Here is a 275,469-nt window from a genome sequence, read left to right on the forward strand (position 1 = left end):
GTTGAGTGTAACAGTCAAATTAGGACAAATATCTCGGGCAGCTTCCTTGGAGGAGTCTGGGGCTGCTACCTGGGATCTCAGGCCTCCACAAAAGAGGTGAAAATACTCTGGGATGTGCCTGGGAGATGTCTCGGGTGAATCCCAGAATACAGTGTGGCCATGAAATTAGGAAAAACATTTGAGGCAGCTTCCTTGGAGGAGTCTGGGGCTGCTACCTGGGATCTCAGGCCTCTAAAGGAGAGGGGAAAAGCTTCTGGGATGTGCCTGGAGAAGTCTCGGGTGAATCCCAGAATTTAGTGCAGCCATGAAATGAAGAAAAACCTCTCAGGCAGCTTCCTTGGAGGAGTCTGGGTCTGCTACCTGGGATCTGATGTCTCTACAGAAGAGGCCAAAAGACACTGGGATGTGCCTGGGAGGAGTCTTGGGTAAATCCCAGAGTCGAGATTTTCTTCCAAAGCAGGAAAATTATCTCCGGTAGCTTCCTTGGAGGAGTCTGGGGCTGCTACCTGGAATCTGATGTCTCTACAAAAGAGATGATAAGACCCTGAGAGGTTCCCAGGATGAATCTCTGGTGAATCCCACAATAGAGTGTAGTTGTCAAAGGCGGAAAATCATCTCCGGTAGATTCCTTAAGGAGTCTGGGTCTGCTACCTGGGATCTCAGGTACGTAATGTAGAGGTGAAAACACTCTGGGAGGTTCCTGGGAGAAGTCTCGGGTGAATCCCAGAGTAGAGTCTATCCGTCAAATTACGAAAAATATCTCAGGCAGCTTCCTTGGAGGAGTCTGAGGCTGCTACCTGGGATCTGATTTCTCCACAGAAGAGGTGAAAATACTCTGGGATGTGCCTGGGAGGAGTCTTGGGTGAATCCCAGAGTAGAGTGTAACAGTCAAATTAGGACAAATATCTCGGGCAGCTTCCTTGGAGGAGTCTGGGGCTGCTACCTGGGATCTCATTTCTCCACAGAAGAGGTGAAAATAACTCTGGGATGTGCCTGGGAGGAGTCTTGGGTGAATCCCAGAGTAGAGTGTATCGGTCACATTAGGAAAATTATCTCGGGTAGCTTCCTTGGAGTAGTCTGGGGCTGCTACCTGGGATCTCAGGCCTCCACAAAAGAGGTGAAAATACTCTGGGATGTGCCTGGGAGATGTCTCGGGTGAATCCCAGAATATAGTGTACGCATGAAATTAGGAAAAACATCTCAGGCAGCTTCCTTGGAGGAGTCTGGGGCTGCTACCTGGGATCTCAGGCCTCTAAAGGAGAGGGGAAAAGCTTCTGGGATGTGCCTGGAGAAGTCTCGGGTGAATCCCAGAATTTAGTGCAGCCATGAAATGAAGAAAAACCTCTCAGGCAGCTTCCTTGGAGGAGTCTGGGTCTGCTACCTGGGATCTGTTGTCTCTACAGAAGAGGCCAAAAGACACTGGGATGTGCCTGGGAGGAGTCTTGGGTGAATCCCAGAGTAGAGATTTTCTTCCAAATCAGGAAAATTTTCTCCGGTAGCTTCCTTAGAGGAGTCTGGGGCTGCTACCTGGGATATGATGTGTCTACAGAAGAGGCAAAAAGACACTGGGATGTGCCTGGGAGGAATCTCGGGTGAATCCCAGAGTAGAGATTTTCCTTCAAAGCAGGAAAAACATCTGAGGCAGCTTCCTTGGAGGAGTCTGGGGCTGCTACCTGGGATCTGATTTCTCCACAGAAGAGGTGAAAACACTCTGGGATGTGCCTGGGAGGAATCTCTGGTGAATCCCAGAGTAGAGTGTATCGGCCAAATTAGGAAAAACATCTCGGGCAGCTTCCTTGGAGGAGTCTGGGGCTGCTACCTGGGATCCGATTTCTCCACAGAAGAGGTGAAAATACTCGGGGATGTGCCTGGGAGGAGTCTTGGGTGAATCCCAGAGTAGAGTGTATCGGTCAAATTAGGAAAAACATCTCGGGCAGCTTCCTTGGAGGAGTCTGGGGCTGCTACCTGGGATCCCAGGACTCTAAAGGAGAGGGGAAAAGATTCTGGGGTGTGCCTGGGAGGAGTCTTGGTTGAATCCGAGAATACAGTGTGGCCATGAAATTAGGAAAAACATCTGAGGCAGCTTCCTTGGAGTAGCCTGGGGCTGCTACCTGGGATTTCAGGCCTCCACAAAAGAGGTGAAAATACTCTGGGAGGTGCCTGGGAGATGTCTCGGGTGAATCCCAGAGCAGAGTGTATCGGTCACATTAGGAAAATTATCTCGGGTGGTTTCCTTGGAGGAGTCTGGGGCTGCTACCTGGGATCTCAGGCATCTAAAGGAGAGGGGAAAAGATTCTGGGATGCGCCTCGAGAAGTCTCGGGTGAATCCTAGAATTTAGTGCAGCCATGAAATGAAGAAAAACATCTCAGGTAGCTTCCTTGGAGGAGTCTGGGTCTGCTACCTGGGATCTGATGTCTCTACAGAAGAGGCCAAAAGACACTGGGATGTGCCTGGGAGGAGTCTTGGGTGAATCCCAGAGTCGAGATTTTCTTCCAAAGCAGGAAAATTATCTCCGGTAGCTTCTTTGGAGGAGTCTGGGTCTGCTACCTGGGATCTGAGGTCTCTACAGAAGAGGCCAAAAGACACTGGGATGTGCCTGGGAGGAGTCTTGGGTGAATCCCAGAGTCGAGATTTTCTTCCAAAGCAGGAAAATTATCTCCGGTAGCTTCCTTGGAGGAGTCTGGGGCTGCTACCTGTGATCTGATGTCTCTACAGAAGAGGCCAAAAGACACTGGGATGTGCCTGGGAGGAGTCTTGGGTGAATCCCAGACTGGAGTGCCGTCAGAAAGGAGGAAAAACATCTGAGGCAGCTTCCTTGGAGGAATCTGGGGCTCCTACCTTGGATCTGAAGTCTCTACAAAAGAGATGATAATAGCCTGAGAGGTTCCCAGGATGAATCTCTGGTGAATCCCACAATAGAGTGTAGTTGTCAAAGGCGGAAAATCATCTCCGGTAGATTCCTTAAGGAGTCTGGGTCTGCTACCTGGGATCTCAGGTACGTAATGTAGAGGTGAAAACACTCTGGGAGGTTCCTGGGAGAAGTCTCGGGTGAATCCCAGAGTAGAGTCTATCCGTCAAATTACGAAAAATATCTCAGGCAGCTTCCTTGGAGGAGTCTGAGGCTGCTACCTGGGGTCTGAGGTGTCTACAGAAGAGGTCAGAATATTCTGGGAGGTGCCTGTGAGGAGTCTCGGGTGAATCCCAGAGTAGAGATTTTCCTTCAAAGCAGGAAAAACATCTCGAGCAGCTTCCCTGGAGGAGTCTGGGGCTGCTACCTGGGATCTGATTTCTCCACAGAAGAGGTGAAAATACTCTGGGATGTGCCTGGGAGGAGTCTTGGGTGAATCCCAGAGTAGAGTGTATCGGTCACATTAGGAAAATTATCTCGGGTGGTTTCCTTGGAGTAGTCTGGGGCTGCTACCTGGGATCTCAGGCCTCCACAAAAGAGGTGAAAATACTCTGGGATGTGCCTGGGAGATGTCTTGGGTGAATCCCAGAATACAGTGCGGCCATGAAATTAGGAAAAACATCTGAGGCAGCTTCCTTGGAGGAGTCTGGGGCTGCTACCTGGGATCTCAGGGCTCTAAAGGAGAGGGGAAAAGCTTCTGGGATGTGCCTGGAGAAGTCTCGGGTGAATCCCAGAATTTAGTGCAGCCATGAAATGAAGAAAAACCTCTCAGGCAGCTTCCTTGGAGGAGTCTGGGTCTGCTACCTGGGATCTGATGTCTCTACAGAAGAGGCCAAAAGACACTGGGATGTGCCTGGGAGGAGTCTTGGGTGAATCCCAGACTGGAGTGCCGTCTGAAAGGAGGAAAAACATCTGAGGCAGCTTCCTTGGAGGAATCTGGGGCTCCTACCTTGGACCTGAAGTCTCTACAAAAGAGATGATAAGACCCTGAGAGGTTCCCAGGATGAATCTCTGGTGAATCCCACAATAGAGTGTAGTTGTCAAAGGCGGAAAATCATCTCCGGTAGATTCCTTAAGGAGTCTGGGTCTGCTACCTGGGATCTCAGGTACGTAATGTAGAGGTGAAAACACTCTGGGAGGTTGCTGGGAGAAGTCTCGGGTGAATCCCAGAGTAGAGTCTATGCGTCAAATTACGAAAAATATCTCAGGCAGCTTCCTTCGAGGAGTCTGAGGCTGCTACCTGGGGTCTGAGGTGTCTACAGAAGAGGTCAGAATATTCTGGGAGGTGCCTGTGAGGAGTCTCGGGTGAATCCCAGAGTAGAGATTTTCCTTCAAAGCAGGAAAAACATCTCGAGCAGCTTCCTTGGAGGAGTCTGGGGCTGCTACCTGGGATCTGATTTCTCCAGAGAAGAGGTGAAAATACTCGGGGATGTGCCTGGGAGGAGTCTTGGGTGAATCCCAGAGTAGAGTGTATCGGTCACATTAGGAAAATTATCTCGGGTGGTTTCCTTGGAGTAGTCTGGGTCTGCTACCTGGGATCTGATGTCTCTACAGAAGAGGCCAAAAGACACTGGGATGTGCCTGGGAGGAGTCTTGGGTGAATCCCAGAGTCGAGATTTTCTTCCAAAGCAGGAAAATTATCTCCGGTAGCTTCCTTGGAGGAGTCTGGGGCTGCTACCTGGAATCTGATGTCTCTACAGAAGAGGCCAAAAGACACTGGGATGTGCCTGGGAGGAGTCTTGGGTGAATCCCAGACTGGAGTGCCGTCAGAAAGGAGGAAAAACATCTGAGGCAGCTTCCTTGGAGGAATCTGGGGCTCCTACCTTGGATCTGAAGTCTCTACAAAAGAGATGATAATAGCCTGAGAGGTTCCCAGGATGAATCTCTGGTGAATCCCACAATAGAGTGTAGTTGTCAAAGGCGGAAAATCATCTCCGGTAGATTCCTTAAGGAGTCTGGGTCTGCTACCTGGGATCTCAGGTACGTAATGTAGAGGTGAAAACACTCTGGGAGGTTCCTGGGAGAAGTCTCGGGTGAATCCCAGAGTAGAGTGTATCGGTCACATTAGGAAAATTATCTCGGGTGGTTTCCTTGGAGTAGTCTGGGGCTGCTACCTGGGATCTCAGGCCTCCACAAAAGAGGTGAAAATACTCTGGGATGTGCCTGGGAGATGTCTCGGGTGAATCCCAGAATACAGTGCGGCCATGAAATTAGGAAAAACATCTGAGGCAGCTTCCTTGGAGGAGTCTGGGGCTGCTACCTGGGATCTCAGGGCTCTAAAGGAGAGGGGAAAAGCTTCTGGGATGTGCCTGGAGAAGTCTCGGGTGAATCCCAGAATTTAGTGCAGCCATGAAATGAAGAAAAACCTCTCAGGCAGCTTCCTTGGAGGAGTCTGGGTCTGCTACCTGGGATCTGATGTCTCTACAGAAGAGGCCAAAAGACACTGGGATGTGCCTGGGAGGAGTCTTGGGTGAATCCCAGACTGGAGTGCCGTCTGAAAGGAGGAAAAACATCTGAGGCAGCTTCCTTGGAGGAATCTGGGGCTCCTACCTTGGACCTGAATTCTCTACAAAAGAGATGATAAGACCCTGAGAGGTTCCCAGGATGAATCTCTGGTGAATCCCACAATAGAGTGTAGTTGTCAAAGGTGGAAAATCATCTCCGGTAGATTCCTTAAGGAGTCTGGGTCTGCTACCTGGGATCTCAGGTACGTAATGTAGAGGTGAAAGCACTCTGGGAGGTTCCTGGGAGAAGTCTCGGGTGAATCCCAGAGTAGAGTCTATCCGTCAAATTACGAAAAATGTATCAGGTAGCTTCCTTCGAGGAGTCTGAGGCTGCTACCTGGGGTCTGAGGTGTCTACAGAAGAGGTCAGAATATTCTGGGAGGTGCCTGTGAGGAGTCTCGGGTGAATCCCAGAGTAGAGATTTTCCTTCAAAGCAGGAAAAACATCTCGAGCAGCTTCCTTGGAGGAGTCTGGGGCTGCTACCTGGGATCTGATTTCTCCAGAGAAGAGGTGAAAATACTCGGGGATGTGCCTGGGAGGAGTCTTGGGTGAATCCCAGAGTAGAGATTTTCTTCCAAATCAGGAAAATTCTCTCCGGTAGCTTCCTTGGAGTAGTCTGGGGCTGCTACCTGGGATATGATGTGTCTACAGAAGAGGCAAAAAGACACAGGGATGTGCCTGGGAGGAATCTCGGGTGAATCCCAGAGTAGAGATTTTCCTTCAAAGCAGGAAAAACATCTGAGGCAGCTTCCTTGGAGGAGTCTGGGGCTGCTACCTGGGATCTGATTTCTCCACAGAAGAGGTGAAAACACTCTGGGATGTGCCTGGGAGGAATCTCTGGTGAATCCCAGAGTAGAGTGTATCGGCCAAATTAGGAAAAACATCTCGGGCAGCTTCCTTGGAGGAGTCTGGGGCTGCTACCTGGGATCCGATTTCTCCACAGAAGAGGTGAAAATACTCGGGGATGTGCCTGGGAGGAGTCTTGGGTGAATCCCAGAGTAGAGTGTATCGGTCAAATTAGGAAAAACATCTCGGGCAGCTTCCTTGGAGGAGTCTGGGGCTGCTACCTGGGATCCCAGGACTCTAAAGGAGAGGGGAAAAGATTCTGGGGTGTGCCTGGGAGGAGTCTTGGTTGAATCCGAGAATACAGTGTGGCCATGAAATTAGGAAAAACATCTGAGGCAGCTTCCTTGGAGTAGCCTGGGGCTGCTACCTGGGATCTGATTTCTCTACAGAAGAGGTGAAAATACTCGGGGATGTGCCTGGGAGATGTCTCGGGTGAATCCCAGAGTAGAGTGTATCGGTCACATTAGGAAAATTATCTCGGGTGGTTTCCTTGGAGGAGTCTGGGGCTGCTACCTGGGATCTGATGTCTCTACAGAAGAGGCCAAAAGACACTGGGATGTGCCTGGGAGGAGTCTTGGGTGAATCCCAGAGTAGAGATTTTCCTTCAAAGCAGGAAAAACATCTCGAGCAGCTTCCTTGGAGGAGTCTGGGGCTGCTACCTGGGATCTGATTTCTCCACAGAAGAGGTGAAAACACTCTGGGATGTTCCTGGTAGGAGTCTCTGGTGAATCCCAGAGTAGAGTGTAACAGTCAAATTAGGACAAATATCTCGGGCAGCTTCCTTGGAGGAGTCTGGGGCTGCTACCTGGGATCTGATTTCTCCACAGAAGAGGTGAAAATACTCGGGGATGAGCCTGGGAGGAGTCTTGGGTGAATCCCAGAGTAGAGTGTATCGGTCACATTAGGAAAATTATCTCGGGTGGTTTCCTTGGAGGAGTCTGGGGCTGCTACCTGGGATCTCAGGCCTCTAAAGGAGAGGGGAAACTATTCTGGGATGTGCCTGGAGAAGTCTCGGGTGAATCCCAGAATTTAGTGCAGCCATGAAATGAAGAAAAACATCTCAGGTAGCTTCCTTGGAGGAGTCTGGGTCTGCTACCTGGGATCTGATGTCTCTACAGAAGAGGCCAAAAGACACTGGGATGTGCCTGGGAGGAGTCTTGGGTGAATCCCAGACTGGAGTGCCGTCAGAAAGGAGGAAAAACATCTGAGGCAGCTTCCTTGGAGGAATCTGGGGCTCCTACCTTGGATCTGAAGTCTCTACAAAAGAGATGATAAGACCCTGAGAGGTTCCCAGGATGAATCTCTGGTGAATCCCACAATAGAGTGTAGTTGGCAAAGCGGAAAATCATCTCCGGGAGATTCCTTAAGGAGTCTGGGTCTGCTACCTGGGATCTCAGGTACGTAATGTAGAGGTGAAAACACTCTGGGAGGTTCCTGGGAGAAGTCTCGGGTGAATCCCAGAGTAGAGTCTATCCGTCAAATTACGAAAAATATCTCAGGCAGCTTCCTTGGAGGAGTCTGAGGCTGCTACCTGGGATCTGATTTCTCCACAGAAGAGGTGAAAATACTCTGGGATGTGCCTGGGAGGAGTCTTGGGTGAATCCCAGAGTAGAGTGTATCGGTCAAATTAGGAAAAACATCTCGGGCAGCTTCCTTGGAGGAGTCTGGGGCTGCTACCTGGGATGTCCGGCCTCTACAGAAGAGGTGAAAATACTCGGGGATGTGCCTGGGAGGAGTCTTGGGTGAATCACAGAGTAGAGATTTTCCTTCAAATTAGGAAAATTATCTCGGGTGGTTTCCTTGGAGGAGTCTGGGTCTCCTACCTGGGATCTGAGGTCTCTACAGAAGAGGCCAAAAGACACTGGGATGTGCCTGGGAGGAGTCTTGGGTGAATCCCAGAGTAGAGTGTATCGGTGAAATTAGGAATATCACCTCAGGCAGCTTCCTTGGAGGAGTCTGGGGCTGCTACCTGGGATCTCAGGCCTCTAAAGGAGAGGGGAAAAGCTTCTGGGATGTGCCTGGAGAAGTCTCGGGTGAATCCCAGAATTTAGTGCAGCCATGAAATGAAGAAAAACCTCTCAGGCAGCTTCCTTGGAGGAGTCTGGGGCTGCTACCTGGGATCTGATGTCTCTACAGAAGAGGCCAAAAGACACTGGGATGTGCCTGGGAGGAGTCTTGGGTGAATCCCAGACTGGAGTGCCGTCAGAAAGGAGGAAAAACATCTGAGGCAGCTTCCTTGGAGGAATCTGGGGCTCCTACCTTGGATCTGAGGTCTCTACAGAAGAGGCCAAAAGACACTGGGATGTGCCTGGGAGGAGTCTTGGGTGAATCCCAGAGTCGAGATTTTCTTCCAAAGCAGGAAAAGTTTCTCCCGTAGCTTCCTTGGAGGAGTCTGGGGCTGCTACCTGGGATCTGAGGTCTCTACAGAAGAGGCCAAAAGACACTGGGATGTGCCTGGGAGGAGTCTTGGGTGAATCCCAGAGTCGAGATTTTCTTCCAAAGCAGGAAAATTGTCTCCCGTAGCTTCCTTGGAGGAGTCTGGGGCTGCTACCTGGGATCTGAGGTCTCTACAGAAGAGGCAAAAAGACACTGGGATGTGCCTGGGAGGAGTCTTGGGTGAATCCCAGAGTCGAGATTTTCTTCCAAAGCAGGAAAATTATCTCCGGTAGTTTCTTTGGAGGAGTCTGGGGCTGCTACCTGGAATCTGATGTCTCTACAAAAGAGATGATAAGACCCTGAGAGGTTCCCAGGATGAATCTCTGGTGAATCCCACAATAGAGTGTAGTTGGCAAAGGCGGAAAATCATCTCCGGTAGATTCCTTAAGGAGTCTGGGTCTGCTACCTGGGATCTCAGGTACGTAATGTAGAGGTGAAAACACTCTGGGAGGTTCCTGGGAGAAGTCTCGGGTGAATCCCAGAGTAGAGTCTATCCGTGAAATTACGAAAAATATATCAGGTAGCTTCCTTGGAGGAGTCTGAGGCTGCTACCTGGGGTCTGAAGTGTCTACAGAAGAGGTCAGAATATTCTGGGAGGTGCCTGTGAGGAGTCTCGGGTGAATCCCAGAGTAGAGATTTTCCTCTAAAGCAGGAAAAACATCTTGAGCAGCTTCCTTGGAGGAGTCTGGGGCTGCTACCTGGGATCTCAGGACTCTAAAGGAGAGGGGAAAAGATTCTGGGGTCTGCCTGGGAGATGTCTCGTGTGAATCCCAGAATACAGTGCGGCCATGAAATTAGGAAAAACATCTGAGGCAGCTTACTTGGAGGAGTTTGGGGCTGCTACCTGGGATCTGATTTCTCCACAGAAGAGGTGAAAATACTCTGGGATGTGCCGGGGATATGTCTTGGGTGACTCCCAGAGTAAAGTTTATCGTTTAAATTAGGAAATCATCTGAGGCAGCTTCCTTGGAGGAGTCTGGGGCTGCTACCTGGGATCTGATGTCTCTACAGAAGAGGCAAAAATACTCTGGGATGTGCCTGGGAGGAGTCTCGGGTGAATCCCAGAGTCGAAATTTTCCTTCAAAGCAGGAAAAGCGTCTCGGGTGTTTCCCTTGGAGGAGTCTGGGGCTGCTACCTGGGATCTCAGGCCTCTAAAGGAGAGGGGAAAAATACTCTGGGATGTTGCTGGAGAAGTCTCAGGTGAATCCCAGAATTTAGTGCAGCCATGAAATGAAGAAAAACCTCTGAGGCAGCTTCCTTGGAGGAGTCTGGGTCTGCTACCTGGGATCAGATGTCTCTACAGAAGAGGCCAAAAGACACTGGGATGTGCCTGGGAGGAGTCTTGGGTGAATCCCAGAGTCGAGATTTTCTTCCAAAGCAGGAAAATTGTCTCCGGTAGCTTCCTTGGAGGAGTCTGGGGCTGCTACCTGGGATCTCAGGCCTCCACAAAAGAGGTGAAAATACTCTGGGATGTGCCTGGGAGATGTCTCAGGTGAATCCCAGAATATAGTGTACGCATGAAATTAGGAAAAACATCTGAGGCAGCTTCCTTGGAGGAGTCTGGGGCTGCTACCTGGGATCTCAGGTCCCTGAATCAAAGAGTGAAACTCCACGAGTTGCCTGGCAGGAGTTTTCGGTAGATGCCAAAAGAGAGAGATTCCACAAAAAGAGAAGATACTTAGTGGTAACTTCCCAATAGGAGTGTCGGGCTGCTAGCCAGGATTTGCTGTCACTTATGGAAGTACTCCAGGAGCTGCCTTGAAGGCATCTGAGGTAGATCCCAGAATACAGAATTTCCTCCACAAGAGAAAAAAAAATAATCTCCTACCCTGGCCAAACATCACCACGGTGCCCTTTGATCTCCTCTGAGGATGCTCCTTGATGTGGGTGGGTATTGCCCTGGGGTGTTCTGTCTCCAGTCATCCCATCCCAGGTACTGCCAGAGTTGCAAAGGGCCATGGTGGCTGAATGGGATGATGGTCGCTCTGCCTGAAACTGCCTGAGTCCCCCTCAGATCTGAGTGACCTTCTGCCCCCATGAGGAATCACTCCCATCGACTGGTGGGATGGATGTGTCCACTGACACCTGCCACCACTGCCAGCCCCAGGCCTGTCAATAGATCCCAGTGCTCAGCATCTCTCCATGAGGCTGCTCACTGCAGGGAAAATGGCGGGGGGACATGGGGGCCACATCTGCTGGCTCTGTCCCCATTTGTGAGCCCTGCAGTGCCATGCTGGGGATGTGCACTTCCCCTGGCTGTGCTGGGGAGCTGGAGGGACCTGCGGCTGCTTGTTCTGCTGCAAGGATGTGGGAACAGGTCAGGCTCGCCTCAGGCCCCTAAGGGTACCATTCCTGCCCACAAGCTGCCTGCAGAACCTGACACAGGCAGGAGCCTGCTGCCTGCTGGGTTAGGCCAGGGCATGCTGCTGGGCTGCCCTGCCTTGATTTGGGTGGCATTGTCCCCCGCAAAAGAGCATTGCTATTGCAAGAGGACACCACCCCTGACTGCATCTTGGCATCGTCCCAACAGCAGAGCCAAGCCCAGGGAAGCACAGAGGGTGTCTGGGTGCAGCCCTGAGGCCTCTTTCCCCGAGGAGGGCAGGCGCTGGAGGCAGAGCCAGGCCCGGAAGCGCCGGCTGCAGCCAGACACAGGCTGGAGGGCAGGGAGCTGCTGTCGCGGCAGGGACCAGCACTGCCCCTCCGGTGCTGGCAGCTGCAGCATCCTGTCCTCAGCAGGCAGGGATCAGACAGGGACAGGTCCTTTGTCCTTCCACAGCTCTACACCCCCTGCAACTGCAGGCATCCCTCATGGGTGGGAGCTGTGGGGAACAGCCCCTGCTTCCCTCCTCCCCAAAACCTACAGCTGCCTCTACAATCGTGGTGGTTTAACCTTGGCTCTATCATTTCCCTCCTCAGCAGAACAGGGAGTGGAGAAAAATAAGATGGAAAAAACCAACCCCCAACTCGTGGGTCAAGATGAAGGCAGTTTAATAAAGAAAAAGCAAAAGGTGGTGTGCAGAAGCAAAGGAAAACAAAGGATTTCCTCTCCACTTCCCATCAGCAGGCGATGTCCAGCCCCTTCCTGGGAAGTAGGGCTTCAGTACACATAGAGGTCACTCTGGAAGACAAACATCATAAGTGATGAATGCCCCCCCCTTCCTCCTCCTTTCTCTCAGCTTCTTATTGCCGAGCAGACGCCATACGGTATGGAATACCCCTTTGGCCAGTGTGGACCAGCTGTCCTGGCTGTGTCCCCTCCCAAGATCTTGCCCACCCCCAGGCTGCTGGTGAGGGGGATGCTGGAGAGACAGCCTGGATGTGTGCCGGCGCTGCTCAGCAGTAGCCCAACACCGGTGTGTTACCAACACCTTGCTGCTAGCGACACACAGCACAGCACCATGGGGGCTGCTATGGGGAAAATTAACTCCATCGCAGACAGACCCAGTACAACAATCCATTTATTTATAGAAATTCAACATTAAAACCACAGCCAGGGGCCAGCACAGACTTATGGAGCACAGCTCCAGCCCCTGGTGTCCCCAGAGCCCCCCCTCCCACCAGTCCAGTCCCTGGCACGTCTCCTGCCTTCCCTCCCTTGCTGCAGGAGAGGTGCGCAGCTTCTCTGGGGTCCGGCACATGGCCGAGGGGGTCCACGACCGCTCTGCCGTGGACATGAGAGCACGGCCCTGGCACCCCAGCCGACACGGTGCAGGCAGGAGCAGCCCACCACATCACTGCCGGAGCTGGGGGTTGGTGCGCAGCAGCCACTCAATGGTTTCCAGCAGGTAGGCCATGCCGTAGTGCCGGGCGATGTTCTGGAAGACGTTGATGTGCTGCATGAAGGTCTGGGGAGAAGGGAGCAGGGAGGGAAGGAGGCTGCCCAGCACCCCCGGGCAGCAGGGAGCTCCAGGGGGATGGCCAGGCAGGGCTGGTGGGGCAGAGGACAGCAGAGCAGGTCCCGGGGACAAGCAGTAAGAGAAGAGGCAGGAGGGTGCAGGCGTACCTGGGAGGAGATGGTGAGGGAGAAGTCTCCAGCACAGCTGCAGTACACAGGCATGTGCGTGTCCTTCACGCCATGACACTTCTTGCACGCCTGGAGGCAAAGGAATTTTAGGCGGGCCAGGGGATGCAGCCAAGCCCCTCTGCCAGGGGCAGAGTGAATATGCCAGGGGGGTGGGCAGAGAGGGGACCCCCACACTCACCAGGTCCTGCAACACGAAGGCCATCAGCTTCTTCTGCAGGGCTTCCACCAGTGCTGTTTCAATCGCATCGGAGTCGTACCGCGCCTGGCAGTTGGAGCAGACCCAACTGGGCAGCACCGACCCGTCCTAGGGGCAAAGAGGAGGGAGGTGAACACCAAGAGTCCCAAGCACTGGGATGGTGTAACTGGTTTCTGGAGAGAAGAGCATCAGCCAAAGCCAAGGGATGCTCAGACCTGTCATGAGCAGCTAGAAAAGCAGGTGAACAGAGAATGGCCTTTAGGTGAGGTTGATCACTGGCAGCAAGCAGAGCTGCAGAGCAAAGGGGTTGAGAGAGAAGATGGGCCATGTGATTGACCATGGCAATGCTGGGGCCTCTGGGGTCCCTGGGAACGAGGCTGCACCTGGGAGAGGGCAGGGTCCTTGCACAGGTCCAGGTCCCTGCAGAAGTTGCAGTTCCTGCAGATGACTTCGGGGAGCACGTAGGAGCGGCAAGGGTCCCGAAACTGGGCTTCTTCTGAGAACTCGCCCACCTCAATGAGGCGCAGCAGGTCCCGGCACAGTTTGTTCACCTGGTTGGTTATGTTGGGATCTAAGGAGAGGACCTACAAGAATAAGAGCCAGGTGAGCCTACCAGCAGAGAAAAAGAGTGTCCTCACTGGGACAGCTCATATCCTTGTGGCCTCATATGGATGCAGGGCAAGACAAACTGGACGTAGATCACTCCTGGAGGAAAGCTGTGGCATATCCGAACCATGGACAAGGACCAGAATTCAAGCCCTGACTGCAAACCTTCAGAAAAGGGGCCTGGCCCACCCCACTGACCTTGCAAACGTATTTGATGAACTCCAGAGCTGGGTTGTTGAGCGGCAAGTAGGAGCCAGGCAGCACCGGGAACATGTCTGAAGGCTCAGTGGCATTACGAGAACCAGCCATCTTCTTCTGGATCTTTTGGGTGATGGTGAAGAAGCTCTGGGTGAGCTCATTGGCCACGTAATCCTGTGAGAAGGTGATCATGCCTAAAGAGACAGAGCAGAGAGCACGTGAGCCATGCGGTGGCATATGGGGACAGCAAGGTGGGTGGCTCTCCCCCTGCACCAGGGCCGTCCTGTGGCTCAGCACTCACCGGGAAGGGCCCCCATCTCCCCCAGCGCCTCCTGGGACACCTGGCTGGTGCTCCTCCTCTTGACGGGGGTGCTCCCGGGGGCGTTGCGCCGCAGCTCCTCCTTCATGCTGTGGTACACGGCCACAATGTAGGCTGGGGAGACACAGGCAAGGCTCCAGCTCCAGCCTGCGCCAGCAGCTGCCCCACTGCAGCCTCTCCCTGGCACCGGGGAGGCACAGCCAACCTTGTCCCCTCCCTGGGACAGCTCACCCGACACGATCATCAGGAAGTAGCTCTGGCAGGAGGCGGCCTGGGGCAGGAACTGCACGATGTTCCAGCTGTTCTCCAGCAGCTCCTCCACGTTCGGCTCCCCTTCCTCCTCCTCTTCTTCCCCTGCTGCCGCCTCCTCCTCCTCCTCTTCCTCGCTGTCCTCCTCCTCCTCCAACACTTGTCTCTTGCTGGTGTCCTTCTGGAGGAGACAGCGATACTGCAGCGGTTCCTTGTGCCCAGCCAACACCTCCCTGCTCAACTCAACCCCCAGCACCCTGCTCCTGGGGAATTGAGCACTTCTAGTCTTACCTCCTCGTAGTGGATGCGAGAATCCACTTTTCCCTTGATACCTCCATAATTTGCTGGATCCATCCAGAGCAGGAATTCCCAGCAGCGGGAGAAGGAGATGGTCAGAGAGTGGAAGATCTCCTTGGAGTGGATGCTGGAGGGAAGAGACTGCAGTCACCCACAGCGTCAGCATTGTCCCTAGTTCAGAGCCTTCTCTGTGGGACACTGCGGGGATGAGGTGGTGCTGGCAAGGAGAGAGGGTTTTCCATCTCCCATCTAACTACTGGTGGGGACCCCAGGGAAAGCCGTGCCTGAGGAGTCTTGGCTCCCTATGCTTGTGTTGAGGTGCCTGTGCAATGGCTGGGATGTCACAGCCAGCCAGGGATGAGGTGCTGGGCACCCCAAGTTCTGAAGGTCTCTTCTGGATTGAATCCTATGAGTATTCTTGGAATATTACCTATAGAGGACAGCTAAGGGACTGATCCCTACTCCAGGCATGACAGCAAGAGAACTGGGCAGCCCTGCACCTTCAGTAGCTTTGCAAAAAAAAAAAAAAAAGAAAAAAAAAAAGGAAGAAATTCCATGCTGAGGCCTGTGAAGGCAAAAAAATCAGCATCTGCTTTCCTGGGTCCCTCACCTGGGAGCCTTGTCTCCAGGCCCAGCTTGGCAAGCGCACCCCACCTGTTAATGATGTACTCCATGTAGCTGATGGCGTCCTCAATGCGCCGCTTCTTGGTGCACAGAATGATCCGGTTGAAGTTGGCGTAAACCACCGAGGAGCCCAGACGCTTGAACTCAGCCACCAGCCTGCGGGCAGAGTACAGGAGGGGGGTCAGCGGGCAGAAAGGCAAAGCTGAGAAACAGACGCAACCCATGGAGAACATGCTGATCCAGCACAGTCAAGAGTCAAGCGTGGTGGCGATGCCACACAAGGGAGCTCACCCAAACAGTACAGGAGGTCCAACCTACTGCCCACCTCTCTGGAGGCTGCGGCAGAGAGGAGTGACTGGGTGCCAACAGGATCCTGGTCACTAACGCCATGCCTGTCCCTTCCCCGTTCACACCCTGGCACGCTCCAGGTCTCACTTACTGCAGAAAAAGCTTCTTCATCATGTTGTGGAGCGTGTGGTGCAGTGCCGGGTCATAGAGCAGGGAGGAAGGAGAGCGGAGCCAGCGGTAAAAGTGAATGACCTGGTTGTCTGCATAGACATTGTGATACTGCGTGATCTCCTTCACCCAGCTCACCACCATGCTCTTCAGGATCCTGCCAGGGAGCAGAGACCAGCATCACCCCACCAGCCATGAGCAACCCCTTCCCCATTCCAGACAGGGACACATTTTTCAGATATGCTGGAGGATTCAGAGTGGGAACTCTGCCAGAGCACAGACGTGTGAGCCCTCACACATGAGCCACAGGGTAAATATGTGCCTCTAACTTGGTGGAGCACGAAGAAAGGAGAAACAGGAAAGGGCAAAGTCTTCACCAACTTCCCCATACATATGCTGGCTGAGCCACCAGACAGTTCTGAGCCCAGGATCTTCAAAAGTCTGTTGGAGAAGATGCCCGCTCTGCCCTCAAGACCTGAATTTGTATTTACAGCACCCCACAAACCCCATTGCTGGCACAAGTCTGGGAAAGGCTAAAGCCAGGAGGGAATGAGCAGCAGGAGCCCTGAGAGGACCTGCCAGGATGGAGACGAGATGTTCCACCTCCTGCTGGCTCCCACAGCCATACCTGAAAGTGTTGGAGCAGAGGGCAGTTTCGTCATAGCTGGCCGGGATGTTGGCAGCTTGGTTCCCTGTCACCATGTCTTCTAGGGATGCCTGCTGAATCACGTCAAAGCTGATGCTCATGCTGGAGCCTCCTTCCATGTCATTTATATGGTGGGACTGCAACACGGTGTTTACAGCCAGGCTCTGGATGTCCAGCTCCAGGCACACTAACAGCAAACACAACGTTTCAGCAGGCAGGCAGGGCAAAGGACTGACAAGGACACCCTCCCTGCCCCTCTACCAGAAGTGATTTTCACAGTTATAAGGGTGATCTATAGGTGTTGCAGCACCAAGTGGGGAGATGCTTTCACAGCCGTGACTGTCTTGACCAGCACTTGTCTTCCAACAAGACTTGGACCTACTAACCCTCTGGAGACCACCATTATTTTCTGGCAGCTGCAGCAGAGGAGCTCAGAAGAACTGACTACCACTCAAGCTGCTTCTGCCTCAGAGAGACCTGTCCTAGAGTCACCGGGGACAACCAGTTGAGCTACTCTGTCCTTGGGCTGACACACTGCAGGTGGTCTTCTGAGTGCTGCTATTGGTGGCCATGAATTGGGAAAGAATCTGCATTCGGATGCCTGCACAGATTGCAGGTAAGACCTCCCTGCCCCAGGACATGCCCCTTGCCCAGATCGCTGCTGACGTGCCAAAGCTGCTGGTGACTACTGTCAAAACAGAGACTCTTTGGAGACTGCATCCATCTCTCTACAGGGCATGCAGAGCAGGATCTGCTCACCACTACCACCCTATTCCCTCCTCACCTGTGGAGTAGCAGCCAGGGTTGTTTATCTCCACAGAAGCTCTCTCATCAAACTCCATGACTAGGCGGTTGTCATCAGCCTCCTTACCCCCCAGGTCTGGGCGGGCCGTGGGCGAGAGCCACAGCAAGTGGTTGTGGCGACGAAGGTGGCGTGAGAAGAACAGGTCAGAGCCGAAGGTGGAGATGTCATCAGGGAGATTCCCAATGGGGATGTGGTAGTACCTGGGGCACAGAGAGGTGAACATTCACTGGGGCGAGCACAGCTGCAGAGAAGACAGGGACCCCTGCCCTCAAGGGACGAGGAAGCCTCCTGTGGTGCCATCAAGGGCACGGCAGCCCCAGGGGAACGTGGCCGCCCTGGGCACCTGCTCATCTCGAAAGCCTGGGAGAGGCAGGTGTCCAGGTTGAGGTAGTGTCGGATCATGCGGCGCGCAGCATGGCGCTGCCAGTCCAGGACCGAGTAGCTGATGTCATCTACCAGCCGGATGGGGACCAAGGGGAACTCCTCGATGATGGAGATCGCACTCGCCAGCCGTTTCAGGTCCCAGTTAGACTGCACAGCGACCAGTGTGGGGCCCCGGCGCTCGTCCTGTGTGAAGAAGAGGACACGTCCTGGTCCACCCCTCCAGCGAGCGCCTTTGCTCAGCAGGAAACTGGCAGTGCTGGATGCCCCATCCCCGCAGCAGGTCCCTATGGTGGGGACAGCACACCCCAGCACTCCTGAAGCACCCACCTCCATGCACCCAGCTCTCCAGCTGAGCGCAGGGATGGAGGCAGACACTGGGGTGGCCCCGCTGCTGGCACTGCCCTAGGCAAGCCACCCCAAGCAAGACAAAGCCCTCGAGCAACACCCTCCTCTACCCCTGACCTTCGGGCCAGCAGCTACATGCAGGCGCTGTTGAAACTGGTGCACCAGTGCGTGCCACAGCATCCTCCCCTTCCCACGTGCCTGCACAGACAAGGTCCCGCAGGACCTTCCTTGCGCCTTCATCTCACCTTGTAGCCCAGCAGCAGCCGCTGGATGGCTCTGTAGATGGCCTTGGGGTCAGTCTCGGCGCGCACTTCGAAGGTGTGCTTGTCAGGGGGCAGCAGCTCTTCGCCCGCCTTTTCCAGCAGCGCACTGCGCTCCGCTGAGAAGAGGGTGGTGAGATTCGGCATCTGGTTGCTGCGTACCTGTGCCCAAGGGAAAATGGGACTGAGCCGGGGGGGAGAGGGACCCCGAGGTGTGCGGTCCTGGGGGGGGTTCTCCTCTCCGCACATCATGAGGTGCCTTCCACCAAGCCCTGCTGAAACGTGGCAGCGATGCATGGAGAAACCTCCTGCTGCCTGACCCCCACCATAGAATCACAGGATGGTTTGGGTTGGAAGGGACCTTTAAAGGCCATCTAGTCCAACCCCCTGCCATGAGCTGGGACGTCTTCAACCAGACCACGTTGCTCAGAGCCCCGTCCAGCCTGACCTTGAATGTTTCCAAGGACGGGGCATCCACCACCTCTCTGGGCAGCCTGTGCCAGTGTCTCACTATTCTCAGCGTAAAAAATTTCTTCCTTGTATCTAGCTGAATCTGTCCTCTTTTAGTTTAAAACTATTACCCCCTGTCCTATCACCACAGGCCCTACTAAAATGTCCCCATCTTTCTTATAAATCCCCTTTAAGTATTAAAAGGCCGCAATAACGTCTCCCCGCAGCCTCGTCTTCTCCAGGCTGAACAACCCCAACTCTCTCAGCCTGTCTCCATAGCAGAGGTGCTCCAGCCCTCTGATAATCTTTGTGGCCTCCTCTGGACTTGCTCCAACAGCTCCATGTCCTTCTTGTCCTGGGGACCCCCGAGCTGGACGCAGCACTGCAGGGGGGTCTCAGCAGAGCGGAGCAGAGGGGCAGAATCCCCTCCCTCGTCCTGCTGGTCACACTGCTTTTGATGCAGCCCAGGACACGGTTGGCTTTCTGGGCTGCCAGCGCACATTGCTGGCTCATTTCCAATTTTTCACCCACCAGTACCCCCAGTCCTCCAAAGTCTCACCCTACCTTGTCCAGCACAAAGACAGCAGCTTTGCGCTGCGAGGGGATGAAGAGGCCCAAGAGTGCCTTGCTGCCCTGGGAGCTGTGGTAGAGGTAGATGTGGCGGATACTTCCTAGGGACACAGAGCACAGAGCATCAGTGGTCCCTGCGGGCGCCAGGTCCTGGGTATCCCACGAGCCCCTCTCCCAAGGTGCCTCACCTGGCTCCAGGTAAGTGAACTGGGCCAGCGAGCGCATCTCCAGGTGCTCGATGTCGAATGTTTCAGCCTCTCGCCCTGCCAGGTGCCTGACGAGCTGCCTGCTGACCATGCACACGCAGCCCAGGTGGATCAGGGCACGGAAGAGCAGCGGCACCTGTAACGATGGGGAGAGACGTGATGGAACAACCTTCTGCTACGAAGCTCCTCTTGGGGCTTTCAGACCCAAAACAACCCAGCTTAAAAACCAGAGGTAGGACATACCTGAGGTACCTCCGGCATGAGTTTGGTATTATCACCCTTGCTGGAGATAGGGAACAGGTATCTTAATTCTTAATTCACATGTATTCTAGCCCCAGATACCACCATCCAGGGCAGCAGCATGTATGGAGCATGTATGGAGCAATATCTGGGCAATCTTGCAGCTCTGCAACTTGTGGTTTGGCACTCCCTCGAGACAAAGGCTTCCTCTGGACCACCAGATAATTGGCACAGTGTGGGATCCGCTGCCGATTTGCCCCATTTTATTAACTCTACAGCTGTGAACTCCACTGCTGCAGAAGACTCCTCCTGAATGACTTGCTGTGGGACTTAGTTCCAAAACCATGAGAAGCGATAAACATTCCTTGCCTAATCACGCTTCCCTCATGCCAGTTGTGATTTTATAGACCCCTAGTGCATCCCATTTTCAGATCTCTTTAGCAAGCTGAGGCATTCCTGTGTCCCTAAGTCCCATCCCTGCAAGGAAGCTGTTCCCTCCCTTGCATCTTCCTTGTCATTCTCCTGTGTTAGTCCTACCACATTTTTTGGAGACCGCGCTCAGAATTGCATTGCAGATGTTTAAAGATCAAGACAGATCTTTCCTTGCCCAGGACTGTGTCCAGCTGGGTTCTCTGTATCTCCGAGGACATAAACCCCACAACCCTCTGGGCAACCCACTCGACCACCCTTGCAGAAGTTTTTTCTGATATTTACACAGAATTTCCCGTGTTTCAGTTTGTGCCTGTCCTCTCCCCAGGTGCCACTGAGAAAAGCCTGGCTCTTCTCCTTTACTCTTCCCATCGAGGTCCCCTGAGCCTCTTCTCCAGGCTGAACCGTCCCAGCTCGCTCAGCCTCCCCTTGCACAACAGATGATGCAACCCCTTGACCATCTCAAGATGATCATTCCTTTTATGTCTTCTTGCCCCTTGTCTTATTTCAATTGCTAATTTTAATTTCCTCTTAGCTAGCTGCTTCCTGATTTTACCTAGTCCCACTTATTAAACGCTGTGGTAATGGAGAGGTCTCAGGTTTGCTACCAGAAGATCTCCTACAGTTATGATGAATTTGTGTACATGCTAGTCACTTTGGCAGAATAATCTGAACTAAGTTTTGGGCGCTGCTTACTAAACTAAGAGTTGTGCCTTGGCTTGTGGGACTTTTATCCAAATTTTCTAAAAGCAGAAATTTACGGTGACTGAAAGTGGTTTCTGTCATCATGCTCCACTGTATCACTTTCCAGGCTATACCAATAACATCAGTAGCTGAAGTCTCCCAACCTTATGGTGCTCTTTTTGCCCTTGCAGCCTCTTGCATCTCACAAAGCATTTTGTAGCTAACGGCACCACTGCTCACATCGAGCTTGTCCTACTTAGGCAAAGACTTTTGATCCATAATAATTCTACGTTGCACTTTAGCAGCAAATTCACTTGCCTTGTGCTTTCTTCAACATATAGCTCCACTCTTACCATGGTGCAGCCTACTCTGCCACTTCCATATAGGTCAGGTCCTGACACTACCATGTGTTGATTTAATTCCTGTCACCAGGTTTTGAGCTGCTGACCAAACCAGTGTCCTCATTAGGAGCAGGCATCGCGGTTTCCTGTCTCCATTTTCAGGCTTTCAGCACTAATAGCACTGGTAAATTTAATTTTGGCTTGATTGCTTTGTACCGAACTTCATTTAGGTTGTTCTTCTCAAGCTTTCAAGTTGTATCCTATTCTTCTTTCTAAAGCTTTTATAACCTTGTTTTAGAGGACAGGGCACCCAGACCTATGTATGACTCCACACATGTTGGGTTTTCCCCCATCTTTAAATACCCTTTATCTTTTCCGGTTCAGACACCAGCATGCTGGTTCTGGTTTGGTTTAGAGGAAGATCAGCCTTTCTGCTTAAGTACCTTCTTTCCCCAAAGTTTCCTAACTCCCAACAGGCTGACCTCCCTTTCCCTGACCTGCCTTAAACCACGTGCTGACACTCAGTATCTCTGCCCATACAAACGTACTCTGCTCTGCAGGGTCTTCGATATCTGGTGTCTCATCAAGTTGTTGATTTTTTAAGTGCCAGGTGTCTTCCTGTGCCACCAGCACTCAGACTAACGAGGTACCACTCAGCAATCCTTCCAAATGAGCACCTGGAGGAGTTACCTGTGTCTCGTACACTCCCTCGATGTCCGGAGCAGAGAGGTCCGCATTGATTTCATTGATGTGCTCTTGGTACATGTCTTCAGGGACGGAGTATTCATACAGGTTGTAAACTAGGTTTGAGCGGGGCAGGATCCTGTTCACCTGCCAAGGCAAGGGGCACGTCACACCACGCTGCCAGGAGCTGGGGCACTTCTAAGGGCTGCAAGGAGCTGGGGTCTGAGCCAGCCCAGCTCCCGGCGCTCCCCTCTCCTAAGGAAACCAGTGGTTTATGCTTGTGCACGTTACAAATTCCCATAACAGAGAACCTGCTTTCTGGGCAGGCTGGGATTAGCGGAGGGACCGGGGACTGGATGAGGTATATTCATGGAGTGGGAGAGTGAGGCCCTGCATGGCAAATGCTCGTAATATCTGCTTGCAGCAGAGGTGAAGTGCCTTATCTCAACGCAAGCTGCTGTTTCCCCTTCCAGGAGGGGCAGGTCCTCACCCTCCTGTAGGCTGCTCCCTCCTCTGGCTTCGGGACGTGCTGGTTGACGTAGAAGACCCTGGGGACGCTCAGCCTGATGCAGTGCAGGTCGCTCCCGATCACTGCCCACAGCCTGAACAGCCCGGGCTGGCTGGTCTCAGCGATCTGCAGGACACAGGGGTACAAAGTTAGTGTTAGCAGGCAGATCCAACATGACATTGGTGCTTACGTCTAAGCTGCGGAGCACTTTGTGGATCTATATGGCCAGTTAGTGGCCACAAGGAGAGCAGGGGGCTTAAAGAAGTCATCGCTCTCAGCACTGGAGTCCCCATGTCCTGCTACTGTCCCAGGGCACCATGGAGAAAACTCTCCGGCTAAGGCTGGCCGACCCACTCCAGCTGACCCTTGATGCCAGCCAAGTCACTCTGATGTCCTGAACCACCTCAAGCTTGTGCTTGCACAAGCGCTGCCTGCAGCTCTGAAGGCCTTTCTGGAAGATGAAGGGGGTGACAAGGGCTGGGCGCAGATGGCCACATGTAATGAGGATTTGTGAAAACACCTGGATGGCACCAGCCCACCTCTGCATTTGTACGTTGGCTGCTTCCAGGCATCACTGGAATCCTGTGTCCATCACAGGCACACTTTGCCCAGGGCTGGGCTCCCCAGTACAGAAGAGGCATGGACATACTGGAGAGTCCAATGAAGGGCCACAAGGACAAAGAAGGGACTAGAGCATTCTTCCTATGAGGAAAGGCTGGGAGAGCTGGGACCGTCCGGCCTGGAGCAGAGGAAGCTCCCGAAGGGAAGTGCAGAGAGGACAGAGCCGGGCTCTTCCCAGTCGTGCCCAGTGCCAGGACCAGAGGCCATGGGCACAAACTGGAACACAGGAGGTTCCCTCTGCACATCGGGAAACACTTTCTCACTGTGAGCCCTGGCACAGGTTTCCTAAGGAAGCTGTGGAGTCTCCCACCTTGGACATACTCAAAAGCTGTCTGGACACTGTCCTGGGCAACTGGCTCTGGGTGGCCCTGCTTGAGCAGGGGGATGGACCAGAGGGACCCCAGAGCAGCCTCCAACCTCAACCACTGTTTTTGTGGTTCTGTGACTACCGCACAGTGCTGCCCAGGGGCTGAGCCGGAGCTGCCCCACTGGCAGACCTACACACATGTCCCAGACTCACCACCAGGAACCACTCTGTGGGCTCCTGTTTCCACACAGACGTGTGTGACCCCCAGGCTTTGCAGCCCCACCTGGTATCCCCAGGGATAACACCAGAGTGGTGTTGGGGTCAGCGGTCCCTGAACTTCACCATTTGACCACGGAGGATGTAAATGCGAGGCTTACGCCACAGGCTGCCCTCTGTGGCAGGTCCCCTCCCCGGTACCTGCACGATCTGCCAGGGCAAGTCCAGGATGCTGCGCGCTGTCCTGCGCAGGTAGCTGCTCAGCCCTTTGGAGAGGGTGTCGCGGACCACTCCTCCACCTGCTGTCACCCCGCCGTCCTCCAGACGCCGCCTCTTCTGCCGCTCCCGCCGCTGCCGAGCCTGCAGCTCCCACTTCTTCTGGTGGTAGCGCAGCCAGACCAGCCACTCTTCCTGAGTGGGGTGACAGCAGGTCGAGTCGAGCCAGAAACCAGCACAGGCTTCCCACCCCGCAACACCATGCCATACAGTTGAGCCCTCCATCCCCCAGCCCCATGTCACGTTCCTGCCCCAGCTGTGAAGCCACCGCCATCCCCCTTTTCTCCATCAGTGGTTATATTTCTCCATCTCCTGGTTATATCTCTCCTCAAGCCATGGGCGTGCAGAGGGTTTCAGGAGACCCACAGCTCGCTCCTGCCAGCACTCAAGTTGCTTGGGTGGAGGAGCACAGCCCCAGGGCAGCTCCTGTCCAGGCTGCTTCACCCACCTTGGTGGTGCCCAGGGGTGGAGGTGGACCCAGGATCTCTCGCCAGGACTGGGAGAGCTCCAGGTACTGGGACAGCTGTTGGCTTTCCTCTGCTGCAGGGACTCGCTTCCGCTTATTTGCGATGGGAAGCAGAGGCTGAAGGGTCTTGGCAGCCCCAAAGTCCTCTATGTCACCAATCTGTGAGCTGGGCATCCCCTCTGGGGGCTGGTTGGCGAGGACCTAAGGGAGCAAGGACAGCAGGAGGATGTGGGTTGCAGGAGAAAAGCCCCACCAGCACAGCCAGCACCTTTCCCTCACCCTCTTTACCTGTCTCTTGCCTTCTGAAGTGAAGAGCTCATTGATTTTTTTCTGTTTGTAAACATCGTTCTTCTCCAGGAGCTTCTTGTGGAGCCAGTCTGGGTGCCGGACCCGTGGCACCGGGTTCTTTACCTGGAGAGCATCTCCAAATCACACCAAGTTCCCCGACCAAAGCCCCCCTCCTGCCCCCCCCCCATCCCATACCTGCTGCAGGGCTGCGGGAATGGTGATGATTTTCTGGATGGTGCTGCCCAGCCTCTCGATGTAGTAGTCCCAGTCCAGGATCTATAAGGAGGGCAGAGCAGCGGGTAGCAAAGAAAGCTGAGCAGAAGGCCACCAGACACAGCATCAAGCATCTCCCCAGGACCCCCGCCCCCAGCACCTCGCTTTGCGAGCACAAGTAGCCGCTGCCCAGGTCGCACATCTGGAGGGACAAGCCCTTGTGCCAGGGCCACCCGCAGGGATGCCCACTCACCCCACGGATGTTGAAGTCCTGCAGCGAGGGGCTCTTCAGCCATTTTCGGAGGTAGTGTTTGCGCACACTGGGCTCGGCTTGGAAGATGGCGAGGGGGATGGCCCTGGGAGAGGCAGGGAAGCACTAACTACCCACCTGGAGCAAGGTCCCGGCGGCACACCATCCCATCCTCCAGCCTGTAGACCCCCTCCAGGCTTCTCCTCCCAACCCTGCGAGGACACCGTGCAGCGGTTGTACAGTGTTACCCATCGCTCGTCTTGCTCATGGTCTGAGGCAGCAGAGAGGTGACCACTTGGCCACACCACACCAGCTCGCTCACCTCCTGCTACCCTGCCCTTCCCCTCCGGGTTGCCCCCACACTGTCAAGAGTGCTGGGCCCTCAAGATGGGGTTACCTCTCAGTGACCGGAGACCCTTCTGGTTTCTTGGAAATGATAAACCGGCAGCTCAGCCCTGCATCCTTCACCATCTGGTCCCCCAGGAACTCTGCCAGGCGCTTGGCAGTGCTGATGGAAGTGGACTTCTGCTCCCCATAGTCCTCCAGCTTGCGCGACATGGACCGGTTCTCCGAGATCAACTCAAACAGCTCTGAATCAGGCATGTTGGCAGCCTGAAAGGGAGGAAAAAAACCCAAAGCTAGCAAGAACCTAATGATCAAACCTCACTGCTGTCAGACACGGGGAGGTGTGGGTCTTTAAGCGGAGCCTGGGAATTGCTGCCTGTTGCAGCTGCCAATGTGACCTATTGAAAAGGGAGAGCGTGGGTCCGAGGCTTGCATTGGTTCATGCCGTGGCTGGGCTGCGGCAGCACTGCTTTGTGTTGCGCACCAAGAACTTGTTGTACAAGGTCATTGCAAAATGGAAGGACCCAGGACCGAGGGTCCCTCTCATCTCCCAGTTTCTTGCGTTTTCTCTGCTCTCCCCAGTTACTGTATAGCTGATGTCTCTGTGCTCCTCATAAAGCACTCCACAGGCAAGTGGCTCTATCATTCTCTGCCTCGGTGAGTGGCCTTAACCAACGTCCTTGGGGGATGACGGCCACCAGACTGGATCCATGAAGGAGATGACTGGAGAAGACCACTCACCCACAGTTACAACTGAATGAAGAGCCCTTGTGCTAAAAGACCCTAAACAGCAGCCCTAGAGAACCAAAGCAGCTGAAATAGGATGGAAGTGACCATCAGAGGCACAGCAGACCACCCACTCTGTGCAAGCGAAGTCCACCCTCCCCACCGTGCCCGACCAGCTCTGACACTTCTTCTCTACCTCCACCTTGGGAGCATAGACGTGCTGAGCTGCGCTTACCTTGCTATAGAGCACATCCAGCCAGTAATCGGCCACCTTGGCCACAGAAGCGTAGACCTCCTCCAGAGTGCTGCCTTTCAGAAAGGCTTCAAATACTGAAGACTGGAATATCTTCACCAGCTGCAGCTCTCCCCGGCGCTTCACCTCAAATCCCTTCAGCTCGGCCAGGGACCCGTCCTCATTGAACACCGCGTACCTAGGAGAGACAACGTGGGCAAAGCCTGGCCTGCACCAAGGGACGTGTCCTCCAGGATCCCACTGGTGTCACTCCTGCCAGGGCAGTTGTCTCCATGCCACCATGCCACCATCCAGCACAGTCAACAGAGCCACAGTGCTCGGCACTGGGATGGATCTCGGAATATCTACAGCTGCTCTGCCAACCGTTTCGGCTTGGTCTGCAAAAGCACGTCAGCTCGTGCCCCGGCTCACCCGCACCGATGGGGAGAAAGAGCTTAATGGCACACAGGTAAAGGTGAGAGTCCGGGCGGGGAAACGGAGGAAGATGTTAGGAAGAGGTTTAGAGAGAAGGAGAAAACTTTGTCAGCTCAGATACTGGCAAAGGGGTTCAGAGGAAACCTGATGCAGCCATGACATGACTATAGGGACACTCCTCCCTCTCTCCTTTCCTCTTGCATTTTTTTGCATTTCGCAGCACTGCCAATTATTTGTATGTCTCAAGAAAAACCTTATGGGAACATCAGCTAAGAGAAGAGAGGACAGACTCAAACCTACATCACTTGGCCAGCCCTTCTCCCACCTGACCATGTTCCTGTGGACACAGCCTTCTCTTCCTCCACTGACCATGGTGCCTGCCAGCTGCCTCCAGGCTGTTCCGGTTGGAGAGTGACCACAAAATAAATGCACTTGCTAACATCCCCGAACTACAAGAAACCAAGAAGCCCTGAGGTAAGAGTCCCATGAGCAGAGCTCGCTCAGTGCTTGGCATCACCTCGACCCCCGTGGCAGGGACTCACTGCCTGCAGAAAGGCACTGGCAGGAGACGGCGGGTGCTGGAGCTCGTCCAGCGGGGCAGGAAGCACAAAGCAGCACAGCGCTGGCAGGACAGAGGGTGCTGGAGGGCAATGACAGCATTTCGTGGAGCCAGACCCAGGTCTGTGGGCACCCCTCCAGCTAGTGGTTGCTACTGCTCTAGCTTGCATTTCTATTTAGGAGGCTGCAGAGAAATCAGTGAAGTTGGAGTACAACTATCCCATAATGTGACAGTAATGGCAGGACCCGCTCCTTCTTCCAGATGGAGAAGGGGAAACATCTAGGAGAAGCATTACTGGAGGTCTGTGAACTCCTGAGAGATGGGAAGGCAGGAACTGGTGAGGCTAAACAGATTAGGTTGAACAGGAGTATTAGAAGTCCTCAGTCAAAGTTCTCCTGCACATCTTGGAGCCAAACAGGGGGATCGTGTCTGGTCACCAATTTGGGGAAGCGTTGTTTTGCTGTTATCTTATAAAATTTACTGCCACAGTATGGCACTGGAGGCAAGTGCATAGCAGGATTCAAAGACAATCTGGCGTAAGGAACTTGCCGTTTAAAGGCAGCAAATCAAGGGTGCTACCAGCTCCAAGGGCAAGGACCAACGTACCCCACGTGCATGAAGGGAAAGAGACCCTCAACCTGTTACCCAGGGAAAATGATAATATTTCAAGCTTTGCAATCTCACCTTTTCTTCAGCTTCTTGCCCTCCTCCTTGGAAGCTGGGAGGATCATAGCCAGGTATGGTCCATCCACTTCAAAAAAGATGCTGTTCTCCGAGCGTGTGACGTAGGTGAGAGAGGCTGGGTCCTGCAGTTCCTGGTACTGATCATTCGTGAAGCCTTCCTACGGGCACAGCCCAGGAAACAGCTTGACTCAACAGCCGGGCTGGTTACAGCAGGAGATGCACCTCGGGCACACCCTGCCCAAAGGGGTCACTGAGCAACCCTCCGAAAGCTACAGCACAATTTAGGACTCACAAATCAAAACATCTGACCTGCCTGTTGAGAAGAAAAATGCTTTGGACCCTAAAATTATATTCTTTTGTCTTATAGAAGCTGGAGCAAACGAAGGATGGGCTTGGACCTTGCTCTAGTCTGGACTCCCAGCCCGCACAGGTGAGCGCACACCAGCCCTGGCCTCTTACACACCACCCTCTCTGCCACGGGGGTATCAGAGCTTCTCCCTCCACTCAGGTGCTCTCCGGGGCAGAGAGCAGCTGTGCAGCAAGCAGGGCCATCAGCCCCAACGTCCTGCTTGCTAGACGGGGAGCCGAGATGGAAGAGAGGCCCTCCTCCCTTGTTGGTCTTCCACCTCCCTTTTCCCAGACTGCAGAGCTGGACGGGTGCAAGACTCACCTTCACCAGGATGTTCAGCATGGCACCTGGGTAGGAGATTGTCACCTTCGGCTTCTTGGCATTGGTTGACTTGATGACAAAGTTCTCCGGGAAGCTGTTGGGGAGGACACACCAAATCCCATCGGTATCCAGTTCCAGAGGTCTCCTAAGGAAGGAAGGAAGGTGACTGTCAAGAGGAGAGCGGATGACAGGTGAGGATCAGCAATGTGTCCCCCTAAAGACAGAGGCAGCCTGTTGCTTCCACTCTCCAGTCCCTTCTGCAAAGCAAACCCTCCTAATACAACAGAATAACCACAGCAGCATCAGAAATCTAATCTTCAACACTAACTGCTGGAAGCTCAGGTGTTCAGTGTGCACCCACATCTGTCCCAGATGCAGACAGACCTTTCTTCCCCAGCTCAGCACATACTCACCCAATCTGTTCGATCAGCTCCCTGGCCTGGGTGATGATATTCGCTCCTGTGAAGCAGACAATGCCAGCCATTTCCATGGAGTACCAGCGAGCTCTAGGAGCAGAGGAGTCAAAGTGAAGAGCAAACCCAGCTATGGAAAGGGCAGGAGGACCTCCAGAGGAAGAAGGGCAAGAACCACATCAACACCGGCCCTCAGTAGATTGTTCTCCTTGCCCTAGTTATGATGCTTCAGAAAAGCTGGAAACCCATGAACAGACAAGATTCCTGTCACTTATGCCCAACACTTAATGTCTGGCAGGAGTCTCCAGGATGAGAAGTCATTGGTAGAAGCAAGAGGAGAGTGTTACAGGCAGCACCCACCTTCATCCTGGTTCTTCAGAAGCAGGTGAAGCAAGTGACAGCCCCACTAGGACAATCCAGTTTCCAAAGGTCCTCTCGGAGGACCCCAGCATCACCCGGGGGGAGACTCACCCTTTCCGCATGACATAGCCGTAGAAAGAGTTGAGGATGCACTTGTGGGCCAACTGCAGGGAATCATACAGGATTTCCATGTTCTTGCAGCGCTTCACTTCAGAGGCATCTCCTGTCTCCACTGCCGCAGACAGTTTCTTCTTCCACACCTGTAAGCCAGAGGCAGAGTCAGAACGATCTCACACATCACCACTGGTGGTATCCGACTGGCTCCCCCTCAGTCCCAGTACAGCATTACAACTCTAGAACAGCATCTTTGCCAAAGATCAGCAGCGTGAGCTAAATATCCCTTTTTCTTTTGCAGCAGAGGACTTTGCCGCACGGTAGGAGGGACCTGCAGCACCAACCGTAACTCTGATGGTGATGATCAGAGTTCAACCAGCGCTGGCAGTGCTGCCCACCCTCATCAGCTGTGCTGCACCACCTGCGCGGAGGCAAGAACCGAACACGCTGCCTGCAGCAATCAATGATGTCTGGCTAAACAGCAGAACCGCCTGCGCAGAAAAAGCCTCTTGGCCGGCTCCATGATTCATGGCAGGAGAGGCAGCTGGGAGGAACCACAAAGCAAACGGCTCGTTAATTAACTCCGCCAGAGGTAGAGTCCCAGGGCCTTGTCATTGCCTTCAACACACTCCAAGAACAATGTGCCCTGGTCTCCTCTTGCACAAACCTCAACCAGCAGAGAAATAGAACATCATCCTGGAATCAACTGTTCCTTAACCCAAGGTCTAGACCTTGCTTCTCAGCTTGTCTCTTCTCCACGTAGGAGGAATGCCCCAGGCTGAACCCAGCCAGATCAGATATATCGGAGCGGAGACTAGCCGAGGATTTACTAAACCCAGTGTAAACTGGAGATGTAGCTTTGTTTCCAAGACAGTAAATGTCATGGCAGCAGCCACTGAAGTTGGCAGCGAGAAGCCACAGCTGTCAGGAGCTCCACCATGTCCTTCTCGCTGAAGGCTGAATAGAGCAATCCTTTAGGGCTTGGGTTTTCGGCGAGAGACGAGAGGTCCCCAGCCTTGGCCAGACAAATTAAACCAGAAGTCGAGCTCAGTACCTTGTGCAGCCCCTTGAACTCGTAGCGGCGGTCCCTGAAAGCTCGCACCGTGTCCACATAGAAAGAGTTCTCTCGCTGGCAGATGGTGGTGACTCGTTCCTCCACCTTGGTGACGTGGATCTTCTTGTACGCCTTGCGGCAGTAATCTAGTCAAGGGAAGAAGCAGAGGGAGCTTCTCAGATGGATTGCTACAGACAGAGGGACGGGCACAGTATGGACAGGGAGATATCCAAGCATCAGGCACAGTGAGCAGGGACACGGTCCTGCTGCAAAGGGAGGGGAAGGAAGACATCAGCAGGGAGAGAAGCAGTGCCTGGTTATGGAGACACAGGGACAGGTGAGGGAAATAAACTCATCGTGATGCACATATGGCCCATCCACAAACCCAGGCTCTGCCGCAAGCCAGCCGAATGGTTCTGCTGAACAGCATCACTCCAGATGATGGGAGAACGTTATGTTTCCCTTTCATTAACAGGCCTTCATTAGCAGCCTTCCAAAAAATGGAGCCATTCAGCTCAAATCCATGGCTCCCAACAGACAAAAGGAGAAACACTGACACAGGCACCGGTGCCTGGCCCCTCTTTGGGAGACACGCAGGAGCCTGCTGGGATCCTGGAGAAGGTCTGCCACAGCACGGTGTGCGACCAGACCCAGCCTGAGCTAACCCCACAGCCGTAAGAGGTAATTAATGGTGAGCACCGCTCGCAGTCTTCATTGCAAAACATCGCTCCAGATCGTGACATTGATTTTTTTTCTTTACCTGCCAGCCGCTTTTTCTCGTACTTGGCCTGTTCTTCCCGGGAGAGCTCGTGGAAGGCACGGGGTGCTCCCTCAGGGGACAGGGGTGGGAACTTCTCCGACTCCAGCTGCTGCTGGATGCGGTGATACTCACTGCGGCTGGCAGGCACTGCGGAGGAGGGCAGCTATCAGAGGCAGGAATTCGTCTCCATCTCTGTGGGTTGGACCGCACAGTCCTTACTGTACTCACTGAACTCTCCTCTCCACTGCCAGGTCATCCGGCGCTGACAGTTGGCACCCGGCTTGTTGAAGTCACAGGCAGCACACGTGGCCTCATCCACCATGGCCGAGGGCTGGAGGCAAAGACAGAGACCAACACGTGTTAGAGGAGACAGCTCTCCAACTGACGACTCACGGGTGGCAGAGGAGCATAGGTGTGAACATCAGAGATGGTACTCAGAGCCTTTCGGGAACACAAAACCTGCAAAAACAATAGCTGGGGTGCGTTTTTTTGGGAGAAGCCCTAGGTAAAATTGTAGCTCAGCCTTTGCAGGCCTGGCATCCATGGCAGCTTGACTGAATTTCACACCCAGCCTTATCCGATCGCCCCGCCCTGAGCACAAAGTTCAGCCCTCACTGTTAAGGGGATCCAATCGGAGGGACCACCAAGGTCATCTGAAAGACAAACTAGGAGAGACGAGGTTGTTACCCACCTGCAACCTGTTGGTCAGAATGATGTTGGGGTACATGGCCCCCACATCTAGATGGTAGATAAGGGGACACTCAATTCTGTTCGGAACGTCCTTCAGGGAATTCAGTTTGACCTTGATTTCATCACAAACCTGTGGCGAGACAAAAAGAAGTGAAACTCAGACAGGAAGGAGTTAATGAGTCAAATACTTGTTGAATTTCGTCCTTTACTCCTGCTCAGGGACACCTACCACTGACTCTGGGGAGGATTTAAAGGACCAAAGGAGCAGCATCAGGGACTCCTTGACCACCGGCACTTTATGTTTTGTTTTGGACCTCCAAGGTAGGCTTTATCTCTACAGGTACACAGAAGGTGAGAGCAGCTACTTCCTAAACGTTACTTGACTAGAGACCTTTTCAGTGCAAATGGGTTAATGGAGACAACAGCAAAGACCAGGAGTCCCCAGTCACTAACTGATGATGCCCTCCAAGAAACTCCAGACTAAGCTTTGGAGAGGGGCGACCTGCACTTTGTAGCCAATAAGAAGCAGGGAACAAGAGGAACATGAGTATCTGAGATGTCCATCTGCTCACTAAGTCCCTTCCCAGCTCTCTCAGAGCTTTGCTGCTGGATGAACCTGCAAAGGGGAAAGCAGGAACCGCGTCCCTCAGCTGGGGCAGAGACCCTGGATTCCTGGGCTGGGCTCCAGCAGCCGGGCAGGGGGGTCCTGGCTGGGGCTGCTGGAGGCGGCCGCTGCTTATAACATCCCTTGACACCACCTACTCTGCAAGCCATAGATGGGCTTCTTGGTCTCTTTCCGTAGAGCACAAAATGAACCTAAACCGGCACTGTACAGCTGCAGCCCCAGCCTGGCAGCTCAGCCCTCCCCGCCAAGCCCAGCCGTGCCGCAGGCGATGTACCTCCTGGAAGTTGGTGACTTGATCCAAAGGCAAACCCTCCTCCTCCTCGATGGCGTGTCGCAGCGTCTTCTCCACGTGCTGCACCAGGTAGTCGAAGGCAGCAGGATTCTGCAGGGGCACGGGGATGGCACTGAGACGGTGGGCAGCCGTCCCCAGCTGCAGGCTGGCATCTCCTGCCGTGTGCCTGTGCCCCTGCCTGCCTCGCGGAGCTCTGGGCATGGCCCTGCAGCACGGGGCAGCGTACTGAGGCGCGGGCAGGGTCCAGACCACCGACACCAGCTCAGAAAAAAAAAGCAACGAAGGGAAGAGACACGGGCAGCTAACGAGCAGCCGGTTGCATTGGTGTTTGGTAGTGCAGCACCTCTCGTGATCTCGTGCTGGCTGGTGCAAGCGTCCAAAGATTCCGACTTAGTCCAGATCCTTTGATACACCCAGCGTGTGCTCCCCACGACTATTCACTAGATGATACCCACCAACATGTCCCACACTAAGTGCGATGCATCGCACGGCAGAGAGTGAAGCCGACTCTGAAAACTTAAAGAGTCCATGAGCACAACGCGGGTGTGAAGCAGGGCAAGGGGGGGTGATGGAGATAGCAGCGTGAACCAGAAACAGGTGAAAGACACCCAGGAAAGGTTCAGAAGAAGCTTAGTTTGGGTGGGAGAAGGACAGAGGGAGAACAGGGCCCCAAGGGGACAGAGACATACTTTCTAAGAACCACTGGCTCAAAACCAAACCCCAGACCTTCACCACTCTCCCTTGCTGACAACAAGGTCTGGCGTGCTTCCCGTATGTGATACATATCACACTTGCTCTCCCAGCGAAGCACAGACGGCCACTTGGAGACCTCCTCCCACCCCTTCCCAGCCCAGCTCCACACAGCTTCAGATGCTCAAGGTCTCCTGAAGTATGACAGGTTCTGCCCAAGCACAGCAGGGACACACAGGAGACGCCAACACCTGCGGAGGGTTATTCCTCACCGCCACGCTCCGCAAGGACAGGGGTAGGCTGCGTGGCCCCTCACCATTCTGAAGCGGCAAGGGATGTCACTGCGGAAGACACCAGATTCCAGCGCTTCCACGTGGCCGCCCACATACGTCTCCGAGTCCAGCACGTGGCCATCTTCTGTAAGTTTGTTGAATTCCTGCTCCTGCTTGTTGGGGAAGATGATGTTGGCATGATGGGCCTGAACCATCAGCAGTGCCTCACACAGCGTCCCAGATCCTTTTCGTAACACCTGCAGGAGAGACATCAAAGCTGGTTTTAAACTCAAAAAGAGTAGATTGAGATGGGATGTGAGGCAGAAATCCTTCCCTGTGAGGGTGCTGAGGCCCTGGCCCAGGTTGCCCAGAGAAGCTGTGGCTGCCCCTGGCTCCCTGGCAGTGTTCAAGGCCAGGCTGGATGGGGCTTTGGGCAAGCTGGGCTAGTGGAGGGTGTCCCTGCCCGTGGCAGGGGTGGGACTGGATGGGCTGTGAGGTCCTTTGCAACCCAAACCATCCTAGGATTCAGCAAGAAGAGAAACCAACAACAGCTCCTTTGTGCTGGCTGGGAGGAGAGACAGTGCAAAGACCTCCAGACCTCTGCTGCCATCATCTTCTGACACTACTCCTCTGTCAAGCGCCTTTGTAAGCTAAACTGGGTGAGGACAGTGGGACATTTCCTACATGCTTAGCACAGACAGCTTCCTGACCATCTTCCCTACAGCTGACAACAGCCATCAGGAGACCCAGCTCTGCATGACCACAACTGCGTGTAAACTTGGCTGAGCACAGAGCATCAGCCATATTTTCTTGCTCCAGCCCCGTACTGCCAACCCTCCGGTCTCTCTCAAAACACCCCAGGGCTGTGGAGAAAATGAATACCCTCCAAATCCACCTTTCTTCCCTCCCATGCAGATGGGAGGCAGTGGGAATCAGGTTGGCGGCCAAAGCATCCCCAGCAGCGTGGGAGACGTGGCTCGCTCTTCGCCTGGCAAAGAAATCATTTCAGGAGTGCACCCACCTCATCAGGCTCCATGGGAATGATGGTGCACAAGGCGAAAATGAAAGGATGCACGTACTTCATGTACATGTAATAGGTAGCAACTGCATCGGACACTGAATAGGTGGCCAGGGTCTGTCGGGGAAGGGTAGGAGGCAAATTAATCCAAATCACACGTGACAGAGCAACTCAAGGACAATAATCTTTCATTGCTTTCTGCCAGACACGCTCGTACCAGCAGCAAGAAGGGAAAGGTGTATTTCTCCATATAATGGGTTGCGAAGAATAATCTGTTTGCTTCCGAGGACATCCTGCTCTAGCTCTAACTACACAGCGATTCGTCAGCTCTGAATGAAAAGAAACAGGGAGGAGGGGCTCATGGCACAGATGCCGCCCGGTTTGGGAATCAGGAGGCTGCTCCAGGGCTTCAGCAGGAATCCCCCACCTGCCACACCTGGGGCACTAAACCCTATTTCTCATCCCTCCAGCAAGTCATGGCTCTTGGACGTGTTTCTGATTTCTGGAGCCTGCCACCTCGCATTGATAAAAACACACACAGAAAACACACGGTGTAATGCCGGTGCTAGAACCACTTCAAAGAAATCCCATTCTTTCGCCCCATAAACTCAAAATGCTTCTAAGGCAAGGGCAATTTGGGGAGACAGATTGAGTTAATTTCTCAAAACGCACTGCCTTAAGCAAAACCATTTTGTAACACTTTAACTTAAAGATTCAATCACATTGCAGCTGCTCTAGGCTTGTTTTCTAGTTGCTCAGAGGATACACAGCAGAGGGAGGGAATACCTGAGGCTCCTCCGTAGCCATCCGGCACATCTCCTCAGGGTCCAGCTCCACTGGATCGTAACCCAGCTTTGCTTTTGCTGCTGCTTTCAGGTTGTGACTTCCCACTGGCAGGTAACTGTCCCTCTTCACCCACCTGGACAGAGGTGTGAAAATGCCAGTTTGTGCAGAGAAACCAGCCCCGCTCTTCAAAAAGGAGCTCAGGCTTGCAAACAGGACTTCAGCTGCAAAGGGGACCTCTCCCCAAGGACAGCCGAGAGCCAAGCATCCAAGCGCACTGGAGTAAGAGGCTGGTCGGCTTTAGATATCCTGCATCCCTGCCAAAGCACTTATATCCCAGCCAGGACAACCCCACCATCCATACCGTCACCACTGCACAGAATTACCACTTTCCGACTCCCTCCGTGGCTTTAAGACAAACCTTTAACCACTGGAGGAGACACCACCAGGACTGCAAGGACGGCCAGCCGCTCTCCAGAGTCCAGACGCTGCTCCAGTGGAGGAAAGCCACATAAAAACCCCAACTTCTCTCTCTCCCATGGACGTACAGCGGGTCCTTTCCTCTCCTGGCTGTGCCAGGAGGCTGCTGGGTTAGGGTACGGTCCCTTCCCCACTCCAATGGCCTGACCTTATCCCACCCTTTCTCCGCTCCCCCAGACCAGACCCCAAACACCCGAGGACAGCCACCGGCAGGCTGCAGGGAGAGGGACGGCCCGGAGAGCCCTCCATGGGGAGGGCTTGGCAGCGTCTGCGGCACGCAGAGCGCCGAGGGGAAGCAGCGCAGTCAAAGAAACGGATTGTCACGGCAACCTAGGGAGGTGTGACACGTGAAAGCTGAATTCAAACACAACTGTAGGTGTTTTATATAAATTCAAGAGATAAAGACGCAGTTACATGGTAGAGAGGCAGCGTTCGGTACCTTAGACAGTCCATGTGGATGCACTGGGATGCTTTGTACTCTCCCTGGCTGTCCTTCTGAAACCCAATTTCCTGATACATGTTAATTCCATGAGCTGCTGCTCTTGCTTCCACAAAGGGCCTGGGGAAAGAGGCAGCATGAAGAGAAGGAACAGAACCGCCATTTCCCTTCATCTCCAACAGCAGTTTCACAATTGCTTTGTTACAAACTACCTAAAGAATTTTTCTTGCGATTTATCTGCAATATCTGGCCATGGGGAAAACTTCCTGCGGGACAGACTCGCAGCACGACCCGAGGGGCAACGCTGCTCGCTTACACCCGGCCCCAGGAGGTGGAGGCGTGTGGTCCCTCTGCCCTCACTTCCCAAAGGCTTGCCTGCACCCCTCTCCCCGATGTCCCAGAGGTCTCTTTTGACCCTCTCCCTGCTCTCCCAAGACCAAGCTCATCCTACACCAACACTGCCGCACTGACAAGTGTCTAAAGCAGCTCAGCCAAGCTGTCAGGACTCTAGAGAAGCTCATACTTCCAAGCCAATGACCACAAGGTTTGGTGAGGTGCTCGAACTGGCCAAACAGTCGGCACAGATCAGATCCTATCACCACTGTGTGAGCTATGGAAGGACATCGAGGCTGACCCACAGCTCAGGTGACACCTTGCCAGCTTAGTTTTCACTCCTGATCTTACCAATCAAAGAAGTCTCCATTGTACGTGACAACGATGGTGGGTTTGATCTCCTGGACATGTTCAAACCACCTCTGGATTAAATGAGCCTAGGATGAAACACAGGAGTAGAAAGGACATGTATATAAAGTAACTTCCTCTCCTCCACGGAGAGGTGGTGGATACCATACGGTTTACTGCACCCTTGCCCTCTCCTCCCCACCTGGCCCAAACCTGACCTCTCTTACCCTGCTTACCCAGACATGAAAGCACAACCTGCCTGGCCAGACCCACCACGTTCCCCAGTGAGGCAGCCTACCAAGAGGTTAGCTCTTTGGCCAACAAGAGCCCCAGGCAGGTGAAAAGTCTGCTGGGCAGAACTGACTTACTTCATCTGGCTCATTAAAGACACAAAACGGACCCTCGTACTCCGGCTTGGGAGTAAACTCAAAGTCTTCAATATCCTCGGAGACGATCTCCCTGTTTGTGATCAGGTAGCCCTAGGGAGGTGACAAGGGGGCAGTTAGAAGGACCTGGCTTGCAGGCAACCCGAAAAGCCTGTCTGAACGATGGGACGTTTTCCCTCTCGAAAGCCAGAACTCCTGTCGAGGGGGAACAACGTTTGGGAGTGATCTGCCGAACCATCGCTGGCCATCAGCTAAGGAGGCCACAGGGAGACGACATGGGACAGCAGAGTTGTCCCTGTGCTCTCCAGGTCACCGCTGCTCCCTCAGAGGAGCACCAGCAACCCGAGACTAAATTTCTTACGCATCATTCAGACTTTGATTTCCTTCCCACAGCCGCACACCGAGCAGCCAGCAGCAAGGCAAGCCTGAGCGAGCTGGGTTGGAGGCAGAACGCTGGCCTGCTCCCCGGCTTCGCTGCTGGAGCACAGAGGAAACTGCTCTGCTGTCCCTTACCTGCCCGTCAATCATGTAGGAGATCATCATGATCTGGTCTGTCTCCGCATCAGGAAACTTCAAAGGCAGTTTGGTAGTTTCAATATCAAAGGCGAGAACGACAGGATCCTGAGTAGGACCAAATCCATTAGAAAATATTGTAAAGCTGACGTGAAGTTAAAGAGCGATTCCCATTAAGACCAGTCCTAGCCCAGCAAGCGAACCAGACTGTGCCCAGTAACTGTTTTACCGCTTTATCAACCCAAAAACCACTACCCAAGCCCAGAAACAAAGCTTTCCCCCTGTGCACCATGGTGCGACACTGGCAGCGCATCGGGAAGCGGCTCCTGGGGGCGGACACGGCAGCCGTGCACACGGACAGACTGGCGCCTGCCCGACCGACGCTCACCGGTCGCTCCACGAGGTCGTCTCGGCGGGTGATTTCGGGGGGGTAGGTGCTGCCCCGGTATCGCACGTTGTACCAGTGAGCCTGCAGAGAGAGGAGGGCGGGCAGTGCCGTACCGCGGGGCCAGCTCCTTGCATCACTGCTGCTGGGGACAGAGCTGCGCCAGTTAAACACAGCCCAGAAGAAAGGCTCAAACTGTGGCTGCACATCAATCGTTTAACTTTTCTGCGTGTCATTAAGGAGAAGGCCCAGCAGTACGGGACTAAGCTTTACACACGAACTCATTGTCGCCGACACCTTTGCAAAGGTCCCGGAGAGAAAACCTTTCCGCCCCGCCTGCGCTTCAGGAGTACGGCAGCAGGAAAGCGAAGTGCTTCCAGCTTCCCTCTTCCTTACTCACCACGTGGATCTTCAGGTCAATGGAGAGGCGAATGTGGTAGGGTACGTCGTACTCCCGCATATCCACAATGTTGTCCATTTGGTTGGCCACCTTTCTGGAGGCCCCTTCCTCATCCGTGCTCAGGCTGCCCCCGCTCAGAGCGCTGCAAGGAGCAGAGCGAAGCAGCCGCCTCACCCGAGTGCCCATCTCCACAGGCTCGGCTGCCAGGGACGGCCACGCGGCACCGGTGACACCCGGCAGCAGGAGTCGGGGATGGGGAGCAGAGCACGGGAATTGCATCCCGGCCGTGCAGCCAGCCTCTGCGTGCAGGGGCGTCCCCGGGAGGGATGGCACGCGCAGTCCCGTCGCTCCCATCTAAATTCACCTTTTCTCACGTTTGTGAGCTGTGTCTGCCTGGAGACACGGGCAGACACAACCCAGACCTGCCTGTATAACGAACGGTTCTTATGGCATTGGATTTGTAAGTATGGTAACGAGTCTAAGCATAACGAGGCAACATGGGAAGCACTTTGAAGAGGGATGGCATGCTTTTAAAGGTGAGCAGGGAGCGCTCATCCCGCTTGATTCTTCTTCCTCAAGTTTCAACTGAAGCCAGACTTCAGGGCCAGGAAACCAAAGAAAGAGGTGAATTTTTCACGTGTATCTTCTGGTTGACTTTAAAACCAAAGTTTCTAATTTTTTTTTTCCTGTCTGCAACTGTGTTTCCAATCTTGTAAACAAGTGCTTGGCTTTTTATTCAGATAAAGAAACGTTTGGTGCGGTTTTTTTCCCCTTTGGTCATGGCTAGAGGTAGGGTCGCCCAGTGCCTCTCGCTGCCCTTTCTCAGGGGACAGGGAGCCTCTCTGACCGGCAGGCAGAGGTCCCACCACAGCACAGCACATCCCAGATGCCTCAGAGCCTCCTGATGTGAAGCACTGAGCTGGAAGAACCACCCCAAGGTGGGTGGCAGAGAGACACAGCTGGGATCAGACCCCAGGCAGAACAGCACCTCTCTGAGGACAGCTAAGAAATAATCAAGGGAGCCTAATTATTAACACGAGGCCACCCTGAGGAGAGCTCCCACCTTGACAGCATGGCCGTGTAGACATCGCTCGCTTGGTCTCGCTCTCTGTTTTTCCTCACGACAGGAGAGATCTCCTTCCGCACCTTCACCAAGTCATCCACCGTGTTGAAGGACAGCTTGATGTAGTTCCTCTTCAGGCCCACCAAGTGGTTTGGCTGCAAGGCAGCAAGACAACGCCAGCTCATGGGGGATGAGTACCGAGGGATGGCCACCGTAAGGGGGGGTGGGAAGGCAGACTAGACTGATGCTGGTGGAAGGATTGACCAAAAAAGAGGTGCCAATGGGTGGGAGAGTCAAGCACTGAGAAGAGACTTTGGTGGGCACATCAAGGAAGAGTGCGAGAGCTGCACAGCAAGGGCCCAGCCAGCCCTGCTGCCCGCACAGGCAGGACCACGAGCGGGATCCACCCAGGAAGAGGAGGAAGAGCAGGTCAAACGTGAGCAGCGTCCCCCTCCCACAGTACCCTCTCCTCCTCCAATCACTCTTTAATTCCTGCAATTGAACGTCTTGAACACGCTGTGAAACTGCTGATGTGCTCAAGGAGAGGAATGGAATTACTACTGATAAGCAATTAGCCATAACTAACCCGTTTCTGATAGGCACCCCAAGCAGCACTAGGAGGCTGAAGTCAAGCGCGCTGTCTCCCTTCCTATTTCACTAGAGCTGTGCAAGGTCAAAAAAACCCAAATGCTACAGAGGGCGGAGAAATACAGACCAGGTCCAAGTCTTCTTTGGGGACAGTTTCCAGCTTTGCGATCTTCCCTTGGAACTTCTTGGAGAGGAAGGAGGACACTTCTCGCTCGCAGCCCTGCCGAGAGACCCCGGGGCTGAGGAGCGTGGCTCTGTCCCTCAGAAGTCCATCCCAAAGCAGGATGCCCAGACGTCCCGAGCTGCCCAGGGACCTGCTGTCCCCTTCCCTGGGGCCCTCAGCCCTCCCAGGGTTCCCTCCTCACCTTCTGGGTGGCGATGTAGAAGTAGGGCTTGTAGGGCAGGGCCACCTAGGAGAGAGCAGACGGGTGACGGCAGCGGGTCCCCCCGCGGGACCCTGCACCCTGCCCGCCCCCCCGGGGACCCACCTTGAAGCGGCTCCCGTCCTCCTGGATGAAGTAGTAGTCCACAGCGCTGACCGAACGCCGGTCCTCGTCCAGCACCTCCGTCTGCCCACGGGCACCACAGACTCAGCGGGGTCGCTCCGTGAGACCTCCCCTGCATGGGGACCAACCCCCCCCCCCCCCCGCCCCAGGCCCTACCGGGGGCCTCCCCGTGGGACCCCCCCCGGGCCCCATCGGTTGGCTGCTCGCCCCCCGCCCCGCCGGTCCCTACCGGGTGCATGTTGATGAGCCAGCCCGTCCGCTCGCCGGGCTCCGCTGGCCGCTCGAAGCCGAACAGCGCGTCCAGCCGGTCCGTACGCTGCGATCGCTCCAACCGCTTGAGAGCGGACAGAGCGGGGCCATCGTCCCTGCCGGGCGCCGCGCCGTCAGCCCCCGCCGCCGCCGGCTCCCGGGGCCCGCCCGCCCGCCGCCCCCACCGCGCTCCCTCGGGGTCTCCGCCGCCCGGCCCGGCGCGCCGCCCGCCGCCCCGCAGCACCATCCCGGCCCGGCCCGGCCCGGCCCGCCGCCGCCGGAGGAATTTCCCGCGCTGCGCCCGGTTCCCGCGAGAGCGAACCCCCCCGCCCCGCCCCGCCGCGAGAGAACCAATCAGAGAGCGGCCCCGCCTCCCCCGCGGGCACCTCCCACCAATGCCGGGTGGAGCGCCCCGGCCCCGCCCCGCCCCCGCCCGCCAGCGGTGGCCCCGGGTGCTGCCCGTGCCGGGCCCGGCCGCAGCCTGCGGGGGGGGGGGGGGCGGTGACCGCCCTCGGGCAAAGCGGCTGCTGCGGGTCTGCAGCGGGAGCAGCCTGCCGCCCAGCCCAGGCTGCACAACCGAACGCCCCCCCGGTCGGCTGGGGCATCCCGCAGCCCAGCACTCCCGTGTGCGCGGAGACTAACGGCGTGGCCGCCTCCGCACCCCCCGCCGGGATCCCCCTGCCCGGCCGCTGGAGCCCGAGGCCCCGGGGTCCCTGCCCCGGCTGGGGGCTGTGGCTGCCGCCTTCCCCTCTGTGCATGCAGCCAGCAGCGAAGCTGAGCACACGTGTCCCACAGACACACGCGTGGACACGCAGACGCGGGACACGCAGGCGGCCACGGGCAAGGCGCTGCCGCCATCAGCACCCGCGCACAGGACCCACATCGCACACCAGCCCCGTCCCCTCCTCTGGGCTGGCAGAGGCGTGAGGTGGCTAGTGCAGGCACACGCACACTCGTGGGTTCCCCGAGCACCGGCACGGCCCCTCTGTCCCCCCAGCACCCCTGCCTGCACCCCAGCCCTCAGGCCAACCCCATGGGTCCTTGACTCAGCAGCTGGCCCAGCTTGAATTTTGCTGGTGAATGCACAGGCACTCCCACGCCCTGGTTTGGGGGGGATACTCTAACCCCCCATCAGACACATGGTCCAGCTCCAGCTGCACAGAGCCCCTCATTCACCTCCCACAGGCCAGTAGCTAGTTTTGGGGACACCATTCCCACCCCGTGGCTGGAGGTTAAAGCCCCCCCCCCAGTCGCTCCAGGAATTGACACAAATCCCCTGACGCACGCGGGTCTCACCAGTGGCCGGCACTTGGTCCTTGCAGCATGCGCTCAGGATACAGAGTGAAATGACACAGAGAAATAGTTAAGAAAACATTTAATAAGAAAATATAAAAAGATGGGACAGGCTGTGGTGACCAGGCACTGGGCTCAGCCGCAGTTTATACCTGAGTGTCCCCTTTTATACCCCCTTCTGCCCCCCCACTTTGTTCCTCCTGGTTCCCCTTCCCGTCCCCACGGGTCCATTCCCGCACCCCTCCCTGCCCGTGTCCGGGGTCCCCCCGGTTCACCTGCTCAGCAGCGATATGCGATCCAGGTGTTCATGAGAACGAGTAAATATAAAGCAGCACCTCAGGCAGCAATCTCATTTCCACCCCACAAAGCCACGGAGCGTGTGGTGGGGACCATTTCACTCAACGCTCCCTGGAAGCTCCTTTGAGCTTCCAGAAGTTGCTGTCTCCACTTTGGCAAGTCTGAATTTCACCCAAGCTTGACCCAAAAAGTCTCTTCTTAGATACTAGACACCAGAGCTGACCGCTCCTGCCTTGACTGGTGTGAAGGCATCCACATGATCCAGAAAGGAACTGACTTTATGAATGAGAAGGATGTGATTTAAAAATAATCTGCTGGCTTTCTTTTGAATGTAAAGCGTCTGCTATTGAGTCAGACTTTCCCTGAAGATATGTGAACCTGTATCTCTTATCTTTGCGATTTTTTGTGGCTTCTTCACCCAGCTGCTGCTGGGGTCAGGATGCTTGTTTGCTTTTTCAATGAACTTTGGTCATTTGGGTAAACTAGACTGGAAGGAAATGAGGGGAAGGTTTGGTGTTGATATGGGTTCACATCAACACCTACGACTTGCTGTGGCTTGCACAGGAGAGTAAGTCTTTGCAGACAGCTCTGCACAGTAAAGCAGCTCTGCTCTTCCAGCCACGAGAGGTGCCCATGGACACTGAGGATGGGGGGGTGAGCTGGAGGTACCTGTTGTGATGGGAGCTCCTCTGCTAGCAGCTGCCTGGAGCTTCTGGAGAGGCAGAGGCCCTGTCTCAGGGAGGCAGATGGGTCCGAGGTATTGGCACTGGATTGGGAGCCAAGGTCTCTTGTTCCAGCAGCTTCTCACCAGTGGCCAACATGACAGTGGTTGTCCACTGCAGGCAACCGAGTCAGCCAAGCAAGGCAGCCCTTAGACCAGGCGGTTCAGGAGGCTTACTGCTGCTTTGCACCATGGATTTTGCATTGAAAGGTCAGGATTCAGGTGCTGGTAAACCTGACTGCCCTTCTGTTGTTCCCGTAAGCTGAGCCATGGGAGCAAAAGCAGTCTGCTGTTCCAGGCCTAGCTGGACTTCTCCAGGTCTGTGATGAGGTAGGGGTCTTTCATCCGGAGGATCTGGTAGAGCTGCTCCTGCGCCTCCAGCCCTTTCTTCTCAGCTAGCTCCAGCAAAACTCGGTTCTTCCTTTGGCTTGTATTTTGACCTTGCACCTCCTCTTCTTCATCGCTGTTGATGACGTTTGCATCCCGTAAGTGTAGCAGAATGGTGGAGAGCTGCCTCATCCTGGAGCAAAGCTCAGTCTTGTGCTGCTTCATGAAGGCTGCACCTAGCAGACACCAAGCCCATGTTACCATGCTGCACATGGCCAGGCAACCGCAGGCGAGTACCACGCTGCGGTACGTGGCATCCTGAGCCAGCGGACACCACGGCTGTGCACCCTGTCCCACAGCCACGTGTCTCCATCCCTCCACCAAGAAGGATGGGCACCTGCTGCACCAGCGGTGAGAGTGCTGAGGCAGGCAAGGAAGGGGGTGGGAACGTCAAGTCAGAGCTGGGGGAGGTGAGGTGGGTGGCTGCCAGCAACTGTCCCCTCTGGGATGCCTACAGTGTCTGGGTGTGAAGTTACCGTCCTGCCCCCACCCTGCAAGGTGAGGAGCTCCTAACTCAGAGCACAGGTCTGAAATCTCGCAGAATTGCAAGCGGTTTGTAGAGGAACAGAGATTGGAAAGGAGCCGACGCCAGCGGGGTGCTGAGCAAGCCATGGTCAGTGCAGTGGGCAGCGCTGCCCGGCTTCTCCTCCCAAGCCTCTACCCAGTCCTCCTCTGTGAGGCTGAAGTGGGCACCCATATGGGCATCTCCCTGTAGAATCCCAGACTGGTTTGGGTTGGAAGGGACCTCCCAGCCCATCCAGTCCCACCCCTGCCATGGGCAGGGACACCCTCCACTAGCCCAGGTTGCCCAAAGCCCCATCCAACCTGGCCTTGACCACTGCCAGGGAGCCAGGGGCAGCCACAGCTTCTCTGGGCACCCTGTGCCAGGGCCTCAGCACCCTCACAGGGAAGGATTTCTTCCTCAGATCCAATCTAAACCTGCCCTCTTTCAGTTTAAAATCGTTGTCCCTTGTCCTGTCTTTGCTCTTGTCTGCCACCCTACTCTCCTGGTGCTCTCGGGCAGGTTGTAGGCCAGTGTGGTGACTCCATGTGCATGGCAAGGAAAAAGAATAACACCGAAATGTCCAAATTTGTGTCTATCTGAGGCAGGCCTATCTGCCTCAGCCAGTGGTTTAGCTGCCTCGGTGTCCTCTTGGATCTGGCCTTTCATTAGTAAGACGAGATACAAAAGGTAATGATGAAGTGTTGTGGCCCTGGAGAAATTAGGTGGGGATAATAGCTGCAAGGCTGCTGAGCAGTATGTTGTCGTCACTGATTGAAGCAAGCAGAAAGCAAAGCCTCTTGGTCAGAAACTCCTGGAGCTGCCGTCAAGGTGGCCCTGCCGTCCCCTCTGTCCACGCCTGTTGCGGGCTCCTGCCCAGGGACGTCACTCCCGTGGAGAACGCTGCCGTTTGGCACAGGGGCCGTCAGCCCCCGAGCTGGCTGTGTGGGACACAGCAGCTGTACCACTTACTAGAACTCCAGTGAAATATTGTTTACGGACCGTGAACTGTACTAGCTGCAGCTCATTCTCTGTAACAACAGCATCTCTGTCCCCAGAGACGGCAAACCAGTTTGGAGGGTCACCTGCACTATGCCACCGTACCCACCAGCATGGTACGGGGCATGCTGCCAGCAAGGCACGAATAAAAGCCGAGGTTGCAGCTTTCAAGGCTTTTTGTCCAGAAACTGTCATAAGGATGGGAAAAGAGACTGATATCTGCTTTAAACCAGAGGATGGTGAGCTCCAAAGAAACAGATTCAGACTCTAGAGCTGCAGCTCTGAAACACTGTACTGACCTGACGAGGTCTTGGAGACACAGGCAGGAAGATTAATATCACCTGAAAGAGAAAGGAGAGAGATCACTGAATAAGCCGTCACTGAAATGATGGTGCCTGATCCTCCACGACATCCTCCTGAGGTGCCTAATCCCCACGAAGCCATTAGCCATTCCTCCTACTGATCCTGCCCGTCTGTGGAGAACCCAACAAAAGCTCCTGGGCTCTGCACGGCTGTAGGTGTTACTTTTAAGGAGTGCAGGATTAGACTAACAGAGAAGGGGTCTGAAGGCATGCTGAGCAGCACCATACCCTGCGCCTGCGAGATGCTGCTGCCTGCAGCTCCTCTGCCAAGCTTTCCCACAGGGGAGCCCGCGGGTGGGTATTGCTACGTGAAGTTGGTGGCATGTGCGGTGGCTGCTGAGCCGACCTGGCAGCAGCTGGGCAGAGAGGTGTGGAGATTAGGAACCCGCCGCTCCGGAGCTGGGTGCACCTCTGTCCTCCCAGAGGACACACGAACACGAGTCTTGGCACCCGCCATCACTAACCCTGCTCCTTCTGCCTCCATCATCTGCCATCCTGACCGAAGTTCTGCATGGGACCCAAGTCAACCGTAAAGCAGAATAGTTGTAAGCGACAGTCTCTTGATGCCATAAGAGTGCGGTCCCCACACCATCACCAGGCGTGCTGCGTGCCACGTTTGTGATACCGCTGCAAGCAGAGACGTATGGTGAAGGCAGGCTCTGGTCCATCTGGCATTGCCCCAATCCTTTGTGCTCTGGGTGCTGTTTCACACCCTGGTGTCTGACCCAGCAAATGTGGAGTAGTGGTGCTGGCTGGAACACGTAGTTTTATAAGATGCTGATTTTCACTAAAATTTGGGTATTCTCCTTACTTCCTCTGCATTGCACGCTGGTTGCACTAGCACGTCCATGGGTGTTCGTTACACTATTGGACTTTTAAAACTAAGTCAGATTTCTATGCAAACAGTAGCCAAGAGAACAGAGAGACACCGATAGTTCTGTCACGCTCTCTTAAACCCCAGCATCTGAAAATCCACATTAAATCTGAACCTCTGGTCTACTGACATTGGGGAATCCTTTCGGGTCCCTATTCTTCAGTGGCCAATTGCTGCATACGCAGGGTTTGCTTTCCCTGCAGGACGCGTGGATGACTGTGACTACAAAATGCCTGAGGTCTCCTTGGGCGGTGCGCCTCAGCTTTTGCTAGGGCGAATGAGCCCCTAGAAGGACCTGCTGTTCCTACCTGATCTCAGTGATGCCCTCCAGACCACAGTGTCATTGCGTGTGTCCGTCATAAGGAGCCCAATTTCCTCTGCCATGTTCCTGATGTAGATCTCAACAAAGAGCTGCTGTTCCTTTGGACTCTTGTAGCAAAATGGCAAGTGTGACTGTAAAGGTAAGAAGCAAGCTGAGTCCCTCTCACCATGGGGAGCTGCGGTGAATTCCCATACACTATCCAGTATTTCCTGGCCATACCAGCAAGAGGAAAGACAAGGGAAGATGCACATGTCAGGGCTTTTCTGTGCTGCCAATATCACCAATTTTGGTTGGAAGTGACCCCTGGAATGTCTTGTCTGACCTACCTCTCAAAGATGGACCAATGTCAAGTCTAGATCTGCTCAGCTGGGGCTTTGTCTAGCTGAGTACTGAAAACCTCAAAGAGCAGAGATTTACCACCTTCTAACCTTCTCTGATGGCTGCGGCTCCACCGAGTGATAAAATTTTTCCTAACAACTTCCCAGGTTGCAGCCTATGGCTTTTACCGCTTTTACCTGACACTGCCAAGAGCTTGGCCCTGTCATCTTTACCATTGCTCTTCAAGGCAGAGTGCCCTGGTCATTCCAGGAAGTGGGAAAACCAAACCCTACCTTGTGATTCATGGGTTTAAGACTGTCTCTGAATTAAGTTGAAGGCCCCAGCTGTTGGAGCTACACACAGCTCAGTACCAGAGCTGTAGCTGCAAGGGGGGGTGTTGAATAAGGGGGAAGGGAGGGGTGCCATTCAGAGGAACCCGGAAAGGCTGGACAGCTTAGCTGGCAGGAAGCTCATGCAATTTGGCGAAGGCAAACGCAGGAGTCCTTCATCTGTCCCACAGCAGACAGGAGCCTGGGCACAGGGTGGACACAGAAAGCAGCTTCACCATGAAGGACTCCGGAGTCCTGGCTGACATGCAAGTTGCGCAGGAGCGAGCAGTGTGCCCTGGCAGCAAAGCCTGGCCACATCCCAGGCTGTATTAGCAAGACCACAGCCAGCACAGTGAGGTCAGGGATTCCTTCCCTCTGTTCAGCACCTGTGAGATCACACTTGGGCACTGGGTCCAGTTTGGGGTTTCCCAATACAAGACAGACATGGACGTACTGGAGCAAGGCCAGCTCCAGGCTGGAGTGTGCGATATGCAAGCAGAGGCAGGGGGAATTGGGTTTGTTTGACATGGAGAAGAGAAAGTCATGGGGAGAACTAATGACTGTCTTTAACTATGTGAAGGACGACTAAAGAAAAGACAGAGCAAGCCTCCTGAGGTGCGCAGCGATGAGAGGAGAGGCAACAGGCACAGGCTGCAGCAAGGGAAACTCCGGTTAGATAATAGGGGAAAAAATCACAATGACTAGACACCCAGAGAAGCTGTGGTATCTCCATCCTTGGAGATATTCAATTCAACCTTGACCGGACATGGCCTTGAGCACCTTGATCTAACTTTAAAACTCACATGCTTCGAGCAAGAGGTTGGACCAGAGACCTCCTGAGGTCCCATCCAGCCTCAGTTTCTCTGATTGCCTTTTCATGGTTATGGTGCAGCACAGACCTATGAAAAGGAGGTTTTCATAACCAGCCGTGAACGTGCCATTGGACTGTCATCAGCTGCTCTCAGGATGTCACAAACTCCTGTGTAAAACAAGTAACCACAAGGACTAAACGGCCAAATCTTCCCCGATTTTCCCAGCCATTGTAATCTGATTGCCACAGGGCATGGTGCTCAAAATCAGAAATCCTCAAATGGGGTTTCAGCAGAGAAAGAAGTCATGTCACATCATGGCACAGAGACAGTCTCTCTCCAGACCTACTCCTAAGCTGAAGGAAACTCACTGCAGAGGAGGTGAAGATGAAGGACTTGGGACCACAGGTGAGTCAACACCTCTGAAATTCCTTGTCGATATGCAGCTATGGTAAGTCCAACAAGTCCCACATTATGATTTCTGCCATAAGGAAAGACAAACGCAGCCCCTTTGGGGGTTTGGGGTGTGCTCTGTGCTCCTTCTGGGGATGTGTATCATGAAATACCCTTGGTACTTGTAACCACTACAGCTCCCTGCACCTCTGGCTCTGCGACCTAGTAAGATGGATTCTGGTAGCAGAATATGGCTGAAAACAGGGACTTCTTGTACTTTCTATTTAACTGGGGGGAAAAAAATAAAAAAGGGAACAATCCAACTTACTTCAGGTGTTATCACCACGGAATTTGTACTGGTCACCTGGTAAACGCGGCCAAAGAACAGAGGGTTGAATGGAGGAGGCTTGGGAATAAGCTTTGAATTCCAATTCATTTCTTGTCTTTCAATGGCCTGCAAACATCAAGCATCGCTTTTGAGAGAGGAAAAAAAAAAAAGAGCTGTGAACTGGAGGTAGCCCTCAGAAAGTCAAGAAGAGAAGAGACCGACTGACGGACCCAGTCAGAACAGACACTGAGCGTGTGCTGCAGGCAGTGCTGTGCTTCAGGGGCCAGGCAGCACCCGCTGCGCAGGCAGGAACCTACCATGTGCAGGCAGGAACACGGGCAGGGTGATGCACTGTCACTCTGCACAAGAGGGTAAGGGCTTGCACACCACAGGAGAGCGGCTGGCACGCAGCCACCTATTGCTGTGCCTGGCAGTGGCCAGCAAGTCCTACATCTGCTCTGCATAGCAGAGCGTCCCGTGCCACAGTTTCACGCGTGCTAGGACACGCTGTCCTAGCTGAAAGCACGGAGAGCGATTCCTGGAGGCATCTGTGAAAGAGGAGAGCGAGGGAGGCAGGAGCAAGGATGCTGTCCTGCGGTGGGAGATGGGGGCACAGGACCGGGTGTGAATCAGAGGCTGGTGGCAGCAAAACTGGGAGGCATCTCTGTTTATCAAATCCAGTCCCTGCTACTGCGGCCACCCCAGATGTCATACTCTTTTAACCTGGCTGAGCAACCTCTGTCTTACCTGCTTCACGGAGTTGTCATCTGGGATCAGGTAGAGGTGAAGAGTTGTGTTTGCAGCACTGAGCTGCTGGAAGATGAGCACCAAGGAGTGCATAGGGAATGAATTTAGGGTTGAACGTAACCTCCTCCAAAGCACCCCAAGTAGTGAGAAGCTGGGATTCTCCAGGACAGCAGAGAAAGCAACCACTCTGGTCGGTCTCTCCAGGGTCATCTTCCCAGATTTAAAATGGGCAATGGAACACAGGCTGGTATTTATGTCTTCTGCAAGACAGGTAACAAGTTCTGTTTAGTCGTCCTGGCACCCTCTCAGGCTGCCTCCTTCTCTTTAAGGCTTTAGCAGCAGCAGGAGATGTGCCCACACATGATGACATGCTCTACTTTGGGTGCCATGCATGCCCTGGGCTTCAGGGGTTCGGCAGGGACCGCCTTTGGCAGTCTTCCTGCGGGCGCAGAAAACTGCAAATCTGAAGGTGGCAGCTTGGGACCATGAGAATTGTCAGACTGCACCCGTGCAGCATCCTGCATACAAGCACCACACCACCACGTACTGGGGAGGGAGATGGTCGCTGTGTGACAAGTCACTCTAGTTTTTGATCAGCCTGAACATCCGGAGGTGACATCCTGGGGATGACTGGGTCAGAGAGCTCTGCTGATGCCCAGTCACCCAGTCTACCTCTGGAGCAGACTTTGCTATTAACCTGACAGATTAATCCAATTGCAGTGTTTTGCTTAGCACAGCCGTGTCAGTGAAGAGTACGTAGAGCCACTTTTTGGATGACACGGCCGTGCTTGCCAGGTCCTGGGTAGGAAATAGAGCCACGCAACAAGAAACTCGTTTGACAGCGTGCTCTGTTCCAAGAGGACACAGACCTGCCAGGAAGTCCCTTGGCCAGCGCACCCAGTGCCTGTGTCAGGGCCCCCCAGCATGGGGGACTGGGACTCCCCTGCATGCTCTGCAGCCCAGCCGCGGGTGCTGATGCTCCTTCCCCGCTCATTAACAGCAGCTCGTTAAGAGCACTGCAGGGCAGAGGACCCAGATCCAAGCCTTGCAGCTCCTCATGTTGCCTGGGTGAAAATGGGCAATTTCATTGCACTTATTGTTCTGCCCGGGCCAGCTCTGACTTATCGCATCCCACCTTGGGGAGGTCCAGCCTGTGGGTAGGTGCAGCTGGCCGGCTCCCATCCCAGAGGAGCAGAGCAGGGATGGTCATTGCCATCCACAGCTGCCATAGATGCAAAGAGCCACAATCCTCCCCGGGGCTGGTGTGCAGCTGGGCTGGGGTAGTGCCTGGGGTCATCACGGTGGCTGGGAGAAGAGGGTGGGCGAGGAGGCGCTGGTGGTGTGGAGCGGGAGCTGGGGAAGGGACCACTGCGAAGGCTTGACAGAAAGTGAGAGAAGGATGAAGGATGCCAAAGCAAAGCAGAGGAATACAAGGAAGCACAGGGGACCTTGGAGGGAAGGGACCATTTGGCTCTGTCTGGGGAGAGGTTTCCAAGGAGTCAGAGATGCCCCTGGGTAGGGACAGGCTGAGGGATGGTGGCTTGGGACCCAGGTCCCTGCGGCTGCTCTACCTGCCAGGCAGATGAAGTGGGGGAGATGCACCGCCCGCACGATGCCGGGCTGCACGTCGATGCGGAAGAGGGGTCCGGCGGGCACCCACATTTCCTGGGCAGCCTTGCTCAGGTGCCTGGTCCAGGTCCTGTATCTGTAGGTGATGGTCACTGCCGACCTCACCTCGAAGCTGAGGCCTGTGATGGAGCACTGGAAGACGCCTGCACCAGGGAGGTGAGCTCTGCAGGTGGGAGGGACGACAGGCTCATGCCACCTGGGACGGGGCTTTTGGAACGTGCTCCCGCTTTGCCCGACAGCTCTTACCGGTACGTGGTGTGGTACTTCAAAGTGTCTTGGGTTATCTCCGGCGTCACTTCTGGAAGATTCTGCAACACAAGTGTGGCCCAGTTTGGGACTGAGCGGGGTGTTGCACACTGGGAGCTGCTCGCAGGAGGCGTGCTGGGATTTACGGTGAAGAGCAGTGCAGCTTGGCGTGAGAGCTCGGCGCCTCACAAGCAGCAGCGGGGGATCAGCAACTGCTGCCTGCCCCCAGAAAGGCATCACTCTCATCAGTGAGGAGGTCAGAAAAATCATTGACTGGCAGCTCCTCTGCCCTCGGATCTGAAACTAGCACTGGCCATGTCTGAGGCTCATGGCCCCTTTGCTGCAGATCCCTGTAGTGGTGCCCAAGAGAAATCCTGCATGCAGGCACAGCAAGGAGGACTGACCACTTAGCCCCACTTGGTTAGATGCCACTGGGGTGTGGAAGGCATCGGTTAGTCCATGCATCCCCCATGCATCAGCAGGAAAGATAATGGATGGACACGCAGAGCAGCTCCTGGAGCTCCAAACTACGTGTTTCACCCACTGATTTTTAGGATGCATTTTGCAAATGGGAATTCCAGATAGGAAAGTTTCTGTTTCCTGAGAGAGAAAATGTTGTTGGTTGCTGACTTTCTTACAAAAAGCCCTTACCTCCCCTGTGCAGCGCCAGCAGTTTCCCTGCAGTGGTGAGCCCAGGTTCAGCCAGTCATAGCTCTCCTGCAGAGGGGAACATAGGGGAAAGCACTCAAAAGCTGTATTTCTCCCCTCCAGCCATGCTTGCCTGCTGGAGGCAGGAGGAGAGGTCTTCTGAGAGCATGAGCAGCATCCGCAGCGTCAGGTGTAGTGCTGGCCCCGCTCCCTGCTCCTCCAGGGAATAAAACAGGCTGGTGCGGGAGCTGTGCCCGCCCGGTCTGCCGGCAGGGCGAGGTCCCTCTCCTGGGAACCAGGGCAGCACCCACCAGCTCCTGCCACCCGGCGCGGTGCTGCGGTGGCGATGGGCAGTGCTGGACCCCCCGCCGTGTGCAGGGCTGGCTGTGAGCCTGTGCGCTGCGGCTGTGCCTTCCCAGCCCCGCGGTGCTCCTCACTCGGGCACCCCAGCCTCAGGCATCGTGTCCTGCAAGACCTCACCTCTGTGCTCCCCGAGGCCTTGGCTGTCAGAAATTTGGGAGGGTCTGCCACCAGCTTCTTTAGGGCTAAGCCTGTGACTGGAACAACAGGAAGACCCTGTCATTTTTGCCTCATGTTTGGGAGAAGAAGCCATCCTCAAGCAGCTTTCACCCAACCCTCCCGATCCCATTAGCTGCAGCACCCCACCCTGTGTAGCAGCACGTGCTCCCACATCTACTGCAACTTCCACATCCTCCTCCATGAGCCCCTGCAGGGACATGCTCACCACCATGCAGTGAGTTGAGGACCTACGCTCACCACCGTGCAGCTCCACCAGCCCCGCTGCACCAGGCTGTCAGTGAGGACCAGGGCATGACCTTACCTGGTAATTCAGATTTGACACCCGCACCACCACCTCGTACTGCAACAGCAAAACAAAACAGAGGAGAGCTCAGGAGCCAGGTCATGCCCAGAAGAACATCCCATCCTCTGCCCATTCTCTCCCTCTTCTTCACGCCTTTGCTGTGAAACCTGTTCCTGCTGGTTCGTGCCCACTTGCACCAAGCTGCCAGGCACCAGGAATCCCACCCAGCTGCCCATCCCAGGAGGGCAGCACACTGCAGGGCTGAGAACACGTTCCCAGCCTCCGCCTCGCCATCCCTCCCCGCTGCCATGCAGAGAGAAGATTTCTTGGTTGGCTTCCAGCAGCAGAGTCCTTCCTCTTCCTCCTGCCTTCCTCCTGCATAGGTGCATCCCTGGGCCCTCACCTTCCTCCCGCCTTCCAGTGCCAGCATGCTCTAGCAGCTCCCTGGTGCAACGCAGCCGCAGCCGCCTTACCCTCTCCCTCCTGCCTGTGGTCCTGGCCAGGGTCCCTCCTTGGGAGACAACCCGATCTGCACCGACTCCCCCTCTCCCACCTCCAGACGGACCCTGACCCACCTGCCCTGGGCTGCCCTGCACTTACGTGATAGTCTATAGTGCAATAAGCAGTTGGGTGTGATTTTATAGTGTCGCAGGGTCAGGTGGTCCTCCATTTGTCTGCTGCCGTAGATCAGCACTCCCATCTCAGGGATCAGGGAGGAGTCCTGTGCGTTCAGCTTGGCCTTAAGCTCCCACACGCTGTCATCCGGAGACACTGTCACTGCCAGTGCTTTGCCATGTAAATTCTTGATGAAGATGGAGAACTCGCCGGGGTTGTCGGCCACCTGCTGCTGCTCCGCCATGGCGTCTCTTTCGGCCATCCCTGAAGATCTGAGTCTCTGGCTCCGTCACTTCCTGAGAAACCGAAAGTGCTGGGTGATGTCAGGGCTGACCCGCTGTCAAAGCGCCTTCACGCCTCGGCTGAGTGCTCCTCCTCCTGCCCACGGCCCCTGCCTGCACCCGGCTCTCTCCCTGCCTGCACCAGGCTTTCTCCCCTGGGCTGCTCCATTTGCACAACCTTGTTACCTTCCCTTTCCCCTTCTCCCCCACCTGGCTCCTCTTCCGGGATTTCTTTCCCTGGGGAAGGCAGGGGAAGGCAGGGCAGAGCCGTGCAGGCAAGGCAGAGCTTTTTCCCAAGGGAACAGTGTATCAGAGGCTTGGATCCAGCCTGGAAAGTCTGGGGGTGACAGAGGGTCCCCCGCTGGGTTATGGGGTCACCCCAGCCCCTTCACCCTCTCCCCAGCACATCCCTGCCCTCCCTTTCCTGCCAGCCCCGGCGTGTGCCCAAGCTGGGCAGGAGTGGCTCTGCCTGCCCCAGGATGCACGGAGGACCAGCTTGTTCCTGTCCCTGGTGCAGCTGCGAGGGTAATCTGGGGTGGTGGGAGGTGCAGAGCTGGCAGGGAGCTGAGGGTGGGCAGCACGGTGGGCAGCTGCCTGGCACTGCTGGCATGGCCCTGTCAGCCCCCTCCCTGTGAGGCACTGCTGTTCCCCTTGGAGAGCCCCCAGGCCCTGCCCCACAGCACCCACTGCCCCCCCCAGCAGCCCCAGGATGGCTGAGCACCCTGCCACACACCCCAGGGCATCCAGGGCAGCCCAGGAGCTGGGCAGGAGGGGCAGGACCTGCCGGCAACGTTCAGGGCTCCCTCTCCCTGGCAGAGGGGCAACAAGGACATTTTGGTGACCAACCCTGCGGTCCAGGCAGTGCCCAATGTGGGAGTGGTGTCAGGGTGATGGAGTCAGTGCCCAGAGCCCAAGGCTGCGCTCCAAGAGACGGCGATGGCAGGGGCATGCACTGCCCAGCAGCTCTGCAGTATTTATGGGGAAGGGAGGCCGCACAGCCTCCCCTCGGGGCGGGGGCTGCCCACACGCCTTGCCCTGGCCCAGTCACCCCACCACAGGCAGAGCTGCATCTCCCGCTGTTCCTGGGGCAGCACAGCCCCACCGTGCTGCTGGTGTCTCGTCGTCTCTCCCCGGGAGCGATGCACTTGGCTCCTTGAGGGGCAGTGAAATGCCCCAAATCTTGTACGCTTGTAGCGTCAGCCGAGCCTGACCACCCGTGGCCGGCTGACAGAGCTTGCTGTCGGGATAATTCCCTGCAAAGCGATCCATCGAGTCCTTCCAAGGCCCAATCCTTGCTGTTGGGTTGGCAGCTGCGTGGGAGTGTTTTTCCACACTAGAGGTCAAAAATCCTGCATGCTGGGTTGAGAAATGGAGGTGGCCGTTGGCTGCCATGGGTCCCCGCTGCCAGCAGTACCACATCCTGTGGGATGAGCTCTGCACCGCGCCCCAGCCAGGCACAGCACCACGTGTGGGGATGCTCCTGCTCTGCTGCCTGCAGACATACCCAGCGGACCTGGTGTCATTTCTCCTGCCTTAAAGCTGAGGCAGCTCCACGAGGATCCACAGTCCCTCTCGCAAGGCGAGTGGCTCCCGGGAGCTCCTGTGTCTGCAGGCTCCATCCGTAGGTAGTTTTTCTTAACAGCAGTGAAAACCGCAGCTGAACTGCGCAGTTCAGCCTCTCATCCCATTTGCAGCAGGGAGCAAGGAACTAAAGCTGTGCATCAGAGGGCACTGAACCCCCTGGACAAGCTCAGGAGTCGTATAATCAGGGTGTAAGACAGCAGCGACCCAAGGCAGTCTGTAGCTGGGGGAGAAAAAACCTTCCTTTGTATCCAGGGTGTTCTCAAAAGTCATAGAGGGAAAGTAAAGGACATATTTGGGGCGTGCAACAAGAAAAGGCACATGGAGATGCTGATGCTCTGCCAAACAGGGTGTGATAGAGAAGGAAAATACTTTACTGGGCAGAACGGAAACGTGCCAGGCAGGCAGGAGGGGGACGAGATCCCTGTCTGCGGGGGGAGAGCCGGGAAACCTCAATCCAGAAGGAAAAAGTAAAGCGAGCGACGCGGCGGGCTATTGCCAAGCGGCAGCGATACCCCTGGCTGCAGGCGGCGGTGCCCAGCCCCGCTCCACGCCTCTCTGCGTGCCCGGGGCCAGCGCGGCCACCCACGCCACGGGGGTCCGGGCACGGGGAAGGGCCGGCGGCGACCCGCGCGCCCCGCTGCTGCCGCGCGCCCCGCCCCGCTCCGTTCCGCCCCGCCCCGCCCCGGGGCGGCCGCCCGCCCGCCACCGCCCGCAGCGCCGGCCCCTCGGCTGCTGCCCAGGTAAGTGCGGGGGGCAGCGGGGCCCCGGCCCGGGGATGGTGGGGCGGGGGGTGGTGGGGCTCCCGGTGCGGGGCCGCTGCCCAGGACCGACGTCCGCGCCTGCCTCCGGTGCGGAGGATCGGGCGGTGGGAGCCGCCGCTGCCCCCCCGCCCCAAGGCGCGGGCATACCGGGGGGCGCGGAGGCGGTGGGGCGCCGCACCGGACCCGGAGGCTCCTCTGCGGCGGGAGCTGCCGGCGAGGCCGGGGGAGAGGTGGCCGGTGGCCGCCGTAGCGGTGCGGGAGCGCCGCTTGTTTTCGCATCTCTCGAGATGCGGCAGTTGCTGAAGAAATCGCAGCAGCGACAAACCGGGCTGCGATCGCTGCCGGGGAGAAGCCGCGTTTTGCCTGAACCCCCCGGTTTTGGGGTCCCTGTCCCCCTGCCCCAGTGTGTCCTCCAAGTTTGTTTGTCCCCGTTTTGGGGGGCCGTAGCCTCACCCGGGCAAACACCCTGCTTGCACGGAGCAGCAGCTGGGGGCTGGCGAGACGCAGACAGCCCAAGCAATGCTCGCAGGTGCCAATCTGCCTTTTCAAGAGTGCGGGGAAATGGCATTAGCAAAAGCGTGGGTAACCGCACGGCCTCCTGTGAGAGGGAGCATCCAATTCCGAGTGCGGTGGATGGAAGCTGAAATTTGGTGGTGGTGTGCTTTAGTTGTTAGTCTTGGAAAGCATTGCCGTCATAAACTCCTTTTGCGCTGCTTGCAGCTTCTGTAGGGAACACGGTTTTCTCTTGTGCAATCGTGAACTGGCAGTGATGGCCAGCGAGAGGAGGACATGGCCGCCTGTAATAGAGCGATTTGAGAATTAAAACTCTTTTGTGTTGTGAAATGTTTTGATTTTTGCATCAAGCAGCCTGTACCTGGAAAGAATTTTCAGCATTTGCACTTTTTATTGGCGTACCTTTGAGATCTGAACCAAATCTCACATTTAATTATTACTTTCAGAATATTTCCGATTCAGCTTGCAGAGAACGTGTTTGGAGGGGGGGCAATGACAGTGCTGCCGAAGGAGCCTTTAACCTGGAGCCTATAAATTGCTGAAGCAGCAGTCAGTAAAACAATTGTGGCTAATTGCAGTCTGACACAGTGTTCCTGCTGTGCCACTTCAGGAGCCGGCGGGGCACGTTAAACGGCAGCTCTGTAGCTCTCTGCGCTGCCGCTGACACAAACGCCTGATGACAAGGTGACAAGGTGAAGCACGCTCGGCCGGGGCTGTGCAGCGCATCAGCGGGGCTGTGAGCTGCTCTCCGCATCTTGCAGTGTGAGTTTTGTTTCTGTTTCTTGGGGCCATCCAAAAGCAAATGACCTGGCAAAGCCAAACCTGGTGTTTGCTCCAGGTGGGTGCAAAGCAGAACTCGGTCCCCACCAGGAAGCAGCTGCAGAGGTGAAGGTTTGGCAGGGAGGGGTGTGCTGAGGAGTGGGCAGGGACTGGGGGCTCCTGGGGAGTCAAGGCGGTGGAAGGAGCAGGAGGGGAAGGAGGGGACCGGTGGGGCTGTGACACTGTCAGAGTCGCGGGGTGTCGGCAGCTGGGGGGCCCCGGAGCAGGGGCCAGGCAGCAGGGTTGGGATAGGTATGGAAATGGCAGGAAACTGGGAGCAGGAGGGTTGGGAAGGGGGAACTGGCTGGAGAGCTGTCCAGGGGAAAACAAGGGGCTGAAGAGCTGGAGAGGTAAAGGGGATGTTGGGGTGCTGGGGAGAGGAGAGAAGGGGGTGCCAGCCCCCTTGAGTTTGGCTCATCTGCTGCGTGGGCAGGGGGTGGGCAGCAATGCATGTCCCATCCCTGCGAGCAGTGTGATGGTGCCGTGGGTGCAGCATCCTTCAGGTGGAGGGACGGGAGGCAGTTAGTTTCACCCACTAACGAGGGTGCTTCCCCCTGGTTGGGCACCCCGTGCTGGGAGGCCAGTCTGTGGAAGCGCTGGGAGCCGGGGCTGGGCGGGTTGTGGGAGCCCCATGCTCACCCTTTGTAGTGCAATTCCTGAAAGAAGTGATAGCTTCAGGAGAGAGACCCGTCTATTTTCACCCCTAAATTATTTTAAAAATACAAGTTCTCCCTGCCCTAAAAACATCGTCCCGTCACGCTTTCTTTTGTGTGACTTGGTTGTCTGCCCATTGGCTTTTTCCAGGCATTTCTTGTGGTGGGTGAACCCTGTGCGCGTCCCTGGGGTCAGAACAGGGCTGCTGCGTGTTGCCTTGATGACACAGAGCACGCAGCGTGGTCCGTGGAGTGTGGGGAAGGGCCTTGGGACCCCCGATGCTCTGGGCACACCTGGGCTGCGCTCAGGGTCCCGCATGCAGAGGAGAGACCTGCTTTCCTTGGCAGCAGAGCCCAGCTCGTCCTGGAGATGGGGCAGTTTGACTCTGCTTGGCCAGACCTTGCAGGGAACCGGAGCTCCTGATGCTAAACTGGGGAGTTTCTCCTCAGGGTGGTGGGCTGTGGCAGCGTGGCCATGCCCAGGGTGGTGCAGCGGGTGGAGGATGGACCCCTGGGTGGGCAGGGAGGGAGGCTGCGGGCAGCTCGGGGTGTCGGCAGGACTTCGTGCCAGTTGGTGCTTGGTGGAGCTGCTCTCTGCAGGGCGCTGGAGATGTCAGGAAGGTGCCTGTGGGCTCCGTGACGCTGTAGGTGCAGCTGTGCTCAGACAACAACCGCAGCCCAAGTGCTGTCTCACCACTGTCTGCCCCGCGCAGTGGGGAGCGTGGTCTGTGCAGGCTCCTGCTGTGCCAGGCTGTGCCGGGGTGGACCGGGGCTGCTCCAAACCGGTGTCCCATGGAGACCAGCTGCTTTTGGGGAGGGCGGAAGGTCAGCTGCAGGAGGGTGCTGTTGGGCCTCTGGCTGAAGCCTGGTCCCTGGCAGGGCTGGGAGGCATGGCAGGAGTTCTGGGGGTGATGCCGGGGTTCCTGGGAGCCGGGAGTGTACTTGGGCAGAGGCAGGCATGCTGGCCAGTGGGCTGCAGGGACTCCTGGGGTCCACGTTATATATTTTTATTAATGGCCTCAGCCCACAAAGCAGCAGATGCTGCTGAAACTTGCCGAGGAGGCGGAGGTGAGAAGCGTTGCCGGTGGCTGGAGCTGCCCCACCAAAAAGAGATGGAGGAGAAGTGGGGCATGAGGCTGTGCGTGGAGGAGCAAGAGTGAAACAGGAGCTGACCTTCAGGAGATGATGGAGAAGGACAGTGTGGGTGTACTCATCAGGGACGGAGGGACGAGGAGTCACCACTCTTCAATCTTTCTCACATTGCTGTGCCAGGCGTGGGAGGACCTGGTGGAGGGTGGTGGCCCACCGCATAGTTCTGGCAATCACCATGGGAGTCAAACTAGAGCAAATCCCCAGAAAAGTAAGAGAAATGGGCAGCCCTTGTTTTAGGAGGACACCAGGAGTGTGAATCTGGTGGGGGGGGGCTGGTGGCGTGGGGGGGGGTACATGGTGGGTCAGGCTGGGTATGTACCTGGCTGGGATGGAGCCACACAGGGCAATGCGTGGGGCTGGGAGACAGGGTCCACTGCTGGGTCCCATCGCATGGGGTGAGGAAGAGGGTGGAAAACGAGGGCTCTGGGTCCCGGTGAAGTTCAGGACTTGTTGGGCAGGGGAGGTGCCCTGCGCCCAAGGAGAAGAGCCCAGGCTGCCCTGCGGGACACGCTGTGCTTTGCGGGACGCGATGGAGAGGCCGTGGTGGGGTCTGCACTTCACTTGGTTTCCAGGGTGTGTCCGAAACAGGTCTGCTGCTGGGACTGCTCCATGGTTCCCGCTGGGCCTTGTGTTAAAGACAATATTTTGCACGTATGGAGAATTGGCAAGGAGGCAGCTCTGCGGTAGATAGGGTACAGCTTGGGATCAAGGGTTGTTTTTTCCCACAGCGGGGACCAGAGTCAGAGCCAGCTCTTCCCTTCAAGTATGGAGAGTGCCACCAGATGCTCTGAGCCTCCAGCCACCCCCTCCTCTTGTGGTCCTGCTCGGGGGGTGCAGCCTGCGGAACCAGATCTTGCTTTTGGTCCTCCTTGCTCTGCAGAGCGGGCAAGGCTGTTTACAGACAAGCGAGTCTTCCAGGAGATGCGGAGCTGCCGCGTGTCCTCTGTTCCCCGCCGTGCGTGGCATTGCATGCGGTACGTGAGGGACCAAGGAGCGCAGGGCAGCGTGTCCAGGCTTATAGATAAGAAAGGTTTGCTTTCTTGCTTTTGAAGATCGATCCTGTTCAGAATGAAGAGTTCAGATGGAAAACCAGCCATGTGGGACGACCAGCCAGAATCTCTCACCTGAGCAGGAAGTGTGGCAGAAAAAGGCCATTATTGACAGACATCAGGGACCTTCCTAACACTCCAGGTGTCTGCTGGGGGCGGTATCCCCGAGTACAGGTGCTTCCATTGACTTTCTTCTCCTGGCCATAGGTCCTTCTCTCAGACCTAGGTGTGTTGTGTCAGCTGATGAGATCTAAGCGTGCAGAGCACAAGGATGTTGGTGAGACCCATTTTAGGTGTCGTTATACTGGGCAGGAGAGAAATGACTCTGACGTGCTCTGACATGGACTCTTCAGAGACATCCATGAAGGATGTCCTGAGAAGAAAGTGCTGAGTTCTTCAAATGGTGATAATATCGCTGTGAGTCCAAAAATTATCTGCAGTAACTGATAATGCTTCTGAAGGACAAAGTTCTTGAGGCAGAAATAGGCATATGTTTGCAGACAACAGAACTGAGATACAATAAAAAGAAAATTTTATTGTATGCAGGGGCAGTTAAAAATCAGCAGTTCCTGTTGAGCATGGAGCTGTAGGACATTGCCTTACAAGACCTATGCTACAAATGACTGAACACTAGAAAAACAAAGCTGCCACGGGGAAGAGAGGCGGAGAGATGACGGACACAGCTGGACTCTCGGTCCTGCAACAACAGCAGGGAATCGCTGGCCAGAAATGGCCCTGAGGAGCCCTGGCAAGGGGCCGTGCTCAGTGCTGCAGAGGAAGGTCAAATACCCCCAGGGACCTGTGCAAATCTGCCCATGGGGAAAACCTCCTTCCTGACCCCAGAACTGGTGATCGGCTGTTCCCTGGGTCTGTGAGCGAGATTTGCCCCTCGTCCCCCGGGGCTGCCATGGCTCCAGGGGACACCAGCGCTGCTCGACCCCTTCCCTCCCTCCCCTGGAGGCGTCTCAGGGGCTTCCAGGCATGGCAAAATACTCCAGAAGGGATAGGCCTGGGAGAAAAGATGTCATTCCCCATCCCTGCAGGAGACCATTGGGTGCTCCAAAGTGTTGAGATCGTGAACATCTTTGAACATCTCCACTTCCCATTTCTAATGGGTGCTGCATCTGGCAATGGAAGAGGTGTGGATGGGGAGCTCTGGGGTGGTCTCCAACTGCCAAGAATGGATTTTCTTGTTCTTTGTAGACCATTGAGTCTTCTTCCACTGATACCCATCTGAAAAGGCCTGATACCCTTCGGGACCCCCAGGTGTTAGTGGGTCTTCTCATGTCATGAGTGGCATTAGGTCCATTCTCCAGAGTTTAAAGCAGGATTAAGGTCAAATCCAGGTCGGTATCTCACCCTGCTCAGAGCCGGACTTGGATCAGATGACCACCCGAGACCTCTTCCAGCCTAAATTCTTCCATGATCCTGTGGCTACCACATTGTGGCCCCTGCCTTCTTTGGCCTCGCACCCACCAGCCCCTTGTGCGAGGAGATCACATCAGTCTTCTGGATGACACTGGGAGCCCCCACATCACTCAGGGGAGGAGATGGGAGAAGATGTGGGGAGGGGAGGCGAGATGTGGGGCCAGGGCTTGAGAGAAGGGGTTCAGTGGGGTGGGGAGGGGATGGAGCTGCCCTGGGGGGTGGCAAGACTCCCCTCTCAAGAGGTTCTGGCTGGGGGGGGACAGCAATGGACCGGGGTGGGGGGGGCTTGTGCTGGGTGAGTAGGAAGGGGACGAGAAGCAGCCCTCTCTCACCCCTTCAGTTACATCATGTTGTATATGAGCTTATTCCCCTTTCCTAACAGAGAGGAGATTTTGGCCATGACTCCTGCAGGATCCAGCTCTGGGTCGGTACCTCTGGATGCAGGCAGTGGTGACATGATCCCGTTGTGTCTCGTGAGCCAGTCCGGCAGGGCAGGCTGGTGTCGTTCAGCTGGGTCTCAGGTCACTTTTCTGAAACATCATCTGAAACGCTACCGGGTGTGGGCAGCCAGACGGCTTTGCCTCTGGTAGTGTCAGCTGAAATCCTACCAAGAACTGTTTTGCTTTTGCCTGGTTAACTGCAGAGTGGAGGAGGGACACCCAGAAATGTTCTCTGTGCTCTGCTCTGACCTGCTCTCAGAGGTGGTGGGTGGCTCAGTCAGCCTGTGCCTCCGAAGGGCCCCGGGGCACCATCAGTGGGGAGGCTGGGAGATGTGAAGTGGGCCCGAGGGGATGGCTTCAGATTGCCATCTTTAAGGTCGGAACAAAGCAAAGGCATCTCAGACAAATGGCTGATATTCAGGGATGGGATATCCCAAAATCCCTCCCAAAACCAGCCGGACCAGCTGGAAACCAGTCTTACGGCCATCCCACTGCGCATCAGCATCTCTGGGGGGTTTGGAGAAGATCGAGGCATCCTCTGGTGAGGCACATTCGGCACCCACCCTCCTGCCATCCACCCCGCCGCCTGCCTGGGTGGTTGGGGTCCCCGCTGTGCTCCCCCACGTGCACGGCACCCCCAGGGCTAGCTGCGGTGCTGCCCGGGCACTGCCTGCCTGCAGCGTGGCTCTGTCCTGCCGCCACAGCGTCCACTTTCTGCTGCAGCAAACAGCGGCTCCGGGTCGGTCTGCTGGTGAGTCAGTTGGCTGCGGTGGACCTCGGGGTGGGCTGGTTGCCCTGCAGCAGAAAGCCCAGGCTCTGTGTACGTTACGGTATCGTTTCAGCTTTCTCTGCATGGCTCACGTGTCTCATTGGCACGTTCTGCTCACGGTGGCATCTCTGTTTGGTATGAACTCAGGTGCAGTTTTACTTTCTCTTCTTGCTTGATGCTGGGGATGTCCTGGTTGTCCCCCCCAGCTCCTCTTTGGCACTCGCCTCCCACCTCCTTTTTTGCCAACCTTTGCGTGATATTTTATTATATGTTTTACACTGAAGTGTTGTCCTGTATCACTGATACATCAATGGCTTGAGACTTTCTCTGATAGAAAGCCATTTTCCCTTTCTTCCTGCCAGTTTTGGCAAAGGGCCATGCAGCAGTTACTGCACGTGACTTCTCCGCTGCGTTTTTCCCTGGTGCTCCCAAATCTTCCTCTGCCCTCGTGCACCTTCTTGCATGGCATTTTTTTCCATTTGCTCTCACATAAATATCAGTGTGCTGCTTTCCTTGGATGCTCTTGCTCTTGCGAGAAGAGTTCTTGGCTCTTCCCTGCTCCATTTAACGTTCCCCTTTTGCAAATGAGCTCGTTCAGCAGCTCCACACGCGCCTGATTGCACTTCGTAGTCTGTAGTCTGCTCTTTGTGTGTTTTTTGTCCTGTTAGTAGTCCGTCCCAAACTGGTGCCCTCAGTGCCCGTTATCAAATGGCACGTGTCCGCTGTGCACCGTGTGGCAAGGCACCGGTCTCTTCTTCCTCTGCAGCCTGCACTACTCAGCGTGCTGCAGGCTTTGAAGGTTCTCCTGCCACGCACCTGGGACTTGGTGGCGGTCGTGCTGTGCACGGCAGAAGGGGAGTCTGAAGGTGCGCGGGAAGGAGCGTGCGTGGTTTGGAGGGGTATAGCTGAAAACGGGGGGGATACGTCCGGGTGTTTTGAGTGGGTGCTTAAGTAAAGGGTTGGAATTGCAGTGCTGGGCATCTGCCTGCTGGCGCTTCTGTATTTCCTTCTCATCGGAGAGATCCCGAGGCACTTTCTAAGCTGCGGAAAAGCTTACTTTGCCTGTGTTAAAATATCCTTTGGAAATGGTTTTAATTTCCTGCCCGTGTCAGAAGGCTTTGTGAAAAATATATGGCAAAACCATAGTAAATCAGTTCAAGTACGAGTATAAGTGGGTAAAATTAATTAAATGTTCTATTTTATTGATAGTCGTGTTGTATGAATCTTTGCTGTTTTCAGTCAAGGAATAAGACCAAAAAGGTTTATCCTAATTCTTAGTCCGTACGAAATCTGAGAGCGCTATCAGTCAAAGCTAAATGAGATAAACACAACTTGAAGTGGACTGTTTGCCTGTCCCACTTCAACATAAAAAAAATTCGTCTTAATCGTACAAAAATTTGGATTTTGGTGCAAAATGGCCTGATATTGGAAACCCTTTCTCAAATAAATAAGTGTTCCAAAGCAAATGGGATTTCTGCAGGAATGAGCATTACTGGACAGGGGGAACTTGCAGGACTGGGCAATAAAAGTAGGTTTCTTTTTTCCATCACCTAATAATAAAGAAAAAAAACAGACTGAAATGTATTTATGGTTTAATCATTGTATTTGGGCTGTGACCTATGTGCTTACAGATTTAATTTCCAAAGGCAGGGCTTTGGGAAGTTATTAAAGTCTGAACACAAATGATATGAGGATTTTTGTAATTTTAAACTTTTAAAGGATGATTGAATTGATAAACATCATAACTGAATTTACCGGTGACCCCAGTTTTCCCCTTGTCAGTTGGGTCACCGGGGGTGCTCGGTGCTCCGTGCACCCATTGTGCTGGTGCTGCCCAGCTCCTGCCTGCGGCTGTTGGTGCAGGCAGCAGCGCTGCTCGCAGGCTTTCCTTCCCCTCCCTGCGGCCCCCGCCATCCCTGCCGGTACCGGTTCTCACGGAGCTTTTCTACCCAACACAGGTCGTGAACGACGCCTGGAGCCCGGGACGGCGTGAGCGGGCAGTTTATCATGCGAGGATGTGCCCGCACCCTCGCTGACCTGCCTGCCGTCCCCGTCCCCGCTGCCTGTCCTGGCCGGCGCCATGGGAGGATGCTTCTCCAGGCCCAAACCAGGTGACTGCCCTCCGTTGCCGTGTCCCCATCCCGCCGTCCCCATGGGGAGAAGTAGGTCAGCAGCAGCGGACGCTGGCCGGGGGAATGTTAATTCTCGGCTCCCGCAGGGAGGATTACCGGCCCATTAATCCCCCCAAATTCCTTGGCGCTCTTGCTCCCAAGCAGGGAGCTGTGCGGGGGCTGCAGCAGTGCTGGGGGGGCGAGGTGGGGGGAGAGCTCAGCCTGCACCCTGCAACCCCATCAAACACCCGCCACCAGCCCTTCCCCGTCCCGTCTCCTCGTACCCCGCCGCCCTCCCTGCTCTGCCGTCCTGCAGCGCCCGGGCTGGGTTTGTGCGACAGTGTCCCCGCAGGGACGTGTGTGGCTCCAGCGCCTGCCGTGCTGCCGTGGCTTTGCCACTCGCTGGCCAGCCCAAGTTTTGTCCTTGCTGGAAGGGAACGACCAGGGACGGAGCAGGATTTGTTGGTGCTTTCTCAGTCCCACCACCCAGGCCAGGTCCTGGGGCTGCTCCGCTCTCTGGATTTTATTTTCTTGTGGAAGCTTGTCTGTGCATGCTGCCTCCGGTGGGGAAAGCAGCTGCAGGCACCTGGACATCAAGGATGTTCCCCTTGCCCTGCATGGGGCTGGATGGGCTCCCTGTTCGGCGAAGGTGGGCGCACGTAGGAGAGGAAGGGGCTGCGGTGCAGGCTGAGTAGGCAAACTGGCTGCTCGAGGGAGGGCTGGTGTGGAAGTGCCGACATTAAGCCTTGTCCTGAGCCCCTGCCGGCAACGTGTGGTCGCCCGGGCTCGTCGTACCCGGCAGCGCCCGCATCGCCCCAGCACTGGTCCCCAGGGAGCGACGCTGGTGCAGTTGGCGCTGCCGAAGCCGCCTTGGAGGAGAGCTCCCGGGCGAGGGGAGTCGGGTCGCGGCACTGATCTATCAGATCAGTCAGCATCCACAGGCAGCCTTTGTGGGTGGAAAAATGTCTTTTGGGGACCTTGCATTGGGAATTTGTCTTCATTGACTCAGGCAGTGGGGGCTTCAGGCTGGACTCGAAAGGTCAGAGGGGCGATAACAAGTCGTGTCTGTGACCCACCGAGCACCCGCTGAGTGAGGGTCCTCTTTGCAAGGCACAAGGGGAAAATAAAGGTGGCTTTCTGCCCTTGACCTGGACCGTGGTTATTTTTTGGGTCGTTGCAGTGCCAAGGTAATAGGGCACTGGAGACTGAACTGTAAGTTTTCTTTCATGAAAACCCACGCTGTTTATATCCTTCCTTGAAATGTTTAAGGAGCGAAAACGCATCCAGGAATAAATGCCTTTGTTGACTAAACTTCTAACAAACTCCGCTGGCAGTTCCACTTTATTTCGTATACCATCAGCAACATTGTGTTTCATCTTGGAGCGGTGCAGGAATAAAAGTGCTCTGCAGGCATATTTCCTGAACTGCAGATTTTCATGTAAAGCTGTATTTGCATAGCAGGGCTGAGTGACTGAAAATGCCATCCCGTAATGTAAGGTGCTCTCTGCAGCTCTGGTTTGATTCGCAGTCTTCAAAGGCTTTTGACAAGCCTTTCCCCAGCCCCGGGTTAGCACACCGCTGACTGCGGTGCTTCATCTCGGTGGTTAGAAAACCTGCCAATGCGGTGAGGTAAACAGATGCATTTGCAGATACCACTTGTTCTGGCACGGAGGCTACACAGCCTTTTAATGACATTTGTCGTTCCCGCTCCTTGTGGGAACTGTGCACCATCAGAGCTAAGTAGTGGACTTTCCTGTTTCTAAAAATCTACCTCTGCCCTGTACGAATGAGAAGCAAATCATGCAGGGATGGAACAGAGCTGTTTTCTCCATCAGTGCTGTTTTGACACGAAGGGAATATTTCAGATGCAGCCTGAAGTCAACAGAATTTATTTAGACACTTGTGAAAGATGTATACGAGGTCCTTATCTGCTCCATCTTCTTGTATCTGAGAGAGACCCTCAGTCCTGCTGAGCACCCTCAGCATTTCTTGAGATAACCTTGACATTGCACATGCCTTGCTGTGTGCCAGGAAGACCTTTTGATGAGCAGATCACTGGTACGAGAGTTTTGGGGAGTGCAGTCCTGCAACACTAAAGAACCGTGCTGACTGTACCGGAGGCCAGCCCTGAAGTCTGCTGCTGCCACAGCGCCCGACCCCATCCTGATATTTAAGTGTTTAATTAAAAGCTTATGTTCAAGCAGCAATGTAATCTGTGATCTCTAGTGCTGCAGTCCCGTGATGCCGGATCCTCTTCTGAAGGCCCAGTTCTCAATCTCTGCATAATTTTTTTTTTTTCCCCCTCTGTTTTTTTCTCCGGGTGCATGATGCATACGCGATGAGCTGCCAGCTGGCAGTCTGCGTGGGATCCCAGCACCTGCTCCAGGGGAGGCAGCCGGGTCAGGATGCCGGGGAAAGGGAACCATCGTGCGCCAGCGACTGCTCGGTGTGAGCTGCAGCAGCACCGTCTCTGCACCAGGCGTGGGAGAACGGCTTACAAAACCTGTGAAGTTGTGATCATTTTCCTTTGCACTCTCTGCTGGGCTCAGCACTTGATGGTGGGGCAGGGCAGCAGCTCTGGCACAGCACGGCGTGTCTGCGGGTGGGCTTTGCCCTCGTGCAGAGGATGTATTTGGCTCTGAGTGGGGAACACGTCCCCTTCGCAGGGATGCTGCACGCTGCTGGAGGGGGTGCCATGGGCTGTGCATCCTTCAGAGTTCGGCTCTGAGGGTGCCCCCAGGCTTGGCTGGCAAGTCCTACCTCCTGGTTTTTGGGAGCGTGGCGTTTGCTGAACAGGGTGTCTGGAGAGGGAGGGTAGAGCCGGGCACGTTTGACATGACGGTTTTGTCGTTAGGTCTGCCGTTTTTAATAGAAATGGTTTGGAGTCTCTTTGAGGCCACCTAAAGTAGTTGTCATCGAGGTGTGCAGTTAAGAGGGGGCGCAGGCAAGCCTGGGGGATGCCAGAAATGCGCAGCGCTGGCAGGGCAGAGCGAGACCCCAAACGTGTCCCATGGTGGATTTACTCTGTGCTGGCTGCAGGAAAATAACCCCTCCCAGGGTAACCCGGTCTTTTTGGCCGTGCCCACCGGACCCTGCTGGTCCCTTCATCATCGCCACCCGTGATGCTTTTCTGGTTTCCGGTGCCATCGGTGCCGTACAGCCGGTACGAGGCTGTTCCCTGCCCTCCCTGCTCGTTTCCCTGCACCGCAGCCCCTAAGCAGCAAACCCGGAGGCGTCGCAGGGTTTCGTGCTGGGGAGGGCAGACACGCAGCTCTCCCCTCTGCCTCCCCAGCTCCTCCATCCCCTCGGCCAGGCATCTCCATCTTACCCAGGCTGCCCCGGATTCAAGCCAACTCTTGGCTCATGCCAGCTCTCTCTTCCCCCGCATTGCCGTGTTAGCTTAGTATTTTCCTTGTTTCTACCCTTTTAAGTACGATACTTCAAACGGCCTGATGCCCAAAGTTTAAATTTAGCCTCTAGAAGGGCACTGAGCCATTCTGGGAACCTAATCCTGTGGTAAAGAAGTCTTGGGTCATTTCATCGCTCTAATTTTGTAAAATAATGAGCGTGGCCCTGCACTGCAGCCCAGCTGCCCTCCCCCTGCCAGCACCCTCCCAGGGGTCGATGCCAACGTGTCCAGCCTCGCGTCTCGGGCACCTGCCTAAAAGCAGGCAGAGGCTTGGGCTTGTCCCACAAGGCGGTGAATAGTGATGGGGAAGGAATACGTTTACGGGAGATGTGATGGGGTATTAATGACTGACTGCCAGGTGTTAAGGAAAGCACAAGAGCATCGTGGCCACAGTGTGGGGAAAAAACCCCACAACTGAGCCAACCGTGATAAAGGAGCTGGGATGCGGTTCCTGGGGGTGCGCACAGGGCCGTAAAGGCTGAAAACCTGGGAGAGGAAAAAAAAAAAGAAAGGTCAAAATTTATAGTCTTGACAAGAGTCTGTATTTTAAGCAATTCTATGGTTTTTGGGGAGCTGACAGGATTTTTGAATACTGAGCGCTGGCAGTGCTGAGGTGTATGTGGATGTGTATTAACCCCTGCTAATGCTCAGCTAATCTGCTTTTTTGTATGCTCTTATGAAATACTTCAGCCCTGGCCTGCTGCCATTGACCTTCATATACATGCGTGTGTATATATACACATAGGTACAGATAAAAAATACATATATATTAAAAATATGCGTGAACACACAAACCCACATACATACACACATATATATATGTGTGTGTATATAAGTGATGCTGGTGGCACAGGGTAAGCAGCAATATCTATATATCTAGCTGCATACATCTGCCCTGGAAGCTATAGCTGCTGCCCTTGTTCCCTCCGGCCGGGGCAGTGCTGCTGCGTGTTGGCGGTGGCCTTGGCTGGTCCCCAAGGAGTCGGCCACCGCACAGATTTGTAGGCACGTGCCTAAACCTCTCCAAACAGTTTGCTTTAAGGTCAGGAACCTCTTCTAGCAGTTGTAGAAAAAGACTGTCAAATGGATGGAGCGTGCTGGACCCAGCCATGCCGTGCCAATCGGATTTCGGAATTAAACCTGGGTTTATAAATATTTCATTTAAATGTCATTTTCCCTGATGGTGATTGAAGCAGTTTGCTGGATCAGCTCAGGTGCTGCTGAGCCCTGGATTCCTGGAGGGATCATCCCTCGGGAATGTGAGTCTCCAGCCAGAGGGACGCCCCACGCGGGGCTGGGGGGGGATGAGGAGGAGGAAGGGGGAATATAGAGTTGCCCCCCACGGAGGCAAGTGCTGAAGTGTGGAGCCTGAAATAGGAGGGGGGGAAGAGTTTATACCTCTTCTTGTTTTCCTCGGGACATTTGTCCGGCAGTGAGTGCTGAGTGGTGACAGCTGGGAACGCTGTCACCTCCCGGTGCCAGAGACCTGCTGGTTTTTGCGTACGTTTTCTGACCGATAAAGAAGCGAAGAGCTCGGAGCTACGTTTCCATCGTCACCCACTCACCCCACCCGAGTGCAGTTTGGAAAACAACCCATTGGGGCGTGGGGCCAGCGGGAGGTGGGGTGGTTGCTCCCTGCAGCCTGAATTCACCGGCACCAACGCCACCGTTGGGGCTCGGAGCCGCCGGCTGCGCCGCTGCCAGCCTGGTCTCATCCTGCACCATGGTCAGCAGCAGCAGCACGCTGCCCGGCTCCGGCGTCTGGCCGCAAGGATGCGCAGCCGCGTTTGCTCCAGATAAATGACTGATGGACTGTCTAATCATATGAAATGATCCTCCTGTTTCTTCGACTGATAGTGTTTTCCAGGAACTGGCATAAACAGATGTCTGTTATATTTCCTAATTCTGTTCTGGAAAATCTGTGTCTGCCTTTCCAAGTGCCGTCAGAAAACGGTGCTTATGGAAAGCAGCCTCTTTACTGGGTGCCTGCGGGGAACTGAGCTGCTTCTGTAGAGCTCCAGGAACAAATTTGCTCATAGCAACATTTTTTTTTTTTTTTTTTAATGCGTGGTGCTGTGCCTATTAATTTACAGTGGGTCCTGCAACTGGCAGCAGCAATACAGCGACAGAAGTTCACATTTTCTGTTGGTTCAGCATGGGCACACAGAAAATGGCATTACTAGATCTGTCAGTCTGAGCTCCCGGTAAATCCTGCCCCTGGTGAGTGCGAGGATTTGGCACTTTGGCAAAAAGCCACCCCATCCCCTGCCCTGCTGGGCTGGCACAAAAAGCAAAAACTTGCAGGTCTCTTGACACAGCCGCTTGCTTCTAGTGCCCGGACGGCCATGGCCACTTGCTTTTGTCCCATCCTAAATGAACGACCTTCCCCCTGACCTTTTCTTCCGCCGTCCTCTCGATGGACTTGCAATAAATGGTGTGGGACAACAGACAAAGCTGGGAAAGCTTTAATTTTTATCTTCTGCACAACTTTTCCTGTCCATGACATTTATTGGTTGGGGAAAGCTCAGCAATCTCCCATTTGCTTGAGACACTTCTTCAGTCTCTGGCACTCACCTCCCCGGCTCGCTGTAGAACTCCCCTGGGGTTTATTGTAAATATTAATGACGGTAGTTTTGTGAAGTCGTGCCATGGAGCATCCACCACTTCCCTGTGACAGCACCCAGGGTGGCAGTGGGGCCGAGGGGACCCTCCGATGGTCGGGGGGATGCGCTGGGTGTCCCTGGGTCCCCTGGTCCCCAGGCCAGGGGTGCTTTGATCGTCAAACCCGTTCAGCGGTGCACAGCTAAGTAAAACGGACAATCCTTGCTTTTCCCACTTAATGCTGAAGATTCACTCTACACTGAAAATCTCGTGCAGAGATGATTTTGGATATTTCTAGTTCCTTATTAATTGGTCTCCACCTAATGAAGCAGATTTATACACCATGCAGTGTTGGCTTTCTCTTTCAGTTAATGTCATCTACAAACTGTTAAAGGGTTTTTTGAAGCCTGTCTGAGCCCCAGAGGCATTGGCATGGCTCACATTTAGCTGCCCAAAGCTGTTTTCTACCAAACAGGACAGGAATTGTGACCGAGGGGTTTTGCACTCATGACTAATGCCTGCTTGCAAGAGTATGTACTTTATGCATGCAAAGGATGGAGAAAGAACAGTGGAATGATGGGCTCAGGTAATCAAGCCGAGTTTGATATTGAATGTTTTATTTTCCCAAGCAAGCCAACAGAAATGTCTGTTCTGATGACATCTGTCAGCCCCTTTCGAAGTCCAGGGAAGGAGGGAGAGGCAGAATGGCAGCAAAACCTCCGGCTTCATTTTAATGGAGACTTCTGTTTGTTCCTGTAGTTGAAGTGAAAATTGAAGTTGTGATACCGGAGAAGGAGAGAAGCAAGGAGGAGATGTCACCCAACGGGAAAGCCAGCCCCTTGATCTACAAAGTCAACGGGACTGCCCGGCGTTATCACCTCGAGGAGCATCCCATTGCCAGCAATCCCTACCACAACCCAAAGGACGTGGTGGAAGCATCCGTGTGCCACGTGAAGGACCTGGAGAATGGACAGTAAGTGCCTAAAATCTTTGCAGGTAAAACCTGTGACACCTTATACCCCAAACTGGACCCCCTACCCTGCTCTTTACAGTTTCTGGAGATGATAATTTAACTTGGTAAATTATTTTTTTTCTCATCTTAAAAAAACAGTATCATGGACAAGTGACAACTGTTTCTTACCAGAAGGTCTGCTGTTCCCTGCACGGTCCTCCCTGGGACTTGTCTTAGAAAGATGTTCTGCAGCAGAACTTCTGCCCAGCTTGTGTTAGACAACCCTGACAATTTTTCATAAGTTTACAGCCTCAGTAGTTTTACAAAGCAGCCTGAGTAGCACATGGGTGGAGCTGATGGGGCAGATGGTGTGCTTCACCACTTCTGCAGTGCCTTGCTCTTCTAACCAAGCTCATCTCTTTCAATTTGCTCTTTCACCAAGGATGATGCAATTTTCCAAATTTTTTGCTCATGGCAGCACCCTTCAGCTGCGTACAGTTTCATTACTCTGGTTTAAGAGTTTTCTGAAGTCTAAAAGGTGTCTGTCCCAGTCACTGTGCTTTACCGGCTGGTGTTTCTTTTCTGGGGTGGAGATGCCTTTTCTGCAGCACATTTCGTTAGCCTGATGGCCAACATCCCAGCATGCTCTGTCCATGTGTGAGAGAAAACATGGTTCAAAATAGTTTTTATTCCAGTGAGGGGGTGTTGCCAGGTGTGTGGGACACAGCGGGAGTCTGGCAGCTGTTTGCTTTAAGTTGAACTATTGCTTGTGATAATATTCTAGAATAATCCATGTAATACAAGCTGCTTTGTTCTAAGCTTAAGGGGCTTCCTGGGCTATAAATTCTTCTTGTTAGGTAAGTTCATTTATGAATAAATGGGTATTTTTTCATTGTGGTGGGAATTTACCTATTAGACCACTCTACAAAGGGATGCACTGGACTCTGTTGGATTAAATCTTCACATGACAAGGTGTGGCTGACTCTGCAAGCTCTGCTGCAGCTCAGAGAGGTGCTGGATGGCCATCAGGACCTGGAGGTGAATGGCCTCCTCCGGTGAGCAGCGGGGTGAGGTGTCGGTAGAGATGCACTGGACAAGACAAGCACAGCGGGTGCGGGGCTGCTTCTGGGAAGCGATGGAAACCCTCTGCCTCCTGCACAGGCGAGCGGTGACAGCAGGGCTGGGGAAGAGGGGACCTGGGACAGAGCACAGGCGGTGACTGGGATCGCCTCCGAGCTGGAGCAAAGCGAAAAGGGGAGGCTATCCTGGGAAATGCTGGTTGCAGAGGGAGGGTCCTGTTCCAGTGCCAGGACGTTGAACACCAAACGTTCATGAGGCAGCTTCTGCTGACTTCGTGCGTAGAGTGTTACTAAGAGCACGCTCTGCTTCAGTGCCCCATGCAAGAATGACATCGGAAGATCAGGGCTGCAATAGATAGTGACCGGGAAGCACGCGGTACAGTTGATGAAAGGATTCGAGGAGCTCTGCCGGCCACGGGGAAGGTGCCGAGGAGGCTGGTGGCAGTCCGTGGGAACACGCCTGGCTGCAGGCGGCTGTAGCAGGGAGCTCCTTGGCTAAAATCAGGGCTAGAAACTGGCATCGGTCTGGAAACCACGCTCACACTTCCACCGTGTGTGCATTCAGCTACTGAAACATGCTACCAAGGGTGGCGGTGTACTTGCCATCGCTGCGCATTTTAAGTTGAGAATAGCTTTTTTCCTAGCAGACTGGGTCTAGCTCAAAGAGGGGTGCTGCAAGAAGGTCCCACAGCTCGTGTGAGCAATGGGACAGACCAGAGGAGTCCCTTCTGGGGATTTTCTGGGATGCTTGTTTCGAGCGCTGTGCTGGGCAGGGATGTGTATGGGCACGGCAGGATGGGTTTGGGCACCTCTGCGTTGTGCTGGTGGCGTCTGCAAGCACAAGGTTCTCTTTCTGCCCACGCTTCTACCTTTCTGGCACCAAGATGGTCTCAGCAGAACCAGTAAAAGATACCGGAGGATAAACTCTGGCACTGCTGTACCCGGCAGCCTCCCAGCAGGCTCAGTGCGGGAGGTCAGTGAGCTGCAGGCAGAAAACAGCCCCCAGCGCTCCCCCAGCTCCTGAGCAAAGGTCCTTTGCAGGCCAGAGCTGAGTTTTAGCTTGTGCTTCCCAAGCGGGGAGTGGAGTGGGGCAACAGGGCAAATTCCCAACTGGGTAAATAGTTCAGCAGGGAACAGCGCGGCATAAATCATCCTCTCGCTCGCTTTGGAGTCAGTGTGGGATTAGGAGCCTTGCAGATGGCTGTGTGCTGCCTTGGAGACACCAGGTCTTGTTTTTGACTCTCTCAGATCACACAGTTCCTTAGGTAAGTTGTAAACTCTTTCACTTATCTTATCTTCCCATAGAGTTATGGTTGTCATTTAACAAGAAACTCAGGTTTTATCTGAAGTACTGCACAGCTGAGGAATGCAGTAGGACTTGTACTGCTCTATTCCCCTTGTGCTGACGGAAGGACCTCCAAGTGCCAAGTGTCCTACAAGGGGAGGGAGCGGAGCTGCATCGCTCGGGAGCAGGGTGCCAATTTACTGGGACAAAACGGCTCCCAAGGGCAGGCGTGATGAGCTCGGCTGCTGTTTTCACCTGAAGTAGCAAGGAAATTAAGCATTTGCCATTGCTCTGGTGGGACAGTTGGTGCAGGTGGAGCAGGCACCTGCAGGAAGACTTGTCCAAGGAGGGTTTGAAGGTGTTACAGATGTGCTGGTGGACTGAGCCCTGGTCTCATCTCCATGGCTGTGAAGGAGAGTTGGGACAAGCGTCCCTGTGGCCTGGGTGCAAGTGATGGGATAGAGTTGGGATGTTACCCAAAGAGGAATGAGCGTGCAAAGCGAGTCCTATTCATCTGAGACCCAGGGACCCATTGTGCATGGACAGCATTCATGGATCACACACGGCCAGTAGCTTTCCTGAGTACGTGGGGTTTGCTGAGTGCACACCGGTGGTCTATATGGTACACCAAATGCAACCCGAACGTGCCAGGCTTGCTGTAGAGATGGTCCACCTCATGCAATGGGAACGACCAGGATTTCCAGGTAAACATCAAGTTGTGCGGGGACAGGCTTTCTGGCTGGAAGAGAGGACGTGTCCAGGGAACAACAGGACTGCACTAGCTCTGTGCCCAGCTCCCTGCAAAGCGAGGGCTCACTCATCTCTCCGCTTTCCTCCACGGTTAGCTGGAAGGCTCTGCTGTAGGGAAGCAGCTGCTGATAATCACATTAGGAAGAGGTTCAGTGCCTCACGCAGGGCCATGGATTGCACAGTGCTGTTGGTTGGAAAGGAAGCACCTGAGTGGTGGGAAGAGAAAAGGAAGTGACGACGGGAAATATCGGGATGAAGATCTGTCAGAGACGTAGTGAGAGAGCAGAGAGCAACAGGCAGACAACAATGCAGGGCAACATCAGTCTCACTCAGCGATGCTTGGGCAGCCTGTGCTGCCCCTGTGGCTGGAAAGTTGCAGAAATCCCCTTGGCAAAGATCTGGGCAGGTGGAGGAGTGGGGGGGTCTCAGCTTGGAGCCTCCTGCATCCCAAGCTCCAGACTGTACGGAGAGGAGCAATCGGCAGCCTCCTGGAAATGATGTGCTGGTGTGGTTGAAGGACTCATATTTCAGTGGACAGTGTGACTGCCCAGTGCAATGGTTAGGAGCTGTTTAGATATGAGGGATTCTTCTCTCTTTACATTTTTAATCACAGCTGCCTAAATGCAGCCCAGTTCTGTATATGGTCTGCAGGGCCTGGAAATTCTTGCAAATAAAAGCAATTTGCAGCTGCTTTGCAAAACCTGTGCCCAGCCAGCCTGCAGCAAGCGGAGCACCACGGGAGGCATGCCGTTCCCGGGGAGACCTGGGCAGCCGGATGCTGTGGGCAAACGCACCCGCTGTTTGGGGATGCTGCACCCACGCTGCGGCCAGTGCAGAGGTGGGGATCACTTGGCACAGCCCTGCTGAGCTGGAGGGCTGCAGATCAGCTCTCTCAGGCAAGCCAAAGGAGTTAGAAAGGATTTTCTAAAATGCTGCTTTCCAGCACCAATAGCATCATTAATCACTCATTCAGCAGATGGGGATGCTCAGGAGCTCTTTCTGTCTTTGCAGACGAGGTGCATGATCGGCAAAGAGATGCTTTTGGCCAGGACAGGGTGGCTGGAGCCTCAGCCTGGCTTGACTGGTTAAGGACCAGGTGGCTGCAGCTGGGGAGGTGCAACCCAGAGAGCCTAAAAATTGCAAAGCTTTGTGTGAAAAGGATCCCTGCTGTGCTAATCATGCTTTTGTCCAGGGTACCACACAAGAAATGTCGTCTGTCAAAGAGCACCTTAATCTCTCCAGGGGAATGGCTCGAGGGTTACCTTGGCTCCTATGCAAACGCAGGGCTGAGGGCCAGCAGCACCAGGGAGGCAAAGCCCCCCCGTGCCGCAGAGCCGTGGCCAGCGGCCCAGGGCAGGCGAGCAGGTCGCTGTGAGCTTTACTCTGCCAAAACAGCTGAGGGGAACGGCAAGGAGGTCACACAGAGGTGTCTGTGGTCCCAAGGGTTTTATCAGGAAAAGGTGACCCGTGTTATTGACCCTGGGATGTGGCCGGGACTGGAGCACAACCCGCTGAGGCGCAGAGAGGCAGACCCCAAGGCCAGAGCACGCAAAGAGTCAGAATGGCCTCTGCTGGTTTTCAAGCCTCAGAAATGTTGTGTTTGCTTTGAGTGAACACAACAAGCCTGGCAGGGACCTGCTGAGCCGCTGGGGCCAGGAGGGGAGGTGATGTCGCAGTAAGGCCAGTTTGGTTTCTTGCTCTCTCTACATGCTGCAAAGCTTTATTCTGCCCCCCCCCGGACTTGGGTGGGGACCACCAGCCGCTTCCCAAGCAGCTGGGGACGTGCTTTGGGCCACCTCTTGGCATGGCAATGGATGAAGAAGCTGCTGCTCCATGGCCCAGCTTGGATGTGCCCCAGATTGGGAGCAGCACAGCCGGCTCGGTGGCAGGGGTGACCCACACCTCTCAGTCACCTGGCGACGGTGCTGAGCAAGACGAAGGAGGGTGCCGGGGCAGGGGGGAAGCCTGGCAGGACCGGGGCTGGGGTGCGGGGTGAGGGGGCAGAGTCCGCTGCCAGGCAGATGCTCTGCCACGTGTTTTCCGTGCTCTTCCTCCCCAGGATGCGGGAAGTGGACCTGGGCTGCGGGAAGGCTCTGCTCATCAAGGAGAGTGGCGAGTTCCACGCCGTGGGACACAAGTGCCCCCACTACGGGGCTCCGCTGGTCAAAGGTCAGTCTGCCTCGCGTCCTAGGAGGCCAACCGGGGGCATCAGTGATGGCAAAAGGCGGCGTTCATCCACCTGTGCTGCCGGGCATCACAGCACAGATCAGCATCATCCTGGCATCTTCTCGCTGGGGGAAGGCATGGGCAGAGAGCCGGGGGGGCACAAACCTCCTGGAAGCACTTCGCCGCAGGTCTGGTTTGCTGGTGACCCCAGCTTGCCCCAGGTGGACACAGGGCTGGGGCTTCTTTGGGTGACTCTGAAGAACGAAATGGCATGGGCACCATTACATTCGGCTTCTGCTTCATTCTCCAGCTGGAGCTGAACCTCTCTTGGATGGTATGAAACAGCTGCTGCTCACTGTCCCCACACAAAGCCCGGTTTTATGGGGCCTTTCATATTGTTCTGTTTACTGGTTCCCAGCCACTGACGAGTTAAAAAATGTCTTAAAGGGAAAAAAAAAAAACCTTATGATTTTCAGGCCATTCAGTCTTAAAAAACCCCACAAAACCACAGCTCCCTGTAAATAAAAATCCTGTTTGTGGGGGAAGGAGGAAGCTCTTTGGGCTGATGGGATCCTTTCAGTAGCAAAAAGAAATGTTGCTGGTGTTATTGATTGAAGTGGGATGAGGTACAGTGGTTTCCCATCTTGGCACTGAAAAATATGCACCCTGGCATTTTCTTAGCTCGGGCTTCGGGCAGGTCCCTACCCAGAGTCTGAGTTATGCAGTGCTGGCGCAGCTGCGTGCTGGAGAAGTGTCTCACCCAAACCGGGGCTGGGGGGCACTTTGGTGGAGGTGGGATCCTGGGCACAAGCGCAGAGCACCCTGCTGAGCACCCTCTGGGCATTGCTGTCCCGCAGCAGTGCTGGGCACAGGCAGCCATGCTCTCAGCCCCTCGCCTGGGGCTAGCAGCCCACTGAGCGGGGCAGGAGAGCCCCACGCTGCTCTGGTGGCCAACCCAACAGAGGTGAGAGCCCGCCTGCCTTTCAGAGACCTGCCGGCGCATCACTGAGACTGGGAATACAGGATTTGCTGCGGAAGTGGTGGGTGGGTGACAAGCCGTGGCACGAACTTGGGACCAGTCCGGTGGGGCCAAATTGTAGCCATTCGCTTTGCCCCAGCGTAGTGAGCCAGCTCTTTCAGGCAGGGAAAGCCAAAGTCCAAGGTAGCAGCCTCTGAGCAAACACTTGCAAGGAGTGAAGTCATGGCTTTGGGCACGCCCCGTGCGGTGCGGGTGGTGTACAGACCCCTTGCTGCGTCCGGATCTGTTCTGAAACACGCTTGCTCTAAATAAGTGATGCTCTGCCTGAGGTGCTGCCTGCTCCGGGTGCTGCCGGGGCTTGTGGAGGTGACTGCCAGACCCTGGAGGGTGCAGCCTCAGGCTCTGCTGGAGACCAAGGTGATTTTTCCAGGCAGGGCAGACAGCTTTGGAGCTGTGCTTAGAGGCGCTGGAAGGGCACTGTCAGCGAGGGTGTTTTAGATGGGATCCCTCGTACAGGATCCCAGTTGGTAACTGTCTTCAGCCTCTACCCCAAACGGCTGGACCAGCCCCACGTGCAAGTTAAGAGAACTCCACATCAAATAGCCAAGATGCTGTGGACTATCCAGGTTCACAACGTCTGCCATGTGTCCTGCAGGAGAGGTGACACCTCTGGGTAAAGGAGTGTCACGGGGACTTGCTTGCAGAGGCTGAACATTGAAGCTGCTCTGCGTGGAGCAGCACAGCTCCTGCCACTGCAGGAGGCCCTGGGCAGCAACCTTCATCCTTCAGGAGGTCAGCCTTGCTCAGCAGTGGCGTTCACATTGTGAAGAAGCTGAGGAGTCCACCATCTCCAGGACAGCAGGAGGGAGACCTGGCCTCTGCCATCACTGCCCTGGCCAGGTCACAGCAGCTTGATCTCGGCAGGCTGCAGGCAGGGATGGGAGGCAGCTGCAGGGCAGCACCAACTCTGTTCTGCCATGTTTCCTGCAGGAGTTTTGTCCAAAGGAAGAGTCCGCTGTCCGTGGCACGGAGCTTGCTTCAACATCAGCACAGGTGACATAGAGGACTTTCCTGGCTTGGACAGCTTACCCAGGTTCCAGGTGAGACCTTCGTTCTTGCAGCAGCACAGGAAATCACAGAATCACAGACTGGTTTGGGTGGGAAGGGACCTCAAAGCCCATCTAGTTCCACCCCTGCCATGGGCAGGGACACCCTCCACCAGCCCAGCTTGCCCAAAGCCCCATCCAGCCTGGCCTTGACCACTGCCAGGGAGCCAGGGGCAGCCACAGCTTCTCTGGGCAACCTGGGCCAGGGCCTCAGCACCCTCACAGGGAAGGATTTCTGCCTCACGTCCCATCTCCATCTCCCCTCCTGCAGCTTCAGGCCATTCCCCTTGGCCTGTCACTCCCTGCCCTTGGCACCAGCCCCTCTCCAGCTTTCCTGGAGCCCCTGCAGGGACTGGAAGGGGCTCTAAGGTCTCCCCGCAGCCTCCTCTTCTCCTGGCTGAACAAGCCCAACTCTCTCAGCCTGTCTCCATGGCAGAGGTGCTCCAGCCCTCGCATCATCTCCATGGCCTCCTCTGGACTCGCTCCAACAGCTCCATGTCCTTGTTGTCCTGGGGACCCCAGAGCTGGACGCAGTACTGCAGGGGGGTCTCAGCAGAGCAGAGCAGAGGGGCAGAATCCGCTCCCTCGTCCTGCTGGTCACGCTGCTGGACACGCAGCCCAGGACACGGTTGGCTTTCTGGGCTGCCAGCGCACATTGCCGGCTCATTTCCAATTTTTCACCCACCAGTATCCCCAGTCTTTCTCTGCTGGGCTGCTCTCAATCCCTTCATGCCCCAACCTGTATTGATACTGGTCAGTGCCTTGTTCCATGTGCAGGACCTTGCACTTGGCCTTGTTGAACCTCATGATGTTCACATGGACCCACCTCTCCAGCCTGTCCAGGTCCCTCTGGATGGCATCCCTTCCCTCCAGAGTACCAACTGCCCCACACAGCTCGGTGTCATCCGCAAAATGCCTGTTTGCATCGGGATAAGTGTGCTCTTTGGTGTGCAGCAAACATTTCCCAAGCACGTGGAAGTGGCCCGTGGAGAGCAGCACCTCACCCAGCTCTCCCTCCTCCCTGCAGCTCCCCTTGCATCCCCCCGCAAGCATCAGACACGTCCCAGGCACCTGAGGGTGGGGGTGCACAGTCTGGGAGGGCTTTTGCGCAGGAGTGGGGTGGGACAGAGAGACCTGAGATAGACATCGGGTCTTACACTGACCACTGGTGCGTAGTTGGTACAAGGCAGGAAACATCCCACAGCCTCGAGCTGCCCTGCCATGGCCTGAGCCACTCTCGCAGGAGACCTGGTGAGATCACTGCTCTGTTCGTTAATTGTTGCACAGAGGAGTAATCACTCTCTTCACGCCGGAGGCGCTCAGTGTCCTGCAAACTGCTGCTGTTCTGTCACCCTCAGGTGAAGATCGAGAAGGAGAAGGTGTACATCCGAGCGAGCAAGCAGGTGAGGGACCACTGGCATCCCAAAATTGAGGCTCACGCCTTTGCTTTTTGCTCTGTGTGCGTGGGGTGGGGAAATGCTTGTCTGTGGGCTCTCTGGCAGGGGATGCAGTGCCTGAACAGAAGGATGCGTGAGCATCCACCATGCGTAAACCAAAGGTCCACCTCGCCCCATCCTGTCTCATGCAACAGCCCCAAGTTCATACAGAGGCATGAGTGGAGCAGGGCAGAGGTGGTGTGTCCCCGTCCCGTCCTGCCTGTGTCCCCCCAGGCTCCCTCCCGCTGCCAGACACCTGAGCTGGGGTGTCCATGGGTTCAGGAGGTCTCACTGGGTGTGTGTCCTGAACTTGCCCTGTGTTTCCTTAAGCTCATAGCATCTTTTAATTTAGTTGGCCCATGGAAACAGACCTCTTCCACCAGCCTTTTGGCCTTGTCTGGTGAGTCTGAATGTGGCACAGTGATGACGGAGGTCACCTGTGCTCCCTCTTGAGCCCAGACATCAGCTCTTTTTGCTGGAGGGGAACCTGGGTATGAGCAGGGAGGACTCTCATCCCCCCAGACAGGATGCAGCATGAAGGCCGTTCAGATCACTGCCATCTTTCTTTCCATGAAAAGCCTTCCTTTTTCCATGAAAAGCAGCTCAGAACCAGCCGGACCCATACAGCATGTGGGTTGGATCCAGAGAGGTCACCTGAATGCAGCTGATTTGGGTGGGATGTGAGGAGGAGGGTTGAGCCTGTTCCCTCTACCAGAAACGGATTTTGGCCTCCGATGGTTGGCAATGGGGTATCCATGCAGCAAGGCAACAGTGGCATAGGTCCTTGGGTGTGCTCTGTTAGGTTGGACAAGTCCATCAGCTTCTTTGGAGATCAGAGGTATACAAGCTCTGCTCAGGTGCAGGATAAAGTTCCTGACAGGACTTCTTCATTTCCATCTCACCTGCTGGTTGCAGAATTGCACAATGACATACCTGGGCTGCTTTTTCTGGTTTTTTTTCCCCAGCTCTGTGTACCTGGATTAATTTGCAGAAGATGATGGATTTATTTTTCTTTTGTACCTTGTAAGGGGGTAGTGCACAGGATGGTGGAAAGGTGTTTGGGTGAGCGTGGGTTTGGAGTCGTGGTTGGGTACAAGGGTGCAGTTGTTCCCTCTCTGTCCAAGCTGTTTTATGACAATAGTGTAGTTGTCCCCATTCCTGCCTGGCTACTCAGGTTAAAGCTGAGAAAACATAATGACTTTTTGTCTTGGTGGTGGTGGCATAGGCTCTTCAGACACAGAGGAGGACAAAGATGATGGCAAAGTGCATCTCCTTGAGCAACTACAACCTGAGCAGTACCAACGTGCTGATCGTCGGTGCAGGTATTGTGCAGCATGTGCTGGGACCGCCGTGTGTGTCCCCTCCGGGCGGTGTGCCATGCACCTTCTGTCACCCCTCCCGCATCCCTCCCTGTGCAGGGGGTCAGACCAGAGGGTCTTCCTGAGCCTTTTTGTCCCACACACTAATGGTCCAAAGGTGCCCTGTGCCTCTGGTCTGTGGAGCTTTGTAGTTCCCTGCCACAGCCCTTTGCAGTGGGTGCTGTGAACCCTCTGCACCCTCCCCAGGTACGTCAGTAACCCCCTGACTTCCACAACTGATAAGTGTAAAGTCCTCTCAGGTGTTCCTGTGACGTGGATACACCTTTTCGTCTTGGTGCCTGCACATCTCTGTCTCATCCCATTGCATCTCCAAAGCTGTCACCTCAAGGTGCTTTTCTGAAGATAAATTCCCCCATCTTCCCCGAAAATATCAAATCCCTGCATGAAATAGCAAAACTGCCAAGCTATCTTATCTTATCTTATCTTATCTTATCTTATCTTATCTTACCTTACCTTACCTTACCTTACCTTACCTTACCTTACCTCTTGTCCCAGCTCCATTTGTGTTGCAGTTTTTGTAGAAAGCCTGATGGAGTGAATCCCATCTACTGATTTTGCCTGTTTCTGGGAGGGGTTGGACGCTAGGCTGCCCCGTGTCGTGGTGAAATGGAGGGTGGGAGGAGGACACAAGCTGTCCGGTGTTGGACCTGGGGCTGGGAGGGAACGGCTGCTCCTGGCACACGGGTTGTTCTTACTTGATTACAGCCCCCAGGCCATGAGGTCCAAGCTGTGGAAATGGGGAGCACGCTGTGGTCCGCTCCTGCCATCTAAGTTGCAGCTCGCAGCCTGAGCAGGGGGAAAAAACCAGCCTGGCTGGCTTTTCCCTGCTGCTGGGTGACATTTTTCCTTCCCTGTGCCCCTGCGGTTTGTTGACTGAAAGCCAGGGTGTGAGACCGCTGCTCCCCGCAGTCAGCTGGGCCGTCCTGGTGTGCGCTGGGCTGGGTGCTCATCAACGTCCCCAGCAAGGTCCCTCCACAGGCAGTGCTAGCCAGTGCTCGAGGAACTGTCTCAGGCTTGTCCAGCTAAATTTACAGGTCTGTTAAAGACCGAGGTGTGTTCTGGTGGATGGGAAAGGAGATTTCAAAGCTGGGGTTGTGAGGAAGAGGTGTTGGGAAGAGACTACCCATCCAGCCCTGCATCAAGGACCATGATCCAGCCGTGCCGAGGGCAAGCGACCGCGGCCCCTTGCTCATGTGAGGGTCATCCTGGCATCAGTGCAGCGTCAGTCCTGGCTCGGCATGCTCCAGGCAGTGTGCACGGGATGTCCACCCACCCATAACTTTCCCCTGCCTCCATCAACAGGAGCGTTTTGTGGACAGACCAAACCATGATACTGTCCGGGTCCATCTTCTTTCAGTGGTATTACAGAAACTGTGGCCCTTACAACACTCATCATTGGGCAAGGCTTCCTTGGTTGAGAAGAGAGTCAGGACTTCTTCCTTGAGCTCTCAGGTCAGGTTGAGAGGCTTGGCCGTCAGGCTGCCTGCCTGCAGCGGGACAGCACACCCCAAGGCAGCTTTTTGTTTCAGTTAGCCTTTTTTCTGTGTTTAAAACCAAGCAAACAAAAAACCCTCAAAGAAATGGCATGCAAAATCCTCCACAGTGAAGCATGCAGCCAGGAAGAAGGGAGGACTCCCTGCCCCCCGTGTTCGGCTGTAAACTCAGCACGAGCCGGGTGCGCGGAGGGGAAGCGGCAAGACCCTTCCCCGAGCAGGGGAGCGCCAGGGTGTGAGCGGCCGCCTGTGCCCCCCCACTTGTGAGAGGTGTATAGGTGCCAGCCGCGCTCCTCAGCTGTGCTCGCTGGGGCTTTGGGTGAGTTTAGGGACAGACGAGTCCTGCAGAGGACTGATGCTGTGCTCCACGGGCAGAAGGTCTCTCCTCCTGCCTGGTGCACCCACCCCGACTGGCTTCCCGCGCGAGCTGCTTGACTCGGGGAGGGCTGTGAAGTGAGGGCAGGGCTAGCAGAGACGGTGGTTTTGGAGCCAGCCCGGGTGCAGTTTAGGAGCAAAGGGTTCAGACCTTCAAACGCCCCACGGCCACGGCTGCCGCCGGTCTTCCTTCTCCCTCAGGGGCAGCTGGACTGGTCTGTGCAGAGACCTTGCGCCAGGAGGGTTTCTCGGACAGGATTGTGATGTGCACGATGGACAGGCACTTGCCCTACGACAGACCAAAGCTCAGTAAGGTTTGTATCGCGTTGGGTATGTCACATTCCTCCCCAGTTTTAAAATTTGCCCTGTGACCTTTCCCCACTGTTACTCATTGCAGCAGCATGTTTCTTCCTCCTTATTTGTCCTATCTCTGTTTTCCCTTTAATGTTCTTTTCTGTTGGTGATTGAAATATGAAACACGAAAGAGGAGTCGTTCAAACTCTGAACGAAGTACTCCAGCACAGAAACAAGGCCATTCTTCATAAGTCTAGCAATAGCTGTCTTGGCCAGCTCCTACCTGGATGGATCTTCTTATTATGCTTCCAGATCAAAATCTTTAGGGCAATGAAACAAGGCATGTGAAAAAACTGTATTGTCTACCAGGTTTTTTATTAGTGCATGGTTCTCACTGCCCAGTAATGCTCCGTGCCATAATCATTATGATTATGGGTCATCATCACAACTTGGTAACTTGATCGCAGTGCAAAGATCACTTTTTCTGGCACGCATCCCATTTTGCATTCCAATTTGTAGACACAGGATGATCTTCTAATCACATTTTTTATTACTGATTCCTGAGCCTTACTTGATATTGGACAGCAACGCAGGTTGGTCCGCAGCATTTTCTCTTGAAGCTTGGAGATAACATAAGAACAGGTGGTGTATGTATTTCCCTCTGTGCAAGGGATGTTTATCTATGGGGGCTGGTGCTCTGCAATCGCAGCATCTAACTCTGCTTCCAGCCCCAAGGCAAAGTGATTTTCAAAGGAAGGCAAATACGCATGTGGCTTTTTGAGAGCATTCAAGCCATTTCGGTGCTTGGACAAGACCTGCTTGGGGTGAGGAGAAGCTGGGTGAAACCTGCATCCAAGAGTCACAGAGGTTGTGCTGGGGAGCTCGGAGAAGCTTGCAGTCCCTGTCCCAGCCAGGCAGTTCTCTGAAACACTTATCCCTGCCGTGCGAGTCTCAGACTGCCTTTTCCGCTCGCCATTGAATGGTAAGAACATCTCACACACCAGGGATGTTATGAATGGTTTGTTAACCTCTCCAGTAGACACCTCCAGCTGTAGTTGCTTTTGGAAGGTACACAAAGCCTGTGGAAGAGAAGGCAGAATTTTTGGGAACAGGCTAGAAAAAAAAGGGGATTTTTCTTAATCCTCTTGTGAGTGGGACTAACCCTGGAAAGAGTCATCAGAGGAAGAGCACGTAAAGCTGCAAGCAGCAGACTTCTTGCCTCTTGAAACCACAGCATTGCCCTTCCTCTGCCTTGCTGAACGCCTGTTCTCAGTCTGTCCCGAGGTCCTGCCTGACTGTTCCTCTTTGTCCCCTTTGGACCATGACCCGCTCCCTGGTGTGCTGCAATGTCCCCGTTACCATCTCCAGAGCACTGAGCACTGAACGTGCCATAAGGACTGACTTCAGACTACCACTGACTTGTGCTGGTAACAGGCATTTCTCCACTTCCCTGTTCGACCCACAGTGTTTGACAGAAAAATGTTTGGGTTTTTTTTTTTGCAGTCGATGGATTCCCACCCGGAGCAGATCGCCCTGCGCCCCAAGGAGTTCTTCCGCACCTACGGCATCGAAGTCCTTACCGAAATGCAGGTAAGGAGAGTCCTGTGTTTACCTGTAGGCTGTCTTCTGCAAGTGCTGGTACACAAAGGCTGTGTTTAGGAAATGTGGCAGCTGGCTCTGTTCTTGGCTCACTGGATGCTGCTGCAGAAACATTGGGTCTCCCCCAGCCCCCCTGTTTCACACCCCAGAGCGCAGTTTGCCTGTGGTTGTTCAAAACCACAGTTAATGCAATTCCTGCCGTGGCAGGAAGGACGCCCTGCGCAAACTCCGTGGTGACCATCATTTCTTACCTGCCATTTGCAAGCATCCTCACGTGGATCTGGGGTGACCAACTGGCCTCTGATCAGGATAATCAGCCTGCCAGCTGTGCAGACAGTGATGGTTTAATAATTTTTCCCCATTATTTTATTTATACTGGGAGATCTTCAAGGATTTGTGAAAAGGCAACTAGGAATATTTAAGGTCTGGGTTGGCTAAGCTGCGGGCAGGAGCACAGGGGACTGAAGCCTGCCAGACAAGTTGATGGGCTGGGAGCTTAGTGAACACCTGGGACTTCATCCCTTAACATTATTTAGGAATGATTTCAGGTTGCGGCTGTGGATATCAAGAACAAGATAGCCGTGTTCAAGGATGGATTTAAGATGGAATACAACAAGCTGCTGATAGCAACTGGAAACACGTAAGCTACAAACAAACATTTCAAAGATCAAGAGAAACCATTTTATCTGAGAATGTGAGGAGCTTGTGCAGGCAGATAAGGGGTCAAATATGGTGTTTGACTTTGGACACTGAATTTGTTTGCAAGAGCATTTGCAGAAAAGGCAAGGAATACCTACTGGATATGTCTATGTCTATGTCTATGTCTATGTCTATGTCTATGTCTAGTCTATGTTTATCTCTGTCTCTACCTCTATCTCTATCTCTACCTCTCCCTCTCTATCCATCTATCTCTCTATCTCTTCCTACCTATCTCTCTATCTCTCTCTGTCATATGTATCTATATGATATATATCTCTATCTGTAAAGCCGCGCTGGGTATGTCTGCTCAGCCAAAGCTGAACAGCCTCTGTGCCACCACAGGGTCACCTGGAAGGCAGGTAACCACCAGTCATGGGAGCTGGGGGGACGGCTGCGGGATGGGCTCCCTGAGGTGGTGTCACGGTCAGCGTCAAGGTCAAAAGGGTGTTAGCAAGAAGTACCCACTGAAGCAGTCGTGGTGCGTGGGCTGTTGAATGTTAAAGAAACTGATAGAGAACTGAGATTTGAAAAGGTGGACGAGTTTGCCAGCAGCACCCTGTTCCCTGGGGGCTGGCTCGAGACACTATGGGAGAGACATGGGAAATTCCCACTGAGTTCATCATCTTAGAATATTAAAATTAATGCCCGGGACCTTGAATACTTTTTTTTTAACAAAAGCCTCCAAAATGGAAGTATCCTGAATTTTTTTTTTTAGAGGCTGCTTTTGCCACATTACTCTGCTTTTCACCCCTCAGTAATACTCAACCCTGACAAGAATTCATCCATCTGAATTTCCATCTTTCATTTCCTGCCAACCTTTTAAGATCTTTCTTGGCAATGAAAGCTTAATGCTTCTCTGTTGCAGCCTTAATTAGGTGTTGCTGTTGCCCCAGCTAACAGACCCCTTTGTCAGGCTTTGCCCCCAGGAGGGAAGTTTTCCAAATTGAAACCTGGTCCAGCCGTAGGGAAAGGCAGCAGGAATGGGCCTGTCCTGCTCCTCACAGCTGCTGCTGGGGTGCAGAGCATCGCCCAAGACTGGCATCGTCCCTAGCACCCTGGAAGTAGCAGGTCATTCTGTTTTCAATAGGGGATTTGTCAAAACTGGCACTTTAAGATGAAAATGAGGCATCGTGGCACCCTGTGCTCCGAACGCCAAGGCACAAAATGAAGTAGCAGAAATGCAGCCCCTGCAAAATCTATCGTCTAGGGAAAGGATGCTGTAGAACAGCCGGAGCAGGGACTCCCGTTGCAACCCTGTGTGCCAGCAGTAACAGCAACAGCCCCTGCGAGCGCTAACGGCTGGTGGTGGGCTGTGCAGCGCTGCAGCCAAAATGCCATCTGCACCAGCTGCCTCATTAGGTTCAAAAGAGGATTAAGCCTTTGGCAATAATTTCAAAATCCTTATGCACAAGCTCCAGGTGCACTGGGTAAAGGCTTTTAAGGTACCTAAATTATTTAGCAACATCTGTCCCATTTCCAGATGTGAGTCAGGTATGCAGGGGCCAGATATTTAAAAATATATAAGCTCCAGGTAGTGCATGAGGAGGACATGATTAAACTGCTACAGCATCAGCAGCGTGCCCCTGGGAACAGATAGTGGAACCTGCATCTGCAGAGGCTTATGAAACTTTCAATATCTGGCTCCAAAGCGTCTGCTGGAGGACAGAGTGAGTTTTCTGTGTCCCATTAAGCTTCTGAAAATTTTACAACATGCCAGCAGTAAAGCACCAGCTTGCAAAGCAGTACCTGTCCTGCAGTGTGCTGCATTGCCCCAGCCCTTGGTACACCGGTCCGTGGATGGGGTCGGGGGCGGCTGCTGAGCAGCCCCTGCTGCACGGGCGTTCGCGGTCATGCTCTGGCCGTTGTCCATCAGCCTTTGGGTTTTTCCATGTTATGTCTCCAGCCCAGAGAAAGGTGAAAAAAGGGAAGGCTGAGATGCTGCTGGAGCCCTGGACAGGGGATCTGCAGTCCCGATTGCCACCATGGGGTCAAAAAAAGCACCTGAATCGCCCTCCACGTGTGTTTTTCAGGCCCAAAGCTCTCAGCTGCAAAGGCAAGGAGGTGGAAAACGTTTTCAACATCCGGACACCTGAAGATGCCAACCGTGTTGTGAAGCTGGCCACGAGCAAGAATGTGGTTATTGTGGGAGCATCCTTCCTGGGTGAGCACTCGCTCTGCAGGTGGCCGCGTCTCAGCTGTCCACGTCTGCCTGCAGATGGTCCCAATCCCTCGCCCAGTTTGTCACCGCCCAGGTAGAGGTAACCCCCCTCCCCAAACTGGCCCTTGGGGTAGTCCAACCTCCAGCTCCAGGTGGGTGGTAAGGACTTCTCCTTGCTGAAGAAACTGATTTTTCTGAAAAGGCTGGGCCATTCAGATATTGTTGTCCCAGTCTGAAAAGCATACGGCAAGTCCAGTACTGGTGCTCGGATGGTTTCAAATCTGGCATGTCTTGATTTGGCTTCAGTTGGGAGGGTCTTGTTGGTAGCTGAAAGCCTGTGGGTTTATTTCTCTTTTACTTTTTAGCAGAGTGGTGAATTTTCAAAAAAAACCACAGGAAAAATCATTTCCTTGATGGTTCTTCTTTTTGCTTGATATGGTTCTAACAAAATTATTGCGGGTCCTGCAAGCCTAAAGCATAAATGGTTATTAGTCAGGGAATTTATTATAATACATTCAGTATTTGTTTTTCTTCTTTTTTTAAAAAAATAATCCTGTTTTACTGGTTCAATCAACCCCATCTACAGAAAAGCAGGTGGTGCGGAAGGCCAATTGCAAACTGCAGGTCATCACAAAGATCCATTTCTAAAAAAAAACCCACCCCATAGACAGAAAAATGTCTTGGTGAAGGTTCTCATGCAATTACCAGCACCAAAACTGTCCCGTTCTGATCGGAGGAAACAGCTAGTGACAAGGGCTGTTTTCAGCCTGCAGCTCTTCACCTCTGCTGAGACAGTCCCAGCTGTCAGAGGAAGGGTTCCCTCATCTCAGGTCCATTGCTCCAACTGCTACGGCTTCCCGGGGCACTTTGGGACTTTGTCATGCCCGGTTCTTCCCTTTGGTTTTTGAAGCCTGCACCTAAGAACAAATTGCCTTAAGTGATGAATCTCACCCAAAATGGTGTGGTCCCTTGTGGCCCCCAGGTCTGGTGGCACCCTAGATTTCCCAGTAGAGCAGCTCCAACCTCCCCAGCCAGGAGTGGGCAAGGCTGCTCCTCCACCGCGGCTAGTGCCGGGGGGTTCCTGCGGCCACTCGGACCTGCTTCTGTTCCCCAGGGATGGAGGTGGCCGCCTACCTCGCGGAGAGGGCCCACTCGGTGTCCCTGGTGGAGCTGGAGGAAGTCCCCTTCAAGAAGTTCTTTGGGGAGAGGGTTGGCCGCGCTGTCATGAAGGTGACCTCACTTTCCCATCCAGGGGGTGGTTTTGGTGACAGAGTGGGTTCTGCTTGTTTCACTTATTGCACTAATTAATTTGTTATTTGATGTTTATTGATGTGATGGTAGCAGTCACTAGAAAGAATGGGCTGTGTCTTCCCTCTTGTGGTCCACGTGCTGTAGAGCACCTTCTCCTGGACACGCGTTGGGGACGGAGGTGCTGCCGACCCCCTTTGCAGGGTCGAGGCGAGCCAGAGGGTGGGCAGGGGGCACAGGGACACCAGGAGTAGGGGTGTTTCGGGGTCCTGATGTCCCCTGCTCTGTCCCATGTCCCCCCACCAGATGTTCGAGAGCAACAGGGTGAAGTTCTACATGCAGACAGAGGTGTCGGAGCTGCGGGAGCAGGAGGGCAAGGTAGGGTGCGGGCAGGGGCTCCCCGGGGGCACCACCGTGGCATCCCCCTAGGGCTGCTGTTCCCTTCCCTGCTGGGGTTTTGCCCTCTACTCCTTCCTAGCCCCCAAAACTCATATTCCTGGACTTAGCCCCCAGGAACAGCCGTGCTCCGGCGTGGTGTGTGTGGTGCTTCCATCACTCCCACCCTCCTCCTGGCCGTTACAAGGAATTATGGGCACCTTGCACGTTAGAAATGAAGCAAGCTGCCAGCTTGGCTTGCTGCTGCTACGGGGGCGTGTGTGTTTGTCCTTAAAATAACCGCGATGTCCCCCTGTGTCTCGTGCAGCTGAAGGAGGTTGTGCTGAAGAGCGGGAAGGTCCTGCGTGCCGACGTGTGTGTTGTCGGTGTCGGTAAGGGGCGGCTGCTGCCGCGGAGCCAGGCGGGCTGGCGGTGCTTTGCTTGGCGAGGGAGAAGCTGGAGGGGACGTGGCAGCGACAGGGCCGGGTAGCTGGGGGTGCCGGAGGTGATGTGCCAGCCCCGCTCGGCTGCTGCACGAGGCTGCATAGCAAAGCTGAAAAAGACCTTTCTGGAGCCTCCACCCCAAAATGCAACTGAAAATGTATTTGGAAAATAGTAGTGGTTTAGGTTTTTCCAAAAAAAACCCCAAACACCATAATTCAAACCAATTTCATCCTCTCAAGTTGTTTTTTTTAAAGCCTCCCAAAATTGAATTTTTTTTCTCTGTTTTTTTATTGTTTTTTTATTGCTGTTGCTGCCATCAAAGAGGGTATTTTCCTCTACATTCAGGGGAAAAAAAAAATCCCTTTCTCACGCTGTAACTTTTCAAAATGTTGCAGACTGGGAGAATCACAGAATTAGTTTAATTCTGCTTTTGTTGTTTATTGACTACTCTGATTTGTGAAGGCTAGAGGAAAAAAAAGATCAAAAAAGGAAAATGAAAGCTGAAGAAAAGGTCCAGATTGTGGGGGAGGCGGATGACCCATGTCTGGAAACCCGAGAGCTCCCTCTTAAATATATTTTTTTCAAAATATTTATGAAAGAGAAGTGGATTGAAAATTATCTTGAAGCATTAGAAAAAGGTGGTGGGCAGATCACAGTGGTGCGCCGATGGCTTGGAGGGCGGTAGGGACCCCAGGGGTGCAGGGGATGATGTGGGGTGCCTGGCTGTACTCCCCACTCCCGCAGCAGCCCCACACCTTTCCCTGGGGGCAGACAGGTTGTCCGGGCGGGGGGGGGGGATCTGCTGGTCACCCCCCCAGGGTGCGGGGGTGCCCGGCTACCATGCCAGCACCCCTCACCTTCTCCCGCAGGCGCAGTCCCAGCGACAGGGTTTCTCAAGCAGAGCGGCATCAACATTGACTCCAAAGGTTTCGTCGTGGTCAACAAGGTGAGCCCGGGGGGGGGGGGGCAGCCGCTGCCGGTGGGGAGGGCAGGGGGAGCTGAGGCTCCTCTCCTCCAAGAGAAGCTTCCCAGGGGCTCCACGCTGCTGTCGCAGGGGCGTTTCACCCGCCGAGATGCTGAAATGCTGGAGGCACCACGCCGGAGCACCTGGGACCCCCCCTGCAAGTGGGGGGTTTGCAAATCCCAGCCCTGGGTGCTGCAGCTTGGGTCCGGCTCTGAGCTCTCCTGAAATGGTGTGGGTATTCTGGGGGGAAAGAAATGGGGAAAGATCCACCTTTTCCAGGATCCCAAAGGATCTCACCTTTGCTCCCCACCACCAGTGACTCCGATGGGAGCAGTGCTGGTGCTGACGGGTGGTGTGTGCCGTGAGCGAGGAGCGTCTCAGGGCGGCGGGGGCTTGTTGCCACCCACCCCTGCACTTCTTGCTCATATGTGCAATAAGCCAGGCTCTGCTTGCAAACAGACAGACCCCGGTCTTCTAAGAGGGGCTCCAGGACGCCAGTCCATGTCTCTTTTCCCCAGGGAATCCCTGGCAGAGGGATGCTGTGGGTCCCTGCCTGCATGGTCTACTTTGAAAGAGAAGAATGCCAAATCACATCCCCCCTGGGGGTCCCACAGCTGAACAGCGGTTGTCCGTGTGTTCCTGGGGACTGTGGCAGCCCTAGAGCAATTCCCGGTTTCTGTCTGTGTAGGGTGCAAACCCCACCGACGCACACTTGTGCTTCCCCCCTGCAGATGATGCAAACCAACATCCCCGGGGTCTTCGCAGCCGGTGACGCTGTCACATTCCCGCTGGCCTTGAGGAATAATAAGAAAGTGAACGTCCCCCACTGGCAGATGGCCCATATGCACGGTAGGTGCTTGTCAGTCCCTTCGCTTTGCAACAGCAAGTTGCTTACAGAACAGAGCCTTTTCCAGATCACCGGGAAATTTCCAAGCCCTCTAGTAAGAGACTGAGACAGCTGCCAACCGGGAAACCACGTAGTTGTATTAAACATTTTGAAGCGTGTGAACCATTTTATCCTGTCCGATATGCCTTCGTTTGTCAGCCTTCTGGACGTGCATTGCCTAACGATGCCTCATTACAAACAAAGAGGTGCCCAGGGACAAGCTTTCCCATACGCCGTGTGCTCCCTGGCATCTGCAGGTGCTGCAGGAGCCTGATCTTCTCCTTGCCCTGGGACACTCTGGAGCTCACATCCCTGAGGAGGACTTGGGGGGTGTTGGTTGATGAAAATCTCAACATGAGCTGACAATGAGCGCTTGCAGCCCAGAAGGCCAACCGTATCTTGGGGTCCATCACCAGCAGTGTGACCAGCAGGTCGAGGGAGGGGATTCTGCCCCTCTACTCCGCTCTGGTGAGATCCTCCCTGCAGTGCTGCGTCCAGCTCGGGGGTCCCCAGGACAAGAAGGACATGGAGCTGTTGGAGCGAGGCCAGAGGAGGCCATGAAGAAGATTCGAGGGCTGGAGCACCTCTGCTATGGAGACAGGCTGAGAGAGTTGGGGTTGTTCAGCCAGGAGAAGAGAAGGCTCAGGGGAGACCTTAGAGCCCCTTCCAGTCCCTGCAGGGGCTCCAGGAAAGCTGGAGAGGGGCTGGTGCCAAGGGCAGGGAGTGACAGGCCAAGGGGAATGGCCTGAAGCTGCAGGAGGGGAGATGGAGATGGGATGCGAGGCAGAAATCCTTCCCTGTGAGGGTGCTGAGGCCCTGGCCCAGGTTGCCCAGAGAAGCTGTGGCTGCCCCTGACTCCCTGGCAGTGTTCAAGGCCAGGCTGGATGGGGCTTTGGGCAAGCTGGGCTAGTGGAGGGTGTCCCTGCCCATGGCAGGGGTGGCACTGGACCCGAACCAGTCTGTGATTCTATGACTCTGTGATTCTAATGTTCGCTCGGGCTCATGTCCCCAGCTGGGCTGCCCACGCTGCCAGGCTGGCCCAGAAGCCTGCTGCAGAGCTGAGACCTTTTTCCCTTCCTGCCAGCAAGCCTGGAAACCCTGGTGTGATGGGCTGCCCTCGAGCTTTCCACAGCCACAACCCTGTGGGGAGGTTGAGGTCTGGGTGGGTGCCCTGGGTGAGAGGATTTGGAACCACACCTCCAAAGTTAGCCTTCGGACACAGCCCCCGTTAGTGCTGGTCCAGACATGCCGCTGTGGCAGGGACTGTACCCCCAACAGTCTCCATGCCCTCAGGGTTTATCTATCCCATCCCCATCTGCCGTGGGAGCTCAGCAAGCTCTCAGTCCTGTTGCTGTTGCAGAATTTGGGTTGAAACAGGCTTATGAGCATGTTGCCCATGCCAGTGAAGGTGACAAGTCAGAAGGAGCTGCAGCGCCGGGGAGAAGTCCGAGCCCGGCCTCGGCAATGCGATGCGTTTCCTTGTTGGTGCATGGTTCTTCTGTTAGCCTGAGCAGAAGGTCTTGGTTTCCCTGTACTCTGGGACTAGAGATGTCAATGCTGTGCTGTGACCTGAGGGCAGACCACAACGCTTGCCCCGGCGTGGAGCTTCCTTGCTTATTGCGCTGCTTCTCTCTTCCAGGCCGTGTAGCCGCGCTGAACATGCTGGCCCACGGCATGGAGATCAGCACAGTCCCGTACTTGTGGACTGCCATGTTCGGGAAGAGCATCCGATATGCAGGTAAGGGGCTCCCCGAGGCTGCTGTGGAGTTTGTGCTGGTGGAGGTGTCCTGGGGCAGAGAAGCCACAGCCACCTCCCTTGCTGTGGACCCTCCGTGCCAACCTCTGCCTCGGGTCTGCTCCCCTTCCTGGCTCCTGAGGGGTTTGGTATCTTCTCCGAAACTGTCTGCTCATGGCCATGGGGTGCAGGGGTGGATGGCTGTGGTCACGAGGGATGGCCCAGCGTGAACAGTCTCCCTGAACTTGCATGTGTCTGAACAAGAAGGGGTGGGTTTTGGTACCCTCATCTTCAGGTGCTGTCTCTGGGTGACTGCAGGATGCTCTTCGTGTAGCTCTGGGTTGAAACACTGTGTCTGAGGGACTAGAGCTGGATCCAGGGGAACCGTTGCTGAGTCCACTTCTTCTTCTCTGCCTTCCAGGCCATGGGGAAGGATTCGATGATGTTGTCATTCAGGGAGATTTAGATGAACTGAAGTTTGTGGCATTTTATACCAAGTAAGTGTTTCTCTTCTCCATGTTCCTACACAGGCATTCGTCTAAGCTTGTTCTGCAGGGCTGGAAAATATTTTTGCCAGAGCTTCTGTCAGTCAATTTTATTCCTCTTTGGACACTGAGCTTGCAGGACATTAATAAAAGGCCTTGGAGAAATGATGTGCTAAGCACATAGCAAGTTAAACTGGTCTTTGGACCTAATGTCTCTGCCAGATGTAAGCACTTTGTTCACATAATATCTGAGAGCAGATAATGGCTTCTATTAATTTGTTGCTGGCAATTCCCATCAAAAATTTCCTTCCCATGCTGTCACTGTGTTAATGATTTGTGACCAGGGCTGGACCGCGAGCTCGGGCATCACCATTTCTGCTTCTGGTTTGACAAATTAAGCTCAAAAACCCCTCTTCTGTCTATTAACAAGCTGTGAAGGTTAGCAAGAGTCCAGGAGCTTTCGTTACACCTGTAGTGAAACTCAGCTCTCTCCCAGGTCTACCTGGGAATATTTTCCTGAGACGTGTTGACAGCCGGGACATGTTGCCTCTGCTGTTCTTGAGCCACACTGGCTGTTTAGACTGGCAAGACCGTGCACCATGAATTTATCCCCAACTTATTTGCTGCTGTTCAGTCTTTTGTTGCCGTTGTCCCATCCCAATCTGCCATGAATGGCCACAGAGCCTCCTCGTGCCTGGAGACAGAGGGGACTTCTTCAAGTGCTTTCTAATATTAAGGATGGGAAGAGTGAAACCAGGGCAGCGAATGTCTGCCCGGCTCAGCCTGGGCAGCAGGTTCAGGCAGGGATCGGGGGGAGCTCTGGGCAGGATCCAGCTCCTGCTCTGCAGAGATTGTCTCACCAGGGCTTGCTGCCCCCCCGCCCCAGCCCAATGTCCCTCACGGCCTCCCCTCTGCATCCCCCTCCCCGAGGGTGGCCGCTTGCCCCCATCGCTCCGGGATGGATCCTGGCACTTGGATGTGCCCGTGGGGCGTGGAGAGGCGCAGGGCTCACCTCAGCGCCCTGTGGCACGAGCCAGCTGGCTCCCCGGCGCTCAGCCTCCTTCTCCTGGTGCCTGTGCACCTCAGATAAAAACCTGCTGCAGGCGATGGGCCTCCAGCATCCACCAGCACCCAGGGGCCCTCTGCATGTGGTCATCTCTGAGCTCGCTGTCACCTGGGCCAAAATGGCCTAAAAGGGTGGGTTTGTGCCAAGGCAGCACCTGCGCTGGGGAGAGCTGCTGCAAGGGGACGTTCCCCTCCCACAGCCACACCACGGGGCTGTCACTGCCCACCCTCTCGATGTTTCGAAGTGCATTCAGATCACATAACTGCCAAAGCAGCATTTTAAGACACACCATTTGCTCAGTGAGTGTGAGCCAGAGGAAGATACAAACCCATTTTCGGCAGTTTTGCTGCAGTGGTTGCAGAGTCGCGTGTACTTTTGCCGCTGCATCCCCTGCGAAGCTGCTCCACAGCCGCTGCTTTGCCCCATCTGGGGTCCCCTGCCCTCGCTGGTGGTCGCCTGCATGCAGCAAAAGCAGCGTTATGGGGCCGGGCATCCACCAGCCGCACTGGCGCATGTTTATTTTCAGCATATAATCTTCTTTGAAACCTCTATTCCTCCTTCCATACCAGAGCATTTAGCTATTTATCCCAACCCCAATTAGAAAGGAAATGTCAGATGGCTTGAATTAAACATCTGTAGAACCCCTTCAAAAGGAAAGCCCCGAGCAAGGTGCATAATCCCGGCTCTGCGCAACAGCCCCATGCTCAGCGTGCTGCTGCCGGCTGCCGGGGGGTGAGGGCTGCCCGGGCAGACCTGCTGGCACACAGCAAAGCTGGGCTCAGTGAGCAGCAGCTCCCTGGCGGGGGTCTGCTACTGAGCCCTGTGTCGTTCTGCCACCCAGGAGGGGCTCCCGGAGATGGCTTCTGGGTACCAAGACGGCATCCCGCGCTGAGAGCCGGAGGTACTGGGGGAGCGCTGGCTGGCAGGGGGCCAGATAGTGCATCTCCCGCTGCTTTGCTCGCCTGTAATCAAGTCCCCGTCTCTGCTTCTGTGAGAGGCGACCGGGAGCATTTCTTCCTCTTTTTCTCATTTGGTGATAGTTCTTCTGGTTGATGCTACTGCTTTTTGGACTGAGGACACTGTCCCAAATTGACCATCCCCTCCTGCTTCCTTCTGCCGTGCCCACCCGATGGTTTGGACTCTTCTCCTCCTGGTGCATGCTGCCTTGGTTGTTGCACGAACCGCTGGTGGTTCCCACTCCTGGAGCGTGTCCTCAGCATCGACTTTCACAATAAGGCTCTTTTTTTCCCCAGAGTTTGAAGCAAGTTGTTTACTTATTCCCGTTCAGAGCTGCATGAGCTGTGGAGGGGTCAGCGTGAGGCCCTGTGCCGGGAGGTGTACGGGATGGTGCTCTGCAGATGTCCTCATGGGACACTGCCTTCACCACAGCACCTCAGCCAGAACACACCGATGTCATCCCACCCCCACGACCTCAGAGGTCTTGGGAGATCCAGGGAATTGCTGTGGTTGTCTTCTTCATGGTTCCCCACTTCCATTGCATTGAACCCTGCAGAGGAAGGGAAGACCATGTTGACACAGCGCTCATCCACAGTGCTCCAACCAGGACACACACGTGCTTTGTAATCTTCTTGGATGGTTAATTATTCTCACTGCCTGCCACAGACTCCTGTTTTCTGGTGTGAATGTATTGCTCATCAACGTCTGTCTGTTACTCCTTATTCTCACCTTGTCTGCTGGGCGGAAGAGCCACAGGCTACCAAAAATCCCCTCTGCCGTAGGTACCCATCTCTGCAGTGAGCTAAGGATGCTTGAGATGGGATTTCCAATGGCATCCAAGTCTTGTTCTAGAGCTCCTGGCAGCTCCCACTTCCCACAACCATTCCCATGGAGCAGCACCCAGTGCTGGAGCCTGGCTGGTGTCAGTCCACCTCTGGGTCTGGCTGGTGGGGACTTAGTAAGCTGTGGACAAGCTCCAGTGGCTCCAGAGAAGATTCTGGGCTCTTGTTCTGTGCTGCACACCCATGCTCACCCATGCGATGTGGAAGCCAGACGGCTGCTCTGTTTCCGACTTGCTTTCCCTTCCTTGGTTACTGCCTGAGTTTATTTAGGAATCAAAGCCTTTTGAAATAGATAATCTTCTGTGATGGAGCTACCCCATGGCTTTGTGGGACAGCTATGAGGGATGACTTCAATTCCCATGGCTCCGCAGAGATGAAGTGTCCTCTGAAACATGGCTTCTGCTCCCCTCCTCCCGGGAACCAGGCACATGTCATCTCCCCGCCGGCTGCTCTTTGCTTTGTTGGTCGTGGAGCTCTTTGGCAGTGATTTATTGGGCAAATCTTGATTTGTTGGCTGCTTCTGCTCCTCAACTTACTCAACAATATCACCAGTGTTTAATATCTCACCCATGCACCTTCTCTGATCTTTACATTGCTTGTCTATTCAGTTATCTTTATGAGTCATCTCCTGGGTTCAGTCTTTGAAGATTTATGCTCAGGTTGACCTCAGAAAACCTCAAAGCAGAAGAGCCCTTCTTGTTCGCCTTGTGACCTTTAGTCAAAGCTCCTCCAACGTTTTTACATCCTCTTCCCTTCCGCTTCATTTGTTTCCCATTCAACCTTTGAGGTTGCATTGTGCCACCAACATTGGCATCCTGGTGGGTGATGGGCAGCCGGACTGGGACATACTGCTGGACATCCCATACACACAGGGGCTGGTGGAACCCTGGTGTCAGACACCCTAGCTGTCCCAATGCATGCCTGTGGAGCGGCTGGGAGGTGGTCACTGCCCACTCAGAGGTGGGGATCAGGAAGGGGATGTGGAGCAGCACAACTGAGTATCCTGCAGCGAAATCCCGACCACCCGCTTCTCCACTGCCTCGGTACAGGACAGAAGTGCAGGGATGGCAGCAACCACTGGGCATCCTTCCTGATGTCCAGGCTTTTCTCCACCATCAGATCCACCTTTGCTGGTGTTTTCCCACAGATGCCAGGGGTACCCAGAGCTGTCTCCATCCCCTGGGCACCGTAGTGGTGCTCACCACACCACATGTGAGCGTCAGTGAGACCACAGCGGGGCCAGCCTGCAGTGCCAGCTCTGAGCCCTCTCCTGTCCCTTGTCCCACACCTCTAGCAGTCCCTGTGGTGCTCAGGCCTTGGGACGGGTCCTGACCCTGGAGTGGGTGTTTCTCTTTGCTTCCTGCTTCTCTCCAGCATGTTGCTTTTTGGGTGATGGAGCCATGGCCACCCGGGGCTGCCCTAACCTGCTCTGCTCTGCCCGGCCCTAGGAGCGACGAGGTGGTGGCTGTGGCCAGCATGAACTACGACCCTATTGTGTCCAAGGTGGCTGAGGTCCTGGCTGCCGGCAGGACCATCCGAAAGCGCGATGTGGAGTAAGTAGATGCGCTGCGGGAACCGGCAGTGCCAGGGCAGGGGCCGAGCACGGCCGTGGGGTGTGGGGCAGGGCTGAGCACCCCGAGGCAGGACCCCGATGGGCACTGGGCAGCGCTTTCTGCGGCTCCCCGCTCTGTACCCTTCTTGCATCTCCCTTCCTGCCCTGCTCGCTGCATCCCCCCAGTGCTGCCTCCCAGCCGCCTCCAGGTCTGGCATCCCACACACACGGGGGGTTTGTCTTAAACACGAGGACCCAAATCCTTGCGCAGACTCAATGGGATGGTGGTGCTCACTGCCACCGGGCGCTGGCAGCACCCAGTCAGTTGAGGGGACCCGCAGAGAGGGGCTGGGTGTGCTGCCCATGCACAACCCCCTGCAAGAGCAAAGCCCGGAGAGCTCGCGGTGCCAGGACACCGGCTCTTGGTGTCTCAGCCTCTGCTTCACTGGGGTGTAGCTCATAGGCAAAGTGTGTTTTTCTTCCTTCACTTTGTTTTTAAGACTTTGCACAGGAAAGTGTGTACCCCAGCACACAGAGTGTGGGTGCAGGACATGCTGTGCTGGAAGGCAAGCGGCAGGGAGGTGGTAACGGCTGGAAAGAGCCTTTTGAGTGAGAATCAGCGATGAGGAGGGAGTGTGGGTCCCTGTCCCTGGGGTGTTTCCACATCTGGAATAAAAGCAGACTTTGTCAAAAGAGAAAGTGCTCCCAGCCTGCGGGCAGCCCTGAGCCAGCTCAGACACCCTGGACACCCTGGGACGGGGAGCACGGGGAGCACAGCGAGGGTCCTCCCAGCCTCCAGTGACCGGGGCAGGGCTGTGCCCATCATCCCCGGCGCATCGGGAAATGGTTGCTGGCTGGGAGGGAGGTGGCATCTCCTGGGCAGCCCAGTGGCGGGGGGAGCCGCTGGCCCCCATAGTGGAGCTCGGCGAGCCTGGAGGAAGCCAGACCACTTAAACCTGAAGGTTTTTTCTCTCTCTTTCTCCTGCTGCTTTCACACCTTTTAGGCTGTTTGTCCGTCACGGCAAGTACGTTCGGTTCGGGGTCCTGGGTGTGCTGGGTGCGAAGGGCTGGCAGGAGGGACAGCCACGTCCCTAACTCCCATGTGGGGACACTGGTTATGTGCTTGTTTTGTGGAGGGTGATGCCGTTGCGCTGGGTGGTGGGACTGGGGGTGGCAGGAGCCATGCCGGGGGCGAGCGGGTGGGCACGGCTGCTACGTCCCCTTTGCAGGGTGCTGGTGCCCAGATCTGCCGGGAAGGGGCAGCTGCCTTTTGGCTGGGACCCCGCTCAGCTGGCGAGATGCCTGTCGTTCGGTGGCTTTCCATGAATTTTCAGCTGATTGCCAGAAAGGCTTTGTTTTAAGTTAAAAAAATACTGTTGGAACTCAGTTTTACATGGAATCGAATATCTAGACAATATTTTTGGACAGTTGTAGTGATGTGTGAGTGAGGGCGGAGGAAGGGCGCTGGCTGTGCCTCCACGCAGAGCAGCACAGGTTCTGGGATGGGGACTGACAACCGACAACCGGACTGGCGCTGGGGGCAGCGCCCAGGCACACCGACCACGTTTGCTTGCACACACTGGGAAACACCTCACAGCGCTGCTGGCTTTTTCTCTTTTCAGAACTGGAGATATGTCTTGGCTAACTGGGAAAGGCTCCTAACGCCGTGGGTGGCTGCGCCCTCCTGATGCTGCGCTCGCCGTGGGGAGATGGGATGGCAGCTCCACAGAGCAGCGGGGACACCACGGCTGAGTCACCTCCCTCTGAGACCTGGATGAACCCAGCGCCTGTCACTGCGCACTTACCTTCCCAGCAGACTACCAATGGCTCCTCTGTCCTGGTGCTGTTGCAATTCCCATGGGATGCTGGAAAAGCAGCCCCCAGAGAGCGCGGCTTTGGCACTGGCAGCGGACATGGGCGCTGTGTGGCTGCGGATGCTGCCAATGGGCTGGGGGGTCCCCAGGCGGGTCTGCCCCAAGCACATCCCTCACCCCTGTAAACAGTGCGAGTGCCTTTTGTTGCGCCTTCCCAAATCCTCTTCACTCCTGGCAGAGCTCCGATGTGCGTCCCCACGGATGGAGCCTGACCTCCGGTCCCTCTCCGCATGGCTGCAGCGCTTGCCACGGCTTCCCCGTGCCCACCCACCCCGGGGAGCACCTGGGGGGCCCAGGGAGATGGGGTCACGCTGGGTGCTCCCTGTACAGCCGGTGTGTTTCCCATTCTCCCTCTCCAGGCTGGTCGCCCCGTCCAGCCCCCCCAGCAGAGGTGGGTCCCTGCCCAAGCCGAGGGCTCTGGAGCTCATCGGTCCCTGTCCCAGCACCCGCAGCCTCTCCCCGTCCCGGAGCCGACAAGGGCCTGGAGCGCTGCTCCCCGTCTCTCGGGGCTCGGTTTGGGCAGTGGCAGCTCCCGGTCAGTGCCCGGGGTGCGGAGCAGGGGCTCCCTGAAGAGGTGCAGCAGCCGGACTGCAGCCCCCGAGCCTGGCGGCCGTCCTTCCAGCCAGCCTTGTGACGTCTCTCTCCTTAACGATGATCGCAGGATTAGTGCTGCTGCTGAGATGTAACTCAAGGAAAAGCAGCCAGAGTATTCTGGCTGTCCTCCAGCCTTTGTCACTCGTTCCTCCTGTCGCCTAGTGACGAGGCTGCATTTCTCACCTTGGCTTTCCATGTCAGTGCTCTGCTGTCATGTTTTCTGCCCCTTGCTGGAAGAAGAGTCTTTTCTCCAGCTCAGGAGCAGACCTGACCAGCCCACAGCCCCGTGTCCATCAGCAGAGCTGGGGGACAAACCCCCCCCCTTGGAGAGCCTCTAGTGCTTTGTCCTGGGGGAGGTTTCTTCCCCAGCAGTCAGTGTTTTACCGTGAGCCTAAAGCAAGAGGATTTATATTTTTAATTTGATTCACCCCCTGTGAATAAAAGCAGTACTATTCTTGGGATCTGGATCCTCTCTGATTCCTTCCAAGGCCCTGGGTCACCTCTGCAGGTCAGCGGGATGGTGCGAGCACTTCTTCTCTGGAGGCTTCCCACTTGAGGCCAGCTCACCTGTATTTATTTCCAGACTTTCTGATCTTTGCTGGGTAGAAATGTCACCAGTCATTTGTCACGTCTCCGGTTGGCCTCTTCTGGTTTCACTGCAAGGTTCTTCCCAGGTGACGTGACCAGAGGGGACGGTAGGCAGGGACGTGCATGTCCAGCACACAGCAATGAACAGGGTCCTCTTCTTGACCTGTTATGTATCTGCTGGATCCACAAAGGGATGTGAATTTGCAAGTCTCATCTTAGGTCCCAAAAGACAAATGTCGATGTCCCAATCCCCAGCGTGGGTGAGGGCTTTCTCTGAGGGCGGAGGTGGCCAGGGCTGCTCAGCTTCCGCTGCCCCAGGCAGGGCTCTGCACACTCACCGGGGAGATGGGGCTGTGCATCCCATGCCTTGGTGGGGGGACGGTCAGACTCTGCTTCGGCAGCTCCCCAGGGGACCCGGCTGGGGTGCCTGGGGACACTGGGGCACCAGCCCCACAGTGGCACCCCCGGAGCTCTGTGGTTTCCCCCTGGTCTCACGGGCACGCCTTCCACGCTGGGTGAAACTGGCAGCTCCTGCGCCCCACGTGCTCCCCCAGCACCACTTGGCATCTTCCTGCTCACCCGAAGGCTTGGCACCCTCTGCAGCCATGGGCAGGTCAGCAGGGCACTCCGTTTCTCAGGACGATGGTCTTCAACTCCTTCGCCTCTGCTGGGGCCTCATCCAGTGCTGGCATGAGCTGCGCACAGCGGGCGTCACCCCTGTGTTCGCGGGGCTGAAGACCACGCAGGGGCTGAGGAAGGACCCAGCTTATGGCTGCAGTGTGGGGAACAAGTCCCGTTCCCCCTTTTTGCAGAGGAGTTGTTTCAGCCGGGGCTGGGAACATCATCCTGTGACACAAGAAACCCTGGTCACCACCATGGCTTTCCTCAGGACACGTGCCGGGCCATGGGCAGGGCCGCCGGCACAGCTGGGCACCCTGACACCGACCTGCAGGCATTGCTCCTCCACACCGTGTGGGGTGGTGTTGGACCCGGGACCCCTCATCCAGCGCTTTAGCAAATGCTTAATGGTGGTGAGCATGTCCTGGAGCTGGGCAAGGCTGGATTGTCCCCTCTGCCACCTCTCCAGGCACATCTTGCAGCCTCCCATGCTGGGCCAGAAAGTTTCCAGCTCTTCTTAGCAGGGAAGCTCAGAGTGATGAGTAAAATGCTCCATGAGGCCGGAGGCTTTGAAGAAGCATTTCTGGCAAAGAGCATCATCCCCTCCCCGGGCATGCTCATCTGTCAGGGAGTTCTGAGCAATAATTACCTTCATACAGCCAGGCTGGGAGGGGGTGCAGCTGAGCAGAGCGCTGCTCACCGGCGTGCATGGGCTGGGGACACTGCCACGTCCCCGTCACGGTGATGGATACAACCTGCTGCAGAGGAGGGGGACACACGCTCTGTATTCTTGTGGCTCTCACGTGGGCTTGGTGTCCTGGGGGGGGGGATTTTCCTTCCCCACATCTCCCGGTTCAGCAGCCCTGTCCCTGGGGAGCCAATGGCCTGGTGGCCCCAAGCATTAACCCGACCCATCATCCCGTTAATTACTTTCTGGCTAATCCCAGCTGAGCCAGGCTGGGGCGAGCGGGGCTCGGCTACGGCCATGGCCGTGCACACACCTCTGCCCCCCAACCTCCGTCGGGGCTTGGCGGCATTCAGCGGCTCCCTCTTCATCAACAACAAGACGCGGGACAGCGGCGCTGCCCACACCTACCGCCCAGGTACAGGCAGCGGGGCAGAGGGGTTGGGGGGGGGTTGCTGCTGCTTCATCCCTGTGAGCCTGCTCAGCACATCACTAAAGCACCCGGGTACCTCTGAGCCGGGAGCACCCGAAGGGTCCCCGCACCCACCCACCGACAAGGGGGAACCAAAATAAGTGCATTTGCTGCAAACAGCCGTTCTTGCTGCCCAGCCACCCCCAGGCACGGCAGGGGCCATTGCTCTCCCCTCCATGAGCTGCGGGGCAGAGGGTCCATCCAGGCAGTGAGGCCCCGGGGTGGCTGAGCAGCCCTGCCCACCCCTGCCTGCCCTGCCTAGCCCACGAAGTGCTGGCCAGCCTGCCCCTCCAGATGATGCTCTACTTCAACGTCTACTACTTCCCGGTGTGGTGCCTGGCTGAGGGGATGATGCTGCAGCTGAAGGTACTGTCCCATGGGGGGATGTGTGTGTGGGGGGGTGAGCCTGCTCCCGCCCAGCCTCCCTGGGCACGTGGAGGAGAGGGGAGAATCTTCACAGCTCGGGGGTCCCCACACACCTGAGCAAAGCGCCCAGTACCCCACCAGCCACGACGGCTCACCTCTGGCTCCAAGAAATGAACTCGTGAGAACAACCACTGGACTTTCTAGGCCGGGAAGGTTAAACTGGGAGGGCAGAGTGGGCAGGGCTGGGCACCAGCATGGGTGGGAGCTGGGCGTGGGGAGGGGGGCACAGGGAGCTGGGGACAAGGCAAAGGGGACAGGGAGGTGGGCACAGGGGCTGGCTGGGACAAAGCTGTGCCCCCGCTGCAGTTCCACCTGCTGCCTCGGCACTACCAGTTCCTGCTGGTCGCTGCCTTCCTCATCCTCTCGCTGGCTGAGGGCTCCCGCCTCTACCTGGGCTACGTGGGGAACCTGCAGGAGAAGGTAAGTGCTTGGGAAGGGACATCCCTCCCGGGGAGCTGTGGCTGTGCTGGATGTCCCCTCGGCCAGGACCACCCACTCCCCCTGGAGCTGGCCGGGGAGGGAATCGCAGGTGCAGGCAGGACACGAAGGGGACCCATGCGCTCTCCTGCTGCATCCCTCCCTGTGCTGTGGGTGCAACGGTCCAGCACTGGCTGAACAGCACCCGACCCCATCCAGGCACAGCTCCCCGTGGCAGGGACGTCCCCAGTACCCGGGTGCCGAGGGCAGCGGCATGGCCGATGCAGGGAGCTCCTGGGGCAGAGAGGGTCCCCCAGCCCACCGATGGCCTCTGCTCCCACAGGTGCCCGAGCTGGCCGGGTTCCTCCTCCTCTCCTGCCTGATCCAGCTCCCCCTCCTGCTCTTCCTGCTGATGGACAGCCACGTCATCCACCTGCCGCTGGAGATGGCCATGCACAGCCTTTCCCTGGCCTTCCTCCTTGCGGAGATTGCTGCTGCCTTCCTTGCGCTGAAGACCATGACCAAGCTGCTGGCGGCACAGTTCTACCTGCGGCAGCTGAAGGAGGGCAGCAGGGCACGGACGGGGATGGCTGGGGCAGGGGGGGCAGGCAGCTGAGGAGGGGCGACGCAGGGAGCATTAAACAGTGCTCAGACCCCCCCCACGCCTCCACACAGTGTGTTTTTGAGCCACGCAGCTCAGCAGCTTGTGGGGTTCCTGGAGCACCCTGCGGGCATGGACCCAGCTGGTCCCTGCCCTGCACCAGGCCAACAGAGCCCGGGATGGGTGGGAGCGCAGGGCTCAGCACCTCTGAAATGCTCAGGCTCAGCCCGGGGCTGCACTTGTCCCTGCTGAGCATCAGCCCTGGCAGGAGGCAGGAACCACCTCTCACTTTCTGAACAGCTTTATTTCATTGCATCCCTGTTTTTCATGGGAAATCAAGCCCTGTGGCCGTGTGGAACGTGGAGAAGCGCAAAGTGCTTTAAGCCCCTTGTGCCAAGCGTGAGCCAGCCGCTTCCCGGCAAGCTCTAGCTCCTGCAGCAGCTCCACAGCACGGCTCTGCTCAGTGCTGGGAGCTGCACATGGGATAGCTTTGTGCTCCAGGAGCCGAGAACTTCTGCCGATGCAAGTGTTTCTGCAGGAAAGGCAGACCCTAACTGCAGCAGCGCACACTTGGGCCAGGAGAACCGGGCCACCTCCACCTGGGCTGCAGCCGTGTCCCCATCGCATCCACCTGGAGGTTGCTCTGGAGTGAGGGGTGCTTGTGGCGGAGCATTCCCGATGTCCCTATGCTGCAGCCTCGGTCTTACCTTTAGGGGGTTTTGCCTGCGAAAGGAACAGAGGCATCTGAGTGTACTAGAGACGGGGAGACAGGCAGGCGCTGCTCTGCTCACCCCCATGCGACCCGATTCATTGAGACCTACGCCGCACTTGTGATTCGAGAGCAGGCTTTAGGAACAACTTTTTTCCCCCCAGTGGGATGGTGCAGCCCCGGGGCGGTTCACCAGGAGCTGGGAGATCTCTGTCCTCAGAGCTTTCCAAGACTTGGCCAGGTAAAGCCAGAGGTGACCCAAGCTAGGGCTGGCAGCTCTCCTCCGCTGCAGGGACCTCCCAGCCCACACCTTGCAACCCCCCCATTCACCAGGGCTGGGCAGTGCCAAAGGGGCATCACGCACGGCCAGAAAACCTGTGACTGCACCGCAGCGTCAGCACCGACACAGTGCCGGGATGCACTCTGAAGAGCTGCCCCCTCCCTACAGGGAGTCTGGGACCTCAGCTCTCCGAAGCGGCCCCGTCCTTACCTCCTCAAACTTCTCCTTCCGATAGAAGTCAGCCTTCGCATCCAGGTAGAGCAGAACCAGGTCACAGACCACCGTGGCCTGGAGACAGACCAATGCAGCAGGGCACTCAGCAGCGAAACTTCCTGCAGGACCACCAGGCCCCCTGCCCACCAAGCCCTACAGCCGGCTGTGGGCCGACCACCAGCACCCGGCCAGCAAGCCTGCCCTGCCTCCGACCCAGGCCACCCACGCCCCGAGCTCCACCAGGTCCTCTCTGGGCCAGCCTGCTCCCGTTCGCTGCGGAGGAGGTTGGGTGCGATTGTCTGGGTGGCAACGCACGGACACAGGGAGAGGGCTGGTCCAGCAGAGAGCCGCTGTCACGGCCATGTGAGGGACTCGGGTGAGCAAAGAGAGGGCTGGTGGGGAGCCCAGGGTCCCCATTGCTCTGCTGAAGGGGAAGAGCCACAGAAGTGCTCTACAAGGGGCTGCCCCATCACAACGACCACAATGCCACGTCTGTGCTGGAGCTGGACACTGGCTCCCCGTAGAGTTGGGGGAAACAGAGAGGAGGTGCTCTCTCCTGCTGGCCAACACAGCTGGAGCAGGGCAGCCAGCAACGCCCCAGCGTTACCTTCCCAGGGTCAACGCAAACCCCCGGCCGCCATGAGACGTGCCCCTGACAGTGCTCGGGATCCTTGATCCGACAGTGTCATTACAGCTAACGATCACAAAAAGGAAAATGGGTGCTGACACCCTGCCAGACAGGGAGCCTCGCGCCCAGGCAGGCAGGGGAACAAGAGATGATGGTAAATCCCAACCCACGGATCAGAGGAAAAGAGCGTATCTGGAGTACTCACAGCACCGAAGAACGCGATGCCTGTGCCGAAGCTGACGGCAGTAGGAATTATGCTGAACTTCCCAGCCTGGTGAGGAACAGCAGGTGCAGAGCAGTGAGAGGGCTGTGGGACAGGCTGGGCAGCGTGCTCAAAGCCAGGGAGGTGCTGGAGGAAACCAGGGTCATTCCTCTGTGCCCAGCTGCAGGAACCTGACCGCTATTGCCTTGACTCAAAACCCCTTTGGCTGTCGCAGGAGGGACTGAGGCAGCTCGTGGCGTGGTGGCAGCAGAGGTTGCTGTGACCCACCTACTCCTGTGGCGCAAGCCTCCCTCTTGCTGCAGGACCCCAGCAGCTGCCACCCACGGGACATCCCAGCAAACGCCGCCCTGACGTGATGCATCCCTCTGCTCAAATGAGTCTGATATCTCTGAGGAAAGAGATTTTCAGGTTCCTGTCTCTCCCCTGGCTATTCTCTCCTGCTCCACACCTCCTGGACTGCAGGTCCACTGCTAAGCATGACAGACAGCTGTGGACATCTCTTGGGGTGGCAAGTCCTCTCAGCGCAGGCTCCATCCTGCACAGTTGAGTATTGAGTTTGTCGGTGGTGCTACACAGAGTGGCGTCAGCCACGGTCACGTCCATGCCTTTTCTCCCTGATGGTACAATTAATCAAGAAGGGATTAATTGTCCAGGTTCAGAAAAGTTCAGGTTGATCTTTGCCAGGGTGCTCCCGCCACGAGACCCTCAGAGATGTCCACAGGCCCTCTGCCCAGACAAGCTCACCTTGCCTGCAGGGCCTAGCACTTCACAACACCCAACGACAGAAGCCTCCCTGCTCAGGGCATCACCAACAAGTTTCTCTTCAAAGAGGGACAGACCATTTTTTCCTGCTCTGTTTGGAAAACTCTGGAAAGAGGTGAAGAGCTCACCAGGGTGTGGGGAAGCACCAGCAGCGGGAAGCCGTGGGGTTGGGAGCAGCAAGGAGTGCTGCGAGGAACCAGCCCCAGTGACGGGGCTGCCAGGATGGCGCATGTGGGGTCTGCAGAGGAGATGGTACCTGGCCGTGCACAGAGATGTCGAAGCGGATGCCGTAGAGCTTCAGCAGGTTCCGGTAGAGCTGCCGCTGGGAGTCCCAGTAGTACGAGGCAGTTCTGCAGGAGACGTCAGACGCAGGTCAGAAAGCCGTGGCAGCTCTGCGCAGGCAGCGAGGGAAGAGGGCTGCCGGCGCTGTACGACTGCTGGGGCTATACGTTGCGTCTCTGCACACCCTGTGTCCTTCAGCGGGCCGGGACGCGACCAATGCACACGATGTCATGACTCACTAGCTTGGCATCAGCAGCAGGGCGTCAGCGTCCACTGTGCACCCAGCCCAGGGTCACTGGGAGCACGCAGCTCCCAGCGCGCCCAGTTCAGGGTCAGCACGGGCACGGACAGCCATGTTCCTGCCCTCCGGCAGGTAACGCCTTGCACAGCCCCAGAGCAGAGCTACGAGGTGCAGGAACTACCACGGCACCCTGGTACTGACAGACCCCACGCTGATACCACATCCCCGCTGTCCCTGCTGCTCCTTTCAGAGCATAAGTCAGGAAAACGGAGATCTCAAACGACTGCCATGTGCTCAGCCCACAGGCCCGTGCGGCCACTGTCCCAGCATCCTCACCTAAAATTGTACCTCCTGTCCTGCAGGCTGAAGGAGTACTGCGGCTGGCACCGGGCAGCGGGGTGATCCAGGTCGCAGTCCCACTTGATGTGAACTCCTATGCTCCCCCCCTGCAAAACACTTTTTATTCCAGGAGAAGCATGGGATCAGAAATTTGCCGAGTTCTTTACTGTTCAGTCACAGATCACACATTCCTACAGCATTTCAGCGGTCAGACCTGTCCCCACCCCCTGCCCACATCCCTGGGGAATTTGGAGTCCTCTTCCATACTTTTAAAAAAACAAGTACCAGCAGCGCGAGGTCCCCAAAGGTCTCTCCAGTTGCCTCCACCATGTCACGGACACGGAAGACGGGGCAGGACGGGTTGAAGAACGGATCGTACGTGCAGCTCTTGAAATAGGTGGGGTCATTGGTTTGCAAAGTATTGCACCTGAGACAGGGGAGAGGGGAGCTGTCAGAGGTGGAGTGGGGTGCAGGAGGTCAGGGAGCTGTGCTGCAGGACTGAAAAGCAGACACTCCCGCTGGCGTGGGACCACTAACGCTCCTGCTTCAGGGGCAGACAGCCATCGCCTCTCCCAAAGCCTCAGCTGGAGAGGGCGGAGGGAAACCAGCCCAGAGGAATCGCACACGGAGTTATCATCCCTCCCAACACCTGCCATGGTCCTTCCCCTCCCAGCTCCACCTTTGTGCTTCTCCTTTATTCCCGGGCAGCTAGCTCCCACCCCAGACATAACAACCCAGCTGGAGCCGGCGCCCTCAGGGTGACAGCAGGGTGATACCATGTCTGCTGCCCGTCTGGCAGCACAGTCAGGGCTGGGCCTCTGTGAAACTATTTTGCAAGGACTAAAATGCAAAAATAGATGGGGTAAAATGAGACCTTGGGAATGACTGGCCTTGTCCGGCTCTGTCTGCGGTGCTCTAGACAGGCAGACGGACACCAGTCCCTCTCTCTGAGGGCTCCCCATCTCACCGCTCTCATATCTGCAAACACGGGTGTCGCTGAGGCGACCGGCATTCTCCTGAACACACGCCGTAACTGCCTGAGCCAGCACCCGTCCCAGATGACACTTGGCTTCCTGGACGCCTCACCGCTCAGCCCTAGGCAGACAAGCTCAGCGCAGAGGCTGCACGAGGCTGCACGCAGAGTCCGGCCGGAGGAGCATCATACTTACTTGGAGAAGTTAAATTTGGTGAAGTGGACAGTATTTTTTATAAAAAGAGTGAAATTTTCCGCCTCAGCCAGAAGAGGTTTCCTGGAAAACAACCACCAACGAATTAAAATTCTGCCCAGCAGCCAAGGCATGTCCCCACTCCCCTCACTCTGCAGTACCTTCCACAATCACAGGACTTTGGCTACAATGGACAGATGCAAGAAATGCTCTTGCATGAAGTTCTCTGACCGGTAGATCAATGCCAAAGATCTCCCTGAGCCTGGCGGCCTCTCGGGCAAGTACGCTCTGGGTACGCAGAGCCCAGAGGGAAGGAATCGAAGTTCTCACCACCTGCTGCCCCCTCACCCTGTGCCTTACCTGGGCAGGGTGTTGTTCTCCACGGGACACCAGCCATAGATCTCACAGGTGGAATGGGTGGTGTTGAACATCACACATTTCCCAGTTTTTATCCCTAGAAATGAGACGCTGTGTATCATTTACCATTCCATTTCAAAACGTCTTCTCTGCAGCTCCCCTCCTGGGATAGCACCACAGGCTTGTTCTGGCCTTCTCAAAACCTGAACCACAAAGATGACCCTGGGATCATCTTCAGTGTTTTCCCCACCCAACAACTTCCCTGTGAAACCTTCCCTTGAGGCCGAACGACAGGAGGTGCTTTAGAAAGATAAGAAGCTGCTGTCTGTCCAGCGCAGCCTCTCCTGCCCCGTGGCCGCTGAAGCCACCCGCTCCCCGGGTGGGAACACGATGAGCTGGGGCAATCCTGCACACAAAGCTTTGGCAACCGACCTCCTAGAGCTGAAACATCCTTTTCCAGCTGAACTCACATGGGCTGCTAATATCGATCAGCATAAAATAAAAGCCAGGTTTTATAACAAAAGGAAAACCTGCCAATCACGCGGCACACTGGTTTCAGTCCCAGCAGCCAAGATCAGACACAGAGCACCCCTGTGTTTGCTGTGACAGCGCCCTGTGCCGCAGCACCTGCTCATCCGGCCGTGACACATCGCTCTAAGGTTTTGCCAGGAATAAATGGCTGGAGAGCACTTCCGTGCCCACTTCCAAAAAGCACTGAACTGGGGCAATCAGGCACCTCCACGGATCTATTTGTTACCAAACATGAGGAATTAAGTGATCTTATGGGTTGTTTTTTTTAGCAAAGCACCCAGTACCGTTGCCATGAACCACTGGGTTTCCCATGGGACAGTCTGCGTCTTCTGTGCACTTCGCATCAAGAACAGAGGGGCTCTAAGAGAGACAGAGAGAAGTGCTGTTACTGCCTGCGCAGCCACCCGAGGCCACGCCGTCACTCACCCACATTTCTGCGCTGCTGCTCCTGTTTCTCCAAGCACATCCCAAACGCTTACAGAAGACATCCAGCACGTCCAGAACCTGGTCAGCCTCCAGCCAGCGAGGAGAGAGGCATCTCTGAGGGGCAATCCCTCCTGCCTGTCTCCACGCTCTCTGGGGCACTCGCCTCCTCCGCCTCGGAGGCAGAGGAAGCCTCTGGAGCTGGCTTGGACCTTTCGGCTGGGACTGGGAACAAGCACAGTTGGGTTCAGGAGAGCCTTAATGGCAGAGCCCATTAAGCACCTTGTAAAGCACCACCACAGTTTCCCCGGGGAAGAGCTGAAGAGACCCTAAATACAGCATAATGCAAGTTTTACAAGAGAGATGGAAAGCTTCACCCTCACTCTGGACCCACCTGGTTTCCAGGAGCAGCAAAAAGCTCCTGTTTAAACACAGAGACCTATGGCAGGTGGGGGAATACGAGTAACACCTTCCCCCAGCTGCACCCAGGCCATTCCAGGAGTCCCCAGCCCGTCAGAACCCACCTCCCCAAGCCCGGGGGCACAGAGGCAGGTGGGGAAACCCCAGTTACGGAGTCAGAAAAGGGGGGGGGTCCTGCCATCCCAGGACGGCTGCAGCCCCTCGTGCCAGGCGTGAAATCCACCACTGAGAGCCAAGAGGAGCAGCACTCTGAAGCGCCTTTGGGCTGGGGGGGGTGTCACTGCCTAGGGCTATGGGAATCATTTTGGGATTGCACATTTAGGGGATGGGATGTTTAGGGGAGGAGGAAAAGACATGGAAAAGGGGGGATCTAGGTGATTTGAGAAGGAAAAAACATTGGAAGATAGAGGGGTAAAAGGATGCCAAGGCCTGGTTGCATGCACAGCGTCGGCTGGTCAGTACACTGGTCCATCCATGCCCCGCGCCCCATCAGCACAGACTGTCTTGTCTTTGGACTCAACTCCATTTCTATTTTCCTGGGCGAGGGGCTCTATGCTGTACGCACATGGTGCAACTGTGACGTGGATGCCAAGGATTCAGCTCCAGAAGGACCCAGACAACAGGTATTTGCAGATGAGTGCAGCCCAACCTTCCCAAGCCCAGGTTACAAGACCCATAACAAGTGCCACTTGGCAGACAGACACTTCTGGGTGTTTGGGGCACGCAAGCTGCAAAGCTTGGGAGAAATTAATGTACTGAAGTCTGTGATGGTGTTACAGAAAACCTAAAACCCAGGCAAGAAGGTTTCAACCTCCCCTACCACTTTCCAGTGGAAATGAGCCTTGAAAAATCTGTTGGTGCTGGCATTCTCCACAGGCATGATCCAAACCAGGTTACGTGTGCCATGAGCACATTGTGAGAGAAGCAAAGAGATCCAGACTCGGTTAAAAGCCCCCACGGGGCCCTGGATCTGTGCTCCTAAAGCTCTTTAAACCACTGCTGCATCTTGGTTGTGGAAGGGTCTAAAAGCTTGGGAAAATTAGGAGTAACAAATTTTTCTAGGAACGTACCCAAGGACTGCAGGTTTGGGACAGGACAGCAGCGTTTAGAGCAGGTTTCTTGACAAGCAGGTGTACTACTACTGGTTTTAGAAGACATCCCCCAAGGTGCTCGCAGCAGAGCTCAGATGCTGCTCAGAGTTCATATCATCTGTGTTCCTGGGACAGGGACAATTTCAGACAGGGGCAGCAAATTGATTCTTGTGCTGGCAGCACAGATCTGTGCATCAACACTAGGAACCTCAGGGCTGAAAGGTTTATATTTACTTTCTCTAGTCACAAATATGTGGCTAGAGAACGACTTCATTCTTAATCTTATTAAAAAGAATTGCCAATTCCCAGCCCTCGACAGCTATGCAGCCACGCAGCAGGGCCTGGAAGCAAAGTGAACCTTCTTGGAGAGCAAACCACCAGCAGCATCTGAGCTAAGAAGGATGAGGCTTCTCCCAAAATCTAACACGCCCCTCATCACCTTAGGACACAGTCCCCTGTTGCTTGAGACCAGCGCCACCCACGTGCACATCCACCGGCAGCATCTGGACCTGTAAGAGCTGAGCACAGCTGGATGCGCTAGAGACCAGGATTTACGTGAAATGGTCCCTTAGCCCTAGAGCTCACATCTGGACAGAGCAGGTGCGCTGTCTGCCTAACGCCTCTGGCTCTAAGTCTATTCTGATCATCTTCATTAACCTTCAGAGCACCTTGCAAATAGAGGCAGAGGGTTTCCAACCACGCAAAGTATTCCTGATCAACACTGAAAGGTCTCCCTGCGAGGTTAAGTCACAGATCAGCCACACATCTGAGCTCAACGCAGACATCAGCTGCTTAAACAACCCATCCCATGTCCAGGTGCTGCCTCCAGCCCCAGCCAGACTTCTCCCTGTTCTGCCAGCACAGAACACTTTGGTAATTGCAGGAAGTTCTGGATATTCTCAAAGACAAAAGCTGTCACTGCTAAATCTTCAAAGCTTTCCAAACATGAATGTCAGCTACAGCCTCAAAGCCAGGAACCGAGAAACCAGTGGCAAGCAGTGCAGGGTGAAGGCTGTGACACAGCACAGCACTGTCATGGGATGAAATGCTCTTCTCTCTCTACCCTTGGCTTGCACACTGCAAGATGAAGCATGCAGAGATGCCAGTGAGAGCCCTGAAATGCTCTCTGGCACACGTCTTCCCCTGGGGATGTTCCTGCAGCTATCAGTACTTCAGGAGTTCAACATTTTTAAGAGGGCTCATTAATACCATTTTCCCTGACTCAAAACCAGGGCTGCTCCTCCTCTTCCACAGGTTTGGAGAGCAGCCCAGCTGGCAGCCTGCAGCACAGGGAGCTGGGAGGCAGGATCAGGCTGGGCACAGCACAGGGGGCCACAGCAAAAGCCAAAGGGACCATTAGGACCATCAGGGTTTGGCTCAGGCACAAGGTGCCAGCAGCGTCCCAGCTTAAAAGACATTTGCTTCTGTCTGCCAAGCAGGGTCCAGCCTGGGAGAGTTCAGTTAAGGAGCTGGCCTGAATCCAGCCTGAAAGGGAAGATTTCTCCCTGAGAACATATACTGCTAAGTGTCGGCTGACTGGGCAACCACCTAGACCTTGTGCTCCATTCCTCCTAAAAATGGGACACTAAATGGGGAGGATACTAGTCCTGCGGCAGAGGGTTATACAGGAAACACGACACAGGTGTCTGTGGAGTGTATGTAAAAGCAGCAGGAAAAATGGCAGAGCAGAGGTAAGAGAATGGAGCAGCAAGTCAAGAAACCAAGAATGTGTGCGAGACTCAAGAAGGAAGCGAGGCGTTAGCTGGGGACGGCAGCATGACCCCAGCTGCAGCGCGGAGATGGAACGGCAACAGGGCAACACAGTGCAGCCGCCCCACAGCGGCCCTTATCCAAAGGCACCAGGACGCCTGCACGGATCATGCGGTGCCGCCACCCCTCCAGAAGCCCAGAAAGCTGGCGAGGCCCCGGCACACCGTGTCCTTTGTCCTGCTGGTCACCACAAGCGATTCCGGCCGCACCGCCTGGACAGACGTCTCGGCTCATGCAGGTATGACAGAGCAAGCGCAAACGAGCGAGTAAGATCTATGGAGCAATGAGAACGAGGGGACTCAGGGGTTTTCTCAATAAAAATCCGGTTTTCCCTTCTGTCTGGTGTTGCGCTGGGCTCGGCCGGCCCCTGCACAGCCGCACGCCAGGCGTTACAGAACCAACCCCGCCGGGCTGGGGCCAGCACAGCCCGCTTACCTCGGCACAGCTGCCCTGGGCTTGCCTCGCCGTGGCGATGAAGTTAGTCACCAGAAAAAGCACGTTTGCTCCCTAGGAGGCAAGAAGGCACCTTCAGCAGGGGCCTCACACGCCCCGGCAGCAGAGCGACACGGTCCCTCTTTTTCCCGCTTTGCGATCACAACGTTAGCGTCGCCTCTCCTCCTTCACAACAGCCCTCGCCGACCACCCCCCCACCCCGAGGCGGCTGCAGCCGTGGCCCGGCCGTACCTGCGGAGGCCGGCCGTAGTCCGCCGCGTCCCACAGCCGCCGGCCCGCGCCCCCCGCCGCGGCGACCGCCGCCCCCTTCAGCTTGGTGACAATGGCGGCGCGGGGGGCACGGTCGGTGTCCTGGTAGCCCTTCCGCACCAGCAGCACCCACCTGCGGAGGGGCGGGGGGAGCGAGGCGCGCTGAGGGGACCCCCCCGGCCCGACCCGCCGCCTCCGGGAGGGCCGGGCCCCGGGGACGGCCGGCTCGCCGCGGCGGGAGGGGACCGCCCTACCCGAGTAGGTAGCCCAGCACGCCGAGCTGGAGCAGGCGGTGCAGCAGCCCGACCCGCCGGTTCCGCGTCAGCACGAACTTCGCCGTCTTGTAGTCAAGCAGCCCGCCGCACAGCCCGCCCAGCGCCGCGCCCGCCATGGCGACCGCCGGGGAACTGCGGGCCACCGGCCCCGCCCCGCCGCAGAGCCGCCCCGCCACGGCCCTGCCCCCCCGCGGCCCCGCCCCGCCCCTCCGCAGAGCCGCCCCGCCGAAGCCCCGTCCCGCCCCGTCGCTATGGCAGCGGCGCGGCGGGCCCGGGCCGGAGATGGCGGCGGCGGCGGCGGGGGGCGGCGGGAGCGGCGCGGACGGGGACGGGGACGGGGGGAGCTCGGGTGCGGCGTGAGGCGGCCCCGCCGGCCGGGGTTGATCCGGCCCGGCCTTCGCGGGCGGTGTCCTCGGGGTGGGTCCAGGGGAACGCCAGGCTTGTCCCGCCGGTCCTGGGAGGCAGAGGCCCGGCTCGGTCCCGGGCCTGGGCCGCGTCCCCGCTGTGGCGGTGAAGGAACAGCAACAGCGCGGTGGGCGCTGGGGCCTCGCGGGAGCACTTGGTGAAACTCTCTCCAACGCTCTTTCCCTGCAGGCGAGGAGGACGCGGGCAGCCTGGCAGGAGAGAGCCGGTACCTGGCTGCGTGCCGGGCCTGCGGCGTGACCCCGGCCTCCGGCCTCCTGCGGCGCACACCGGGCCCCGCGCTCAGCCTGCGGCACCGTGGCCTGGGCCCGCGGGTGAGGGACGGCAGCAGCACCACCCTGCCTGAGGGTCATGTCCCGCCGGGCCCTGGGGCGTCAGAGGGACTGTGAATCCCGTCAGCTGGCCGGGGCTGTCCCCCACCGTCACCCCGCCGTCAGGCTTAGCTGTGGTCCCTCGCCAGAGCCAGAACCAGTGCAGACACCCCAACCTAGGGACTGTCAGTTTTGTCTTTCTCCCAACACAAATGCTGTGGGAACTCTGGGAGTATCAGAGCAACCCAAGTTTTATGTCAAGGACCCTCCCTTTCGTGCCTTGCTGGTGGCTCAGATACCGCTCAGAGGCCGGCATTACGCCACGCGAGGGTTGGTGTTTGTCGAGCAGCAGGGATTTGTCAGGGCGTTGTTTTGCAGGGCTTGGGAGCGGGAGCTGTGTCCTTCCCCAGGCATGGGAGGAGAGGTGGGAGATTGAGGTGCGCGGGTGTGTCAGTACCGCTCTTCTGCTCAGGTTGAGAATTTTGCATGAGAGTGTGTTGTCTCCCCTGGAGTACTTCACATTTTTTACCTTAATATTTTTTAGGAAGGAATTATAAACCTTTTGTACATTCACACATTGGTTTGGGTCAGGCAGTCCCATCCCTGAAAGCTGCTTTCAGTGGGCTGGCATTTTGGAAACGCGTAGTTTGGACCATGAAAAGGGCGTGGCCTTTCATACTAATTTTTGGTGATAAACTTTTTTGTTCTGTTTATTTTATTGAGTTTATTTTCTCTGGAATAGTTCTCCAAGGTCCCTTCCAGTTCATTTCCTTGTGTCTGACATCCAAGGCTGGAGAAAATAATTTGATTTTGCAGTATCTGTTGAGTAATCAGAAGGTGATTGGCATACTTCTGTTTAAATATTTTTGAAATTCCCAAGAAATCCCAGTGAAACAGATCAGGATACTGATGCAGTAGAAGATTCTTAAATGTCGAGGTCAGGATTCAGAGCAGCAATAAGTAAACTAAAGGGGTGCTTACTATGGCTGTACTCAGAGTGCCAGGTAGAAGTGATGTCTGGAGAGGTACATCGATGGGCACAGTGGGCCAGAAACTTTCCCTTTTCCTCTACAACCTGAATTATACAGCATAAGTATTATTCATCATTTTTATGGAAGGAGAAATTAATTTTTAATTAGCATAAGCGGAATGAAATCTCTTGAACATAAACCATATTCCGTGTTTGCTTTTCCAGCCTAGCTTTAAATGGTTTTAAAAGGGGAATCTTTTTGCACAATTCTGTTGATTGTTCTGTGAAATTCCCCCGAGCCCTGCCAGGCTAAGGGGAGCCGCAACAGAAACATTCACAAGATCTTTGTGAGCCCAATGAAACTGCAACTGATGTATTGTGCTTTTTTTGTTTGTTTGTTTTGTGGGTTTTTTTTTTTTTGTTGCAGGGTGCCAAGGCTTTAGCCCTTTCCCTGATGGTGGATACCTCTGTCCTCACCTTAGACCTGAGTGACAACTGGTTGCTGGGAGAAGGGGCAGCTGCTATTGCAGAGATGCTGAAAGAAAACTGCTACATTTCAGGTCTGCATTCTCCCATCTGCTGTTCTCTGGTGGTTGTGTTGCTGTAGGGGAGGAAGCTGTGCTGGCTTCTTTGTGGATTTAACCAGTCCTGCTGTCATAGTGTCTCTCTGTGTGTGAATAGTGTTCCAGAACTGGGGTGCTGTTTGAACAGGGAGTGTTTACAACCGTGCTGCTTGGTCACCTTTTTCCACCTGGATTCATAGCCTTCACTTTTGTGAAGTTAGGATGCCACTTACTGGAGTCAGCCCAGTCCTGTTATTCCTGTGAAGCTGCTGGAAAGCCAGGAGAAAGAGCAAGTTTCTGCTTTGATTGTTGATGAGAAACATCCACCTGAAGCACAGACTATCCAGAGAACGTTGCTAATAATGGTTAAGGCTTTCTAAGTTGAATTTGCAGGATTTGCATCTAGGAAAACCAGGCTTCTTTGTAGGGACAGGTGGAAGAGAAGCCTATCTAGAGTGAATCTGCAAGGCTCTGTTCTAGCAGCAGCACGTCTGCTCTTCCCAGGGACATTCCACATGTCTGATGCCTCTGTAGTATTATACCAGAGACACTACAGATACAGGGAGCGGAAGCAGAGCGGTGCTTCCTCAGTTTAAGTCTCAGTCAGGCATTGTTGCATCTAGAGATCCTGGTTTTAGTCCCCGCTTTTCCAGGGTTGATATTCCTGCCTTTCATAATTTAAGTAGTAAGTCCCAGTTATAGATGGACAGGTTATCTGGGTTGTGGGCTACGCGTGGCAGGGTCCTGCACTGGCTATGCAGAGCTGAGGTGCGGCAAAGGCAGTTCGGTGGGATACAACTGGTTGTACCAGCACCTACCCAGAAGCACTACAAGCCCTGCCAAACCTGAGGTCGTTGCATGCAGAGACAGTCCCTGTGCTGTGCTTCTGTGTGAAGAGCACAGAGCAGAGACCCAGCATGGCTCTGCGTGGAGCCCCTCTCATCTCTGTGTCACATTTTCCTGCACTTGCTGGAAAAACGTCTCCTGTTTCAGTGTCTGAATCTCCAGGCCCATGCTACGATACATGCAGAACTTTGCTGTAAGTCACGCTGGTTGCTGCACTGAAGGGTGTATTTTATTCACAAAGAACTAGGTGAGTTTGGACAGCTGAGAACACAACTCTCGTATAGCTAAGGGAACTCTAATCTGCTTTGTCAGGAAGTCATCATGGATGAAGGAGACAGCTTCAGTGCTCTGAAGCCCCTGTTAACATGGGATTTCCTTATTTTTGTTTTCTAGTCATTGGATTCAGTATTGGAGGTTTAGGGTTCTGCTACTTCCTTCTGTGCTAGGAAAATTCATTCTGTATGTAGGTGGGCAGAGAAGTTCATGCTCTCAGATTTGGGTCTCAGTGTCTGTCTGTCCATTCATGGTGTTACGTTTAGCTTTGCTGTCTCTCCCAGACTACGCTTTTTTTCAAGCTGTGATGGAACCAGGAAACCTGCTATAACTTTGCTGAGTGTAGGTTGTGCCTGGAGTAGGAAGCACAGATGTACAAGGAGCACTTTTGTCTCATGCTCATATTCATGTGGCAAAACTTGAATGAGCCTGTCTTACGGACAAGCTGTGAATTCAAAAATGAAGTTCTGCCTACTAAAATAGTCTGTTAGATCAGGTTCAGCTTTCTTGTTTTCCAAGTCTGGCACCGCTTCTGCCATTGCAGCGTAGTGGTCAGGTGCCTCCCTGGCATCTGATCTGATATGATTTGATGATCTGATAATGTTTTTTTCTTTCCCCAGCTGTTGATTTATCTGACAACAAATTAGGCGTTGAAGGAGCTAAGGCCTTTTCCGCTATGCTTCTAGAAAATACTACAATTGTGTCCCTCCAGCTCTCAGGAAATGAATTTGATGACCATGCAGCAAAATATTTAGCGGATGCCATCACAGCAAACAGCAAAGTGGAAATTCTAGATCTGAGTTACAACATGTTTGGTGACAAAGCAGGTAAAGTGCTGTCTGTGCACCTTGCACAGAGGGGTGCTGCTGCAGTTGGCAGTGCAGCTTAATGAGTCGCTTCCTTGCCTCAGACCTTTGGAGAGCAGGGTTGGTTAATATTTTCAGTTTCCTGAAAAGTATTTTTGGCTCTGCAGGCAAAACGAGTGTCAAGCTATCGTCATTTGTTCGTCTTCATTCTCTGACTTTTCTTATGGTATTGCAAGATTTACCTCTTCTGTTTCTTTCCCGTTCTTCCTATTTCCCAAGTTCTGATGGTCTTCCTTTCACTGAACTATCCTTTGCTTTTTTTCTCGAGCGTTATTTCAGCTTTCACAGCTGTGTAAAATGCTCAATAAAAGCAGAAAAACCCCAGCAGAACGGAGTTAGCCAGCAATCCTTCTGCCTAGCTCCCTGTCCCTGAGAGGTGACTGCAGGTGCCAAGGGGAGGGTGTGAGACTGGAACGGCAGGCGGTTGTGCTTCCCTGATACTTTGCCACCCTTGATGGCTTGTGGTTTGAAGACTTCCTTTGCTAATGACTTTGGCTGTTTCTTTTCCATGTTCTTGTTGGTCTCAGCCTCGTTAGTGCATATTGCTTTCCCTTTGGCTCTTGATTTCCAAGCACGCTGTTACATCCTTGCATTCACAGTGCTCCAGTGATGCTGTGTGATGTGATGAAATCCAGTTATTACTCCCTGGGCCTTTGTCTGTCCTGGTTTCACCAGGTGCACTTGTGCTGGGCTGAACTCCCCCACCCTTTCTTCCTGACTGTCCACATCTGCAGAACACTCCTCATGATGTCGTCGCTAATCCCTGAGTTTTCAACCTTTATGCTTATCTGCTTTTTGCACCTTACTGGCATGTGCTTCATCTTCTCCATCTGTGGCCATCCTTGGGCAGCCCCAGCCATGTGTTCTGCTACTATCTCCAGGCTGAAGATGCACAAATCTTCTCCCTACTCCTGGTCTCACCCTACAGCTGTGCTCCAAATCCCTCTACTTCCAACACTGTCTGTGATGGGTACACACTCAAAAAGGGAGATACTGAATTTTTCCTCTCCCGTGCCTCATCCCATGCTGTCTGTCAGATCCACATTCTCCCCTGGTTGTGTCTTTCATGAAAAATCCACCATCTTCTCTCCATCCACTGCTTTACAACCCTTAGTCATCATACATCTCCCCTGCTATAGCCTCCTCCTTGAAGATCCTCCATGTCTTCAGTGGGCTTCTCTGGCTCACAAGAGAGGAAGTGATAATCCTTATCTCTTCTGGCCACTGGGAACACACCAGCCATTCAGAGGGTCACACACTCACAGAACAGTCAGGGTTGGATGGGACCTCTGGAGATCATCTAGTCCAACCCCCTGCCAAAGCAGGATCACCCAGAGCAGGTTGCACAAGATGGCGTCCAGGTGGGTTTTGAATTTCTCCAGAGAAGGAGACTCCACAACCTCTCTGGGCAGCCTGTCCCAGGGCTCGGTCACCCTCAGAGTTTCCTCATGTTGAGATGGAACTTCCTGTGTTCCAGTTTGTGCCCGTTGTCCTGTCACTGGGCACCACTGAAAAGAGTCTGGCCCTGTCCTCTTGGCATCTGCCCTTTAGATATTTATAAGTGTTGGTAAGATCCCCTCTCAGTCTTCTGAGAGTCTCGGTCTTCTCTTCTTCACTTGGTTCCTTCCCAGATCTGTTCTGCTTTTTTCCTCATATTGACTTGTGAAGGCTGCAATGGCTGCTTTCCTATCCACTCCTATCCTGCTCACCTCCTGCTGCCTTTACAAACAGCTCTCCCCAGTGTTCTGGTCTTAGAATCAGAATTGTTTAGATTGGAAAAGACCTTAAGATCATCAAGTCCAACAGTTAACCTAACACTGCCAGTGCAACCACTAACCATGTCCCTAAACATCTACCTGCCTTTTAAATACCTCCAGGGATGGTGACTCCACCATTTCCCTGGGCAGCGTGTTCCAGTGCTTGACAACCCTTTTGGTGAAGAATTTTTTTCTAATACCCAACCTAAACCTTCCCTGGCGCAACTTGAGGCCGTTTCCTCTTGTCCTATCAAGCTTGTCTTCCAGCATGGCGATGCCTTCCTTTTCTGCTGCGCTGGTCGACAACCTCATTTCATTCCTGCCCCACTGGAAACTCGCAGAACGCTTGCTGAGGACACCTGTTCAGGTTTTGTAATGGCACAGGAGCTCTGGGAAGGATTAAAGAGAGAGCAGAGCTGGCTTCTCTGCCAGCCAAATGGAGGAGCAGACTTCAGCTGGCTGGAGGCCAGAGCTGGGAAGGGTGAGAGACTGGGGGAAGATACCTGGTTGCTTGGTTTCAGCTTTCAGCCTCGCGTCGGGCAGGAGGATGAGCCTGTGCAGTCACATCTCCACGCATGAGCAGCAGACCCTGGCTTTGTGATACAGTGATTGGATTTTCTCTCCTTCTCAGCTACATTTGCAACCCGTGGTCAGAGAACACATATACTTTATTGTCCGGCAGCTTCTGCCTTGTGTTTATGGTAAACGAGGTATAAAAGAAAATAATATGTTGTAGCTTTAATTGCCTGCCTGGAGGTAATACAGACAGTTGCAGAGAAATCCCCAAACTAACCCAAGCTTCCTGTTTTGCAAAGCAGCTAATCCTTTTAACTCTTAAACTGTTTGGCTTCATGTATTTTTTCTTAGGTGAAGTTCTTGGAACGGCAATAGCAGAAAACATTGGATTAAAGGAACTGAAAATCAGCTGGAACCATTTCCATAGCCAGGGGGCTGCTGCCTTGGCCAAAGGCTTGGGGGTACGAAATGTTTTCACTCCTGTTTTTAAATTTTGAGAACTCACATGAAGCTTTATCTGTTTAAATGAGCATGAATGCCATGATGTGCGGTGTGCCCTGTGCCCTTGCCTGTCCATCAGCCATCTATCATCTGGGATCATACAGACCTTGGAACTAAGAAAGTAAATTCATCTATTATCTATTGACATTTTGCATATGTTTTTATTTCTCTATTTCAACTTCTTTCCCTATTTCAACTTCTTTCCCTTGTTAGAGTCAAAATTACCAAAATGAATGCTTTGAATTGTTTCATTTCACTTTCGATTCATAAATCAATACAGAAATTGTTTTGTAGTCTATATAGTTTTTACTCTACTAAAAGGAAGTAGTCTCTCACTAAAGTAAGAAACAGTTCTTCCAGCTTTTTAGGCTGAAAGGGGCCACTAAAGTAAATTATTTTTACCTCTTGTATAATGCAAATCATATGTGCCACCCAAGGACTAGTGGCGCAAGCCCCCAACTCTGGTTGGACAGTAGAAGGAACGGTAGTGCACAGGCAGGATATTTCTTCAGAGTTGAATCAAGTGACAGGCAGACTTTCAGTGTGTGTTTGTGTCACTCCACAGGCAAACATATTCCTCAAAGTGCTGGATGTTTCCTTCAATGGCTTTGGCAACAGTGGAGCAGCTGCCTTGGGGGAGGCTCTTAAAGCCAACAACGTGCTGGAAGAGCTCAACGTTAGGTGAGTCAGACTCTGCTCCTGCTGCACATTTTCTCCCATTTTGCAGTGGTGGTCGAAGCCCCGGCAGCCAGTCAGATCTCCTGCCTGCAGAGAGCAGTCGGTGCATAAGGCAGAGGGAGCGCTACAACATTGTAGCGCTGCTGGTCTCATCGCAAATTGCAGTTCCTCTCACAGAATCACAGAATCCCAGAATGGCAGGGCTTGGAAGGGACCTCTGGAGACCATCTAGTCCAACCCCCTGCCAAAGCAGGATCACCCAGAGCAGGTTGCACAGGATGGCATCCGGGCGTGTTTTGAACCTCTCCAGAGAAGGAGACTCCACAACCTCTCTGGGCAGCCTGTCCCAGGGCTCGGTCACCCTCAGAGGGAAGAAGATTTCCTTGTGTTGAGATGGAACTTCCTGTGTTCCAGTTTGTGCCCGTTGCCCCTTGTCCTGTCACTGGGCACCATAGAGAAGAGTCTGGCCCCTTCTCTTGACATCCGCCCTTTTGATATTGATAAGCATTGATCAGATCCCCTCTCAGTCTTCTCTTCTCCAGACTAAACAGCCCCAGCTCTCTCAGCCTTTCCTCATACCAGAGATGCTCCAGTTCCCTTGTCATCCTTGTATCCCTCTCCTTAAACTGGGGGTCACTGCTGAGGGTCTGTGGAACGTGTTACGGGATGTGGGGGAAGAGCATCTGGGGATTGCACAAGGGGGATGTTTAGGGGAGGAACCAAGCGCTCTGGGGAGGAACAAGCATGGGAAGAGAGAGGGACAAGGCGTGAATGTTGAGGGTTTCTGTCTGTGTTGATCTGTATGGCTGGCCATATGCATGCTGCATACATTTGTGTCTGCACCTATTGGAAATATATGGTCAGCCTCGCTCCAGGGGTGTGGAGCTGTGCAGCTTCACCTCTGCCGGACTGTGGGATTTGGCAACTCCTCACCGCTTCCAGCCTCCCAAATACAGTTGTTCAGTTGGAAGGAGCTGCCCTAAATTCCCTCTGGATATGTTTTCAGTGCTGGGTGAAGCAGGAGGTTGCATATCCTTTACCTGAGTGATGTGGATATGGAGAACCTGCAGCTCAGCGTGTGAAGCATGCCTTTTATCTGTTTTTAGCAACAACCGTATTTCAGTGGAAGGAGCTCTGCACGTTGCAGCTGGCCTGAAAGAAAACAAGACTCTGAAAAGACTTAATGTAAGTAACTTTCCTAGGAAAGTATTGGAGCCTCTTATCCATATTTAAACATCACTGATGCACATACATCCTGGATTGGAACTCGTAGAACAAATCCACAGTGAAATAAGGGAGCTGCTTGCCCCAGCCTGTCTGCCTCCTTGCTTCCCTGCTTGCAGTATGCTCTCATTAAGACAGAGGGCTTGTAACCAGCAGTTTCCTTGGTGAACAGAGATTTCTGTGAGCCTGGCGCTGTGTGAACTGCAGCCTGTCCTGCCGTGTCTTGCAGCATGGGTAGCATCCTATTTCTGCAGCAGTAGTGTCCAGCTCAGCATGCGGGCGGCACTGGGATGGCCACTTGAGGCCCACTGCTTACTGGTACTTGAAGTAAACCCCGCTGGTACCACCCACTGGGGACCACTGGTACCGTCAAAGATCCTACAAAAAAAACCCCATGTCACACATCCTCCTGCTGTTTCTGTTCGGACTGCAGATGACCAGAAATCCCATGCAGAGCAAAGGCTGCTGTGGGGTCGTTAAAGCTCTACAAGCAAATTCTGGCACTGGCCTAGAGATCCTGGACTTGCCAGTAAGTGTTACACCAGAAAGAAGAGGGAAGGGAGGGAAGAGGTTGAATGCGTGGTGTATGAATAACAAAGTGCTGCCAGAGGGATTCTGGCTCTGGTGGTGTTGCTGCCCAGTGAGGGCTGGATATGGAGGGAATGGCCCCCACCTGAAATGGGCATGTCTGTATGTGCCCAGGCCCCACTTTGTGTGTCTGCAGCAGCACCAAAATGCGTGGATGCACCAAACTGGGCTTTGCTCGGGCTTGGGGCAGCAGCAGGGTGTGGAGGAAGAAGGGCTCGGTTCTCGGTGCTAGGCACTGGGAGAAATCTGGCTGCCTGCAAATTCAGAAATTCCTAAAAAGAGAAGGCAGTTAGTTGTTTATTGAGGAGGGATTTGTGTTGCCTAACTCATATACAATGTAGGTGACTATGTCTGAGGTGATTACATGAGATCTGTGTATAGAAGATGGGGGTTTAATCAATGGTAATGAAGGCAAAACTAGCACACCTAAGTGTGAAGGTCTGCTTTAGCATGGGGAGGTTTGCACCTCAGCTCTGCTGACTGTATTGACTGTCATTCCTCTGTATTGACTGACATCCTCTGTCATTCAGTGGCTATCCCACATGCCTCCTCCTTCCCAGCTGTTTTACCTTCTCTTCCTGTAGACTATTCTTCTGAGCTTGCTATCTGTCCTGGCATTGTCCTGACTTTCTCTCCAGGTCTTTTGTTTGTTTGTTTTTGACAGGGTGTTCTCCACCTTTATGCACTTCTTTAGCTCACTGTCTTTTGGCAGCGCAGTGAAGATCTTGCATGAAAACCCATATCTTCCTGCTGCTTCACCCCACTTTAACTCTTCTGCTTCTTGCCCTGGGAGCACAATGCTGCTGCTTGTGGAATCTCATATCCACCAGTAATGTGGTGGTATTGGCTAACAGCCTTGGATCTCACAACCTTGTGTCAGAATTCTGTGTCTGGGTTTAGAGAGCGCTGAATATATCGCAATATCTATTTCCTGAGGGACTGTAAATCATACCACATGCTTGCTTATCTGTACTGATTTTCCCCTCTAGGACATCCCTGTGAACAAAGAGCTTACAGAGCTGTGTGATGCCGTGAAAATACTTTTCCCAAATCTTCTTCTCAGACATGGTGAAAACACAAAGTTGCAGACGAAAAGTCCGTGGAAGATTGAGCTTCGGACGCAGCCCAAAGTGGTGGGTAATTCCCAGAATGCAGTGGCTTAACACGTGTCTTTTTGGGGCTGCTTCTCCGGTGCCTCTGCCTAACACCCCAGTCCCACTCACCAAGCTTGTAACATGAGGACGCCCCAGGACAGTGCTGACGGTAGGATCTGTGGAAATACTGGCTACTTCGTCATTGCTGACACTTAGAAGTTTTTCTGTCTTTTCACTTTAAGATTGCTGCTGCAACCAGCTCTGAGTCTCTTCCAGCACATGTAAGAGAGTCATAGAGTCATAGAATCACAGAATGGTTTGGGTTGGAAGGGACCTCAAAGTCCATCTAGTTCCACCCGCTGCCATGGGCAGGGACACCTCCGCTAGCCCAGCTTGCCCAAAGCCCCATCCAACCTGGCCTTGAACACTGCCAGGGAGCCAGGGGCAGCCACAGCTTCTCTGGGCAACCTGGGCCAGGGCCTCAGCACCCTCACAGGGAAGGATTTCTTCCTCAGATCTCATCTCAATCTCCTCTTTTTTAGTTTAAACCTATTATCCCTTGTCCTGTCACTACACTCCCTGATAAACAGTCCCTTTAGGTATTGGAAGGCTGCAATTAGATCTCCCTGGAGCCTTGTCTTCTCCTGGCTGAACAAGCCCAACCCTCTCAGCCTGTCTCCATTGCAGAGGTGCTCCAGCCCTCGCATCATCTCCGTGGCCTCCTCTGGACTCGCTCCAACAGCTCCATGTCCTTCTTGTGCTGGGGACCCCCGAGCTGGACGCAGCACTGCAGGGGGGTCTCAGCAGAGTGGAGCAGAGGGGCAGAATCCCCTCCCTCGACCTGCTGGTCACGCTGCTGGGGATGCAGCCCAGGACACAGTTGGCTTTCTGGGCTGCCAGCGCACATTGCCGGCTCATGTTGAGCTTTTCATCAATCAACACCCCCAAGTCCTTCTCAGTCCCATGGATGAGAGTCCCGGGGCTCCTTTTCATCTTTGTGTGTAGGGCATTTGTCTGGTGGAACACCATGTGCTGTAGCTGCTGCTGGTGCTTGGATCCATAGCCCACTGCAGTGGGCTCTGTGCAGCCCAGGAGTGCACATGTTAAGTAGGAAGCAAAGTCCTATCCAGAGATGTGCTGCGAACAAACACTTTCTGCCTTGGGCTGTTTCTCCGGTTACACAGCCCGGATTGCCTTCCCTGAATTGGCTGGCAGATGCACCGGTGACCCATTTTCAGCTGCTTCCTACCACAGTTCTTACGTGGAGCCCATGCTCTCCAGCGTAGAGCCCGTGTCCTGGGTCATGACTGGCGTTATTTCCTGGACGCGCGCTCTTGCTTTGGTCAGTGTTACGTAGGATGGATGCTACAAGTTACTTGGAAATAGGACAGGCACTCAGTGGTGGCTCAGCAATGACAACAGCAATTACAGATGGGTTGTAACTCTTTTCCTCTCCCTGGGATGTTTTCTGTGATCCCAGTATAATCCAGTGGATCCTCACTACACACTCTGGGACACCTGGGCACTGTGATTCAGGGAGGGGGAATTGTGAGCTCCTTGAGGAGCACTGGGCGGGAATCATGGCTGTGCTCTGAGCAGCCTGGCTTAACTCTGCCTCTCCTGGACTCTGAAGAAGTAGTTTCTCACATTTTGGGAGAGAGGCTGAGGATGGTCACACAAACAGCTCTGGATGTCCAGCTTGGGCTGGAGGCGCTGGCATCTCTGCCCCGCAGTCAGAGGGCAGCAAACCCTGGGGCGCTGCAGCGCTGTCTTCACCTCATTGTGGCTGTACACAAATAATTGCCCTGAAGGTTGGCAGACGTCGTTTGTAAAGTGCGTGCAACAATCTTGGCTTTATCCGTGGCTCCAGCTGGGCGGCTTGCTGGTCTGTGCGCTGGTTTGGATTTGCTGTTTTGCTGACACAGCAGCTGAGGAGGTCTGGGGACAGCCAGGCAGTGCTCTGCTGCGAGGCCGTGGTGACGCCTCTCCGGGAGGGCAGCTTGTGAAGGCAGGGGCCAAAATTCAAGACGGTTTCTGCCAGTCTCCTTCCAGAGTAGCTGCCTGGTGCCCGAGTTTTGCCTTTTGCCTTTTTCCCTCGAACAGAAGCATTGTAATCCCCTTGCTCACTTTTGTATTTCATTTACCTAACAAACGTGCCTATCAGTGAAATTGCACTTGGTGTTAGTTCTCAGCAGAAGATGAGGTTTGGCCTCTTAATTTGAAAATAACTCCATGCAGTAATGATTTACCTAATGGAGTCTGTCCTATAAATGTGCAAATTATTTTATAATGTGCAAATTATTTTACAGTTATGTGTCTAATAAATAGTGTCTGTGCCTTGGACTCACAACTGTTTACACCATTTGGAGAGGTCTCTTGCATGTTGTGAGGTCTGTAAATTTGGGTTGTTTCTAGAAATTTCAGACCCATCCTGACACCCCCTCGATCTCTAGATGAAAAATTTGTGTATCATACACAGAAGCTGTTACAGGGCTTGATATTTGAGTATAAGTACCTATATTTTAAAATATTTAGTCACCATTTATTGTTTCTGTTAGGTCCTTTGCCCCTAGCCCCTCCTGTGTTCTCCAAAGAAGAGATGCAAATTAAAATCGTATTAAAAAATAAGGTGGGTAAAGAATTCTTACACACGGAGTCCATCCTTATTTACCCACTGGTGTAACTAGAGAAGATCCACTTGCCCCTGCCTTGGTACATATCGATTCATTCGTCACTGGAGCTGCGCTGCGTGGTTTTAAGCTCAATAAATCTCTCAACGTGCCATTTGGGAACCTAAAAATACCAGGTGGGCCAGCGGTGTGTCACGGGGTAACGCGACTGGGATGTATGTGTTGAACGTTCAGTTGTCCTGTGGGTTTGATGAGAGCAGGATGTGGCTGTGGAAAACCGAGCGCTTGCCTGCTCCGTGTGCAGGCAGGATTGTGCAGGCAGGATTGCACAGGCAGGATTTGCTCTTCAGAGGGCTGCAGGCAGAAGGGGGGATCAGGCAGCCAGAGGTGGCCTGCAGCAGGGTTTGTGTGCAAAGTTGTAGGGATTTGCTGTGCTTTGGCAGCTGCTCCCAACCGTTATGAGGAATCAACACATGGAGAGTTGTACTGAGAGTTGTATTTCTGTTATACTGAAATACCAGTTGTTCCCAGTTTACCTGGCAATCTCCCCAGCTGGTATCACTGTTCCTATCTCCTCCAAACTCAGTTGTGTTCTCTTTCAGGTTGGGAACTAATCTTGGAATAACTCACCAGAAGATTTGTTGAGTCCCTGCTCATGATGTCATTTCCAGTACTGGGCCTTTGGGTTTTGTTTTTTTTTTTTTTAAATCTGAGTGGTATTTCAATATTGTTCTTTTGGTTTCTTTACAAACTGCCAGGTAGCAGTCGGATGCCTTGTGGAAGGTACTACAGTACAACAGCGCTCCTGCCTCTTTCCAAGCTCCTGTCCCCAGCAAAGCACAGAGGTTACACAAATCCATATTAATTGCTGCCACTAATGATATTTTTTTCCTTAATTCTTGAGCAGCTCTGATTTTGATCAGTGTCCTTCTGAGGTCCTTCACCTTTTTGAAAGATCAGCCAGTTTGCTTTCCTGCAGTGCTCTGGGGCTTCTCCAGCTGTCTGATGGTTTCTGGAAAGTGAGTGGTAGTGCTCCAGGGAGTTTGCTAGCTAGTTCCACATGAAACACTTCTGGGGTGAGTTCTGTAGGTGATCACACAAGGTTTAGCTGTAGTAGCTACTAATTATCATCTGGAGGCAGGGCTGGGGCAGAGGAGCCTGTGACATGACTCCCAGCTTTCCCCCCACACAGAGGACAAGTTTTTTGTGAACGCTTTCCTCTCCTTTACAGTATCGAGTGTGCTGCCATGCACCAAGGTGCCTTGGCTCTTGTCCCAGCAAGGATTGGGGCCCTAAAGTGCTTCCAGTCTAGCAAGGGAAGCCCGGGCAGGTGGGATCATGAGAAACCAGCCACTGCAGCCCGTTCCTGATGGCATCTGACCGACGTTCCATCACCTCTCAGGAAAAGCTGTCATTGCCATGAGGAAGTGGTTCTAGTCTCTTGCCTAAATCTCCCTTGTGACAGTTTAAGTCCGTTGCTTCTTGCTTTGTCTCCTGTGCATGGGGTAAAGATTTATCCCCCCTACTTTTCTGGCCGGATGGTTGGAGACTGGCCCGTCTGCTGTCGGAAAGGAGCCTCTGCTGCTGGGATGGGACCACATCGTTCATGCTTATACAACTTGTTAGGAAATATCCGCGCTGCGTGGTGAGATGGGGAAGAGCCGTGGCCTGAAGCAGGGACTGCTGAGACACGGGCTGCCGAAGCCAAGCAGGGGCTCTCCTGTAACGCTTCGGGTACCCCTGCGCCTGGCACGCCAGCTGGTGCTTCGTGGAGGGACGAGGGGACGACAGAGCCCAGGGTCTGTGCCGCTTTTTCACGCCCTGCCGTTCCCCGGCCGGTGGAAGGAGCAGATACGCTGCTGCTGGCGTCTCGGGGATGAAGTGTGGTGCTTACCTCATCCTCTGGCTGTGTCTGCGGCAGGAGGAGGGGAGGATGGCGGGGGATAACGAGAGGATTACTTACAGCCAGCACCCTGCAGCTTGTCTGTGCTGCTTTCAGAGCTGGGGGGGAGGGCTGGAAGGGGTAATTTAGGAAGTGATTTAATTAGGACATTGAGCTCCTCTCTCCTGGGCAGCCCACCACCCTCTTCCAGTGCTGGGGGCTCCCTTTTTCCTCCCTCAAACATGGATAGGGCTCAACTACGTAACTGGGTCAGTGCATGCTTATTTTGACATAGCATCTGTGACCGAACTGTGCTGGAAGAGCGTTGGGAGGTACCTGCGCCTCCCACCCCTGCGCTTCGCCCTGCAAGAGCTCCCACAGCTCGTGGGGCTGCGCGGGCAGCGGCGAGCCTGGCTCCTGGGGCCTCCGAGCCCATCGCCAGCCCAGTCCCGTTTGGGCATTGCTGGAAGCGGGCTGGGGGCACCCCCTCCCCGAGCTGCATCTCGGGGCTGGAGCGGGAGGGACGCAGGCTGACCCGGGGTCTCTACTGTCTGAGGGATGGTGGGTTGCAGCCCCAGCGTCAGTTTTCTCCCTGGTACAAATCCTGCGTTATTCCCCCTCTGAGTTTGGGGTTCTCCTGGTCCCCTCGCACCCGCTTTGTAGGAACTCTCCTCCCAGGACACAGCAAACCAGCGCTGCCCTGGTAGCTCCTCCACCAGTCCTCCCAGCCCAGCAGCATCCCTGGTGAGGCTCAGCCCACTCCCACGCTCTAAGTGGGGGATTACCATCCAAGGATCACGGTAACCCTCTTAGCCCGGCCCGGCAGCGCGTGTGCTGGAGCTGCTCGTGGCCCCTAAAGCCCTTCCAGGTTCCCCGAGCCCCAGCACCGGTCTTTGCACGGCTGACCTACATACTTCACCGGTGCGTTGGAATTAGATCGGTTGCCATCCAGTCCAGCGAGGCTGATTAGACCATTTCCACGAGTCCCAGAAAATACAATTTTATTTATTTATTTTTTTAAAACTAATTTGGAGACAGATACTCATATGGCGAACGGGTGTAACGTCAGCGGCAGGGTAACAGCGAGCTGCTGCCTCCTCGTGCTCTGTGGAACGGGATTTTGTGAGCTGCGCGCGGGGGTGGTTTGTTTTTAAATCTGGCAGGATCACGCGTATGAGGGTACAGATGGAGGAACTGGTGCTTTTTCTCCTAGAATTACAGGCTGCCATCTTAAAGCATCGCTGACAGTGTTCGGTTCAGGTATTTTTTTTTTTTTCCTGCTGATACAGTTTTCAGGAACAAATCATTGAGGAGGGCTCCCTTGGTGGCAATGGCTGCTGACAAGCCCCTTTTTGTGTGTGTGCCTTGACGGGCAGACAATTTGAAAGCAATTAATACACATTCTGCGCCTGCGCAGGGCATGTTACTGCAATGGGATGGTGTATGGCACAGATGACCTGACCAATTTTGTAATCCTATTTTAAAAAAAAAAAAAAAAGTCACAAGTATGCTCGAGAGGCATGCTCGCCTCCCAGGCTGCCGTTAATTACGTTTCAATCCTTTAATTCCCTGCCAGCCGCATCCCCATCTCTCCCCAGCCCGTGCTGGGGGTCCCCCATATCCACGCTTGCTTTTTATGGCGCAGCCTAGCAGTAATTTCTTTACATTTTTTATAACTGAACATTTTAAAAAAAGATTAAATATCAATGGTTACAAGGCTCATTTGACAACTCTTAGCTCTTTCCCAGTTTACAAGGCCGACGGAGAGCCCACGCTGGGTGAGCCCGACCCTGGCGACAGCCGAGAGTATTTTGCGATGGTTCGTCTATTGGTTTTCCTCCAAAAGAGACCAGAAAAGCGTTTTGAACCTCAGTTCTGTTAAGGATTTTACTGCTCTTCCCCAGCCCTGCACTGGGCTCCCTGGCTCCCGCTACACTGCTGCAGCTCTTTCTACTCGCCTTTACCCTGCTGACAGTGGATTTGTAGCGGAGATGAAAAGCCGCCAGTTGATAAGGAGAGTTAAGTCTATCTGCCTCCCCAGATACCTGTTGAATAGTTTTTTAATAAAGAATGGCTTGATTATCATGGGAAGGAAGCTTCCCTACCAAAGGACAGCGGTGAGGACAGGGGTGTCTGTGGGTTCTCTCAAGTGACTCACTTGTTAAGTCACGTTATTTGCCCTGGTTCACAAGTCCTCCCATCCATTCAGCCCGTAACCCTCGGCAGCTCAGCGAACCTGCCCCGGCACCGCTCAGCATCCACCTCGCTGTTGGCAAAGGGGTTCAGGCCCGTCTGGGTGGGTAGTTTTGTGTCTGCAAAGCTCGAGGCCTGGGCTGCCTTTGCACGGCTGCCCCAGCCCCCCGGGGGTCCGGCCGGAGCCCGTCCTCCTGAACGAATCGCCTGTGCCAGAGGAGCAAGGCTGCTCTTGGCGGTGCTGGCTCCAGGCGTTGTGCAGCTCCCGCATGCCAGCCCGGCTCCAGCAGCGCACGCAGCCGGCTCGTGGCACGGTGACTGGCTGTGCCCGGCTCCTGCCCCGCGGCGCTCGGGAGGAACGTGGCTGCAGGGTGGCAGCGGGTGGCATGACTCCCCCTTTCCCCAAGCTTTCAGGGGGCTCTCCTGAGCATGGGCTGGGCGAGCAGCTTCCCCATGTGGACTGCTGGGGGACACACACAGCACAACCAAGCAGAGCCATCACAGAACCAGTATTTATGAGGGTGACCGAGTCAGACCAGTGCTCACAAGCTACTACACAGAGGTGCCAAGCAGGGCCACAGCACGGCGGGGACGCGCTGCTCCGTTGGCGGCAGCAGCAGCGCGGGGGCGAGGCGGGACATGGAGCAGCGCTGGCAGACAGAGGGGTTCACCAGGGAGCCGGCGCATCATACAGAGACCCCCCCCACGGCCCCTCAATTCCCCCCCTCCCCCAGGGACTGGCCAGCGAGAAGCAATGGGACCTGCCTGCCCGCGGTCCCCGGCTCCTCGCAGGACGCAGATTTGTTGCACAGCTGCAGGGAGCAGGGTGTCCACGCTGCAAGGCCTGGCAGTTTGGCAACCTCACGCTGGACTGCTTGTTTCCTCCACGTCTTTCTTCCAAAACGTGCTAAACTCCCTTCCCTTCCACTTTAGGCTGCCCATGGGCAAAGCAGCCAGGGGTGGCCGTGGCAGTGCTGCTGGGGACCCCCCCCCCGGGACACCACGGCAGCTGGGGTGAGCCCCGGAGCACAGGGATGCTTGCTGGGGAAGGGACAACACCGAAAAGAACCTGCAGGGCCCATCCCGAGCCACTGAGAGCCCAGGAGGGGCATCACGGGGGGCTGAGCCCCCCATGCCGGGGGGGCGGCAGTGCAGGCTGTGCCCCTGGGGTGCAGGGGAAGAGGGGCTCGCTCCAGGCAGCCCAGCCCAGGGAGGCTGCTGGGACCTCCAGGGACAAGGCAACAAATCTGGGGTCCTGAGCACCTGCACCCGGCACGGGGCTGGGGCAAGCGCCAGGCCCTGGCAGGAGCGCGGCAGGACCTTCCAGCGTGGCCCCCAGCCCACCCTGAAGTTGGGCTCCTGCCGTGCCAGCCTGCGCTGGCTTTCCTGGGGTCCCTGCCCAGCCGGGTGACCCCCGGGCCACATCCTTTCTCCATCTCATGTCCCCACCTGGTCCTCACCCCCGCCTCAGTCCCAGCCTTGTAGGGGAGCGGCCCTGGGGACAGGGATGCCGGTGGGGAAGCGCATTTGGCCCCTGCCTCCTCCCGCAGGCGGGCTCAGCAGGAGGCGGGGGGCTCCGCAGGGCTGCAGCCAGGATGAGGCCCAGGACGGGCAGTGCTGGGCTGCCTGCCCCGCTCTCTGGGGACCCTCTGCACCCCTCTGCATCCCCGGCTGCGTGGACGGGCCAGCAGAAAGGAGATTTGCTGCGCGGCACCTGGGTGTGCTCAGGGGAAGGTGGCGAGGACGCGGCTCCTCGTGGGCAGGGCAGGCAGGGGGCTGGGGGGCTGAGACCCGGTTCCTGAGAGCTGGGGATGGGGAGGGAGGGAGCCAGCCACCCCCACACCCACTCTGCAGGGAGCTGGTGGGGAAGGGCGAGCACCCTCGACATCTCCGGATGGAGCCGCAAGCCCCGGGCAGCCCTGGCAGCTCCGCTGCTGAAGGGACCGGGAGGAGGAGGGGGGGTCTCTGGCCTCGCCGTGGGGAGAGATGAGGTGCTCCCATCGCCAGGTGCCCCTGTCCCCTGCGGTGTCATCTCTTGCAGTCTTCAGTGTCGGTGTCCGGCAGCCCGGCAGCGGGCTGGGAGCTGGGCTGGACTGCCTGCACCCTCTCCTCCAGGCTGCCGCTGGGGAACACCACGTAGCGGGCACTGACGCGCTGCGGCCTGGGCTCCCGCAGGTTCTCCTTGCTGTGCCAGATGCCGTAACCGAAGTACACGAGCAGGCCTGCAGCGGGGGACAGGCAGAGCAGCAGCTTCAGCAGAGGCCGGCGGCTGGCACGGACGCGGCCGGCATCCCGGTGGCACAGCGCGAGCCGCTGCACCGGGGCAGGGGCTCAGACCAGCTGGTTGCAGGTGAAAACGGATCCTGCAGCGGGTGAGAGCAAGGGGGGCAACCCCGGCCCTGGGGAGGGGAAACCCTCGCTGGGAAGGGCTCCCCGGGGAGCCGCCTGGGGAGCAGGGGGTGGGTCTGGTCCAGAGCTTGAAGGGGGATCCAAACCTCAACAGGAACAAACCGTAACGCTCTGGGAACCAGCAAGGTGGGAGACCTCAGCTTGCATCTCCGAAGGGGGACTGGAGGCGGAAGGGGGCACAATGTGCTTTATAAACCCATCACCGGGGGAAAAGAGCTGCCGAAGCACTGGCCGGTACCGAGACAAGCCCAGTTCCCCTCGCCCCCGAAACGCCACCACGGGAGCACTCACCTAAGAGCAGCCAGACGGCGAAGCGAAGCCACGTCATGTAGCTGAGCTTCAGCATCAGATAGATATTGAGGATGATACTCAGTGCTGGGGAGAGGGGTACCAGGGGTATCTGCGGGAGAAATGGAGCCGGGGGGGGGGGGGGGTCAGACCATCCTTAAAACCACAGAGACAAAAGCCAGCACTACTAAACACAGGGGACAAAGTGACTTTCCCCCGGGCTTTCTGAAGGTGACTTGTTTTTTCAGGGAAAAAGGCAGCCAGAAGGAACAAGGGCCAAGCAGGGAGCCAGGAGCTGGGAGCCAGGCTGCACGCCGGGCTGGGGTGGGCACGGGCTCTGGAACAGCCCCGCGGCTCCGTCACAAGGACCAAACCAGCCCCCAGCGCAATCCAGAGGCGACACGGTCCTCGCTGGAGAAGCTGGGGCAGGGGCACAGCAGGGAGGTGGCGTTACCGCTGGTGTTACCGCCCACGTGGCTGCACCGCACCGGGGGCACAGATGGGCTGGAAACCGGAGCAGGGGAAGCATGAGAGGAACAGAAGTAATTTGGAGGCTGAAGAAAAGAGCTCCGCCACGTAGCTCAAGGGCAGGCCAAAGGCAGAAGGAGTTGGGACGGGCAGGAGAAGAGCGGGGCTGTGGGGATGTGGAGGAGGGAGCCCAGGGCGGGCAGGAGCGATCCCATGGGATGGACAGGGAGCTGCTGGGGATGCCCCTTCCCAAGGACCGGTGACTGTGCAGGCACGAACCCCTGCCCACACCCGGCGCTTGCTGACACCCTCTTCCTCCTCCTCCTTCAGCAGCTGCGGTGCTTTCACCAGACCAGGGTGACGGGTGGGTCCATCGGAGCTGCTCCCACCCCGCCGACCCTGGCAGAGGGACTAATCCCGCCTGGGCCCCTGGGCGTACCTGGAAGGTCTGCGTGCCACGCTGCTGCTCGTGCGCCGAGATGAGGAGGAGGCTGAGCAGGAAGCCCAGGCTGAAGAGGACCAGCAGCAGGGAGTAGCTCCAGGTGGGCAGGTGGAGGTGGGTGCTGCCAAACACCAAGATGGAACAGAGGCAGATGGCGGACACCATCAGGGTCACCACGGCCACTGTGACCACCTCGCCCGGGTAGAAGTCGCTGAGGAACTCCAGGTAGGGCTCGAAAGCTGCCTTCAGCTGCCCTGGCTCCCGGTGCTCTTTGCTCTTGTCCCTGTCCACCAGCTGGAGCTTGTCAGAGAAGGACTCGTACTCCTTCAGCTCGCCGGCAGATGGACCCTCACGGGGCTCAGGGCTGGGCCGGCCACCAGCCACCGGCGCAGGGGCATCCACCTTCTGCTGCTGGAAGCGCAGGACGATGATGCTCGCGGCCACGAAGGTGTAGGCCAGCAGCGTGCCGATGGACAGGAACTGTACCAGGGCCTCCAGGTCGAAGACAAGGGCCAACAGGGCCATGAGCAGCCCGAAGACCACGATGCCGACAACAGGCACCTGCGTGCGGGGATGCACTCGGGAGAAGACCTGGAAGAAGAGCCCATCCTCGGCCATGGCGTAGACGATGCGCGGCAGGGAGAAGAGGTTGCTCAGCAGGACCGTGTTCATTGCTGAGAAGAAAGAGGACCACGTCAGACCCGAACCGCCCCTGTTCCCCGCCCCCGTCATGAGCAGGGCAGGCAGCTGCCACCACCGCTGCCTGTACTCACCACAGATGGAGCCAGCGGCCACCAGGAACCCTGCCCAGGCGTAGCCCCTCCTGTAAAACGCATCTGCCAGGGCGGAGTCAGGGTCCAGCGTGTGCCAGGGCACCATCAGCGTCAGCACCACTGACACCAGGATGTAGGCCCCGGTAGCCAGCCCCAAGGAGAAAGCGATGGCCCTGGGAACAGCCCGCTGCGGGTTCCTGGCCTCTTCGCTGGAGGCCGCGATGACATCGAAGCCCACGAAGGCGTAGAAGCAGGTGGCCGTGCCGGCCATGACGCCTGACAGCCCGTACGGGGCGAAGCCACCCTCCTGGGCACTCCAGTTCTTGGGCTGCGCGAGGACGAAGCCCATGATGAGAATGAAGAGGATGACACCCATGCTGATGGCCGAGAAGACGTGGTTGAGCCAGGAGGACACTTTGGCCCCGAAGGAGATGAAGGCGGTGGCTACCAGCAGGATGGCAGCTGCCAGAAAGTCGGGGTAGCGGGCCAGGAATGGCACCTGCCAGGTGCCCACATGGGTCTCGGTGAAGTTCTTTATCTTGTGGTTGAAGATGGAGTCCAGGTAGCCGCTCCAGGCCCTGGCCACCGCGGCTCCCCCGATCATGTACTCCAGCAGCACGTTCCAGCCGATGAGGAAGGCCCAGATCTCACCCACAGACACGTAGGTGAACATGTAGGCAGAGCCCGTCTTGGGGACCCGGGCTCCGAACTCGGCATAGCAGAGGGCAGCCAGGAGTGAGGCAAAGCCAGCAATGATGAAGGAGACGATGACAGCGGGGCCGGCGATCTCCTTGGCCACGGTGCCCGTGAGGACGTACAGCCCGGAGCCCACCATGCCCCCGATGCCCAGCAGCGTCAAGTCGATGGTGGAAAGGCATCTGTTGAAGGACGTCTCCATCATGTCATCCTCCAGGGTCTTCACCCGGTTGAGTTTCTGGCAGAAGCGGGTCAGGTCGGCAGAGCGAGGCAGCCATCTCGCCATCCTGGAGGCAGCAGGCCCTGCCCTCCGGCAGGGTGAGGGGTGCACAGCGGCGAGACCCTGCCCGGAGACCTGGCAGAGGAGCAGGGAGGTGTGAGCATCCCTCGTGGTGGGGACGGGGTGGAAAAGCCACCGGGGCACATTCAAGGTGTCCCTCGCGCCTCAGCCAGCGTGGGGCCCGGCACCAGAGCGTGTCCTCCTCCAGGGTGGTGGCACAGGACAGCCAGCCGCCCTGCGCAGGGACCCAAGCTTGTGCGCAGGTGGGAGGGAAACCACAGCACCCGCAGGGCAGCATCTCCCAGGCTTTTCTTTTTGAACCAGAGCTGCGTTAATGCCCAGACCAGGCTGCTCTGGCCCCGCTGAAGGTTTCTTTGCTGCTTCCCCTCCACCCTATTCAACATCTACCTGACCTTCTCCCTGGTGTGCTGGGAGCCCACCGAGGGGGCACACAGCCTCTCCCCGTTCCCAGCATCTCGCCGCTTCCCCAGGGAAAGCCCAGGCGTGGCGCGGAGGCGGGCAGCAGGAAGTCCAGAGCAGCTCCGGCAAGGACGTGGGTGCCCGTGGCCAGACCAGGAAACACATCCAGCGCCTGGGGACCAGCCCCAGCTGGCAGCTGCTGCCGGAAGAGCGGGAGGACGCAGCTCTGGGGACCTTCAGGTGCCGCTTCACGGCTGCTGCACGGGGCAGTCTGGGAATTCGGGGATGCTCTGCCCTCCCAGCCGCCCTGCTCCCCGTGCCAGGATACGTGTCTCCCTGCATCCCCAAACCATGGGTCCTGCTCAGAGGGCTCGTGCCGCTCGGTGCAGCCCTGCTCCCTGTGCCATCTGTCTCGGAGGCCAAAAGGTCCCAGAAAGGCCACCGCGAGCTGTTGGGATGATGCTGGCCCGTGGGGATGACAGGCCTGTCGGCACCGCCCGTGCTGGCTGGGATCCCCCCAGCCCCGCTCGCCGCCTGCGCCCGAGCCCCCGCGAACAGAGGGGCTGTGGCGTTGGGGTGCCCGACCCCGAGGCACCCAACGACCGTGGCCGGGCAGGACGTGGAGCTCGACGCCCGCCGGCAAGCGAGCATTCCTCCCCGGCTGGGGGGTGGCCGCGGGGGGGGGGGGGGGAACCCCGGGACGGGGAGCTGGGGGGGGGGGAGTGGGGGGGTTCAGCCTCCGGATCCATCCCCGGGCCGGAGAGGGGAAAGTTCCGCCCCTGCTCAGCCCCCTGCGGTGCCGATCCTGGGGCAGCGCCCAGCCCCGGCCCCACTCCCCCGAGCCGCAGCGCCCGCGGGCCGCCCCCCTCGCCCCGCACCCCACGCCCCGCACCGGCCCCGGCCCCGCTCGGGTCCCGCTCACCTGCGCGGGCGCGGCCGGGGGCACCGCGCGGCTCCGCCAGCGGCCCCAGCCCCGGCCCCCACCTGCTCCGCGCCGCCGCCGCCCGCCCCGGCTCCGCCTCCCCGGCCCGGCGGAAGGGCGGGGGCCGGCGCGGCGGCTGCGGGGAGCCCCCCGGGGGCGGGGGGGGGGAGAGGCCGCCGGGGCAGGAGCCTACGGGGATGCTGCAGGGCGACCCCGGCCCAGGGGTGTCCCCAGCCGAGGGGGGGTACCGGAGAGGGGGGCACCCCCGAGCCCCGCGGGGAGGCTGACACGTTTCTGGCAGCGCACCGAGCGCATCGCGTTGGGTGCCCACGGCCTTACCGCTGCGGGCTGGGCACCAGCCCCCTGGGGTGCGTGTGCTGGCGTGGGCGCTGCGGCCTGAGCCACGGGCGGAGGGGACAGCGGAGGAGTCAGCCCGCATCCCCGCCGCTGGACGCGGTTCTGGATGGAGCGACGGGCCGAGAGCCTGCTCCTCTCCTGCCTGGCTGCTCCAAGGAGGAATCTGCCTCTACCCCCTTTGCTCTCTCTGGAGCTGCTGCCCGGAGGACAGGGACCTCCTCGGCGCTCAGGTATTTGTCCTGAAGCAGCAGAGGCGTAGGGGGGAGCAGCTGGAGGGGCGGCAGGGCAAGGTGAGCTCTTGAACTGGCCCGGGAGTTCAGAAAGCTGGTGCCTGGGCAAGAACACAAAACCTGAGCAAAAGTGTGTGGTGCTTCCACCAGGCTCCAAGTACCTGCAGCTCACAGAAGGGGAGTCACCTCTCTCCATCTCTAAATCAAAATGCGTTGCTTTTCCAGAAGTGCCTCACCTTCCCAAGCAGTCACCTGCTCCACCTGCTCCTGCCTTCTGCAGGCTCCATCTAACACCCCAGCTCTTGTACTTGAGGAGCAAAGTCCCTCTCCACATCACCTGCAGGTTTTATCTCTACCATGTCCCCTCTTGGGCACCCCCTTTTCAGACAGAGGAGTCCAGCCTGGCTGGTGGGTGGTCCAGACCTCTGGTGCCCCCAGGGCCTTTCGCAGACCCTGGTCCAGATCTCCTGCACCCTTCTTGGGATGAAGGGACCTGTGTTTGGGTGCAGGGGACAACTTCACAGCACCAAAATGTTTTTCCGTATCCTTTCTGCTCACTTCCTGGTATCTTATTTGGTTTTCTGATGGCTACTGGGCACTAAAGCTGATGTTTCCATGGACCTGTCAGTCATCACCCTAAATGTCACTCCTGAGTGGCAGTGGTCACCTTGGAGCCCACCGTGCCTCACTAAGGGCTCCCACGCGCATAAATTCACCCTCATCCACACTGAAGTGACCTCCTTCGGCAGAGGGGACCTTGCCATCCTCCTCATCAGCCCAAAGTATAGGAAATGGAAGCAGGAAACAGGACTCGTCCCTTTCTCCTACCCATCATTCGCCTTCCTCCAGCTGATGTTAGAAAGAAATTCTTTACTGTTAGAGTGGTGAGGCCCTGGCACAGGGTGCCCAGGGAAGCTGTGGCTGCCCCTGGCTCCCTGGCAGTGTTCAAGGCCAGGCTGGATGGGGCTTTGGGCAACCTGGTCTAGTGGAGGGTGTCCCTGCCCGCAGCAGGGGGGTTGGAACTAGATGATCTTTAAGGTCCCTTCCAACCCAAACCATTCTGTGATTCTATGATTCTACGATGGGTGACCATGGAGCTGGAACAGAGCCATAGCTCTGCTGCCGGTCACCTCGCAGCAGAATGGATAACTCGATCCCCTCGTGCATCCCCTCTCCACACATCTTCTGGCGCACAAGGAGCCTTGGGCAGGAACTTGAGGTCTAGCTCCATGGGTGGCTGAAGCCACCTGAGCTGCCACCAAAGGGCTCCCCAGCCATGTGGTCCCCGAGAGCCTGGGGGCTGTGCGGGTGGTTGAACCAATGACCAAAATCCAGCAGTCCTTCCAGCACTTCCAACTCCTTGGATCGCTCTCACCAGGTCCGACCCCGGCCAGCACTGGCAGTAACAACCGCAGTAGCTCGGGCACAGCCGGGCTGTAGGAAGGCGTCACCCTCCAGTGACACAAAGGCACTTGCTTGGACAAATATCTGTGTATCCTTGGTGTTGTACCGCCCGGCAATGCTTCGGGGGGGCTGAGCAAGTTTTCCTCCACTGAAATGGTGCTGACCAAACACGCCCCGATCACGAGCTATCCCAGGCGCTTTACTCCCTTAAGATAACCTTTTCCACCAGTTAACCACGACTGGCCGCCCTCCACCTCGCACGGAAAGCCTTTCTGAAACACAACCTGACTGCAGGCATGGAAAATTTCAGCTTGGATCGGCTGCCTGGCAGAGCCGTTCGCAACCAGATGGTGGGAGTGGGAAGCCCGAGAGCTGCGTTGTCATGGCAGTGCCGGAACAGCCCGCCGCGGTCCCCGGCACCAGCCGCCCCCGGGAGAGACAGCAGCGACCAGCTCTCCTGGCCAGAGGTGGGCTCCACTCTGCAGCTGAACCCACGGCAGCAACCCTGAGCTCGGCGTTAGCCACCCGCAAGGCCCTGGGCTCCTCCAGCCGTGCCGTGGGCTCTGCTGCTGCTCCAACACGAAAGCGCTCGTGTGCAAGAAGGGGGGCTCCTTCTGGGAGGGAGCACTACCCCCCAGCATCCAGGCAGTCTCCTTTCCTGCAGGAGGGCCCATTGTTCATCCCTGCCTTCCTCATCCTCACCTCAGGAAGCAATCTCCTTGCCAATAGCTCTGGCCACACGCAGAGGGACACGGATCCTTCCTCCACCCGGTCAGCACAGACCAGGGTGCCTGCACGCGTCCCCACAGGCAGGTGTGGGTGTCTCCAGAGGGGAACATCTCCCACTCTGCTCCTTGCCATTTTTTAGCAGTCAGGTGCAGGGCTCCCAGCTGACCGTCAAGTGGCAGCACGACTCGAGGTGGTCTGTGGGGGTCCTGCAGTGGTGCGGGGTCCTCATCAGCCCACTTCCCAGCTGGGGAGTTTCCTGCAGGAGGTGGAGACCCCACGGGCTGCTGAACCACAGCAGCACGTTCCCATGGGGAGGAAAACCCACCCGCGTTGGAAACAGGGGGTGTCTCAGCCCTCAATTTGCAAAAGCCTCGTTGGTCCTTGTAGCTGCTGATTTTCAGTGTTTGTGTATGGCAGTGGGCAACTCCACCCCACCTCTCCCTACCCCCCACAAGCTCTTCCACTGCCATTGCAGGTTCCCGTACTTCAGCTGGTTCCCCAGCTGGCCCTCGCTCTAGCTTCAGTGACAGCTTTCATGTGAACTTCAGTGACAGCTTTCATGTGAACTTCAGTGTTCACCATACCTTGGGAAAGGGGTCCCGACCCACTTTCAGCCTACTGAACCTTCTCACGCTGCCTTCTGCTGACCAGAGATTGCAGCAGGAATAGCAGAGGGTGCAGGCGAGAGCAAACCATAACCCTTAAAAACAGAAAACCCTTAAAGAGTGACCTGGGCATAACCAAAACCCTTCAACACACGATGGCCTGAGTCTCTGAGCCACCCCCAACAGCTTCTCTTGAACTTCATTCCTTCAGCGCACCCCAAACCCCATGCTCAGCGAGCAGGGGTGGGACAAACGTTATCACAATCATTGACATTTAGAAAGCTGCAGACCTGGGAGGCAGCACAGAGTATTTTATTTCTTTCCATTTGGAAACTGGTTTAACGTAACAAAGCAAAAGCTCTCGAGCCTTCTCCGCTATTCGAGTTGGGTGGGAACCCTGCGAACGTCACAGTCAGTACCGCCAGGCAGACGTCTGAAATCCTCCTTCCGTAAAGCTGATGCCGGTGTCTGCCCAGAGGTCTCTCTGGGAAGGGCCTGCCGGTTTAAGAGGCTGTTTCTGCCTCAACACACACAGAAGCATCTTGTAGATAAACTTTGGACTTTCTTCCCCAGCTGCCAACCATCTGCCATGGCGAGGCGGCACCGAGTCCACTTTGCTTCCCTGTCCCATACAGCAGCTACTCACCTCGCCCACTCCCCAGAGACACCTGCTCCTCCTCCTTGAATCCGAAGAGGAAATTGCAATTTGGAGATCACATCGCTCACCCGTTCAGCATGATTTACCTCAACGCAGGGGTCACCCACATACAGCCAGGCTAGGTTTGCTGCCTCGGTCTCCCTCGGCTTAGCGAGCGGCCTCCGGGACGCTGCAGGCTGCACGTGGCAGATCGACGCCCTCCATCATCTCTCGTCTTAGCGAGACGTGCAGCACGCGTCTTGCTCCGAGAATCGGAGGGGCAGCCTGCTGCTCCCCGACCAGCCAGCCCCGGCTCTGAGGCTATCTAAGGGCCTCGGCTATTTCTTCTACAGCCAGTAGCCTCTTCCTGACAGAATATAAAGCAAATGCATTATTAACAGTCTATTCTTTAGAGGGAAGTCAGAAGAAAACTCTGGAAAGTAAACAGTGGATTTGCTCGTTCAGGAAAAAGCCTTCTCAGACTCGGATTCCTTCTGCTGTAACTTCCGAATCAGCTCCAGTAAATTCATCTGTAAAGTCAGCTCCTGCAAAGCGAGAGAGATGTTTTTGCAAGAATAAGACAATCCCATTCCCTGCTGAGGAAGCAGAAAGGACTAGCTTGTGCCACCCACTCAAAAACTACTCATCTTCAGGGAACAAAAGAAAAAAACCACGCAAATACAAAAGAAAGCCTTTCATCTGTTTAAGCATTTCTATAACATACAGGGCAGTAATATCTTAAGAGATCTGCTGCAAACTGCAGCTGTCTTAGGAATCCCAGGGCTTTACGATTCATTAAGGATTCAGAAAGGTTCTTTCTTCTCGACCCTGATGTAGTGATAAATGCAGCGAGGACCGACCAGTTCTGCAGGTTTCCCCTCCGGAGCAGCCACGTCCCCTTGCACACGCAGAGCCACGCTCCCCCCGCAGAGCCACGCTCCCCCCCCCCGGTTGGCACAGCCCTCCCCTCATCCTTCAGCAGCATCTTCAACAATCCTTTTCCAGCCCAGAAGGGCAGGAAGCAGGAGGGATCGCTTTGGGTACTCTCCAAGTGGAGTTTAAGTCACGTGCAACACACTGCTGTGCTGGTGCATCAAATTCCCTCAAGGTATTTCATTCCCCTTCCAAAACTGCCTTTTCCATGACCGCAATCAAGTGGGGACCACCGTCTCCTGTAGTTACCAACATCACCTTATGGTCTCCTTGTTCTTTAGTTACATTTAGCTCACAAGCCACTAGCGGAGAGACTACACGGTGGAGTAGCTAATTTGGTGAACCCTGTTCTGTGACTCAGGCTCGCAGACATTACATTATGGAAATAAAAATCTATTTTTGTAAAAAAAAAAAAAACAAACAACTATCAACTGCATAAGCAGGCATTTTATACAACAGACTGGGAGGAAACACATCAGCTGATGGGAAACACATGGAGAGCAGATTCCAGCAGGGATTTCTTAGACGCTGGTGGCATTCACAGGTACAAGCCAAGGTCTGGGTTTGCCAGCGATAGTAAAGGCAAACATAAACAAACCCCAGCAAAAAGGAACCCTGTCAGGAGTTATTACTTACAAAAGCAACATAAAAGGCAGGGGCAGGAGGGGAGAGAAAGAGCTGCTTTCATTATCCAGATGAGGAATAGCAGCACAGGAAAAACAAGAGCCTTGTTCAAGGCTACACAACCAGGAACCGTGTGGGTTTTTGAAAATGCCTGTTTAACTCAGTCTAAGCTGTCTTTTCTCACTAGTAGGTCTTTATCAAAGTGAAATTTAATCAGCTGAAAAAACAAGAGTTAAGAACAGCCTGTTTCTGTGTTCCCTGCAAACTTCCGTGGCATTACAATGAGACTGTGGAAGTTTTATTTTTTCATTCCTGCGGTGGCGTTAAGACAACAGAGAAAAAGCCGGGTGATTGCTCACAAGCTTTCAGAGCAGATGCACTGGGGGAACTGAGAACAATTTTCTAATCACAGTCTGAGGTCATCATCTCCAGCAAGTCACATGCAAGAATTAACAAGATGCCTAGTAAAAAAACAACTTCTCAAAGGCAATTTGTACAGGTGATAAACCTACACAGCCACTTAGTTTAGTATTATTCAGAGCCATTCAAGAGTCAGGCTGCAGGCTGTTGGCACAGCGTCTCTTCCCTCCACACTGGGAGAAATATTGCAGAAAGCTGGGGATGTCGTCCTGTCTAACGGGTTTCTGCTCCTTCGTTACGAACCCGGTCCTAGGTCTGCCCAGGGCACGTTGCCCACCAGCTGATGGGGCAAAGGATGGATCATTCTTTCTGACCCAGCGATTCAGAATTCATTAAGAGCAAGATTTTTTTTTTTTTTTTAAATAAAGATATTAACACAAGAGTCCTGTCAGATCTTACACTCCCTGCATAAACACCAACCTGTGGGTTGGTGGTGATGTAGAAGCCAGACACCCCAGCCTTCTCCAGAGTGCTCTGCTGGTCTATCACTTTTTGGTCCAGTTCCAAGACGATCTTCTCATCCATCATTCGCTGTTCCTCTCGAATTCGTTGCTCCACAGCCTGAAAAAAGATAACAGTCCACAAAAAAAAAAAAGAAAAAAGAAAAAAGTGGCATATCTGCCTTCCTCCTGTCTTTTTCTCATCTCCAAGTCTTGCACCGAAACCGAGGAGCGACTCAACCCTGAAGCGCTCTTGCTCTGCTGGGTCCCAAGGACAGCAGAGGGCAGCAAGCACAGCCCCAGATCTCGCCGCCTCCCCTTGCCATGTCTCACAGCAAAACTGCCGCTCAAGAAAATGCAGGGAAGACACTGGGACCAGCCTGCTTTCTGCCTGTTTGGAGGCCAGGAAAGACCACGAGCGACAGATGGGTATCTGAACGGCTTTTCCTGTTGAGCCAACGTCTGAGCAGCAGGCTGTAGCTGGGCACTCCAGCAGCACGGGCTCAAAAGACAGACTTGGAGGAGGAACATAGGCCACTGTAGCTCATCGAGGTGCCCGCTCAGACACCTCCCCAAGCCTCCGTGTTCCCTGGACACTAACAGAGCTGGAGCTGTAAATCACACCCAGATCCCATTTATTCACTAAAGAAGCTGAACTCCTGAAAAACCTAACTTTGCAACTGGAAAGCCAGGGACTACAGCGTGCTGGGGCAGGCTGAGAACATTACCAAACGTCGCAAAATAGCCCCAACCAGGAGAACGCAGCCCCTCCTGCCTCGCCGACATCTACCTAAACCTCAGCAGAGAAGCCTCTGCATTGCCTCTGAAGAAGAAACGGAGCGCAGTGACCACGTGCTACGTCAAAGGCACGCTGGGAATCAGGAGCGGTGGGCACGCTCCAGGAGCACTCTATGCAGAAAGCAGCTCTGGAGGAAACCTCAACCTACCAGAAACTCTGCCGGAGAGGGGAGGAGAGAGCGGAAGGATTGCAGGGGACGAGGAGAGCCCAGCTCAAAGCAAGCCACATGCCTGCAGAGGCGACGGAATACAACGTTACCGGGCTGCGCTGAGCAACAGACTTCTTTTGCAAGCCACAGGGAAAGTCAGGAGGCATCAAATCCCATCTAAACACCAAGGAAGGCTCCTTCCATTGCAAGAAATAAATGGTACAAGTTTCAACATTTTTTTCACGTGACGCTGCCCCTTTGTAAGACAGAAAACAGAGGCAGGCATTTAGCTGGAAACATTCACGGGGTAAGTTATCCTCGCTGCACAGGGAGAAGTCCCCAAGTCTGGGTTTTCCTACGTCAGGGGCTGGTGGTTTAAGAGACCTGGGCAGACCCATCCCAGAGGGGAGCCGGAAGCCTGTGCGCTTCCCCAGGTCCTGGGGAACATCCAGAATTTTAATGACAGAGGTCTCAGTCCTGAGCAGTCTGGAAAAGAGCCGAGGTTTGTCTAGAGCATGGACGTTGTAAGCAACTGTCTGCGAAAGGCCTGACCCAAATGAAGAGCAATTATTACCTACATGGGAGCAGGAGCTACCTCATGGAACCTTTCTTGGACATACGGCACTCAATTAGCATCTTACATTTTTAATTATGTCCATTGGTTTGGGAAAGCTTTGCAGGAGGACACAAGACCGTGATCCACCATAAGATTACCGTGCATCAGCTGCTCCAGAGAAAACACTTGGGGCAGGACCTTATTAGAATAAATGTGAAGAAATTCAAGACAACTTAAGCCTCAATAAGAGGCAAGGTAGAGGGGCTAATTGCCTACTTCACGATGGGATGCTAATGAACCTAAGCAAGCTCTGTCCTTACGCGTTCTTCAGTCTAGAGGTTCACAGCCCTCGTGGAAGATAGGAAGGATTCAAATCCCTCGTTCCCCAAAGACTTTCCTTCCTCCCAGCTGCCTCAGGGGAAGGAGGAGGCACCACACCATCGCCTCCTCCACTTGCTGTGCTGGAGGACTGACTTTCCTTGGGTTTGGAAAACAAAAAAAAGGACAGATTTAAGTGTCTACATTTAAGTGTCTACATACTGTTTAGGGTTGGCACCTGATTCGGGGCTACAGAAAAGTGCCAAAATGTTGGAGAAAAATAAGGCTTAAACACAAGCTTTTGCTTCAGTTCTGGTAGCTGGCGACCCTATACGATAGGCAAAGCTTTTTAAAATGTTCCACTAGGAAGGCGGACATCTAAAAACCACATCTTGTATTACCCCTCCTGGGAGCCCAATCCCAAGCTAGCTCACGGGAGCCGGTCTTCAAAACCTTTAACCACATAGGGCAGCTCCGATTACACACGTACTAATTGTCACTGCGATGAATGATCTATTCCCAAAATGCTCCACAGCAGAAATATCACAGGATAAATGAAGGGAAGAAGTAACTCTAATAACAGCTGGCAGAGAAAAACAGAAGAGAAAGGCAGGGGGAAGGCGGGAGGAAGTAGGAAGAAGTTGCACGTGACGTAAGACAAGAAGTGACACAGATATGGTTACTTAATGAGCAAAGGCAGTCCTGGAAACGCTTTAAAACAGGCAGCATAGCTTATTACTTGCTGAAGGTATAAGTTACAGAGAGACAGAAGTAACAGGGACAGCTAATGGGGCCCACCCAACTTTGGTCACCTCGATGGGAAACAAGGGACGTGGAAAACAAAAGATCCAACAGCGAGCGCTGACGTGGTGCTTGTCATGGGCAGAGGTCGGGAAAGAGCGTGTATTTAAACAGTTATCTGTTTGCCTTATGTGGGGTAAAGTAACTTCCCCTCTACGGTTAAACTCTATCGATTAAGATAACTAGCTGCTTGCAATTTCCTTATAAAACTGCCTCTATCTTATCGCTAATAGACAGATAAGTCCTTTGGGACCAAACGGGCCGCTCGCACCTTTCTCCAGGTGCCTCGGGATGCTTGAAGAAACTATTCCTATGCTTACATATCTCAAGGCAGTTCCTCCTTATCAGCGCTGCTAAGTAAAACGTGATTTTTTTGAGTATTCTCTGCTTTCTACTTGCTACAACGCAGCAGCGGATTTCACACACCTTCTCCGTGTGTTCTACCACCTTGCTCTCTAACCCCATCCAGGCTCCAGCCCATCTTGTAACAAAGATTTGTTAAAGTATTGTGGAAAGCATCGCTCTCTTGGAGTGGGCTCCTGAGCTTCTGCGATTCCCAGATCACGCCTGGACCGCGGTGATCCTGGATGGCAAGGGCCTGGGCCCCCCCCTCCTGGGGGGACAGAGGGCAGAGCAAGAGGGGGGGACCCCCAGGCCGGGGGAACCCGGGGCTGTGCTAGCCCAGGCAGGATGGCTGGCGGGTCCCAAGGCTGCGGGGGGGGCACACACAACTCATTCAACCCTCTGGAGATGCTGCTGCGATGCAGGAGGGGTCCCGCAGCCCCCCGGGAAGGGGCACAGCCTCGGGCTGCACCCGGCGCCCCCCCCCCCCCCTTACCTCCATCTCCCGCTGCTGGGCGGCGCGGAGGAGCGGCAGGTTGTGGGGCCTGCAGCACTGCTGGGCCTCCTTGTGCCGGTGGAACAGCTCCTGCTTCAGCCCTGCCGCGGGGACGGGCTGCGGGTCAGGGTACGCCGCCGCCACGGCCCCCCGCCCCGTGTGGCCCCCCCGCCTCCCCCCCCGTGTGCCCGCTGCCTGCACCCGCCGGGGCCCCCACCTGCCTCCCCCCGGCAGCGTCCCCGCCCCCTGCGGTGTCCCCCCCGCCCCCGCTCTGCGCCCCCAGTGCCCCCCCCGCCCCTAAGCGCCCCGGGCCTGCCCCCCGCTGCCCCGGGCCTACCTCCCGCCGTGCCGCCCGCAAGCCCCGGGCCTGCCCGCGCCCGCCGCCCCCCTCCGCCCTGCAGCCCCGGTGGTCCTCATCCCCCCCCACCCCGGTGCCGCCCGCCTCTCCCCGGTGCCTCGGGCCTGCTCCCGCCCTCAGCCCCCCGCGGGCCTGCCCACCCCCCGCCTCCCGGTGCCCCCGGCCCCCCGGCCCACCGCGGTGCTCGCTGTGCAGCTGCAGCCGCTGGCTGTAGAGGTTCTTCTCGGTGAGGTGCTGGATCTCCAGCAGGCCCTGCACGATCTCGAAGACGGTCCCGTCCAGCAGCGCCAGCGCCAGGTCACTCAGCGTCGTGTAGGAGAGGCGCTGCTGGCAGGGGCTACCGGGAACGGCCCCGGGGACGGCACCGGCTCAGTTCCGGCCCCGGCCCCGCCGCTGCACCCCCCACCACTCTCCGCTCACCTGGGCAGCGCCTTCACCAGAGCCTGCAGCTCCGACAGCAGCCGGTAGTGCCGCTCCTGCTGCCGGGACAGCTGCTCCGCCGCCGCCTCATACCCCCCCGCGCCGCCGCCGGCACCGAACCGCTCCATCGCCGCGCCGGGCGACACCCACCGTGCGCATGCGCGTATGCTCCGCCCTCCCGCCGCCGACCGGCTCAATAGCCCCGCCCCCGAGCTTCGCCCCGCCCTATCCCCTCGCCCCCGCTCCATCGCCCCGCCCCTATGACCCCGCCCCCGAGGTTCCCTCGCCCCGCCCCTCCCTATGACCCCGCCCCCGAGGTTCCCTCGCCCCGCCCCTTGCGGTCCCCTCCCGCCCGGCTCCATCCCGGTGCTGCAGCTCAATGCTCGGCCCGAGCATCCTCCGTAGGAGCCGGTACCGGAGGGGCGGCAGCTGGGGGAGCAGCAGTAACCGGCACTCCCGTCTTCCCCTGGGACCCGTGTTTGTGCGCACCGCTGCGCACATGGGATGCCGGCGGTAGAGTTTTTCCGGATGCACAGGGAGAGCATCTGCAGGGTCTCCCACTGCTCGGGGTTGAAAGCAGCTAAAAATGTTCCAAATGACTTTATCAAAAGCGTTTCAGATGGAGTTTGGTAGCTTTTGAGTCACCATACGGGGCGGGGGGTGTGTGTGACTTTGTCACAGCTGAAAATGAGGTGATCCTCGGCATCACCAGCATCGCAGGAATTTCACTCTCTGGGTACTTGGCTTCACAGTTTCATTTTAGCCCATGAGCTGGGGACCACTCCCTGCGGAGCAAAGCTGAGCAATGTCTGTGGGTTCACTGGGGAGCCCCGAGAAGGGCGAGATCACTCGGCTGCAAGGATCCCTTCAAATCCCTTAAAACACACGGAGTTTATTAAGTTTTGACTTCAAACACACCGCTGCGATGGCAACGGTTTCTTTTCGTGAGCGCTCGGGTGCAGGTAATGAGATCAATGTTCAGTGCAGGCCTATTCGCAAATTCATGTCAGTGGCAAGCATAAAAAGGTTCCTGGCTTGAATTAGCAAAATGAAAGGTCCACTGAAATGTATTAAAATGCCTTAAAAGTATCGGTTTTAATATGACTTCAAAGCCTACAAAAGCTGCGCTGCCTGCTTAAGGGGAGTAGAAACAGCCACGTTAGAGAAAAACATGGAGAATCCCCAGGGAAATGGGGCATCCCTAAAATATCCCTGAATATAAATTGCCCCTTTTTTTCCCCCCTGGTTGGTTGCCTCGGATTTCCATCCAAGGATCCCCAAATCCCAAGTGCTGGAGAGGCTTTGGGTGGGCTGATTGCAGATCCCTCTGCCTCTGCTGCTTACACCGCTGCCTTGTAGAGTTAACCCTGCCATGTCTGTCTGTCCTGCCCATCCCCTGCCTGCTCTTCCCCCAGCTGGGCAGCAATGTCCCCAGGAAATGGCTGCCCCGTATTTTGAACAGAAAAGTCACCCCAACCCCATCCTCGGGAACCGCCACGAGGTTTTTGCGGCGCTGGAGCTGCTGGAGGCAGAGCCGTGGCATAGAGCCCGGGCGGCTGCAGCCTGCTGCGCTGCTGGGGAATGGAAAAAAGGGTCTTTTAATTAAAAGCTATTAACCGTGCTGCTTAGCTCTGGCTGGAGCGATATGGAAGACCAGGAGAAAAAAATCCCTGACACTTTGCTATCCTCTACCATGAAGATTTGATGGCAGCTTTTGCTAAATATCCTTCTCCAGGTGTCACCTGAAGCCAGGGTTTTGCTGCCGCAGGGTTTCGCTGTCCCAGGGTATTCCCCTGGTGATACAACCCAAAACCTCTTCGGCAGCCGTGGATGCTTGAGTGTGGTGGCCAAGACTTCACCTCTTCACCTGGTACCAGCACAGGGCCAGGCAAGCTGCCTGCCCCCAGCATGGCTGCCTGCACTGGCGAGGACCTAAATGCAACCTGCCTTTGTCCCGTCCAAGCGTCATGTCCCCATCGTCATGGCACAGAGCACCCTGCCTGGATCCTGCCACCTTCACCACCTCGCTGGGGCTTCTGCTCTCTTCCCAAGGCTGTTTCAAGGGGGAGGTGGCTGATGGTGCTCGATGGTTCGAGCTCGGTGGTGTCTGGGCTTGGGGAGGGTTGTCTTGGCCCTGAGCAGCACCAGACTGGAGGGGAGAGACCGTGCACGAGGCTCAGAGAGCCGGCATGGCCACAAGAGCCAGGCACAGCAGCCGTGGGGTGCCCGTGCACCCCTGTGAATGGAAAGGGGGTCAGCCAGGCAGAGGGGGGGCTCAGCCCAGGGAAGAGGGGAGCACATTCCCTGGGACAAGCTCCAGCAGTGCCAGCAAAGGAGCCAGGCGCAATCCGGTGCCTTTGCACCCTAGCAAAGGCGTCGTGGCTGAGCCGGTGGAGGGAGGGGGGATGCCGGGGCCTCTGTTCCACTGCGGACATTCCTCTCCCTTCCTTTGTGCTGCAGGAAATCTGTGCTTCCTCCCTTCCCAGCGCTGCTCCCCGCTCAATCGCTACCAGATGTGGATCCCATGCGCTTCTCATTAGCCCGGCAGGCTCCGGGCACTGCCTTCTGCAGGCTGGGCTGGCGGGCTGGGGTCTGCGAAGGCTGGGCTTTGGGGGACCCGGTGCAGCTATCTGAGCTGGCGTGCATGCCACAAGGCAGCCGGCCCTGGTCTGCGTAGGGCTCATGCTGCCTTTGTGCTGGGCCGGGATGCTGGCGGTGACGCAGGGCGAACTCGCTGCAGCGCTAGAGCTGGAGCTGGGACCTGCACGAGCGCCACGGGGACACAGGGACAAGGGGCACGCTGGCGCTTTGAGTTGAGGGAAGAAGCTCAGCGAGCTGAACTGCAGCTGTGTCACCCATTAGGGACAATCTGCAGCCCAAGGCTGGATCTGGGAGTGTGGGAGAGGCGGGTGCGTGGCATGCATGAGGACTGGGCTGCAGAGCACCTGGGGGTCCCCCGTGTCCCAGGTGGTCCAGACAGGGAGCACATCACGATGTGTCGGGATGTGCACAGGGCTCCCAGGGTGTGGGCTCAAGTTGGGGTGGGGGAGTCCCTGACCAGGTGACGGTGTCTGCAGTGGTTCCACAAGCATCTCAGGTGGCACAGCACGGGTGGAGGAAGCATGGGCCCTTCCCATGCTCCCCAGGACCTGCTAGCACCCAGGAGGAGATCACAGCAGCTGGACCTGGGGGCTTGAGAGTAGAAACAACCCTGCAGTTGGCTTATGACGTCCAGGAAGAGCCTTAACCTGGCCTGGATGGAGCTACAGAGGGACAAATGAAGTGAGAAAGCGCCTTCTGTTCTTCCTCGCCCTGCCACCCCACCATGGAGGGGCTGGGGAAGAGCCCAAAGGGACCTGCACTTGGTCCCACCACATCATCCTGCTCCAGCTGCCACTGGCCCATGTGCATGGAGCAATGTGCCCTACCGAGCAGGATGAGGCCACATTCAGGTGCTCATGGCCACGGGGCTCTGCACCAGGAGAGTGGGATGCTCCTTGCCTCGGCACAGAGGGAGCCAGGGGCTGATCCTGGCCCGATGCTTCTTCTGGAGCCCCCAAGCCAACCGCAGGGCTTTCCTCACGCTGCTGGCGCGGACGGGGTGTGGTGAGAAGCTGGGGGCAAGCACATGTCATGGGATGGAGCCCACACCCTGGCATGGGATGTGCAGGGACATCCAGAGGGCCAAAGGACTGTTTCCCACCGGAGCCTCTCACCTCGCCCCTGAGCAAAGGGTCCCCTGTGGGGTTCAGGCTTCTTGCACTCACCTGCAGCAAAAATATCTCCCAGGATGGAGAGATTTGCAAAGATGTCCACTGCCTGTTTAGGGGAGGGATGCCTGGATGTTACCTTCCCCCAAAGGGCAGGTTTGCATGCTCAGAAATGCTGGAAAACAGTGTTTTTTATGGCCTTGCTGGACCCCGAGTGGAGCAGAGATGGCAGTGGGAGCGTGGTGTCCACGTGCATGCAGCAGGACAGCTCGTTTTTGCAACCGGAGCACATTGCAGTTAGGAATAATCCTCCAGAGAAACCCGAGCGCAAACCCGTCCGCAGGAGACGGCTGCCGGAGCCCAGCGTCCCCGTGGGAGAGCAGCCACGTCACCATGGCTCTGAGTCACCGCTCCGGAGCCAGGGGCTCCCCCCGCGGCCGCTCAGCCTTCGGCGAGCGTGGTTCCACTGGGCGGCCAGCCGCCACTGAAAGAGGCCGATGCGCTGCAGCTTTTGCACCAAATGTGGCTTTACTGCTTCTACTGCGTGGCGGGGGATGAGGCGGCATCATCTGGGGCTCAGGCCAGGAGTTGGTGAGCATCTTGCCAGTGGCTCTGTTCAATGCGGCACGGCTACGGGTTGGGTTGGCAGTGCCGGTGCCAGTGATTTGACAGCAGCTCGGCCCCAGCCATGGGGTGCTCGGCTTGTCCCCCGCTGTTTCCCGAGCCGGGGATGGAGCCAGGGCGCTCCCGGAGCAGCAAACCCCCGCAGGGCCAGGTCTCGGGGTGGCTCCTCTCCACGGGGCCAGATCCTGCCCTCCTCACCCGGCTTGGTTTGTATGGTTTCCCCGAGTCTCCTCCAGCTCATCCTCAGACCCTCCAAGAGCTGGACCAGCCCTCTGCACCCCTGGGGAAGGGGTTCCAGCACCAGACCCCTGACCCCATCCTGCACTGGGCGCATCATCACCCACCATGGTGGCTTCACTGCCCATCCCCAGCCTCCTCCCCTCCTTTTTCGGGCCAGTTTAACCTTGTGTCTACCTCAGCCCCGTGCACGCTCGTCTCCTGGGTGAGGGGAGCACGTGGCTGGGACCACCGGAGCCCCACGGCCACAGGCTCACCAGATTTATTCCAATTTAAACACTGCGTAGTAAATGTGTTTCCCCCGCTCTGGCCTCTGGAGCTGAAATATCTGAACGGGAATTTCACCCCTGAGCTGCAGCTAAAATAAGATCTGGATTGAGGTGGTCGCTGGCTCTCGGTGGTGCCAGGTGAAACCTCCGTGCTCCCTTCCTGACCGGCTGCTGACATAGCCGGCAGAGCAAGGGCTACTGAGCTGGAAACGCTGGGTTTGACCTGCCAGGAGCAGCATGCACGGTCAGAAACGTGTTGGAGAACATGGCCGGGCTTCAGTTGTCTGAACTGAGCATCCGAGCGTTTGTTGGGACTCAGAGGAGATGCTGCACACACCCGTCCTGACTGCACACCCTTCCCTTGGAGAAGACACGGATGCTCAGCCAGGGTGAATTCATGCCAGTTGTGGCTCAGCGGCCCAGGAGCTCCGTCTGTCCACACCCCGCAGGGCAGAGGGGTTGTCAGAAGGTCCGTTTGGCACGGGGTGACAGGTCTACACCACCCCACGGATGACCCAGTCCTGCCTGCGCAGCCCTGCCTGGTGAGCCTGGGCTTGCTCTGAGCAAGGGACGGGAGCTGCTTCCCCTGCACGGTGCTGCAGGGGCTCCCAGCCGGCTGGCACGGGTGCGCTCGGGTCACTGCACGGTGCTGCATACCTGGGAGTGAGACAGGGTGAGAGAGAGGAGGAGTGGGTGGGCTTGGCTGGGAGCTATGCACAGGGGCTGTGGGCTGCAAGGGGTGAAAGGATGCAGCAGGCTGGAAAGGATGTAAAGGATGCAAGGGGTACAATGGGCTGCAAGGGATGCAAAGGGTGCAGCAGGCTGCAAGGGCTGCAGGGGGGCAAGGCGTGCAGAAACGTGCAAGGGGTAGAGTGAGCTGCATGGGTCTCGTCTTCTGGGCTAAGGGCTGCTCCAGCCTTGCTGTGCCCCTGCAGCCACCACGCTAGCAGGGGACAGTTTCGGGTCACACTCCCATCCCCTAAGGATATTTTCAGGGTCTTCAAACATCCCAGGGGGACCAAACCCCCGTCCCACCGAGGCGGCGGCTGCTCCTCACCTGCAGACAAGGCGCCTATTCAGCCCTGCACCCCGACCCGTCGCCCCTGCATCCTGTGCTGCTCTGCGGGGGGAGCGCAGCCAGCCCCCAGCAGCAGCCGAGGCTGCTCATGTGGCTCCTAATGAAATCCAGACCCTGGCAGAGCGATGACATTGCGCCGTGATTTGTGCTCCCATACAGACTAAACAAGGCCGGGCGCGTTACGGCGTGCGGCCGGGCCAGCACAGGCGCAGAGATAAATCAGGCAGCGGCAGTGCGGATGCCTCTGCCTATCTTCTGCCTAATTATTCTTCCTCTCCTGCTCAAACTCCTTGGATGCAAATGCACTTGTGCTTTCCATAATGCAAAAATAGGTTTTTTTCCAAAATTATGCCGGACAGAGCTTCCAGAGGCTGGAATAAAGGCTCAGGCTCTTGGATCTGCTCAGAGATGGCTCCCTGTGCTAGAAATGCGTTTGCAGCCCCAAAACTGCTGCAGCTTCCGAGCTTCATCCCTTTGCTCTGTGCAGTTCATTATGGCCAGGGATTAACTGGTGCCCTGGATCACACGCAAACGCTTCCGCTACTCCGTTGGGTGAGGGAGAGTCTTAAAATGGAGCCAAAGTGGGTTTGCTCGGCGGGCTGCCCGGGGAGGTGTTGCATGCACGCCCAATGCCTGCTGAGCAGGGGGTTCCGGGTGCAGCCCCCCCTGAGCTGCCCCGGGCTGCTCAGGGCACAGCACCGTCCCCCCAAAACAGCACATTCACGTGCACCCCATCCTTCAGCCTGGAGCATCCCCTCAATATGGCGACGAGCCAAGGGCACGTCTCCAGGTCGGAGCCCACCCTTCAGCCCAGCCCACGCCACGCGCTGCAGCAGAGGATGGGGCAGAGGACCATGACCATGGTGGCCTTTCACCCAGCCCTGGGCGCCTGTCACCAGCAACCGGATGTCCAGGTCCCGCTCGCAGCGCCCGGAGCCGCTGCTGAGATGGCGCAGGGGGGTAAAGTCCCCGCTGGACGCCCTGCTGCCCTGCTCCCACCAGCCCCCAGCTGGGACACCCCCACACCTGCGGCTCCCCGGCCCCCGGGTCTTCCGGGAGATGCCCAGCGCAGCGCTTGTTGGATTCCACGTCCCAAAGAGGCGGTTGTGGCACGGTGTCGGGACGTGCCTGGGTGGCATGGCTGGCGGTGACGGGGCTGCCCCGGGACGCTGCGGGCTGGTGGCAGGCTCAGCCCCCCGGCCATCCCCACCCTCAGCTCCTGGAGCTTATAGAAGTGTGTACATATGTACACACACACACACATATGTATGCATATATATATAAAAATAAATAGAAATATATGAAAATATCTGAGTGTATATATTAAAAATATATAATATATACCTGCACTTATATAAGTATTTTACTATATACTCCAGGAGTACCTAGGAGAGAGTGTGTGTGTATATATGTGTGTGTGTGTATATATATATAAAAAATAAGCATATATATATACACACATATAAAAAAATTTACTTCTGTAATGTATATATATTTTTATATATATAAATGTATTTGTATGTGTTTTTGTGTGTGTGTGTGTACATATATATACAAAAATATATACTCCTGGAGTATATATTTATATCGATGGCCTGTGTCTCGTTGCACCTCAGCACAGGGAAAGATGACAAAGCTGCCCCCCCCAGCAGCCCTCCACAGGGAAAAGGCTGTGAACCACCACCAAAAGGCTCCGGCACCCCAAAGGAAAGCTGCAGGCGCTGGCCCAAGCTGTTCGTGCCACTCTACAGGGTCCTGGGACCGCAGCCCATGCTGCTGGGGACCCCTGGCACCCCGGAGCACCAGGCACAGCTTTCTCCTTCCCGCTGGGGGCTGATGCCAGGGCCGGGCATCCCCGGGACCGCAGCACCCGTGCTTGTGGCACCGCTGGCTCCTTCATGCCCGGGGCCGGCGCTGAGCCCCGCCGCTGGAGCAGAGCCGGTGGGCAGAGGGCAGATGCACAAGCAGGAGACGATGCCTGCAAAAGTGCCGCTGTTTATTGCGACTCTGATGCCACCGGAGTCCTCCAGGTCACCGACGGCTGCAGTGAGGAATGTGAAAGGATTTTGGGGGTGTTGCGGTGGCTGCTCCTCTTCTGGGTCCCAGTCTGTGGGGCGATCTGCTCAGCCCGGCTGCGGGGAGCCCCGTGCCAGCTGGATGCCAGCAGCACGAGGACGTCACCCACGCGGCTGGGGGACATGCCAGTGCCCCCCGCCTGGCCATCCCTGGAGCCGCGTGTCCCCGGGGAAGGCAGCCGGGGACCATTACATCCACTTGTGGGGGCAAAGGAGGAAGGGGCCATCTCCCCACATGTAACGTACCCACATGAAGCCACTACATGAAGGCTCAGCTGAATATATATTTATATCCCTATAACCCTGGCTCACGCTGTAGTGCTGGTGGAGCTGCTGGAGCTCCCCTAGCCTCTCACAAGCCCCCCTCTGGCATGAAATACCCCTGGCTCCATCATCCCCCATCCCAGCAAGCGTTGAGAGAGAAATTTCCCATGTAACTTCGGGAGCCTGTTGTCTCATGCATGTTTCATTCTCATTGGAGTTTCCCTTCCGAGTTTATTTTTGGTAGGGCCTGAAATAGGAAATGAACTGTTGGCAATGAGCTCGCTTTTGTCACTGCTCGCCAGCCAAGCCAAAACAAATGTGCTGTTGTCCAACCCAATGTCTCCTTCTTTGGTTTGGGAAATTGGGACAAAATGGGAAGACGACCGGTGTTACAGTGTTGGCGGAGAAGATGATGGGCCACAAGTGCCTCCGTGCGCCGCTGCTTCCCCTGGCCAAGGTCCCGGTGGAGAGGAGGGATGGTGACCACCAAGCAGGGTCCTGCTCCATGACAGTGTCTCCTGCCAGCCTCAGCCACTGCTTCTCCTCAGCCATGGGAGGCCATGCAACATGCTTAGTCAAGCTGTTATGTTGTCAACAAAAGCCTGACCTGTTTGTTGGGGAAGGTGGCTTCAGGGACAGTGGCTCCTGAAGGTTGCTTCAGGAGAAAGTGGCTTCTGCTCCATCTCAGGTGAGCAGAAGACCTGGATTTGCTCCACATTATGAATTTCTCCTGTGATTGGGTTCAGATGTTTTTTCCCTGAGGTCAAAGGTTTCTGCATGTCCAAGAGAGCGGTGGAAAGTGGCTACAAAAAGCTACGTATGATCTTTCTGGTGAGACTGACAGCTGCAAGGGAAACTGCTTTATGGTTTTCAGCCTCTGCTGATTTGTGGACCCCTAAACAAAGTCCCCTCACTGGTGTCTATCACAGGGTGCTGTCAGTCAGAGATAATCTAAGTGTGGTGGGAGGAAAGCCGGCACGCCCTGGCAGGATGCTTAGAAAAGAGATTCGTGGTCACATTCTGCAGATAAATCAGCCCTTCCTGATGCTGAGGTGTGGCAGTGCCTCATCCATTGCGATGGTGATGGCCTGTGGCATCACAGAACATTTCTTGGAGAAGCACCTGACCCATGTGAGCTGGAAGGACCCTGCTGAAAAGAACCTGGAGGCTATGGTGGACCTCAGGTTGAACATCAGCTTGTCATTGCTCTCCTTCCAGAGTCAGCCAAAGCCCATAGTGGAGGACACTGGGAAAGACATGAAGGAACCCCAAAGGGTCCTGATGTGGGCTTCCCAGTTCAAGAAGGATGCAAAGAAACTGGAGAGGCCTGGAGGTGGGCTACCAACATGGTCATGGAGCTGGTGCACGTTGCACCAGGAGAGGTGGAGGGGGCTGGGCTGGGTTAGCCTGGCCACCAGGAGGTGAAGGGGTTCTGAGAGCGGCCAGCTGAGATGATGGAGTTGAATCCTTCCTGGTGGTGCCAGATGATACGATGGCGGACAACAGCCACAGACTGCAGTTTGGGAGGTTCAGGTTTGACACCAGAAGAAAATTCTTCCCCAGGACAGCGACGCAACCCTGGGAAAGTCATCGGGAGCTGGGGGATCTCCATCCTTGGAGGTTCTCAAGGCTTAGCCAGACAATGCCACGGCCGCCTTGATGTGATGTATTACAGCCTGGCTGGGCTGGAGCCTCAGTGTCTGTGACGTGGCATTTTTGCATTTACCTGTACACTGCTCTCCTCTGCCTCGCTGGGGCTGTGGTCGGAGCCTGTGGATGACCTCCTGCCTGGGTGAAGCTCTGCTGTCCCAGGACAGCCTGGGGACTGGGGCAAGCTCACAGTGCCCAACCTTCCTGGGCACCAGCCCCAGCTTTGCTGCCGGCTGAGAAGGTGCCCCGGGAGGAGGCTGGGGCTATTCCCAAATTCATCTTGCTGGGTCACCATCGTGGGCGTCATCATGGCTTGTTCTCCCCAAATGATCTTTAGTGCTGATGTGAAGAGATTTGTATAGGACCGCATGATGTCTGTGACAACTTCTTTCATCTTTAATTGTATTTATTTTTGCACTTTTATTGCCTGAATTTGACTCCTTTCCTTCTCCCAGACCTATCTGAGCCTCCTGGAAGCCTCTTCTGTTTCTCCTGCGGCCTCTGTGGTAGAGGGAGAGGGACTTTGATGCCATTTCATAGGGTCATTGTGCCCATTTTTCTGTTGTGACTTTGGTGACATTGAGCTGATTCATCACCTCCCGTTACTGCACTGCGTGATGCATTGCGTGATGTCCCAGGAGTAGTTTCTGCCATTGTCCTTCATCTTCCCAAGTAAAACCTGAAGGAAAGGGAAGGGAGATGAAGGAACTCTGAAAGGTGACCAGGAGTCTGGTAAGCAACACCAACAAGTTGTGTGATGTCCAATTCCCTTTATTCTTCAGCTTTTTGCTATGAGATGATGCTTCTCCAGCCAGTGCTGGCTCCAGCTCCAGCTTCATGATGCTGAGTGATGCCGGGGAGCGTGCCGGAGTGCTGTCCCCTCCCGAGTGCTGTGCTGGGCTGGCTGCAGTCCTGGTTCCAGGTGGTCTCATCCCATCCTGGTGTCCACCAGCTGCCTCCATCACCTGGTATTGCCCCATGGATGGACTTTTGGTCTGGTGGTCTTCTCCTAGGCCATCATCCCCCACTGTTGGCAGAGCTCAGGATGGCTCAACGGTGGGCACCAGCGCAGAGTGGTGGGTGCTGTGGCCCCACGGGCAGGGGCATGGATGGGGAGGACCAGTGCCCCCCGCCCGGTCCAGGCTGAAGGAGCCTGGCAGGGGCAGAGCCGCTGCCCCAAAGGACCCAGCATCTACAGCCCCACAGGCAGCAGGCCCTGGGCGAGCGCCAGGAGCAGCAGGGCGGGCAGGGCTTTGCTGCCCTCAGTCCACTGCGGCGGGCTGCAGAGCACGAGCAAAGCACAGGCAGAGCAGGCAGAGCACAGGCAGCAGGCAGAGAGCTTGCAAAATGCACACAGAGATTAGCTACTGTGCAGGCAGCGCACAGGCAAATTGCAGGCAGGACTGCTCAGGAACCGTGGGCAGAGGCCGTGTGGGAGAAAGCCCATCTCTGCTGGCCTCTGGGCTTGTGCCGGACTTGCCGCGTGGCAGCACTGTGCCCGTGGCTCTGTGGAGAGCCCAAATGCTGCCAGGGCTGGCAGCCCCTTGGCAGGGGGGTTAGAAAGCTGGGGTGAGAGCCCTGCACCCCACTGCCAGCCCCCCCGTGTCCCCACACATTTGTGTCCTAGCACTCAGCCAGGGGTGGCCTCTGTGCCCAGCAGCCAGAACTCTCTTGAGCCCCAGGGTCCAATTCTGGCTACGCTGGGGAGGGTCTGACCACAAGACCGGTCCCTCTCCTGGGGCTCTTGCTGGGCTAGGGGAGGACGCTGGATACTGGGGGATGAGGGGCTCCGAATCTTGCCCCCAGGGCTGGTCTCTGCTGCCAGGCGAGCACGTAGCAGCAGCCACAGCAGGACCTGCCTCCCCACCCTGCCTACCTGCCTGTACCTGCCATCTCCCCACTGCATCCTGCTCAGGACCGTGCTGAGCACCCGAGCAAGACCAGGCGACGCTCGGCACGTCGCCTGCCCGCAGGGAGCCTGGGGCACGGAGAGACGGCACCGGCTACAGAAGAAATACATTTTTATTAAGAAAGCGCTCTGCAGAGGTGCCAGGCTCTGTCGTACCAAACTAATCCCTCCAACTCCACTGGATGGGACGCGGGAGCCCGAAGGCTGTCCAGCTCCGGCCATAAATAGTGCTTTCCTCCTGGCCAGAAGCAACCCCAGGGGCAGAGGGGAGGGTGGCATCGGTCGAAACCAGCTCGACCCCACGCCGGGCACAGTGCGGCTGCAGCGGGACCAGCAATGGAGAGCTGCGCCTGGAGCCCAGGGCGCCGGGGCATGGGGTTTGCTGCTAACGATGGATGCGGGGCACGTCCCCGGCAACGCCCTGGGCACCGAGCGGCAGCACCCTCCCTCTCCCGTGCACCGTGAGCCCGACAGACCGGAGTGGGGTGCGGGAAGCGAGCGGCTCCGTTACTGCAGAATATACCGTGGGTAGGTCTAGTACAACAAGCGCTGCTTATGCGATCGATAATACTGCTATAAAAAAGTGGGGGGGATATGCCACACACGGACCCCCCTGGGTCGGCGGCCGAGCTGGCTCCCTGCGGTCCTGCCCTGTGCCGGGAGGGTGAGCTGCCAGACCCGGGCAAGGAGCAGGCAGCAGGGCATGGATGGGGAGGACCAGGTCCTGGGGCAGGGGAGACTAAAGGACAAAAGGGGATGAGAGAGATGGAGGGGGGAAAAAACGGAGGCTCAAGGCTCTTCCAGTGCCCCCAGCCCGGTCCAGGCTTCCACGTCCGCTGGCCATGCCGGCAAACGTCCTTCCTCCCGGCGCGGGGCCAGTGCCCGGCTCCCGGTCACTGCACTGCCTGAGCAGGCACGGTGGCTGCTCTGGGCTGCTCCAGGCTGGCTTCCCGGCTCTTCTTCCTGGGAGGCTTTTTAATGGGGGTTTTCTTGGCCACTTGCTCGTTGGGGAGAGCCTGGTCCTGGCCGCTGCCGGCGCTTGGCTTCTCCACCCGCTTAGGCTCCCCGGCCGCTGGCTCGGCCGCCCCGGGGATCAGTTTTTGCAGGTGGGGAGAGGTGGGCAGCAGGGGCTTGCTGGTCTTCTGGCCGCCGGCGGCCGCCGAGCGCTTGGCTTTCTGCGGAGGGGTGGGCTTCTCCCGCTGGGCGCCCACCCCGTTTGCCCGGGTGCTTCCGTCCCCCTTGTTGAGGCTCTGAGTCTTTTCCTTCAGCTGGGCGGCCAGCTCGGAGGCCAGGTGGGGATGGAGGGGCTCGGAGCGGGGTTTGCTGGCACCGGGGCTGCGAGGCGCATCCCTGTTGTCCCCGACCCGCCGCTCCGGCTGGAAGGCGCCCATCTTTCGGAAGGCGTTCTGCACCGCCCCATTGATGCTCTCTGTCGGCTCCGAGCCGGCTTTGCTCCTCTGCTTGGGCTTGGAGGGCGACTGGGGCTCCCCGGCGAGGCTGGCTTTGCCCTCGGGGACGCCGGGCTCCTTTGGTTGCTTCTGCGCTTTCTCCTTGCTCCGTGTGCCACCCTTCTCCTCCGCTCTGCCCTGCACGCCGGCTGACGTCTCGCTCGGGCTCCTCTTCCTCTTGGCCAAGCACTGGCCTTGCTCGGGGCTGCTGGACCGGGCGGCTGCTTGCTCCGGGGACCGGCTGGGCGCCGGCAGTGAGTTGGACTGGCTGGAGTTGTACCTGCTGTGGATCCAGGAGACTTTGGGCTTCGTGGCTGGGTCCGGGGGACGGGGCTTGGTCCTCTCTGGGGATGGCGGCTTCCCAGGGCTGCGGGGTTCCGTGATGGCATCCTCCTCCTCCTTGGACTGTTTGGAGAGACGGGCGACCCGGGCGTAGAGTGCGGCGCTGGCTGAGCCCGAGCCGCAGGAGGAACGCTCGCTGTCCGAGGACTTGAGCAGGGGCGTTTCACTGCTGTCGGCCGGGAAGGCTCTGACGGAGCCCGTCTCCTTCAGGAAGGTGTATTCGCCTGCTTCCTCCCCACCGGCTGGGGCCACCAGCTTGTCCCCGGGGGTGGCGGGTGTCCCCCTGTCCCTGCTGTCGCCCACGCTCTCTGTGGGAGGAGAGCACGGGGGTGTCAGGCGGGGACGTGCCCAGGGAGGGGAGGGACCGAGATGCTCCCACGGCACGGTGGGACAGTATCCCACCCGGTTTCCCCCCCGCCCCAGTGTGTCCCCAGGTTCCCCCTGTCCCCTCCTCCCGCTCAGGGACCCCAGCACGAGGGCTCTTAAAACAACCCTGGAGCAGCAAGTGCCGGAGGACGGAGCTCTGAAACCCCGCAGGAGGCAACACCAGCACCTGCACCCCTTCCCGGGGCACGAGGAGCCGGGGCGACACGGTCCCCACTGCGCGAGGGTGACACCTCTCCACCGAGCAGGAGGTGACACCTCTGCACTGAGCAACGGCTCCAAAGTCCCCTGGGAAGCGCCCCGTGCCCCTGCTCACCTTCGTGGGGGACGCAGTACACCGGCCCCTCGTCCATGGTGTCGAAGGAGGAGAAGGAGCCGCGGGACGACCAGGACGGGGAAGGCTGCTCCACCACGGAGGGCGGCTCGATGAAGCTGCAGTTCAGGGTGTTCTCCAGGTCGTGGTGGGCCACTACGAGGGCGAGGAACCGCTGTCAGTACCCGCCCTGCCGGACCCCCTCGCCCCCGTGCTGGCCGGGAGGATGGGATGCTGCACAGCTGCCCCTGCCCAACTCGCTGGTGGGTCTTGGGGACAGGGACAGCTGTTGCTGCGCATCCCCCCCACATCCCCCAGCCAAACGCCCGCATGCAGAGGCCGTGAACCGGCATCCCCCACGCTTGGGGACAAGTGGCCACGGACAGCAGAGCCCGTGCAAGCCTTACACTTCCCATCTACCCCTTTCTCCATGGCAGGTCTCCAGCTGCCCAAATCCAGGACCGTCCCCTTCCTGGGAAAAGAAATGCTGGCTTTAATTGCACTGATTTCCACTTTGGCATCACCGGTTGCATTTTCCTTCTACTTTTCTACTTCTGCAAAAGGAGGTAGAAGGAGTGATGCCCTCAGCAGGGGATGCACAGTGCTGGTTTTCCCCTATTCTGTCACTTCATAATCCCTCTGACAGCTTTCCCATCCCGAAGCTGAGGAGGACCGTCCACCCTCACCCTGGCACTGCCCCTTCTGCCGTGGGGTCCACCCACAGAGAAGCCAAGTGGAAGCGGAAAAACACCAGAAAGGAAAAACTCGGTGTTAAAAATAAAAAAGCTGAGCAGTGACAGTTGTCTGGACTGTTTTTTCTGTTTGATCATTTTTAAGGCTTTTTACTGGATAAGCTCATGTCCCAACCCACCCCGCGGTGCTTTTCTGGGTGCCTGCAGCTTCGGCATCGTCCTCGGGGTACCCACGGGACGGCAGCAGCACCCAGCTGGGTGGAGGGGACCGACCCTCCCGGAGAGCCGGGCAGCATCAGATGCTTTTGTCCCCATCCCCATCCCGCTCCCGGGGTGGTGGCAAGGGCTGGAGCCCAGGTGGAGCCCTGCTTTGCAGCAAGGACTGCAAAAACCCAGCGTGCAGGGCAGGTTCTCCCTGCACGGCCGCTGTACATCGATATTTCCAGGTGTTTGTACCCTCTGCCTGCACATCCCAACCATCTAAGTCGTGTTGCGATTTCCTGCTTGGACTGTTTGATTCTTGCACCACCTCCCTGTTTTACAATAAAATAACTCTAAGTGTTATTGGGATGCCCACTGGAACACTTATTCTTTATTAAGGAGCCTGGCTTCGGACATGCAGGGTGATTAAACCGATGGCAGCGATGCACGCTCACCCCTGTGTAGTTTGGCTTCTTCGAGAAAGAAAAAAAAAAAAAAAAAAAGCAAGCAGTGGTATTTAAAGAGCAAACGGCCTGGCGAGGGGGAAGCGGCAGTTTCAACATGGCTTTCCTTGTAATAAAAACCAAAAAGGGAAAATTAAAAACAGCCGGCTGGAAGCGGATGAAGGGAGATGCTTCCTGAGAGGGGGCGTGACGAGTGGCTGGGACTCACGGCCATGAGGCGTCTCGGGGACTCGGAGGAGACCCGGGATACAGCCAAAGCATAAAAAGAGGATGTTCAGTGCACCCGGAGAAGGGCTCGGGGGCTCCTGTGTGGTCCCCTGGGATTTATCCTTCCCCGGCTGATATATCATGGGCTGATGGGGCTGGGAGAAACGTGGGTGCTTCCCATGGGTCCCCTCCTGCTGCTTCTCCCCGAAACCTGCTGGAGCCACAGCACCAGGGTGCCGACCTCAGCCCTGCGCGCACGGCGGCCGATCGGTGTCAAGACCAGGACGAAGCGGTGAGGAGCGGCAGCGGGGCCGTGGGAGGGTGACCCCGCAGCCCTCCTGGCCACCCCCTCCCGCTCACCCCGAGCTCCCCACGGTCGGCATCACCCTCGGGGCTGGTTGAGAGGGGGACGCAGCGGTGGGCTGCAGGAGCGGGCACCCCACGGTGCAGAGCTTGGGTTAGCCCTGGCATCCACGGGGCGACACACGAGACCCACACTGGTACCGCTGACATCCCGGGCAAGCAAACCCCGTGAAACCCAGGCACACAGGGACGCCCAAACGCTGGCACCGTGGGCTGCCAGCTCGGGGGTAACCCCCTGGGAGATGCTGCCGATACAAAGCCAGTGCTGAGGCTGGGGAGCAGCTTTCGAGGGGGGCACCCGGGGCTCCAGGCACCCGGTGAGCTTTGGTGGGGCTTCAAAACCTGCTGCACCACTTGGGGAAGCTCTACTACACGTGGGCTTGTGCTCGCCGGTGGTGACTATGATCATGTTTGAGCCCAGAGGGGAAAATCCGCCCGGCACCAGGACAGGCACGGCCGCGGGGGGGGCTCTGCAAGGATGCGAGCAAACCCGGAGTGACCATCTACAGGGTGTCCTCAGCTCTGGCCAGCACCGGTTTCACCCTGACATCCCCACAGGGTCCTGAGCACCTCCAGCGCTGACCTGGCACTTGCGACAAGGCATTTCAGCAACCCCCGGACCCTCCTGCCAGGGCGGGACCAACGCGGGGAACAGGCGGCCTGTGCCACCACGTACCGGCTACCACGGCTTCAGGTGGAGCCACGCGCTGAGGGGGCCCCGCTGCCCCCGGGCATCACAGGGTGCAGCTGCCACAGGCACCCCGGGGGTTCCCAGGCCCAGCGGGGGCTGGAGGCGTCACCGGATCATGCACCAGAGGGACCAGGAGCTGCCGAAGCCCCCACCGGCTCTGCTGTGCCGCATGGGCTAACACGATGAACACGTGGCAAGCCCTGACCAAAGTGTCTCCCCCCGGAGAAATAACAACCCCCAACCCCAGGAAAAGGCTCCGGGAACAGCCCCAGCCTGCCAGGACCCGAGACCATCCTGAGCATCCCTCCAGCACCAGCACCACCCTGAGCATCCCTCTGACACCAGCACCATTCTGAGCATCCCTCCAGCACCATTCTGAGCATCCCTCCAGCACCATTCTGAGCATCCCTCCAGCACCAGCACCATCCCGAGCATCTCTCTGGCACCAGTGCTATCCTGAGCATCCCGCTGGCACTGGCGCCGCATCCTCAGCCTTTCCCGGGGCTGCTGCCGCCCTGTTTACACAGAGCAGCTGGGTGGGTGCCAGCTGCCTCCGGGCCGGCGCGAGGAAGGCACAGGCAGCCCACTCGAGCCCCCCCTGCCCTCATCGCACACAGGCACCCTCTGTCCTCCCCGAGCCCTGCCCGGCCCCTTCCACAAACACGGCCTCTGTTATCCTCTGTTATCCTTGCAGCAGGAATGTTTCTCCGGCCAGGGCGCATCCTGCTCCAGGGCAGGGTTCTGCTGTGCCCCACGCAGCAAGGAGTCGTGCCCCCTCGCCCCTTGATGCTGGAGCTCGGGCATGGCGTGCCGGGACAGGGGCCACCGCTGTGCTCCCCCCAGGATGGGGGATTTGGCCTCACGCCGAGCCGCTGTGTGCCGGGACGCGGCCGTCTGGGGCACCCCGCCAGCACTGCCCGCCCCGGGAGGCGCTGGGCTCGGGGAGGGGGGCACAGGGCTGAGCCCCATTGCCAGCGCAGGGTGAGGTGGGCTGCCTTCACCCCCCGGTTTATTCTGCACATCCCCAGCTCCTTGCACCGGGGTGCAGGGTACAGCATTCCCCAGCTGCCCGGGTGCACGAGGTCCCCGACAGCCCCGGGCCAGGTGCTGTGCTGGGTGCGAGCAGCCCCCTACGAGCCCAGCTTGTGCCTGGGCAGCATGGGGAGGTGACGCAGAGTCCCTGCCCCTCTGTCCTCATCAACGCTGCTCATGGCAGCAGGGCGGGCTCTGGCTCAGGTGCTCTGGCCCCATGCAAAGCCGGGGCAGGATTGGGACCAAAAGGGCAAACAAGGCGTTTTGCTGCCACAACGGGGACTGTTCCTCTACCGAAAAACCTCACAAACCAGCCCAGCAGAGCTCCAGGCACCAGGTACCCCCTCGCAAAGCAAAACGATGTGCATTGAGCCCCAGAAGCTGCAGACTGAGAAAGGACTGAGCCCCTGCAAGCCAGGCAGCTTGCACCAAGCATCGCGACGGTCCCGGGGACCCACGCGTCCCCGTCAAGGCTCTGCCGTGCTCACCGCCCTGCGTTCGAGGCTGGAGAGGACGCTGTGAGTCACGCGCGCTGCCCTGCCAGGAGTAAAGGCCCTGGGGTCTGGCTCTTTGCCCCCTGCCCCAACCCCAGCACCTTACCCACGACCTTGGGCAACTTCTGGCGGCGCAGGGGGATGCGCGGGAGCTTCATGCCGATCCGACTGAAACGCCCGCACAAGCGTCTCGGCGGCTTCTTGGCTGCTGCTGGGTCCTGGCTGGAGCTGCGAGAGAAAGCCCCATCAGAGAGGCACCGGCACCCGCCCCGCGGTGGGGACGGCCTGCGCGGGGGCAGATAGCAAGTCAGGAGCTCAGGGGTGCTGCCAGTGCAAAGGGGTTTCGGGGGAAGAGCCCGGGGTGGCTCAGGGCAGGGGGTGCCCAGGGACCTGCCGGGGCTGCTGCCAGCCCCAGGCACCGGCGTGCACGTCGCACCGGGATGCAGGGCCAGGGGAAGACAGCAGGGCCGGATTCAGCTGCGGCCATCGGCAGCCCGGCCCCAAAACACCCGCGACGCCGTGCCAAGACCCTGAATCGTTCAAAAAAATAGAAATCATCCCAACCCAAAAACAAACACGTGGCTTCTCTCTATTTGCTCTCTGGTTTTGAAGCCTCCCGGGGCCGACGTTTCAAGCAATTATCTGCAGCCGCAGGGGCGAACGGCTTTGCGTGTCGATGCAAGGCAACCTGCGATGTGCCCGCCGCCGCGGCAGTCCCTTGGGATGCTCCGGCAAGGGACCGCCGCTGGCACAGCACCACGGGTGACCCCCGCTGTTTGGGGACATTGCGGGGGTCCGGGCACACTGGGAGAGAGGAATCTATTTCGAGCCGTTTCCCCTCTTCCTGTGCGATACTTCACCGCGCGGGGCCGCGTTTGTGCTTTTATCTGCGGGATAATTACACGCAGCCCCCAGGCTCCCCAAGCCAGATGTGCCGGGCTGGGATGGAGCTGGCAGGGCTGCAAGGGGAGGCTTCTGGAAAATTCCCATGCAGTGGCCAGTGGCACAAGGACAGGCTTTCTCTGCAGCCGGAGGAGTTCCCGCGGCCCGCGCATCCCTTGCTGAGCAGCACAAGCCTTCTTCCCCTGGAATGGGGCTGTCCCCATCCCCATCCCCATGGTGGGATGTCACCCAGTGCTGCCAAAATGCAGCCGGCATCCCGACCTTGCTCCCTGCCCCAAATGTCCCTGTGCGGGACAGCTGGCAGTGCCGCAGCCCGTCACCCCCCCCAGGTCTCGCTCCACGGCCCAGGGGTTTGTTTGGGGGTCTTGGTCACGTCTCGATGCCCTTGCTGTATTTTAGGGTTCCCTTTGCAGATCAGCTCCAGCCCCCCGGAGACTGGCAGGGACCTGGTGGGTCTCCATGAAGTGATGGCCCACGGGAGGGAAACAAAGTCAGGGAGAAGGGAAAGGGGGTCCCCAGGCAGGGCTCACCCCAAGCCCCTCCATCGGCCCCCCAGCTGGGTGCTGTCCTGAGGATGCGGCGGGACCTGCTCAGACCCCAGGGACGCGCAGGGCACACGGTGCCAGCCAGGCAGCGCTGCCCTGCCTCAGTTTCCCCACAGCGCCGCTGTCCCAGTGTGGTCCCCGCATCCCCCCACCATTCCCAGCCCTGCAGTGGTCACCGACGTCCCCAGGTGTCCCCAGACCCCTAGCTCCCCCCCTTGCTCAGGCTTTGCGGCAGAGCCCGGTGAGAGCCCGCCCAGCCCCGGCACTCACCCACGGCCTTCGTCCTTCTTGCGGCAGACGCAGCAGCAGCAGAGCAGGGAGAGCAGGAGGATGAGCAGCAGTGCCAGGAGGGCTCCCGCCCCAATCACCCCCATCCGCTGGTTGGCCTCTGCAAGGCAAAACCGGCCAGCTCAGCGCCGGGGCCAGCTCCGTGCCGGGGCCAGCTCCGCGACACAGCCCGGCAGCCCGACCCGTGCCCGCCGGCACTCACCCATGTGGCAGGCGCCCGTCAGCGGGTCGCAGGCGCCGTCGTGGCAGCCGCAGGCTTCGGCACAGTTGGCTCCGTAGCGGCCGGGTGGGCAAGTCAGGTTACAGCTGGAGGGCAGGGGCTGGATGAGAGCGGTGCATCCCCCCGCCCAGGCACAGCGACCTGGGGGCCTTTGGGCTGCTTCCTCCACCCAAACCCTCCGTGCCCCAGGGAAAAGGGGGGACACGTCTCCGGCCTGCTCCGACACAGCCCCCCCCCGCACCCTGCAGGGAGCAGGAGCCCATCACCCACCCCCCGGCTTCGCCCATCGCCCAGGGGATTTGGCCCTGCTGGAGCTCAGACGCTCTCGCTGCTCCCTGCGCGGGGCTTCGCAATTAGACGCAGTAATTACGAAAAGTCGTTAAGCCAGTGGTCACATCTAAAGACACCCCGGTGTCACGTGCAGGGTTTCCAGCTCAGCCCAGCGGCAAGCCAAGCAGGGCCACGGTGGCCACGAGCTGGGAAGGTGCCCGGATTGAGTTTATTTTTATTTTTTTGGCCTCCAAGAAGGAAAAACAACCGAGCGGCCCTGGGGCATCCACTGTGTCAAGGCAGACTCTCCCGGTTCGGCTAAGCCCAGCATCAAATCTCACCACGGGTAAGAGATGACCTCCCCGGCGGTGTCACCGACGTGATGGGGACACGCGTGAACGGGCACTGACCCGCGAGCATCAAGGGCTTGAGCGCGGAAAACACGTGCCAGGCACACGCCAAAGCAACCAGGGCTCTCGGTGTTGGCACGACCGACCCGACCTGCCACCCCCGCCGTGGGACAGGCACCACGGTGCAGGACCCGGATGGATTTGGGGGACGCCAGCGGTGCTGCTGGGCACCGAACCCTCTGCCGGCAGCGACATCCCGGCCGGAGCAGCTGCAGCCGTAAGGAGCCAGCGGGCCCCAGCCCAACCCGCTCCCCCCTCGGGATGCAGCTGCCCCCCAGCCCTCGGCGCCGTGCCCGGAGGCAGCTCAGCCCATTTCACACTCCGCCGACTTACAAAGTGCCGCCCCGGCCGAGCCTCGTGCCCGCCAGGCGCCGTGTGCCCGCCGGGACGGGCGCTGAGCCCCCGCGGCCGCTCTGAGCAGCTGCACCGGGGCAGCAAACGCGGCAGGATGAGAGCAGGGAAATTCCCCCGGCAACGCAAAAGCCCTCACCCCACCGCTTGGACCCACATCTCTGCCCCAGACTGAGATTTTGGGAGAGCAGAGGCGAGAGATGTTTTTCCAAGAGGATCTCGACACCTCTGGGAATGATGCAGAGGAGAAAAGCTGCTTTGTGCACGCCATAAACATTTTAGCAGCCTTTCCTTTAGCATCCTCCTGATGTAGAGCTGCGAGGACATCCCTTCTGCCTTCCTCGCAGAAATTGTCCCCTTTTCAACAAAATTACATGCTGCTGACAAAAACATTAGTTTGCACAGTCCCAGGGATCCACCCAAGCACCAAGAAAGTCCCCGAGCCTGCCTGGCGTGCACCCGTATGGCACAGCTCAGCCCGCGGCTGCAGCTCCGGGATGCTGCTGGGACCAGGGCTGCATCCCGAGCATCCCCGTCCCTGCATCCCCAGCGCCGCACCGGGGCCTCGCGACAATTTAATTCACGCGCTGCCATCCGGTGCCGTGCCGAAATCGCCGCCGCACACCCCCGGTGAGCACCAGGAACCCCTTTGCTACTGAAGGTGGCAACGATGCCCAGCACGGGCATCCCGAGCGGGTGCCGGTGCCCAGCCGGCTCTTCCGGCAGCACGAGCGGTTGGCGAAGCCCCAAACCCCCCCACCTGAAATGCGAACGCTCCCTCTTTATAGGCCCCGAGTGAAACGCTGGCACGGGCAGCATGCCAGCTCCAAGCGCCTCTTGCTGCCATCACCCTTGGAGTTAATTGCTGGGAAAATCTGAGCAACACCCGGCAGGACCTGGGGGAGCTGTTTGCATGCCCCGGCCGGGTGGGAATCGTTTTCTTCGCCTTTTCGAACAGCATTTCAGTTCCACGCTGGAAAAAACCACCAGGGGATGCGAGCAGGACGGCGACGTCCCTTGTGCCCCTTCCTTGGGCAGGGGGGAAGGGGGAGGACTGGGGGGCTCTTCCCTGCGGTGCGGCAGGCCCTGGCCAGAGCCGCGGCTCGCAGCAGGGGCACCCCACGGATGCCATGCCCGTGAAGCTATTTGCTATTCTGGGATGTGGTTTTCTCTCTCTTTTCAGCTAGAAATTCTACCCTGGACTTAAAAAAATACCCAACAAACCAACCCCAAACCACCGTTTTGTCGACGGCATTTGTTTTTGCCAAATAGCTATTTCCTAAAGCAGAATCTCTCTCTCGCGGCGTTACCTTGCTGCTACCGGCTCCGCGAGCGCGGCCGTTTGCTCCAAAAGCATCTGAATTATTGCCCGCGAGTGCTTGCACCGCAGGAAACCCCTCGGCTGGGAACTGCGTAGGACCCACGGGGGCAGGAGGTGCCCGAGCATCACCCGTGCCCCGGGGCGCGCCCCGAAGCGTGGCTCACTTACTAGGTGCCGTGGGAGCCAGGGTGGCAGAGGCACCGGCCCGTCTCGAAGTGGCACTGGCCGTTGACGCAGTCGCTGCAGACGAAGGCGCAGTTCTCCCCGTACGTCCCGTTCCGGCACTTGGTTTCACACCTGGGGAGGGATGAGGGCAGGCGGCTGGAGCACCCGCAGCTCCCGGGGACCCTGCCGTGCCCCCCCAGCCCTCCTGCCTGCCCTCCTGCCTGCAGGCAGGGAGATGGGGCTGTGCGTCGCCAGCCCCATTTGGGCGCTGCAAAGCCCTGGACCCCATCCTGGGCACAAGAGCCTGCAGGGAAGCACCCCGGCTTCAGCGCTGAGCCCTATCACGAGCGCCCAACGTTACCTGGGGGCATGGGGCGGGGGTCCCACAGGCTCCCTCCTGTCCCACGGCCGTGCCAGTGGGCTCGGTCCACCCCTCCCTCCTCTCCTGGCTGCAGAGACCCACAGGCGCCCCCGGACCCCGGGGCAGGGAGCAGCAGGGAGGGTGGGCATCGCTCCGCCGGGGCCCAGCCCCGCACCCACCCACACTCACCGGTCTCCGATCCAGCCCGGGTTGCAATGGGAGCACTTGCCGTTGATGTGGTTGCAGGTGTGGCCATCCTTGCAGGGGGGGCAGAGCTTCTCGCAGCCCTCTCCGTAGAAGCCGGGCGAGCAGGGCTGGTCGCACTTGGTGCCGTTCCAGCCCGCCTCGCAGGTCAGGCAGCGCCCGTCCGCCACGGTGCACGGCTGTTGGCTCTTGCACTGCCCGCACCTGCGATGGCCGAGGGGGGACCCATCACCCGGCGTAGCACCCCTGAAACCTCCTGCCGCCACCTCCCACTGAGCCCACGGTGCCGGATCAGGCCCAGCGGGGTCCGGCCACTCACCGCCTCCTGCAGCCTTGGCCGTAGAAGCCAGCTGGGCACGCCTCGCGGCAATACTTCCCCCGGTAGCCCGGCTCGCACGTGCAGGTCCCATCCACCTGATTGCACTTGCCCTTGTAGCACTGGCAGTACCGCTCGCAGTGGAGCCCGAACGTCCGCTCCCGGCACTGGCAGCGCCCCGTGAACTGCTCGCAGGGCGAGTTGTTGCAGGAGCACTGGTTGGTGCAGCCGCGGCCCCACCAGCCGGGCTGGCACAGGCAGTTGCCCGTCTGCTGGTCGCACTGGGAGTTGTGGCTGCAGTAGCAGGAGCTGGAGCATTGGGGTCCCCACCAGTTGGGCTCGCAGGTGCATTTGCCCGTCTTCTGGTCACACTTGCCGTGCTTGCAGAGGCAGATGTTCTCGCATTTGGGACCCCAGCGGTTGGGGTTGCAGGTGCACTGGCCCGTCACGTCCTCGCATTGCCCGTTGGGGTGGCAGCTGCACATCTCCTTGCAGTCGGGACCCCAGAACTGCCGGGGACACTCTGTGGGCAGAGCCATCAGCCCTGGCACTGCCCGTGGGACAACCCCACCACCGGGCACCAGTGGACACCCCCACTCCCAACGGGACCTCTTGGCCACAGTCCCTCCTCCTCCCCGCGCGCTGGGTCTCAGAGGAGACCCCTCCAAAGGGACGATGCCGGGGGGGACAAAGCCCGGGGAGGGGACGACAGGCAAGGGCAGAGCAAGAGCGTCTGCAGCCCCATCCCTCATGCTCTTGCTCTGGAAAGTCACCCCGGGACGAGCGAGCACCCCAGGGCCGCCCCGGCAAACACGCGGGCACCCGCCGGTACTCACTGGTGTCGCAGTTGGCACCAAAGTAGCCATGTCGGCAGCGGCACTCGCCGGGCCTGACGCACACCTCGTTCTCCTTGCAGGTGAAGTTCCCCTCGCACACGGCTGGACGGACGGACAGACGGCAGGCGTGAGCGCGAGTGCCGCTGGGCTCATCCCCGCTCCCCCAACCCCCCCAGCCCCGCGGCGCAGGGGAAGAGGTGCCTGGTGACGCTCTGCGTGCTGCTGAGCCGCGGCACCGTGACCGTCCTGGCAAGCAGACGGGCAGGCTGGATGGGACCCTTGCCAGAACAATGCCACCAGCATCCTGCCCCCAGCTCAGCCCTGTGCCTGTCCTCAGCCTCCTGCCACCCAGCTCAGCTCCATCCTGGCCACCGGCCTCCTGCCCGCAGCCCAGCCTGTCCCTGCGCCCAGCGGCAGCGTCCCTCGCTCAGCACCGGGCAGGGGCTGCCGGCAGGCGCCGGGGGAGAACGGGGACGTGGGGTGCAGAGGGGGGTGCGGGCAGCCACGAGCATGGTCCGCCCGTCCCCCCTCCCCGCACTCCTTACGGACCAGAGCGGTGTCACCGCCACCCCCGCCACCGCCTCTCCCGCGCGGGCCACCAGCCCCCAAAGGCCACTGGCCCCTCCCCGGCCGCGGGGACCTTGCGCTGGGGCCGATGCCCAGAGCGGGGCAGGCACAGGACAGGGAGCGGGCAGCACCGCAGTGCAGGCAGGCGCAGGCAGATCCCGCGTGGCCCTGGACAAGCCTCCTCAGCCACTGGGAGAGGGAGAGCAGACCACCCATCCCGTCCACCTTACCTGGGAGTTCTTAGACCTACGGTGATGGATACTATAGAAACCCCTAAAATAGACAGATCACACAGGTTAGGAGCAGTGAGTCTAACGGTTAGAGCAGGTTGGGGGGGGCAAGGATTTGGGGACAGCTCGCTCGTGGGACCGTCCTCCCCCCGCTGTCCTGGCAGACCCTGTCCTTCTCCCTTCCTGCCGGCACGCCGAAGGGACCGCGTCCTGTTCCCGGCACGCGGACACCCCATGCATGCAGCGAGCGGTTACGAGGGCTCATGCACGGTGGGTTAGTTGGTTACGTGGTCTTGGCTGCCGGCTGCAGACTGCTGACGCCCCGGGCCGGTGCGCAGAGCTCCCCTGGCTCTCCTGGGGCGAGGCGAGCCCCGCGGCCACCTGAGACTGCGGGGAGTAGCACGGGAACCCCAGAACAGCCACCTGCATCGTGGCGGCGGTGCAGGGGGTGAGAGCTCCCGAGGCTTCCTGCTGAGCATCCACGCCGGGCTTGCTGTGGCCCCCGGTAAGAGCTGTAACGCCTGGCGTGGCCCCAGCTGGGGCTGCCCTGCCTGCAGGCTCGGTGGCCCCTGCCTGCCAGCCCCGGCAGCCTCTCCCCAGCGGGGCCATGATGGACACGTGCCTGGTCCTGGCAGCTTCTCCTCCGCCAGCGGCTCTGGCTGGGCTCCCCATGCTGCTGCAGCACCCGTGGGAACTCTCTGGGTCCCATCCCTGCAGCTGCACCCTTCCTGTCCCCACGCTCCACCCCGGGGGACACCTCGCTGTCCCTTGGGTCCCAGAGCAGCACCCCCAGATCCTTAGACCCAAAGCTGGCCGGCACAGAGAGAAACCCCGCACCTGGCAGTGGGGGTGATGCTCCCCGCAGAGGAGCCCAGAGGGGGCTGGGGCACCCCAGGGCATCGCTGTGGGGGCAGGGGGTACCCCAGGCTGGGCTCTGCGGCCAGCACCCATTCCCTCCACACGCTGCTGGCTTCGAGCACCGCAGGGAGGCAGGACGGGCTCCAGCATCCCCCGGGAGACTGGCTGCAGGCAGAGGTCCCCGGCACAGGGGGGTCCCACTGCGGGGCACATCAGGGTAGCCCCTGACAGCGGTGCTGAGGCCAGGGGGGCTCAGCAAAGGATGGGCAGATGAGCAGTGTCCAATGAAGCAAAACGCCGGTACTTACCTATTAAACACTCGCTTCCTTGTTGCCTCCATCCCGGGCAGCACACAAGCACCGAGGAGCTGCAGGGGAAAAAAACCCACCACAAATGGTTATGACTCTCAGAAAGTCCTGGTCCTTCCCAAAATCCCACCGGGAGCACCGATGCCGTGATGGTGAGAGGTCCCGCTCCCGGTCAGCTGAACCCTGGCCGGGGGCTGCTGCACCCCGTGGGGCAAGGAGAGCTGTCGGCTCTTCCTCTGCCATGCAGGGAGCACAGATCTGCGGGGGGGCTCCCGTGGGCACTGGGAGTGAGGACAGGACCAGTTCCTCCCATTAATCAGGAGCGACAAAACAACGAAAGTCACGTTTGCAACCATTATTGTCAAAAAAAAATCCCAAAGACCCCCAAAAGCTGGGAAAAAAGGGGAAGGCTCTAAATGTCCCAGGGGAAAACCAACTGCTCTGCCGCCAAGGTTCCGGCAAAGCTGCCTGCTCCCAGGATGGGACGGGACGGCGTGGTGCCTGCAGCCAGGCCCCCGGCTTGTCTCCCCTGGGTGCTGGACCTCCCCGCTCAGGAGGGTGCTGCGGTGGCTGCACCCGCACGCCAACATCCCCATGCTGCTCTGCTCTGCCTGCACCCTGCTGCTGCCTTCTGCCTGCCTGTACCCTGCTGCCTGCCTGCACCCTGCTGCTCTCTGCTGCCTGCACCCTGCTGCTCTCCACTGCCTGCCTGCACCCTGCTGCCTGCCTGTACCCTGCTGCCTGCCTGCACCCTGCTGCCTGCCTGCACCCTGCTGCCCTCCTCTGCCTGCCTGCACCCTGCTGCCTGCCTGCACCCTGCTGCCCTCCTCTGCCTGCCTGCACCCTGCTGCCTGCCTGCACCCTGCTGCCCTCCTCTGCCTGCCTGCACCCTGCTGCCTGCCTGCACCCTGCTGCTCTCCTCTGCCTGCCTCCACCCCCTGCCCTCCGCTGCCTGCCTGCACCCCGCTGCCTGCACAGACCCTCCGTGCCAGGTGCCAGCAGGAGCCAGGAGCAGACCGGGAAGAAGCCCACGGGCGCCAGCAGCACCTGTAACCCCCCCACGGGTGGCGGGGCAGCGAGTGCCCCCCGGGCTCAGCCCTGTCCTGCCAGCGCTGGGCAGCGCAGCTCAAGGGACCCGCGTGTCCATGCGCTGCTGGCTGGCTGCCGCAGAGAGACCGAACACGACCTAAACCCCAGGTTCGCTGGTGAGGGCACCCCAAAGGCAGGCTGGACCCGCGCTGCCGGGGGGGGCTGGAGCACAGCCAGCTGCCCAGGGACATCCCTCACGCAGGAGCCGGACGATGCCAACTGCAAGCAGCTGGGATGTCCCTGAGCCCTCGGGTGTCCTGGAGTGCCACCACCTCCATGGAGCAGCGTGCACGGGAGCATCAGACAAAGCATTTTTGGCACAAGCTTGACCCCGGCCAACACCAGGATGGGGGCTCGCACCCCCTCAGCCAGAGACGCTCAGCTCCCTGCTGGGATGGGATGTGGGGGCACTAAGCAGGGACACCTCACCCACGCCTGTTCAGTGACCCCCCCCAAGCGAACGGCTGGGGGCTCGTGATGCGGCAACCCAGGCGCAGGGAAAACGCTCCCCGTGCCATGCCACCGCAGGGACCCCGGGGCGGGGGACCCCTGCTCATCCCCAGGGAGATCCCTGGGGTGACCCACACCGCCTGGTCCCTGCCGGTGACCGAAGTGATGCTGGAGGGTTATAAACGGTCTGAGCGGACGCTGCAGTCGAGGAAAACTTTACCCGGGCTGGTCCGGCGGCGCAGCCTGGAATGCATTTTTCTTTTTTTTTTTTTTTTTTCCTTTTTATATGTAACAAATGCAGAAGAGGAGGAGGAGACAGAGAGGAAGTATTCGCTCGAAACCCAGCGCAGTCACAGGACCACGTCTGGCTGCCAGACCGCCTTGTCCTGGGGCCGGGGAGGGAGCTGCCAGCAGCCCCCCGGCCAAACGCGGGTACCGGGGAGGCTGGACGCAGCTCCCACCGCCGGCCCCTCGGCGGGCAGCACCCGCACAGCCGAGCCGGGAGCATCGCGTCCCCCTTTTCGCGGCGGATGGTGAAAAATTGGAAAGGAGGCAGAAAAGAACCACAAAAATGATTCAAGGCCTGGAAAAAATGCCTTGCAGCCGGAGCCCAAAATAGCTCCATCTATTCAGCCCGTCGAAGCGGTCGCGAGAGGCTGCGATGGCAGCTGGCATGTACGCCCCGCACAGGGACCCCAGGGCTCATGTGGGGGGCTCTGCTCTGGCCAAGCACGCGAGGGGATGCATGGTGTTAATGGCAAAGCGGGGAGTCAACCACCAAACCACCTCCCTGAGGATCGGGTGGGCTGGAGACGTTCTTCTCTGCAAGACGCCTGAGGCCGCCCTCCCTGCGAAGCCCCGCGAGCTGTGTCGGGATGCTCTGGCGCAGGCGGGAAGGGTCTGTGGTGCCCAGACCCTCCTACGGCATGGCACCCGTTGTCCCACCCGGGGTTGCTTTCACCACTCCGACCTTTAGAAATTCAGTGTTTGGTGGTTTTTATTAGATGAAACCGTCGCAGGTTTGCAAGGGGAAACTCTGCTTGGGAAACCTCCTCCCTCGAACAGCTCAGCCTGGCCACCAAAAGGGGCATCACAGATGATGCGCCAAAAAGCATCACCTGCGATGAGAGCCCCGAGCCGCCAGCGGGGAGCTGGGACCTGCTGAAACACGGCGGCAGGAAGGAAAACCCCTCCCCCGCCGTGAGCTCGGAGGCGGCGAGTGGGACCATGACCACCCCCAGCCAGGACCCCAGCCCACCCACCACCTCTCTGGACGCAGGATACGTCCTTATCCTTTCACCGATAGCTAATGTCTCCTTCACCACGCCCGCCGACAGCATCCCGCACCCCTCCGCTCATCCCCTGCCTCGGTGCTCAGCGGCTTTGGCAGCAAACAAACTCGCTCCCGTCGCAAGGAGAGGCAGCCGGGATGCGGCACTGGGTAACTGGTGCTCCCAGTGCGATGTGGGGACTGGTCCCCGAGCACAGCCAGCCCCAGGTAGGGTCGGTGCTGGCTGCAGAGGTGCCCAGCACCCGTCAGGGCGTGGGTCTGAAACATCTCCCATGGTCTCAGCTCCTCCCAAGAGGGCTCACTCCATAGCCCTGTGACCACTGCAACTGGGATAACTGGGAGATGTGTTTAAAAGCTCGCTCCTGACCCACACGGACGTGCCACTGCAGATGCGCCTGGTGTAAACAAGTTTTCTGTTTCTTTTTCTTTTCTTCAAAGCACTACAAATGCTGGGAAAAAGACAAAATAAAAGCTGCTTCGAAGCTGGGGCTTGGGCTTGGGAGCTTTGCTGATGTGGAGGAAAAGGCGCAGGGATGTGGGCAGAGCTGGAGCGGTGACCTGCAGGGACGGGTGCCCAATGCCAGCGCTGCCCCCGGCACATGGCCGCATCCTGCTCATGCCGAGCTTCGGCGGGACATGGGTCCTCTGCAAATGCTCCGGGGGTTTCTATGCAGGCAGAATATTTTTCTTGTGGATTAATAACCCGCGTTGCTCCCTGAAGGACATCTTTACCTACAGCTACGGAGGGGACTCCCGAGGCAGGAGGGACAGCCCCTCACCCGGACCAACGCAGCCCCCCCCCAAGTTAATGAGGAGCAGGCTCACAGCCCCAAAAGCAGGAGCGAGACCCCAGGGCTGGGGTGGGAGCTGCTGCCTGTGGTCCCAGGCAAGACCTCCCCGCTCTCAGCCTGCCGGACAGAGCTGCAGAGGAGCCCTGCGGGCGTGCGGCGTGTCCCCAAAGCCCAGAGCAGCGCCGTCACCTCCCCCAGCCACGCGGCCGTCCCCAGGGCTCCCCACCCCAGCTCCTCCCGAGCATCGCCCTGGCGCCAAGCTCCTTCTTTCTCCATGTCACCCATCCCTGGGTGCCACCAGGGCTCTTGGGACCACCGGGCCCCAGCCAGCGGCGTCTCCCCCCAGCCGATGCCAGTCGCAGCTCCCCAACCCAAACCCAGCCTCGGGGTGCAAAGACAGAGATCCCCTGGTGCAGGCAGGCGCAGGATCACGCAGGATCACGCAGGATCTCAGACAGAGAAAGAAAAGAAAAATAAGTTAAAACCCCAAAGATTGCCAAAGGAGAGCATTAGTGAGAGCAGGACAGGGACGAAGCAACGCTCACGTGCACAGGGCTCTCATCAGCCTGCACCCCAAACAGCAGCTTTGGAGAGGGTCACGCCGACTTGTAACTGATTATAAAAGAGTTTCAAATTGAGGAGCAAGTTGCATTTAGTGCACAAAACTTTAACACCAAATAGCCCCCAAATATGCCCTTTTCTCCTGCCCTACACAGTTCCTTGAATTGCTACCCGCTAGCCGGGTCTCAGGAGGACGCAGGAGAGGCTGAGGAAGAATCCTCGTCTCAGGTCCTCCAAAACCCATGGCTGACATCGCCGAGGGATGCCTGCATGCGCTCGGCAGAGCCCAGCACTCACACAACCACCGGGCCAAGAATCCAACCAGCAGCTTTACCACGCTCGGGGGAAACACGCTGGGACGCCCTCCCCAAGCCACGTCCAGCCCGGCTGCCCCCAGCCCCCAGCCCAGGGCAGGACCCCCAGCACCTGCCCCAGGTGCCTGGGGCCACCGAGGTGGGTTTGGGTGGTGACACACAGGGTGTCCTCCATGCCGAGGGGAGCAGCACAGTACAGACGGGGGTGGGCAGGGAGAGCAGAAGGGTTTGCACGGTGAGGGAGAGGTGGAAAATGATGCAAATGGCATCTCAGCTTCCTAGGCACCGTCCCCTTCCCACCTTGTCCGGCTCCTAGGCTGCCTTCAGGCCCCGTTCGCCACGGGAGGATGGGCACCACCACCTGCCCATCCCGTACACCCTGTCCTGCTCGCCAGCGAGTGCCTCACGGCACCCACGGGGGGCACAGGGAAGGAGTCTGAGCCCTGCGGCGCTGGGTGCAGCATCTCCTCCACCTCCATCCAGTGGGGATAGGGGGGGTCCCTGTGCAAAGGGGAGCACCCAGGCACCCCACCCCCAGCACCCAGGGCAGGATACCAGGAATAGGGAGGGATGCTGCTCACATCCCCTCTGCCGCCCCAGGGCGCGGTGGCAGTTTTGCTGGGAAGCAGCTCGGCAGATCACGGGCAGCAGAGGAGGGAGCGCTCCCCGCATCGTCCCCTGGCGAGGAACGGCACGGGGCCGGGAGCTGCGGCCGCTCTGGCTCCTGAAATGCCTCCTTAGGAAACTCAGCCTGTAATTTGAGGAGGGGGCACCAGCGCCCTGCAGCCCTGCTGAATGGAGCCATTATGCGGGCCCCTCTGGCTCGCAGCACATGTTTTCCTTGTGGACTCCTCTGACCTCACAGGCGAGATGTAAAGGTGCATTTATGGCCTGGGCCCCCCATAAAGCGCAGGGATCCCGCTCTCCTAGCCGGGGGGCAGCGGCTGTGGGCGCTCTCCCCCCTTTGCTGGGGCCAGCCTGGCCAAAGAGCCTGGCCAGCACCAAGCCCGAGTGCTGTGGAGAAGCTTGGCCCCAGGTGATGCTCTGCAAAGCGACCCGTGGTACACGGAGAGCACTGGGAACGGGGACAAGGCAGTGCCAGCGCCCAGGGCCCTCCCCCCGGCCGGGCAGGCAGGATGTGACTCCCCGGGACAGCCGAGCAGTGCCAGCACCCACTTTCTGAAGCCAAACCCGAGGGTCCTGGAGCTGCCAACTCTGCCATCCCAAGCAGCCCGGGGCAGCTCCGCCAGGATACCCAGAGCATCCTGCATCCTGCCAGCCCAGACTCAGCAGTGGGACTGGCCCTGGGGGGTGCAGGACCGGCCCCGGGGATGCAGGACGGGGCCCCCACAGTGCGACCCAATCCCCGGAGGCACCCAGGACCGGCTCCCCACGGCAGAACCGGCCCCAGGGATGCAGGATTGGCCCCCCACAGCACGACTCCATCCCCGAAGGCGCTCAAGACCTGCTCCCCACAGCAGAACCGGCCCTGGGAGGGAGCAAGACCGGCCCCGGAGGCATCCAGGACCGGCTTCCCGGAACACGTCCGGCCCCTGCGGGGTGTGGGACCGGCTCCGGGGCACTCAGCACCGGCTCCCCGCCGCAGGACTGGCCCAAGGGGGCGCAGGACCGGCCCCAGTGTACCCAGGACCGGCTCCCCTCAGCACGCCCGGGGATCAGGACCGGCCCCCCAGCTCCCGGCCCCGCTCGCACTCAGCTCCTCGCCCCTTCCCCGGCGCCCGGCTCCCCCCGCCGCAGCCCCGCACAAGACGGACTTTGTCTTGGAAGGCGCCCAGCGCCGCAGCTGGCCCGGGGGAGGGGAACGGCGGGTCCCGTTATCCGCCTCCCCCCACCCCCCCCAGCCCCGCCGCACCCCACCGCGCCCCGGCCCCCGAACCGCGGCTCGGGGGGTGCCGTCCCGCCCGGGCACACCTGCCCGCCCCGCCGCTCCTACCCGCCGGCCCTGCAGACGTTCCTGCCGCGGGGGCTCAGCTCCTGCGCGGCTCCGCGGCTCAGCAGCAGCAGCAGCAGCAGCGGCGGCGGCGGCAGCACCGCGGCTCCGGCCCGGGCGCGGCGGGGTGGTCGCAACCCACGGGCCGCCATGACCGTCGGAGCGGCGGGGCCCGGCTTGACCCGGCCCATCCCATATGGGGCCGGGCGCTCTCCCCCCCCCCCCCTCCCCGCTTCCCGGCTCCGCCGTGCCCGGTGCCCGCCCTGCCCCGGCTGCTGCTCGGCGGGCGGAAGCCGCAGTGCGAGCGCTCCGCCGCCGCCTCCCCCGCGCCCCTCTCGGCAGCGGCGAGAGGGGCCCCGCCGCCAGCCAGGAAATTCCGCATTGGTTCCCCTGACGGCGGGCCAGGCTCCGGGGGCCGCCGGCCACCGCCTCCCCAGCCGCGGGGCAGCGCCGCCCCGACGGCCCCGACGGTCCCGGGGGTCTCTACCGGGTAGGCAGCCCCGCGGAACCGGCGGAGGGTTTCCCAGGAAGGGAAAGGCTGCCGAGCCCTGGCTTCCAGTTCAGCCCGGGGGTCCAGTAGCTCCCGGGTGCCGGGAGTCCTGGGAGTCCGGCAGCCCCGGCGTCTGGTGGTCCCAGGGGTCTGGCAGCCTCAGGTGCCTGGGGTCCCTGGGAGTCCGGGAGCCCCGGGGCCCGGCTGTCCCTGGGCTCTGGCAGCCCCAGATGTGCAAGAGTCCTGGCATCTGTCTGACCTGGGGATCCTGCAGCTCCAGAGGTCCCACAGCCCTGAGTGCCCGAGAGCCCCAGGGTCAGGCTGACCCAGGGATCCAGCAGCTCCAGATGCCCAACAGCCCTGGGTGCCCAACAGCCCTGGGATCTGGCTGTCCTGGAATCCAGCAGCTCCAGGTGCGTGACAGCCCCAGGGTCCAGCTGTCCTGGTGGTCTGGCATCTCCACACATCTGGCAGTCCTGGGTATCCAACAGCCCCTGGACCAACGTGTTGGGAGCCACACAGGGACCCATGGGAGCCAAGCGGTGCCTGCAGTGACAGGGCCAAGGGAGCACGACCCTGAACAAGACCCTGAACAGTGGCAGCCACTGGTTAACCCACCATAAGCACACAGCTGGGAATCGGGGGGACACACTGGGCACCCGCAGCGGTCCCACACCCCTAGCCCAGCGGGGCAACCTGGGCAATAAGCCTCCTCAGCCTGACAGCACAGCAAGGGACCAGGGCTCCCTCGACCATCACCCTGTGCCAGCCGGCTTTTCAGCTTAATGGTCACTGCAGGAGGTGGCACAAGCTTGTCTGAGCTCCAGGAACATCCGATAGCTGTATGGTGAAAGCACGGATGGAGGACACCCCAACCATCTCCCATGTGGTAGCACAGATGCAGCTAAATAGCTGCATCAATCTCCTGCCGAGTGCTGGCTGCATCCAAGGAGCTGTGGAAGGGTGTAAGGACAGTGTGCTTCTCCTGTGGAGCTGGGTCTGAGGGCCACACACCTCCGGGGGTTTGCTGTGGATGTGGAGCCCTCCATCACACTAGGCATGAGTTGGGCAGCATCCTTTGGGAGAGGATTAGGGAGTCTGGGGTGGTGTCCTGAGCACCTTCCTAGCCCTGGGATCCCTTCACCGAGCAAAGAGTAAATGAGTTTGGTGAGTTCTCACCACCAACATCCTTCGGTGTTTGTAGTACATGAGGCTGATGTACAGAGGTTTCTTTCCTGCTCAGAAAAGAGGTTCCCAATGGGGAAGTCTCTGGTGGTCTTACTGGTGGAAATTATTCTTTTTTGGAGTTACACCCCAATAAATGTGCCTGCAAGAGTCTCACTGACCTCCCAGTGCCCAGCCACGGGCAGCGGCTTGTGCAAAGTGCCCAGGAGGTCTCAAATCTACAGGACTGCACCCTGGAAGCACGTGTTCTTTGCAGTGGCTCTCAGAGACCGCCCCAGAAGCCACCGACAACCTGCAGTTTTGACAGTCCCAGTTTGTACCGTCCTGGTCCAACACTTTGTCTAGCAGGGTGCAGCAAGCCCAGGTGCCCCGTGGCCTTTGCATGTGTGATGCCACAGCAGGGAGCAGCCAGGACACTCCGTGACGTGAAGCTGGGAAGGCAAAGCCAAGCACATTCCTCCTTCCCGCTGAGCGGCGTTGGCATTGGGCCCCCGCAGGGCTCAGACGGCACTTGACCACGCCTGAGGCTGCCTTTTCCCCACTCCCTGTGCCACGGGTATATCGGCAGGTTGTGACCAGCATCCCACTGGCAGCATCCTTGGTGCAGAGGAAAGGTCTAGTGGTTTACCCAGTATAACCCACTGACCTTCCATTTCAAACATGAGCGTTCAAATGGACTTGTGACCACTGCGTAGCCCCCCCCCCCCCGTTCCCCCTCTGCAGCCCTGCCACCTTTCACATGCCCCCAGTCCCCTTCCACATGTTTGGCAGCAGCACTGGGAAGCAGCATCCCTTGCCCGGCTTCCCCTGCCTCCACATCCCTGTCCCCCAGTTCAGGCTGTGCTGCTCGCAGGACCTGTCTGGAAAACAGCGCTGCCAGGGACAGTCCTGCAGAAGAGAGCAGCAACCTGCCAGAGGTAGCCAGCTGCAGGGACTAAATCTGTCCCACACTCCCTGAGTGCTTTGCTAGTCAAAGGACCTGAAACAGACTAAAAAAAATAATAAAAATCACATTCATCAAACTCTTTCTGTCCTCTCCTGGAAATCTCCTGTATTTCAGTTCCTCTGTTGAACAAAAAGTCTTATGTATCACAGCAACAGTCTCAAAAAAGTAAGGCACAAGTTTCACTTCTAGGCCGAGCCTTTGCAGCTCCCCACAGCCCGGGCAGGCTTAGTAACATCAGCTTGCTGCAGACCCACACCACACCTCCAGGTGGGAAAAACCCACCCAGACAACTGCTGTGGCTAACAAACCCTGCCAAGTACTGTCCTCTCTGGCAGCAATTTCCCGCAGGTTTTTATACCATTAACCACAAAATAGAAGGAAAACCCAAACAAACCAACAATCAAAGTGCATTTCTCACGGCCATCACTCCAAAAGAATTGCTAAAGCAGGCCCAGAAGCATGCGGGTGGCCCCCATGGCTGGGCCAGCAATACCAGGACCGTGGTGGCCCGGCTCTGCTGACGCATGAGGAGTTCCCTTGGGACAACTCTGAGTCCTGGGTTGAGCTCAGCATCCCTTTCTGTCCAGGAAAGCGGGCTGGGGAGGTGGTTAACTCCGAAGCCAGGTGTGGTGGTTGCACCCCCATGCCTCCCCTGGCAGCTGTGCCCACCTGGAGCCGTGGCCTCACCCTGGCTGTTTCCATCACCGGGATTCCCTTCCTATCTGCTCTCTCCATCACCTCCCCGCTGTGCTGAGCGTGCCTGGTGCTCCTCTGCCCCGCTCCCGATGAGCCAGGGCAGGCTCGCACCGCCACACCTTTCCCATGCTGTTGTTTTGTGCAAGGATGTGTTTGATTTTTGGCTGTTTTCTGCCTTCAGTAAACAGTTCTTCTCCTTCTTTCTCCTTCTTTCTCCTTCTTTCTCCTTCTCCTCTCCTCTCTTCCTGCAGGCAGGCAGCATATCCCATGCTGCTCTGTTTTCACCAGGTCTAACCCACGCCAGGACAGGGGTTGTACCGTAGCCGGGGAGGTAAGCCGATCCCTCAGAAGATGCTGCTGGCTGGTAGCCAGAGGCTGGAGAAGCTGCTGAGGATGCTGTGGGGAGGAGGCGGAGGAGGGAGGATTTACGGTGCCCAGGGAGGGTGGCATGCTCTGGGCCGGCTGGTGCTGCCAGGGCTGGGGGGTTGCACGTCCCATGGTGATCAGCCACCCATCCTGCCTCTCCCTCTGGTCCCTGCGAGGCTGTTGTCTGTGTGTTTGTGCAGAGCGGGCTGTGCCAGCACCCTGCGAGCATGGCTTGACGTTTTCCACTACAACACCGCTTGCAGTTTCTTTTTCAGACTTCAGGCTGGAAATGCCCTGCCAGGTGCTTGCCTCCCATTGAATCGTGTTTTGGAAAATATCAGAGAAAAAAAAAAAAAGAAACCCCGGCGCTATAGTATTTCCGAACATAAAACTAAGGAAAAATATGTTGCTTTGTCAACAGTTCAAAAATCTCTGCAGCTGTTTCAGCGGGCGGGACTGCGCGGTGGGGCACTGAGGAGTCATACCAGATGAAGCGCTCGTCACTATTCCTGCTTCCTTGGAAGAAGTCCCCACTCACGTGTGCGCCAGGGCTGCTCCCAGCATTTGAGCGCAAGGCTGCCGAGATGGATGCTGCGAGGACGCGGCCTCTCTCCCTGCGCAACTCCCCCTGCTGCTGTAGCCAGCATCCTTGCAAGCAAGCGCGCTGCAGCACGGGCTACCGGCATACCCAGCACCATTTCATGCCTCCTCTTCCTTCGGGACAAGCAGAAAGCAGCTGCCAGCAGCAAGAGCTAACACTGAGCATGGTGCGGAAAGCCTGAGATATAGGGAGGGTTTGGTTGGGTCAATACATCCAGAAATAAAAGGAGCGGTCGCTGTTTTCCTGGCTGAGCGTGGATAAAGGTTGCTGGGAACATGGGGATTTGGGGGGGGTTTCAAGGGCAGCCAGTGTCTTGGGTAGACAGGAGGCAGCACCCTGCACCCTGATCCCACACACAGCCCCTGCGAACAGCAGCACGCACACTGCAGAGGCATGCTGCAGAGCTGCCTGGAGGTGCACAAGTCCCTTCTGTCCTGGAAAGAGGGCTGGGGAGGGGGTTAACTCCAAAAAAGAGGAGTCGAGAGAGGCTGCGTACAGATGCACGAAGCTGCAATCATGCAGGCTGCAACATCTGCTCCTGCAATAGCTACGCAGGTGCCCGGGGTCTTTGCAGAAGCCTGCAGCAGGTGACGGCTGCTCATGCATCCAGCCAGCCCCAGGACCAGCCCCACCAGTAGAGCCCAGGTTGTGGGGCAGCAGCATGCTCCATGCCACTGCCACGGCATCCTGCATGGCCTGGAGAGGCAGCCCAGTACCAGGACTGCATCTCCTCTCCTCCCCAAAATACCAGGAGCCCAGCTGCTGCCTGCTCTGGCACCAGCAGCCTCGGCCCCGTGCTCCAGCCATGCTCCCTGTTCCTCCAGGTGTTTTTAAGGCTTGGGAGTCTCACCTAGAGAAAAAGGCAGTAGGCAAACATCTCTGGAAAGCCTAAACTTCACCCTTTTGGCTTGGGTGGCTTGCCAGAAGCGGAGGGAACAACCCAGGGAAAAAGGAGACGCCGCCTCAGCTGCCAGGCAGGGAAGCCCAGAGGTGCTCCCAGTCCTGCAGAGCCTAAAACAAGCCCAGGAGAAACTGCCCCTCATTTGAGGCAGTGAAAACCTGCAGGATGCATATTCCCCCCAAAACAGATCCCAGGGTGGGGAGAGGCTCTCTCACAGCTGCCATCCCCTCCCTGCGGGCAGCAGGGTGCTGGCAGCAGCTGAGGATGCTCCAGGGCTCCCAGCTCCCCCCAAGCCCATCCCAGACAACTCCACAGCTTCCCCGTTCCCAGGCTTGGGGAAGTTTGGCCTCACTCAGTGCAGCCCATCTCTGGCTCCTTTCCCCAAGCCCTGGCCCCGGCTCAGGCCAAACCGTGCAGCTGGAGGGGGCTGAGAAGGCACTAACCCCCCCTTTGAGACCAGGGCAGTGAAGCAGAGTTCAGGGATGGACAGCTGTCCAGTGACTCCAAGAGACAGGAGCAAGAACAGTTACGATTTAATCACCACCATTCTCTGCAAATCTAGTGTACGGCAGAGCCGAGCTGTGGTCTGGCTCCCGGTGCTCCCATGAGGCCGCCAGCCCTGCTCACAGCACAGACCTGGTCCGGCAGCGGAGCTGGGACTGCGGGCAGGGCAGGAGCAGCACGGGCATGGGGCTGGGCAGCTCCCTGCGCCCCTCCCGGGTTGTGCCTGAGGATGGACAACCCCAGGCAGCTTTGGCTCTGCTCAGCCCGGTGGGATGGCGGGAGAGCCTGGTGCTGCCCAGGACCTGCCCAACTCCGGGTAGTGGCTGCCATGGGACGGGCAGCGGGGACTCACCCCCCCGGCCCAGCGACCCTTCACAGGTCAGCGTGACCTCCACCTCGGCATCTGCCTCCACGGAGCTGGAAGAGACCAAGCCCCAGCCCTGGCAGAGGCTGGAGGAGCTTCTGGCCGAGGCCAGCTTGTCCCTGAGGCACCCAGCCCGTCCTGGACCCGAGCCCGTGGCACGAAGCAGGCGGCCAAATCTCCCTGTGCAGTCCCACAAGGGGAAAACCCCGGGACAGCGTTCACCGAGGGGAGCAGGGGGCTGGCAGGGGAACCCGGCATCTCCCCTGAGACAGCCGAGGGCAAGCACAGCTCAGGAGCCCCTGGGAGGGTAGAGGGACATCCCTCGGGGCAGAGCCAGCTGGGACAACCCTACACCCTCCAGAAGGTGTGCGTGGTTCAAACAGCAACAAGAACGCTCCCCCTCCCAGGGCAAAGTGTGCCGGGGGAGGGGGAAACTGCAGCAGAACTGGGATGGGGAACGGCAATAGTGGTCACAGGTGAAGGCACAGGAGCCCCCGGGCTGGATGCCGCGGCTGGGGTTAGTGGGGTTAGTGGTTGGGGGCGAAGAGGCTGCCAGCGAGGAGCCGCCTCTTGACCTCCTTCCAGAGAAGGTCCCGCTCCCGGTTCGCCCTCTGCACGAAGCCCCTGTTCTCCTGTGCCCTCCGGGACAGGTAGGGCAGCACCTCGTTCACCGGGCCGTAGGGCACGTACTTGTAGACGGGGAAGCCGGCCTGACCTGGAGGGAGAGAGGCTGGTCAGGGAAGTACCAAGAAAGAGGAAAAAAAGGGGGGAAAAGGAAAATAGGGGGGAAAAAAAAAAAAGGAAAATGGGGGAAAAAAAAAGGCAAATGGGGGGAAAAAAAAAAGGGGGAAAAAAAAAGAAAAGATGGGTAAAGCCTCCCTGATGCCCAGCTCTCCCACGCCCCTCTGGCTGTGCCGATGGAGGGAGGGATGCGGGCGGGAGGGTTGCAGCGGCCGGAGGCTGCGGCTGAGCACGGGGAGCGGCAGCCTGGGAGCGGCTCCGGGCAGAGGCAGCTGAGCCCGCCCGGGCGGGGGGAGCGGCGGGGCATCCCTCCTCCGGCTCAGCACGGGGAGCTTGGGAACGCGCCGGGGGGAGCGGGCCGAGGTCACCGGGAGCCCTGGGAATGTCGGCAGCCAGGGCCGGGCCAATTCAAGAAGCATTCAACCAGAAACATCAAGTTAACACATTTTTCCAGCATGAGCAGAGGAGGTTACGGACAGGCAGCCAAACCCCGCTTGCGAGGGGAACTCCAGGACAGAGCACATCCACGCTGGACAACTGCCCGGTCTGCCTCCCGCTGCTCTCCTGGCCTCGGGTCTCCGCTCTGGACACCGGTGTGGGCAGGGGGATCGGTCCCTGACCTGAGCTGGGCTACCTGGACCCTTGTGCGTCCCTCTGTCTGGGCCCCTGGGAGCTCTGCTCCGCTGCCTGGGCCGGCGGCAGAGGAGAGGACAAGGTCACTCAAGAGCCTGTTTGCCACCCGCTAGCGGAGAGCCCAGGACTCGGTGTGCACCTCCAGCCAAGCACAGCAGCACTCCTGGATCAAGGAGGTATGAGAGGGCTTTGCTGGCTGTCAGGACCCGTCTCTGCCCCATCTGGGAGTACCCCGATCTCAGCTCGTAGTCCAAAGCAGGAATCTCCCTGCCCAGCCATCATGAGCTCATGGGGCCTCCAGGAGACAGATGTGATTCTCCATCTACATCCTCCCCAAACCCCATGCAGGGGACACAGCACTCCCCACAGCTGGGGAAGAGGCAACAAGGCACCGTCCTCAGCCAGTCCTGCTTTCTGTCAGACCCACAGCCTGGCTCCATCCATCCTTCAGACCCCACAACAGCTCCTCAGGGAGACCTCAGGGGTCAAGGTGGGGCAGGAGCACGTCTGCCAAGTTCCCCCTGCTCCCAGCACTCACCCAGGGGGAAGGTGATCTGGTCACACATGCCCAGCAGCTGCCCAAAGCACACCTTCTTCTCTGAGGGATGGATCCCAAGCTCCATCATCCTGCAAGCCAAGCCTCGGCGTTAGAGAGGAGACAGCAGAGCATGCAGGGGCAGTGCATCCCACCAGAGGAGCGGGGGTCATCTCCAAGTACGAGAGCAGGGCACTGACCACGTCCCACATGGAAGCTGGGATGCAAGGACTTGAGGGATTTCTTTCTAAAACAGCCTCTGGGCTGGGCCATGGGGCCAGCTCTGCAGCTGCTGTGGGCTACCATGCTGTGGCCCAGCTCCAAGCCCCAACCAAAGCCCTGAGCACCAGATGGGAGTTAGGATCCCTGGGTGAGCGCAGAGGAGACCTGACAAGCCACAGCACATCTCACTGCAGCTCTGCTGACCCCCTGCATCCCTCGAGCCCTGAGTCCCTGCCACACCATGCTGGCCCCCAGCACCCACCTGCGCAAGGTGAACTTCACCGTGTCCTCATTGTGAGATGCCACCATCACGCTGGCTTTCCGGCTGTGCTTGATCTCCTCCAGGATATAGTCCAGGCACCTGTAGGACAGTGCAAGGCTGCGTGGTGAGGCCACCTGAGCCCATGCCCAGTGGGGCGGGAGGGAGGAGTGTGGCTGGGGCTGTACCCTACCTGTGGTACATCTCGTTGGTCTTCTCATAGGTGGGGTTGATGGGATCCTCATAGCCAATCTGGGCCGCCCTCTCCCGCTCCTGCTCCATGTAGGCGCCACGGACCAGCTTGGTGCCGAAGTGCCAGCCCTCCCGGCGTGACAGCTCCACGTCCACCGTCACGTTGTCATAAGCCTCCTGGGACCAGACAGAAGAGATGGCACAAGGTCATCACACCAGTGCTACATCTGCCCTGAGCCTTCAGGCAGCCAGCCCTGGAGTTACACCATCGCATCACCATGGCTTCAGGAGCTGAGGTCTCCATCCAGCTGCCCCAGCAGGTCCTTCCTCCCCAGCCTCCTGCCGGACCTCACCTTAAGGTAGCACTGGTAGGTGTTGAAGATGATCGCCCGATCCCTGTTGAAGCGGCGCTGCATCTCCAGGGTGAGGCGGCTGATGGCTGGCTGGAAGTAGCTCTGCTCTGCGTCCACCATCAGCCTCACGCCCTTCTCTGCAGCTCTCTGTGGGGGTGAACGACATGCAGGTTGGTTTGATGGGGCCACCTGCCACACATCCTCCTCTGCATCTGCCTCTGCAGCGGCACCTGTGCCCCGTCCCCCGGGCCCCAGCACCCCCTCACCTTGGCAAGGACATCCATCCGCTGCAGCATCCGCTTCATCTGCAGATCCTCCTCCTCGGTGAAGCGCGAGAGCAGAGGCTCAAGCTGCCCTGTCTGAAATGAGAACAGCCCATGGCACCCTGCCTGCCTGCCTGCTGCCAGCCCTGCCCACAGCAGGCAGAAACCTGCACCAGGGAGGCACACATTGGCAGCCAAAGGCAGGGAGGAGGCCAGCTCCCCAGAGGGATGAGTCCTTGTGGCACCCTGACCTTGGAGCAGCAGGAGGGGACCAGATGGGGGGACAGGGACGAGCTGCCCTGCGCTGGCAGTGCCCTCCCAGCGGGGCCGCTCCAGGGGTGGCAGAGATGGGTACCCACCTGCATGTTGGGGACGAGCAGCAGCTTGGAGAGCTTGGTGCGGCTGTCGATCAGGCTATTCCAGTCCAGCAGGTCCACGGTGCTGGGAGCAGAGAGCCAGGTCTGTACTGGTGTCTTGCGGGGGCAGGGGGGTCTCTACCAGCTCCCAACACCCGCCAGCAAGTAGGGTGCACAGCATGTGTCACCCTGACCCGTCCTGTCACCTCCACCCAAACCTCCTCTATGCTTGGTTGCCATGCATGAGCCAGCGCTGGCCTTTGGAGACCTCCCCGTGCTGCTGCCCCACTGCCCCAGGAACGGGAACAAGGTCACCAGCGTGTGTCCGCATCCCACAGCACCCCAGGTCGCAGGCAGCTTACCCGCTCACGCCCAGGTTCTCCCCGGTGAACCAGTGCTGGCTCTCCGCCTTGGTCGCGATGCCGAGGTTGGCCAGAGCCTCCTGCCACCAAGAGGAGCATCAGTGCTGAGGGGCTACAGGGTCTTACTGCTCCAGGCTCAGAGGACCCCTACGGCCACCTCCAGCAGCGCACCCCCGGCAGCGCAGGTTCCTCCCTCAGACATCACCGGCCTCACCTGCAGCTTCTCCGCCTCCAGCTTCATCTCCAGCACTGTCCGCCCAGCCTGGCCCTGCTCCGCGGCCATTTGGTGGAAGAACCTCCGCCACTTCACCAGCACCTCCGAGAAGAGCAGCTGCAGGGACAGACTTGGGGTGAGACCCGGGCTGGAGCCCAGCTGGCTCAGAACCTCCTGCAGTGGAGGTTTTGCAGGATCGTGCCCTGCCCGAGGCAGACCCTGCCCATGTAGCAGGGGACCTTGGCCAAGCAGGGGCCAAGCCTAGCAGTACAGAGCCCCCACCTCCCCATGTTGGGACCTCTAAACTTCTGAGCTCTTCACATGTCCCCAAAAGTTGAGGCAGGGTCTCCAGGGTGGTCTCGGGCACACAGGGGACAGCCTGTTGGTGCCCACTCCTCCCTGCCATCACTAGAGATGCCACTGCAGCAAGCCTGGAACCCCAAAGCACCTGCTTCCCCCCAGATGCATCCTCTGTGGCCCTGGCTCTGACGCACCTCGCCCTGGTCACAGCCCTGGCACTCACCAGGAACTGAGGTCTGCCCAGCGCTGTCAGCTTGATGGCTGAGAAGCCGTCCTTGGAGCTGCCACCTGGACAGAGCCACAGAGACAGAGCTAGCTGGACAGGCAGAAGGGACGTACCCGAGATACGGCAATGGGCTGCAGGGTCCCTGTAGTCCCCAAGCACAGCGGGGCTGCTCAGGACATGTGGAGCGCTTACTTGAGGCATCGATGCAGCGGAGGAAAGTCTCCATGTGCTGGTCGCACTTGGCCTCATCAGCATAGAAATACGTGCGGGCGCTGATGACCCCACTGCGGCGATCCCCAAATCCCCGATGGGCTCGGTATTGCTTCTCCCTTTGTTCTCCTCCTGGGGTGGAAGAGGATGGAGATGGGCCACGCAGCCCTGCCGAGCTCCTACAAGCCTCCCCAGGAGCTCCCGCCATGGGCACAGGGAAGAGGGGCTCCATCTTGGACCTCCAAAGAGCCCCCGAGGGCTGCCACGTGCCCTGCCTGCTCTGTTTCCTGAGCAGAGGCTGAGCCTTTGCTGAGGAGCAGGGTTGGCCAAGAAACAAGATGTTTCTCATCCAGCTCGTGTTTTGAGGCTGTGGGAGCTGGGTCCTTCCCCCACGCCAGGCCCACAGTGCCCAGATCAGCTGGACCTTCAGGCTATCTCCTCTCAGCAGGAGAGGCTGGGTCACTCACCTCCCATCTTCTCGGCTGCAGAGGTGCAGGAGCTAAGAAGAGAAACAGGGAAGATAAGGGCCAGGTCAGCAACCCCCCGCAACCCCCCGCTGGTGGCCAGAGCAACTCTGAGACTCTTCCCTCACCATCCCATCGCCAATGGGTCAAACGCTGCTCAGCACGAGCTCCGCTGGCAGGTCGGATGCCCCAAACCCGCTCGTGGAAGGCAACGGGGTTTCAACATCCAGGCCAGTGTTACCTGGAGGCCCTGAGGCAGCACAGGAAGGATGCTCTGTCCCAGGGTCCAGAGCTGCTCTCAAACAGCCCACCCCACGGCAAGGACAAGGTCAGCCCTGCTGGGGCTGGGTGCTCCATCTCCAACCACACCAGCCCACAGTCCTCCCTGTGGTGGGACCAAACCTCAACCCAACGCCTCCCCACCTTGCAGGCACCAGCAGCCAGACCATGAAGCAAGGAGCCTCCTCCAGACCCAGGCTGCATCAAGCCGTAGGATGCTCCGCTGCAGCTCAGCTGCCCCGTGGTCCTCTGTGCCTTGGCATTAGCCAACAACTTACAAACAAGGTCCCAGCTTCAACTCCAGCCGACCTCGGATGTAATTTCATGCCCAAGCTCTTCGCCACAGAGATAACAGGACTCTGACAGCTCAGGGGGACACTGGCCAAGTCATGCGATCCTCCCTGAGCTGGAGCAGCTAAGCCTTCTTGCCAACACCCTAAATCCAGCCCACAGACCTGGGGTGTCACCCAGGAACACTGCCAGCCCCTGGAGAGCAGCTCTGAGTGACAGCAGAGCCATCTTCTCCAGGAGATCTCTGCCCGGGAGTCACTCTCAAAACTGGCTGTGCCCAACAGTGGGGAAGCACACTGTGAGGCACGCAGCAAAGCCACCCGTCCAGAGCCAGAGGACTCGCACAGGAGAGCAGAGAGGCACGTGGCATGGTCCCAGAACACGTTCTCCCACATGGAAACCCTGTGACAGGGATTAGGGACCGTTGGAAGCATAAACAAGTGGAGACAAGCCCTTCCTTCCTGCTCCCTGGAGCCAGGAACAGCCCTGCATTGCTCAAAGTGCAACAAAGCCTGGCATGAACTGGGGCAGGAGCAGCTGGAGCTCACAGGGAGCAGCAGGCACCATGGCTGGCAGGCTGCGCTCCGCAATTTTGCTACTACGACAGGTCAAGAAGCTTTCTGCTACTGAACATGGAGGGTGGAGGGAAGGAAGGAGAGGAGACTTCATGCACCCAGGGATGGATGCGACAGTAAAGCCCAGAGTGGATGGAAGGTCTCTCTGGAGTAGAGCAGTGGAGAGATGGGTCCTGCAGGCAGGTCCCAGCTGCAGCACAGCAGGACAGCTCTGAACCCCGGAGCACACCTTGCATCCCACATTGAGATGCTGGGGGCAAGCGGCAGGGAGCAAAGCCTCCTCCAACCTACCCAGAGGGAATGCATGCGACTAAATTAGCAAACGGCACCCTTGAATTTGAAGTGTTTTGTGTTCCTGAAGACTGACACACCCTCCCAGCAGCATTCCTGCTGCATGATGGCACCGAGCCCTTTGTCCCCGAGGGGGGCATTCAAAGCAAGGCCATGGGGCTCGCTTTATTGTTCTGCATCAAGCAAAATAGAGGCAGCTCCTTCCAGCTGAAGATATCTTCCTGGATATCATCTGCTTTCTTTGCAATATTAGTCTTGGCCAGCAAAGCCATTCCTACACCAACCAAGTGCCACTTAACCTGGCTTGTACCTGGCCACCCCTCCTGCAAACTGAGAGCAAGTTTCCCAGAGAAGGACACATCTCCAGGCACTGCCCAAACGCTTCTGGCAAGGTGTAACCAAAAAGGAGCCACCTGCAAGGCACGGTCAGGACCTGGGAGCTCACACTTGCCCAAAGCACGTACAAACCAGCCCCTCCAAGTGCCGCGAAGCGAGCTGTGGAGACTTGATGTAGCCTGCTGGATTGCTGGGAAAGGTAATGCAGCTGACACAGCAGATTTGGGCTTTCAGGAAGTTTTTGATCAGGCTCAAATAAGCCACCTCAGGAAAAGCACAAAGGTCCCCTTGTCAGAAATAGGTAGGCAATAATCCATTTCGCCCTGGAGGTTACCATGAGCACAGTGTATTTGCTTTGCTTGTCAGCAGATGCGGGATGAGGGAACACCAGGGAGAAGTTGTCCCTGAATTACCACATCCAAAGAAAAACCCATGGTCACATGAAGCCCAGACCTATGGGTGACGCTTAAAACCCTGCAGGTAGGAATAAAGCAAAGCCCTTGGCAGAAAAGAGTCCTCCAAGCCTGCCCCACGTGTGAGTTGCTGGCATGCACCAGCCCAGGACCACTGCAGGACCTCCGTGCACAGCTTCAAGCTAAACAGAAACCTCCCTGTGCTCCCAGGGACCTGCAGCACACGAGGCAGAGCACTGGGCACGGGTGGCAGCGGCACTGGGAGCAGGAGGAGAAGGGGAGGAGGTGGCTCTGGGAGGCTGATTGGCCGGGCTGGAGCATAATTGCATGCTGGGGCAGATATCAGGTGTCTGCACCAGAAATCTCTAGAGGAGATGGTGTGGCACAGACGTTCAGGGTGTCTGGCTCAGGATGCCTGTGGGCCAGCAGTGGCCCTGAGGCTGCAAGGGGACCACAACCACATCCACTATGTGGGGGGGGGGCTCCTTGTTCCCCCCCAGAGGGAGCAGAAGCCCCTGCTCATCCACAGCGCTGCCTTCTCCACACCCCATGCAGGGCTGCACCCACCCCGAAGCCCCCAGCCCACGCACCACTCTGGGAGCAGAGCAGCACCCCGGCTCTGCTGCCTGCAGGACACCTTTCTCCAGCTGCCCCACCGTGACCCGGCAGCAGCCTTCAGCACGTGGCCAAGGATTCCCAGGTCAAGCCAGCAGAGCTCTGGATGCCAGCCCAGGCAGGGACAAGCCCGCAGCAGGCGGGATAAGCCGGTGCCTGCCTGCGTTGCATTGCTGTTCCCAACAGGAAAGCCTGCGGCAAGGAGCAGCCAGGGCCCGTTGCTGGGGAGGAAAGGGCATTTCCCTGCTGGTATCTCCAGCTTGCTCCAGAAGAGCAGGCTGCGCTGATAAGCCCAGCAAAGCTCTGCCTGCAGGAAACAGCAGCACATGGCACCAGGAGGCCAAAAAAACCCGCTGGCTGCATCTGGTTTCTACCTCTGCATCCCAGCTGCCAGCGGGGTACAGCCCTGGAGTGCTCACGGGAGGGAGGGAAGCAGCTCCCAAATCCAGCAGCCACGAGCTCTGGACCGCTTACCCCTCTCAACCACGTGCAGCCCAGCTCAGCACTATCCCTGGCCGAAGCACCGGTAATTTGGGGTTTTGCCGCTGAACGCAGCCGGGGGGGTGCTTGGCACGAGCCAGGGTCCAACACAGCCCTCCCGATGCCACCCACGCCTCCCCTGGGCTTTGTCCCCACTCTGTGGCATCTGCGGGTGACTTCCAGGATGGCATTTTTTGCCCCTGCCTGTTTGTTGGAGCAGAGGAATCTTGCTGGGGCCTGGGCAGGGTGGCATCGGGGGGCACAGGGTCTGGCGTGTGGCTTTCCTGAGCTCTCCTGGGTGGGAATGACCCACGCAGCACAGGCAGAGCTCACCTAGCAAGGAGTCCCATGCATGCAGCCCCCAAATCTGCTCTGGGGTGGAGGGGGGGCTAGCATAGACCAGACAGTTCACAAGCCACCGACACCTCCCGTGAGCAGGCAAGATACAGGTGCAGGCAGAGCCGGCCGGCAAAAGCCCTCAGTGGTCAACCACAGGAAAGCACTTGGCACAGGCAGAGCCAGACCGAGGAGGGCCGCGGTGTTGGCCTGGCAGCACCGGCACCGCCAGCTCGGCCGGGTTGTGCCAGGGGCCAGCTTGACCCCCCAGGGATGCTGAGCAGTGTGCCCGGACCATGGCTGCGTGCCCAGGGGAGAAACCAGCCGCTCCAAAAACCCCCGCTGCTCCGTGCCTTCAAAAGAGCCATCCCCCCACGGACTGCAAGCAGGGTATTTTGAAGCTTTTATATTAAAAAAAATGCAGTTTGCAGCTCACTCTGCAAGGGGCTGGGATGGGCACAGCCCTGCCCCCCCCGCAGCTCCCACACCAGCACTGCCCTCGCAAGCTGCCTGCTCTTGCTGCGGATGGGCAGGACCTTCGTGCCGATGAGGAGCAGCGAGAGGCAGTGTCACCCTGCCGCGGCAAGCGGGGGTTCCCTGATAAGCAGCGCCCAGGTGGTGGGGAGCAGAGATAAAGCTCCCGACGCTGGCTGGGAGGAGCCCAGCAGCACCTGCATCACCGCACCGACCCAAAACCCCACTTGCGAATCACCCCAAAAGCCGTTTCTGCTGTATTTTTAACGCCGCGTGACAAGCGTGTGACAGCTGGCCGGTGTCCCCTGCCGTGAATGGGGACACAGGGCTGTTGCAGCATTGCCTGGGGGAGTGCTGCATCGCCAGCCTGTGCCCTCTGGCAGGGCCACCCTTGTCCTGGGTGGGCGGTGTCCCCCCACCCCGGTGACCGTGGGGTGCTGGCCAGTGGCCCATCGATTGGGCGAGCAGAGCTGCCCAAAACCGGAGCCCAAATAGTGGAAAGTTACCGGTGGCTTTGGGCCGGCGCCTGCCCTTGGCAGAGGGCGGGAGGCAGGGAATGCTGCCCGGCAGTGCGGGAAGGGCGAGACCTGGACAGGGGGGGTGGAAATGGTGGGGGCAGCACCCCTGTGGGTATGGTGGGGCATGGGGGTGGAGGGGGCAGAAGGCCAGGGGAAATGGGGGGGGGGCCAGATCTCCAGTGGGAAGGAGAAGGGGGGCAGCACCCCAAAGAGAAGGGGGAATGAGGGGGGCAGCACCCCAGTTTATGCACGGGGGTGGAGGGGACAGTGGGGGCAGAAGGGAGGGAGAAAACCAGTGGGGGGGAAAGGGAGACAGGGCAGCATCACCCCACAGCGAAGTGGGAATGGGGGGGCAGCACCCCTGTGTGTGCAGGGGGATGGAGCAAGGCAGCACCCCTGGAGGGGATCATGGGGGGCAGCACCCCAGCCTGCCCGGGGGATCACGGGGGGGGGGAAGGGCAGCACCCCTGGGAGGGGATCACGGGGCAGGGGGGGGGCAGCACCCAGGGGCGATGCCCGGGCGGGGCAGCCCGCAGCGGGAGGCGGGGCCGTGACGCACGGCAAGCCCGGCTCGACAGCCAATGGGAGCGGGGGGATGGGCGGGCGCAGCCAATAGCCGAGCGGCCAAGTCCCGCCGCCACCGCCTCCCCCGCCCCGCACTCACTCCAGCTCGGCGCGCTCGGCCTCCCCGGCGCCCAGGTCCTCCTCCACGCTGTAGTCCAGCACGGCGCCCACCCCGAAGGCCTGGTTCCGCCGGATGAGCGGTTTGATGGCCTCCTGGTCCTCCCCGGCCACGAACTGCCCGTAGAACGTCATCTTCATCAGCCGCTCGAACAGCGTCTGCCCCAGCACCCGCTGGCACAGCTGCAGCAGCTGCGGGACAACGGCAGCTCAGTGCCCCGCCGCCCGGCCCGCACCGGCAGCCCCCCCGGAGCAACAGCCCCCCGCCTCCCCGGCAGCCCCCCGGAGCAACAACCTCCCCCCCCCCTCCAGGCCCTGCGCCCCCACGGAGCGGCTGCCGCCCCCCCCCCGGTGCGGCACTGGCAGCCCCCCGGAGCGGGCAGCCCTCCGGGACCAGCACCCCCACAGAGCGGGGCCCCCCCTGCTCACGGCTGGCACCCCCCGCCCCGGACCGGCGCCCCCCGCCACCCACCTCCCGGTTGTGCTCCACCAGCGGCCCGACCGCGCACAGCCCCAGCACCAGCAGCCCGCGCAGCAGCTCGGCGCTGCTCTTGCTGCGGAACGCCTCCTGCGTGTCCCCGAAATCCACGGCGGGCGGCGGCCCCCGCTCCGCACCCCGCGCGGGGGCATGAGGGGGATGCGGCGGCGGCACCACCGGCCGGGCCGCCCTGCCCGCAGCCGGCGGCGGAGAGGCCCCCCGGGGCGCGGCGGCGGGCGCGGAGCGCGGGCGGCGGGGGACGCCCAGGCGGGCGGCGGCGCGGAGCGCCCGGGCCGCGCTCGGCAGAGCCATGGGCACGGCGGGGCTGCCCGCCCCGCGCCGCCGCCTTAAGTACCGCCCGCCCGGCGCCGCCCCGCTGGGCTCCCCGCCGCACGGCCGGGGCTGCAGGGCTACCGCTCCGCCCCGCGTCCCGGCCCTGCCGCGGCACCCGCACCGCGACCGCACCGCCCAGCGCGGCCCCTCTCCCGCAGCCCCCAGCCCGGTGCCCTGCCCGTTCCCGTCCCCGTCCCTTCGGGGCAGCCCGCTCCGGGGGCGCATCCCTGCCGAGGAGCCCCGGGGAGGTCATGGAGAGGCAGGGGTGGCCCAAGGGGAGCCCTGTCCCCTGGAGCAGTCCCGGGGAGGGCCAAGGGGGGCGAAGGGAGCCCCATGCCCTTGGAGGACCCCCAGGGAGAGCCACGGAGGTCCCAAGGGAGCCCTGAAGTGGTCCCCATCCCACCGGAGGGGCCGTGAGAGGAGCTCTGGGGCCAACCCTGCAGGGCCAAGGGGCTCCTCACCCCTAGAGCAGCCTCGGGGAGGGTCAAAGGTGCCCCCCAAGGGTCCTTGTCCCCTCGTAGCAATCCCTGGGGCAGGCTGTGGTGCGTCCAGCTCACAGAGCCAGGAGGCCCTCAGGGAGGTATCTCAGACCCGGGGAGCCTCTCATGGGACACGTGTCAGTGCAAGCCCCCACGCGTTCTCCTCCTGGTCTGTGCGCGAGTGGTCTGGGGGTTTCAGCTGAACCCGCGTTCCTGTGGTCAGGGTTCATGGGTGCTTGGGGCGGCTCAAGCCAGCAGCCTGGCTCCCTCTGCACGGGCCGGAGCAGCCGGGCTGCTGCAGCCCTACAGAGCCTCACCGCCAAGAGGGCTGGCAGGGCCTTGGGAGGTTCCCAGGTGGGGCCAAATGTCCACGGCAGGCGTTTGCTGGAGCTGTTCCGCCCGGGCACACCCAGTGCTGAACTCCAGAGATCACCCAGCACCTCCCTGGCACCCTGCGGCCAGATCCGCTCCTGACTCTTGGCCCAGGGAGCAGAGACCAGAGACCTCCCTTCCTTTTTGCAGGACTGTTTCGCAGCAGCATCACAGCCACGTCGCCTCTCCATTCCCACATGCCCTCTCCTCCATGCCCACATCCCCTCTCCGTGCCCACTTCTCCAGCCCCAGTTTTGCAGCGGCTCCCCGAGGGTGGCTGCGGGCTGGTGCAGCCGCTGCCCAAACCCAGCTCCTCAGTGACACCTTGTGCCTGGGGATGCTCAGCGCAGGCAGCACCGGCCAGGCAGGAGGGCAGCAGGCAGCAACAGGCCTGCGAGGTTTGCTGGGGTGGGATACCACGTCCTGAGTGGGGTGGGGAGGAAGAGCCCGGAGCTTTGAGAGGGCTCTGGCAGTCGCGATGCAAAATTTTTCTTTTCCAAAGCAACCCCCAGTCCAGCAAACTGTAACCACTGGAAAAGTCTGGCCAGAGATACATATACCACAAGGCCAGTGGTACAGGAAAAATTAGTTACAGCAAATGTTTTTTCCTCCACACCCCTGCACAGGCATTGCTGTAATTAGCCGTGAAACCATGGAGGTTGCTTGCGCTCATTTGCAAGGTTTCCTTTTGGGATGTCCCATCCTTCCATGGTGAGAGCCAGGCAGTGGCATTGCCCCTAACAAAGCTGGGTAAAAAGTCAGCTATGAAAAAGCATCCATTTCCTTCTAAATATTTCCTGCATTAACTATTTTGTCCTATTCAGAGCAAAATAATTAATCTGAAGTTCCTTGCCAGGAAGAGGTTGCGCAAGTGAAGTCTCAGGCTGCAGTTTAAACTCCTGTTGAAGAAAAAAGCCAATGTTGCACCAAGCTACATTAAAACCTGGGGAGCAGATACTACCGCTGCAATTAAAAACTTTTAATCAGCCATAACTTTTGCTGCTTTTTTAGCCTCAGTGGTGCCAGGTTGAGCCGTGACTCTGTTGACCATCAGCTACAGCCAGACCCTCCTGCCGTGGCAGGGAGCTCATTTCTCACCCAGGTGCTGCAGAGAAAATTCCCTTGAAAGGCTCTAACAGCATCAATCACCCCCGGGGAAATACTTGCCTGGTCTTAGCAAGGGAACGTTTCTGAGCGTGGCCCATTGTGCCACAGAGCTGGCAGCACCCTGGCCTCGGCAAATCCTCCAGGCTGGGACGGGGGACTTTGTGGTGCACAAATGGGTCTGGATTTCCAGAGAAACTTTAGTCTCAGATCCAGACACAAAGATGAAATGTGAAAAAGCCACATTTTGGTGGCAGTGAAGTCTGATGGTGTTTATCTTGGGATGGCAGCTCCCAAAGCACAGGGGATCCCTGAGCTGGCTGTCCCGTTGATGGTTGGGAGACCACTGAGGGATGCTCGAGGCAGCTGTGGGGACCGTGCCAAGCGCCCATGGGTCACTGCACCGTGGCCCTGCAGAGCACTGACCACCAGCTCCCGATGCAGCTCAGCTGTGACTTTATGCCCTTCAGGCCACTGTCCCCGCACCCCACCACGTCCAGGCAGATGCAGCTGGTGCAGGGGGGATGCTGCATGCCTCAGGTCTGCCACCACCGCTGCGGTGGCTGCAGCTAGCCCGCGTGTGGTGTGGGAAGCGCGGTCCAGCCCACAGCACGGGTACCCACATCATGAACACGACCATGCTGCTGTATCCCTCGCAGGGAACGTGTCCCAGGCCTGCTAACATGCATCTGAGTCCTTCAACGGGCACGCTCAACCGCACCAGCGACGGCGCTGAGCTGGGGAGAGGCTTTTATTGATGGCTTGAGAAGCCATAAGATGTAAAGAAACAAATCTGAATGCGAGACAAATAGGCAAGAAGGGGATTTAGTGCATGAGGAGATGGCAGTTTGGAAAGAGGGAGGCCACGGCATGCATATTTCATGGGCCAGTGCTTGGCGGCGAGACATTTTTGACACTGCGAAAATAACAGATGGCAACAAGCAACAGCAGCCGCTCACGGCACCTGGGAGGGAGAGTTGTGAGATGAACATCGCTCCTCCTGCCTTTTGGCAGAAATGGGCACAGGTGTGCAGGCTGGGGGCTACTGGGCTGCGCTGTATCACCAGGGCGCAGGGGTCAGCCTTCCCCACCCTCTTCTTCCTCCAGCCCAGCTCCATCCTCGGGACTGGGGCTCGAACCTCCTCGTCCCACATTTCTGCCAGCCCTCGAGCCCTGCCTGCTCCAGCAGCCTGCACCATGCCTGGCACCCTGCGCTCCCAGCATCCATCATCTGTGGTTTCCCTGGAGAGTGCTGATTCAGATCCTCCTCCATCAGGTATTTCTCACACTGATCATATACCCGACTCGTGCCCAGCACCAGCGCTTCCAAACCGCATCCACCCTGGGAGGGACATCACCCCTCCAGTAAGCAGGCAGGGGTGTGGGGAACAGGGCGGACCCTCAGCTGGCATCTAGTTCTGCTAAATGTGCCCCTTGGAGCAGGATGTAATGGGGTGGCCAGGAGCTGAAGCCCTTCCCCAGCCGTCTGCTGTGGACCCACTGGCAAAACCTGGGAGAAGGTGGAGGTGGGGATGGTGCTTCCCAGATTGCAACCATGTGTGGCTCATCATCTGGTTGAGGGTTATTTTTCTTCACGAGAGGCTTCATCTCCCGCCATGCCACTCTTCAGGGAGACCCCCAGACCCACTAATATCCACACTGGTGGGAATAAACCCCCCTGGGGTGCACAGGAGCTCCCAGCACTAGGAAAGTGTGTATTTAGGTCACGAGTTGGTTCTCTCTAACCCCTCCAAGCAGCCCTGTCACCCTCTCTGTCACTCTCCCTGGGGGCAGCTCTGCTTCGTGCTGCAGTACGGACCATTGCAAACGCTGCTCCGCTTTGCTGTGCCGCACTGGCAGCCGGGCAGAGGAGCCGGCCGTTCCTCCTGCAGCCGGGGAACCCTGTCCTTCCTCTTTCTCCTGGTGCTAGAGTCCCCTGGATGTTTCACTGCTGCAGCCGGGGTAGCAATGATCCCCATCCCAGTGCTGCGCAGGCAGGGTGAGGCTGCAGCACTCGTGTCCTGCCTCCATGGGACAGGAGTAGGGAGTTTTGGGGACTTGCTGGTGGTCACCCGGGCAGTCACATCTCCTGGGGTGTTTCTGCGGGTCGGGAGCCCCGTCGAGAGCAGCTCAGCCACAGACCTGCCGGTGGAAAGGGATGCTGGGGACTCCCCCCTCACATCTTACAGCATCCCGGCCGTCTTGGACCTTGCTCCTGCAGTGCGGTCGGGATTTGGGAAGCTGGGCTGGGCTCTGGTCCCAGGCATTTTCCACTTGCATCCCAACGATTTTTGGTGAATCACTTGCAGCCTAAGAAATGAATGGTCAACTCTTCCCAGTTTCTCCCTCTGAGTTCCTGTGGGTCTGGTGTGGCTCAGCAGCCATGAGAAAATACCCAGGAGAATTCCTATCTCCATAAAGGTCAAAGCTGTAAAAAAAAAGGAGGTTGCCTCTGAAAGAACACCTGGGAAATATCCAAGGCGGGGAAAGACACATCAGACTTCCCACATCAGTTGTGGGTTTGCTTTTTTTTTTTCAGAGGATCTCTCTGGTTTTCCATCCACAAGTGGAGGTGGGTCATGTGAGATGTCCACGAGTGTGCCTGGGGGAAAAGGAAGGTCAGGGAATGCCTGAACCAATTTTGCCGCACTTACAGCTGAGAAAGGATCATGCTGGAAGGTTTCTGTGGAAGTGGGGTCTGGGGAACAGACATAAAAAGCCTTTTTTCCAAGCTGACTCCCTTGGCGGGTGGGTTGTTTATGGAGCCTGGATGCCAGAGCACCTGGAAGGGAGCCAGCCCTTCACAGATGATTTAAACACCTCGTGCTGGGGGAGCATTCCTGGGAAAGCAGCGGGGAGGGGAAGGCGAGGGAGAGGAGCGCTTTGGGGCAGAGGCAGGGCTGGGCGGAGGAAGGGGCTGCTGGGCTCTGCTTCCCGACGAAGCAGGGATGCAGGTCCTCGGAGATGCGTGGAAGGCAGCAGGGGTAGCGGAAGCGTTTGGTGGGGGGCTGGCTGTGCCCCTCCTGCTCCCCATCAAGAGCTGCCCCAGGAGCTGTGTGCCCGGGACTGCCAGTCCCTGGGGACAGTTGCCTCCAAGGACAGCTCGCCAGCAAGCGTCTTCCCAAACCTCTCATCTTCCTCCCAGGTGATGCTACTAAAGGGCCCCTCCACTCCTCTTCGCAGCCCTCGCCTGGCCAGGCCCATGGAGCTGGGCTCCCCGTGCTGAGCCAGGCCCAAGACCTCCCGGGGGAGCCCAGTGTGCTGGGGGCTTGGAGCAGTGACGTGGGGGCAACCAGACAGCACTGGGGTCGGGATAAGCAGCGCTCTCAAGGCTGTAGCAGATTAAGTCAAGCCACCCTTACCCTTGAGAACCTGGTTGTTCTTTATTGATTAATGCAGTGGCTCATTTTTCTAAAAATATGCTCTTAATTACTGTGCCTGGGGATGCAGAGATGTCTCACAGCAAAACCTCATCGATTTGATGGTGGCTACAGCCCGAGTGAAGCCCATTTGGTTGCAGAGCCTTGATGTCCGCTGCCCAGAGCTGGCTCCTCTCCGCAGGCGGGTTTCGGTCTGATTCAGGGCATGGGTCGCTTCCCGGCTTGCAGCAGCCAATTGATATTTGTCTTTTCCCAAGTGTCACTTATTTTTGCTTCTTAAATTTCCGTGTATTTAATTGCCGGCAAGTAGCACCGACTGGCACTTGGACTTCTCTTCCAGTGGAACAAAGTGGAAAGAAAAATGTTCCTTTTCCCCTTGTGTTCCTCAGATGTCCATAGGGAAAGGGGAAAAGCCGTTCTGTTTTCTTTTTTTGTTGTTGTCTTCCTGCCTTCCCCCTTTCCACAGGCAAATTCTTTGTTGGAAACTTCATGCTTTTCCCTTTTTCTCCTGTCCCAGGGAAGCACCGAGCTGTCTCCCTCAAAGGGAGAACACCCAGAGAAAGGGCCTGATGCTTCTCTCCAAACACAAGATCCTGTAAAGGCTGAAAAGAGAAAAAAAAAACAAAAAAAAAAGAAAATACATTGACTTTTCTGGGGTCATTTCACCTCTCCAGCCTCAGCCTGCTGCACTGGAAGCAAGTGGCATGCCAGGTCCCGGAGATGGAGAGGGGGTTTCTCGGGGGCCCTGTGGTCCCCTGCCCTCCCACCAGCACTGCGACCTCTCTGGCAGGCAGGCACAGCCCGAGAGGGGGGGGACGGGAGCCTTCCGGGTCAAATTAAGGAGGAAAAGGGAAAAGTGACAGAGGCCGCTGGCTGCCAGTGCTGGCCCTGCCTGCCTCCCTCCCCAGCCAGTGCCAGCGTGCAAGCCGTCCGCCATCTGACATCAGCTGGGCACCGCGCTCCGTCTCCATCTGCTCCCGTCCAGGCTCCGTATCCGCCGTGTCTCCGTCCTCCTCCATCTCCCCTGCCGTCTCTGCCCCTCCTTCCCGGCCAGCCCTGCCGCCGAGCTGGGCTGAGCACCGCAGGGCCAGGGGATGCTCCAAGAGGGTTCATCTGCTTTCGCATCTCCACAGGCGTTAGGAGAGAGCCCTGAACCACGCGTCCGAAACCACGTATCCTCGCTCACTGCACAGGCTGTGGGTCCTTGCTGACATACTCATATTTTTTTCCACCCTTTACACCTTCTGTGTAGACACCACCCCTGTGCCCCCAACCCCTCCAGACCAGCTCTTTGCTTCCCCATTAGCTTCTCTGTCGTATTCACCTTTCCCAGGTGAGGGCTTCACCATTTGCTTTTGCAGCTCCCAGGAGAGCAAGGGCAGAGCCGAGGTGTTTCTCCGGGGTGACATTTCACTGCCTCGCTGCCAGAGCCCCCTTTCCCTTACCTTACTCGCTGCCCACTTTCAGTTTTCAGCACCAGACGGAGCAGGGTGTGCAGATGATGGCATCCTTCCTCCCCAGCTCCTGCTCTCCCCATCCTGTGAGATGAACATGGCGTGCCAAAAACCGTCTGCATGGCCAGTGTCACTTCAAGATGCATTTGACTGCCCAGAAGGGCTGATTTTTTCAAGGCTGAATCCTGTCTTTCATGCTGGTGGTTGCGTGGCTTCATTTTACACATTCAAAGTTCCTTCTGGTCACATTTTAATATGTAATTTATTAATTTTTTGCCTGAGGAAGTATCAAAGGGAGCATCCTTCCTGGGAGGAATTCAAGCCATGGCTTGATCTGATGCTCCTCCAAGGAGGATGCTGACCTGAGATGCCAGAGGCCCCGCAGCTCTGCCATCCCTGTGCCCCATTCCCACTGTCACACAGCTGTGACAGCTGCCCCAGGACCGCAGGAAGGAGAGCCCAGGACCAAGCCCACCCCAGGGCTCTGGAGGATGCTCCCACCACGGACGGTGAGAGGACACCAGGCCTGGGACAGCAGCGCTGGCAGCCGCCACCAAAACTTGCACCCTGACTGTATGAGAACTCAAATCATTTTTCAACGTCACTGTCCAAATTTCTGCAGATTTTCCTGAGGACAGGAGAAGGCAACACTCCAAGTCCCTGTTCCACAAGCTGGCGATGTGACAGCTTTCCACTGGAGTGACTGATTTTTTTTTTTTCTTCTTAATGCAGGCCAAACAAAGTCATTTTCTCTCATTAGAGCTGCTGATACAGCTGGAAAAAGTGAACTCACTCCCTGAAAGCTCATCTGCTGCTCCGACAAAGGGCACCGTCCCCCCAGCAGACCTCTCTGGGTGTTCGGCTGCCCCAGCTTCAGCGCTCCTTGTCCCTCTGGCTGTGACTGTTTGCACTGAAACTTGGAAAGAAAAAGACTCTGGGATGGAAAATTTCAGCCCTAAAGTGTAAAGTTGGAGAAAATCCAGGCAGGACTTGGCAGACAGACCCAACAAAGGTTGTTCCTCTTGCTGACATTTTTACTTCTGTGTTTTCGAGAGCCATTCTGTGGCTCTGCTCCGGCCAGGTCATGTTCTGCCGGTGTAAGAGGTGATGCCACCATGACAGATGATTTTCTCTGGGGTTCCCCAAGTTTTCTTGTCTCTGAGTCTGTGGATATTCCAGAAGCAGACACTGCAGTGGCCTCACATCTTGTGGAGATGGCTGTCCCATCACCCCATCCCGCTCCCTAGCCAGCTCAGAAGTGGCCAGAGTGCTTTGCTCCTCTGTCTGTCGTGTGCAGCGGATGCTGTCCATCCGTTGCTGCACCAGATCAACCCTAACAGCTCAGAATACCCACCTGGTGGAAATGGGGTGCTGCGATCTTATTGCAAGCTCTGGTTGTGGGCAACCAAAAGCAAACTGCTACTCAACAAGTCTATGCGTTGCCGCTGGCTCTGGGATGCACGTGAAGCTGCTTTTAACAAGGAACATGCTGGAAAACTGGTGTGACTCCATCTCCCTCCTGTGACTTCTTGCACTCTGGTCTGGCCAGGAGGACAATTCAGCCCACTCCTGCGAGGCTTGAGGAGCTCTGCAGAAGGACCTTCATGGGCTGTGCTGATTCCTGAGCTCCCCTGCAGCAGGAGGGACCCCACAGCACTCCACGGTGACCCAGTGACCCCTCCAGGAAGCCCCCAGGTGACGGGCCCAAAGGCAGACCAAATTCACCCGCAGAGGAACAGGAGGAAAAGGAAATTGGACCCCAGTCATTCCAAATGCTTAAGCCTTTTTTTCATTGCTAAAAACGTGTCTTTGTTTGTTTTATTTAAGTGCAGTGCAGCTAGTTTGAGGTGAGAAAAAGCAGGTTGAAGATGAGAACCGAGGTAAGTTGGGGGAAGCCATCGCCACGCTTCGTGTGGGATTACTGTTGGCTCCTTCCCTCCAGGGATCACCCTGGCACCTCCTTTCCTGGATTTTGGAGAGAACAGGTTTGCGTGGCTTACCCAGACACAGAAACACGGCTCCCACGACCTGCCCTGTGACAGCTCTGGTTCCCCCTCCGCCGGGCAGGTTCCTTCACGCAGGGGATGACCGGAGGCCAAAGCTGCACCGGGACCCATCTATGGCCGGGAAGGGGCCGCTCAGAGCTGCTCATCCCTGGGGAGGTGAGCGCAGCTGTGTCAGGGGGTCAAACCACCGCCGTGGGGACGTGGCCTGCCGCGCTGCTGCTGCTGCTCCGTGGGTCACGGCACCCACCCGGGACAGCGGCGCCTCCTGGACACGGGGTGGGGGCGCGCCCGGCAGCGGTGCCTGCGGTGAGGGGCGGGCAGGGAGCGGGCAGGGGGGTGGGCATGGTGGGGGGGTACCGGTGGGGTGGGGGAAGGATGCGGGGGGCGGCGGTAGCGCCTCGGCGCCGCTGGGTGGCGCTGCGGCTCCGCCTGCCGCGCCGGTACCGGGAGGGGGGATGTGCCGGGGGTGGTGGTGGTACGGGGGTGGTGGTGGTACGGGGGGATCTACCGGGGGGAATGTACCGGAGGGGTGGTGGTACGGGGGTGGTGGTGGTACGGGGGGGGATCTACCGGGGGGGATGTACCGGAGGGGTGGTGGTACGGGGGTGGTGGTGGTACGGGGGGGGATCTACCGGGGGGGATGTACCGGAGGGGTGGTGGTACGGGGGTGGTGGTGGTACGGGGGGGGATCTACCGGGGGGGATGTGCCTGGGGGGGATGTACCGGGGGGGTGTGGTGGTACGGGGCGGGGGATGTACCGGGGAGGGGGGTGTGTACCGCGGGGGTGGTGGCGGTACCGGGGAGGTGGTGGCAGTGGATGTACCGGGGGGGCGGTGGCGGTACCGGGAGGGTGGCGGGGTTGCGGCAGCGCTACCCGGCTCCCCGCAGCCTCCCCCCCCTGCAGCCGGGCACGGCCCCGCACAGCCCCGGTGCCCTCTGATACCGGCCCGGTTTCCCGCCGGGTGCCCCCGCCGCAGGAGATGCTCCGGGTGTTTCACCGACACCCCGCGCACAGCGAGGCTGCCGGGCACTCCCTGCTGCCATGCCTGGGCAGGCGGGCACGGGGGGGGCTTGTCCCGCTTTCCGTTCCGCTTCCTCTTGGTTGCCACCATCCCCCAGCCCAGGGCCAAGCCGGCCACTCTTGGAGCGGCCTCCTCCCCCCGGCACAGCACTGTGGGACCTTCAATTCCCTTTAAAAACTCAAGTTATCTCGGTTCCAGCTGTGCTACAGCCAAGATGTCCCTGTCCCTCACCCCCAGCCTGAGCACCGCACTCCCCTGCAGCCTGGGGTCTGCAGGCAGCGGGATGCACAGGGGGAAGGTGCGTGTGGGTCTCCTGCAGGCAAAATTCTGCTTCCACTCCAGCCTGCGATCGCGAGATGGCAGGGACTTGGCAAGCTCTCCCAGGAGCAATGATGTAGGTGCACCAAGTCGCACTGAGATGCCAGGCTGCCCTGGGGTGGCTGCACCTACTCCCCACCTGCTCTTCCCTGCCTGGCAGCACGCAGGGGTCCTGCAGGGTGCTGGGAGAGTGGGGTGGGCTGGAGACACGGGGTCCGTCCCTGTTCACACGCAACGGGGCATGGCAGCTCTCTGAACAAGCCCTCCTCCCAAGCACATTGTCTGCCAGCTTCACCAGTGTCTTTACGTGTGTGGGATGAAGGGGTGGGGGGTTTAGGTGTGTGCACACGCAGGGCTGTGCACAAGAGTGTGTGTGTGTGCATGTGTGTGCATCCATGGGAGTGTGTGTGGCAATGGCATTTTATTGCTGCTCCCAGGGACGGTTGCTGGAGCTGCTGCAGAGAGCATCCTGGGAGGAGCTCCCGGCCCATCCATCACACACTGACTTGGCATTTATGAGTGATCTGAAGCGATAAATTCCCCCTGGGATGTGCCTGGGAGTTGGTGTCAAGGATGGGCTTGGCAAACCCTCCGCAGGTGCCATGTGCCCGCACGGCAGCTGCAGGGCAGCACTGCCGAGCCCTCCCTGTGCCTGCAGGGCCACCCTCGGGCTGGCACAGGCTGAGGGTGCTGCCCTTTCCTGGGCTTAAGCGTCCCTTTGGCCATGCTGCCAACCTGCCAGCCTGGCCCCATGCTGACAGCCAGGCAGATACAGGGACAGCCATGGTCATGAGCTTCTCTCCAGGACAGATGCAGATCCCACAGCCTGGCTCTCTGATGCAAGCAATTCATGGAGAGCTAGTTTTATTTTAAAGACAAGCAAGGTGGGATCTGGAGTGCTGCGCCCAGTTGTGGGCTCCCATAAGACAGACGTTGGCATAGTGGACTGAGTCCAACAAAGAGCTGTGAAGATGATTAAGCCATTGGAGCTTGTCATGAGAGAAACAGCACTCCCCATCCTTGGAGATGTTACAACCCCAATGGGACATGGCCCTGAGCAGCCTGCTCTAGGTGGCCTGAGCAGGAGGATGCACTAGACCATCTCCAGAGGTTCCTCCAACCTCAGCAGTTCTGTGAGCCTGTAATGAGATTGCTGAGCCCTGGAAAGAAGAGGCAAATGTCCAAGACGAGAAAACAAAGAGAAATAAGAAGATGGTCCACACCCTTTCCTGGGTTTTTTGGAAGCATCTCCACTTGCAGAGGATGGACAACAATGAAGGGCCATGCTGAGTGGTGGTAGGGGATGGAAGAGAAGAACTAACCTCCCAGACCCCCTCTTGGATGTTCAGCATCACCAGAGGGCATCAGTGGGGAATGTGGTATGTTCCCACAGAAAACAACAGTTCAGGCGCAGTGCCACATTTCTCCACCCATTACTGGATCATGGTGACAAAAAAGGTGATAAACAATACACAGCTTGTCCAAAATTTGGCATTTTTTTTTTCTGTGAAGGGTGCTGGGATTCTGATTAAACCTGGTTTTATCATGACATTTTGCTCTGTGAGAAAACTCTTCTTGGCTGTGCCCAACGCTGTGTGTTGCTCAGCAGAGCACAGACGGCCTGACAACAATTTGGCTGCTAAAACTTCTAAAAATAAAAGTCGTCCCTTTTTCTTTTTTTTTTCCCCCTCCAAAGAAACATTGCAGCATCACACTTTCCTCCTGGTCCAAACCGTCAAGCCTCTTCAGGCAGAGGGGCTGCATGCACGACACTGAAGTCCAAGGTTGTGTCATTTTGGTTTTCTGCAATATTTTGTTCTGAGAACGGGGTATTTTCTCAGGTCTCAACAGTGGCGGAGCAAACAGGGAAGCAAAGGTTGCAGGGTGGATTCAAACGCTTGTTGTTGTTTGGGGCTGCCCAGAGAGGAGCTTTTTGGGGGAGCCCTTCTGGAAACCATCTGCCCAGACAAGGTGGGGTTGGAGCTCACCCATCTGTTCTCTGGGGTTGTGGACTGTTCCCGTTGTTTTGTGCTGGACTGGTTCAAACTGGGAGCTCCATCACGCAGCATCACCCCTCTTTGCAGCGAGGTGTCTACCTGGGGCTCGTGGCCCTGCATGGGACCAATGCTGCTGCTGAGACCACGGCTCCTCCTGTGCTGCCCCGGTGCTGAGCTGGCAGACGGAGATGAAGCTGTTGCTGATCGCTCCTTAAAAGCCAGGAGGCTCAAGAGTGGGGCTGGAGAGAGAATTGAATTTTTAATTTAGTGCATGAACCTTAATTAAAAAATAATAATAGATCCTTTTCATCTGAATATATATACATATATATCTATATTTAACAGGGCTTAGTCAAAGCCATGTATTTTCCATCACCTGAAATGCCCAGTTAAGAGGAATCTCTTCAGTTCACAGATGTTTTGAAGGGGCTGCAGAAGGGTGTCAGCTCTCCCGACGGGGTTTGGTGCTGGAAGGGAGGCACGCAGGGCTGAGCAGGGCACAGCAGGGCTGGGCACAGCCGTCCTGGGACTCTCCTCCGGACGCTCCCGCTTGCAGCATCTCTCCGAAGATCTGGTGCTTGACCCCCCCAGCCCCGTGGTCTTGCTGCCGGTGGGTGTCTCACCGCTGGGCTTGCAGGTCCCTCAGCCCCCTCCCGGGGGGTTTATTTGCATTCTTTGCACGGCTGCTGCCTACCTGGCCCCTGTCCTCCTTCCCCAGGGAAACCTGGCACTGCTGAGCGTCTGCCGGGGGACTGGGGATCCCCTGTGGCTTTGGGGACCCACCCAGGTGTCACCCCCGCGTTTTGACGTGCCCACCAGCCAGGCATCCAGCCCCCCCGGACGGACCCTGCCAGCCCCCTCGCAGCCCACCCTTGGCCTGCCAGCGAAGCACGGCTGGCTTCGCTTTGAGCACCAGTTTGCATCAGTTTTCCCCACCTCCCGGGGTTTTCTCTCATTGTGTTTCCCTGCCTGGTTTATGAGAACGCCGGGCAGGACGGCAGCAGAGGTTCTGCCTTGGATCTATCACACCCACTGCTGCCTCTTCCCCCACCAGAACAATTACCCTGGCAAAGGGGGAAATTAGATCACCCTGACACGATTCGTTCTTGATAAAACTGTGTTGGCTGGTTTTCATTCTTTATTTTTATCACATTATTGTCCTCTAGGTGTTTACAAATGGATCGTTCAATAATTTGTTCCAAAATTTTTCGAGGAACTGAAGCTAGGCTGGCAGATCTGTAACTCCCCAACTTCTTAATCTCTTTTTTTTTTTTTTTTTTACAGATAGACTTCTGTGTTCCCCTTCCTCTGGGATCTCTCAAGCCTTCAAAATTTGTCACAAATTACTGCTAATCATTCAGAGCTTGCTTAAATTTTCCAGGGTAATTTTTCTTGACCCTTGACTACTCATACACATCGAGCTTATCTCGGCATCCTGTAACTGCTTCCTTCCTGACATGGACCTCAGCTCCTATCCCCTCCTTAATGATAATTGCCCTAGATACTGGTTACAGCCTTATACTGCGAAAACCATGGTGAGGAAGGCACTGTTTACTTCTCCATATAATCTCTTTTCTTCTTCTCTCCAACACAAGACACGAGAGCTGATTGTTTTCTCTCCATTGCACTTCCAGTGTATTTCTGGAACTTCTTTTGTTGCTTTTTACGCTCCTCGCTGGCTGTAACTCACTTAGCTCCTTAGCCTTTCTCGTTCTACCCCCATGCGCTTGAGCTTTCCCTTTACACTCATCCTTATACTCTCATCCCATTTTTATAGGATTCCTTTTTGATTTTCAGGACACTAAAGTGCTCCTGATGCAGCAATATTGGTCTTTTACTGTTGTCCTGTGGTTCCTCTGCATCAGGATGTTTAGCTGCTGTGCACCTAATATATTCTCTTTTAGTAACTTCCCGCAGCCCTGTATTTCTTTTTTTTTCCTTAGGATGCCCCCCCCCCCGAGGGACTCGTGCTGGCAGTAAAGCATCCCCACAAGTTTGTTAAGTTTGTGTTTGTGCAGCCAACTGTCTTTTTTTCTTTTAATGTCAAAACCAATGACCCACACTGTTTGTGATTGCGGTCTCCCACATGATGCCCCACTGGTCCTTCCATATTGGTCAGAAGCAAGGCTGGAAGAACTGCCCCCACCCTACTTCCCCAGTCCCACCACTTTCTGGTAGAAAAAAAACAGCCAGGAAACTTTCCAAATGTTGTCTGGGTAGGCTATGTCCTCCTGTATTTTTTTTTTTTGTGATGGAATGTCAAAATGAGATGGTTTAGACATAAAAAGTTGCTGTTTTTTCAGCCAACTGCTTGCTGAATGAGGCCTTAACTTGAGAATAATTGCAGATAAAATGAAGCTATATTTTTGATGAATAAATTGTTCTTCTTTCAAATGTGCTCAATTTGAGGTTTAGTGCTATGATAAATCTTCACTAACTTCTGTTCCTGAGAGAAGCAGCAGACAGGGAGGGAACGTGCCCAGCCCCAGTGTGGGACAGATGGTCCCTGCAGCAATCCTGCGGGAACGGAGCCTCCTCCCCACCGGAGAGAGCGATGGGGACCTGCCAGCACTGAGCATGGGAGCTTTCCCCATGGTCTGCACAGCTGGAAAGTGTAACGGGAAGGGGGAGTGGGAATGCAAGAGAAGTGGGGCAAAGACTGGTTATCACCTAGAGGAAATGTGCCCAAAACGCCACACTTGCTCTCTAGGCAGCATCAGTGTGTCCACCCATCCCTTCATCCATCCATCCATCCATCCATCCTTCCATCCGTCCATCTGCTACCTTTATGTAATGTGGGAAAAGAGACAATATATTCTGCAAAACCCTTTGAGCCAAGGAGGCAGAGGTGCACAAACCAAGACAGGTCTGGAGGTGCTGTGACAGCCTGGCCAAGGCTGCGGGTGCAGCCCCATGCTAGCAGCCAGGAAAAGCTCAACACTGGTGAATGGAGGCTGGGATGGAGGACAAGGATTCACCCAGGAGCTGGAAGATGGAAGGAAGCCAGGGATGGTGAGGAGTCAGAGGCACCAGGAGACAATTTTGTATCCCAAAGTGTGAAGCCATGGTCTGCATCAACAGAAAACAAAGTTGTGGCCTCTGCAGTAAATGATTCTCCATGAACTCATGAGGAAACGTGATGGGAGTAGCCCACTTGCGAGAAACAATGGCCACCACCAGCCCCGTCATGTCCTTGGGACAGTGACAACTGTCCTGATGGGAAGGTCCTCCCAGCACCCCACATCCTTCCTGATGCCGCCCATCATCTGGGACCACTGGACTGTGGCTGGGGAGCAATGGCCAGTCCCCATGGGGATCACACCAGCCCAGAGTGATGGGGACACCCTCTGTGCTGCTGGGAGAGGTGGTGATGCCCACCACTGCACGCTGTCTTGCCCCTCGCATCTCTCCCCAGGTCCGAGAGGAGGGTGGGCTGTGCCCTTTGCCGCTTGGGACCCGGGGCCACGGGCATGGCCCTGTTTGGGGACAGCTGCTGCTTGTGCCACCAACGTGAGCAGCACAGGGCAGGGCCGGTCCCTGACCCCGGGGCTGCGGGGGCTGCCCAGACCTGCCGTTGCAACGGCCGCGGCTCGGAGGGCCACACGTCACAGATGTGACCTCAAAAGGGAAACGTTAAGCTGCTCTGCTTTCGGAGAAGCTTAGCACTTAAAGCTGATTTCAACAGCTTTTGCCTAAAGTTTTAAGACCCGTCACTAATCAGCAGCTGGTTTATGGCTGTTGTAAAAGATCAGAAAAAAATAAAGAAATCTCCCGAAGTTGGGGGGAGTGGGGGGGGGAGCGCTTCTCGGCTCCTGCATCCATCACCAGCGGTGCCGACATTTACGAGTGCAGGGAGCCATAAATCCGTGCGGGGCCGACACCGGTCCGGGACTCGGCGCTGAAGGGGAAGTGTTGTGTCTGAATCTGTGTCCTGCCCTGGGAAAAACTTTATTAATGCTTCAGACGGTGAGCCAGAGGCATCCAGGCCCTGGGACATCCATCTCCGGATTTTGCAGGCTCTCCTGCCTGCTCCTGCCAGGTGATTTTCTGCTGTGGAGCCTCCTTTGGGCAGGAGAGCCGGGTGTTTCGTTGGGAGGGGGGCAAGAGGCGGCACATTTTGCTGTGATTTTGGTTACCCTCCTGCCTCCTCTTCTTTGTGGAGCGGCTCTGGTGCAAACCACGTCCCTCCTCAGGCTCAGAAGGGGCTGGAGGAATTGGGTCCAGACTGGGCTCCTGTGCAGAAGCCCTTTTCCCTGGACAAAGCTGCTCTGCATCAGACAGACCCTGGGATGCCCTGGGCTGTGGGGAAAAGCCCCTTTGAGGGATGGTCATGGTCGGAGGGGTCTCTTTTCACCCTACAAGTGCTTCTGCAGATGGTGTGTCCGGGCACTGCTGGCACAGGAACGTGCTGGGGAAGGCTCCCAGTAAACCCTCAGCTGCTACGGGCAGCACAGCAGTGTCCCTCCTCCAGAATTTGGGCACAGCTCAGACCTCTTGGGGCAGCAGGAGCTGAACTGCAGCAGGGGAGCGGAGGAGCTGGGAGGGACCCCAGCCAGCCCCGGGGGCTGCTCAGCCTGGTGCAACCCCGAGCCGAGCCTGCTGCCGGCAGAAACCAGAGCCAGCCATCTCCCCGTGGCTGACAGCCATCCCGCGGCACCCCGTACGTGCGTCAGCCTTGCTGCATGACGGCAATCACCCAGCACGACGCAACCCTCCTGTCCTCACCAGTGCAGCACCAGGGTCCTTTCCACAGCAGTCAAGGAGCAAGAATAAACGTGGGGCAGCTGAAGTGAGGGGAGGCCAAGGGAACAGCTCGATCCCCATCCTGGTGAGCACAAGCAGAACGAGGTGTTCGTGCAAGCCAGCAACTTGTGTCAGGGATGCCTTGGGCACCGACGAGGCCGTGTACTCACTCGGCCACTTGCTCCAGGGCAAGACCTCGCTCCATCGCCTTGTAAAATATTTTCTTTGCAAACCTAAGGAAACCATGCGTGTGTGTGCAGGGGGAGAGGCCTGAGACGTCCCCAGCTGCCGCGTTCGCTCCGATTACACATAAATTGACATCTTGTAAGAGAGCTGTCCAGAATACTGAGTAATTATAGCCTGCACTGAATCACAGAGGAATGTGGGCACAGCATCTCTCTTACAAATCATTGCAAAGACCCTGCAGATTAAATCCTTCTTCCCCCCCATAAAGGGCTGCATTTGTGCTGTAAACAGTAAAAATAGCAAGAGCTGTTATTAACGAGGATGTACCGCAACTGCTGACTCCGATGCAAAACGCGTCTCCATATGGTCATTACAGTTGAAGGACAAAAACAATATTTTATGTTTCTCACAGTTATTGTTCATCAAATGTTTATGAAAATGCATAATGACTGTGTATGATGAGCTCGTTGTTCAATAAAGGGAACGAGATGAGGACCCATGTGAATTTCCAACCCAAATAATAAAGACCATTAAATTAATAGCTTAATTATGTGATAAATTTCAAAACATTTTCTAGAATGCATTTTATTTTTATTTAACCTAATAACATGTTTATCTGCAACTCTTTCTGGTATCCACACATAAACCCACAGCAATGGTGATGCTTCCCCGAGTCTCAGTTTCTATTTTTATTGCCCTCCTGGAAGCTGCCGAGGTCCCGGGTCCCGCTGCCATTCGGTCCCATGGCACGCACTGGGGCTGGGGGCGTGTGATGCACAGACGGGCTCCAAACAGGGTTCTGAATCACTTATCTCAGAAACGCTGAATGCATTACGGTGCCGATCCCACTCCGACAGGACCCGTGTGGGTTTATTCTCCTACTCACACACTCCGAGGTGCCTTCCTGCCAGCTCAGGGCCATGCGCAGACTGTGCAAGTGATATTCAACATCGTGTTTTTTTCCAAGCAAGCAATTATTGCTCATTAACTTCACTTTCTCGTTGTGCAACTGTCCAGCTTCATGCAGAGTCCATTACCCTGCTCCTGCACGGTCCTACTCTGCTCTAACGAGCTGGTGACAAGATCTCCAGCCAAGTATGGCACCCCCAATTTGGCACAGGTGTCGACAAACTCGGAGATGATCAGAAAAGAGCTGCAGGGAGGGCAGGCTGTCTGGAAAACCTGCCTTACCCGCGGGGGTGAGAGGGCAGGTCGCACGGTGACCTGCCAGCGGGGCTGGAGTCCTCGCTTTGGGAGAGCGGTGCTGGCAAGAGACAGGCATTCGGGTGGGCACGACAGCGCGTAGAGAAGAGCCACTAGTGCAAACAGGCACTAGGATGAGTCAGATCAGAAACAAAAAAAAGAGCGTGAACAGCTCAATTATGGATCTGGCAGATTTGGTGTCGCTGACAATCTTCTACTGGGGAGCTGCCAGGGAGCCTTGGGTCTCTGCCCCATCGCACCAGTGCCATCAGATCAGCGGAGAGAGAGGCTGAGAGCTGGTCTGAGCTAAACCCTGTGGGTTTGGGGTGTGCGGGGACTGCTGGGGCTGCAGCCGTTCCTCCATATCCCCTTCCCTCGCCTGCACCCGTGTCCTCAACCCCTTGAAGCCACATGCCCCGTCCACCTCCAGCCTCCTCCAGCACATGCCCCATGGTGCCCACTCGTCCAACATACCAGCAGTCACCCCACGGCCCAAGGAAACCTTCTGGTAATGGGTCACGCAGCAGTTTTGGGAGCAGCTAGGGGCTGGTGTTGTCCCATCACTGTCCTCTTGTGGCCAGGCTCTGGGCTCAGCCGGTGCACATTGCTTTGGAAAATCAGGGCAGTTTGTCTCCAAATCCATGACTTAAACCAGCAATTGGGGTCTTTTCCATTCCACTTTCTGGCTGCACTATAAGTGGAAAAGTCCCTGCATGCAGTTAACGTGTCAGGCAAGGAGATTTGAGGCTTGTGCTCCTCAGCAGATCTGCTAAATGCTCTCTGAAACACAGCTACGGGTAATTCAGTAATAACCAATGCCCCATTAACAGCAAGCAAGGCCTTGCAGCGCGCTTCTGAGAGGCATCGTGTAATTAGCTGAAACTTCTGTAAACTATAAATATATAATTAGAGTCTGTCTAACGAATTACAGCGGTGGAGGGGGGGTGCGTACACAGTTTCCAGGCACAAACGCCTCCCTGACTGGGAGCAGCGTGTTCGAGCAGCGTCTCAGCATTTATGCCCACTTAATATTCCACTTGCAAAAAGGTGTTTTATTAAATGACAATTTGAAACTTAATTGTATTAATTTTCCATTGATCGCATATCTAATTCTAAATGAACTCACCGGCACCTTGCTTCCCTACCTGCATGTTGAATTAATCTCAACAGCCAACACACTTGCAAACACAAAAGCTAATGGAGTCACAGGCTTGTCACCCGTGTGTCACCATTCACACAGGTGCTGAATACTCACCTTTTACACCTAAAGAAAGGGGCCAATGCCTTTGCCCTGCAGAAACTGGTGCTCTCATGGGTTTCCATTCAGTCAGTGCTCTTGGCCCGACCTTGGCTCTTGGCTCTTGGTCCTCTGCTCGTTGAAGCCCCGTTGGAGGGGCTCATGATTCGTGCCAGGCATGTTGGGGTCACCACAAATGGCCACCATCAGCAGGTGTGGGTATCTGGGAGCTGGTGTCACACCACAGCATCCTGCTGGTGTCCATGGCCTCCCGCTTGCTCCAGAGAGGGTTGAGCCTGTAAAGGAGCAGGATTGGTCTCCACTTGCTTGGAAGGAAGAAGTGGCTCTGGCCAGGACCTTCTCTGTGTCCCTGGATTTCTCTTCTGTGTTTTGCTGTGGGGCTGTAGCTCTCTCCTCATGACCACCACTGGTCCTGAGCCAGCTTCCAGGCCCTCCTGCCCTGTGTGCCCAAGCGCTGAGGAGCACAGTGACTTGACAGGTGGGTGCACACCTCCAGGGATGTACAGAAGGGTGGGATGGACTGTGAAGACCCACTGAAGTGACCACAGCTTGTCTGCCATCAGCTGTTGTTGCCCTGCTTGGTGGGTCCTTTTTCCCCTCCTGCCCCTGACTATGGCTGTCCTTGTCATCAGGAGCCGTGCTGGGTCAGTGCCCTACCTGGTGAACTGAACTCCCTGGGGCAGGGATCCAAGACATGGATCCCCACGACACAGCTGAAATGCCCTCCTGCCAGCACAAGAACGAGCCCTGATGTTTCTTCAAACAGCCTTTGAGATATGGGAGATGCCATGCAGCCCCTTCCCCTCGATGTCCTCTGATGCTGGCTCCAGGAGATGTTTCTTCACTCCCAGCTGGGGAGCTAGGGGTCCAGGGGTTACCCTAGATCCTCCTGGCTTTGGCCAGAATGTGACTGGAGAAAGGAGAGGTTCCCAAGAAGCATCATCTGCTGAGCCCATGAGAAACACCCTGGGCTGTTCTCAGTGCTCTGCTGCCCTGGACCCTCCTCAAGCCCCCACTCCCCATCCTCCTAACCAAAGCAAAGAGCACACATCTCAGTCATGAATACCCGTGCCTTGGTTCCCACTCCCAGAGCAGCTGCTCCAGCCACACCAGGCCATGAAAGGATGTCTGGAGCGCACTGGTTTCTAGCAGTGGGAAGGACGCAGGTCCCTGGATGGGCAGGATGATGGCGAGAGCTTGTGGGAGGGTGGGAGTTTGTGGCCAGGATGGGGGTGGTGGAGCTTCCCTTCAAAGGGACGTGGAGCACCTTTGGCTGAGGGACTGTGGGGTGACAGCCGGTGCGTGAAACAGGCTGCCGGAGCAGGCACGGGGTGCAGCACCGTGCCGCAGGTCTGTGGGGCGCGGGGATGAGTGCTCTCAGCTGCTCGCACCAGGAACGGCCGCAGGAGCTGCGCAATGTCCTTGCCCCAGGCGCCGGTGTCCCTGCTCCTGCTGCGCCCTGGCTCAGCGTCTCTGCTGAACAGAGATCCGTGCTTTTATGGCCACTACAGCAGTCATCCCTTTATTTGAATGGAGGCTTCTTATGGTTTAATATCATTAAATACAGATGCAACTTGTGTTTTCTAAAGCCATAATGCCCCTTCCTGTTACTGCCTTACAATTAACTGGGCTATAAAGCTTTCAAACATATTGCAGACACTAATTCAACTGGATGGTGAAGAAACATGGTTTTATTGGGCAATTACAGTGCTTGGAACATGTTCCAGTCTGCGCGGTATCTTCCCGATAAAAACAGGGGTTACCAGGCCATGCCACTAAGAAGGGTTCAAAGGTGGTTTCAAAATAACCACGTCTCCAGGCTGCAGGGATGGTTTTATTTACATCTTAATAAAAAGCTATCCAGGAGTGATGTCAGAGCCCATGAAAGCAGAAAGCGCAGCGAGCTGTGCAGATCAGAGCTGGGCCAGCTCCTTTGCACCTCTACTCTGCACCGCCTGCCCGGCCATCCTCCATCACGCTGCCGATGCCCATCTGCTCACCCTGCCGCTCCCAGTTTAGTTTCAGATGCCTGGTCTGTGCTCTCCACGCTCAGCCCACACCCAGCGTTTCAGTTTTGGAGAGCTGTGCAGAGAATCCCTCCAGCCCCCTCCTCCCGGCAGACGCCACAGGTGTGCAAATGGCTGGACAGGAGGAGGAGTGGGGACGTGGTAGGTCTCTGGGTCTTGGTCTCACATATGGCATCCCAGTCCTTCAGCAGGGACCTACCCCAGTGCCAGGGCACACTGGGCAGGGGGTGAGGAAAGGTGCTCAGCTGGGTGGTACTGGGCTGCCAGGGCAGTAAGGGAGCCCAGGGAAGCTTGGACGGGCCCTGGGACCATTTCTGTAAAGGCTACCAGGTAGGAAAGAGTCCTCATCTCCTGTGGTACCTGCAGGTTGTCCCAGAGACAGATGTCTTGGAGCCTTTGCTCCTGACATGGGAGACACATGACATGACATGACATGACATGACACACACCAGACACGTAGGCATGCCTGGGCATGTCTCTGGGCAGGAGATGGGAGCAGGCATGCATTTCTTCAGCTACGCTGACTGCAGAGCTTTCTCTGGAGAATGTCCTCCCACCCAAATGTCCCTACACATCCCTGCAGGCCCTTGGAGAGGTGAATCTAAGCACTGTAAGCAAAGATGCCACAAGGGATAGGACTGGACAGGCACAAGAGAGACAAAGGCAGGCGGCCACATGCTGACAGCATCCTCAGCCCGCTCAGACTGACTTGCTTTGGGGCCGTGCTGAAGCCGTGGCTTTGCTGAGCCTGTTTCCGTGCAAAACCATGGCTGATGATATTTGTCTGCTGGAGCTGTCAGAGGGTGTCAGGCTGTGAGCTGACAGGGGATCTGTCACACAGGGGATGGTCCAGAGATGGCTGGGTGCTCTGGCTGTACTGTCACAGCTGCTGGTCCCAGTTCTGTCTTGTTGCATCCTGAGAAGCATCAGGGAAAAGCTGCTTTTTGGTTCTCTGCAAGGTCCAGCAAGGGAGTATCCACTTTCTGGGGAGTTCCCTGGCTGGCAGAAGCAATGCAAAGCAAAATGGACAGACCTGCGTGTGAGCATCCACTGTGCTCCCATGGGCACTTCCTTGGAAAAGGCATGACATTGAAATGTCCCTGTGCGATTCAGGGATGGAGCCCTTGACCTGGGGCAGAAGCAGAGTAAATCCTTGACCCCATCCATGACCACTGCCTTGGCAATGAGCCTGCTTTCAGGCACAACCGAATAGACCCTATTCCTGCCTCTTTTTTTCTGTGGTGTCCGGCTCCCATGGAAACATGAATCCACCCCCAGAGTGGGGCTGGCTCCGTCTCAAAGCTGGGCAGTGAATGCCGTTTGCTGCTGATGGCCATGGCTGGTGCAGGTGTCCTTGCTGGGAGGAGTGAGGGGACAGCCCGGCTGGGGAATGATTTTGTCCCCTCTTCTCAGCAAAGGGGTTGTTTCCTCAGTGTGGAGAAGGGAGGCTGACACGCCGCCCTCCCGGCAGACCATGCTAATGCCACCTCAGCCCTCCCCATGTCCTCTGGTGGGTGCAAAGGCTTTGTGTACCTCTACAAATGTCCAGTCCCTGAGCTCTTGGGGCTGGGTGAGAGCAGGTCCCAGACAGCAGTGCGGGCTCTGGGGGCAATGCTGCCCCATCCCAGCTTCAAGAATGCTCTCTGCCACGGGACAGCTTGGGTAAGGGATGGGATGGAGCCCGTTCAGAGACTCCCTGATAAAGCTGTCCCAAAAGGTAGCAAATACCTGAATATTCACAGAAGGCAGGCGTGACGTCCTGGTCCCATCCTCCCGGGTGCGCAGCCATTCCCACTACGGTGCTTTGCTACACAGCACAAAATAATGTCTCATGTAAGAACGGTTCAAGGGAAGGGGTGGAAGAAACGCTGCCCCATCACATGTGGTACCTCTGCTGGTGCAGCCACCCAGGGAATGGTCTCAACCAGGTGTCCCTGCACAAGAGATCCTTCAGCTTGTCTGCAGAGCAGAAGACCTGGTGACAGGAGGTGTGGATGCCCAGCATGCCTGGAAAGCAAGACATTCAATGCTGAGGAAAGGAAAAGCAGTCTAGGTGAGTCTTTGCTCTCCAGAACTTTTTCTGGTTGTCCCTGGAGGTCAGCCACAGCAACCACCAATGCAAGTGGCACGGCCAGGAGGAGCAGGAGGGTGGCTGTTGGGTTGAGGACTACTGCTGGTGCTGGCATGGCCCTGCCACATGCAAGCAGCAAGATGGCATTTGATTTGGGGATTTCTTTGGAGTTAATAACTGCATTTGTAAAAGAAGTTGGAGTCAAATACTCCCTCTTGACCACACTAATTTACACAGCCCAGACTGGGACTATATTAATATTCCTTTTTATTTTTTTCCCATTTTGGAAATGGAGAAAATTTGTTAAGCCTTGAAGGAAAATGTTTTTATTTCTGCTATTATAGCAGAACTTTGTATCTCTGTTTACCCTTGATATGGCTGCTGCTTTCATGGTATTGCCTTCAAGAAACAGTTTCTCATTTGTACGTTTCTCTCTGGAGAGGAAGGTCATATCCTTTACAAATGGGAAAACTAATTAGAGAAGTAATTCAGCCCGATAGGTCAGATATCGGAAATAAATATACAGGTTAGTGCATTATTATGAGGATGGTTTTTGCTCCTTTAGTGAGTCATGAAGAAAACATGTATTAAGAAAAGATTAATTTTACCACCTACTGGTGGAGCAGAGGGCACGCAGCCACACAGCGTGCTCAGCAGCACTCTGCAGACAGCCCGGGAGCCTCTCGTCCACAGCTCTCCAGAGCGACTTCACCTCCTGTCCGCAGTCGTGAAGAACCATTGCATGGGACTCAGGTGTGGTCAGCAAAGTCTGCTTGTAAAGACATGAGTGACGCAGACGAACAAGTGGATACTCCTCTTCCCAAAACTTTTGCAAAAGGTGCAGCTGCTGTTATTTGATACATAGAGAGGAAGAAAACAAAGCCCCGCTCCAACAGTAATGACGCTACCCTTAGGACTTCTGCTGGGTTTAGGCACTTCCCAGGCAGGACAACACTGAGCAGCACCTCGGGATATCCTCTCCCACCACTCTACATCCTGCAGGATGCACTGGCACCCCATTCCTTGCCCATAAATGCTCTTTCCTGGAATATGCCCGTCTGGGAGTGGGCTGAGAAGGCTTGTGAAGCTGGCATGGTGTTCAGAGGCTCATTAGTGGCTCTACGCTGCCTGCAATCCTTCGATTGGAAGCACAGTGTTACTGCGGGGGATGCTCATCTCTGCGAGTCCCCAGCACTGCTCTGAACGCAAGGGGCAGGAGCAGGAGCAGCATCTCCTGGGGCAGCATCCTAAGGGGTGGGAAGGCATGATGTCCCTCCACTGCAGCCTCAGAGCTGGAGTGAGTGTGGTGGGGCCAGCAAACCTTCATTCGGGCTTGTAGCTATTTACTGCCTGCAAATGAGCCACAGGCTAAGAATTGTTCACAGGAACGTCTCCAAGTAACAAATTCATTTGAGAAACCTGCAATCTGCTCATGGCTAATTCGAGAACAGAAAGAGAGGAGGCCTGGTGCATGTGATGAATTATTCACATGGTGCCGAGGGGGTGCATGAGGTCCATGGTGCAGAGGTGTGATGCTGGCATGGCTTGGACTTTGAAGCTTCAAATGGCTGAACTGGCCCCAGCCCTGGGAACAAATTCCTCTCCTTGTTCTTGAAATAGGCAGAAGCAAACAAAATGCCTGACAGTCAAAACTAGGTCACAGGCGGTGAGGTACCTATGTATGTGCCCATGCATTAGCATGTAAAATATGGTGCGGCAGGCAATGAGGTTACACCTGGGAGGAGAACTAGACATGTGCATTGGATGCTACTGGACTGGGAAATAAAACCTACCAGCAGTCCAAGAGAGTCTGAGCAGCCACCTGAGAGAGCGGGTTGCACAGTGTATGAGCGTGCCTTGGTCTCAACAGCTTTTGGTGGTGCTGGCTTTAGCTCCAGTGGTGTGCCCGTCACCTGCAAGGCCAGGGTGATTACTGACATGGACTTGCCTAAATGCAGCTCCAGAACTGCATGAGACACGAGGAGTAGAAGGGAGTGAGAAAGGGGAAAAGTGCAGGAGGACAAAAATGGGATTGACATTCGACAGACATGCTGAAGATCATGGTGGAGCTGGGCTGGAGGCAAGGAAGGAGTGGGACGAATGCGTATGGGAGGTGGAGGGGCCAAGGATGCTGAAGTGTTCAATAAACTTGACCCTGGGAGCCATAGCCACAGGCAGGCAAACTCATGCAGTGGGCATTTTGCTCCATGGGACTGGACACATCAACGGTCCAGACTATCCCATAACGGGGTCACCCCCAGGGCTGGGGACTTCTGGATTGTCATGGTCCAGCCTGGCTGGGAAACCTGCCTTGGAGCTGGGGCTGTGCAGACACAGGTCAGCTGCTTCCCAGGAGTCCCACTGGACTCAGGAACTCCTCAAACTGGACGTCAGCAGGCGCAAATATAACCTTGGGCACAGACCAACTCGGGGAGTTAGACATCGCCGGCAGCCACCTGGCCACTGCTGTTGGGGACTTAATGCTAGCAGGGAAAAAAGGGATCAGTCAGGACCAAGAACAAACATTTTTGGCCAGGAGTGACCAGAAAAACAAATCCCGAAGCCAAAAATAGTCCAGGTGAAGCAACAAAGTGCCATTTTCTCATAAAAGAAGATTTTTACCCAGGGGTCTCCCTGGTGTCTGTGGGTGAGATGGGCACGGGGCAGAAGGAGGGTGACCTCTCTGCGTCCCCTCTCCTGGAGTGCCCTGAGCCCTTTGCACTGCCTGGCGGTGGTCAGCCCTGGCAGGGCTGTAGGTGCTCTCCAGCTCCAGCCTGCTCTGTGCTTTGAGCATCCCCCTCCCACAGATGCCGTCTCTGCTCCCCAGAAGCCTGAAGGACATTTCAGTGCCCTGTGCTCCAGCCCGTGGCACACTGGATTTGTCTCTCCCCTTTCTTTCTGAAAGGTAATGCCGGTTGGTGGCAGGTCTCCTCGCTGCAGGGCCCGGGGACGGGAACCTCCATTAACCTGCCCAGTGCCTGTGAGAGGAGGCACTGACCCTGCTGTTTGTTACGGCTTTGTAATTTAATTTGAGTTTATTGACTTGTTTGTCACAGTCCTGGAGCAATCACTGCGGTGCTCGGGATCCAGTGCTTGGGAGATGCTGCTGACAGTTACATGCTCCTCCTGATTCTTGGGCCAGCCTGGAGGCTCAGCGCCTGCGGACGGGATGTGAGCAGACCCAGGAGCCATCACCCACATCACCCACAACGCCAGGCTGCATTTTTGGGAGGGATCAGGTCGACAGTGGCCTGTCCTCCACTCGTGTGTTAGGAAGGCAGACTAGCAGGCGATTAATTAATGAGGGGCACTTGTTGGCAGCTTTCTGCAGAGCTCTGATGTCTAGAAGCACCTTTGCATTTTGGTGGCATTTTCTGAGGGATGGAGGGAGCAGTGAAGGGCATTAGGGTAACGAGCACTCGATTAAATGGGCCTTCTCAGGGCAGGAGCAGTCCTGCTGTCAGGGTGGACATCTCCCATTGGAGGGCATCAGGTGCTCATGTGGAAAGAACTGTGATGGGGACATTCAATGAGCAAGGTGGGAGGTATGTGGTCCTGCTGCAGCGCTGAAAGGACTTTACTAGGGGCTGCTGGACTTGGCTGTGAGCAGACCTTTTTGCAGAAGCCATCTACCAGTGAGCTCATCTCTGGTGCCACACAGCTTGCTCACTGCCAGAGGAGCAAGTCCCCTCATTCACTTCCAAGTCTCTGCTCTCAAACCCTTCTGCTGGAGGGAGCCTTTGACCCAAAATCCAGTGAGACCCTGGGCCCAGGGGCAGGCTTGGTATGCTCCAGGGTATGTAGGACCCCTCTTGCCTGGGTCACGCTGCAGATGCTGTATGTAGGTGGTCAACGTGCTGACTGCAGGTCACTGCATGTGTCAGAGCATGGACCTGCCAGACCTCATCAGCTCCAGGGCTGCTGGGGGCACCACCAGATGCTGCAGTAGAAGTTGCAGCACCAGGGGTTGCACATGTGGGATAATTCTGGTTTCTGAGAGCTAGAGACTGGCTTCCTCCCAAGGTACCAGGCAAAGAGTCTCCGCCAGAATCGCTGCTGTGCTCAGCAGCACGTGAATAATCTCGTTATCTGTGTAAATGTACAAGACCTGCTTCAGTCTCACTATATTCCAAGACCAAAGTGTCTTCTGGTACCGAGGAGGCCCACAGACGCCTCCCGCAAGAAAGTGTTGCCTCTCCCCATGGGAGCTGCTGCGTTCCAGTTTCACTGGGTGTCCTTGGATTAGGAGGCAGGGAAAACAGATGCCGCCAATTGCTCTTTTCTAGCTCATTTATCATATCATCGTGCCCCTCTTGCCTGTCCCTTCTCCAAAGAAGCACCTCCAGGCTGTCCAACCTCTCTTCATAACTGAGCTGCTCCAGACTCCAGGCTCCTGTCTCAGCCTGACGTTCTCAAGGAGTTCAGCTCTGCCACTTTCTTCTAGAGCTCCATTTGTCTGGTTTAACTCGTGACATCAGCACAAACTGAAATATTCAACCATCCACATTCATTATCAGACCATGAAGGTTTCCTTTGTGGCAGGTGCCCTTGCCATGGGACTCCTGTTTTCTGAATATGGTTGTCTAAAGGTCACACACCTCTTCCATCCCATCAGTGTGCTGTCACAAGAAGTGATACAAGCACTGAGTGTGCCTAAATGTGTTGTGTTGGGTTTTTTTGTGTAGCTTTGTCCAAGTCCACCTGGAGTCTCCTTCCACGAGTCAACCTCACCCAAGATTTTACTGCAACGTTCAGAGGATGTGAGGGCCATGGAAGGGAATTTTTCCCAGCAGACGTCCCCCAAGCTTCCACAGCATCTGGTGTGTTGCTTTGATAAATGCTTCAAGGAAGGTGCTGGGGACAGGTGTGAGGCTTCTTGGTTTACATGACTGGAACATCCCCAAAATGCCCAGGGGAGCTCAAGCTCCTTGGCCAGAATGGGACATCTGGAGAGGGTGCTGCTCACAAGCAGCATCAGGTTTAAATCCCTGGGTGGTGTGATACTGCTTGGAGGAGTGCTGAGATCTCTTGAGCAAAACCTAGAGATAGCACCAGGCAGACCTCCAGCGTGGATGCTGCTGGAGATGCCGCTCCATGGGGAGGTGGGGACCAGCCTCCCATGCCACCCTCCCACCCTCGCTGGGCCCATGAAGAGCAGGGAGAGCTGTTGCACGCTGGTGCTGCTATCTGAAGGAGGCTATTTTTCTGAATGCTCATTGTTTGCTGTAGGAGATAAGGCTGCTGGGAGCTAAAAAGATAGAAAGTGCTCTGATAGCAGTGCTTTCTGCAAATATTTGGTGAGTGTATTTGATTCTTCTGAACAGAGACTACCAGTCTGCCCTGTCCGTAATGGAGAGATTGTTTTCCAGGTTGTCAGGGAAATTCCGTTTGTTGCCTCCATCTGGAGCTGTTTTCAGTTGCAAGCTCATGTCCTCAGCCCACATACATTTTGGTCTTGACTCAGCCTGGGACTGACCCAGCAGGTGAGACGTGCCAATCAGAAGAGATGGAAAGCTCTCTGTACCCTCCTGGCCAGGAGCACAAGCAGGAGCTGGGATGCAGCAATGCCTGATGGACCATCCTGGAGGTCTGTCTGGTGACAATGGCACCTATCAGTATCTGTTTGTTGTGGTGGAGGTCCAGGCTGGTCCAGAAGGGCTCTGGGAGTAGAGGAGTGCCCAGGAGGCCAGGGCAAGGCAAGGCACACAGAGCACAGGGGCACCCAGACCCCTGAAGTCTACCCTACTCCTTGCTCTAGCTTTGCTACAAATGGGTCTTCTCCAGCATCACCCTGGCTGTGAGGGTAGCTGTTCCCAGAGGCACATATCCTGCTCCTCCTTGCCTCTCTCAGGCTGTTTCTCCTGCCCTCCTGTTAGTCAAACTGGTGTCCCATGTGATGGGCTGTCAGGATGTTGAGTGGCCTGCAGAGAGCTGAGGTGGTCCCAGAGGTCCTGCTGATCTCACGCTCTCCAGACTGTTCCCTCCAGGCATTGCTTTTGACCTGGTGGATCCTTGGACCAATCTATCACCCTGGGATGCTGCCTGGCTCCAGAGGTGGTTTGTCACTGATGCCACATCCAGCAATGGGAACATTAAGTTTTGCTGTACTCTGATGGGTGCATTTTATCCATCGAGGTTTCTGGTCACAGCTGAGGTGCAGCAGGTCTGGAGGCACGTCCTCACCTGCAGAAGCTCTAAGTGCAGGGGCAGCCCATCCATGGGGACGGTGTGGGGTGACAAACCCTCTGCTCTGCTGCGGCAAGACCAGCTCTTTCCTCAGCTGCCACTGCCCTCAGCAAGCGAACAAGGAGACTGCACATCTGCTCACTGGTAGGTTTGCCCAAGTCTGTGTCACTGCACAAGATGTCTTTTTTTCTCGAAGAAAAATGTAATTATGAACAACGAGCCTATGGCCTCTGTCCCGAGGGGAAAGATCTTTTCTTTAAGGAAATCGGGGTTTCCCCAAGGAATTTATCCTGGGGGAGTGGTGAAGCTTTGCTGGGCAAGGATCCTTATAAGCAAGGTGCTCCGAGCAGGGAAGAAGAAACAAGCAATACAGAAGTTCAAGCAAGGATCCTTGTGGCTGCCTGGTCTCCAGTCTCCAGCACGTCACAGCTGATCACATCTTGCCCACTCAGCCCTTGTGCAGAGACATGTCACTTGCCTTCAGTTCAAGCATCCCCAGAACAGCATCCTGGTCCAGGAGACGAGGAGACCCGAGGAAGGCAGCACTCCCTGTGGGGGTCTGAGCACCTGCCTGCCCTGCCCACTTGCTTGGGTGTTTCTCTGCTAGTTAAAGCTCCTTCCAGCACAAAGTATTTTCTCCACAGGAAGGTGCTTGTGTGGGATGATTAAGTCAGCCTGCAGACTTCTTATTTGTCAAGATAGACGTGTTGAGCTCTTTCACGGCCCTCATTCCCCCATCCATGTCATCACTGACTGGCCTCCAGTCTGCACAGGCGGGCTGGATGCAGCATGCACATCCCTTTGGATGCAGCATGCATATCCCTTTTGCCTGTACTGTGCTCAGAGGTGAGATCACTGCCCTCCTCTCTCTATCCCCTAGCCCACCCAAGAACTCTCAGGGGGTCCTGCGCGCACTCACAGTGACCTGCAGACGATCTGCAGAGCCCCATGTGCAGACCTGTAGGGCCCCTTGACGAAGCACTAGACTGCAACACAACATTATGGGAAAGGGTCCGGTGTCCTGGGCGACCCCAGTCTCTCTCCAACCCTGCCGAGAGCCCGATGTGATTTATCAATCTCTCCATTCTTTGCGTCAGCCACAAATTTTTTATGAATGAGTTTTTAATATGTATGTTCAAATCATTGATGAAAATATTGAGTCCTTTAAGCCTCCTGCTACAAAACATTATGAGAAACACAGATTTAATGACAGCTCCCCATCAGCGACTGCTGTCTGAGCTCTTACCGGAGTCTCGGTCTGTCTCACGTGTTTCTCCCTGATGCAGCCGAGTGCTCATTTTTAATCAGCCATGCAGCACTAAGTCAGGCACATTCCCCAAGCTGAAGTATATCACATCTATTTGGTTACTTTTATCAACCACACATGTAATCTCCTCTGTGAATGAAATGAAGGCTGACAAGACCTATTTTCCATAAAACCATATTGATTGGCATTAATTCTCCAGCTTCCTTTCAGCTGACTCCTGTATCACTTTCCCTTGGCTTTGCCCATGTCTGATGCTCAGAGGCAGACTCACCCAGCCTGTGTTCTCCTCTGGGATGGTCTGCTGCAGCTTCCCCAGTGGTCCAAGACTTCCTGGGGATGCTCCTGAGCAACCTTCTCCAGACCCACTCTTTGTGTCAGATGTCCCCGCTCGGTGCCGTTTAACGTCCTCCTTGATCTTAAAATTGCTGGCGAGTTTTTCAGCATCATCTCATGATACAAAGACAGCCCAGAACCATTTATTGCGTTTCTGCCCTATCAAGAATTTGGTCATCTCTATAAAGAAAACCTCTGCATCACTTTTTTTTTGTTCACAGAGCATTTCAATTGCCTTCTCACTGTCATTCATTCACTAAGTCATGCATTTTTAACTGATGAGTGGAGCTTCTCGTATCAATTTTCTGTACTTCATAACTTCTAATTCAAAATCAATGGTTATCTATTTCTCCCCTACACTCCATTTTGTTATATATTGCTTTTTTTATTTCTAATAGCTGCCTCCACTTCATCACTGAAGAGGATGGGCATCTGGCCAAACACGTCCTCTTACTTGATTATGGAATTATGGCTCTTGCCCTCTAAGAAAAAAAAAATCCCTGTTTTCACTTTGATTTTCCTGTCAATGCTTTGTCCTTCCCAATCAATTCTGCTTGAAATTCACCTCCCTGCTGGGGACATCCCACTCCTGAAACACCAGGCGAGCCACTTCTGGTGGTGGGTCCTGCTGTCTGCCACATCACTGGGGAGAAGTGTGGTTCTATCCCTTCTCCAGGGTCCCTTCTAGCTCCATTTCCAATAATTCTACAAATATGATCATTACAGGAGTCCTTGAGACACTTTCACTCTGGTAATTACCACCTTCCTGCTGGGTACCTCCCAGCCGAGTTAACCACTCTAGAGGTGGATTTCCAATCACTACAAGTCCCAAGACCAACCTGCTCCCACCTTGCGTGTGTTTTTCCCATCAATATATGCTGTTTGCTTTTCACAGGACTGACTCTATCAGAGTGGCCAGATAAAAGCGGCCCCCCTCGGGACTGATGTGGAAGGGCTGACCCCCTCCAAAAGGCAGAGACCCCCTGTTCTGGTGTCAGGGAGTATTGCTGCCCATCTCCAGCAAGCCGGAGCACTTCTGGGGCATGTCTCCAGTGAGAGTCCCTGCTCCTTGAGAGCCTGCAACCCTGAAAAGAGAACAGGGCAAAATGAAATTAATAATTTATGAGTGACAGTAACAATTTCCACCATTCGAGGAAGCAAAGAAAATTGTTCCATAAACATTTTTCTTTTCAATTTCCTACCAGTTACTTGAAATTTGATTTCCATCTAGTTTGTTTCATCAAACCTCCCCAAAGTGATTTAAAAAGTGTCACTGGCAATTACCCAGCTGCAGAAAGAAAGACATGGCAGTGGGGCAGCTCTGTTTCACCAGCCCAAAAGGAGCTGGGAGGAGGAGGGCTGGGGCCACTGGCAGAGAAACAATTAGCAGCAGCAATCGTTGGTCAGAAGTTTGGCTAGTGCAGCTGCGGGCACGCTCAGCTGCATGGCACTGCCTTTGGCATGGCGAGAACAACGCTGTCCACTTCATGGGGCCAGTGGAAGAGGTTCAGGGACTGTGGGTAGCAGCAGGAGGCCGTCTGATTGCACATGAACCTGGCGCATCATCTCCCCTCCAAATTGCCGGTGGGTGCAGCCTGCAGCTGGGACTGGAGCCTCAGTGCTCCTGAAGGTGTTTTGCTCCTCTGCTGAATCCTCCCGTTTCTACCCCTGATGTGGCTGGGGTTGGTTTCCATGTGCTCTGGTTCTGCCTTGGCTGGAGTAAGGTGTCCTCTGGGCTTGGCACGTGTCTGGCCAAGGGCACCCATCCTGCAGGGTGCTGTGGGCAGGTGGGAGCTGGAGCGTTTTGGGTGCACAGCTCATGGGATTACTTCTGCCACTCTGTGACCACGACTCGGCTGTCCCACGTGGTTTCTAGTTTGGGTTCTGCCTCTGCCCCTCTCCAGGGGCTATTCTGCACCTTTTCCAAGTCGCAAAGGCCCATCTCCTCTGCAGGGCCAGGTCTCTCTGATGCTAAAGCACCAGCAGTCCAGCGCCTCCACCCCTTTCTTTCACAGCTATTCTCCCACATGGCTGATCTAGCCTTCAAGTGCCACCCTGCTCTGTTCAAGACTGCCATCGTACTGATGTCGGGGATAGACGTCGGTGTCTCAACAAGAGCGATTTCTCCTGCCTCCGATTTCCTCCAAGAGCTGCATCCCTCCAAGTGGCCCCAGACCGTGCGTGCTGGCTGCTGGCAGGGAGCTGCTGGCGGAGCTGGGCCAGCACATCCTCGCTCCGTGCCATACCCCGGCAGTGGGGGCGTTTGTCTGGAGATCAGATGGTGGCTCGTCTGCAGACTGAGTCTGCGGAGGACACGGACTAGGCAAGGTGCTTGGGGAAAAGGCCACTGGAGGCCTTTGGCTGGATGTCCATGTCTGCAATGAACGTTGCCACTGGTTTAAATCCACAGACTGAGAGCAGGAAAATGATCACCTGGAAACAAGTGATTCAAGGGGCTGGAAGGCAGGTGATGAACAAACTTCCACAGTGTGCAGTGAATCACTGCTCTGAACGCCCCTGGGTGTGGAGGTCCTGATGCCGGGGGTCTGAGGAAGGTGGGGAGGGCAAAATGCTCATCCCAAAGGCCACACCAAAATTTTCCTTATCCTCACGATAATTGCAGAAGACAAGTGCTGAATAGGCAGCAGCCCTTGGTGGACATCATCCAAGCCTGGAAGTGTTTACAGTGTCAGCTCTTTGAGCATAATAGGGAATTACATGAATAGGCTGGCTGAGTTTTAAAAGTAATAGCTTTGTTAAAAGCAGTTAGGATCAGGTGCTGCTTGTCAGTGCCACAGCTGTCTCACGGTCATGGCAGACATGGGTTTGCTGTCCTGCAACTCTCCAGCCAAGTAACACAATTATTTCCCTTCTGAAATAAATGACAATAAATGAATACAGAAATTAAAAACAATTCACAGCACCTGTTATGTGGGAGTATACTGATTGTCTAATGCCTTTACTTAGAGCATGGCAGCACTAATCTCTCCACGCTGGGAATGAGCTCTTCTCTTGATCTTTTGCTTTTAAATAAAGACCCAGGATGGCGATTACTGCTCAGAGGGTGAATTCATTATCTGGAGGAGATGGGTGCAGGAAGGCGGGAGGAAACCTGTGACTGCGCTCAGGAGAGAGGCAGCACGGGCTCCACGTGTGCAGTGCTCCTGCCCTCCTCCAGCCCCGAGGCAGAGCTTAGCACACACCAGAGGCAAGTACCACCATGCATGAAGGGCAGATGTTCCCCTCCGGAGAAGAGGATGCACACTGGGATGCGTAGGACACGTGCCAGGGATTCAAGTGGGACCTGTATTTGCAGGGATCAGAACCTCTGGGTTGGGCAGACAGACCCAGTGATTGGCTCAGGTAACCTTGTGTTTATTATTATTTATTGTTATTATTATTAACCTTGTGTTTATTATTTATTATTATCTGACACCAGTTTTTACCATGACATCCACTGTCCTGCCCCGCAGACCCCATGTAGCAGAACGTACTGCAACACCAGTTTCACATTCCTTCACCATAAGGGCTGAAAGAGGTTTCTGTGGAGGTCTTATTTTTAGCTTCTCACCCAGCTGTGTTGCTCTGAAGACTGATGAGCACACTCTGGAAGCTAATTAGAAGTTTCTTGCAAAGTTTGACTAAAATTGGTCAAATTGTTATGGAGATCCAGGTCAGGAGGCATTACTCAGATTTGGAATGCTCTTTAAATTGTAGATTTTGGAGTAGGTTCATTTGTCTAAGTAAAAAACTTTTCACGTTTTCCACTGGACAGCCCAGGCCAAGGCAGGAGAGCAACAGTAAAAAAGCCCTGCTGCCCATGAGGTTTTTAGTTAAGGGTTAGAAGCACACCTTCTGGTGGCAATTTTCAGTGCAGAGATCACAGGTGTGAAAAGCTCCTGGTTTGCTTTTAATACATTTTTATTAAACAAAGAGTAGGTGAAGACGCAGTTCCTCTTCTCTGCTGCTCACCGGTGCAGGGGGACGTTTGCATGGCAGCCCCATGACAGCGCACAACCTGGTGCTGATCAATGACTCTCATCCCTCTACTGACTCCCTATTGCTGTGGGGCTAGTGAGCTGGATGGGGTGGGAGAGGGGGGTGGCCAGGAAGGGTAGGATGTGTTGAGAAGGCAGAGCTTTGCTGCAGAGCAGAGATGAGGAATGAGCCAAAGGTTGGGTGCCTCATGGCCACAGTTGGGTGGGTGGGTGAAGACCATGGTCTGTGGATTAAGGGGCTGGGTGAAATGCTGGTGTCTCCAAGGAGTGGGGACGCATGTGTGGAGATGCTCTGTGCAGGGGGTGAGGCAGAGCTCTCCCTTGGTGCTGGTGATGGGGCAGGGGGGTATTGGAGCGGCAGTCTAGACTGGACATCACCCACTACTGGGAACAGGCACTGCGGACTCAGGGCCACATCCATCCTCCAGCTGCACGCCCAAGGAGACACCACCACGCCAGTGTCTCAGCTATCCACATCGCCTCTCATGAGGGCAGGCTCAGCCAGCTGCCCTCGGCAGACCTGAGGATGGATGACCACCCCCTCCTTTCATTGCCAGCTGGCCCATTCCCTTGGCCCACCACGCCCAGCATTTACATTTACCCAGCAGTTCTCCCACGTGTTGAGTCTTGTGTCACTGCCCTGTCTGCAGAGCCGTGGAGCTGTGCCAGGGACATCCACCATCCCTTGGTGGCAGGGCGAGGATGCTGTCCTTGCTCTCTGCCTGCTCAGCCCCACAGGCTCAGCAGAGGTGGTGGGAGGTGGTGTCAAGCCCCGCTTTGTTGTCTCCATCCTTTAACATAAAAGCTCCCAGGGCGAAGCGTAACCTGATTTCAGCGCTGGAGCCCCACGCCAGAGATGACTAGCAGAAGATGGTCTGTGGGACCGCAGCGATGCCTTGGGCTACAAAGACATTGACTCAAAGCATGAGGAGTGCTGACAATTTGCTGTGCTTTTCCAGTGTTTGATGGTAGATAACAGCCTTTCTAAGCAGGTAATTAATACAAATTCAGTGGCCACATATGGGACTTTCCTTTGTTCACTGGAGGGATGTGAATTTTATCTCAAAGCAGGCTTCCTGCCGACCGCTACGCCCGATGCCAGCAGAGCCGCTGCCTTTGCCAGCTCTCACCAGGATGTGTGTTGGGTTGCTGCTATGCTGTTTCAGAGCCCTGAAAAATTCATGTGAAGTTCTAGGAGGGAAAAAACCAAACTTAATTTGGGTTTTCATGACATGCGAGCCCTCTATTAGGCCTTGTAAACTTTTTCTGACATTACCACTTCATGAAAACTTTGATTTCAGCTGTTGACTAAATCTTTAATCTCCCTCTACCTGCTAGGTCTGTCTCCTTTTCTTACTTAAAAAAACATTTTGGATTTGTCTTCGATGGCATCTTTCAAATGTCAGCAGTTACTAGACTAACACGGAATGCAAAGGCCTTGGCAAACAGTCTTTTAAAGAGCTGGGGCATATAAATTTAAAGGCATGATATAATCTAGGAGGAATCCATCAGCCAGGGGAGCCTCTTGCATGAAGTGTATTGAGAACTAAGCACAATATGAGCAGAAGGAAAATTGCTTTTTCCCTTTTGAATTTTTATTCACTTACCAGCAATATTTACTAGTAGCAGGCAGAACCTATTTTTCATTTTCTGGGGATATGGGAGAATTCTGGTGCCACTCATCTTGTCACCAAATTAAATCTGTCAACTTGCTGCCAGGTCGCTGTGATATTAATGATACACTTGTAATCCCTTTCGTTTGGGAGGCCTGTGGATCGAGAAGTGAGACACTTGACCATTGTTCACACATTGTAATAGAAGGAAAAATAGCATTTCTGAAATTCTGGGAAATTGTAGGTCCCTCTGTCATTTATTCCCTTTTTGTTAACAGAGCCAGGCTGCAATCAGCTCTCGCAGCTCAGCATGTGGACGCTTCACCATCGCCAGCTTTATTTGGTAATTAGTCAGGGGACGGGGAGCCTGGTGCAATGAGCAGGTGTCCGGGTGCTCAGGCAGCTCTGCACTTCCGTCTTTTAATAAGCCAGGACCAGCCCAGGGATGGCTGCGGTGGCTGCTCTGGCCTCGCATCTCATCTCCGGTGAGGCGGATGTCCCTCCTCCTCGTGCTGCTGTGGGGATGAGCAGCCACCAGTGCTGATTGCCTTCTTCCAGGACAATCTCCCAGCACACAATGAAGGAAAATCCTCCAGGACCGTTACAAGCTGCACCAGCTCTTCAGCATCCCATGGCAGCTGGCAGGGATGAAGCTGGTGATGCCCGTGGGGCTTGCGACTTACCCACAGCGGTGCAATCCCCATGGCCCTAACAAAGGGACCCAGCTTCCAGGTCTGCAATTTTGGGGCTGCAAAGGGAGCGCGAAGGTGGAGGAAGTACCACGGCGTTCCCTGCTCTGTTTCCCCAAATGGGGTTTCTGTCCTTGCAAGGTGCAGTGTCAGGGGAGAGGTGTCCCTCGCTGGCAGGGGCAGCAGGAGGGACACAGTCTTTGCCCTGGAGCAGGGCTGGTGTCATACCATGTGCTGATGTGACTGCAGTTAGCGAGGACCCTGCTGTGGATGGAGAGGGCTTTGGGAGCTGGGGTGGCACCAAGGTGCCGGGGGGGCTGAAATCTCCGGTGTTCATGATGAACTAGCTGGGTGACCCAGGGGCAGGTGTCTTGCAACATCTGGAAAAGAGTCCAGGTCTCTTTTTTACAGTGGGGATTCCTCAGTATTTCAGCTATAAATGTCCTCTTATTCAAAGCTTCAGGAGATACTGCTGAGTGCCAGCTAGAGCTGGTCAGCAGAGAGCTGGGACATCCTTATGGGGCTTTGGCAGAACTGCTCATTCCTCAGGACAGCTACGGATAAGCACAACTCCAGCAAACCTGAGCCCTTTCAAAATAGCTCAGATCTTCTGTGCCCCCTTTCCCCAAAGCTTTGGGGTCTCCAAAACTTGGATGTAGAAGGGGTGTTTTGGAAATGGAGCTGCTGAAGAAAGACCTGAACTTCCAGTGATGGATTTGGCTTTGAACTTCCATGATGAGACAGCCTCTGGGCTCTGGCTGTGGTATCCCAGGGGCTGTTGTTAACCATGGAGAGAAGTGTCCTCCACGCTAACCTGCCTGTCCATCTCCCAGACCAGGCTGCCAGGTACCGTGGCTGTGCCTTGCATCCCCTGGGTAGCCCTGGAGCAGCCCCCGGTGAACTGGCCTTGGAGCCCCCCAGAGCAGCTGCCCCAGGCAGCAACTGCATCTCCAGGGCAGGGTGGAGGGACTCGACATTGGGAGGCTTCCTGGGATAACACCATGTCTGTGCCCTTCCTGCTCACCGTCTCCTAATTAGTATTCCTTTTGCACACTTAATTAGCACATTCCTGCCTTTAAGTTATGGGCTGCTTTCCTATATTTACACCCTCCTAAAACATCAAGGGAGAGGTCTATAAATTACATCTCATGAAAAACATTAATTGTGTGAACTCCTTCTAGGATTTATCATGTTCAGTTTGCTACCCGCTCCGCACGGAGCCTGCTTGTGCAAACACACACAGAGACCTAGAGATTTACACATACACTCATATTGCATCTATTCAGAAGTAGAACCATTGCCGTGCACATATACGCACATATGCACGTACCGTATCCATCCCCCCAAGCCAGGGCTGCCTGACGCGCACACACGGAGCAGCACGTTGTAGTCCGTGAGAGGCAACTGTCTAACAGGTAACCCAGCATCTCCCAATCAGACCGCAGGCACTGTTGGGGTGGGAGGCTGTCATGGGATTCAGCTGCCTGTAAATCTCCCGGCAGAGCTATTAGTGTGTGCAGAGCGCCAGGTTTATAGAGCACGTGGGCCTTATGGCAGCCCGGGCAGGATGTGCTGCCTCTCGCAGTCACTGCTTTTCAGAAGAGAATTTCATGCTGGTGGGAAGTGCTGGTAAATTTGCCATCCCTCCTGACAGCCTGGTAGCATGGACTGTGAGCATCAACCCATCACGGGGGCCACGGCGCAGGCAAAATGGAGTTTGAGACCTGGCACCGTGATCCTGCACCGTTGGGTCTCGCTGGGACCCCTTCAAAAGTGCAAGGGAGAAGGAGCATCCCAGCCAGGGGTTTCACTGCAGAGGTCCCAGCTGTCTCAGAGCCATGCTCACGAACAGCCATACCTCTGCATATAGTATTGGGACATAGTTTCAATAACAATCAATATTCCTACCCTTTGTACTTGTCTAATCTCTTTCTAAAGTCTCTGTAGCTTCCCCAGCATCCTGTGCCCTGAGTCCTGCTGGTTAACGATGTGTTGTACTTAAATTTACTTTTTTGAAGTCTGCTGTCTCGTCACTCCGTGACAGCTCCTACTCCCTGTTGTAAAACACACTGGGAAACCATCCCCTACTTGTCACTCCCAGTTTTACAGACTGGTATCGCACCTACCTCAGCCACCCTCTCCCAGCTGACAGGTCCTGCTGTTTAACCTGTTTCAAGCAGAGTTTGCTCCATTTCCCAGTCTTCACTGTTGCCTTTTTCTCTACCTTTTCTACTTCTGTTTTGGAGATGATCTGACCAGAGCCATGCACAGTGTTCAAAATACCGTTTGGATGTGCAGGTTTGCAGAATGTTGTCTTTTGCTTTGTTCTCCCTTCCTTTACTATCACTTTTTGACTGCATCCTGTACCAGGCTCAGGTTCTGCATGCTCATACAGAGCATGCAGACTTAAAACATACCCAAACCTCTGGTCAAAGTCCCCTTGTCTGTCTGCCAGACTTCTTCTGTGGGAAAGCAAGAGTCAGTTCTGATCTATATTTCAACTCATGAATATTAGCCAGTTTTGTTAGCTGTTTGTGGAAGAGGCAGGCACACAGCAGAAACCCAGGGTAACTAATAAAGGGCTGCAGCTGAGAGCATGAGTGGGTGAGGCACAGACAGACACTGCTGTTCTGACACTGCTCCTTCCTCTGCTCTGGGACGTAACTTGGCTGCACCAGTCTCTTCAGGGGACCCTGGTAAGGACTGGTGATCTGACTGGTTTGACTGGCAGCTGGGACTAGGTGTGATGTGGCCTCGCGTTTCAGAGCTTACCCTTCTTCCCAAACATGAGATCAGAAGTTCATGGGTCTAAAAGAAAGTCTTCTATTCAGACCCAGCAGGTCTGAAGGTTGCTCTGCACCTTCCCATTAGCAGTCATTGTCATCGAGCCACGGCTTCCACCCAAGGCCCCAGGGCTCAGAGCACACCTGGGGCAGCTGCCCAGGTCCACCTGGAGCACGTCCATGCCACCTTCCCTCCGTTCCCTGGGAGAGAGGCTGAGGCCACATTTCTCGTGCCCTCAGAGCTACTGCGCCCCCAGGCAGGGGATCTCACAGCCTCCGTGCTGCTCAGCCGCCGGGGGAAGGCACGGTGCTTGTTGGCTGCACGGCACAGCTTCTCCTCCGAGCACCCGTCCCGACTCCTTTACTCCCCTGCAGTAAAGGGGTCTGAAGCATTCCTGTGTCCCAGGCTTCCTGCAGGGATGGCTGGGCATGAGCTGGGGGCTGTGAGACATTTGGCAGACGTTCCCTCCATTTACATGTAGCAAGCTCCAGCTATTGAACTCTCATTAACAATTAAAGTGCAGCCAAGACCTCAGCTAATGAGAAAAAAACGTCGCCCTGAAATTGGAGCTGGCCTGGTGCCTCCTGCTAAGGCTGAGCAGCTGAGACCAAGAGTGCTCTTCACGCCAGCGCTGCTGCCCAGTCCTGTGCACTGGCGGAGAGGATCCTTGCTGCTCCGTGAAGGATGGATTTCTCCACCTTGCAAGGATATTGAACCTGGAGGAGAGACCTAGGGACCGCGGGGGTCTCAAGGCTCTGCCATCCTTGGATATCTCTGGAAAGGAGCATTGGTGGCATCTCCAGAGCAGGAGTCCTGGAGCCCTCCTCTGGGGTGGGATCCGTGCTGGCCCGACCTGAGGGCAGGTCTGGGCAGCACAGAGCGGTGTGTGCATTGCCTCACATGTAGGTGATGTACTGCAGTCCAAAATATGAAGGACACCAGAGCTGCCCCTAGGGCAGTGCAGGAGGAGGAGTCGGACCTAAAGAAAAGGGACCATGGAGATGCCAGGGCACTGGGAGCAGGTCTGGGCTTTTGTGGATCCCTGTACTTTCCTTGGAGACCTTCCTCTCCAGCATGTATCAGAAGAGGAGTGCTAACCCATCTTGTTCAGAGCTGGTGTTTATTTTACTGCCTGTTACCACACACAGAAGCCTCATAATCCTCAGGTGCAGCGAGGTGCAGGCGCAGTCCCCGGTTCTCTGAAGGACGCTGTGGCAGCCCAGCATATTTCAGAGGGTCTGACCGGTGGCACTGGGCAGCTTATCCATGATTACTGTAGGAGACACATGTAAAGTGCCTGAAGCTTGGGCTAACGTATCGGTTCAGCAGGGAGAAGCAAGCGGGGTGAGGAAATGTTGAGGGAAGGAAGAACTCTCAGTCCCTTCTACTGAATGGGTCCAAATTGAGAACGGCGTTTTGCAAACGTCGTGCCACACGCACTTGCCCAGCGCCCCAGCAGCGTGCCATGCTCAGCAGAAGCGAGCACCGTCTGGTTATGAAGTGAGGGATGTGCGTGCCATCTTCAGTTACTTACTGTGTCATCCCAGGAAAACGCAACAACACAGGCAGTAATTCTTCACCTTTTACAGGAGGTTTTATATCTACCTGGAATTTATACAATACTGCTTCTGACACTCACTCATGATTGGTTTTGGGTTTTTTTTTAAAGTAATATGAAAAAATTGCTTGTGTGTGAGGATTCCCCATAGACACCAGCAAACCTTCGCAGTGGGAGAAACCTGGCAGGAGGTTTGCTGCCGAGTTCTCCCTCCCAGGTCTCCAGCACCGGCGTTTCTGCCACTCTGTTGTTGCACAGTGCCATGGCAGCAATATGCAGTCACTCGGCGTGTGCTTTCCATAGACTGAGCGGTTATTTCTTCTGTTTCTTTTCATATGTGACCCACACTACACCCACATGGCCACTTTTGGTCTTTTATAGACCATAGAAGGAAACCAGAAACCCATCAGCCACTTTTAAGAGGTGGAGAGAGAAATCTTCTGCTTCCACAGGGATTATAGCATATATAGCAGATATAGCACAGGTTCCGCATAGCGAAGGGTGAACCATTGTTTCTTGGGCACTTGGAGATGGTGTCCCACGGTTCTGTCAGGGCTGAGAGGTGCTGATGAAGGATGTGCACGCCAAACACCAGGTCTGTGAATGGGGGCAGTGGGAGCAGAGCTCTGCTGAGATCTAAGTCATTAATCCTCAGAGGAGTGATGGAGAGGAGCGACTGGAGACGATGGAGACGAGCAGCCTGTCCAACTGGGCAGAACTGCAATGATCCTCTCCTTCCAGAGTCCTGAGAGATGAGACAGACCTCAGCTTGCTTGACGTGACTATTCTGGACTGGCTTATGAGAATAAAGACGTATTGTATTCATCACCAGTGCGGATGCTCACTGTTCTTTGGAGACTGGTAGCTCATTTTATTCAGCATGGGCCAGAAGGGGATGGCTCAGGCAGAAATACTTAGCGCACGGGGCTAAATAAGAAACAGAGGAGAAAAAGTATAAGCAAAACTGACTAGAAGGGAAAACAGATGTAAAAATGTGAATGGAAATTTTAGGTTATGTAAGAACGGTTTTGGTGTCCAGGGGGTTACCCCCAAAGAAAGGAAATCTAGGAAAACATCTGGTAATTTGGGAAGAGCAGTATTTAGAAATTAGAAAATCAATATATAGAAAAAAGGAAACATGTTTGGGAATTGATATCAAATCAGAAGAATCCTAGAAAATGGATATAGGAAATGACAGGCGTGAGTAAAACCCATGTTTGGGCTTTATTTGCACAGTGAGGCGGTAAGATTTGTGTGCCTGGTTCTTTTGAGCTCCTCTGCAAAGCTGGCCCAGCAGAAGACTCCACCACCCCCAGCAGGGAAATGTTGCTGGAGCTGGCTGAGCTGGAAGATGTTTGGATCAAGGGATGTACAGCTTCAGGTGCGCTCTTGTGCAAGGCAGGGGTTTTGTTTGAACTTCATATGGTGGATTCCAGCTCTGCTTCTACTTTTCCCAGCTAGTTTCTTGTTTCTTGCCAGGTTCTGTTCCTTTTCTGTAATGGAATAGTGACAGATCGCTGGAATGTGCACACGCCGTGTAGCCGCTTACAGAAATGCATGCACAAGTGATCTCAGACAGGCTTTCCCTACTGAGATCCTTGTAGTAGAAATTGTGCCATTGATTTTCCAGCATCCTATGAGCAGTATTTATTCTCACATTTGCCAAATGCATATACTCTTTTGTACAACAGCAATGCACATCACCTTACCATTCGTCGGGTGGCTAAGCGTTCCCAGGCAAGACACAGAGCTGTTCTGCAGCTGCTCATCTGGAAAGGGAAATGAAGAACACTACATCCAGCTGAAAAGACGGAGGGAGTTTAGACAGACAGCATTTAATAATGGGCCTAGAATATGGCCAGTAATCAGAAACAGCACTTTTGTTCTTGCAAAATAGCCCCATCCTGATTATTTTAATGTCCATGAGGAATCAGGGCCTCTTATTTGAAAAGTAGCAACTTCTATTCAACCAGGCAGCTTAACATGCTGCAGATCCAAAGTCAAGGAGAGAAACCTCCATTCTGATGCCTGCGGTGCTGCACAACCAGCTCACTTTGCCAGTTTTGATATTACAGTAGTGTTTGGCTGCTGGGTGCACAATCAGCAGTGCAGGCATCTCCAAAAATCCCTCTGGGGTGGACTCTGGTGGGTCTGCTGCTCACCTGAGACCTTTTGATTCCCCACAAGTCTTCCAAACCATCCCAGAGAATTCAGCCTAGTCAAGGTCCAGACCTTGCCTGGAGTAAGGGAAGTGGAGATATTTACTGGCAAGACTTTCCAGAGGGACGAGATGGGCTGTGTGTTCCTATGGCCTCCAGAAGATGGCTGGCCAAAGGGCTCAGGATGGCAGAAATGTCTGCAGCTGTTTGAGAGCTTGGTCAAAAAAGACCATCCTGTAGGCAAATGTGGGTCTGAGGCATCTGCATCCTGCCCCAAGTCTGGAAGGTGAAAGCACTTCGCTAGGAGACATTTCAGCCTCTGGCTCTCTTTGCAGGACCTCAGCAGTTATCCCAGGGACCTTGCCAACATCCACAGGCTTTGACACCGCTGTTAGTGTTGCCGCACTGTCCCTCTCCCTGCCAGAGCTCCCCTTTCTCTTTGCTCTGGGACACTGCTGGGTAGGTAACACCTCAGGTCACGTCCATGGTCACAACCTTCTGCAGCCATTAGGATGCCTCTCTGCACCCAGGGGCTGGGTATATAGTGCTGTGGGTCACCCCTTCCCAGGGCAAAACAGATGCTGCTCCAGCCTTTGCATCACTGGAGAACTGGGCAAGGCAAAGGAGCTTTTACTTTAGTGGGTGATTTTTGGAAGAACTTCCTCAGGAAAAAGCTGCCCTTGCTGCCTCCAGACAGCCTGGAGCCTGCAGGGACCTCTCCTGGCTGAGGCACTTGATCTCAGCAAAGAGGATTGGGACGGGGTGCCTGTGGTCCAGGGGAGACCAGGTCTGACTGGTCTAACGGGACCCCCTTTTTAAAGCACCTCTTGATGTTCCCGATTTGTTTTTCAGGCTGGAGCATTCAAACCCCTCTCTGCAGCCCCCACACTCCTTGCTCCATCAGTGCCCGTGTCGCCTTCAGCCTGACCCCACCGCCCCGTGCCATTCGGACCCTCTGTGCAATGTGGCATCTCAGAGGAGAGGAGATGAGACACAGCATGGTGTACCTGAGCTTCATCCCATTGCCCTGGGCTCTGCTACCTCCCCCCCATCCATACCCAACCTTTTTCCCCCTCGTATTTCCCCCATGTTATGCCCCTCTTATTTCCCTCTTCCCCATCCCCCCCATCTTTCTTCTTCCCAAGCAGCGCTCTGGCCCCTGCTTGCTCACAGCCAGCAAAGTGGATCTGGGGGCTGAGAACAATCTTGCCAAGAACAGCACTTTGCTGTCCCCCGGATAGCATTTCTTTATTTGACAGCCTTGCAAAACCCAGTTAATATAACCACAAATAAAAACGTGTGTAACGGGACATATATTAAGAGAGAACTGGCTAGATCCTCAGCGGGTGTAAGTCAGTGTGGCATCACTAACTTCCAAGGGGCTACCCTGATTTACACCCGCTGAGCTCAGGCCAAACACTTACATTTACAGTGTACAGACATGATAAAATGAAATGAAAACAAAATACTAAACCCGATTCCATCTTAAAGCTTTATGCGAGCCATAAATGGGTTTGAAATAAATCATGTACCTCTCACGGGTCTTATAAGTCAGACCACTCAGCTTCCAGAGGAGCGTGGTGCAAAGCCAATTGCTCACCCCACCTGCTTAATCACGTGGAGATTTGTTACTCTGTGGAGGTGTACTCCATACAAAGCACCGCTCGCCTGGGCTGAAGAGTCAAACACTCGAAAGTCGGGGGATGCTGGAATTAGGACTGCACGGGGAATAAGAACTTACTTTTCCTGGTGTTTCTGAGTTATGAAATACCCTCAAGCCACAGCCATGGCTGGTTTTCCGCACCTCACTCAATTTTTGTGCCTTCATATTTTTTTTCCAGATTTTATGATATATGGGAAATTCTTTTAGACATTGGCTGAGACACTAAATAGCATTTCCCTTACAGGTGATCTGCCACTCTGTTAAATTTCAGGTTCATACTGGGGCCATCTGACATCACCTTTGTTCAAAGAGATGGAAAGACAGCAGCTAAATTATTCCTAATCTTGTCTCCCAGGCTGTTTAAAACATGTTTGTGTTGCTTTAAAAAATACATATACCCCTAGGCAGAGAGCATGGGTTGAAATGAGAGGTTGGTGGGACAGATGCAGTTAAAAGTAACTAAAAGTAGACTTACAGAGGCAGCTGAGACTCCTGCCTTTTGTGAAGCCTGCAATGATGCTGGATGTTTTGGGGTTTGCAGAATAGAGTATCTGTTTTCTCTACTGCTTTAAAGACCTTCCCTCAAGTCCTTCCATGGTTGCAACGTGCACGGTCCTGGGTCATCCTTGGCATCTGTGCTCCCTTTTGCAGCTAACGTGCAGAAAGTCAGCTTATTGGCACAAGGTTGCTGCATTTTGCAAGAGTTTGTGTTGGCTTCTCCTTAGTGGTGTTTGAGTGACCTTGAAACACAGGGCAACAAAATCCTTCCTGACACACTGCAGAAAATAATTGGGGACAAAGTAATTTCTAGTGAAGGGAATTTTGCTGGTCAGTTGTGTCCATGTGCCCCTGTGTGATCCCTCCTGCTTTTCAGCAACAGCTGCTCTGCGGACTTTGAGATGACTCAGGAAAAGCATCTGTCTAGCGGATTTACAAGCCTTTGGTGCAGGGTGGACCCAGGCAGCTCCAGCAGTCCACGGGCCAGCTGCCAAGCTCTACCCAGAAGCTCCTCGCTGCACACTGCAGCCAGGCTCTTTTCTTTGATAAAGCGAGCTAGCTTGGAAGAGTTCATCTGATCTTGCCAGATCTGCTGGGACCCAAGCCCAGGGAGGGGCACGTGTTCCTTGGACCCCAGCTGCACCAGCAGAGATGGGGGGCCATGAGTGTATGCCACCTCCATGCTGCCCGATTGCCGGGGACAGATGTGCAACTCACCCAGCAGCTGCGGTGCCTCCACCAAGCCCCTGCCTTCTCATGTCTGAGTTTTTAATGATCCGGGTTACACTCTGAATGGGACATAATGGACATCTTGGAGCCAGGAGCCTGGCAAGGCTGTTTATCCCAAACCTCTGCCATCTCTGTTTACTAAGGAAAAAAAAAAAAGAAGAAAAAATGCTGCAAACTTACATGACAAGCCAAATCCTGGGATTTATTGCTGCCTCCTGAGGGATTAGAGTAGCAGGAAGGAGCTGAGCCTGTGTTTTCTTTCTGATGGGTGATTGCAGTGGGTACTGTCTCTTCTTAGCCTTCCCTGACAAGAGCTTCAGCTTTGCTTCATGCATCTAAGCTGTGTGATAAATCGTTGGGGTGATCCCAGAGACCTTTGCAGCAGCTTAAGTTACTGTGTGGTTTCGTTGCTTCCCAAAGTACCTGGTGAAGTGGGAAGCAGCCCTCCCGTGACAGCACGCAGCCCCACTCCTGTGCCATTTCGGCTGGGGCTCTTTGCTATTTCTGTGCTTTCCAGAGCCTGCCACACTTGTCCCTGCAACGGTGATGTTTGCTGCACAGCGCCTGTGTGCCATGGCATGATCCAGGGGCTGATTGCTCCTTTTAGGTCCTTCTGGCCCCATCTGTGGGCTACATGGGCCTTTCTCAAAGGGACGGACTCTGTGCCTGCCCCGCACGACCTTCAGACCCCAGCCACTCTCCTGCATCCAGAGGAACCAACGCCTTATGTCTCTTGTCTCCTTTTGACGCCGCACTGCCCAGCGCAGGGACTGTCCCCTTTGGTGTCTGCGAAGTGCCAGCAGACATACGGCTCCGTAACGGAGCTAGGCATTATTATCATATCAATATCCTATTATCATAATGAAACCCAAGGCAGGAAGCAGACGGCTGCATATGGAACAAAGCCTGCCAGATGCAGCCAATTCCTTTATTACCAGTTTTGACAGGATCACAGAGTGCACAGCAAAACATTTCCACTCCTCCAGAGTCATCCCCACTCCTTTCATGTCGATACACACTCGTGAACCTGCACACATTCGTGTAAATCCAATTATTTGCTAGCACGCTCCCCATCCATCCAAATGAAAACAATAAGGGTCAATGTACGACTCGATGATGGTGCTGGATGATCGCCACGGCAGATCTGACAATGATACATACATTGTATTTTAAAAAGTCTTTATGCTGTTGGCCCGTCATTCACAAGTGATGTATTTCATAAGCAGTTTTCCCCAGATTCCCCTTGTCTGCTCTCATTCTGATCCTGCCAGCCCATGGCATCTCTCCTGCCTTCTCTAGGGAGCCTTGTTCTTCTTGCATCCCCACGTAGCCCTCTGCTCTCTTGCTGAACCAGCCCGTGTCTCAGCTCTTTCCCCAACACCATTACGGAGTCAGGAGGCAGAGGGACCGCAGCAAATGTATCATGTCTTAGCTCGGATAAAACATGTGATAGAAAAGCTCACAAAACCTTCCTGGCAAAGCGCCAGATGTCCTTGGCCTTGAGAGCTGCGCAGTCAGCTGGAGAAGGAGCAGCAGTCCATAAAGAGGGAACGCTTTCCAGAGGCAAGGACCAGTCGGCCAGGCTCTGCGCAGGGGTGCGTGCAGTCTGGATTTCACTGGGCAGGCAGGATGAGCACCGGCCTCGTTAGTGAGATTATCCCACAGTTTATTTGTCCTACAGAACAACCGAGGGGGCACAGGTGCCATGGAAATGCCTGCCAGGCTGCAGGGCTCTTTTTGAACAGGTTGTTGAGAGGCAGCGAATGACCATCTACATTTGGGAGGTGGACCCATGGATGTGGCTGATGCACAAAACCCCGTTCAGGCAGAGAGAGTGTGCCCAGCAGCTCTTGAATTTGGGTGCTCTAGAAGCTGTCTGAGAGCAGCCCTCGGTCCTTGTGCACATGCCATGGGATGGGGACTAGGAGAGCCTGAGATAAAGGGACGTGGTGGCCATGGGTGTTTGGTCACTCTCGCGCTGGTCTGTGAAGGCGAAGCAGCTCCCAGGCTAAAATGTGGATCTTTGCAGCTGTCACAAATGCAGCTGAAAGTGCTGAGAGACTGAAATATCTCAGGGAGGACACTCCTCCCAAAGGTTTTGTTCAGCATGACCCTCTGAGCCTGTCCTTAGGGAGGGGAGCCAGAGAGGCTGGACCTAGATGGTCCCAATCATCCTCCTTCTTCCCTTCAGAAGCAGGAGAGAAACACCTGGGAAGCACAAAGCACGTAACAGGGAAGAGGGACTCGGTGTGACAAACGGAGCATGCCGAAAGGACTCAGCGGGGGTCATAAATATGTCTCAGAGAGCACAAATGCGGTAGGACGGCTATGGGAGGAGGTGGAAAACAGCCATCAGCAGGCAATAGCCAAGGATGGCTGGAGCAGAGCAGCGGCTTGGTCCAAGGCTGGGGAGGACACAACCAGCATGGACCAGTACAAGGGCTGTGGTCCCTGGCAAAGCCCCAGGGTGGGAGGGCTGAACATCCCAGGGAGCCCAAATAATGCAGTGCAGTTTTGGCTCAGCCCGGGCTTTCAGGGGAGTTGGAAGGAGCCGGGTGCCAAGGCAAAACGGCGTTTGGACTTCAGAGGTGTGCCATGGAAAGGCGCTTCAAAAGGACCATCTTAAAAGGCCCAGGGCTTTATGGTGGGACACGGTCACTGGGCATCGGGCGTGTGGTGATGAGCCTTAGTTGTTAGAAATCAGAGATTAGACCTTTTTATTTAAAGATAAAGCAGATGAGCCGGTACCCCCCAAGTACTCGGTAAACAAATGCAGCCCGGAGGGAAGGAGCCAAGCTCAGATCTTGTAACGTGATCCGGGGGGAACCAGACTGATTTTGTAAAAGTTCTGTCAATGCATTTTAGCGAATCAGTACATCCCATTCCGCCTGGCTTTCCTCAAGTAGGTCACTGGTTAATCTGATGCAGGCAATGAGCCACTTTCTTTCTTTTTATTCTTTGATTTTGCTTTTCTAGCAGGTATGGTTTTGCAACCAGCATGATAAAAGAGTATTTATTGCTGGCACCTGAAAGCACTCTGCTCCAATAGGTGTATGTATTTCATTTCAAACACATCAGGATGTCCCTAATTCCCCGGCCATGGGAAGCTGGGTGTTGTGAACTTTGGAATAAATTTTTATTAGTTCTCTAGTAGGGCCATAGTGAAGCTGAATTTTAAAAGCTAAGGTAAAATGTCTGCTTGTCCAATTAGAAGAATCTCTCTTAGCAATGAATGGCGAAAACGCCTGTATTATGTGTGCAAATGAAGTTATTGCAATTAAAAGTTATGCAAGCAGGAAAATTCTCGGAAGTCTTCAAAAGAGCAAGGAAAATATCATTAATAGACTCTGGGAATAAGGGCTGTGAAAGGCAGAGACTATGGAAATATTTACTGCAATATATTAAAAGGAGCAGTAAGGCAACCTCCAGAAAAGATACATACTTTTTTGTACTTTTCAGGATGCATTAGAGAATTTTCTTTTGGGAGCACATGGCAACAAGGAAGTACTTGATGTTTTTGTTTGTTACTGTAGGTTCTGAGGTAAGCACACTCTCTGAATGTTTGTGATTGATAAATCAGCTGGGAAATGATTAATGTTATTTGCTTTCAAAATTAATGCCCTGTCCAATTAATAGGCAGTTCGTAGCTCTTTTGGAGCTATTATTTCAGGCTGCAGGGAAGAGATTGCTGCATTTGATTCACATTTGCAAGTTTCTCCAGCAAGCATCAATGCTGTAAACTTTTATTTGCAATGAAAGTTTAGATTATGGAACACTCTGAGGATGACTTCACTAATTACTTCACATGTGAAACAAAATGTGTGAGCAAGAGTGTGCGTGCAAATTGCATGCACCACGGGATATGCTTTTTGGGATGGAGATACAACCCGTGAATACCGCTGTGGCGGTACGGTGTGGTGGGTTAACCCTGGCTGGGGGCCAGGTGCCCAGCAGAGCCGCTCTCTCACTCCCCTCATTCACCAAACAGGGGAGAAAAGGCATAACGAAATGCTTGTGGGTCGAGATAAGGACAGGGAGAGATCACTCACTAATTATCATCACGAGCAAAACAGACCGAACTTAGAGAGGGAATTCATCTAATTTATTACTAGGCAAAACAGAGTAGAGGAATGAGAAAATAAAATCAACTCTTAAAACACCTCCCCCCACCCCTCCCATCTTCCCGGGCTCAACTTCACTCCCGGCTTCAACCTTCCCCCCCCTCAGCGGCGCAGGGGGACGGGGAGTGGGGGTTACGGTCAGTTCATCTCACGGTGTTTCTGCCGCTTCTTCACCCTCAGGGGGAGGACTCCTCTCATCGTTCCCCTGCTCCAGCATGGAGTCCCTCTCACGGGGTGCAGACCTTCAGGAGCAAACTGCTCCAGCGTGGGTCCCCCACGGGGTCACAAGTCCTGCCAGCAAACCTGCCCTGGCGTGGGCTCCTCTCTCCACGGGGTCCACTGGTCCAGCCAGGAGCTTGCTCCAGCGTGGGCTTCCCATGGGCCGCAGCCTCCTTCAGGTGCCTCCACCTGCTCTGGTGTGGGGTCCTCCATGGGCTGCAGGTGGAATCTCTACACCCCCTCATCCTTCCTCCGTGGGCTGCAGGGGGAATCTCTACACCCCCCATCCTTCCTCCACAGGCTGCAGGTGGAATCTCTACACCCCCTCATCCTTCCTCCGTGGGCTGCAGGGGGACAGCCTGCTTCACCACGGGCTGCAGGGGGATCTCTGCTCCAGTGCAGGCAGCACCTCCTGCCCCTCCATCTGCACTGACCTTGGTGTCTGCAGAGTTTCTTACATCTTCTCACTCCTCTCTCCGGTTGCAAAAGCTCTCTGTTTTTTTCCTTCTTAAATATGTTATCACAGAGGCGCTGATTGGCTTGGCCTTGGCCAGCGGCAGGTCCGTCTTGGAGCCGGCTGGCATTGGCTCTATCAGACACAGGGGAAGCTTCTAGCAGCTTCTCACAGAAGCCACCCCTGTAGCCCCCCCGCTACCAAAACCCTGCCATGCAAACCCAACACATACGGTCAGGCAGCCGGGAACAACCACTGTTCTCCTTCCTCATCCCTACAATGAACTCGCTCCCCTGGGGCCAGTTCTAGCATGTACAGAGTGATGTTACCATCCTCCATCGCTTTGACTCAAACAAAATATCCATAGTGCATGACGTAGAAGTCACAAAGCATCAGACTTGCTTCAGTACCATTGGTGCTCAAACCTGTTCAGTAAAAATAGATGTAAAATAGAATGTGTAAAAATAGGTGTAAAGCTGACGGACCCTGCCTTTGAGTGCATATATCTGAAGGGGATTCTATAAACTTCTGTTGGCAGCTGAAACAGAATATAGAAAAATAGGATGAAGATGAAATGAGCCCATCTATCCATCTCTCCTCCAAAGTGCATCAGCTTGACGGATGCTCACCTAACAGACTATTAAATCCCTGAATAGGAGGATTTCTCTGACCACCTATTCCAGTGCTTTGCTCTTCGGATTGTAAGAAGGTTTCTGCAAACACCAGGTAGTGTTTAACCTTGGCTGGACTTCAGGCGCAGACCTTTTTTGAACTCACAGGTTTTGTTTGCACTCACCGTCTTTGATCTCCTGTTCTATCAGGAGCAAACCAAAAAATTCTGTGCAATTAAGAGCCTCACAAGTGCTGAAGCTGTATGAACATATTCAAAACAAATGCAGAATGCTTAAGCACTGTTTCACTGTTCATTTTGCTTCAAGAAACAGCTACCAGAAAAAAAGGAAAGTTTGAAGGCAGCTTTTCTTGACAATTGCTTACTCTGAAGCTCCTGAAGAGTTTCACAATTTTCAGGCAAGTCAAGCGGAAGAGGCTAAGTGCACCCAGCTGTAGTACAGAAAATTGGGGAGTGCTGCAGTCCATGTAGAAAATAAAACCCATGAGCAATATGCTTTTAAGCGGAGGGCACACAAAGAAGACAAAATCATAGGATTACTTGCGATTGATCTAGAGGGAAGAGCCAATCTTGCAATTTTAGGGGCTTGCTGAGTCTCTGATAAAAGGCAAGGCTGCGACTGAGATCTGAGGAGGAGGAAACACAGGGAGAAAGGGAGTGAGAAATGATGTATGGGAAGACCCAGCTGTAACTCTCGACAAAACAGTCACAATTTGCCGAGCAAAAAAGATCTCCATGATTGGAGAATTTGGTCGCTGGGAGGAAAAAAGGGGAGTCCAGATGCCGCTGGATGGGACTCATGCCGTGGAAGGAAACCTTCCCCAATTTATGATTACAATGACTATTTGGAAATTGCCCAATGACACCAGCATCTGGTACATGCCAAGGATGAGTCCTTATCTGAGCTCATCACCCACAGGGACAGGGGTCTGACTGGCTCCATCGGAGCTGGAGGGGCTCGCAAGGCTGATGCTGATGCTGTGCCAGGATGTCTGCTCTGAGCCCACCTGGATGTGGATCAAGTGTTATGGGAGATGGTACAGCAGAGGTAACGGGGGCCAGGAGGTGAGCAGGGCAGACTGACTGCCCTCACCGGGTGCTTTGCACAGCGCGGCACACGTGCCACTTTGCTGGACATCCTTGCAGAGCGCGTTTACGCCTGCAGCACAAAACCAGCTGGGTGTCCTGAACTTTTAGACAAGTGTAGGCTGCATCTCTGATGACAGGTTTTCACTTACGAACTCCTAGGTAATGGATGATGAAGACAAATTGCCATGTTATGTAATTTAAAGTGAATTTTGCCTGTACAGCACAGCTAAAATAAATGTGTTCATTTCCACAAAATGGCCGATCTGTCACGTTAACCTGAGTCCTCATCGTCTCTCCAATCGAGTCTAATAGCGGGAATTAGAGATCTGATTGTTTTAAAAAGTGAATTTATCATATCCTTAATTTTCGTCTCATATGAAGAGCCAGCTTCACTGATTGTTTGTCTAGATCCCAGCCAGTGCTTTCCCTCAGATGAACCCGGCACGGGCAGGGTGACGAGCGGCTCCGGCCGTGCACCCACACCATTTGCCAGCGAGTGAAGTGTCCCAGCACCCACTGGTGCTGGGCACGCCAGGTCACGCTGAGCCCAGACTCACCTCGCTGTTTGCCTAAAAGTAGAGACCTTGTGCTGGTTCCTGGTGCTGTTCATGTATTTTATCTGCAAAGCAATGGTACAGGTCCCGTCCTTTTCCATGCAGCCTGCCATGAACAAGTTACCTGCATGCAATTACATCGGTGTTAATCCTATAATTTCTTTATCAGCTGAAACCTGTGTTGGTTTTCCCATTATTTTCTGTGACTGATTTCGGATTAAGACCTGCTTTCCTTCATGGGGCGCGGGAAAGTAAAATGTCAGTGTTCTCACCATCTCCTTCAGCTCCCTGATGTCTCTGATGTAGTCAAAATTAATAAAGGCCAGATATCTCCTTGTTAGCTCACGGGACGCTGGGGGTGCCTTGTCTGGTGTGATTAGTTTAGAAGTGCTTCTCAGCGAGAGATTGCGTTTAACCCTCCGCAGCAGCGAGGGGAAACACTCCACAGCTCTCGTGGTACGCCAGCACATCCTCAGGCTCCTTCCCACACAGCACATAAATATTTCTGCTCCTGTCTTCCCAGCCTCATTATTAGCAATTTTATCATCTCTGTCTAATAACAGTCCTGCTGACTTGTATTCTTTGATGAATCCTCTGCCTCCTTTCCCAGTGGGAAGTCACTGACTGTGATTATCTGCATCCCAAAGAGCTGGACAGCTGCTCCTGGTAGTGGTGTTTCCCAGACTGGTGTTTCTCCAGGGCCCCCAAAAGTGCTTTGATGGAGCAGGTGCCCGTAGGTGGGCAGAAACCCCCCGATCCTGCTTGCTGTCTTGCTCACCAGCTTCTCCTGTCATAGAATCATAGAATGGAATCACAGACTGGTTTGGGTGGGAAGGGACCTCCCAGCCCATCCAGTGCCACCCCTGCCATGGGCAGGGACACCCTCCACTAGCCCAGCTTGCCCAAAGCCCCATCCAACCTGGCCTTGAACACTGCCAGGGAGCCAGGGGCAGCCACAGCTTCTCTGGGAAACCTGGGCCAGGGCCTCAGCACCCTCACAGGGAAGGATTTCTGCCTCACATCCCATCTCCATCTCCCCTCCTGCAGCTTCAGGCCATTCCCCTTGGCCTGTCACTCCCTGCCCTTGGCACCAGCCCCTCTCCAGCTTTCCTGGAGCCCCTGCAGGGACTGGAAGGGGCTTTAAGGTCTCCCCGCAGCCTTCTCTTCTCCAGGCTGAACAAGCCCAACTCTCTCAGCCTGTCTCCATAGCAAAGGTGCTCCAGCCCTCGCATCATCTCCGTCGCCTCCTCTGGACTCATTCCAACAGCTCCATGTCCTTCTTGTCCTGGGGACCCCCGAGCTGGACGCAGCACTGCAGGGGGGTCTCACCAGAGCAGAGCAGAGGGGCAGAATCCCCTCCCTCGACCTGCTGGTCACGCTGCTGGGGATGCAGCCCAGGACACGGTTGGCTTTCTGGGCTGCAAGCGCACACTGCCGGCTGATGTGGAGCTTCTCATCAATCAATAGCCCCAAGTCCTTCTCCTCGGGGCTGCTTTCAATCCATTCCTCGCCCAGCCTGTAGTCGTGCTTGGGATTGTGCCGACCCACGTGCAGGACCTTCCACTTGGCCTTGTTGAACTCCATGCGGTTCGCACGGGCCCACCTCTCCAGCCTGTCCAGGTCCCTCTGGATGGCATCCCTTCCCTCCAGCGTGTCCATGGTACCACACAGCTTGGTGTCATCGGCAAACTTGCTGAGGGTGCACTCGATCCCACTGTCCATGTTGCTGACAAAGATGTTGAACAGTGCCGGTCCCAGTACCGACCCCTGAGGAACGCCACTTGTCACCATTCTCCACTTGGACATTGAGCCGTTGACCATAACTCTTTGAGTGCGACCATCCAGCCAATTCCTTATCCACTGAGTGGTCCATCTGGTGTCCCTCATTGCTGCTCCATCCCATCCTGGCACATGAGAAGGTGGGTGTCGTGGCTGCTAGCCAGAGACCGGGCTGCTGAAATAAACTCCTGCCCAAGGGGCAGATCTGAGGCTGGGGTGCTCTGCATGGAGTAAGGGGCTAGAGGAGCAGCTGCTGAATGAACAATATTTTTTGTTAAAAGGAAAACTGGTTTAATGACAAATTTAATATTTGTTTTATGGGGTAAACCAAGCCTGATCTGCCACTTGAAAAATACCCTGCAGCACTGGTGTGGCTGGAATGAAGCATGGGGGGGGCTGCCGGCTGGGAGATGGGCATGGGACAGCGGGGATGTCTTGGTGGACCGGGGACTGCATGTCTTACAGACCCTGCCAGCCCCAGCACCAACTCACCCATCCCAATGCTGTATGAGCAAGGGGACCCTTGGTGTGAGGAGGGGTGGGGATGGCTTTTTTGCCTCCTCTGCCTTTCGGGAGGAGCACCCAGTGCTGTGCACCGGGGTGTGAAAAAAGCAGGTCCTGCCACAGTGAAAAATCAGAGGTTTCCTGGCTTTGCAACCCAGCCCCCTCCTTCCCATCCCTTCTGTGGGGAGGCTGAGCTCTCTATCTGCTCTGCCGCCTGCTTCCAAGGGCCACTCCATCACTTTTATATCCGTTTCCAAGGCGAAGCGTTGTATCATAAAGTTCCTACAATTATTCTCTCTCTCACGCTAACCCGCACTCCAGGTCCCGCTGCGCAGGTTTGCCTTTGCTGGGAGCCGAGCTCGTTTCTTCCTGCCCTCCCTGCCCTGCAGCAGGCTTGGAGACAGCGGTGGCATGGACCTTCTCCCCCGGGAAACCTCAGCCGTCCCGCCGCAGCACGAGGGCTGGTGGGACGGCTGCGCACAGGGCAAGGGAGCAGTTAAATGGCTTCTTATTCAGTGCGTATCTTCCCTGTAACAGAACCATTATTTCATAGCAACTTATTCCTTCCATTGAAACCTTCGAATAATTTTCCTTTATAATCAAACTTTTCTATCCCTAAATCAGTTTTATAACCACCTTGTTATACCTTGAAACTCAAAATGAAAAATTTCTGTTATAAATAATTGGGCTGTGCTGTGAATACTAAGCACGCCAGCGGATTTCAGAGGACGGGTTAACAGGGATGTCCTCCGCCACCTGCCTGAGGAAGTGCCTTGCTCGGTTAGCTTGTCTTCCTCCCTCCAGGCTGCAGAGAGGAGGGGGGGCTGGGGGTTACGTCTCTGCCAAGCTCTGGACCTGCTCTTGAGTTAGCAGGAGACCCTGCGCCGCTGCTTCAGGTTGTGTGTTTTAACATGCAGTGATCCTGGCACTCGCTCGGCCTGGGAGCTGTGGGGCGTGCATCAGCCTTTGAGCTCGGCTGTCCTCAGAGAGACCACCACCGAACGGGGGTTAGCCCCAACTAACAGCACTACTGGGTGCCTTATCTGTGTCCTTCCACCCTAACCCTAACCCAACCCTAACCGCTGCCTGCAGGACGGCTCCCGAGCGGGGCTCTGGCGTTGCTGAGTCTCTGCCCACCTGCAGCTCTTCCGTGCCCTGCCTTGGGCCAGGGTCCACAGCACCAGGTGCTGTGAAACCACCAGAACCTGCCCGAGGATCTTTGATCTCAGCCCTGTACTCATCAATCTCAAATTGCACTAAGCTGACACAAGGTAGAAGAGACTTTTCCCCCCAGTGTCCCCTTCTGGACATTGCAGTGATCCGTCCGTCTCTGCCAGGAATGGTGCATGCCTCCAGGAGAGCTCCAGCCACCCCCTCGTTTTTAGGTGTGTGTCAAGAAGGAGGAATTTGTTGCTGGCTTGCAGCTTGTGTGATGGTTTTATTTAATAGATTCATGGGACTTAAAGGCGGAGAGATTCATTAGATCATCGCACTTGATTTCCTGTAAATCACAGGCCATTACATCTCACTGGGTTCATCATGTAGTGCATCTAGTGACTTGGATTTGACTGAAACACATCTTTCAGAAAGATCTCTTCAGGCCACTCTCGGTGGTGGTTAAATGCTTTCCTTCTCAAAAAGTGTCTAATTTATAATTCGGGTGTTGCTGGCTTCAGCTTCCAGCTCTTGTTCTGCCTTTCACAGCAGAGTCACAGAGTCTTTATTGCACGATATTTTCTCCTCCTGAAGGTATTTAGATGCAATGACGAAGTCACCTCTCAGTCGTCTTTTTTTTTTAAACCTAACCAGCTTGAAACCTTTAAATCTCTGCATAGAAGGTGTTCTTCCTGGTCCTTAAATCAACTTTGTAGCTTTTTTCTGCACCTCTCTGGTCTTCCAACTCCTTTTTTTTTATTTTTTTTTTTTTATTTAAGCAATGACCTATACAAATACCATAATTTAGCAGAACATGGTGTTAAACTGAAGAGAGAATAATAGACCAATCCCAGGCTCTAGTGAATGGCCCATATGCCTGCCACCCAAACAAATAATTACAGAGCTGTAAATGAGGTGCAGGCAGCTCGTTTGTCCCTGACTCCCTCAGCAGCTCCTGGTTGCCAGGAGACTGGTTAAGCTGGAAGGAACCGGGGGAGCCCACTGGGGCAATATCCACGCTCCGCACATCCAGCCCTCCTCTCTCCTCCCAGGCTTCAGCTGTTGGGGCATGGAGAAGAAGCTGCCATGAGAGTCTCGCGTAATCTCTCTGCTAGCAGCTCCTCGTAAGGAGCCAGCATGGCCCTGTGAAGCCTGGACACATACAGTCCCAATGCTTGGTCTTCACTTTTACATTCTTACAAAAAAGTCTTCTTTTTTTTTTTTTCCCTTCGTGGTTTTTTTTTTTTTTTTCCACTTGCCAAGCGCATCCTCTTAGCCTGGGCTACACTATCACAACTGGACTGGAAATCATCTCAGGAAGGATGTCATCCTCTAACGGTGAAATTGAGAAATTCAGTCCTCTGTAAAGGTCTCCAACTGGCTGTTCAATCTGCCTGTAACTCTTGCCCTGCCTCAGCCTTGTCCGTGCCTCCAGATAGTCTCCTATAGAAAGTGTCCTTGCAGACACAAAGCCAACTGCCTCAACTCAGCACTTCCAACATAACCATGCCAAACACTCCTACCTGTCCCCATGGAAATCCAGTGTCACCTTGTCCTAGTCATCGTAGGAAAGTGGAAGAGCAACGTATGGTTGCTCCAGCCAGTTGACAATGCTCTACAGACTCTAGGGCAGCCTCCTTCAGAAGACCAGAACTCCTACTCTGCCCAAAAGCAGGTCTGACCTGTAACATTTGCACACTTTAGAGGAGACAACTTGCCCTTGGGCACCCAGTGAAAGGATGGGTTCTGCAGCAGTGAGATACTTTTCACTCAGCTGGGATATCTCTCCAAGAGATGTGCTCCAGGTGCACTTCAGGTGATGGGGCAGAAGTCACTGTGCACAGATCCCTGGTGTGCACAGGAGCTCAGACCTTACAAACATCACTGTCCCTTCTGACCCGGGCATCTGTCACTCCGAATATGTTGCTGGAGGGACTCCTGCATCACATGCTGTCCCCATACAGATGCTGAGGTTCAGACCATACCTGCGGGTCACTGTCCTCCTCAGATGCTCTGGGGGATGCAGGCAAAACACATAGGAAGGGGTTATGCAGAACTGCCCCCCAGTTTACCAGATGGTGGAAATCATCACGCAGTGTCACTTACCTGCTCCCATGCTGCAAAGCTGTGTATGGCTACAGGCATGTGATGAGGAGTGAAGCCAAAACCTGCAAGAGCTGCCTCTCCATCCCACCTGTGGATGCTCTTGGGGCCATTGCCCCTAGCCCAGCTTTCATGGGGAACACATTGTTGACTGGCAAGTTGTTTCCTTCAAAACCAGGTTGAAATTTAGCCAACGGAAACTTGCATGCCCAAAGACTAAATGTTCCTCAGTGTCTCTGCTAATACCAAGACAGAGAGTTGGTCCCTGTTATCCATCACAGCTGAAGGCAGGTACAATAATCACAGTTATTAAGCATGACTATTTGATTATTAAGGCAAGGAGAGAATATGAGAGACAGAACACGAATGGCAAACAGTGGCTGCAGCCATTAGCTCTGCTGAGAGCCGATAATTGAGACATGTGGGCAGAGAGCACGTGTACCCAGAGGGCTCCTCTCCTCCTGCAAGCAGAGGACAAAGCACGTCCTTTCCCAGAGTTGCTGGTGAGTTCTCCCTTACGCTTTTTAGACAATTAAAGGAGCTTAGAGATGGGCACAAGAGCCCAATTCAAGGGCTGGAGAATCCTCTTTGCATATCTCACATGATCTAAATGGTATCTGCATATGCAAAGTTGAGTAATCTCAGCTAAATCCAATGCAACCAAAGAGAGCATTTAAATCAGTCACTTAAAAGAAGTCACTCAAAGGAGTAGGCTTGAAAACCACCAAATGACTGGATGCCGAGAGTCCTAAATCCAAATTAAATCCCACTATTTCCCTCTGTTTACCAAGATTAGCCCATGTCTTTTCTCAAGGAACACATGGTCTAAGCAAGTTGGTATTTAACAGGAGAAGCTGTTAATACCTTCAATTACAACAGCATTTCATTATCCCATTAAATTCATTACAAGAATACATTAACTCTGATTCCTTGCCAGAACATTGACAACTTCCTATTGCTCCCAGTGCTGAAGAAATAATGTGGTGTGTCGCATTAAAAACCTGGTGTGTCATGACTCCTCTTTGTTCACCACTCTCTGATTTAGCTATCCGGCCACTGCTTATCTGAAAAAAAATTAACTGCATAAGCTAGAAGGAAAATGTGGTTTCTGTCCTCCTTTCACTGGCTGGATGCTTTGCTGTACAAGATTCATGGATCTGAAGCATGTTCGTGTGTATGCAATGTAACCCTAATCGCTTCTGGTGCTGTGGTTCAAGAGTCCCAGAGCATCTTCAGAGCATTAACTTTCCCTTTGACCTAGTCCACTTTCTAAAACATTCCTTGAGTTCATCAAGAATTAAAAGGAGTTGACATTTTGCTTTGCCTGGGGACAAATCTCTGTTCTGTGATTCTTCAGCGTAACTACCGGTTTTGAGAAAATTAATTCTTTGAGAGTTTTGAAACAGAACTATCATCACTCATTACAGACATCATTGTCTTTTCTATTTAAACCTTTGCAGGTGACTCCTGTCCCACTGTGTTTATATTGAGTCAGCAATACGTTCCCCCGTGAAAGCATCTGAGACCAGTCAAGGAAGGTCCCCGAAGGGACCCACGTGCGGCAGCTGGGGTACCACAGGTCTGTGTGCCCGGTGAGGCATCCGCAGCACCGTTTAAATCAGGGCTGGGCTCACGTCTTCTGCATTCTGTACTCAAACACGGCTTGCTTGGAGATCCAGCTATAACATCAAATGGCCTTGCTACACTTGTACGCATCCATCTCCTGCACGGAGAACAAAAGCAATAGGAGTTATTATATGAGGCTTACATATGGAAGCAGATCATTCGTAAATAAACAGCTCTGAAGGAGTTTATCAAGGAAAAAACACTCAGAAAGGTTTTGACCTTTAGGCAGAAACATGAATTTAGATGTAAGAAAGGTCTTCTGCAATACATTCTCCAGTTCTAAATGTTCTACTTAACATTTGAGGAATAAGGATGTTAGCATGCTTATGAAATTGATTCATTTTAATGAGAGTTGTTTTTAAGCTGCACAAAATATTCTTGAAAGGAAGGTGCTTTTTTTTTTTTTGCAAGTCTGGGTAAAAGTTATTTCACTTTTATGATGTAGTTTACAGCTTCTGGTAAGGATCCCTGGGGTCATCCTTTTTGATCCTAAATAAAGCACTTCTCTCTTCCTAAAGACGGGCTCTTCTAAACCTTAAATGTCTGGGAAATTTTTTCTTTTGGTATAGTGCTACTCCTGTGTCTGAGAGGCATCTTGCTTTTAAGAGGGCAGTCATGCAATTGTTTCCTTCTGACTCAAAATTTCTTGTGGTATCATTAGTCCCATGCGGTACATTTACAATGTGCAATTAAAGATCCCGGTAAAAAATTCTGTATGAGGCATAACTCCTAATGACAATGCTTCATAGTTTGCTTTCAAACTGTAGCACAAAAGGCAGCAGGATATATAGCTTCAGCAAGGTGAAGGTACGAGAAGCAGAACCGCAGACCCTGTGTGGATACAAGAGGGAAATGGCACGTTGTAGGGACCAAAGGTATGCTGGCTGTGCTGTGGAAGACCCGCTTGCACAGATCCCACCCCTTGAAGAGACTTGTCACTGACCTAGCAATGGCAAAGTCACGTCAAATGACTCTGCTAAGTTCATACTTCACTGCGGATGTCTCCCATAACGTTTATTTTGGTCATGACCCCTCCACAATCCAGGGAGGCAATGGGTCCAGCCTGTTTGAGCCCTTGCATAGGTTCTACCCTGACGGCTGTTGCTGATGCTGGGGTCACGGCCGTGTGGCTGCTGTCTTCTCTGACTGCAGCTCCCGCTCCCGGTGCCCTCACAAGGCTGCAGGGACAGGCAGCCCTTTGGGAACTGCTGCACCATGCAGCCCCTTGAGCCGTGGGAGGACCAAAGGGGTGGTGGACCCTCGGCGTGGTCCCCAAGAGCTGCCAGGTTTCAGGGCTGGGCCAAGGGCTCCAGTGGATCACTTCATGGACTGGCAGTGGTGGATGGGGAGGACCTCACGCCTACTGCCGGAGTCCCCCAAGGCTGTGCTTTCTCGTGTCCTTGTCCCTCACCAGTCCCCTCCAGCACCACCCCTTCTCTTTGAATGCAGTGGCACGGGGGACGTGCTGCGAGCCCCCAACTGCCCCAGCAGCCAGGCGCAGGGTTTGGGCTCTCAGCCCATTTCTGTGCAGCTGGCACAGGGTGAGGAGCCCCTCGCTCCTTCCCACTGTTCATGGCAGACTGTTCGCACCGCCCGCAGGCAGTGCAGCCACAGACTTCATTTGCAGCAGCGTGAAGCCACCAGCTGAGCTGAAACCAGCTGCGGGATCTCTTGGCTTTGCAGCCTCAGACATCCCTGAGCTCTGTCCTGCCCTGGCTATTTATTCCCTCCCTGTTTTTATTCTCTGCATCACTCGGTTCATCCCTTCCCCTGTCGACCATCCGTTCCTTTCTGCCCGGGCATCCTGGTGTTGCTGTGAGCATGAGCCTGGCAGGTCGAAAGGAGCAGAGCAAGGCGTGCGCTGCCAGCCGGTTAGCAGAGATGTGCAGCTCCCCAGGGCCGATGCTATTGGCGTCGAACAGCATTAAGAAAAGCCAACACCATAGTGAACCCAGTGGCGTGAAAGATGTTTTCCAAAGACACAGGCATGTTTTCCCTATTCAGCTGGTGTTTCCCTGCTGCATTCTCACCTTCTGGTTATTTGTTAGAGGGGTGCTGCTGGGGCATTTGTCATAACTTCACAGCTCATTGCTGCAGTGCCTGTCATCGGTAATTGCTCCTTCAAGGCGTGACAACACTTAAATCTATTTCTCCGCCAAACGTCTCACTTCCCTGCACTGTGCCATTGCTGGGCGGCCAGCTGCATCACTGGTATGATTTGGGATGGCTGCTCCGGGTGCTGTGTTGGATACTATTTGGTGCAGAAGGTGGGTAACTTTGGGCCGACCCAAAAGCTGGGTTTGGCGAGCAGCCTGTGCAGAGACAGGGTTATTGCCCAGCCCTTGGGATAAGTGAGCAAGTAAATAGGAGGCATATTTCCTCTTCTACCGTAAACCCAAGTGTAACAGATGTGCCAGGCCAGTTTGCCTGGAAATGAGGGCTGTAAGCCTTTGCTTGTGGGAGGCATAGCGATACCTGTTTAGTCAGAAGAGAGCTGGTGTGTGGTGGGGTGTCCTAACTCCGTCAGCTCTCAGGGGAAAGCCCTGCTCTATCATCCTTACCACTGAGGGGCCCAGGCAGGATTGGTGCCTACATTCAGGATCTCCACTTTCCACACAGACATTTGAGAGAGGCCCAGAGGCCACCGCAGCAGCTGGGAGCAGGGCTCCTATTGCCTTTGCTGGTACCCGACCATCCCAGGAGAGATGAGTGAGGTCCACCCTGGGGAGCAGAGCAGCTGTGACCATGGGATCCAATGAGGAGTGATCAAGTGTTGGGGGACGTGCAGCTGGGATGGGGCCGACAGGGCTGGGAGCCTGATTGGGGGATAGGAGAAGATGGAATGGCTGGTGGAGGGTCTACGTGAAGGGACCAGCGGTTTGGACTGGGCTGTGGAAGGCGAGACAGGAGGGAGGTGAGTACCAGGAGCAGAGGCTGTAGCAGGTGGGAAGCTGGGAAATGAGGTGGAGGGGGCAGTAGGGCTGTGCAGGAGGGATGGAGGGACCAGAGGTGAGGGGGTGGTGTGAACACATCTACCCCTGTGAACACTGCTCATCAGCTCTCCGCAGACCTTCTGCTCACCCATCCCCTGGAGCCATCTCCCAGGGACCATCTGCAGAGCTCCACCCCGGGTCCACAGTCACACCCAGACCCTTGGCACCTCCCATGGGGAAGGGTCCATCACACATACTGCCACGGCTGTTGTCTCTACAGACCCTCCGAGACCTCTCGTGCCCATCAGGCACTGGCTGTGCTGAGCTCAAAGCACCTGCACCCCCAGGCATTTGAGAGGGACCAGGAGGTGACGGTGCAGATGTTCTGCAGTGTGTAAAGTATCTGGAATTAAGCAAAAGGTGAGATTTATGCCACGCGATCTATAGCATAAATAAAAGCCTCTGACATATTCTAATTGGGGTGCTGGGAGCATCTTGGCAGTTCTGAGATGGTTCTGCAGTTTTGTGTAAATGCCTCATCAAAGTGGTAATGTATTCTAATTATTAGCAGAGCACTGGCTGCCTCATGAACCCGTAATATTTTGTGGCATGTGACATTACAATGAAAATGTATGAATAACAATTTTTCATTTAAATTACTAGCTGTATGATCAATTTTTTGTAGCATTATGAGGTTTGGGGTAAATACTCCATAAATATGTAAATAACTTGTGATGTTGTTGTATTAGGTAATTGCAGGAGGATGCAGCTTGTGATACAGATGAGCGTGGAGCAGTTGCACCCTGAGACCCTGCTTCTTTTGGGCATGTGGTTAGCTGGTTCTTGCATTTGCTCCCCGGTGTCTGAGGAAGACACCTAAGACACTTTCTCCTGTGCTGCACCTTTTGCACCCATTTTTCTCTCCCGAGCTGGTGCATTCTTGTCCTCTTGCTGTATCACCTTGATGGCAGAGCCATGCTGCCTGGTGCAGGACCCCACAAAGGTTCTGGGATGGGGAAATGCACCAGTGACACTGTGCCCATGGTGGGACACGGTCTGTGGTGCAGCCTGGGTGAGACTCCTGCACAGCCCTGTGCATCTGCAGGCACTTCCCTGAGCCCCTGATGATGAAACAAGGGCTTGGCAGCTCTTAATTACTGCAAATGAAGAGGCCAGGGGCTCATTGTGTGAGTCGCTGTGTTTGTGTGGCTCATTGCTACGTAACTGTTTCTCCTGGTAGGCAGAGCCAGGCCCTGATGTGTGCTTGTGACCGCTGTGGCACCGACTCACACCAGGCACCCCAATTCCCAATTCACCACGGCAGTGATCCTGGGTGCAGAGCTGGAGGACTGGAGGGCCACTGAGTCCAGTCCTGCTGGGTCACTGGGTCCAGTCCTGCTGTTTCTGTGGGATGAAATCTTCTGAAGAACCTCTCCTTGCTCCTTCCTTGAAACAGCCTGGGGTCTGCCCTGGGCTTTTGCTGGCAGCCTGGCCCTGGGGCTGACTGCTCCTGCTCAGAGGACACCCACCGAGCCCAAAGGGAAGCTGTGAGCAGAAACCCAATATCAAAATATCACCAGCCAAAAATCAAGATATTTGACCTGAAAAAAATGGATTCATTTGGTTTTACTTTTTTCTTTATTTGTTTCCTTACATTATGTTTGACTCTTTACCCAGTTCAAAATAAGCCAGAGCCGGTAAATGAGGAAGCAGATGTACAGTTTCAAAAGCTCACATTTCTACCCTATTTTTACCAGCTGGGTTTGACCCCTAAACCCTCCCTCACCACGTTGTGCCTGGCTCTGCCAGGGCCAGTCCGGCCCTTCACTCACATGGGCTCACATGCAGGTATATTGGACCAGGTGCTGGGTCAGCGAGGCTGGACATCAGCCATGCTCTGTGTGACTCCTGCTGACGTTTCAGTGGGGATAAAGTAGCACTCGGGGCTGCTGAGGTGCAGGGAGGAGCTACGAGGACAGGACTGGGCATGCTGACCCCATCTTCTGCCATCGCCTTCATGAGGATCCTCTTCTCTGCAGATTGCAGGTGGCTTCTGACCCCTCTTCATCTCTGTGGTCCACCAGTAGTTATTCCTTGACCAAGTGGATTGTCTCTGGGGTATGCACGCAGGGTGCACCGGGGTGGGATGCTCCAGCCTTGTCTCGCTCTTGCCTGGGGAACGTGGACATTGCCATAACGGGTCTGGTTAGGGCAGGGGAGCCTGGCCAGCGCTTCATGGGATGTCCTTCACCGCTGCCTGGAGAGGGAAACTGCCCTTGTGCAATCCTGTGGGAGGAGGTGAAATATGCTGTTCTGAGTCATTTTTTACAGTGGAAATACTCGAGGAACTTGAGACTTAATTAAAACATGAAGGAGAACAGAGTGTGTCCGCACCAGGAAGAGGTGAAAACAGCAGTACTTTTATTAGGAAAATTATATTTCTGGAAGAAAACAGCATGAGTGCAATCTCCCGGAGGGTTTGGGGTCAGCGTGGGAGTGGGGAGAGAAGAGTTCCCAGAGTGGTGATGGGCCAGAGTGGTGAGAGAGAGGGATTACGAGAGCTGCAGCAGCAGCCTGCCCATCATCACGAGCATCATGCTGTGTGTACTGAGCTGCCTTCGGGGCTGAACCGGCCCTGGTGCTTGCTGCCAGCTCTGCTGTGCCTGGGTAAGAGCGTCGTCCTGAGGCAGGAGCTGTACAGGGTTCACCTGGAGCCCGTGTTCAGACTCCCATGCTCCACAGCCTCTGCCACAACCTTTCCTTCCCAATCACCAAGACAGGGAAGGGGACAGGACTCTGCAGCTCCCAGAGCAGTGGTCAGGGAGATCCTGCACTCACGAGCAGGGCCTGTCGCTCGCAGCGTTGAACCTCTGCATGCACACACCTGGGCACGGCAGCTGGAGGACCTTACAGTACTGCCTGCTCTGCTGAAGGTCCCAGCAGATGATGTCGCAGGGTCATCTCGTCCCCTTGCAGCTTGCTGCTGTGGCCTCTTTGTTGCTTCCAAGACCTGGGGAGGTACCCAGGGTCTGGATTCACACTCTGTGCTCTCTGAGCAAGGGTGCCAGGATGCTGCCTGCTCTCCTGGTACCTCCTTGTGCCCGGGGAATGGTGCCCTCACCACTCTTCTGCTACATGCCCTCCCTTAGAAAGATGGTCACACTGGGAAGACAGTGTCCCCCCTTTGCACGAGGCATCCCCAGGCTCTTGCCTGGGATCTGCACTGGTGCCCAAGGCATGCTGGCTGGGGCTGCCGAGCTCCCTGCACTTCAGAGGGGAAGGGGCCACAGGAAAGGAGCAGAACGGCTCCGTGCCAGTGTGGGTCTGGCAGGCTGTCCTTGTGCTCTCACTGTGGGTGGAAATAATGACGGTGGCAGGAACTATGCTGTGAAATTGCAATGCCATCAGCGTTTGTGGCTGCCTGCAGAGCTGCCGGCTGAGGGGACAGTGGGATGGTTCATCTCTGAGCTGACCAGCCTGATGCAATCAGCAGACCATCATCACCAGCCACAGAGGTGGATGTCACCGTGCACGCTGGAGCAGGGCCACTGACCGCGTGTAGATTGGGGGGTCCTGGGGGACGGCGGGGAGGCACAGGCAGGGCCCCTCACCTCTGCCAGCCCGCGCTCCCCGGGATGACCTCGCAAAGCAAGGCATGGCAGTCTGCCGGTGCCCTGGACCAGCAGGCAGCTGGGCGTGTGGGGAAGGAGGGGAGCAGGGGCTGCGCTGGGGGATGCGCTGCCTGCAGCAGGGCTAGCGGGGCTGCAGGTACCACTGGCGGCAGCGAGGTGCTGCACAGGGAGCAAAACCAGCTCCCACCGCATGTGCCCATCACTCCTGGCACGTTAGGGGAGAAGGACTCTGCACTGATTAATTATTTAGATTAGCACATACCAGAGGGGTTTAAAATATGCCTGGAAAATGGTGGTTTGATTAGTGTACCTGGGGGAGGCAGCGCTGTCGCCAGGGTCCCCCCTGGTCTGCGTGGCCCATGGCCATGGTGTCCTCAAGCGTGGCCTCCTGGGGGGACGGGGAGGCCGAGGGGGGAGCAAACCCACAGCCACAGCCCCTTCCTTCTCTCGCTGGGAGAAGCAAAGCAGAATTGCTTTTCTTTTTCTCTGCCCGAGCTCTGTAAGTGGCTCCAAGTGTGACTGGAAACGCAATGGAGCTGGGAGAGGGAATCCCACCATTGCACGGCACGGCCTCAAGAGAGGGAATATTTGATGAAGCTGAGTCCTGTGAAGAGAGAGCAGAGGCTGTTACCATCACAGATACTTCAGCACAGATGCCACAGAAGAAAGAAGTCGGGCTTTGTAAAGAGCCTTTGTATTATTTCCTGCCTCTCCAGTTTCACTGAAGTGAAAATGAAGCGATTTTTTAAGAGTGAGGAAAAAAAAAAAAGAAAAGAAAGGAAGGAGAGCAACTTTTTCTTTCTGCTGGAAGCGTGGTGCTGCGCTTTAACTCTTCCCTGAGCTCACCTGCCAAAGGCAGGCTCCTCATGGGCTCTCCAGGCTTCAGTGCAGAATGCATTTTCTTTAGCAGACCCTAGTGAGCCACTTCTTTTACCAGATATATCTTCTGGGCTGGTGGAGGGGAGGTCTGCTCAGTCTGGGTGGAATTAGCACGAAGTGACTGCAGATGACAGACGCGCCAAGTGCTATCGATCACGTACTCTCTGCAGGGCCAGGGAAGACCAGCTGGCTGTTCTTCAGCCTGACCCACCACATTTTACCAGGTGTCACCCTCCTTCCCTTAGTTATTGTCATTATTATTACTAGCTTTCTCCAGACGTGACTGGGTCCAAAATCTCTGCGGTGCCAAGAGCTCAGCTCCTTTCGGTATTGAGAGCTTTCCAAGTTTGAGCCAATGCTTTTGTTCCCTGTGCAAGCATTACAGATTAATAAAGCGCTCTGTTCCCTCCTTTGTTTTACCTCTTCCAGAGCAGGACAACTCCAGCTTCGTGCGAGGCAGGGAAGAGCAAGGAGAAGGGGGAGCAAGCCAGCTGCATGTCACATTATGGAGAGCTGGACGTGCCTCCTGCTCCCAGGGAACTGCCTGAGTGAATGGCTCATGATCTGCCCTGCTACCCTTGGAAAATCTGCCAATCATCTCTTTAAACACTTGCACCTGCACATTGACAGCTGAAAGAAAAACAAATAAAATCTGTTTTTTACCAGTATTTGCTAACAGGAACCACGGGAGGGACCTGACATGGTTCCTTGATGTGGTGGGTAAGGAAGACCAGTGAAAAGCCCACTGGCGTGTCCTGGGGTGTTTGTGCCGGGGAAGGCCCTGTGCACTGGGTGCAACCCACTCCTGCCTGTCCTCTACATGTTTAGGTAGTAATGCTTCCCATGGCAGGGAGCAGGGTGTTTGGGAAAAAGCTCTGAAGTCCCATAAACTTCATGCATTTCTACATAACTGTCCCCTCACCCGAGGTGAAGCTGACATGTGTGGGGAGCAGAAATGTGTGGCTGGATTAGTCCAACCCTATATGGGCAGCATGCAGCACACAGCAGGGAGCAGTCTGCAGCAGTCCATAGGATGCAAATTGCTCATAAAAATCTTTTCAAATCTTTCTAGACACCAACCCCTCACCAGAATTCAGGAGTGTCTGTGAATCTGCTGACAAGGCTGCGCTGGGTGAGCTGGTTGTGCCCATTTTCCTCTCCAGCTTGCTATTTTCCATGCCTGTGTCATTCAAGAGGTCTTCAGAGAAGCCAGGGTGTGGATGCCAGAGGTCCCATCCCTACCCAGACACATCTGAATCTTAGACACTTCCCCATGAATCTTCTATATCATAAAAATAATAGGCATGTAAATTAAATTGTCCTGAAGGCATTTGGCAGAATGCTAATAGGGAACTGGCTGGCAGGGAACAGTCCTCCTTGCCAGCTTATCAGCGACAGTGATGAACTGAAATTAACTGTTTTCAAACACCTTCCGGGCAAGCAGAGGGGACAAGGTCGCCGGGACCTTTGGGAACTCGGAGGGACGTGTTTCCTCCTCCCTGTTACTGCAGCGCTTCTTGTTGGAGCTGTGCTCCCGCTGCTGTGTGTCAACCATTCAGCCAAGACCAGCAGTAGTTACGGAGGGATGGACATGACTCTGTAACTGATGCTGCAGGAGTCATTTTGCGGTGACGTCTGTCTTTGTATCTATATATCTCTATGTGCCCTGTGGGGCTGAAATTTCTCACCCTCAGTTTTCCCCCAACAGAAAATTTTGAGAAGTTTTGCAAAAAAAAAAAAAAGTGTCCAGCAGGTTTTGCCTTTGTAATAGTGAGCAAATGAGCAGTTTCTGTTTTTTTGCAGAAGATTGCAGCCTTCTGTTGTGACAGATAATTTGAAAGCTGCTCCATTTCGGGACTCAGTCTGACATGCACTTAGGCTTCAAACGGGACAAGAGCCCCTGCCAAGTTTGAAGGAAGTCACGTCATAAATAACAGAGTTATGAACCTTTGAGCATGGGGCACTGAGCGTGCTCTGCAGTGCACTTCTCCCTGTTACGCTCCCTTTTCATCCTTATTGCAGTCCCTTTCATGGGTTAGCAGCTTAACAATAGGGCCACGAGGAGAAAGGAGTTGCTAGACAGCTCTGCTTAACCAGAAATGATAACAGCCCTTCCAGAGGAAGTTTCTTCAGCAGAATGGTTGAAAGGTTTGCCTGGAAATTCCCTAATACCAAGTTCCCATCACGCTGATGGATGAAGAGTAACTCAGGGTTTCTGTCAGGGCTGCCCATGTTGTTTTTGTTATAGCTGAACCCAGCCAGATGCCAGGCGATGGCTCAGAAACAACACAATTGACATTGCTGCGTGCAGCGTGGCTGTGGAGCAAATGTGCACTCATGGTCCCTGGGCACAGCATGCTCAGAGGAGGATCCTGGGAACAGCAAGGTGAAGCACTTTGAGGAAAAGACAGAATTGGGGTTGTGCAGGAATCATAAAATACATAAAATAACTCCAAATACACTGCAATAAAAAAATAAGGTGTCCAAACTGCCCCAGGCTTAGCAGGCTGTAGATAGTCTCTGAGCTCCCTCCAGGAAACTCACCGACAGATTTTAGCATCGATTCTCCTCCTTTCTTTATTCACAGCTGAAATCTCCCCTTTACCGATGGTCTGCAATCTGTCCCCAGGTGAAGTCTGGGAACAACGATCCTCTGCAGGGCCGGGCTGTGTCACCCCATCCCTGTGGGACCCACGGTCCTTACCCGGGCAGGGCTGGGGTTCCTTCTGCAGGAGGAGCTTCCACTAATAAAAAATAGCCAAAACAGTGATGGCTATCCCTAAATGCTGTGTTCAAGAGCAGGGTACCGAGCCTGACTGCATCTCTTCCCCTGGGCTTGGGCAGGAGCCTGCTTCGAAGCACGGGAGAGCTGTCCCCTCCCTGCCCTGGTGATCAGCAAAGGGTGCACCAAAGAGCTGCCTTTGAAGGCATCTGCCATCTGAAAGGGAGAGGTCCCCCTCCAACAGGCTCGTGGGACAGCTCTGAGCGTGGGATGCTGAAGCAACATTTTATTAACCAGCTGCCAGGCGGAGGGCTGGTCCGTGTGCCATGTGGGCGCGCTGTGGAGATTAGATCGAGTATGGTGCAGATTTAAGATGCTCACAACCATGAGGCAAAGACACCACCTGCTCCTTGGCCAGGCCAGGCACTCCCTGTGCGAGCAAGCCACCCTTTGAGTGATCTCCCCTCTCCCCAGGTCCCTGGTGATGAGATCCATACCCCTACCCTCTTCCCCATGTCCCACCCCTGACCAGTCTGGAAACAGGTCCCAGCGCGGGATACAAGCCGTACAGATGTGCTGCTGGCCGTGCTGTCAAGCTGGGGCAGACTGTCACAAAGTCCTTGTCACCAGGCTCCCCTTCCCCACAGCCACAGCCTGGTGCCCCCCATTCCCCACCACGTGCCCCAGCACACAGAGAGTGAAGAGACTGGAAAAGCCAGCCCCGAGCATCCCCTACACTGCTGTGCGTGGATGAGAAAGGGGTGTTAGCAGAGCCGGGTCAAGACCTGGCTCCAGGGATCATCTGAATAACTGGGATCTGCACTCTGGTCCACTGCTCAGTGGAGCTGGCGTTGTAGCCTGGAGACTTTGGTGTCTGTCATTTGGTTCCCAGGATCATTTATTTTACTGCAATTTCACAACATATGGGCAAATTCACGTGTAGAATTAGCACCTCCAGCACCAAGTTGCTGCTTGTGTGTGGAAAGCTAGGTACATTAATATGGAAGTTGACATTGAGTGATAAGCTGTGAGGTGAATATTGAATTAGAAAAAAACAATCTGCTTTCATTGTAGTTGTGCAAAACCAGAGGAGCAGCAGCAATCCTGAGCAGCCACACCAGCAGGTCAGCCTTTCCGCGAGCATCCCAAGGTAACATCCCATTCCCAGGCCTCACTGCCAGCCCTGGTGTTTGGCATCGATGAGGCCCGAGCACTTCTCTGGGGTTAAGCACAGGCTGAAGTGCTGTGCTGAGCAGGGACGTGGAGCAGGGAAGCTCAGACCCCGCAGCGTTGCATCACAGACACTGCTGCGCTTTTTGTGGACACGCACAAGCTCATGTTTTTTGCGCCTCTGTTGCATGCCAGGGCTGCGAAAACTGATCCCATGACACGGATGCTCTCTGCCAGCCTTCAGTAACCCTGAGGAAGTGTGGGAAGTCTTATCTGCAGAGACAGATAAGGTTTTAAAATTAAACTGCAACATAAAATTCTGCTGAGAGCTGTCACATCAGTGGTGTTTTATCATGGCATCTTTCTGTCAAATAGATTGCTATTGTTTAATATCAATCACGTCAATGAATACAAGTTTTATATATATTTATGCAAAATTTCAGTTTCTGCTTTCATTTGCTTGGGTATTAGAAATTGCATTACCCACATTTCCAATAGCAGCCTTGCTTTTTCTTATTGGAGAATAGTTTGATGTATTTTTATGTGGATCACTTTCTCAGTAAAAATATTTGTAAAACTTTATTCTCATATCCTATCCACTTCAGTATGGTGCAGTCATAAACTAGCATGGAGAGGACAAACTTGACGTGATCCTGCACTGCAAGCACACGGATGCAAACAACTCCCACAGTGCAAACCTTAGGTCAGGGAGAGGAGAGCAACAACGGAGCAGAAGGAGAAAGGGTAAAAAAAAGGGGAAGGATTTTAAAAGAGCAAACCCAGGTGGAGCAGGAATAAGAATAAATAGCTACTTTAAGCCTTGCTGCATTACAGAAGGACCTCACCGTGTTCCTCCCCACAGCTCTGGGAAGGACCAGCTCACCCAGCAGTTGTGTGAAAGGCTGGAGGAAGGTGGATCTGGCTTGGGTGGCAGGTTTGCATTCACACCCTGCCTGCTTCGCCCAAGATCTGTGCGAGGAGCAACCTGGCAGCAAAGTGCTTGTGGGGCTTTGCGTGGGGCAGCCTGCCTGCCTCTTCCACTTCAAGCAGGTTTGTAGGGACAGGTTTGGACCATCTCCTTGAGAAGGAATTTATCTGTTGTACTTTCCTCATCTGTTGCATTTTCCTGCTGCGCATATCTATGTAACCAGCATTTCTGCATCCTCACCACTG

The 275,469-nt window shown here is 55.9% G+C and overlaps 10 protein-coding genes across 22 annotated transcripts; 3 read left to right on the plus strand and 7 right to left on the minus strand.

The window, feature by feature from the left end:
- Positions 1 to 12,223: 12,223 nt before the first annotated feature.
- Positions 12,224 to 42,038, minus strand: POLE (DNA polymerase epsilon, catalytic subunit). Its single transcript, XM_054844738.1, has 49 exons — positions 41,908 to 42,038; positions 41,246 to 41,381; positions 40,999 to 41,079; positions 40,876 to 40,920; positions 40,638 to 40,730; positions 39,923 to 40,077; positions 38,860 to 39,001; positions 38,463 to 38,543; positions 38,075 to 38,182; positions 37,544 to 37,654; positions 37,179 to 37,264; positions 36,495 to 36,614; positions 35,579 to 35,711; positions 34,796 to 34,909; positions 33,819 to 34,031; positions 32,795 to 32,902; positions 31,897 to 32,025; positions 31,434 to 31,536; positions 31,206 to 31,352; positions 30,446 to 30,591; positions 29,389 to 29,537; positions 28,918 to 29,010; positions 28,505 to 28,649; positions 27,835 to 27,992; positions 26,160 to 26,355; positions 25,251 to 25,465; positions 24,857 to 24,959; positions 24,586 to 24,666; positions 24,391 to 24,513; positions 24,085 to 24,303; positions 23,562 to 23,771; positions 22,199 to 22,342; positions 21,715 to 21,855; positions 19,313 to 19,466; positions 19,119 to 19,225; positions 18,090 to 18,266; positions 17,459 to 17,682; positions 17,095 to 17,315; positions 16,293 to 16,497; positions 15,648 to 15,821; positions 15,239 to 15,364; positions 14,579 to 14,711; positions 14,270 to 14,468; positions 14,021 to 14,152; positions 13,720 to 13,913; positions 13,299 to 13,499; positions 12,898 to 13,023; positions 12,699 to 12,788; positions 12,224 to 12,540 (listed from the first exon to the last, which is right to left on the minus strand). Exons 1-49 carry the CDS (start codon positions 42,021 to 42,023, stop codon positions 12,427 to 12,429), a joined length of 6,921 nt encoding a protein of 2,306 aa, XP_054700713.1. The 5' UTR covers positions 42,024 to 42,038; the 3' UTR covers positions 12,224 to 12,426.
- Positions 42,039 to 42,625: 587 nt separating this feature from the next.
- LOC129213759 (caspase recruitment domain-containing protein 8-like) lies at positions 42,626 to 54,178 on the minus strand. 3 transcript variants are annotated; one of them, XM_054844392.1, is made up of 11 exons: positions 53,893 to 54,175; positions 53,311 to 53,349; positions 52,950 to 53,026; positions 52,473 to 52,538; positions 51,822 to 51,883; positions 51,518 to 51,738; positions 49,947 to 50,206; positions 49,200 to 49,325; positions 47,009 to 47,153; positions 45,764 to 45,805; positions 42,626 to 44,139 (listed from the first exon to the last, which is right to left on the minus strand). In XM_054844392.1, the coding sequence occupies exons 1-11, from the start codon at positions 54,167 to 54,169 to the stop codon at positions 43,877 to 43,879; spliced, it is 1,578 nt and encodes a 525-aa protein (XP_054700367.1). In that variant the 5' UTR covers positions 54,170 to 54,175; the 3' UTR covers positions 42,626 to 43,876. The 3 variants fall into 3 exon arrangements, with proteins under 3 accessions (XP_054700367.1, XP_054700366.1, XP_054700368.1); XM_054844391.1 differs by having other exon boundaries at positions 42,800 to 44,133; positions 53,893 to 54,178; XM_054844393.1 differs by lacking the exon at positions 49,200 to 49,325 and having other exon boundaries at positions 42,800 to 44,139; positions 53,893 to 54,178.
- Positions 54,179 to 56,254: 2,076 nt separating this feature from the next.
- AIFM3 (apoptosis inducing factor mitochondria associated 3) lies at positions 56,255 to 102,708 on the plus strand. Of its 2 annotated transcripts, XM_054844389.1 has the most exons (21): positions 56,255 to 56,512; positions 65,315 to 65,467; positions 72,237 to 72,450; positions 77,603 to 77,712; positions 79,679 to 79,788; positions 81,153 to 81,197; positions 82,456 to 82,552; positions 84,679 to 84,791; positions 86,275 to 86,361; positions 86,919 to 87,010; positions 89,100 to 89,230; positions 90,342 to 90,457; positions 90,782 to 90,853; positions 91,179 to 91,242; positions 92,164 to 92,240; positions 92,990 to 93,107; positions 94,784 to 94,882; positions 95,301 to 95,376; positions 99,678 to 99,782; positions 100,786 to 100,806; positions 101,404 to 102,708. In XM_054844389.1, the coding sequence occupies exons 2-21, from the start codon at positions 65,437 to 65,439 to the stop codon at positions 101,441 to 101,443; spliced, it is 1,818 nt and encodes a 605-aa protein (XP_054700364.1). In that variant the 5' UTR covers positions 56,255 to 56,512; positions 65,315 to 65,436; the 3' UTR covers positions 101,444 to 102,708. The 2 variants fall into 2 exon arrangements, with proteins under 2 accessions (XP_054700364.1, XP_054700365.1); XM_054844390.1 differs by lacking the exons at positions 100,786 to 100,806; positions 101,404 to 102,708 and having other exon boundaries at positions 99,604 to 99,739.
- A 1,732-nt stretch (positions 102,709 to 104,440) lies between these two features.
- LOC129213846 (transmembrane protein 17B-like) lies at positions 104,441 to 106,708 on the plus strand. The gene is made up of 5 exons (XM_054844602.1): positions 104,441 to 104,558; positions 104,875 to 104,978; positions 105,345 to 105,458; positions 105,799 to 106,029; positions 106,667 to 106,708. The coding sequence occupies exons 1-5, from the start codon at positions 104,441 to 104,443 to the stop codon at positions 106,706 to 106,708; spliced, it is 609 nt and encodes a 202-aa protein (XP_054700577.1).
- Positions 106,348 to 116,633, minus strand: P2RX6 (purinergic receptor P2X 6). 6 transcript variants are annotated; one of them, XR_008579556.1, is made up of 12 exons: positions 116,448 to 116,633; positions 116,176 to 116,326; positions 115,927 to 115,998; positions 112,072 to 112,147; positions 111,260 to 111,353; positions 110,903 to 110,983; positions 110,019 to 110,160; positions 109,743 to 109,850; positions 109,128 to 109,221; positions 108,092 to 108,157; positions 107,256 to 107,333; positions 106,348 to 106,779 (listed from the first exon to the last, which is right to left on the minus strand). XR_008579556.1 is itself a non-coding variant. In XM_054844649.1 (12 exons), the coding sequence occupies exons 1-12, from the start codon at positions 116,582 to 116,584 to the stop codon at positions 106,741 to 106,743; spliced, it is 1,128 nt and encodes a 375-aa protein (XP_054700624.1). In that variant the 5' UTR covers positions 116,585 to 116,633; the 3' UTR covers positions 106,348 to 106,740. The 6 variants fall into 6 exon arrangements, 5 of the variants coding, with proteins under 5 accessions (XP_054700624.1, XP_054700622.1, XP_054700623.1 ...); XM_054844649.1 differs by having other exon boundaries at positions 109,743 to 109,840; XM_054844647.1 differs by having other exon boundaries at positions 108,092 to 108,235; positions 109,743 to 109,840.
- A 103-nt stretch (positions 116,634 to 116,736) lies between these two features.
- Positions 116,737 to 130,449, plus strand: LRRC74B (leucine rich repeat containing 74B). 4 transcript variants are annotated; one of them, XM_054844849.1, is made up of 10 exons: positions 116,737 to 116,817; positions 117,063 to 117,205; positions 118,600 to 118,732; positions 120,475 to 120,681; positions 123,345 to 123,454; positions 124,060 to 124,175; positions 125,279 to 125,357; positions 125,830 to 125,925; positions 126,974 to 127,117; positions 130,311 to 130,449. In XM_054844849.1, the coding sequence occupies exons 1-10, from the start codon at positions 116,751 to 116,753 to the stop codon at positions 130,320 to 130,322; spliced, it is 1,107 nt and encodes a 368-aa protein (XP_054700824.1). In that variant the 5' UTR covers positions 116,737 to 116,750; the 3' UTR covers positions 130,323 to 130,449. The 4 variants fall into 4 exon arrangements, with proteins under 4 accessions (XP_054700824.1, XP_054700823.1, XP_054700822.1 ...); XM_054844848.1 differs by lacking the exon at positions 130,311 to 130,449 and adding an exon at positions 129,637 to 129,810; XM_054844847.1 differs by lacking the exon at positions 130,311 to 130,449 and having other exon boundaries at positions 126,974 to 129,618.
- A 3,835-nt stretch (positions 130,450 to 134,284) lies between these two features.
- On the minus strand, positions 134,285 to 140,939 carry SLC7A4 (solute carrier family 7 member 4). 2 transcript variants are annotated; one of them, XM_054844841.1, is made up of 5 exons: positions 140,482 to 140,767; positions 138,164 to 139,214; positions 137,388 to 138,064; positions 136,484 to 136,592; positions 134,285 to 136,005 (listed from the first exon to the last, which is right to left on the minus strand). In XM_054844841.1, exons 2-5 carry the CDS (start codon positions 139,143 to 139,145, stop codon positions 135,812 to 135,814), a joined length of 1,962 nt encoding a protein of 653 aa, XP_054700816.1. In that variant the 5' UTR covers positions 139,146 to 139,214; positions 140,482 to 140,767; the 3' UTR covers positions 134,285 to 135,811. The 2 variants fall into 2 exon arrangements, with proteins under 2 accessions (XP_054700816.1, XP_054700817.1); XM_054844842.1 differs by lacking the exon at positions 140,482 to 140,767 and adding an exon at positions 140,821 to 140,939 and having other exon boundaries at positions 134,497 to 136,005.
- A 3,158-nt stretch (positions 140,940 to 144,097) lies between these two features.
- On the minus strand, positions 144,098 to 151,274 carry DGCR6 (DiGeorge syndrome critical region gene 6). Its single transcript, XM_054844851.1, has 5 exons — positions 151,099 to 151,274; positions 150,855 to 151,015; positions 150,321 to 150,421; positions 146,841 to 146,981; positions 144,098 to 144,988 (listed from the first exon to the last, which is right to left on the minus strand). Exons 1-5 carry the CDS (start codon positions 151,224 to 151,226, stop codon positions 144,905 to 144,907), a joined length of 615 nt encoding a protein of 204 aa, XP_054700826.1. The 5' UTR covers positions 151,227 to 151,274; the 3' UTR covers positions 144,098 to 144,904.
- Positions 151,275 to 161,405: 10,131 nt separating this feature from the next.
- Positions 161,406 to 184,560, minus strand: SCARF2 (scavenger receptor class F member 2). Its single transcript, XM_054844840.1, is given in 13 exon segments — positions 161,406 to 165,012; positions 165,405 to 165,557; positions 169,652 to 169,773; positions 171,264 to 171,381; positions 171,484 to 171,587; positions 174,022 to 174,150; positions 174,569 to 174,787; positions 174,903 to 175,422; positions 175,736 to 175,837; positions 177,699 to 177,757; positions 184,149 to 184,348; positions 184,350 to 184,428; positions 184,430 to 184,560. Coding segments are annotated over 13 exon segments (3,108 nt in total). The 5' UTR covers positions 184,528 to 184,560; the 3' UTR covers positions 161,406 to 163,807.
- A 5,287-nt stretch (positions 184,561 to 189,847) lies between these two features.
- On the minus strand, positions 189,848 to 201,632 carry PRODH (proline dehydrogenase 1). The gene is made up of 14 exons (XM_054844843.1): positions 201,290 to 201,632; positions 200,801 to 201,009; positions 195,532 to 195,563; positions 195,047 to 195,196; positions 194,852 to 194,916; positions 194,329 to 194,445; positions 194,115 to 194,194; positions 193,756 to 193,837; positions 193,400 to 193,492; positions 193,134 to 193,280; positions 192,782 to 192,957; positions 192,592 to 192,690; positions 192,111 to 192,199; positions 189,848 to 190,913 (listed from the first exon to the last, which is right to left on the minus strand). Exons 1-14 carry the CDS (start codon positions 201,605 to 201,607, stop codon positions 190,726 to 190,728), a joined length of 1,845 nt encoding a protein of 614 aa, XP_054700818.1. The 5' UTR covers positions 201,608 to 201,632; the 3' UTR covers positions 189,848 to 190,725.
- Positions 201,633 to 275,469: the final 73,837 nt, after the last annotated feature.

Source organism: Grus americana, chromosome 16, assembly GCF_028858705.1.
Source record: "Grus americana isolate bGruAme1 chromosome 16, bGruAme1.mat, whole genome shotgun sequence".
Classification (NCBI taxonomy): domain Eukaryota; kingdom Metazoa; phylum Chordata; class Aves; order Gruiformes; family Gruidae; genus Grus; species Grus americana.

What these genes read in the sequence shown, in the direction of transcription:
- PRODH (XM_054844843.1), bottom strand. Translation starts at nt 201,607, where the DNA reads ATGGCTCTGCCGAGCGCGGCCCGGGCGCTCCGCGCCGCCGCCCGCCTG. An exon ending in GAGAACCTGGGCGTGAGCGG is followed by an intron (nt 193,838 to 194,114) that starts GTAAGCTGCCTG and finishes CTCTGCTCCCAG; the next exon opens with CACCGTGGACCTGCTGGACT. An exon ending in GGATGGATGTCCTTGCCAAG is followed by an intron (nt 193,281 to 193,399) that starts GTGAGGGGGTGC and finishes TCACCCCCACAG; the next exon opens with AGAGCTGCAGAGAAGGGCGT.
- SLC7A4 (XM_054844841.1), bottom strand. Translation starts at nt 139,145, where the DNA reads ATGGCGAGATGGCTGCCTCGCTCTGCCGACCTGACCCGCTTCTGCCAG. An exon ending in GTGGCACGCAGACCTTCCAG is followed by an intron (nt 136,593 to 137,387) that starts GTACGCCCAGGG and finishes TTTCTCCCGCAG; the next exon opens with ATACCCCTGGTACCCCTCTC. An exon ending in CGCCGTCTGGCTGCTCTTAG is followed by an intron (nt 136,006 to 136,483) that starts GTGAGTGCTCCC and finishes CCCCCGCTGCAG; the next exon opens with GCCTGCTCGTGTACTTCGGT.
- DGCR6 (XM_054844851.1), bottom strand. Translation starts at nt 151,226, where the DNA reads ATGGAGCGGTTCGGTGCCGGCGGCGGCGCGGGGGGGTATGAGGCGGCG. An exon ending in GCTGCACAGCGAGCACCGCG is followed by an intron (nt 150,422 to 150,854) that starts GTGGGCCGGGGG and finishes TCCCCGCGGCAG; the next exon opens with GGCTGAAGCAGGAGCTGTTC. An exon ending in ACATCACCACCAACCCACAG is followed by an intron (nt 144,989 to 146,840) that starts GTTGGTGTTTAT and finishes CTCGCTTTGCAG; the next exon opens with GAGCTGACTTTACAGATGAA.
- AIFM3 (XM_054844389.1), top strand. Translation starts at nt 65,437, where the DNA reads ATGGGAGGATGCTTCTCCAGGCCCAAACCAG. An exon ending in ACAGACCAAAGCTCAGTAAG is followed by an intron (nt 84,792 to 86,274) that starts GTTTGTATCGCG and finishes TTTTTTTTGCAG; the next exon opens with TCGATGGATTCCCACCCGGA. An exon ending in GTTTCGTCGTGGTCAACAAG is followed by an intron (nt 92,241 to 92,989) that starts GTGAGCCCGGGG and finishes TCCCCCCTGCAG; the next exon opens with ATGATGCAAACCAACATCCC.
- POLE (XM_054844738.1), bottom strand. Translation starts at nt 42,023, where the DNA reads ATGCACAGAGGGGAAGGCGGCAGCCACAGCCCCCAGCCGGGGCAGGGA. An exon ending in ACGACCTCGTGGAGCGACCG is followed by an intron (nt 38,183 to 38,462) that starts GTGAGCGTCGGT and finishes GGTCCTACTCAG; the next exon opens with GATCCTGTCGTTCTCGCCTT. An exon ending in ATGAAGAAGCTTTTTCTGCA is followed by an intron (nt 15,365 to 15,647) that starts GTAAGTGAGACC and finishes CTCTGCCCGCAG; the next exon opens with GCTGGTGGCTGAGTTCAAGC.
- LOC129213759 (XM_054844392.1), bottom strand. Translation starts at nt 54,169, where the DNA reads ATGGCCGAAAGAGACGCCATGGCGGAGCAGCAGCAGGTGGCCGACAAC. An exon ending in TGTCAAATCTGAATTACCAG is followed by an intron (nt 53,027 to 53,310) that starts GTAAGGTCATGC and finishes CTGTTGTTCCAG; the next exon opens with TCACAGGCTTAGCCCTAAAG. An exon ending in CCACTTCATCTGCCTGGCAG is followed by an intron (nt 50,207 to 51,517) that starts GTAGAGCAGCCG and finishes CCTGTCTTGCAG; the next exon opens with AAGACATAAATACCAGCCTG.
- LRRC74B (XM_054844847.1), top strand. Translation starts at nt 116,751, where the DNA reads ATGGCGGCGGCGGCGGCGGGGGGCGGCGGGAGCGGCGCGGACGGGGAC. An exon ending in ACCGTGGCCTGGGCCCGCGG is followed by an intron (nt 117,206 to 118,599) that starts GTGAGGGACGGC and finishes TTTTTGTTGCAG; the next exon opens with GGTGCCAAGGCTTTAGCCCT. An exon ending in TAGAGATCCTGGACTTGCCA is followed by an intron (nt 125,926 to 126,973) that starts GTAAGTGTTACA and finishes TTTCCCCTCTAG; the next exon opens with GACATCCCTGTGAACAAAGA.
- LOC129213846 (XM_054844602.1), top strand. Translation starts at nt 104,441, where the DNA reads ATGGCCGTGCACACACCTCTGCCCCCCAACCTCCGTCGGGGCTTGGCG. An exon ending in TGGGGAACCTGCAGGAGAAG is followed by an intron (nt 105,459 to 105,798) that starts GTAAGTGCTTGG and finishes CTGCTCCCACAG; the next exon opens with GTGCCCGAGCTGGCCGGGTT. An exon ending in AGCTGAAGGAGGGCAGCAGG is followed by an intron (nt 106,030 to 106,666) that starts GCACGGACGGGG and finishes CCTGGGCTGCAG; the next exon opens with CCGTGTCCCCATCGCATCCA.
- P2RX6 (XM_054844646.1), bottom strand. Translation starts at nt 116,584, where the DNA reads ATGGCGGGCGCGGCGCTGGGCGGGCTGTGCGGCGGGCTGCTTGACTAC. An exon ending in ACTACGGCCGGCCTCCGCAG is followed by an intron (nt 115,999 to 116,175) that starts GTACGGCCGGGC and finishes CTTGCCTCCTAG; the next exon opens with GGAGCAAACGTGCTTTTTCT. An exon ending in GACAGGAGGTACAATTTTAG is followed by an intron (nt 109,222 to 109,730) that starts GTGAGGATGCTG and finishes CGTCTCCTGCAG; the next exon opens with AACTGCCTCGTACTACTGGG.